This window comes from Mobula birostris, chromosome 30 (genome assembly GCF_030028105.1).
Source record: "Mobula birostris isolate sMobBir1 chromosome 30, sMobBir1.hap1, whole genome shotgun sequence".
NCBI classification, from domain to species: domain Eukaryota; kingdom Metazoa; phylum Chordata; class Chondrichthyes; order Myliobatiformes; family Myliobatidae; genus Mobula; species Mobula birostris.
The window spans coordinates 2,580,920-2,783,891 of record NC_092399.1 but is presented as its reverse complement, the minus strand read 5'-3'; the positions used below and the strand labels follow the sequence as shown (position 1 = coordinate 2,783,891).

The 202,972-nt window shown below is 43.0% G+C and overlaps 2 protein-coding genes across 4 annotated transcripts; both read left to right on the top strand.

Annotated features, from left to right (window-relative positions):
• Nucleotides 1-36,760: 36,760 nt before the first annotated feature.
• Nucleotides 36,761-155,617, top strand: LOC140190625 (arf-GAP with SH3 domain, ANK repeat and PH domain-containing protein 2-like). 2 transcript variants are annotated; one of them, XM_072247344.1, is made up of 28 exons: nucleotides 36,761-37,004; nucleotides 66,544-66,616; nucleotides 76,189-76,334; nucleotides 87,631-87,705; nucleotides 92,216-92,265; nucleotides 101,408-101,537; nucleotides 103,599-103,684; nucleotides 108,881-108,956; nucleotides 109,804-109,890; nucleotides 111,650-111,753; nucleotides 112,790-112,859; nucleotides 116,046-116,133; nucleotides 117,478-117,526; nucleotides 117,712-117,878; nucleotides 122,044-122,177; nucleotides 123,469-123,563; nucleotides 126,221-126,401; nucleotides 128,002-128,087; nucleotides 129,489-129,604; nucleotides 131,799-131,866; nucleotides 131,960-132,067; nucleotides 135,792-136,047; nucleotides 136,910-137,014; nucleotides 139,975-140,209; nucleotides 142,602-142,663; nucleotides 145,074-145,162; nucleotides 150,671-150,793; nucleotides 151,187-155,617. In XM_072247344.1, the coding sequence occupies exons 1-28, from the start codon at nucleotides 36,879-36,881 to the stop codon at nucleotides 151,259-151,261; spliced, it is 3,060 nt and encodes a 1,019-aa protein (XP_072103445.1). In that variant the 5' UTR covers nucleotides 36,761-36,878; the 3' UTR covers nucleotides 151,262-155,617. The 2 variants fall into 2 exon arrangements, with proteins under 2 accessions (XP_072103445.1, XP_072103446.1); XM_072247345.1 differs by lacking the exons at nucleotides 139,975-140,209; nucleotides 142,602-142,663.
• Nucleotides 155,618-165,007: 9,390 nt separating this feature from the next.
• Nucleotides 165,008-202,698, top strand: tcea3 (transcription elongation factor A (SII), 3). 2 transcript variants are annotated; one of them, XM_072247174.1, is made up of 12 exons: nucleotides 165,008-165,277; nucleotides 167,949-168,011; nucleotides 179,394-179,499; nucleotides 181,653-181,773; nucleotides 184,309-184,395; nucleotides 185,930-186,007; nucleotides 186,754-186,905; nucleotides 190,190-190,251; nucleotides 191,938-192,087; nucleotides 196,651-196,797; nucleotides 198,634-198,705; nucleotides 199,992-202,698. In XM_072247174.1, the coding sequence occupies exons 1-12, from the start codon at nucleotides 165,209-165,211 to the stop codon at nucleotides 199,998-200,000; spliced, it is 1,116 nt and encodes a 371-aa protein (XP_072103275.1). In that variant the 5' UTR covers nucleotides 165,008-165,208; the 3' UTR covers nucleotides 200,001-202,698. The 2 variants fall into 2 exon arrangements, with proteins under 2 accessions (XP_072103275.1, XP_072103276.1); XM_072247175.1 differs by lacking the exon at nucleotides 185,930-186,007.
• Nucleotides 202,699-202,972: the final 274 nt, after the last annotated feature.

Genomic DNA, 202,972 nt, shown 5'->3' with positions numbered 1-202,972 from the left:
GTGGGAAAGTGTGTATGGAACACTTTGCATCAGTACTCACTACGGAAGAGGACCTTGGAGATTGTAGGGATGACTTGCAGTGGACTGAAAAGGTTGAGCATATAAATATTAAGAAAGAGGATGTGCTGGAGCTTTTGGAAAGCATCAAATTGGATAAGTCACTGGGACCAGATGAGATGTACCCCAGTCTACTGTGGGAGGCGAGGGTGGAGATTGCTGAGCCTCTGGCGATGATCTTTGCATTATCAATGGGGACGGGAGAGGTTCCGGAGGATTGGAGGGTTGCAGAAGGGAGTAGAGAAACTATAGACCAGTGAGTCTTACTTCAGTGATTGGTAAGTTGGTGGAGAAGATCCTGAGGCATAATATGATTAGGAAGAGTCAGCATAGCTTTGTCAAAGGCAGATCTTGCCTTACGAGCCTGACTGAATTTTTTGAGGATGTGACTAAACAAGTTGATGAAGGTAGAGCAGTAGATGTAGTCTATATGGATTTCAGCAAGGCATTTAATAAGGTACCAATGCAAGGCTTATTGAGAAAGTAAGGAGGCATGGGATCCAAGGGGACCTTGTTTTGTAGATCCAGAATTGGTTTGCCCACAGAAGGCAAAGAGTGGTTGTAGATGGGTCATAGTCCACATGGAAATCAGTGACCAGTGGTGTGCCTCAAGGATCTGTTCTGGGACCCCTTTTCGTGATTTTTATAAATGACCTGGATGAGGAAATGGAGGGATGGGTTAGTAAATCTGCTGATGACACAAAGGTTAGGGTGTTGTGGATAGTGTGGAGGGTTGTCTGAGGTTAAAACAGGATATTGATAGGATGCAAAACTGGGCTGAGAAGTGGCAGATGGAGTTCAACCCAGATAAGTGTGTTCATTTTGGTAGGTCAAATATGATGGCAGAATATAGTATTAATGGTAAGACTCTTGGCAGTGTGGAGGATCAGAGGGCTCTTGGGGTCCAGGTCCACAGGACACTCAAAGCTGTTGCGCAGGTTGACTCTGGTTAAGAAGGCATATGGTGCATTGGCCTTCATCAACCATGGGATTCAGTTTAAGAGCTGGGAGGTAATGTTACAGCTTTATAGGACCTTGGTCAGACCCCACTTGGTGTATTGTGCTCAGTTCTGGTTACCTCACTACAGGAAGGATGTGGAAACTATAGAAATGGTGCAGAGGAGATTTACAAGGATGTTGCCTGGATTGGGAAGCATGCCCTATGAGAGTAGGTTGAGAGAACTTGGCCTTTTCTCCTTGGAGTGATGGAGGATTAGAGGTGCATAAGATGATGAGAGGCATTGATTGTGTGGATAGTCTGAGGCTTTTTCCCAGGGCTGAAATGGCTAACACGGAGAGCACAGTTTTAAGCTGCTTGGAATTAGGTACAGAGGAAATGTCAGGGGCAAGTTTTTTACGCAGAAGGTTGTGAGTGCCTGGTATGGGCTGCCAGCAACTATGGTGGAAGTGGATACATTAGGGTCTTTTAAGAGACTCCTGGATGGGTACCTGGAGCTTAGAAAAATAGTGGGCTATGAGTAACCCTAGGTAATTTCTAAAGTAAGTACATGTTCGGCACAGCATCATGGGCTGTATTGTGCTGTAGGTTTTCTTATGTTTCTAACATGCTGGAGGAACTCAGCAGGTCCTGATGAAGGGTCTCAACCTGAAATATCGACTCTATATTTCTGTCCATAGATGCTGCCTGACCTGCTGAGTTCCTCCAGTGTATGTGTAACACGAATGAGTAGAATTAGGCTATTCAGACCATCGAGTCTGCTCCACCATTCTATCATGGCTGATTTATTGTCCCTCTCAGCCCCATTCTCCTGTTTACTCAATGTAACTTTTGACGCCCTTAATAATCAAGAGCCCATCAACCTCTGCTTCAAATATACCTGATGACTTGGCCTTCACAGTTGACAGTCGCAATCAATCCCACATATTTTCCTCCCTCTGGCTAAAGAAACTCCTTCTTGTCTCAGTTCTAAAAGGACACCAGTCTATTCTGAGGCTGTGCCTTCTGATCCTGGATTCTAACCACTAAAGGAACCATCCTCTCCACATTCACTCTGTCCAGGTCTTTCAATATTCAATAGGTTTCAATGAGACCTCCCTCCACCCCGCCCCCCATTCTTCAAAACTCTGGCATGTACAGGCATAGTGCCAACAAACACTCCTCATATGTTAACCCTTTCATTCCCAGAATAATTCTTGTGAACTACTCAGGACCCTCTCCAATCACAGCGCATCTTTTAGATAAGGGGCCCATAACTGCTCACAATACTCCAAGTGCAGTGACCAATGCCTTTTAAACCCTCAGCGTTACATCCTATATTCTTGTCCTCTTAAAATGAATGCTAACATTGCATTTGCCTTCCTTACCACCAACTCAACCCGCAAGTTAAACTTTAGGGAATCCTGCAGGAGGACTCCCAAATCCCTTTGCACCGCTGATTTCCGAATTTTCTCCCCATTTAGAAAACAATCTATGCCTTTATTCCTTTTACCAAAGTGTGTGATCATACACTTTCCTACACTGTATTCCATCTGCCACTTCTTTTCCTACTCTCCCAATGTTTCTAAGTCCTTCTGCAGACAACCTGTTTCTTCAACACTCCCTGCCCCTCCACCTATCTTCATACCATCTACAAACCTGGCCACAAAGACATCAATTCCCTCATCCAAATGACTGACGTGAGAAGAAGCAGGCCCAAGACTGACCCTTGCTGCCAGGACTCCAGCCACTGCAGTACTGCTGTCATCCCTTTCCAATGAACATTGGCCAGTTCCTCTCTCACACCTCTGCAATTCCCTTTACTCCACTGTAAGACTGATACATCTGATTTTAGCTTCTCCCTCAAATTGCAAGGTTAATTTTATCATATAGTCATAGTCATACTTTATTGATCCCGGGCGAAATTGGTTTTTGTTACAGTTGCACCATAAATAATAAATAGTAATAGAACCATAAATAGTTAAATAGTAATATGTAAATTATGCCAATAAATTATGAAATAAGTCCAGGACCAGCCTATTGGCTCAGGGTGTCTGACCCTCCAAGGGAGGAGTTGTAAAGTTTGATGGCCACAGGCAGGAATGACTTCCTATGACTCTCTGTGTTGCATCTCGGTGGAATGAGTCTCTGGCTGAATGTACTCCTGTGCCCAACCAGTACATTATGCAGTGGATGGGAGACATTGACCAAGATGGCATGCAACTTAGACAGCATCCTCTTTTCAGACACCACCGTGAGAGAGTCCAGTTCCATCCGTACAACATCACTGGCCTTACGAATGAGTTTGTTGATTCTGCTGGTGTCTGCTACCCCCAGCCTGCTGCCCCAGCACACAACAGCAAACATGATAGCAATGGCTACCACAGACTCGTAGAACATCCTCAGCATCGTCCGGCAGATGTTAAAGGACCTCAGTCTCCTCAGGAAATAGAGACGGCTCTGACCCTTCTTGTAGACAGCCTCAGTGTTCTTTGACCAGTCCAGTTTATTGTCAATTCGTATCCCATTCGTATGATCACTACCTCCTAAGAGTTCCTTTACCTTAAGTTCCCTCATCAAACCTGGTTTATTACAGAACATCCAATCCAGAAATGCCTTTTCTCCTATGGGTTCAATCACAAATTGCTCTGGAAAGCCATTTTGTAGGCATTCTAAAATCCTCTTGGGGTCCAACACCAGCATGATTTTCCCAATCTACCTGCATATTGAAGTTTCCAAGACATTGCCCTTTTTACATGCCTTTTTCTATCTCCCATTGTAATTTCCAGCACCTGCAGATTTTCTCTTGTTTGTGACTGGAAAAATATTGAGGTAGTGTTCATGGGTTCATTGTCCATTCAGAAATCTGATGAGAAACATTGAGGAACTCAGCAAGTCTGAAACCATCTATGGAAAAGAATAGAGAGCTGACATTTTGGGCTGAGAATTTTCACCAGGACTGGAAAAGAAACATTCTAGAAACGAATGATGGTTTGGACAGTATCTGTGGAAAGAGAAACAGTGTTAATGTTTTAGGTTGAAGTTCCATTGTCATCACACCTGAAATATTAACTCTGCATTTGCTAACTGCATTCAGATTTTACTCCCTGCAAATTATCATCATAGTTTAGCCCTTCTGCTCAACCTCTGTTGTTCCAACAATGCCAACATACCCTGAGGCAAGAGGTAAAAAGTGAATGCCATTGCCTATTTGAGATCTGAGTGAGTTTCCTACAATAACTATATAAATTCCAACCATTTGCAATACTCTAGATGAAAGCACAACATTGACCTTTTTAAATCATTTTTGTTCCCATCCACCAGATTTTGTTGATTCGTATACTTAATCCCCTGATCCCTAAATCTGTCTTCCTCCCCCATTGTTCTGAGCTTCACAACCATCAAACAAAAGTCACAAGACAGTTTCGACCTTGCACTTAGCTGCATGGATTTCTGTTGCTAATTCTTCCAGATCAGACTATTAAAATTCTATTTCAGATTTCAGACAATTGATACAATTATCTCATCATTCAGATATATGTGAAATGGTGCATTTTACAGAAGTAATTAGGAGGTTTCTTAAGGCTGTTATAGCCGGGGTGGTATTGGGGATAAGCTCCCAATGGCATCTCAGATAGCCTCTGACAACCAAGTCCAGCTCCTGGCCCTCACATGTGGCTTAGCTACTAAGCCCGGCAGAACTGAAAGGAGAAGGGACAAAGGCGGGTTACTGGTACCTTAAAACCAGTTGCTTTAGGCAGATGTGGCTCATCAGCCGTGGCCAGCAGCTCACCTAGGAGAAGGACAACTCTGATCTCAAATGTCCGCTGCCTTGTGGCTCTACCCGCTAATGGGGAAGAGGCTTGGGTGCAAACCATGAAGAAAAATCCAGAGCTGGGGTCCATAAGGCAGTCCTACATTGAATTCAACACTGACTGACATCTCCTGTGACACCACTGGTGCCAAACTGTATCGGTCTCTGTCGTTCCTTTGGATTCATCAGTTGCATGGAGAGGGGGAGCCTGCTGCATAGGCAACAGCTTGCTCTCCATATCGTGCTGCCCTGGTGTTGTGTATGACGTGGACAGCTGGGATGTAACATTCATGGTCGACCCTGAGCACAGGAGTCCTTTACCATGCCTGTACTCATTATATTAAACTCAGATTGACTGGACATCGACAGCATCTCCCCATGGGCCTCCAAGTAGGAAGTTATGTGGCACTGGAAAATGAGTATCTGAGAGTGCAGGAAATACTGATTGGCAGATCATTAAAGTAGTAAGTTGTTAAATTTACATAATAGGACATCAAACATGGATTCACAGTGCCTAAGGTATAAATGCAGAGAAACCACATTGCAGCTAGACTACAGAAACAGTTTTAAAGCATAGAAACAGGCCCTTTGGCCCATTTGGTGCATGCTGTGTCTGTTGCCCAACAAGCAGTGGATAATCTATCCGTGTACTTAATCTGTAAACTCCTGGTCGCTGCTCTACAGGAAGAACATAGAGGCTTGGAGCAAGTTTCAGGGAAGATTAACTAGAATGCCACCCGGATTAAGAGTGGATTAGCTGTAAGGAAAGGATCTTGGATCGTTTTCTTTCATGGCTGAGGGACAATTTGATAGAGATATATAAAATTAGAAGAGCCATGGATATGATAGGCCATTGAACCCCCTCTCCCCAGATTGGAAAGGTCAAATACCAGACAAAGTATATTTAAAGTGACGGATAAGTTTCTGTACACAAAATGGCAGATGCCTGGAATATGCAACCAGGGAAGGTGGTAGAAGCAGGTACGATAATAACACTAAAGAGATTTTTTAGACAGACAGATGAACAAGCAGGGAACAGAGGAATATGGACTATATGAAAAAAAGATGGGTAATGTGGTAGCACAAACATAGTGGGCAGAAGGGCCTTCACCTGTCTTGTACTGTTCTTTGTGTCAATAACCCATCATGAGATTGAAAGACAAAACTGGAGCTCTGTTCTCTAGAAAAGGCACAATGGAGAATTTTTAAACCATAGAATCGAAGGACTAGAGTTAAGTGTAAGTGCAGCACAGTAGTGTAGTGGTTAGCACAACGCTTTACAGTACCAGCAACCTGAGTTCAATTCCTGCCGCTGCCTGTCATTCTCTCCGTGACTGCATGGGTTTCCTCCGGGTGCTCCAGTTTCCTCCCAAAGTCAGCAGGTTAATTGTCCCATGATTAGGCTAGTATCTCAATAAATAAAATTTTTAAAAATATTTTAAAAAATGTTGGCACTCTCAGGGGAATTCAAAACTCAAGTGCATAATTATAACCATTAATGCATCCAGTTACTGATGTGCACAGCTGCTGAGGTGGAGGGCAGAGTGGATTGAAGGGAAAGCTGGGTAACTGTGAAGAAAGGAACAGAACGATGTGTTGGTGAAGTGATATTGGATGGATGTGGGAAGGGGATTGCGTGGAGTATAAACAATTAATCTGGACCCAATGAACCTTGGTCTGTTTCTTCACTATAAATACTCTAAAACTGTGGTTGAGGATCCCAGGGAAATGGAAAGCTCACGGTGCTATAAGCAGTTCGGTCATCCCTGATTTTTTCCACGTAGAAATAAATAACAGAGTTTACAAGCCTTTTATACTTAAAATCTTTCTGAAAGAACTATCAGACTGACATCTCCATGCTCTTAAAATCAGCACAGGAAAAGCTTTTAAACACCTGAAAAGATTCTGCTGCTGTTTCAGGCAGGAGTTATATGTTTCAGCAATCTGCTGCGCTAAACTAATTTTCTCATTTCCTCACCTTCTTCCTTTGCTGAATGCTTTGTATTTCTTCCTTTGGTTACTGACTTTGCAACTCTTTACTGTAGTAAACTCCTCAGTTCAGCTCAACTTCCTGCATTTCCACTGTTTGCATTGACTCTCCCTAACACAAGATGCTGGATTGCCTCATGCCCCCAGCCACCCATGCGATGAATTAACCCATCAATCACATTGAGTCAGAAAGCTGAGAGCGTCCGCTGAATCAGAATCAGGTTTAATATTGCCGGCAGATGTTACGAAATTTGTGTTAACACAGCAGCAGTACATTGCAATACATCATAATAAAAGCTATAAATTATAATAAACATATATATATATTTCAAAAAATGTTAAATGTTTTAAAAGTTAAATTAAGTAAGTAGTGCAAGAAGAGAGAAAAATACTGAGGTAGTGAGGTAGGTTCATTGTCCGTTCAGAAATCAGATGGCAAAGGGGAAGAAGCTGTTCCTGAATCATTGACTGTGCGCTTTCAGGCTCCTGTACCTCCTCCCAGATGGTAGCAATGAGAAGAGGGCATGTCTTGGATGTTGAGGGTTCTTAATGATGAGTGCTACCTTCTTGAGGCATGGCTCCTTGAGGACGTCCTGGATACTTTGGAGGCTTGCGCCCATGATGGAGCTGAATAAGTTTACAAGACAGCAGCTTATTTCAATCCTGTGCAGTAACCCCGCACCACACCCCCCCCACCATTCCAGACAGTGACGCAGCCAGTTAGAATGCTCTCCATGCTACATCTGTAGAAATTTGCAAATGTTTCAGGTGACACACCAAATCTCCTGAAACTCCTAATGGAAGATAGCTGCTGTCTTGCCTTCTTTGTAACTGTAACGCTATGTTGGGCCCGGATAGATCCTCAGAGATGTTGATACCCAGGAGCATGAAATTGCTCACTCTCTCCACTTCTGAAGGAGAACTTCTACATACGTGACTGACATCTGTCCTGGTACACAAGCTCAGCTGTCTTTTTGTCAATTGACCCACGTATTTGCAATGGTGACCTCTTGAGGTTAATGTGTCTTTTTTCATGCTAGTAGTAACGGCCATTGCTGTTACCATGTCCTACTCCTGAAAGTGTTTAAGGTTAGCAGGAACTAAAACGTAGTATATCAAACATTAGATTCCAGTTATTTGGGACACATCAGCCCAGTGCATTTTAACCCAATTAAGTGGCTGCCCCAATTAGCTGAAGTTTCAGGGAAATGGTTAAAAAGTATAAAAAAGACAAACTTCTGTTTAAGTGAGTAACAATTTATGTATTTAAATGAAACACAGGATAAATTAGAACACTAACAATACTACCACAGTTCTATAAAACTGTGTATTAGTTCCTAATAGTTATAAATAAATGAATTCATCTGCTGTGTCCTAAGATGATTGTTGATACTTTTGCAGCTCCTAACTTGCTAAAGTAGTGAAATCTTTCCTTTTTCGTTCAGACCATTTCTGGCATCTCCAAAGCCTGAATGCTTGAAACCACAGTGAGCAAAGCAGTTCTGAACTGTCTTACTGCTTATTTCTGGCCAACTATCTGATACAAATATCACTGCCTCTTGAACACAAGCTCACACGGCTAATGCTATTTAAAAACTGTTCGCTCTGAGCACGAAGTGAATGTGACTGACACTAGTTAGAAGAAGCATTCCAAAGAAGAAGCATACAAATTAGCCAGAGAAAGTGGCTCACCTGAGGACTGGGAGAAATTCAGAGTTCAGCAGAGGAGGACAAAGGGCTTAATTAGGAAGGGGAAAAAAGATTATGAGAGAAAACTGGCAGGCAACATAAAAACGGACTGTAAAAGCTTTTATAGATATGTAAAAAGGAAAAGACTGGTAGAGACAAATGTAGGTCCCCTGCAGACAGAAACAGGTGAATTGATTATGGGGAGCAAGGACATGGCAGACCAATTGAATAATTACTTTGGTTCTGTCTTCACTAAGGAGGACATAAATAATCTTCCAGAAATAGTAGGGGACAGAGGGTCCAGTGAGATGGAGGAACTGAGCGAAATACATGTTAGTAGGGAAGTGGTGTTAGGTAAATTGAAGGGATTGAAGGCAGATAAATCCCCAGGGCCAGATGGTCTGCATCCCAGGGTGCTTAAGGAAGTAGCCCAAGAAATAGTGGATGCATTAGTGATAATTTTATAAAACTCGTTAGATTCTGGACTAGTTCCTGAGGATTGGAGGGTGGCTAATGTAACTCCACTTTTTAAAAAAGGAGGGAGAGAGAAACCGGGGAATTATAGACCGGTTAGCCTAACGTCGGTGGTGGGGAAACTGCTGGAGTCAGTTATCAAGGATGTGATAACAGCACATTTGGAAAGCGGTGAAATGATCGGACAAAGTCAGCATGGATTTGTGAAAGGAAAATCATGTCTGACGAATCTCATAGAATTTTTTGAGGATGTAACTAGTAGAGTGGATAGGGGAGAACCAGTGGATGTGGTATATTTGGATTTTCAGAAGGCTTTTGACAAGGTCCCACACAGGAGATTAGTGTGCAAACTTAAAGCACACGGTATTGGGGGTAAGGTATTGGTGTGGGTGGAGAGTTGGTTAGCAGACAGGAAGCAAAGAGTGGGAATAAACGGGACCTTTTCAGAATGGCAGGCCGTGACTAGTGGGGTACCGCAAGGCTCAGTGCTGGGACCCCAGTTGTTTACAATATATATTAATGACTTGGATGAGGGAATTAAATGCAGCATCTCCAAGTTTGCAGATGACACGAAGCTGGGCGGCAGTGTTAGCTGTGAGGAGGATGCTAAGAGGATGCAGGGTGACTTGGATAGGTTGGGTGAGTGGGCAAATTCATGGCAGATGCAATTTAATGTGGATAAATGTGAAGTTATCCACTTTGGTGGCAAAAATAGGAAAACAGATTATTATCTGAATGGTGGCCGATTAGGAAAAGGGGAGGTGCAACGAGACCTGGGTGTCATTATACACCAGTCATTGAAAGTGGGCATGCAGGTACAGCAGGCGGTGAAAAAGGCGAATGGTATGCTGGCATTTATAGCGAGAGGATTTGAGTACAGGAGCAGGGAGGTACTACTGCAGTTGTACAAGGCCTTGGTGAGACCACACCTGGAGTATTGTGTGCAGTTTTGGTCCCCTAATCTGAGGAGAGACATCCTTGCCATAGAGGGAGTACAGAGAAGGTTCACCAGATTGATTCCTGGGATGGCAGGACTTTCATATGAAGAAAGACTGGATGAACTGGGCTTGTACTCGTTGAAATTTAGAAGATTGAGGGGGGATCTGATTGAAACGTATAAGATCCTAAAGGGATTGGACAGGCTAGATGCAGGAAGATTGTTCCCGATGTTGGGGAAGTCCAGAACGAGGGGTCACAGTTTGAGGATAGAGGGGAAGCCTTTTAGGACCGAGATTAGGAAAAACTTCTTCACACAGAGAGTGGTGAATCTGAGGAATTCTCTGCCACAGGAAACAGTTGAGGCCAGTTCATTGGCTATATTTAAGAGGGAGTTAGATATGGCCCTTGTGGCTACGGGGGTCAGGGGGTATGGAGGGAAGGCTGGGGCGGTGTTCTGAGTTGGATGATCAGCCATGATCATAATAAATGGCGGTGCAGGCTCGAAGGGCCGAATGGCCTACTCCTGCACCTATTTTTCTATGTTTTCTATGTTTCTATGAAGCTGTTTGGTGACAGCCTCCCAACCAAAGTAAGCAGCATAGTATCCCAAATAAACGAAGGGAATCCTGGCTATTTTGTCGAATAGTTCTTATTCTTTCAGAGTTTTTATCCTATTAGTTTTTATTCTTTTATTCTATCCCATGTAAGTGGGTGCCCCAATTAACTGCTGGTCCAATTAATCAGAATCCACTATACTGCACTGTGGCACCACCTCATTGTCGTTTTGAATTCTACCAGCTTTGTTACTTAATAAACGCCTGAAACAGGCGAACATTCTTTGCCAGCGTAGAGACATCACTATAATGTAGCTCTAACTCTGTCCTCATGCTCTTTATGTACCTCAGTCTCATGGCCCACATGCTTTGGACCCCTCATTATTGTTAGTGAATCATGCAGCAAGGGCTCACCAGCAGCAATGGTATTACAGTTTCTCAACATGTTGGTTTTGGGATAAACATTAGTTAAAAAGGCTTGATAGATCAGGTGAGGGAAGGGAGAAACAGCAAGCATGTTTTCTTTTACAGTTCAACAGATGTTGACACATGTTGTGTCATATTTACACTGCACACAGCACCAGCCCAGGCAAGGTACTTGAAAAACCAGTCAGGCTGACTGGAAATAGATGCCAGAATGTAATAAACACAGAAGTATACTAGGAGATTCACACAACTCACTGCATTGCCATGCTCGGTTCTCTATTGTTTCACAAATAATAACTGAAGTTCATTCTCTCACAGCCACCTGAACTATACCTCTTCCCACCCTGTTACTTGTAAAAACACCACCCCGTTCTCTCAACTCCTCCATCTCCACTGCATCTGCTCTTAGGATGAGGCTTTTCATTCTAGAATGAAGAAGATGTCCTCCTTTTTGAAAGAAAGGGGCTTCCCTTCCTCCCCCGTCAACGATGGTCTCAACCGCATCTCTTCCATTTCGCGCACGTCCGCTCTTACCCCATGATCCTGCCATCCTAGCAGGGATAGGGTTCCTCTTGTCCTCACCTACCATCCCACAAGCCTCCGCATTCAGCACTTAATTCTCCACAACTTCTGCCATCTCCAACATGATCCCACCACTAAGCACAACTTTCCCTCCCCCCCAACTTTCTGCTTTCCACAGGGATTGCTCTCTACATGATTCCCTTGTCCATTCGTCCCTCCCCACTGACCTCCCTCCTGACACTTATCCTTGTAAGCAGAACAAGTGCTACACCGGTCCCTACACTTCCTCCCTCGCTACCATTCAGGGCCCCAAGCAGTCCTTCCAGGTGAGGCGACACTTCACCTGTGAGTCTGTTGGGGTCATATACTGTGTCTGGTGCTCTCAGTTGGCATTGGAGATCTGCTTGGTCATACATACAGGTAGGAGATCAACAGGGAGTTGCAATAGCCAGGATGGTGGTACTGCAACACTCCATGGAGAGTGAAGAGCCTGACAAAGCACAGGAGACATCATGGTCACCCACTGCGACCAAGGAAGATCCCAGTTTGTGACAATTGTTCGTATCGCTGGATCCGGACTTCTGAGGTTGAGGGAGTGCAACTACCCCGGAGCAATGGCCTTTCTACAAATTTCCTGTCATCGTCGGACGCATTGAACAACCACCAAGAATACAACTCAACAGAAAGTGCATGCTATAAAAAGAGCCCTATACAGTGAAAAAAAATCTCAAATATCTCTACGTTAGGAACTTTGCTTCTCTATTGCATTTTTGCAGATTTTCCAGTGCCCACATGACCTCCTAATTAAATCTGCTAAAAAGCACCATCTTGCATTTATCTGAATCGAATCTTGTTTAAAACTGCAAAACTCCCAGACAACCCCTTGTTTCATTAAGGTTCTGCCTGAGGCAGGCTTCCATTACAAGCATTCCCAGCACCAGGTGCAAAGTTACTTTTAAAGTCACTTTACACTTTTGACTTTTAATGGACTGATCTGGAAAAGCTAACAAGTGGAGTTCCTGATGAAGGGTCTGGGCCTGAAACATCGACTGTTTATTCATTTCCATGGATGCTGCCTGAACTGCTGAGCTCCTCCAGCATTTTGTGTGTGTGTTAAGTAGGATTCCATGTGGGGAAGTGCGAGGTCAGAACAAACATTGCTGTATGTGAGAAATGGCTAAACAAATTGGCTATTGTGCTTTTTGTATTGCAGTAATAGCTACACTTCAAAACTAATAAATGTAACATAAAAATTTAGGAAAGCTACTTTTTTAAAATTTAGAGATACAATGTGATAAAAGCCCTTTCCATTCCAATAAGCCCAATTACACCTAAAGTTGTAAGAAAGTTTGTGAACTCTTTGCAATTACCTGATTTTCTGCATTAATTACTCATAAAATGTGGTCTGAATCTTCATCTAAGTCACAATAATAGACAAACACAATTTGCCTGAACTAATAACACACAAACAATTGTAATTTTCATGTCTTTATTGAATACATTATTTAATCATTCACAGTCCAGACTGGAAAAAGTATGTGAACCCTTGTATTTAATAAATGGTAGAACCTCCCTTAGCAGCAATAACCTCCATCAAATGTTTCCTGTAGCTGCTGATCAGACTTGCACAATGACGAGGAGGAATTTTAGACCATTCCTCCATACAAAACTGTTTCAGTTCATCCATATTTCTGGGAAACCTTGCATGAACAGCCCCCTTCAGGTCATGCCACAGCACTTCAATTGGGTTAAGGTTTGGTTTCTGACTTGGCCATTCCAAGACACAAATTGTCTTCTTTTTAAACCATTCTGTTGTGTTTTGGATCATTGTCTTGTTGCATCATCCAACTTCTATTAAGCTTCAGGCGACAGACCACTATCCTGAAATTCTCCTGTAAAATGTCTTGATGCAATTTTGATTTCATTGTTCCCTCAGTGACTGCAAGCTGTCCAGGGCCTGAAGCAGTAAGGCAGCCCCAACGCATGATGCTCCTTCCACCACGCCTCACAGTTGGGATTAAGTTTTGGAGTTGGTGTACAGTGTCCTTTTTCCTCCAAACATAGCAGTCTGCACATATGCCAAAACTTCATCTTTTGTCTCATCATTATCCCAGAGGGTTGTGGAACATCCAGGTGGTCCTTTGCAAGTTAAGATGTGCAGCAGTGTTTTGTTTTGAAGAGCAGTGGTTTCCTCCATGGTGTCCTTCTTGTTCAGTGTTTTTCTTATAGTGGACACATGAACAGAGACTTTAATAAGTTCTAGGATTTCTGCAGATCTTTTGCTGTTACCCTTGGGTTCTTTTTCACCTCCTTCAGCATTCATTGATTTGAACACCTGACTCCAAATAGCTTTTGAAGAATGCATTATCCCAGGGTTTCACACACTCTTTTGAACGTAGACTGTGAATGATTAAGCAATGTGTTCAATAAAGACATGAAAAGTACAGTTGTTTATGTGCGATTAGTTTAGGCAGATTGTGTTTGTCTGTTATTGACTTAGATGAAGATCAGACCACATTTTATGAGTAATTAATGCAGAAAATCAGGTAATTGCAAAGGGTTTACAAACTTTTTCTTGCAACTGAATGTGACCAATTAACCAACTAACCCATATATCTTGGAAAGTGGGAGGAAACACGCCGCGGTCACATAGAGAATGTACATGCCACGGTCACATAGAGAACGTACACGCCACGGTCACGTAGGGAAGGTACACGCCACGGTCACGTGGGGAACGTACACGCCACAGTCACGTAGAGAACGTACACGCCACGGTCACGTAGGGAAGGTACACGCCACGGTCACGTAGAGAACATACACGCCACCTTACAAGTAGTGATGGAATTGAACGTGGATCGCTGGCACTGTAATAGTGTCACACTATGCCAGCCGTGCCTCCCCAAACTCCAAATATTTTGCAACCTCCAAAATAGTTGCAAGGGGCAAATAAGTTCATTGATTCATTTCAAGCTGGATGTGACCAGGTGGCGATCCAGGCAGTTTGGGAGTTTTAGTGCAGTGTCATGTTTAATGAACTCAACTCGGCTGATGTCTCAATAACGTGACTCACAGCTTTAACTCTGACTCTGATGTATAACAATCTCCACAGAGTTCACTGACCTACAATGGCAAAACTTCTGATTTTAAGTTCCTATCCTTGTGTTCATCCAGGAAGCATCTTTTATATTATGCCTTTTACAATCTCAAAAATGCTTTCCAATAAATTACTTGTCAAATGTTGATGTGGTTATAAGTGGTTATAACAAAGGAGACCAAGCAGCTTATATGAAAAATGTGTGAGGTTGACGGTCAGATCATCTCTGAGTTATGTTGCTTGAGTGCTGGCCAGATAATTGGGGATAAGTATCCTAATTTTCTTCAGAAAAATGCCATGAGATCTTTTACATGAACTTGAACACCTTGGTTTTGTTTGAGATTCACCTTAGACAGAGCCGGGAGATTCAAGGTTCAAAGTAAATTTGCTATAGAAGTATGTATACATTATACACCCTTGAGTTTCGTCTCCTGACAAGCAGCCACAAAACAAAGCAACCCAAAAGAACCCATTTCAGAGATGACCATCAAACGCCCAATGTTCAGAGAGTAAAAAAAAACAAATCGTGCAAAGGATAAGCGTAAGCAAATAGCATTCAGAGCAAAAGTGAGTCCTCAGACATGAAGCCCAGTGGAGAGGGAGCAGGCCACAGCCTCCGCCTCAGTTCAGTTCACATCTGTAAAACTCTGCTTTGACCACACTAGGAGTATTTTTTTCAGTTTTGGCCACCTCATTATAGGAAGGATGTGAAAGCTTTAGAGAGGGTGCCCAGCAACTTGGCAGGGTGCTGCCTGGATCAGAGAGCATGCCTTATGTGGAAAGGGTGAAGGAGCTAGGGCTTTTCCCTTGGGAGCAAAGGACGACGAGAGGTGACTTGACAGAGTTGTATACGATGATAAGAGACTTAGATAAAGTAGACAGCAAGAACCTTTCTCCCAGGGCAGCAATAGCTAACGCAAGAGGGCACAATTTTATGGTAATTAAAGGAAAGTATGGGGGGGGCGTCAGAGATATGTTTTTTTACACAGAAAGTGGCATGTGCATTGAACTGTCAAGGGTGGTGATAGAAACAGATACTCTAGGGACATTTAAGAGACTCCTAGATGGGTACATAGATGAAAGAACAACAGAGTGCTATGTGGGAAGGAAGGGTTTCAGATATTGGAGAATGTTGACACATCGTGGGCTGAACAGCCTGGACTGTAATGTACTGTTCTATGTTCTACAAAGGATCTATTTGTTTAACATTTACCTGAAAGGTAGTCCAAGAATGAATGTGTTGGTTGACCATTCTGACATTGGTGTGGATGCAGGCATAGTTGGCGGAGGTCTTGAGATGAAATCTCCGGGAAGTTGTCCAACCAGAGTTGGCAGCTCTATCTGGTATCTGGATCCCAGCCTAACCCTTTAGAAGATTGGGGAAAAAGTTGAATAAAAACAAAAACGGACATGATTTGGTCCATTTGAGCAATCAGAACATCAACTCCTTGACACCATTTGTCTGAACCTCAAAGCACGGTCTCTTATCTAGCACAGTGCTTAAAGTGAAGGGAAGGGTGTAGCTGTTGAATTGACTCTGTTAGAGAACAGCTGATAAATGAGTTCACCACCAAAGCAAATTGACTAAAATCTGGGCAGCTGGTACTGATATTTGAGAAAATAAAGCTGCTCCTTGAGGGAGAAAAGTTTACCCATTCTCAATACAAACTTTCCAGCTATAATACCCAGTTTACTAAAGGAGGGAACAGAGCGTGTGAAACAAAAGCTTGCATTTGTGCATTGGTTTTAACATCACAATCTGCCTCAGGACATATGAGAAGTATTATGGAGGGGCCACAGGATTGCAAAACATCTGACAAGGGCTGTAAACTCTGCCAGCTCCACCATGGGCACTGGCCTCCCCAGCATCCAGGACAGCTTCAAAAAGCGATGCCCCAGAAAGGCGGCATCTGTCATTAAGGAACCCCACCACCCAGGACATGCCCTCTTCTCATTACTACCATCTGAGAGGAGGTACAGGAGCCTGAAGACACACACTCGGCATTGTAGGAACAGCTTCTTCCCCTCTGCCATCAGATTTCTGAATGGACATTGAACCACGAGCGTGACCTCACTACGTCGGCTCCTTTTTAACTGCTTGTTTCAATTTTTATATATCCTTATTATTATAATCACAGTATATGTGATGTATTGTACTGTTTGGCTGACACAAAACAACACACTTCACGAGATACGTCAGTGATCATAAACCTGGTTCTGATCCTGATTGTGGTGTGACAGCAACTGAGGAGGAAGGCGGACCAGAGTCTAAGCTAAAGCAGTTGGTTTTAAAGGAAAAGGAGGTACCGAGACAGCAAGATTTAGGATAAGAATTCTGGAGATTGGAACTTAGGTAGCTGAGGGAATGATTACTAATGATGGATCAATGAAAGCTGTGATATACAGTACCAGACTACAGAGTTGGAAGGGTGTCTGAATTTCACGCAATATATACTGAATGGCCACTTTATTAGGTATGCCTGTACACCTGCTCATTAATGCAAATATCTAATCAGTCACTCTGGAGGAACATTGTATCATTTCTTAATGCATGCATGCATGCATTTCTAAATGACAATAAACGGGGACTGTGTGTCCTCATAATCTAATCTAATGTGGCAGCCACTCAATGCATAAAAGCATGCAGACATGGTCAAGAGGTCCTATTGTTGTTCAGACCAGACACCAGGATGGTGAAGAAATGTGATCTAAGTGACTTTGATTGTGGAATGATTGTTTAAGTGTATCAGAACCTGCTGGTTCCCCAGGATTTTCACGCTCACCAATGGTGTGCGGGATAAACAAAAATATGCATCCAGTGAGCAGCAGTTCTGTGGGCAAAAACTTCGTGTTATTGAGAGCGATCAGAGGAGAATGGCCAGACTGGTTCAAGCTGACCAACTCAAATAACTATGAGCTACAACAGTGGTGTGCAGAAGAGCATCCCTGAACACACAACACATCGAACCTTGAAGTGGATGGACTTTAGCAGCAGAAGGCCATGAACATACACTCAGTGGGCAGTTTATTAGGTACAGGAAGTAACTAATGAAGTGGCCACTGGGTACAGAGCTGGAGATAAAGGGCCAAAAATAAAAATGAGAATCATGATCAGTTTGTTGACATTAAACTACAAAACATCTCATGTTTCATGCTTACTGGGCTCAGAGTGTCACCATCATCCTTAGGTGCTGTGTTGTATGATGTAGACGATCAAAGTCTTCAATCTGTCTTTAATCTGAGTTCTAATAAGCTCTTCCAAACTTTTGCCTGTCCATCCCTCGATGTAACTCATGAATGTCATGTGCTGTCGACCACAACTTATTTTTCCATAAATTTTTCCCGTCCCTGCAAGATGTTTGAGCTTCTCTTTCCCTAGTACGTGTCCCAGAAATTCCAACTATCACTTCCTAATTGATGATATCAGCTCTCTTCTTTTCCTAGCACTTCCTCATTTGTTACTCTGTCTCTCTGCAATATTTTCATCATTCTTCTCAAAAAGTATATTTGGCCTGCTACCTTAAAGCAATCAATAACATGTTTGCTCATTCTAACATCTTCATTAAAGCTTGACCATCCCACTTGCCATCTTGAGGACAGTCTTGTCAACGTAGAGTTATGGAGGATTCAACATGAAATCAGGCCATCTGGCCGACCATCTGATATTTCAGTCACATTTAGAGAAGGCATGTGAAATCATAGGGCTTGGAGGGGTTTGGATCCTGATCCGAGAGATGGGCTGTTTTAATTGGGAATTTCAAAATTCTATGTAAAACTTATTATCAAAGTATGTATATGTTACTATATATTACTTAGAGATTTGTTTTCTTGCAGGAAAATAAATATAATAACACCTGTGAAAAACTGTACATAACCAAAGACCAACAAACAGCTGATGTGCAAAAGAAGACAAATTCTGCAAATAAAAACGTGAGTTGTAAAGAGCCCTCGAAAGTGAGTCAGTAGGTTGTAGAATCAGTTCAGGGTTATGGTGAGTGAAGTTATCCACTCCAGAATTAGGAGCCTGATGGTTGTAGGGTAATAACTGTTCCTGAACCTGGTGGTGTGGGACATAAGGCTCCAGTGCCAATGCTGTATTTCACTTTGCTGATGACACCGCTGTTGTGGGCTGTATCAGAGCTGGTGACAAGTGAGCATACAGGAGGGGGATTGAAAATCTGGTCCAGTGGTGCCACAACAACCTCTCACTCAATGTCAGCAAAACCAAAGAACTGATCGTCAAAGTTCAAAGTTCAAAGTAAAATTTATTATCAGAGTAACACATGTCACCACATACAACCATGAGAATCTTTTTTTCTGCAGGCGTACTTAGCAAATCTATAGAGCAGGATCTGTAAACTGTAAACATCAGGAACTGTAAACAAACTGTACAAATACAGACAATAAATAAATAGCAATAAATAACGAGCATAAAATAACAAGATAAAAGAGCCCTTGAATGAGTGTAGTTATCCCTTTGTTCAAGAGCCTGATGGTTGAAGGGTAGTAACTGTTCCTGAACCACCCTGGTAGTGCGAGTCCTGAGGCTCCTGTACCTTCTACCTGATGGCAGCAGTGAGAAAAGAGCATGGCCTGGGTGGTGAGGGTCTTTGATGATGGCAACGTTTCATGTAGATGTGCTCAGTGGTTGGGGGGGAGTGGGGTTCATCCATGATGTATTGGGCTGCATCCACTATCTTTTGTAGGAGTTTCCACCCAAGGGCATTGGTGTTCCCATGCCAGGCTGTAATGCAGCCAGTCAACACACTTTCCACCACACATCTATAGAAGCTTGCCAAGGTTTTTGATGACATGCTGAATCTCTGCAGACTCCTGAGGAAGTAGAGGCACTGTTGTGCTTTATTAGCAAGTATATTTATCTGATGGGTCCAGTACAGGTTCTCTGAGATAGTGACACCCAGGAATTTAAATTTACTGACCCTCTCTACCTCTGATCCTCTGACGATTACTGGTACGTGGACCTCTGGTTTCCATCTCCTGAAGCCTACTATCAGTTCTTTGGTCTTAATGATGAACACGCTGTAAGGTTTCACTGCTAATGTAATGGCCTCTCTGTAATGTTCCACTGCTAATGTAATGGTTACTATGTAGCAGCAATGTTTGGGTTATGTGTAGAGATAACGGGGCATGTTAGCCAATGAGTGGGATGTTGTTCTTTCTTGTGTGTTTTGGAGCAGGGATTTCGTGGTCTTTTGTCGAGGAGCGATGAAGAGAGAAGACGAGAATGGAGAGAGCTGGTAGACAGCCAGATGGAGTGGACTGAGGAGCGCGGGTCCGAGGGTCCGAGGGTCCGAGGGTCCGATGGTCGGCTATGCTCAGAGGAGGTCGACGGGAGTAAATGGACGACACTGTGAGCTCCAACGTTTGTGTGTTAGACTGTTTCATGAGAACGGGCCCTTTTTTTGTATCTTTACTAACCATATAGTCAAATTAAAAATTATAAAGCTCAATCGTTTAATCACATATTGTGTACTGTTTGTGATTTCGCGGTACTGATTTGTAACAGGGGACACATCATGCAGCATCCACCCAGACGAGATTTCTTACGTTTGGCCGGGCCGGGGGCTATCATCCCACAGATTAAGCCACTAGCTGAACCGAGGGCTGCATTGACATTGAGTGAGAGGTTGTTGTTATTACACCACTCGACCAAATTTTCAATCTCCCTCCTGTATGCTGATTCACCGCCACCTTTAATACGGCCCACCACAGTGGTGTCATCAGCAAACTTGTATATGGTGTTGGAGCCGTACTCAGCCACACAGTCATAGGTGCAAAGCAAGCAGAGCAGGGGGCTGAGCACACAGCCCTGTGGTGCTCCTGTGCTGATGGAGATTGTGGAGCAGATGTTCTTGCTGATCCAAACTCACTGGGACCCACAAGTGAGGAAATCCAGGATCCAGTTGCAGTTTTGGAGCTTACTTAGTTTAGAGGGGGATGATGGTATAAAATGCCAGTAGTCATCTACAGGAAGAAGAAGCTGAAGGTGCATGAGCCAGACCTCGTTTGAAGATTGGAGGTGGGGATAGTCAGTAGCTTTAGCTTCCTGGTGCTGTCGTATTGGATGATCTATCCCAGAACCATTCTGTAAAAAGCCTGTTCTTGTGCTGTAGTGTTCAACATTCTCCAACCACACTGTCCATTAACCACCCGTCTGCACTAGTATATTAATCCCATTTTATTAATCCTTCACTTACAGGGAAATGTGCCAGGCGTAGGAATCAATATTCTAGGCATAGGAATCAATGGTGGGGAAAGATGATCAGACAAGGAAGTCCCAAAGGGAGCAGTTTGAGAAGAAAGCAGATGAGGGGGAAAAGGTCAGATTTGACTAGTGGTGGGAACGTACTGCCTATCTTGGCTGTTTCAATGCAATGTTGCCAGCCACCTTCCCATCTTCATCCAAACTGCTCCCTGATCCCACCATATACTTAGACCCACCACTACACTTGGTGATGACTGGGTCCAGATCTGGTAAAGCTCAATTTAACCATGTTTCTCACACCTGTTGATGGTAGCACTCTTTGTATTTTTAGAATCTCCTCTAATCCCACAAGATATCTGCACTCGATCATTTTGGGTCTTCTGGGTGTCCTGATTTCCATAACCTCATCAACTGCATCCATGCCTTTAGCTTCCTAAGCTCTGGAGCTTCCTCCCTCTGTCTCTCCCTCTCACCTTCCCTAAAATATTCCTGAAATCTTTAACCAACCGTCTGGATATTTGCTTATGTGACTTGGTAACAAATTTTGTTTTATAATGTTCCTGTTGAGACGCTGAGCAAAACTGGTGCTATATAAATTAATCTGCTAATGCTTATTGCCACTTAAAGCCTTTTACCCATGATCCACCGCGATTCTGCTGATCTCTCCTGGCACCATCAGACATTGCTAATTTAAACATCTCTTCCCAAAGATTAATTGTTTTTTTTTTCTAGATTAATCGGCCCATGACAACTAATCATAGTCCTCTGCTTATTTTTCTCTTTCTGGTAAGCAGGCACAAGATTTTGTGTGTTTGCTCATCTTCCCCTGTTTATTTGAAAGTGCTGCAGGCTGGATGCTTATTTCGATCCATCGAGTGAACTTGAGTGTATTTGTTAACTCGTTGCAGTTCAGGGCTGACAGCCGTGAATTACCTCCACCAATTTCTTCCCAGAAAGGAAGTTCCCCTGTGGGTAATTTTGGACATCGGGAATGTCCCCACCCTTTTGTAATCGCCATAACTGCAGCTGGTTTGCTGAAATGCCAGAATCTGTTGTGTGCCGTCCCACTATGCAGCTGTTTTCATGTAACCCATTCCACTGGGTGGCCCCTGATGATCATACAGTTACGCTCCCCAAATGGGGAGGCCCCTTCTCATCTGTAAGCCTCCTCAATAACGTGCCATTATGTTATTACACAAAGGAGAGAGGCGTCCTGTCAGGAGCTTCAGAGACAAGTCAGATTTTGTCCTCACAAGATTCCCCACACACAAATGGAAAAGAAAGGGTGATCTAAGTTTCGTCTTTCATAGCTGAAAGATGCCAAAGCACCATTAGACACATGTTAACGTTCAAGATTCAAGATTGTTTAATGTCATTTCCAATACACATGTGTAACAGAGGACAAAATAATTGTTCCTCTGTATCTGATGTAGGATATAAAAGCACAGTAAGATAAAGAACACAGTAATTAAAAACACAGTAAATATAAATGCATAAGATACCTTATATACGTAGATTGATCGTATGTCCATAGAGTGATGCTAGGCACAGGGGTGCCTGTACATAAGGTGACAGAGAGGAAATGATAACGTAGTGGTGTTGGGGTGGGTGAGGTTTGGGTTGGTGGTGGAGGTGTTGATCAACTTTACTGCTTTTATGTCATATGTGAGTGATGATAAACCTGATTCCGATATGGGTCTCTGTTGTGGGAAGGGGGCAGGCAGAGGGGAATTATGATTGGGAAAAGGGGAAGGGAGGGAGAAGCACCAGTGAGACATACTTTATACTTTATACTTTATTGTCGCCAAACAATTGGTACTAGAACGTACAATCTTCACAGCGATATTTGACATACAGTAATGATCAATAAACTGATTGTTTGGAATCAAGTTATCTTGTCAGGTGTGTCAGGGCTGGGTGTGTCTGCACCAACACCACCCCCTACCCCTGGCATTCCGTCACTGCCACCTGTCCCACGCCCCTCCCACGACACTCTACCCTCACCATTCCCAACATCCATTTCTCCCGCCAGATGTACAAACTCACTTTCCACTCCTCATTGACAAATACAGTACTGTGCAAAAGTATTAAGCACTCCATATATATGTGCCTGAGACTTTGAACAATACACCATATGTCCTTGATGGCAGGTACACTGGTGCCGGTGATGTGTCGGGCTGTTTTGACGACCCGTTGTAGAGCTTTCCTGTCTGCCGCAGAGCAGTTTATGTAGCAAGCAGTGATCAGCGTGTTAGGATGCTCTGTATTACATACCTGTAGAAGGCTCTAAATATTGATGTGCATCGTCCAGCCTCCTCAGAAAGTGGAGGTGCTGGTGAGCTTTCTTGATTGTCTAGGATGTGGTCTGGATTCTGGAACCACGAGTGGCTCTACTACAACAAACATAAGCACAATCTGTGTATGGCCAGCTACCACAAATAAGGTAATGATCAGGTACAGAGAGCCATTGAGCAATACAGCACAGAAACAGGCGGTTCGGCCCATCTGATCCGTGCCAAACACAGCATCCGCCCTGCTCATCCCAGTTGTCTGTGTTTAGCCCATAACCCCACAAGCACCCTTCACTTGCCTATCTAACTTCCTCTTTGTACTCACTTCACACACTTCCTCTGGCAGCTCATTCCAGATGCTGACTATCCTCTGTGTCTCTCAAGTCTCTTTTAAATCTCTCCCCACTTTTCTTATATCGGCACCCTCTAATTTTGGAAGGACCCCTTCTCCTCTTTGTACGTCTCTTTAGTGCAGTGTTTTTGGATATTTTGCATCCTGCTGAGAAGGCAGATGAGGACTTACAAGCTGATGCATTCCAAGGTTAGTTCAGTACTGAACTGGGAGTGCCAGCTGCCACATCAAAGTAGTAGAGGGCAATTTACAACTCACTGACTCAGCTAACAAGGGAACTATCCACTGAGCCAAAGCTCCACCTTGCACTGTGGCATTATAAAGTGATCATAGTTCTCAGACAGTCCTTGCTGAGTTTGTTCTGTCATCTGTTTTAGGATGTTTAATTGTTCCCAGAGGCAGGATCAGCTGCGTCAGCACAGACTACCCATTGCGCCTTATTAAGCAGCAAACCATAAACACAAGGGACTCTGCAGATGCTGGAGATCTAGAGCAGCACATTCAAAATGCTGGAGGAAACATCAGAATAAAAAGATGTGAGAGGGAGATTCATCTTTCCTTTCTTAGTCCTCTTTCCCCTTCTCCCCATCTTTATATTCTCTCATCTTCCCCCTTCCTTCCCAGTCCTGATGAAGGGTCTCGGCCCAAAACTTTGAGTGTTTATTCATTTCCACAGATGCTGCCTGACCTGCTGAGTTCCTCCAGCATTTTGAGTGTGTTATTAGGATGCAGTTCGCTCATGAGGAGAGCAGATCACCTAAGCTGTCTCTCCTGTGTGGTACTGAAGGAGTGTTGCAGTTCAGATACATTATCTTGCAGGTGGGCATTAAACCGAGACGTGCCCATTTGAAGAAGGATGTGGTCATTGTGCTTGCTTCCTGGACCGTGGAGCTCAGCAGACATTAGCAAATCTGATCCTACAGTCACTTCTTTCAGTCTGTAGGAACATGTGCAAATTGAATTGTATTTCTTATTAAAGTGATTATCCACTAAAAGGAAAAATACCGAGAAAGAGGGAAGGGTTGGCTTGATCTTGTAGTGGATTAAAGGTACGGCAGAACATTGTGGGCTGAAAGGCCTGTGCTGTGTTGTAACATTCTACATCCAGTACCTCTTTATGAAGTATCTCCTGTAGCTGATAAGTGGCCACTGTGTGCATGCTTGTGGTCTTCTGCTGCTGCGGCCCATCCACTTGAAGGTTCGATGTGTTGTGTGTTCAGAGATGCCTTTCTGCACACCACTGTTGTAACGCGTGGTTACTTGAGTTACTGTCACCTTCCTGTCAGCTTGAACCAGTCTGACCATTCTCCTCTGTCCTCTCTCATTAACAAGGCTCTTTGCCCATAGAACTGCTACTCACTGGATTTTTTTTTTGATTTTCCCACCGTTCTCTCTAGAGACTGTTGTGTGTGAAAATCCCAGGAGATCAGCAGTTTCTGAGATACTCAAACAACCCCATCTGGCACCAACAATCTTCCCACGTTCAAGAGCACTTAGTTCACATTTCTTTTCCATTGTAACGTTTGGTCTGAACAGCATCTGAACCCCTTGACCATGTCTGCATGCTCTTATGCATTGAGTTGTTGCCACATGATTGGCTGATCAGAAGTTTGCATTAACGAGCAGGTGTACATGTGTACCTGAAGCGTACGTTGTGTGTTCTGCTGTCTGCCCGCTACCCATTGTGAAAGGAACCTAACTGGCTGCTGGAACCAAACCAGTGGCCAAAAGTGACTCAAGCTGTAAATTTTCTAACATTGTTACAATTCTCATAGTGTGCAGAAGGAAAGTAAAAAAAAACACAAGGATGTTCAAAGAAGTCAACTGAGCTATTTTTACTAATTTGCAATTTATTTATTTTTTGACAATGCACCACTTATGCTGTTGACTGCTGAAATATTTTATTTCAATTGCCGTGACCTAGTTAAGTTGCCAGGAATGGAAGGGAGGAGATCCAGGAGTGGTAAGATAGTACTGAGGGCTGGGGAGGTCTGAGGGAAACTTTCCATCTACTGTTGGCTAATTCTGATATTAATAGTTGCTCCTACACCTCCGAAATGTAATAATTGTGGAAACATGAGGAGCATCTCCTGAGTTCCGGACCACACATACTGAGTTGGAAAGACAAGAGGGAAGTTACATTACACTGGGATTTAACTCTTTCATGACTGATCTCCTCTGGAACTGAATCTAGATTAAAGTGGGAAAGGACTTTTATGATATAGTACGTTATACAAACCCAGGACATCAGAAAGAGCATTTCAATCACTACTTACTTTTTAAACTATATTTATATAGTAACTTAGGAAACAGAGCAACCAACTTGAATACAATAAGCTTGCACAAGTATACTTGCAGAGGTACAATATATGAGCAGAATGGTATAAAAGATTCTACTGATAGAATGAGGTGAAGAAAGATTTGATGTGATATATTAACATTGCACGTCTTAGCCGGGTGCATGAACAGTTTGATTTTTTGATTAAAGTATTCCGAGTTTAATGAAATGATAGCAGCATTTGGTAGACTATTCCAATACTGTCTGCGTCACTGCCTAGCCCTGAACGCTCCCTAGCATGGTATCTCCAGACACATAAAATCTTACTTTTAGATATTAGCAGGGGCTTTGCCGTACGCATCCCCTTCCCAGGTGTTTGCAGTGCCTGGCTGAGCTCAGTTAGCACATTACCAGCTTGGTCACAAAGGTGTGACAGGCTAAATGGTCTGCTTTTGTAAATGTTAGAGATACAGTGTGGAACAGGCCCTTCTGGATCAATGAGCCGCACGTCCCAGCAACCCACTGATTTAGCACTAGCCTAATCACAAGGCAATTTACAATGACCAGCTAACTTGTAGTTACCGAGTTTGGCTTTTCTGTTGACCCTTTTCTACTGAAGGTCAAAACAGAATGGTTAGTGAATGTTGGCATGGTCTTATTACATCATGTGAAAGAATTATGAGTGTCATGGAGATGCAGAGCACAGAAACAGGCCCTTTGGCCGACTGCTGGCCAGGCTGACCTTCCTTCCTTCCTGCTTGCTTTCTTTGTTACTTCCTTCTTTCCTTATTTCCTTCTTTCTCATTAGAGATACTGCGAGGAATAGGCCCTTTCAAGCCCTGTCAAACCCTGATTTTAACCCTAACCTAATCATGGTACAATTTACAATGACCAGTTAACCTACCCAGTATGTCTTTGGTCTGTGGAAGGAAATTGGAGCACTCAGAGAAACCCCAGTTAGTCTGACCTCAGTGTTTGGGAAAATGTTGGAGTTGATTGTTAAGGATGTGGTCTTAGGGTACTTGGAGGCACATGATGGTTTCCTTAAGAGAAAACTTGCCTGACAAATCTGTTGGAATTCTATGAAGAAATAATAAGCAGTATAGACAAAGGAAAATTGGTGGATGTTGTGTACTTGGATTTTCAGAAGGCCTTTGACAACGTGAACACATGAGGCTTTTTAACAAGTTAAGAGCCCATTTTATCACAGGAAAGGTATTAGCATGGATAGAGCAGTGGCTGATTGGCAGGAGGCAAAGAGTGGGAATAACGGGAGCCTTTTCTGGCTGGCTGCAGTGACTAGTGGTGTTCCACAGTGCTCTATGTTGGGACCGCTTCTTCTTATGTGGTATATCAATGATTTTGATGATGGAATTGATGGCCTTGTGGCCAAGTTTGCAGATGATACAAAGATAGGTGGAGGGGCACGTAGTTTTGAAGAAGCAGAGAGGTGACAGAAGGAAGTGTATGGTCATGTGCTTTGGTAGAAGAAATAAAAGAGTAGACTGTTTTCTAGATGGAGAGAAAATTCAAACAGCTGATATGCAAAGGGACTTGGGAGTTAATTTGCATGTTGAGTCGATATTGAAGAAGCCAAATGCAATATTAGCATTCATTTCACAGGGAGTATAATATAAGGATACAATGTTGAGGCTTTATAAAGCACTGGTGAGACCTCAATTAGAGTATTGTGAGTAGGTTTGGGCCTCTTATCTTAGAAAGGATGTTTTGACATTGGGAGGGGTACAAAAATGGTTTATGAAAATGATTCCTGGAATGAAAGGCTTATCATATGGTTCTGGGCCTGTACTCGCTGGAATTCGGAATAATGAGGGGGGATCTCATTGAAACCTATCGAATGTTGAATATCCTTGACAGAGCGGATGTGGAAAGGATGTTTCCTATGGTGAGGGAGTCTATGACCAGAGGACATGGCCTCAGAATAGAGGGACATCTATTTAGAATGGAGATGGGGATGAATTTCCTAGCTAGATAGTGGCAAATCTATGGAATCTGATGCCACAGGAATCTGTGGAATTCATTGCCACAGGCAGCTGTGGAGGCCAAGTCATTGGGTATACTTAAGGCAGAGGTGATAGATTAGTCAGGGCATGAAGGGATTTGTGGAGAAGGCAGGATATTGGGGCTGAGGGGGAAAATGGATCAGCCATGATGAAATGGCAGAGCAGGCTTGGTGGGCCAAATGGCCTAATTCTGCTCCTATATCTTATGGCCTTATGGTCTTTAAAACTCTTTCCCCTCACCTGAAACTTATGCCTTCATAGGTCATAAATACAAACTACTTGTTAAAGCTATTCCATTTTCTGAATTAGGGTTGCTATCAAGGACACATATACAGAAAGGCCAGCAAAATCATAAAGGATCCCATCAACCGTGGATCCTTATTTAACTTAATGTGGACAAGTGCGAGGTTTCGCACTTCAGTAGGACCAAGCAGTGTAGGTCTTACACAGTGAAAGGTAGGCCACTGAGGAGTGTGGTAGAACAGAGAGATGTGGAAATAATCCATGAAAATCCTTGAAAGTTGCATCACAGGCAGATAGTGTGGTAAAGAAAGCTTTTGGCACATTGACCTTCATTATGCAAAGTATTGAGTACAGGAGTTGGGATATTATGTTGAAATTGTATAAAACATTGGTTCATAGTTCAAAGTACATTTATTATCAAAGTATGTACATATTATACAAACTTGAGATTCGTCTCCTTACGGGCAGCCACAAAACAAAGAAACACAAAAACAATCCTTATGTGTGTATGTATATATATATATATTCAAAAAATGCATTAAAAAAGAATAAAATAATCCACAAAAAAGACCGATGGACCCGCAATATATAATGGAAAAAAATTATGCAAACAGTAACCGTAAGTAAATAGCGTTTCTGGACAGAAGTCCGCGAACAGAGTCCCATAGTTCAGTGCAGAGCTGAGTAAATGTCATGAAACGTCGATCCGAGTCAGCCCCCACCTCACCTCGGGCTCTGACACCCTGTGTTAGGTGAGGCCTAAGTTGGAGTATTGTGTGCAGTTTTGGTCATCTACCTGCAGGAAAGATGTAAATAAGATTGTAAGAGCGCAGAAAAAAATAACGAGGATGTTGCTGGGACTCGAGGACCTGAGTTGTAGGGAAGATTGAATAGGTAAGGACTTTATTCCTGAGAATGTAGAAGACTGAGAGGATATTTGATAGAGGCATACAAAATTATAAGGCGTATATAAGAGGTAAGTGCAAGCAGCTTTTTCCACTGAAGTTGGGTGAGACTAGAACTGCAGATCATAAGTTAAGGGTGAAAGGTGAAATGTTTCAGGGGAATATGAGGGGAAACTTCTTCACTCAGAGAGTGGTGAAAGTGTGGAACAAGCAGCCAACACAAGTGGTAGATGCAGGTTTGATTGCAAGGTTTAAGAGAAATTTGGATAGGTACATGAATGGGAGGGGTATAGAGTGGGCTATGGTCCAGGTGTAGATTAACAGACTAGGCAGATTAATGGTTCCATATGAACTGAAAGGCCTGTTTCTATGCTGTAGTTTTCTGTGACTCTATGACCCAGCTTATGGACTGTTCGTCCCACTCCTAGCAGGGAAGAGGCTATGTAGCATCCACACCAGGACCATCAGACTCAAAAAGAGTTACTTCCCCCAAGCAGTCAGGCTGATCAATACCTCCAGCCACCCCAACAACCACTACATTGACATCACCTGGTAGCACTCTATGTACATACAATGTCTATGTGCTGTATGTAACAATTACTTTACATTGTGTTTCATAGGTTTGCTTTTATATTTATATTCATTGTGTTTCTTTGTTTTTATTGCATTCTTTATGCTTATTGTGTTTTTTATACTGCACTGGATTCGGAGTAACAATCATTTTCTCCTGCTTTTTACTTGCGTACTGAAGAATGACAAGAAACAGTCTTGAATCTGTAACAATGTGAAGCAGTAACAAATTTCTTCCTTGTATGAGATCATTGGATTTCAAATAGACTATCAAGTGAGTTCAACCTCAGTAGGTTGACTTGGCTTTGAAGGTCTGATGCTGGTACATGTTATCTAGTCCAATATTCCAGTGTGGTGCTGCATGTTGCTCTGTTGGGTATCAAATCTTTAATTAGGTGCTTAAACCAAGGCTCCACCAGCTGTTTTGATCTGACTGAATTTTTACCACCACAATGATAATAATTGATTGGAGATTACACTTCGGAGCTTGGTGTCCCAAGCCTCCATGGTCAAAGGCTTATTATCATTTGTCAGTGTTCTACATTTCTTTCAATCTACTGCATGGCAATTCACTTCTTTCTGCTTTATTATATCAGTGTAAAAACAGCATCATACCAATCTTCTATCTATCTATTGATCTGTTTGCTTGTTTATCTACCTTTCTATCTGTTTATTTATCTACGGATTGATTGAGACACAGCGTGGAATGTCTCCTTCTGAGCCACGCTGCCCAGCAACCCCAATTTAACCCTAGCCTAACCACAGGACTACTTACAGTGACTAACTAACTTCCTAACTGTTATGTCTTTAGACTGTGGGAGGAAACTGGAGCACCCAGACAAAACTCACGGGCTCACTGGGAGAATGTAATTCTCCTTACAGTCAGTAGCTGGAGCTTATTTATCACACCTGAACAATGTATCGCTTTCCTATAATAAGTTGTTTCCTCAAGTCTGCCATTATTTTCTTATCTCATTAGTTTATTGATATTTAATTTGTGTTTCATATATGTAGTTGTATTGTACCAACTGGTCTTTAATTGTAAATCTGCATAATTACAGAGAGTGCTGTTAATTTAAAAAGATTATGTATACCTTCGCCAATTATTTTCCATATTATTAATAAATAATTATCATTTTCTAACATGTTGTGGGCCTCTATGTGGTGTCACATGTTTAATGAAACACCTTGTCAGGTCAAGATGTAGTGGATGTAGCGCAGTCCTTCACGGGTAAAATCCTCATCTCCATTGAGCACATCTGCACGGAGCGCGGTCACAGGAAACCAGTATCCATTGCCAAGGGTCTCTACCATCCAGACCATGCTCTCTTTGTGCTGCTCCCGTCAGAAAGCAATGATGCCCAATATGCCGCGCTGCCCAGTAACCCACCTCTTTAACCCCAGCCTTATCACAGGACAATTTATAATAACTAATTAACCTACTAACCAGTACATCTTTAGACTGTGGGAGGAAACTCACATAGTTCACGGGGTGAGCATACAAACTCCTTACAGATGGAGCCAGAATTGAACTCTAAACTCTGGAAGGCCCCAAGCTGTAATCGCACTGAGGTAGCAGCTACCCTGCCTTAGCACCTATGCCTTCAGAATGAGAACCAGGTTTATTATCACCGGCACGTGACGTGAAATATGTTAACTTAGCAGCAGCAGTTCAATGTGATACATAATATAGAAGAGAAAAAAAATAATGAAATAATAACACCATTCCGGCTGACCGGAAGTGCACTGAGAGCGGTAAGCATAAAGGGGTTGGGTGCTTACTGATTTGGTTAACAACGGATGGTGCAATCCGGGGCATATTACGATCGAGGAACGTGTTTACAGACTGGATATTGAACTTTTTACTGTTGGACTTCGGCCACATTCCACTGTGATACAACACTTGGCGGCACGGGAGGTCGTTCCTGCCTGTGGCCATAGAACGTGCAGCTCCTCCCGTGGAGGGTCAGACACCCTGAGCCAATAGGCTGGTCCTGGACTTATTTTCCATCCGGCATAGTTTGCATTTTGCTGTTTGATTGTTGGGGGTTTTTGTATTGCTATATTTACGCTCTATTCTTGGTTGGTGCGACCATAACGAAACCAAATTTCCCTCGGAATTAATAAAGTATATCTATCTATCTATAATAATAAATAAGTACATCAATTACAGTTTACATATATTGAATAGATTTAAAAATGTGCAAAAAACAGAAATACTGTATATTAAAAAAAGTAGTGTCCGAGTCTTCAATGTCCATTTAGGAATCGGATGACAGAGGGGAAGAAGCTGTTCCTGAATCGCTGAGTGTGTGCCTTCAGGCTTCTGTATCTCCTGCCTGATGGTAAGAGTGAGAAAAGGGCATGCCTTTGGTGCTGGACGTCCTTAATAATGGACACTCCTTTCTGAGACACTGCTCCCTAAAGACGTCCTGGGTACTTTGTAGACTAGTACCCAAGATGAAGCTGACTAGACTTACAACCTTCTGCAGCTTCTTTTGGTCCTGTGCAGTAGTCCCTCCATACCAGACAGTGATGCAGCCTGTCAGAATGCTCTCCATAGTTCATCTATAGAAGTTTTTGAGTGTATTTGTTGACATGCCAAATCTCTTCAAACTCCTAATGAAGCATAGCCACTGTCTTGCCTTCTTTATGACAACGTCAATATGTTGGGACCAGGTTAGATCTTCAGAGATCTTTACACCCAGGAACCTGAAACTGTTCACTCTCTCCACTTCTGATCCCTCTATGAGGATTGGTATGTGTTCCTACGTCTTACCCTTCCTGAAGTCCACAATCAGCTGTTTCGTCTTACTGATGTTGAGTGCCAGGTTGTTGCTGTGGCACCACTCCACTAGTTGGCATATCACACTCCTGTATGCCCTCTCGTCACCACCTGAGATTCGACCAACAATGGTTTTATTGTCAGCAAATTTGTAGGTGGCATTTGAGCTATGCCTAGCCACACAGTCATGTGTATATAGAGAGTAGAGCAATGGGATAAGCACAGAGACATACAGTAAACCCAGTGTGTTGATCTTCAAAGGGAACAGGTCTCTGCAGCCATACATGTGAATGTGTTGGCGGTTGGGAACATGACTGGTATGTTGGCCTTCATTGCAAAAGGACTGATTAAGCTATCTTATTACAACTGTATAAGGCTCTGTGGAGACCACATAGGGAGTCTTGTGCACAGTTTTGATAATCTTGCCCAATAAGGAATATACTTGGCACAGAGAACACAACAAAATTTCACCAGACTATGTGTTGGGATAGTAAACCTGATAGTAGATAGTAAAATAAAGTAAGCCGGGCTTCCATGCTGGTTAGAACAATGAAGCACTCAAATTGACACAAATACAATTCTTAGCCAACTTGATAGGTGGATGCAGAGAGGATGTCTCTTTTGGCTAGAACTAGGGGTAACTCCATCAAAGCAAAGGATAAGGCTGAAATAAGGGGATTTTTTTCACTCAGGACCCTTTGAATACTTTAACTTGGAAATCAAGTTGAAGTTCAGTTTATTGTCATTAAACTGTACACACGTATACCAGCAAACAAAACAACGTTCCTGTGGTTCAACATGCACAACACAGTACATATAACTCACACAGATACACAAAGTAATATTATCGGTGGTAAATTAACAAATAATAAGGTGCATTTACGAAACAAGTTTAAAAGTAAACAGTATTACACTACTGGCATGCCATACGTGATGAGACCTGGGAGGTGGCGGGGAGTTCAGTAGTCACATGGCCAGGGGGAAGAAGCTGTTTCCTGTCCTAACAGCCCTTGCCCTAATGCTACGCTACCTCCTCCCTGATGGTAGAGGGCCAAAGAGATTGTAGGGCTGATGGGAGGGATCATTGACAATGCTAAGGGCCCTGCGTACACGGCGCTCCTGATTAACCTCTCTAATGGGGGAAGAGAGACCCCGATGATCCTCTCAGCGGTCCTCACAATCCTTTGTAGGGACCTGTGGTCAGATGCCTTGAAATTCCCATAGATGGTGATACAGCATGCCAGGACACACTTCATGCAGCTTCAGTCATAAATTACAATCAAAAGATAAATTTATAGATTTCTGCAACTTAAAGGAATTCAAGGATATGGGGATAGGGAAGGGAATGATGTTTGAGATAGAAGATTGGCTATCATTTTGTTGACGGGTAAACAGATCCAAGGGGTTAAATGGGTTAAGACTGTCCTGCGATATTCTTTTTTAAATACCGCACTGCACAGTGTGAGCTGATTGCAGAAATCGAGTACATTTTATGCTATGCCGAGTTTCTTTTTCTATAAGCAGGGGTGAGCTGATTGAGCTCTCATTGGTTTGCGCCATGAGCACGTGACACCACCTTAACACGAGCGGTCGCTCCGTCCAATGGGATCACTCGTTCAACAAGTCTGCGGTTCGAATGGAATCCATGGCACTATTGAAAAACAGCAAGGAGACTGCCTCATTCTTGGTCCTTCATTACCAGTTATCTTTCAAAGTGGATTGCTTCCTGTGGGAACATGCTTGCACGGTTAAATTTCGTTCATCTACACAGCACAGTTCCTGGGTCAGAACGCTGTAAATTCAAGGCCCTTTCCTCGGATTTAAACCCACTAATCTAGGATGATAATTTCCGTGAATTTCTGAGTGAGCACTTATTTGTGGAGCTGCAGTCTTGTAGACGGAATGATGAACTGAGTTCCTCTACCTCCTCCGCTGGACATAAAGGATCCCGTAGATTTGTGGGGCAAGACGAGGGAAATTTATCAAGTGTCGAGCATCTTATCAATTGATGCGGAGAATTCCTGATAAATTCGTCTTTTTTATGACCGTGATTACACATCTAGATGCCTGTAGTGCACTAGAGTGTGGCACGAGTTACATACGTTCGGATTTTTTAAAAGATAATTTACTGAGATATTTCCTGGAACTGTGATATCAGATAGTATTTTCATTGATCCATAACTTCAATTATTAACAGCGAAGGGAACATTATAGAAAAAAAAACAAACATCAGTTTAACATTTCCCATGCAAATGAAAGAGATGCAAATCTTGTCCATTCACCTCGTTCTTTCCCCTCCGTCCAGGCACCCAAACTATGAAGCAGTGATTCCCTCGTAGTTCTTCCAACCGAGCTTACGGTTCAGAGTGTGGCCTCCTCTCTACCGGAGAAACCGGTAGCACTGGAACCCGGCGTGCCGCTTTAATCATCAATCCTGTTCCCACTCCGATCTATCTGAATGCGTCCTCCTCCACGGCCACCAAGAGATTCAACGTAAACGAGAAGAGCAAAATCTTATCTTAACTCTGAGCAAGGAAGGAACAATGAATTGTCCACCTTCACTGAACAAACGGCTCTCTCGTCAATGGTTCAACGTTCAAACTGAATGCATAATCAATGTGCATATATATCGCCATACATCACCCTGAGATTCATTTCTCGCGGGCATTCACAGTAGAACAAAAAATACTTTAAAATCAATGATAAACTACACAAACACCGACAAAATGTGCAAAAGGAGACAAACTGAGCAAATGAAATAAATAACTAGATAAATACATACGCTACATAGGTAACACACATAAACACTGGAGGAACTCCATACGTTCCTAACAGCATCCAGGGAAATTAATAAAGTCGATGTTTCGGGCCGTGACTGTCCCGACTGACCTGCCGAGTTCCTCCAGCACTTTGCGAATGTTCCGCTGGATACCTAGCGTCTGCAGAATCTTTTATGCATATGTACATAACTAACTAACTGAGAACATGAGTCGTGAGTTCGTAGGTTTTGGAATCAGTTCATAGTTGAAGTGGGAGAAGTTTCGTATCCACCCTGGTTCAGGAGTCTGATGGCTGAAGCTTCTATTTTCATACTTCTCGACAATTTTCTTTAACATTTCTTTCAAATACCTTCGTTACCAAGTTCCAAGTATTCTTTTCACTAACAATTCACTTCCCCCCAGTTTTTCTTTGAATACTGACACCTTTCCAATCTGTCCCAACCCTGCCCCCCCCCCAAGTCCCGAGGTAGGGCCCCTGACTGGAAACATTGGCTGGTTTCTCTTTCCACAGATGCTGTTTGACTGGCTGAGATATTTCGGCGTTTCCTATCAGAGTCCAGCACCCACGTTTTTATTTGTTTTCTCATACTGAACAGAAAAGATCAAACAACAAAAAGAATCCTTGTTATAAAGATATAACGATTAGCTAACGAAGCAGTATGTTAAAGCAACAAATTCGGACAGAACTCGCACACTTTCCTACAAGATCCCGAGAGATTATACTGGGGGCGCGATTGTCAACAAACTCAGCCGGTCAGACGCGCTGCCTCCCTGCGTTAAATACCCATTTAGTTCTCCTGGTGGGCTGTTGTGTAATGACACCGTCTTGTGTGGTGCAAAGTTGTAAAAATCTGCAGTTCTTCACTTTGCAGTTCTATTGTGCTGAGTTAGCAGACCTCAGCTGAGTTTGTTAGCGTTTTAATGAATTATCGCTGTAATGTTAAAGCCCTGCCGAAGGACAGGGGGTCATCCACCGGGGCAGACAGCCAGAGCTTTCTGCCGCTGCTGACTCGTCTTCTCGCCCAGTCAAAAGTGCAAATTTCGGCCTCGCTGTGATGAACCAGCGCCAAACTCGGTAACAAAGAGCTGGCCCGAGTACTTTGCAACCCGCTTGAAAAGAACCGCATCCCAAACGGAATGTCTTCAGGAAATGAAGACAAAATAAAGAAAACATCGGAAAGCGAATATTTATAAAATAGAGATAAATAATGCTGGAGATCTGAAAAGAATGGAGATACTGGGGATACTCAGATGTAGTCCCATAAATGTTAAATTGTTTCTCTTTCCACAGATGCTGCGTGGCTTGCTGTGTGTTCCGCATTTTCCAGTCATAAGACGGTCATTTTACACATCATAAACACAAGAGTGAATATGCAGGAAATCCAGAGTAACACAGTACACACAAAATGCTGGAGGAACTCAGCAGGTCAGGCAGCATCTATGGAAGTGAATACATTGTCCCGACGTTTTGGGCGGAGACCCAGCATTTTGTGTGTTACACGTTTTATATAAGTTACAGCTGAAGGAAGGAGGGAGAGGGATAAAGAGAAAAAGACAGAAAGTGGGAAAGAGGGAAAGACAGGGAGAGAAAGAGAGAGAGGGAGGGAGGGAGAGACAAAGAGTGAGACAGAGAGAATGAGACGGAGCGAGTGAGAGACAGAGGGGGAGAGAGAGAGAAGCAAACGCACACAACACAGCTACACAAAGGGAAAACGCGTAATGCACAAATAAGTTCCAATCCCACCCCCTCTCTCTCCGACGTCTTCCTGAACAGCACGGTGTTGCTTTAAATTGTATCCGACGTGATTCCACGTGACTCTGGTGAGTCGTTTGATACGAAGTAACCCCGGACTGAGTTCGCGGCTTGTCTCGCTGTGTTTGTTTTCACTTGTACAGGCAGCAGCGTATATATATCTAAAAAAAGTTAGGATGCCGGAACAGATCAGCATCTCGGAGTTTGTAAGCGAGACGTTAGAAGACATCAACTCGCCGATCACCTCTAACTTCACCTCGAAGATGACAAACTGCAGGAACACGGTGATTGCTCTGGAGGAGGTGAGCGCTGCTTCGTGCGAGAAGAGAAAGGACGAAAGCGGGTCTTTTGTAAAGCAGGAGGTTATTACGTTTCAATGTATTCCAAATCCTACTCGCACTGGCGAATCTTTGTTGTGGTTGGGATTGTGTTTTAGATAAATTGTTCTGGAATATCCCCCCCCCCACCCCCTTTCCCCCTCGGTACGCTTCATACCACGCGAATGAGGAACAAAGTTGCCTGTTATGGGCTGCTGTTAAAAAGTAGAAGCATTTTTCTTGAGCAGGTGCCCGCTGGGGAAACTTTGTTGAGCTGCAGTCGGGAATACTGTAATGACAGAAAGAGAGGCGGAGCGGGAATCGAACGCGCCTTGGCTGCCACGGTGACCTCACCTTGTTGATAAAGAAGTGGCAGAGCTGAAGTCAGCCCGGTTGATATCTTTTGTTTTCTCTCCAAGAGGTATTGCAGTTTCAGTCTTGAAGGGTTCGACTGATTTCCCCGCCCCTAGCGTCCAGCTTGTAGAGTTTGGTTCGCCGTGAGGGGAAGGAGACCCACATTTCCACCGTCACCCTTTGTGTGAAGTTCTCCTGGAACGGCCTGATTGTAATTGTTCCCTCCTGTCAGTTCTCTCTGCCTCTCCCCATACATCACCAGTCACTGCCGTTAATATATAACATTTGATAACTAGTACTGTACCCAAATCAGCGGTGTTTTCTTTTGCATTCATTCATTTCGGGAATAAACCCCAAGGGGCGTGATTGCTAAATGGTTCTGGTTCTGGGCCAAAGACCCAGAAACTGAGGGCAGGTCCCACCATTCCGAGTTGTGAAATACGTATTGCATTTGGTGCCGATTGTGCGGAGATCGAGCGCCTCGCACCATGAAGTGCCCGGGGCCCCTTGCGAGGCAATCGGCTACATGTCAAAAACAACACAGAATTTTTTTAAAAAAAGAGGGCAGGATGTGAAAGGTGTGAAGATTGATGGCCGGGAGTTTGCTCCTAGAGACATATTTCAAGTTGAATCTTGGAGGAGGCAGATTCTTTTTTTGAGGGAGGGAGCTGTGTCCATTTGAATAACTCGCACAAAATGCTGGAGGAACTCAGCAGGTCAGGCAGCATCTATGGAGAGGAATAAACAGTCTGACTTGTGTAGTGCACCAGCTGCTCATATGGCCATCCACCAACTGCTCCCATGACTTCACATGGGCATGATGGTGGGGGCTAAACAGATGCTGTACGTTGCCCAAGGGTGACCAGCAGGCCAGCAGAGGGAAGGGGCACTTTACAGCTTCTTTGGTAGAGACGTATCTCCACCCCACCACCCGCTGTTATTATGCATTGTAAAGTACTGCTGCTGCAAAACAACAAACTTCCCAACATATGCCTGTGATGTTAAATCTGATTCCAATGCGTAGCATGGACTTTATGGTCTGAATGGCCCATTTTGGTGGTGTATGGTTACAAATATCAAACTCTAGAGGAGTTTTTAAGGTTAGAAGGGGCAAATGTAAGGGCAACATGAGGGGGCAAGTTTTTTGCAGAGAGTGGTGAGTGGTATCTGTGGAATGGGTTAGCAGGAGTAGTGGCTGAAGCAGTCGGTCTGGTGGAATCTAAGAGGCTTTAGATCGGGAGTCTCATCCATTTTTATGCCATGGACCAATACGATTAAGCAAGAGGTCCATGGATCCCAGGTTGGGAATCTGCTTTAGATCGTCACATGAATATGAAGAGCCTAGAGGGATATAGATGATACACAGGACACAGACATTTAGGATAAAACGATCGGTACAACACCCTGGGCTGAATGGCCTCCCCATTTCTATTGCTGTACAGTTGTATGTTTCATGACAGGTGATTAGAGGATTTTATTAGAAATAATCATTGTCCAGACTTGTTCTCAGAAAGCAACAAACACATTACACGTGATGGCACCAGTGACCAATGTTGATGTCCTGCTGACGGTTCATGAAACTATTTCTTTTACTTCTCCTTTCAAAGATGATCCTACTACAAAGCTGCATGTGATTGGAAACTGTGATTTACATTTTGGGGCCAGATGAGCGATCTGGTGCTTTGCTGTCTGCGAGGGAGTTTCGTATGGTTTGGAGCAGCCTGGAGACGGGGTATGAGCTCATGATAGACTGCATTGCTTCTCTCCGATTGAGGTGTCGAGCAAGGTTGAAGCTGGCGAGAGTGAGAGCAGAAGATGGGATGGGTGATTGGTGCTGCCTGCCTGCATTTGGCTGGTCTTCCTCTCTCTCTCGCTGGCTGCTGTCAGAGGAAGTCTGTGTGCCTCTGGACTTGTTTTGGGGGACACTGAGGTTTATGTCACATGTGTTTCTGAATTCTGGCTCCTCTTTTTTTTGTTGCTTTTGAGCGGTTTGATCAGGGGTGCTTTGGCAAAGACTGGCTCTACGGTCTGCAGTAGTCTAGAAGTACCGAACCGAACTGAACTTGATACTCCTGGACTTCTGGTTTGATGTTTGATATTCTATGCGTGGTTCTTTCACCTTTTGCCGTTTACGGAATTTGATCTTTTTCCGCACGTTGGGCATTTGATGTTTTCTTGAACGGGTTCCATGGCGTTTCCTTGTTTTGTGGCTGTCAGTGGGAGGACGATCCCAGAGATGTATTCTGTATGCTTACTTTGAACTTGCTTTCCTAGTTACTAGCCTGGATCTGAGTGATTGGTTCTGTACAAGGGCATGAACTGCTTCGTTAGCGGAGGAACTGCAAGTTATCCATGAGGTTAGTTTTAATCTGGAGTCACAGCACAACGACAGTTACACCAGTGTGACCTACTAACCCATACCTTTTTCGAATGTGGGAGGAAACCCACATGATTACAGAGAGAAAGTGACATTTGCTACTGAAAACTAAGAAGTTTCTAGAAAAATACAGAAAGCAGCTGCCCTATAATTACTGGAAAATTTGCTGAACAATTACACATGTATATATAAAATTACAAGCAAGAATAGTAAAGTTAAACTACAAATAAATTAATCATTCTACCCTCCCCTCCCCCCCATCCAACAGCATGCAAGACTCTCTTTTGTTTGTTTTTGGTAAACCACGTGCTCACGTCCTTCACATTTATGATTTGCACATTGACCCTTAACCTCACTAGATTAGTGGCAGTCAATGCTCCTGGTTGTTCAACTAGTGTCTACTCCTGCAAGGTACCTGGTTATAGATTGAACTAGGCCCTTCATGTGGCACCTCTCGCTCAAGATGGATTAAGTGTTTCGACCTCTCCTTTGCACTGGTACCAGGGGTTCCCAACCTTTTTCATGCCACGAGCCTCTACTATTAACTGAGGGGCCTGTGGACCCCACATTAGGAACCCCTGACTGGAATCATCTCCTGTGAGCTGTTTCAGTTTGCAGACAACACTAAGACTGGTGGAGTGTTGGACAGTGAAGAGGTTAAAGATTAAAGATTAGCTTCATTTGGATCTTGTACATCGAAACACAGAGTGGAATGCGTTGTTAACATCAATGATCTACACAGCCTGAAGTAATACTGGGGTGTGGGGGGCACCAGCTGGTTTCGCCATGCTTCTGGTGCCAACATGCTGGCAACATGCTGACCCTATCTTAGGAATGTGGGAGGACACCGGAGCCCCCGAAGGAAACCCACAAGGTCACGAGAGATCAGTTAGATATGTGGGTGGATTAAACCGAGCAGTGTGAGGTGGCAGGGTGGAGATACATCTCTACCAAAGGAGGTATAACATGCTCCTCCCCTCCAGTAGCCTGCAGGGAATACTTGGACCTGCTTCGCCCCTCCCAGTCAGGCCACGTGAAGCCAGGGAGTTGTGGTGGATGGTTGTGTGAGCTGCTGGTGCATATTACAGGTCCTGATGCCAGACTGATGGTCTCTGAAGAGTATTGATCATGCCTGGGGTCACCCGTCTTGTAAAGACACTGCCCATGATCGTTCTTGGGAAATTGTTCTGCAGAAGTGGTTTTCCATTGCCCTCATCGTCATTATGTGCAGTGTTGCATGGTGTAGGGCCGACATCATGTGACACGGCACATAATGACGGAGAAAATGAAGTTAATGGCAGGCCCTTAACAACGCTGTGGATTCCAAAGACATAGCTATCTGAAAGTGGCCATGTAAGTTATTCAGGTGACAAAGAGAGCCATTGACACACTAGTCTTCATTGGTTAGGACACTGTGAATAATAGGGAAGTCATGATACAGTTATATACCACTCTGATTCGGCTGCGTGTGGAGTACCATGGGGAATTCTGGTCACCTCATAACAGGAAGAAAATGGAAACTTTGGAGAGGGTCCAGAAGAGGTTTACTAGCATATTGCTCTGCCTGGATTAGACAGTACGAGTTATCAAAAGAGTTCTGACAAACTTGGGTTGTTTTCTCTAGAGTACTGGGGATTGAGTGGGAACCTGATGGTATAAAATTCTGAGACGCATTGATAGGGTAGACAGTCAGAATCTTTTCCCCAGGGTAGAAATATAAAATACCAGAGGGCATGTATTTAAGGTGAGAATAATAAAGTTGAAAGGAGATGTGTGGGATAAGTTTTTTACTTGAAGAGTGTTTGGTGCTTTGGACTGGCTGCCAGGGGCAGATACAATTGTCATCGTTAATGTGCTGTGTCATATGACATTGGCGATCATGGTCTTTCCATGACCATGATTGTTCTTGGCAAATTTTTCTACAGAAGTGGTTTGCCATTGTCTTCTTCTGGGCAGTGTCTTCACAAGATGGGTGACCCCAGCCATTATCAATACTCTTTGGAGATCGTCTGCCTGCTGTCAGTAGTTGCATAAACCAGGGCTTGTGATACGCACCATCTGTTCATTCTCCATCCACCAGCTGCTCCCTTGGCTTTATATGACCCTGATCTGGGAGTGGCGGGGGTGCTAAGCAGATGCTAAACTTTGCCCAAGGGTGACCTGCAGGTTAGCAGAGGGAAGGAGTGTCTTACACCTTCTTTGGTAGAGACATACCTGCACCCCGCCACCCAACAATAGATACACCAGTGCAGTCTGAAAGGCGTTAAGAGAGACGCATGATTATGCAGGATCTGAAGTGATATGGATTATGTGGAGGCAGAACGAATTTAGTTTAATTTGGCATTATATCCAGCACAGACATTGAAGCGTCTTTTCCTGTGCTGTGCTGTTATGTGTTCTTTGTAATAGTTCGAGACTTTGGACATCATGTGAGGCATTCTTGCTGACTGACTGGCTGTGTGTTTGCTAAGTTCTCTCTATGGCAGTGTTCCCCAGTGCTATGCAAGCAGTATAGTGCCACTTTATGTTGGCACCTGAGTGTTAGCTACACCTGGCATCGCTGATACTTTCATCACATTTTGTGGAAGTACTTAGTTGCAGCTGTTCTGATATGACCCGAGGTCATGAAAATTGTGATAAACATGAAGTTGTTTCTTGTGTGTGCTTTCCCATGGTAACTTTTGGGGAACTTTCTGTGGTGCGGCTGGAGAACTCCAAGTAAAAGAAAACTTGTTCTGCATGTGTTTAAATCTTCCTATTCTTCCCTTAAATGCATGCCTTCTAGTATTTGACATTTCTACCCTGGGGACAGGATTCTGGCTGTTTATCCTATCAATGCCTCAGAATTTTAAATCATCAAGACCCCACTCAATCCCCGATGCTCTGGAGAAAACAACCCAACTTAGTCTGAACTCTCTTGCTAACTCATACCATCCAATCCAGGCAGTGCAATACGTTAGTAAACCTCTTCTGAACCCTCTCCAAAGTTTCTATTTTCTTCCTGTAATGAGGTGACCAGAATTCCCCACGATACTCCACACGCAGCCTAACCAAAGTGTTATTAGCCATACTTGGTGTGGAAATCAATCAGATCCCAATGTTTCTTCCTGGTCAGTTTGTGCTGAATTTTGCCAGGACTGTAATTGAAATGTCCAGGTGTCCTAATGAATTTTTTGTGGAATTTTCCCTTCTTAATTTATTTAGCAATACAGCGCAGAGTAGACCCCGTCATCCATTCAGGCCATGCCATGCCAGCAACCCCACAACCATGATTAACCCTACCCTGATCATAGGACAATTTACCCGGTATGTCTTTGGACTATGGGAGGAAACTGGATTACCCGGGGGAAACCACACATTGCACGGGGAGAACGTACGGAGACTCCTACAGAACAGTGCCGGAATTGAACCCTGACCTCCGGAATGCCCTGAGCTGTAATAGCATCGCACTAACCACTACGCTACCACGGTGTCATTCCTGTAAACCTCCTCTGAGCCCTGTCCAGTGCCAGCATAGTCCTTTTTAGATGTGGGGTCCAATTGATTTCTCCGCAATGAAAGGGGAGAAAAATCTCAGATTTTAATGCATTCACAAATGATTTCTGCTGGAGGAGGTGAAGATTAAGCCACCCTTAGTTGAATTGCCATCTGATACTCACTGCAGTGAAGGCATTACGCACGTGATGAGGTCCCATGTTTGTGTTTCTGCATATGCATCGTGATTTGTTTAAGAGCTAACCACTATGCTGTGGCAGCGTAGCGGTTAGCTTGATGCTATTACAGCTCAGGGCGTTGGAGTTTAGAGATCAATTCCGACATCATCCCCGTGGAATGCTTGGTTTTCTCCAGGTGCTCCGGTTTCCTCCCACAGTCGCAGGACTTGCCAGTCAGGAAGTTCATTGGTCATTGTAGATTGTCCCACGACTAGATTAAATCGGGTGGGGTTGTTGGGCGGCTTGGCTTGAAAATTCAGAGGAGCCTATTCTTGTATCCCAATAAATAAATGTGAATGTCTAGAAACTGAGAATGGTATATATTTAGCTGTCGTTACTACTTCCATTACAAGTTCCTATATCCATATTTATTCTGTGTGTTCTCCTTGGATTTTGTCACACTGTAATTGCATTTCTTTAACAAAACTGCTGCCGTGCTTCTCTCAGTCGGACTGTGACAATGGAGTGTGATGAGATTACGTTATGAGTGAGATTGTAGGTACAGTATTTAGAATAGAAGTGTCAAATTAGGGTCCACATTCAGATTTATTTATTAAATATACGTAGAAGCACACACACCTGCATGCCTGTGATTCTGAATTTTGGAAGTTATTTGATTACTTCTGTTAGTTCCTGCTGCCTTCTAATCCCACTCAGCTGCAGTCCTAGCTGTGCTCAGAGAAGTTACCAGGTGTTTGTTTGTTATTGCTACAGCATAGTGAGTTTGGACAGAGAGCAGTACAACACAGCACAGGGACTGGCCCTTCAGCCCACAGTATTGTGCTGAACCAATAGAATTAGTAATTAAATTGTCAGCTAAACTAATTCCTTCTGCCTGCACAATGTCCATACCCTTCTAGTTTCCTCACATTCATGCGCCTATCTAAACATCTCTTAAAAGTCCCTACTAAATCCCCAGGCAGCGCATCCTAGGCATCCATTACTCTGGGTAAAAAAAAACAACAACAACCAACTAACCAAACAAAACAAATAACAACAACTTGCCCCTCACATATCCTTAGAAGTTACCCCCCCCCCCCCCACCTTAAATGCATGCCCTCTAGTATTAGGCATTTTAACCCTGGGGAAAATATACAGTCTGCCTGCTCTGTCTCTGCCTCTCATAATCTTTTCAACCTCTATCAGATCTCCCCTCAGCATCCGAAACTCCACAGTAAATGACCCAAGTTTGTTCAGCCTCTCATTATAGCACATGCCCCCTAATCCAGGCAGCTTCCTGGTAAACCTCTTCTGTACTCTCTCCAATGCCTTGACATCCTTCCTACAATGCGATGACCATCTGCAGTACTTCAGATGTGGCCTAACTAGAATTTTATAAAGCCTGACTTTTGAACTCAGTACCTCAACTTATATAGGCAAACATATCATTAGCCTTCTTAACCACACTATCAACCTGTGTAGCCCTTTTAGGAAGCTATGAACTTGGACCCTAAGATCCCTCTGTTCGTCAACACTGTTAAGTCTTGCCCTTAACAGTGTACTTCCTGACCTATGTTCGGGAAGGGAGCAAGGAAAAGAAGAGATTACATTTGAATTTAAAGAAGAAATCTGACTGGTTGATGAGTTTAGTTTACATCATGGGAGGCCTAGGTTCCATCTCTGGTGTGTGTTGAGTTGGATGATCACCACAGTTGCAAACCCTCCAGGTGGTCCTGGACTACTAGAAGTTGTAGTTGAAGACTAATTTCCCCAGAACACTTCTACAAGCAAATCTAGGAGAGCTGCATTTTCATTGAGCACTTTGATATATTATTTGTAGCTAATTTTGGAATGTAGACTGATATCTAGAAAGTTAGAATAATCCACTTGGCCACTTTTCTTTCCCTTTTGGCCCTGGAAAGACTCCAAGCCCATCCTCTCACCTCAATATAGTCGGTGTGTGGGAAGTCATTTGACAGAACTTGTTGGAAGATGTTCAATTTAATGTGGCAAGCTTGGGTTTGTTGATCACTTATAGAATTGTAATGGTGTTGGTCCCACAGAGGTAGAAGTGGATGAAGTTCTCTATTTGGAAGTAATATCTGTTGACTGAGGTGATGAGAACATTGTGTTTGCCTGTGGTTCAACTTTCCTACAACCCTGCTGCCCCACTCCATTTCCCAAACATGCCAAAAAACTGAGGTATTGGGGAAAAGATTTGCATAAACAAAATGCCTTGTGTGACTCTGGACATCCTGTAGCACATTACAGTTTATGATGAGGGCCCAGGTGCAGTTGGTAGAGCTGCTGCCTTTCAGTGCCAGTGACCCAGGTTCAACCCTGACTCTGCCTTCTGACCCCGCCTGTGTGGCGTTCACATTTTCTTCCAATGTTGGATTCTTTCAGGTGGTCTGGTTTCTGCCCACCTCCCAAAGATGAACAGATTTAAAGTCCAAAATAAATTTATTATCAAAGTACATGTATGTCACCATCTATAGCCCTGAGATTTGTTCTCTTGTGGGAAATCATAGTAAATACAAGAAACACAATAGAATCAATGAAAGACCACACCCAAACAGGATGGACAAACAACCAATGTGCAAAAGACAACAAATTTTGCAAATGCAAAAAGAAAGAGAATAGAACAATAAATATCAAGAACATGAGATGAAGAGTCCTTGAAAGTGAATGCATAGGAACAGTTTAGTGATGGGATGAGTGAAGTTGAGTGAGGTTATCCCCTTTGGTTCAAGAGCCTGATGATTGAGGGGTGATAACTGTTCCTGAACCTGGTGGTGAGGGTCCTGAGGCTCCTGTTCCTCCTTCCTGATGGCAGTAGTGAGAAGAGAGCACGCTTAATTAGGTTAATTAACGTTAGTGTGTGGGTGAGTGATAGAACCTGTGGTGTGGGGGAGAATTGATAAGAATATGGGGAGAATAAACTTTGGGATTAAAGGAAGTGAATATATACCGATTGGTGCGAGTGCAATCGGCTGAAGGGTGTTTCCAAAGCTGTGTCTCTTGGTAATTCCGTGAGAATGTCTGATAATCAGAGTTGCAATCCCTCCAGTACTGAAGTTGAGGTCTTGAAATCACTTGTATTGAATCTTCTGAGAGATCCGATCTATTGCGTGGCTCAGGAAGAGTTATTTCCCTAAAACCATCATTCCTGAATAATGCTACGCCCCAGTTTGCCAATGGCCTTTGAGTGTTATGGACTATCAAAGTCACTTGTTGCATGTAAATATTGGAATTTTAAAAAAAATTATTAAGCCTTACCTCATGCATTGTAAATATCTGTTTTGCACAGACTGGATTAGCACCGCAATCTCGTTATTTTGAGCAATGACAAGAAAGTTCTATTTTATTCCTAAATCATTGTGGGTAACTTCACTCACCTCAATTTTGAACTGATCACAAAATCTACAGACTTTCTTTCAAAAACTACAACTCAAATTCTCAGAATGATTTTTTTTATTTACATTCACACAATTTGTCTTCCTTTTTACATTAGTTGTTTGTCAGTCTTTCTTTATGTAAAGTTTACATAAATTCTACTCTATTTCTTTTATATTCCTGTAAATGCCTGCACAGAAATGAATCTCAGTATATGGTGACATATATGTATTTTGATAATAAATTTAGTTTAACGTTATCATTCGAATGAAGTATTTCTCTCCTTCGATTGCCTTTTCATTTTCCCTTTATAAGATGCTGCTTTACAATTTTATTTTTCCTCGTCCTGAACATTTTACTGCTTCTTGGCTCAGTTCTGGTCTTTTTATTCCATTATCTGATCACATTTGGGATATTTTAACAAAACTAAAAGGAGCTGAATGAGTGGATCTTGATTTTAATCCGATCTTCTGGAAGGTCAAGTGGAAATTGGCTGGGATTCTTTTAAAAGTTCCCCTCCCGCTTAGCCAGTCAAGCAGTGATCTCCGCAGAGCCTGTTGACAAAGGATGGTTTGGACAGGGGAGATGTGAGTCATAAGTGTGCCTGAGATGGAAAGCTTGAAAGAAGTCCCTTATGTAATACAAATTTAAACATCATTTTCAATCATATAACTCCTTCATTTTGGGCTCTATTTGCTTTCCACATAAACAGTGGAATAAACCTCAGACACACCTGTCTGGTGCATTTGAACAGAGCATAGCTGTTTGACTTCCAAATATTTGGTTTCTTGGGTCCAATTTCTGAATGAAAGGCCCTAAGTGACGGGATTCGGGTACAGTATTTAAAAGCAGACTTTACCAATATGTAAAATACTTACAGCAGAGCATGAGGGTAAGTTGGAGAAGTACTCTGTGATATGAAGGTGATACACTGTCTCAACATTTTTGGGAAAGATTACACAGTTATCATTTGTAGATAAGTCTCAAAAGGAATTTCCATTTCGACAGACCATTTATGATCTTCGGGCCTATCAAATGCTTTATAATGCTTCAGTTCTTTTGTAGGGGCAATGTGATAAACAAGCAGAATATGGCAGCATCCCAAAATGAGTAAAGTCTTTTTAAGAAGTTATCTGACTAGCATTTGTATGCCACCATTTTGAGGAAGTTTCTTAATGCGCTTTGACCAATGAAATTATTATTGTAATCTGTCTCTGGTTGTTGGATGAGGATTGATATCGTTGAGGGAAATTTCTTTTCCTTCCCTTGATATATGCTTGACATTTGATGCAAAAGCTGGCATTTCTGAGAGAGAAGTAAGTCTTTCCAACTGCTTTTGGTAACGAGCCAGTACAGTATCATTTCACTCAGTCTACTGCCTTGAAATCAAGAGTGCTACCAGTTAATCCTTGACAGGCACAATTGAGTTAATGTAATTCTAACCTGTTTCAAATGATACCAGTAGGAAATTTTTTGGGACAAAACTCCAGGCTAATGCTCTGATGGACTAACAGGTTTCTTGAGTTCAAAGCAAATTTATTATCAAAGTACGCATACAATGTGTCTATCTTGAGATCCATTTTCTTGCAGGCATTGACTGGAAAATAAAGAAATTAAGTAGAATTTATGAAAAATTATACACATCAAAGACCAACAAACATCCAATGTGCAAAAGAAGGCAAATTGTGCAAATAATTTTAAAAAAGTAAATAAATAACAATGAGTTGTAGAGATCTTGAAAATAAGCCCACTGGTTGTGAAATCCATTCATTATTGATGTGAGTGAAGTTATTTGTGGTGGTTCAGGAGCCTGATGGTTGTAGGGTAATAACTGTTCTTGAACCTGGTGGTGTGGGACCTAACGCTCCTGTATCTCCTGTCTGATGGAAGAGGTGAGAAGGGAGCATGGTCTGGATGACAGGGGTCCTTGATGATGGATGCTGCTTTCTTGTGGCAACGCTCCTTGTAAATGTAGTCAGTGATGGACTAGGCTGTATCCAGAACTTTTTGCATATTTTTCTGTTCTTGGGTACTGGTGCTTCCATACCAGGCTGTGATGCAACAGGATACTCTCCACTCTGCATCCTTAGAAGCCTGTCAAAGATTTAGGTGACGTGCCAAATCTGTTCGCAGTGGGTCTTGTTCAGCAGGTGTTACTTGCCTTTTACCTTCACAGGCTATCCATTAGCTTGCACTTTCAGCAAGTTATTGGGCAATGCACACTGGAGTATGGGGGGGGGGGATGGTGCAAAATGTACTGAGAATGATACTCCCCAAGTTCTGTTTCATACAATTAACCAAACAAGGTATATCCCAGTACTTTAAATTCCCCATGACTCAGCAGGTTGGTGGCTGGCCTTTCTAGGTCATGTGCTACTTAAACTGGTGCAGCGTTGCTGATGTGGTACACATTGGCTCAGCCTTGACCTTTAGGGAAGGGATAAGCAAGTCAAACGCTGTTATTTTCATGGACAATGTAAACATTGCGTAACAAAGGATTATACGCAACTGTGATCTTTCTATGGTTAAAGAGCAAGCTTCCTGATAGCATTTCAGTGGGATCTTGGCATCAGTGCAATTGACTGTAGGCAAGACTATTTTCAAGAGAAGATGGGCGGGTTGAAAGGATCTCTCGGAATTCTGCAGCCCATACACCCGAGTATGACAGAGTGGAAAGAGTTTTTCATTCTTCATTCTATCTAATCCTTACTGGGTTTGAACATCCCTATTTAACTTTTCCACTTAGCTTTTTTGACTCTAAGTAAAATAATCCCAACTTCTCCAGGCTTTCTGAGTAACTTTATTTTTAAATGGTTCCTTATGGAACAGTCTATCCCATTGAAAGTTCTGGTTAAAGTGCAGCTAGAAATAGAAACATTAATCAACGCTTGGTTTTTGTTATTTGCACTCCCAGTCAATTTTGTGTATTGAGTTACTACTTAATATTTTCCACCGAAGTTGACTTGGATTACTTGTCTTCAAGTTGACCGCAGACCAAGTCCACTCGTAGACTGATGCTTTGGCAGGCCAAACCACTAACACAAACATTTGAAGGTGCTCACGTTTCACAGCCTGGCTGCCCATGCGTCCTCTCCACAGTCACCATATCGGACTCTGGTTGGGTCGTCTCATTTTTTAAAGGGAAGGTGGGTGGCAAAATAAAATCAAAGTAAGTGGCTATGTAAACTTGTAAAATTTATTTATCGTCTTGTTATTGGCCCAAAGTATTTCATACTAGGTGCAGCAGGAGCGAGTGTTTGCTGGTCTTCTGAAAATCTTTTTTATTCCACTCATGACTCTGCCTTAGAGTTTAGGCCCAGTTTCCATGGTAAAAAAAAGAGCTTTATTATGGTGGAGCAATCCTGTTCTCAGTGAACATTGGCGACCAAAAGATGTCGTTTTGAAGTTAACTGCTTTCCATTGAGAATCTCTTGACAGCTGAGGAAGGAGGTGAATGCTGGTTTGTATGTTCTGGCTTGGTGTTTGATCCTTGCAAAATAGAGACAGAAGTGGGCAGCACAGTAGTAAAGTGTTTGGCACAATGCTTTACAGTAGCAGAGACCCTTGTTCAATTCCCGTCGCTGCCTATGAGGAGTTTGTACGTTCTCCCTGTGACCACGTGGGTTTCTTCCCACAGTCCAAAGATATACCAGTTGGAAGATTCATTGGTCATTGTAAGTTGTCCCATGATTAGGCTAGGATTGGGGGATTGTTGGACAGAGTAGCGCGAAGGGCCTGTTTTATTTTTTATTGATATGCAGGCCGGAGTAGACCCTTCAAACCTTGCTGCCCCGCAGTCCTCCAGTTTAATGCTAGCCAAATCATTGGAAAATTTACAATGATCAATTAACCAACCAACCTGTACACCTTTGGACTGTGGGATGAAATCCAGTGCTGTATCTCAGTAAATAATAATAAAGTGAAATAGTTTGCATTTTAAAGGGTCACATTTGATCCTGATTTGGGAAATGTATGACAAGTCCATTGGTATCGGAGTGCTGGCACGTCCTAGCTAATAGCACTGGAAATGGTTTCATCTGAAGGACTACATGTTCAAGGGGATTTAGCAATGAAATGCATATGTTGGCCTTGAGTTAATGAATCAATAAATGAACGTTGAACTAGCAGAGTTTTAAAATTTCACCTCTTCTATCCCATATCCCATAGCATCTGTGTGATGTTGCAGCAAGCATGTTTTTCACTGCACTTGTACCTTGCTATATTTGTCCAAATGACAATAAAGTGGGCTTAATGACTTCAGTTATTCAGGAGTTGTACCAGTTTGGATAATCAGTGGAAAGGTCGAATTGCTGGTTTAAACACACCCACTGTATATTTTGGAACTCCCTTTTCTCCTAACACTTCGGGTTGATGTTCCCTCCTATTTTTCTTTCTACTGGGACATCTTGATTCAGGGTATCCCTACCCGTGGACTGACCAGACCCCGCTGTGCTCAGGTTGTTGACTGTGCAGGACTCTGCCGTCCAGCATTTCTTAACACTTGTACCTGGGAATGGGAAGTGACTCGTGTTAGAGCTAACCAGCTAGGCAAACTGGCATCCATTCATTTCCCAGTTTGAGGAACTGCGTATGGAGTTGTTTTGAGGATAGAGGGCAGAGATTGGATGACAAAGGAAACCAGGTTTTCTCATCACCCACCAACAACCAGTTAGACAAGTGGTTCCCAACCCTTTTTATGCCATGGAGCCTTATCATTAACCAAAGGTTCTGTGGACCCATGGTTGGGACCCCTGCTTTAGAGCTTGATTATTCAACTGAATTATTGAGTCCTGATACTGAGTTGGGCATAAAAAGTATTTCAAATGCTTTCTGATGAATCACTTCAAGTGGAAGTGAGGCGAAGGGAGTACCAGTGAAAAGTCTTGGCCTGGAACGTTGACTGTTTATTCCCCTTTGTCGATACAGCCTGACTTGCTGAGTTCCTCCAGCATTTTGTGTGTGTTTCTAAGTGCTTCATTTGGGTTTAGATCTTGTTCAGATTGGATTGGATCATGTTCCTTCTTTCATGGAAACCCCTCCCAACAAAAAATAGTGGATGCGGCCTAATCCATCCTAGGTAAAGCCTCTCCCCCACCCCCCACCATTGAGCACATCTACATGAAACATTGTTGGAGGAAAGCAGCATCCATCGTCAAGGACCCCCATCGCACAGGGCATGCTCTTTTCTCACTGTTGCCATCAGGACGGAGGTACAGGAGCCTCAGGACTCTCACCAACAAGTTCAGGAACAGTTATCCCTCAACCATCAGGCTCTTGAACCAGAGGGGATACTTCACTCAACTTTGCTCGCCCCTCACTGAACTGTTCCCACAACCTATGGACTCACTTTCAAGGACTCTCCATCTCATGTTCTCAATATTTATTGCATATTTATTTATCATTATTATTTCTTTATTTTTGTATTTACACAGCTTGTTACTTTTGCACACTGTTTGAATGCCCAAGTTGGTGCAGTCTTTCATTGATTCTGTTGTGGTTATTATTATGGATTTATTGAGTATGCCTGCAAGAAAATGAATATCAGGGTTGTATATGCATTTTGATAATAAATTTACCTTGAACTTTGAAAACCACACTCAATAGTGCTAGCATATAAAATTTGTTATTAAATCACAGTGAAATATTGAGGTAGGTGACCAAAAATTTGGTTAAAGATTGGTTATAAGGTGTGTTCTAAAGAGGAAAGACAGAGACCAATATGGTAAAGTTGTGGCAGAGATTTAGGATGTTACCAGGATTGGTGAAGTTCAACCTTGAGGGAAGTTTGGGAAGGTAAAGGTTAGTTTCCGTTGTACAAAGGAGACTAAGAGAAGATTTAATTTAAGTGTATACAATTATAAGAGACCTAGACAGCATGCTTGGGTATAATTGGCTTCCCTCTGTGGAAATAAGGGGCATAGATTTAATGGTAACGGAAATAAGGAAGAATTGTGTATTTTTTCTCTGTAAAGATAAAGGCGGAAGGTTTCAATGTTAAGATAGCATGTGAGTGTTTGCTGTGGTGGATGATGGATGATCTTGTAGCACAAGAGCTGGGAAGTGGGATAAGCCCATGGGGTAGTGCGGTAGTGTAGTAGCTAGCTATTCCAGCACCAGCTAGCTGGATTCAACTCCTGTGGCTATCTGTAAGGAGTTTGTACATTCTCCCCTTTGGATCCTCCATCCTGTTTTCCTCCCAAATTCCAAAGACATCATGGGTTAGTCGATTAATTAGTCAGATGGGTGTAACTGGGCAGAACTGGTTTCTTGGGTTGGATAGGCCTGTTACTGTGCTGTATCTCTGAATGAAAAATAGTTTGAATAGCTAGGGTAGATCATTGGTCTTATTCCGGATGCGTGGATAAAACTAGAGGGCGGAGGCTTAAGGTGAGAGGAGAAATGTTTAAAGGACATTTGAGAAGCATGATTTTCACACAAAAGGTGGTAACTGTATTGTACAAGCTGCCGGGGAGGGGAGGCAGATATAAATAACAGCATTTTAAAATGCTTGGGCAGGTGTGTAAATAGAAAATCAGAGTAGGAATCAAATTTAGCTTTATTGTTGTTTTACGCAATGTATGTGTATATGCACAACGTATGTATGCAGGTTACGGCCCTGAGGTTCGTCAGACAGCCTTGGAATACAGAAACATCGTGCAAACCCGTTCAAAGAAAGCATCAAGTGCTCAATGTGCCAAAAAAAAGAACAATCATGCAACAGCAAAAAAACACAAAATGTAAAACATCAAACCACAGAGTCATTGAAACAGTCTGGGAATGTTCAGTCTAGTTCAGTATAGCGCTCTGTTATTCATTGACTGTGGACATGTGGCCAAGTGGTTAAGGCATTGGACTAGCGATCTGAAGGTCGTGAGTTCGAGCCCCAGCTGAGGCAACGTGTTGTGTCCTTGAGCAAGGCACTTAATCACACATTGCTCTGCAACAACACTGGTGCCAAGCTGTATGGGTCCTAATGCCCTTCCCTTGGACAACATTGGTGTCATGGAGAGGGGAGACTTGCAGCATGGGCAACTGCTGGTCTTCCATACAACCTTGCCCAGGCCTGTGCCCTGGAGAGTGAAGACTTTCCAGGCGCAGATCCATGGTCTCGCAAGACTAACGGATGCCCTTATTATTTATTCATTGACTGCAGGCTGTAGTGTCAGTCTGCCCTGATCAAAATTGCACAGAATAGCAATAAAAAAGGAGTAATCAGGAACCATCGTAACATAATCTGCAGTGTCCAATTCATAAGTCATTCTAATTAAATCTTGCCCAAGACTTAAGTCTACAGCACCATTCTGCGTCAGCAGTGAGTGAGAGGGGGAGGGAGAGACGAGTCAAACACAGGCAGCTTCCTCCTGGAGCAGTGACCAAGAGACTGTTCACATGCAGACACCTTTCTCTGGCAGGAGAGGGAGAGAACACGCACACCACAGCCAGACGGCGCTGAACACCTGCTCACGTTCTACTCTCATCCTCGTTGATTTCAATCTTGCTCGAAGCCCTAATCGATGAGAAATGGAGTCGACCAGGCTGATTGTCCTCCAGGCCACACAAACTCCACTCGAAACCTCACCGAACTCCCCCGGAGACGGCAAGGCACCAGATTGCTGAATTGGTCTGCAAATACACCATCAAAATGTAAATCATAGGTTCCCAGTTTAGCAGCAGAATCACATTTGAAGGTGAAAGAAGTAGTTTTGTAAACTGTCTGAAGGACGTCGCCTTTGTGGCGTTGTTCATTGGTGTCATCTTCATGTGCAGTGCAATACATCAAAAATACTGTAAACTACAATAATAAATCCCAAAGGATTAAATCGGTAGTGCAAAAAGAAAATAAAAATAGGGAAGTGGTGTTCGTGGTTGGTTCATTGTGTGTTGAGAAACCTGATGGTGGAGGGGAACGTTGAGTGGGTGTCTTCATGCTCCTATGGGCCCCATTCAGGAAAGCAAGTCTGGTGTTGCTAGGCGTCTATGGCACCAATGTTTATCACTCCCATTCAGATTAGTATTTTACTTCCAGCATGTCATAATGGGTCTACTGACCTTGCCCCTGAAATCAGCGAATTCACAGTCAAACACAGAGAAGGTCAAGGCAGTCAAGTGCATGTTGCTAATTAGGAACTGTTTATTGGCAACTCATTCACCTTTGATATGTAATCTTTGAACTCTCAAGTCTGGTAATATCTACCTTCCTGCTCACATTGGCACTGCTTCCTGAAACATTCCTATTTTACTGCGCTGTTGAAATGAAACTTTGTTGTAGTTTTATCGGTTTAGATGCTGAGGGAGCATTACTTTTATTTGTTTATTGAAATAGAGCACAGAATTTGTCCTTGCGGCCCTTCGAATCACACCACCCAGCAACCCAGATTTAATCCTAGATTTACAATGACCAATTAACCTACCAACCAGTACGCCTTTGGACTGTGGGAGGAAACTGGAGCATCTGGAGGAAGCCCACACATTCTACCGGGCGATATACGGAGACTCCTTACGGAGGACGCCGGGATTGAACTCAGAACTCTGACGCACCAAGCTGTAATAACATCATGCTAATCGGTACATCGCTGTGGCCCCGTTGTGGTGATTTAAAACAGCTGAAGCTGATGAGGGCAATGAACTGGAATCGGGTTATTCGGTTTTGAGGTTTGAACGGTGACTACAATGTTCTTGAGTTGGAGGTGTTGGTTTGAAGCTTTTGGCCATCAGTGCAGAAGAGACCCTCTGAGGAGTTGGCCTCCACAAGTCTGTTCCTGACTCATGTGCCTAAGCATTGCCATACAAATGATCTCCCAATCTCCTGCTGGATCAATTGCTGGCCAAAGGACTTTGACTTTATTCCAAACCTGGAAAGAGGATACCAGGCAAACGGAGGGGAAGTTACAAGGATGTGCTTTTGGGAATCCTGGGCCAATAACTGCTTGAAGAGGAGAAGGACAATTCAGGAAGGCACTCAGAGCGTGGAGTCCATGCAACAGGGGCACAGAGAAACCTAGTGTGGAGTATGAAATGAGAGAAGCACTTCAAGAGCTACCCAGCCGTCATCAGAGCTCCTAGTTCCCACATTGTCCTCTTCGAATACTGAAAGGCCTGGATGTGGAGAGGAGGTCCTCACTAGCAGGCAACTCTAGGATCTGAGGGCACAGCCTCAGAATGAAGAGAAACTGAGTTGGGGAGGAATTTCTTCAGCCAGTGGGTAGTGAATCTGTGGAATCTGTTGCCATAGGGGGCTGTGGAGGCCAAGTCATTGGGAGTATTTAAGGCAGAGATTGATAGATTCTTGATTGGTAAAGGGAGAAGGCAGGAGAATAGGCAGAGAGTAGAAAATATAATCATGGTGGAGCCGACTCTAAAGGCTGAATGGCCTAATTCTGCTCCTATATCTTATGGTCTTCATTTGTCTGATAAGCCCCAGAACTAGAATGGCAGCAAGTAGCCTCAGTCTCAGTTGAGGAAACTCCATGAAGAGTGAGACTCTAAATAAAGGCATCCCCATCCGTTAGTCTCGTGAGACCATGGCTCTGCGCCTGGAAAGTCACTCTCCAGGGCACAGGCCTGGGCAAGGTTGTATGGAAGACCAGCAGTTGCCCATGCTGCAAGTCTCCCCTCTCCACGACACCGATGTTGTCCAAGGGAAGGGCAAGGGCCGATACAGCTTGGCAGCAGCGTCGTCGCAGAGCAATGTGTGGTTAAGTGCCTTGCTCAAATACACAACACGCTGCCTCAGCTGGGGCTCGAACTCACGACCTTTAGGTCGCTAGTCGAATGCCTTAACCACTTGGCCACGTGCCCACGAGTAAGACTCTATGCTCCAGTGATTTGAATGGGTTTGCTAATCTGGATGAGAAGATTAGATTTTTAAACTAAAAACAGCTAAGTTTTATTTCAGCTATTTCAATTGCTTTGAAAATGTCTCTGATAATTAGAGACACTTAGAAACAGCTGTCAAGGCCTTGGCAGTGTGTGAGTCATCAGATGGCCCAGGACAAGGCCTTAGGATCCACTTTATGGAGGCCTTGTTGGTGCACTGAACTGTTCCATTACACAGGACTGGCATGGCTGCTTTCAATCTACAGGGCTGTGCTGTGAACGGTTACTCAGATCCCGGGGACTGCATGGACCTGGTTCAATCTGGATAATTTTTTTTGTCACAAGACGTTATCGTTATGAGTGAAGCCAATGTTTATGGTCCATTTCTGATTGCCATTGACTGAAATGGCTGGCTAATAAGAATTGGTCATGTTGCCGTGGAGATTATGTCAGGATGCACTATTTCTTTCCCTGAAGGATGCTCGGAGGCCAGAGAGATACTCGAAATAATCCGCTTGTGTCATGGTCTTCTGGTACTAATTTTCCATTAATGGATTGTTTGATTTATTAGATTTAACTGCTCAGCTTGCTCTGTGGAAATTGTACAGTCCCTTGACATTTGGCCCAGTGCTCCAGATTGCGGTTTGGTCACATTACTGATCTTCTACCTTTGTTCTGTGGCATCATGGATATCATGTGGCTGAATGCTTTCAATATTTGAAAACCTACTGAGCTGTCACCCCACTGAGTGTTACTTTGGGGATGTAATTGCCCAGTTAAATAGGTTAGTGTGTGCCTGAAGAGAGAGCAGATGAAACTCAGCCAAAGCTCTTCCAGATGTAACTACTCCGCTCTATGAAATAGTTGCCAGATGTGGCAATGACAGCACAACCTCCACACAAGTTTACCCACCCCAATCACCACTCAGGTCTACGAATACTTTTATGCCATCAGGAAGGATTTACAGGAGGGGTAATGGCTGTTTCCAAACCTGGCAGTGTGGGTCCTTAGGCTGTTGTACCACCTTCCTGATGGCAGCAGTGAGAAGAGAGCATGTTCAGGGTGGTTAGGGTCCCTGATAATGGATGCTGCTTTCCTGTGACAACGCTTGTGTAGATGTGCTCAGTGGAGGGAAGGGCTTTGTCCATGCTGGACTGGGCCGTACCCACTACTTTTTGTAGGATTTTCTGTTCAAGGGTATTGGTGTTTCCATACCAGTGATGCAGTCAGTCAATATACTCTCACCACACATCTATAGAAGTTTGACATGTCATCTAGAGCTTTGACAAATCTTCCCAAACTTGTAAGAGAGTAGAGGCGCTGCCGTGCTTTATTCTTAATGGCAGTTACATGCCAGACCCAGGACGGATCCTTGGAAATGATCATATCTTTAATATTGAGCTTTGGGGATGGAGAGGGAGATTGTTCAGAAACGTGACCTGATGAGCTGTTTGATGACAGTGGCGGAGCGGGTTTGAGATGGGTACGTCTTTGGTGATGACGTTAACATTGAGCTTTGGGGACGGAGAGGGAGATTGTTCGGAAATGTGACCTGATGAGCTGTTTGAGGACAGTGTCGGAGCGGGTTCGAGGATGGGTACGTCTTTGGTGATGACTTGCCACCTGATACTCCAAAGCTTTCCACCATCTGATGCACAAGTTGATGGTGTGATGGTGTACCCTGGCGTAGATAAGTGCAGTTTCATAACCCAACTACCTCAAAGTTCAAAAGTTCAATGTAAATGTATTATCAAAGTTGATATTTGTCACCATATAAAACCCTGAGATATGTTTTCTAGCAGACATTCACATTAAATGCAGCATCGTAGCGTAGTGGTTAGCATAGTACTTTGCAGGACCAGAGACACAGGTTCAATTCCTGTCACTGCCTGTAAGGAGTCTGTATGTTCTCCCCTTGACTGCGTGGGCTTGCTCTGGCTGTTCCAGTTTCTGCCCACAGTCCAAAGGCCTACTGCTTAGTAGGTTAATTGATCTTGGAAATTGTCCGGTGATTAAGCCAGGATGGAATTGTGGGTTTGCTGGGTGACGTGGCTCGGAGGGCTGCAAGGGCCTACTCAGCTTTGCATCCCAATACAGGCAGACAAAAGAGACACAATAGAATCAATGAAAAACTGAACACAAGATGGACAAACAACCAGTGCACAAAACACAAACTGCAGATACAGAAAGAAAAAAGAAATAATGATAAATAATCAATAAATATTGAGAAAATGAGATGAAGAGTCCTTGATAAGTTGTGGGAACAGTTCAGTGTTGGGGTGAGTGAAGTTATCCCCTCTGGTTCAAGATCCGGATGGTTGAGAGGTAATTAGTGTTCCTGAACCCGGTGGCGTGAGTCCTGAGGCTCCAGTAACAACTTCCTGATGGCAGCAGCAAGAAGAGAGCGCGGTTGCTGGTCTTAAACTGCACCCAACCATGTCATGAAGTGCTGTGAGGGGGAAGGGGCGTGGAACTTAAATTAGTCGTAGCTAATGCTTAAGAACAAGTGCCTTTTTTAAATCAAAGTGTCTATGTGACAAAGCAGTCTCTGTATTGTTGCCGGACAAGTCTGGACACATTCCAAGTTGATGCAATAAGCTGTTGCCAGCAATTCTTTATCTACACGCTGTAAACAATGGGGAAATGTTGGTTTGCCTATTTATTATTTCAGTTTTCTTCCCTTTTCTTTTGCTGCTGAATGCTCTGGCTGACTCAATAGCAGCCTCAGATTCTGGTAGCAGTGTCTGTCCTGTTCAAATACACACACACGCGCACACACACACACACACACACACACACACACACACATGCAGACACATGCATACACACACGCAGACACATACATACACACACACACACACTCTCAGACACACACATACACACACACACACACTCTCAGACACACACATGCACACACACACACACTCTCACACGCACACACACACACACACACACACACTCTCACACACACACATACACACACACTCTCTCTCACACACACACATACACACACACACACACACACACACACACACACACACGCACGCGAATGCTGGAGGAGCTCAGCAGGTCAGGCAGCATCCATGGAAAAGAATAAAGTCATTGTTTCGGCTGAGACCTTCCATCAGGACTGAGAAGGAAGGGGGAAGATGTCAGAATGAAAAGGAGGGGGGTGGGGAAAGAAGCTAGCTGGCAAAGAGTAGGAGGTAGTAGAGATCGTAGAGGGGGAGCAATGAGAGAGTGTTTCACTGAACTTCCGTCGAAGGGGCGATTTAAGGTTTTTCAGGGTTGGCATAGCTTGAAGAGACTTCACAGTGGAGAAGCAAGTCATTTACACCGAGATTCTGCAGATGCTGGCAATCCAGAGCAACACACACAAAATGATGGAGGAACTCAGCAGGTCAGACAGCATCTACGGAAATGAATAAACAGTTGATGTTGCGGGTCGAGAACTCTTCAGGACCGAAGAGGAAGAGGGAAGGCACCAGAAGAAAAAGGTGAGGGGAGGGGAAAGGGTCAGTCAAGGCAGTGCCAGCTACCATGAGTAAAAAATGATCATTTCATGAACTATGTGGTCTGAAGGTTAATGTGGAAGGTATCCAAATGTGACCTAGATCAACTCTTGTTACCTGCGGAGAGGAGCTGCAAATGAAACTGAACAGTGTTCCTTCCGGTTTAAGATCTTGCTGGTGAATCTCTGCGACTTCTGGCTGGTTGCTAATGAAACAAAGAAAGCAAGTAAGTATTTTGTAGACAGACCCTCTTTGTGAACTTCAGTTCAGAATGTTATTTGCTTGCATTAATTGTTTGCAGAATTGTTTTTTTCTGCACATCGGGTGTTCAACAATCTCTTTTTAATGGGTTCTTTTGAATTTCTTTGTTTTGTGGCACTCTGTAAGGAGACAAATCTCAAGGCTGTATAATGTATACATACTTTGATAATAAATTACTTTGAACTTTGTTCGCTCGTCAGCAGCTGTCCATTCTCCCTGTCATGAGGGCAGAAGCTAGGATGGTGCAGGCTGAGATGTCGTCTGTTACCCATTGTATGGCACCCTCTCTTTCTGTTACCTCTGTTCCCCTTTTGCAGAGGATTGAATTTCTGGTTTAGCTTTCACAGATGAAAAGAAGAGAGAACTAAAGGAACTTTAAACTTAGAAGCCATCTAAATTTCAAGTTTTACGAAACCGATTTTGCCGGAAATGGTCAACTTGGAAGCTTTTTGGGGAAATCTGGTCACAGATGTGGTGATGATGAAAGTTAAGACACAGGTTGTTTATATTTGGCGAACTGCACATTTACCACAGCTTCTTCTTGTTGACCGACAAGGGCAAACAAGGCCAGGTAGTTTACTGGTTTTTTGCCAAGGCTTGGGTAAGCTTTCGGTCAGCTCTTGGTGAGATGCGCATCAATTTATGGGACCGGTAACTCAGGGACTCGGGCTGTATGTATGTTTTTTTGTGTGACTGTATGCTTACCTGCTGAGCCAAATTGAAAAGGTCAGGTACTGGCCTTATTGAGGTGATGGAGCCCGAGGGCAGGAATGACCCGAGGTTTGGGTGATTTAGGTGCCAGGTTAGATTGGAGTGGTTGGGATGTCGGGGTTGGAGACAAGAGAATATCTAGTTCGGCTCACTGCTCCGCTCGACTCCACGCTGGAATAAGGCTGTGGGAATCAGAGTCTGTGGACTTCTGAAGTGGCCGCAGTGGTACTTTAATGGATTCTATTGGGGTTCTTTGTTTTGTGGCGGCCTATAGGGAGACAGTTTTCAAGGTTCTACAAAGTATGCATACTTTGATAAATGTACTTTCAACTTTATCTTATATGTGCTATATATGCCTTGTGGGTGCTAGATGGTCTTTTTTAATGGGTTCTATTGGGGTTCTTTGTTTTGAGGCTGTTTGTAAGGAGATGAATTTCAAGGTCATGTATGGTATGCACACTTTAAAAAATAAATTTGCTTTGAGCTTTGTCTGACTGCTGGTTCTGGGTTTTGCACCTTGACCCTGAAGTCATTTGGCTGTAGTCACGGATACTCATGTCTGGCTGAATGATAACTAAACTTGAACTTGAATTGGTTGGGTGAGCTGATTAGGGAGCAGGTGTAGTTTAGATCCTTCATTGAAACTGCTGCCTTCTGCTACAAATGGGCTGGCTGCAAAGTTGAGTTAATATTGAGAATGTTTGTTACTTGTTACATACACTTGTTAGGGTGCATTCTCCAGTTACCTTATAAGGTAACCATAGCCTTCAGCCAGGGGCAGATGTCATCAGGTGGTTCCCAACCTTCACCGTGTGTTTCGACCCTTAACCACGACACTCTCCAGTTGGTGGGCCGGCAGTGGTGGCCAAATCATTGCCCATTTGCTCCTGGCTTCCAACTTCCCTCCTCTCGCCCACTCCAAATCCAACAAGAGGCTCGTTCTGCCTCTTTCTCCATCCTACGAGCTGCTTGTTTTTGCTCCTTTCGTCCAGGCCCAGATCTGACAACAACCGCCATGCTGATTTGGCTGGGAAACCTCTGCAGCTGATCTTCACAGGGAACAACCGTGCCTGCCATCCCTTGTCTTTACACTCCTGCACTAAGGGCTGGTACTTCAAGGCCTTTCTCTCGTGGGCCTCTTCCCATCCCTCTTCCCACAGCACTGTCAACTCAACCAGAATTATTTTCTTGTCTTCCGTTGACCACAGTACAATGTCCGGGTGTAGGGTTGTGTGCACCACATCCAGGACCTGCAGCCTCCTTCCCACATCGACCCTCATCTCCCAGGACCTGGCCGTTAGCAGCAGATTGGGCTTTGGTTGTTTGGTTATGAAAGGCCTAGCTCCCTCTTTGATGAAGGTGATGGCCTTCCTCAAATCTGTGTCAACCGTCCTCTTCTTGCATCTCTCCCGCTCTAGTGCTAAAATATGCGTGCAACTGTAGCTCAGGAAAAAACACCCCGAAAAGTGGAAGCTAATGTTAAAGTTGGAGCTAGGCCTTTCACAGCTGAATATTTGTGACTTATCATTTTATGTGACCGGGCAAAAGATAAATATCTTCAGCCTGAAAGGCTGCAAGGATGATCACTTCTGGTCCTCAAATGTCCCAAAGGTCAATCTTCAGCTCATCCCATTCACTTCATGAGAATTGCCCTTGGCTTCAAGGAAAAGGGGGTTGGAGCTTCAGTCACTCCTGGGTCAGCGAGAATCGCAGGTGTAAAGCATCATGGGATGAAATTGTCCCTGGGATAATTGATGGTTGTAGTTTGAGAGACAAGTCATTGGCCCAGGATATTACTACAGTACTGTTCCACACTGCAATGTTCTGGTCTCGTCCACTTTCAATTACTTCTTCAATAATATTTGTTCCATTAATAGTTTGAAGCAAAAACCGTAAGAACATAGGATATAGGAGCAGAAATAGGCCATTCGGCCCGTCAACTCTGCTCCGCCATTTTATCATGGTTGATCCATTTTCTTTCTGAACCCCAATCTCCTGTCTTCTCTCTGTATCCCTTCATGCTCTGACTAATCAAGAATCTATCAACCTCTGCCTTAAATCTACCAAATGTCTTGGGCTCCACAGCTGCCTGTGGTAACAAATTCCACAGATTCACCACTCTATGTCTATAGAAATTCCTCCTCATCTCCATTCTAAATAGATGCCCCTCTATTCTGAGGCCATGTCCTCTGGTCTTCCAAAGGAAGCATCCTCTCCACATCCATTCGGAGGCCTTTCAACATCTGATAAGTGTCAATGACGTCGCCCCTCATTCTTTTGAATTCCAGCGGGTAGAGGCCCAGAGCCATCATGCACTCCTCATATGACAAGCCTCCCAATCCCGGAATCATTTTGTTCTCCCGTGACTAAAGCAGGTTCAGTTTCTGACGCACCTCTTCAAGTAATCAAACAGTCCACTAGCAGGATGTGGCCAACATTTGGACACAGATTGATAAGTGGCAAGTAACAGTTGCATGTTGAGGCAGATCAGAGCCTGGTGATCCAAACCTTATTCCTGCTTTCATCTACGAGATATGTTACCAGTATGATGAATTACTCCCAACTTGATTGATTGCAGCTGAAGGGTTGCCCAGAACAAAGTGGTCTGAAGGTTTAAATTTCCATCCATCACCCTAAACATTCAAAGATTAACTTTATTTGTTACATGTACATTGAAATGCCGAAGAACTTCCATCTCCATTAACTCCCTTCTGTGATTACTGTGCTATGGATAGGGCGCGTACCATCCACAAAATACTTTGCTGGAAAGTCCAAAGTAAATTTATTATCAAAGTACATGTATATCATCACATACAACCCTGAGATTTATTTTTTGTGGGCATACTCAATAAATCTATAGAACAATAACCATAACCAAATCAGTGAAAGACTGCAGCAACTTGGACTTTCAACCCGAGAGCAGAAGACAACAGACTGTGTAAATATGAAGGAAAGAAATAAAAATAAATAAGTAAGCAATAAATATTAAGAATATGAGGTAAAGAGTTCTTGAAAGTGAGCCTACAGGCTGTTGGAACAATTCAATGATGGGGCAAGCGAAGTTGAGTGAAGTTATCTCCTTTGATTCAAGAACCTGATGGTTCCAGCATATTTTGCTGGTGAAAGGGCTGGTGTTACTTTGGCAGTGTCCTCTAAACCTATGAGCATCAGCTACATCGAGGTATATTGCCTGCAATAGCCCTCCAAGTTGATCACTACCCTTGCTCTGAGAAATATTGTTCCTCTTTCTGTGGCTTCAATTCTGGAAATCCCTCCTTGAAAGTATGGTGGGTGTCTCCACCCAAGGATCGCAGTAACTCAAGAAGATGGCTGCCCACAACCTTGTCATGAGCAACAAGTCCTCACCTTGCCAATGGCAGCCACAGCCCATAAGAATAACCTTACAGAAACGCAAGAAAATCTGCAGATGCTGGAAATTCAAGCAACACACACAAAATGCTGGTAGAACACAGCAGGCCAGGCAGCATCTATAGGAAAAGTCTAGTCCTGAGGAAGGGTCTGGGCCCGAAACGTCAACTGTACCTCTTCCTATAGATGCTGCCTGGCCTGCTGTGTTCTACCAGCATTTTGTGTGTGTTGCTTGAATGATCCAACAGAAATAAGTCGTCACCAACTTTTGAGAGAGCTGCTGTCTGAGACTTACTACAACACTTGAGTTGCTGGAGGAATTCGGTGGGTCAGGCAGCATCTATGGAGAGAAATGGGTCGGGATCTTTCATCTGGACTGTGTGGACTCTGTGTTTCCAGCGAGATTTACTCCTTTATAAGGAATGAGCTGTCAATATTATGACATCTGTTGCTGTTGAACATCAATTTTGGGACGTTAATTGTCATGACATCAGGCAATAATGACTAAGCATCCAGGAACATGACTAAGCATCCAGTAACTTTGAAGAACTTTCACAGCAGACTGAGACATGAACCCAAAGGGCAATTTTGAACCGACTTCTTGAACATTTTACACTTCAAAATTTAGATTGGACCGTTGTACAAGATGGGGCAAAAATAGCAAATTCAACATAAAATTCTGTGATACTTTGCAATATTTATCTGAGAAGAACACAAAGCACATGCACTTTAACAACAATGTCAGCAGGGTTGTTGAACAGTTCTTGCTGTTCATCTGCCAAAGAAAACTCCTGGCTTTTTGCCACCATTTTAGAGTGTGTTATTGGCAGGGTGGTTTGTGATTATCTGCACTCTTTTTCAGTTCTCCGTTTTCTCAGCATTGTGCTGGAGAAGGTTATGAGACAGCATTCTGTGGTTGTTTTGCATCTTTCACAGCAACTTTCGGGTTTATGCGACGCGATATTCTTACACGGAATTCTTCACACTGCCATGGAGGAATGGTAGCAAGTGTGGACGCTGCCCATCAGTGCCAACTGCAAAGTCAGAGCCAATATTTATAATTCCTGGATAAAAGACCAGTAGATTAATTAACACTGCTAACGTGAGGTTCAGTGTGAATCTAAAGAAAGTAAGTTTGGCATGGGACTGGTATGTGAAAGAAAAAGTCACAGGAAATATTCAAGTAGGATGTGACTTTTGGAGGAAATTTCATATCAGTGAAACACCAGCAAGACATCCTGCCTCTTCAGATTGTGCTAATAATGAACGCTGTTTAAGAAGCTCTTTCCCCCACTATGCAGGACATGCCCTCTTCTCACTGCTACCATCAAGGAGGAAGTACAGGAGCCTGAAGACATACACTCTCAATGTTTCAGTTCTCAAGTGTGGAATGACATTCACTTTTTGCCACCCTGCCTCAGGGTATGTTGGCATTGTCGGAACAATAGAGATTGACTAGAAGGGTTAAATTGAGGATAATTTGCTGAGAGTAGAATCTGAATACATTTAGCAGATACAGAGTTAATGTATCAGGTGTGATGAGAGACAATGGAGCTTCAGCCTGAAACACTAACACTGCTTGTCTTTCCACAGATACTGCCCGGACCACTGGTTGTTTCTAGAATTTTATTTTTCCAGTCCTGGTGAACGTTCTCGGCCCCAATTGTCAACTCTTTACCGTATTCCTTTTGGTGTCTGACTTCTGGAGCTCCTCAGTATTTCAGGCAAACACGAGGAATTCTGCAGATGCTGGAAATTCAAGCAGCACACATCAAAGTTGCTGGTGAACGCAGCAGGCCAGGCAGCATCTCTAGGAAGATGTACCTCTTCCTAGAGATGCTGCCTGGCCTGCTGCGTTCACCAGCAACTTTGATGTGTGTTGTCAGTATTTCAGGAAACGCTTCTTCCCTACCAGCAGAAGGAATGAATGAACCCATGAGCACTAATTCACTTTTTTTTCGTTACTTATTTGAGGTTTTCCCTCATGCAGCCTTTTGGAGCTCACTCCATTACTTTCATTTCTGTTGTTTGATTGCAAAATTTTAGCACTTGTTAATGTTTCATTTCCTTTGTAGTCACTGGAGGCAGATCAGACCATCTTACTGAAGATGAAGAAGCTGGTTAAGGCCATTCACTCCTCTGGACTCGGTAAGTCCCAAGTTAGTATAATGATGAAATCACAATCCACACATTGTTATTGAGATAGTGATTGAGAAAGCTATTTCATGAAAGGGAGAGTTTCCCTTTCCTGGAAAAGGAGGAACAGAGAATTGTCTCTGAAAGAGCTTCTTGTATATTTTAATGAAACCTATCCCAAAGGAAGAGGAAAGTGTAAATTAATTGCATTCTTTCTCGCCTGATTCACTGTTATATTAAGGCCAGCTGTTTTGAAATGTGAATGTGTTTGACAATGTCTGCAGATTGCATACCCTTCACTCTTTCCACCAGTCTTGTCAACCCATCCAGCCTGCAAGATGAAGAGAGGCCCTCCGTTGGCCAGGGTTGGCCATAGATACGCAAGCTAGTGCGGGACGATATCGACAGCAAGCTGTTGGCTATGCAGCAAGCTCCCCACTCCACACATCTGATGAACCCAAAGGAATGGCACCAGCACCATTGCAGGAGTTGCCAGTCGGTGCTGAACTCAACGTTAGACTGTCTTAGGGACTCCAGCTCGGATTTATAGTCTGGGTTTACCCCCAAAGCCTTCCTCACGAGCAGGTACAGCCACAAGGCAGTGGAGGTTTGAAATCAGAGATTTCCTTCTTCTAGGTGAGCTGCCAACCACAGCTGACAAGCCCCACCTGCCCAAAGTGACCAGTTTCAAGGTGCCAGTAACCCGCCTTTCTCCCTTCTCCTGTCAGTAGAAGCGGTTCTGCTGAGCTTAGCAGCCAAGCCACGTGCGAAATCTGGAGCGGGGCTTGGTTGTCGGAGACTAACTGAGATGCACGCCATTGGGAGCATTTCATAGGTAGTGGGAGCTTAACCCCAATACCACCCCGGCTTTAACAGCCTTGAGGAGCCCTCCTACAAAGTAACGATGATGATAATAACTGAAAGACTGCGGAACATGAACAGGGTTGCCCCAATAGTAACATCCACAACTGGTGTTATCCCCAAGTCACTACACAAAAGCATTAAACAATTAGACCTACACAGCAATATTTATGTAAATCTTCAGAAAGCCACAATACTAAACACCTCTAGAATAGTCCGAAAGTTCCTGGCAATTGAAAAATGAGTGTGCTTGGCTATGCCTGTACCTCAGGTTTTACCAGCATGAGCTGAGAAAAAAGATAAAAATACAATAATAATAATAATTAATAACACCTTTATTTATAGAGCACCTTGAGTTCAAAAGTCAGTAGGTTATGTTATAAAACTCTGGTTAAGCCGCTCCTGGAGTATTGCATATATTTCTGGATGCCCAACTACAAGAAGGATGTTGAGGCTTTGGAGAGGGTGCAGAAGATGTTTACCAGGATGCTGCCTGGTTTAGAAGCAGGTGCTGGACAAACCTGAGTTTCTTTCTCTGAAGCAGTGGAGGCTGAGGGAGATTGGATAGAGGATTACAAGATTATGAGAGGCGTAGATACAGTACAGTAGACAGGGAGTATCTGTTTCTCAGAGTTGAAATATCTAATACCAGAGGGCATGCATTGAAGTTGAGAGGGGTAGCTTCAAGGGGGATGTGAGGGGTAAGTTTTTTACTCGGGGAGAACGCGTTGCCTGGTATGGTGGTAGAGCCAAATACATTAGAGGCTTTTAGGAGGCGTTTGAATAGGCACACATATGTAAGGAAGATGAACGGATATGGCCATGGTGTGGGTAGGAGGGATTAGTGTTTGGGTGGCTTTGATCTGCTTTTTAGCTGGTTTGGCTCAACATTGTTCTGTGATCTATGTTTTCATCCAAACGATGTAGTTCAAAGTACTTTATGATGGGATGAAGTATAACATGAAAGTAAAAACAAACGTGAAAATAAAAGTCAAAAAGATGTTAGTTAAAACCAAGGTTAAATAAACAAATGTTGAGCTGGGGTTTAAAACTCTCAACTTTTCGGCCTACACAGTGATATTTATGTTAATTCATTATAGTTTTAAGTATTGAATTAAAATGAATTGAAGTATCGAATACGTCGAGGAACGTAGTTCAATTTTTGATGTTATCTTTAGACTTTAGTGGAAAAATGATTGATGGTCCTTATAGTCTTTACCTGGAATGACACTGCGAGATGGTCCTGATGCAGGATCCTATCCTGGACTTCCTCTCAGATTACCAGCAGGTTGTAAGAGTGGGCTCCCTCAACTCCAACCCTCTGACTCTCAATAGAGGAGCCCCTCAGGGCTGCGTACTGAGTCCCCTCCTTCACTCCCCGTATACCCGTGACTGTGTCGCCACCCACAGTTCTGACCTGCTAATTGAATTTGCCGACGACACTACAGTGATTGGCCTAATTTCAAACAATAACAATCTAGCCTACAGGGAAGAAGTCATCACCCTGACACAGTGGTGTCAAGAAAACAACCTCTCCCTCAATGTCGCAAAAACAAAGGAGCTGGTTGTGGATTACAGAAGGAATGGAGACGGGCTAACCCCTATTGACATCAATGGATCTGGGGTTGAGAGGGTAAACAGCTTCAAGTTCCTCGGCATCCACATCACCGAGGACCTCACGTGGTCTGTACACACCAGCTGTGCGGTGAAAAAGGCACAACAGCGCCTCTTTCACCTCAGACGGTTGAGGAAGTTTGGTATGGGCCCCCAGATCCTAAGAAATTTCTACAGGGGCACAATTGACAGCATCCTGACTGGCTGCATCACTGCCTGGTATAGGAACTGTACCTCCCTTAATTGCAGGACTCTGCAGAGAGTGGTGCAGACAGCCCAGTGCATCTGTGGTTGTGAACTTCCCATGATTCAGGACATTTACAAGGACAGGTGTATAAAAAGGGTCCGTACGATCATTGGGGACCCAAGCCATCCCAACCACAATCTATTCCAGCTGCCACTATCTGGGAAGCAGTAACGCAGCATAAAAGCCAGGACCAACAGGCTCCGGGACAGCTTCTTCCACCAGGCCATCAGACTGATGAACTCACGCTGACTTGAGTGTACTCTATATTACACTGACTGTTCTATTTACACACGTTTGTATTATAAGTTACTATGATTGCACATTGCACATTTAGATGGAGATATAACAAAGATTTTTACTCTTCAGGTATGTGGAGGATATAAGAAATAAAGTCAATTCAATTCTTGGCCCAAAACGGCGACATCCATAGATGCTGCCTGACCTGCTGAGCTCCTCCAGGACATTATGTGTATTGCTGGGTGGAATTGTCTGTATCCATGATTCACTACTAGCCCTTTTGCCAGTTTTGTCGTTTGAAGCCCAGATGTGAGCTGTTCCCAGAGAAGTGCAGAGTGCTGCATTGTTGGAAGAGCCATTGTTTGGATGGGATTTAAAGCTGATTATCCTCTTCAGTAAACTTTTAAGAGTTTATGATGCTCTTGAAGAACAGAGGAAATAGCACTGATTCTGACCAATATTTATCTATTATTTCAATGAATAAAGCAAATTATCCAGTTATGATCATTTGCTGTATGTGGGAGAAGTGCTGGGGTGGTGATGGTCATTCAGAGAATCTTGCAGCCTGTGCCTGCCACAGCTCTTTTTATACAAAAGCTGAGGCAGTGCCAACAAGGTGCTGCTCTGGTCCAGCTTGTCTCCACGCTCAGCAGTTGGGCCCTGAGAGGAGTCCTTGCCTTGAATCCTCAGCTGCAATCTCCAGGTCATAAGGGTAAACTGGTCCACTGATTGCACCCCTTTAAGTAATGTTGGACATTTCCAGACTTGCCCAATGCATGGTTTTGTGCAGAAGTTGGCATTCTAGATCAGCATCATAAGACCATATGATTTAGGAGCAGAATTAGGCCACTTGGCCCATTGAGTCTGCTCTGCCATTCATCATGCTGATCTATTTCCCTCTCAGCCCCAATCACCTGCCTTCTCCCCGTAACCCTTCATACCCTAACTAATCAAGAATCTATCAATCTCTGCCTTAAGTATACCCAATGACTTGGCCTCCACAGCTGCTTGTGGGAGTAATTTACACAGATTCACTACTCTATGGCTAAAGAAATTCCTCCTCATCTCCGTTCTAAATGGATGTTCCTTTGTTCTGTGGCTGTGTCCTCTGGTCTTAGACTCCCCCACTATAGGAAACATCCTCTTCACATCCACACTATTGAGATCTTTCAACAGTTGATAGGTTTCAGTGAGGTCACCAATCATTCATCTGAATTCCAGTGAGCACAGGCCCAGAGTTATCAAACACTCTTCACTTGCTAAGCCATTTAATCCTGAAATCACTTTTGTGAAGTTCTTTTGAACCCTCTGCGATATCAGCACATCCTTTCTTAGATAAGGGGCCCAAAGCTACTCACAATGGCCCAAATGAGACCTCACCAGCGCCTTATAAAGCCTCAACATTACATCCTGGGGGTGTAATCTATATGGGGAAGATGTATTTTAGTTACGTTTTGTACAAAATACATTGGTCTGTTATTGTCAGATGTACTGCGTTACAGTGAATGGCTTGTCTTGTGTTGTGTTCATACAGATCAGATCATTACACAGTGCCGTGAAGCAGAACAAGGCAAAACAATGAGAACAATGAGAATAAAGTGTTACAGTTACAGAGAAAGTGCAGTGCAAGTAGAGAATAAGGTGCAAGATCATAACGAGGTAGATCGTGTGGCTACAAGTCCAATTTAATATACTAAGGAACTATCTAATAGCAACACACACAAAATGCTGGAGGAACTCAGCAGGTCAGGCAGCACCTATGGAGAGGAATAAACAGTCGACGTTTTGGGCAGAGGCTCTCCATCAGGACTCTTGCTCTGAATTTCTGCTGAATCTCTTGTGTTTATAACTAATAGTTTTAAAACCGTGGTTTAGAAGCTGACCAGGCTTTTGTGTCTTCTGCCCGATGGGAGATAGGAGATGAGGGAATGTACTGTGGGACTAAAGGCGTCCCTAATGATGGCATCATCAGTGGCCTTGCAAATCCCGGTCCTTTGAGCTGTGCCACCCAGAAACCTCCCCAATTTAACCCTAGTCTAATCATGTGACAATCTACATTGACTAATGAACCTACCTGGTTCGTCTTCGGACTGTGGGAGGAAACCGGGGCACCCGGAGGAAACCCATGTGTTCATGTGGAGAACGTACAAACTCCTTACAGGCAGTGACAGGAATTGAGTTCTGGTCACTGGTATGGTAAACCTGTGATAACCACAATGCTACCATTCCTCAGGTCCCTTTTGAATTTTTCACCTCTAACCTTTTACTGTCCCCTATACTTGGAGATGATACTTGAATTCAAGGAAAAAAGTGGGGATTCTAAAAATGTGGAATTCTAAGGTTCTATTAAAACAAAGTGCCTCCTGGTTAGTCAGAATTTTAAGGGAAAGGGCCAAGGGAAATTTCCAGAGGTTGGTAGGGAGCCAAGGTTGGACCGCCAAAGGGGAGGGGGTAGGGTGGTATTGGAAAAATGTGAAAATTACATGAGAACGTCTTACATTGGGAAAGCAGTGTAAATATAATTCTTGCTGAAGGGCAGATAATTAGCAAGTCAGATTTGTTCTAGCTGCCTGGAGAGATTAGACATGTTTCTTACTGCTGGCTGACCTTGAAGGAGTCAAAGTGAAGGAAGTATAACTCATTTTCACTCAGTCCACCCCTCCCCCCCGCCTACTTCTCATCCCATGATAGGTCTCCTGCTTGGTGATGGCTACAGATGCCAAGCATCGTAATTCTCCATTTTCATCATAATGATGGGAGGGATCATCAGCTCAATGCCAGGGATCAGTACCAATTTCTGTCAGGAGCAGAACGGCGAGAAAAAAGGAAGTGAAGATCTTTCTATGTATCCTGAATGCTATGGCAATGTTTGACAAAGTTCGGTTACGATCTTTGCATGGGATTATGTGTAGCTCAAAGTTCAAGGTAAATTCATTATCAAAATATGGCACCATATACAACCCTGGCTTTCTTTTTCTTCTGGGCAATCACAGTAAATACAAAACACAATAGAATCATTGAAAGACCACACCCAACAGGACAAACAACAACCACTGTGCAAATTCAAAAAGAAAGAAAATAAATAAATTAAATAAATAAATAATACAAGAACAGAAGATGAAAAGTCCCTGAAAGTGAGTCCATAGGTTTGTGGGCAGTGATGGGGCAGGTGAAGTTATCACGCTGGTTCAGGAGCCTGATGGTTGAGGGGTAATAACTGTTCGTGAACCTGTGGTGTGAGTCCTGAGGCTCCGGTACCTTCTTCCCGATGGCAGCAGTGAGAGGAGAGCATGCCCTGGGTGGTGGGGGGTCCCTGATGATGGCGTGCTGGTTTCTATGACAGCGCCCTGTGTAGATGGGCTCAGTGGCGGGGTGGGGGTGTGCTTTACCCGTGATGGAATGGGCAGTATCCATTACTTTCTGCAATCTAATGGAACATCTAAATGCTAAAATTAGTTTGGTTTGTTTATGTTTGTCTTGGGAGAAAAATGCAAATGGAACTGTTACGTTATATTGCCATGCATGTTTCTGAGGATCAGGTTAGTCTGTGAAAATGTTGGGAAGTTGAAAGACCTTAAAGTTCAATAGAGATTTTCCAGAATTGTACCAGAATTCTCAAAGTTTCATGTTTATTTATAGACATTAACTATTTAGTCTATCTGGTGCATGGCCATTCTCAGAGTATTCCTATCAGTTCCATTTTCCAATTTTTCTGCGTGCCCATCAGCTTTTCCCTGAATCTCCTACCAACCAGCTTCTCCAGAGTTCCTCTAGTCTACCAGCATATCTTTGGGTAGTGGGGACACACTGGAGTGTGCTGGGGATCCTGTGCCATCAGAGTGAGAACCCAGACCGCACCCGAGTTTGAGATCAAACCCCAGGTTTGTGGGATCTGTGCAGCTAATTGAGGCACCATAGAGCCTTTGAAAAGATTCACCACAAAATGAGATGTCTGAAGCGATGGAATGATTTGATAGCATGCGTAGAGAAACCTGGGTGATTAAAAGTAGAGCTAGGCTGTTCATGAATGATGTTAAGAGCTAATTTCCATTCAGCAGTTACGAAAATTCAACAGTCTCTCTGATCCTTCCCATCAAAGAATCTGTTGAATCAAAGAACAAAAGTCAACTTTATTCACCATATACATCTCCATGTTTTAGGAATATTCTATGGTGTGTTAGTGCGACATGCACAAAACAGACAATTATAAAGAATTTTAAATTATATAAAAGTAATGTTAGTTAATGGTTATGAATGTGGAACTGGTGAATATAGTTAAGGCAAAATGCCTCTGTTGAATGACAGAAGGAGATGACTTGAAGACTTAATGAAATATTAAAAAAAGTTTACTTTAGATAAGCTTATTTATAAACAGGAAATGTTGGGAAACTTTCTTTAAAAGGGTCTTTGACTTGAAACGTGATTCATTTTCTCTTTCCACAAATGCTGCCTGACTTGCTGTGTGTTTCCAGCATTTTCTGTTCTTATTTTAGGTTTCCAGCCTCTGCATTTTTGATTTTTATTGTGCATTTACTAACTGCCTTGATTAGATTGGATTTAGATTGGATTAGATTCAACTTTATTATCATTGTGCCGAGTACAGATACAAAGCCAATGAAATGCATTTAGTATCTGACCAGAAATGCAAAGAATAGTGTTACTTACAAAATAGCTGCGAATAAAAGAAGTGCTACAGCACATAAATGTAAAAGTACTGAGGCAGTACAATACGGATGCAATACTGCTTAGCGCTGTGATGTGAGGTTCAGCAGTGTCACAGCCTCAGGGAAGAAGCTCTTCCTGTGCCTGCTGGTGCAGGAGCGGAGGCTGCTGTAGCGCCTACTGGATGGGAGGAGAGTAAAAAGTCCATGGTTAGGGTGAGATGCATCCTTGATAATGCTTTTCACCCTGCCCAGGCAGCATTTAGGAATTAGGAATGCCGTACAATTCATAGTACTGCTGTACAATGAATTAATTTAGAGGGAATAACAATAGTAAGTTGAAATTCTAACTGTATGGCTGTGGGGGTGTGGACTACTGCACAGGATCAAAATAAGCTGCAGAAAGTTGTAAACTCAGTCAGCTCCATCATGGGCACCAGCCTCGCCAGCATCCAGCTTCAAAAAGGTGGCATCCATCATTAAGGACCTTCATCACCCAGGACGCACCCTCTTCTCATTGTTACCATCAGGGAGGAGATATTGGAGCCTGAAAACACATTCAATAACTCAGGAACAGGTTCTTCCCGTCTGCCATCAGATTTCTGACTGGATATTGAAATCATGAACGCTACCTCACTGCTTTTTTCTCTCTTTGCTCTATTTATTTAAGTTTTTAATATATATACTTACTGCAATTTACAGTTTTTCTTATAATCATATAACCATATAACAATTACAGCATGGAAAGAGGCCATCTCGGCCCTTCTAGCAATGTACTGCTCCTGCATAACAAATTTCACAGCATATTGCCGGTGATATTAAACCTGATTCTGATTCTGAAGTTGCTCTTTTCTTTATCCATTGGCACCAATGACAGGCCTTTTGGATTTGTTTCAACCATGAGCAGGAAACATCTCATTTTGACCTTTCTTTAAATGAATAACATTTCCTACAACTCTGTTCGTGCTACACCAGTGAGTTTGCCTTGTTTATTCCAGAACCTCAGAAGCTAAGAGCGTGGTTTGACTTCCTCTTCCAACACCAGAGAATTTACTTATCCTCTCAGTGGCCACTTTATGAGGTACACTTGCTCATTAATGCTAATGGATAATCAGCCAATCATGTGGCAGCAAATCAATGCATAAAAGCATGCAGACATGGTCAAGAGGCTTAGCTGTTCGGGCCAAATGTCAGTGGTGTGCACAAGACGTCAGCCTTCAGGTGGAATGGGCTACAGCAGCAGAAAACCACAAACGTGTGCTCTGTGGCCAATTTATTAGGTACGGGAGGTAAATAATAAAGTGGCCACTGAGTTTAACAGTGCTGGGGTGTCGCTGTCAAGAACGTGATTTATTGTCCAACTTCAGCTGCCCTTGAGAATCTCCAGTCCATGCGGTGAAGCTTCTCACAGTATTTTTTGGCAGGGGTTTCAGAATTTGGGACTGTTGCCAATGAGCAAACGGCAATACATTTCCAAACTAGGATGATGTGTGACGTGGCCCGGAGCATGCAGGTATTGGAGTTCCATTTACCAGCTGCCGTTGCCTACCTGGATGGTGTAGGTTGGATATTTGGGAGGTGTAGTGAAAGCATTTTCAAGTTACAACAGTGATTCGGGGACAGTTTCTTCCCTTCTGCCATCTGATTTCTAAACTGGCATTGAAACCATGAATACTACTTCACTATTTTTTATTATTTCTGTGTTTGCATTATTTTTAATTTAACTATTTAATATGCATATCTATACTTACTGTAATTGTTTACTTATTTATTTTTTTCTATATTATCATGCATTGTATTGTACTGCTGCTGCTCAGTTAACAAATTTCAGGACATATGTCAGTGACATTAAACCCGATTTGGAGGCTCTGTGATTCTGCTGTTTGTTGTGCTATCTAACTGTACTGATTATCACATCAGACACATCGAATAAGGCCATCTTTGTCTTGCATGTTGTTGTCTAGCCCACGTGGAAAATAAAGAGCAATACATTGAAGTTCTGGAGAGCTTCGGAAACCACCACCTATCTCAAAATAAGAATGAATTGTCTACAGGCTTCCTGAACCTGGGTGTTTTTACTCGTGAAGTGACTGCACTCTTCAAGAATCTGGTAAGCTTGATGATGTCTCCATAACTATTTCTTTCTTCGGTAGGTGATATGTATTGAGCTGAGAGATTTTAAAGGGATGTGATGTGACAAGAGGATGGATTATTTTGTGGGGTGTAATGGTGACATCATGGAAGAATGGAAAAGGATATTTTTACATGAGAGACTCATTAGTGAAGGTTTGTCCATATGAAGAGAGGAAAGCTTGCCCGCTCATAGCGGCTAATATAATGCATTACAGAGACAAGGATCGAGATTCAGGTACGATGGACAACTGTCCCGTGGCGGGGGCTACCACGGTCAGCGTTACATTCTCAAACAACGTTTGTGCAACAAATAATCTGCTCACGTCATGTTCCCATCACTCCAGGAATCAATTTTCAAAGAATTTTTTCTTCCTTTAAAACAAAAACATGTCACTGTGATGTGGTCGAGGGGATGACCGCGTGAGATTCCGCTGGGTGCTCAGGTTTCCTCCCACGTTCCGAAGACATGCCGGGTAGTAAGGGTTAGTAAGTTGTGGGCATGGTGTGTTGGCATGAGAAGCATGGCGATACTTACAGACTGCCTCTGGCATACACTTGGACTGTGATTATTGATCGTTGATGCAAATGAAGCATTTCACTGCATATTTTGGTGTACACATGACAAATAAAGCTAATCTTTAATCTTTAGCTGGAAAAGAATTGGTGAATAACAGCAAAGATGGTTTTATTGCAAACACACGGAGTTTTGGTGATAATTTTTAGAATATTATGCGTACTTTAGGCTTCTAGTATGTTTTTGTTTAGAAGAAATAAAAGAATTTTCTTTTAAAATTGATTCCTGGAGTGATGGATCATGACTTGAGCAGATAATTAGTTTCATTAATGCTGTTTGATAACTAAACGCTGACCATGGTAGCTCTCTGCCAAAGCATAGCTGTCCATCTTATCTACATAAATACCAATACCTCTCATCGGGCGGAAGATACAAAAGCCTGAAAGCACATACCACCAGCTTCTATCCCGTTGTTATAAGACTATGAAGTAGACCCCTTGTATGGGCACCATGGTAGTGTAGTGGTTAGCACGACAACGTAACAGCTTCGGGTGTTCCTGAGTTTGGACTTCAATTCCAGCGCCATTTTGTAAGGAGTCTCTGTGTGTCCTCCCAGTTGGGTTTCTCCGGCTCCTCTGGAATCGTCCCCACAGTCCAAAGATGTAGAGGCAGGCTCAATGCACATTGTATATTGCCCCATGATTAGGTTAGGGTTAATCTGGTTTGTAGGGGTTGCTGGTTTGAAGGGCTGGAATGGGCTATCCCACACTGTATCAATAAAATTAAATAAATCTTAAAAAAAAATAAAGATGGACCCTGAAGCTCACATTTTAGCCCCTGCATCTTACTGTGTGCCTGCACTGTATTTTCTGTAACGGTAACACTATTCTGCATTCTCTTATTGTTTTGCCTTGTTCTACCTCAGTCTATTGGTGTGATGAAATGGTGTGTATGGATGGTATGCAAGACATTAATAAATCAATTTACCAGTGTATGAAGTGGAGAGAACCGGACAAAGTCTCTGGAGGCATCTAAGAAGGCCACCTCAGACAAAACTGAGACTGCAGATGTAAATTAAATTAAATGTTTCCATCTGACAGGGCTATAGGGAGTTTGAAGCTTGTGTTCACTTGGACTACAAAGTGTCGCCGCTTGCATCATCCACCGAAGTGATCTCTTCAGTTACCTGATGAAGTAACTGTGTCCTTTGGCCAGTGGCAGATGTCGTTGGGAATGTTTTAACCCTTAACCACTGCACTGTCCAGCTGGCGGGCCTGCAGTAGTGGTCAAGTCACTGCCCATCTGCTCCTGAATTCCAGCTCAACTCCTCCTGTCTGCTCCATATCTAGCGAGAGGCTTGTTCTGCTTCCTCCCCCATCCTGCGAGCTGCTTGGTTCTTGCTCTTTTTACCAAGGCCCAGCGCAGACAGCATCCTCCATGCTGACCTTGCCGGGAACTCCCTACAGCCGATCTCCACGGGGAATAGCCACGTCAAGCTCCACCGAGTAAACACAAACTTTGGAAATCCCCTTTCAACTCTTTCCTGATCGACCTGGCAAGGTCAATCTGATAAAATGAATTTAAGCAGGGTTGAAAAATGGGGAAGCTTGCAAACAGCACATGGATGAATTATTACAGATTTTATTTCTATTTATTTATTTATTGAGATACATTGCGGAATAAACCGTCCTGGTCCTTTGAACCGCACTACCCAGCAATCCCCCGATTTAACCCTGGCCTAATTACAGGACAATTGACAATGACCAATTGGTACATCTGCAGCAGGAAACTGGAGCACCCAGAGGAAACACACGCAGTCTCAGGGAGAACGTACAAACTCCTTACAGGCAGAGGCGAGAAGTCTGATTGTGTATGTAAACAATGTACGTAAATACAAGCAGCTCAGCTGTTTCACGGGAGAATCATTCGAAGCATAAAGGCACATTAGGCTGGGATCAAAAACATAGCGAAAGATAAAATGAGGAGAGTGGCCAAGGGAAAGATCTAGATTGAATCAAAGAGGAAATGTAATAACTTCGGACTAAGCTAGCCCGCTGTAGTAGGAAGGCAAATATCCAGCAGAGATAGCAGCTGGGAAGTAAGAAAGTGGGGAAATTTAAAAGCTTTACAACTTGTTTATTTTCTCTCGCTGAGCTTGCTCCATTGGCCTACACATGAGCGATTGCTTCACCACACCGTTTGATATTGCAGCGATGGGATGTGGTTACAGGATGTTATGTAACTTACTGTCGTTTAAAATAATAGGAATTAGAGTTGGGAAAGAGACCCACCACCGAAAGAAAGCATTTTCCCATTATGCATAGAGTGGTATGGTTGGCTAACTATCACCCTGCTCACTGCTGTTATATAGGGAGCACAGTAGCTTAGTGATGAGCACAACGCATTACAGTACAGGCGACCAGGGTTCAATTCCTGCCGCTGCCTGTCAGAAGTTTGTACGTTCTTCGTGTGACAGTGTGGGGTTCCTCCAGGTGTCCCCGTTTCCTACCACAGTCCAAAGACCTACTGGTTGTTCATTGCAAATTGTCCCGTGATTGCGCTAGGGTTAAACTGCGGGATTGCTGGGCATCGTGGCTTGAAAGGCCAGAGGGGCCTACTCGAGGCTGTATCTCAATGAATAAATAAATAATGCCAGGATACAAATGTCCATGAGTGACAATAGTTCAAGAGTCAGGATGGGAGATTGTGAGCATGGAGGGATTTGGAATCAAAGCTGAGAATTTTTAAGTGGATCTGTTTCTTCTTCGGGAGCTAGTGTAGGACGGCAGGCATAAGTGAACAAGCCTTGGTTATGAAGGTTTGGATGAGCTTGTTACCGATGTAGAAGATAGGAGATCGTTCAGGATAAACATGTAAATAAGGAGCTCTCAGGCATACTCCATTATTCAATAAGATTGTGGTTGCTCTGACTTGAACCTCAACTCCCCATCCCATTTACCTGAAGTGTCTCGTACCAAATTGTTCACTCAGCCCATCAAATCTGCTCTGGCACTCCATCATGGCAGATTTATTATCCCTCTCAGCCGTATTCTCTTGCCTCCTACCCATAACTTTTGACACACTGAAGAAACAGGAATCTATCAACCTCTGCTTTAAATATATCCAATGACTTCACCTCCAGAGTCATCTGCGGGAATTAATTCCACAGATTTACCACCCCCTGGCTGAAGAAATTCCTTCCCATCTCTGTTCTAAGTGGGCGTCCCTCTATTCTGATGCTGTGCCCTCTGGTCCTTGACTCACCCATTATAGAAAACATCCTCTCCACATCCACTCTGTCCAGGCCTTCCAATATTCGATAGGTTTTAATGAGATCCCCATCTCATTCTTCTAAACTGGAGTGAGCACAGGCCCAGAGCTATCAAATACTCCTCATACGTTAACCCATTCATTCCCAGAATTACTCTCATGAACGTTCTTGGGACATACTCCAATGACAACACAATTTTTCTTAGAATAAGGAGCACAAAACTGCTCATGGTACTCCCTGACCAATGCCTTATGAAGACTCAACATCACATCCTTGCTCTTATATTCTAGCCCTTGCAAAATGAATGCTAATATTGCATTTGCCTTCACTACCACTGACTCAACCTGCAAGTTAGCCATCAGCAGAATCCTGCATAAGAATTCTCAAGTCCTTATGCAGCTCTGATTTTTGAATTTTCTCCCAGTTTAGAAAATAGTCTGCAGCTTTATTCCTTCTACCAAAGTGCAAGACCATGCACTTCCCTACACTATATTCCATCTGCCATTTTGCCCATTCTGCTAATCTGTTTTAGTCCTTCTGTAGCCTTTCGATTTCCTCAAAACTAGTTGTCTTTCCACCTGTCTTTGTATTTTCGCAAACCTTGGCCACAAAACCATCAATTCTGTTATCCAAATCATTGACATATAATGTGAAAAGAAATTGTCCCAATACCGACCCCTGCGGAACACCGCTTGTCACTGGCCGCCACACAGAAAAGGCCCCCTTTATTCCAATTCTTTGCCTCCTGCCATTCAGCTAATGCTGTATTCATGCTAGTACCTTTCCTGTAATGCCATGGGCTCTTACCTTGTTAAGCTGCCTCATATGTGACCCTTGTTAAAAGCCTCCTGGAAATCCAAGTACACAGCATCCATTGACTCTCCTTTGTTTATCCTGCCTGTTATTTCCTGAAAGAATTCGAGGAGACTTGCCTATGAAGATTTCCCCGTAAGGAAGCCATGCTGACTTTGGCCTACTTTATCATGAGACTCCAGGTACCTCAAAGCCTCCTCCTTAATAATGGACTCCAACATCTTCCCAACCACCAAGGTCAGGTTAACTGGCCTATAATTTCCTTTCTTCTGTCTCACTCCCTTCTTAGAGTGGAATGACATTTCCAATTTTCCAGTCCTCTGGAACCATTTCAGAATCTAGTGATTTTTGTAAGATCACTGCAAATGCCTCCACAATCTCTTTAGCCACCTCCTTCAGAACCCAGAGTACAGTTCATCTGGTGCAGTTGACTTAACTACCTTCAGAGCTTTCTGATTCCCAAGCATCTTTTCGTAATAGCAACTACACTCACCTCTGTGCCCTGATACTGTCTACTTTCTGGGGTGTTGCACAGTGAAGGCTGATGCAAAATACTTATTAAGTTCTTCCGCCATTTCATTTCCCCCATTACTACCTCTCTAGCATCATATTCCAGTGGTCCAATACCCATTTTCGCCTCTCTTTTACTCTTTATATATCTGAAAATACTTTTGGTATTCCTTGATATTTTGGACTTACTTCACATTTCATCTTTTCTCCCCTTATGGCTTTTTAAAAAGTTGCCTTTTGTTGTTGTTTTTTTTAAAAAGATTCCCAAATGTCTAACTTCCCACTAAATGTAGCTTTATTATATGCTCTCTCTTTGGCTTTCCTGCTGTCTTTTACTTCCTTTGTCAGCCACAGTTGCCTCAACTTCTCTTTAGAATACTTCTTCACCTTTGGGATGTATCTATCCTGCGTCTTCCAGAAACCCCAGCCAATGCTGTTTTGCTAGTGTCTCCGCCAATCAACCTTGGCCAGCTCCTCTCTCATGCCTTTACTCTGCTGTAATACTGATACATTTGACTGTATCTTCTCCCTCTCAAACTGCAGGGTGAATTGTATCATATTATAATCAATGCCTCCCAAAGGTTCCATTACCTTAAGCTGCCTAATCAAATCTCATTCATTACATAACACCCAATCCAGAATTGCCTTTCCCCTAATGGGCTCAACTACAAACTGCTCTAAAGAACCATCTCAGGAATTCTACAAATTCCCTCTTCTGGGATCGAGAACCAACTTCATTTCTCAATCTACCCCCATATTGAAATTACCCATGACTATTGTAATATTGTCCTTATTACGTGCATTTTCTATCTCCCGTTGCAATTTTAGTCAACATCCTGGCTACTGTTTGGAGGCCTATCTATAACACACATTGGAGTGTTTTTACCCTAGCAGTTTCTTAATTCTATCCATAAAGGTTTGACATCTTCCAATCCTATGTCACCACCTCCTAAGGATTTGATTTAACTTATACCAACAGACCTATCCCACACTCTCTGCCTAACTGCCTGCTCTTATACTACAAGGTGTATCCTTGGATATTAAGCTCTCAACTATGATCTTCTCTCAGCCGTGACTCAGCGATGCCCATATCATACCTGTCAGTCTCTAACTGCACTACAAGATCATCTACCTTATTCCATGTTACTGCATGCATTCAAATATAATACCCTCAGTCCTGTATTCATCACCCTCTTTGATTTTGTTCCCTTGCTATACTTCACTTCATCCCACTGACTGCAATTTTACCCTCTCACCTGTCCATCCTATCAGTCTCACTACACACTGCCTCTGTTTGTAAACCAACTACCCCTTCCTCAGCCCAATCACTCCGGTTCCCATTCCCCTGCCAACTTAGTTTATACTCTCCCCATCAACTTTAGTAAACCTGTCCCCAAAGATATTGATCCCCCTCGGGTTCAGGTGTAATCTGTCCATTTTTGTATAGAACATACCTTCCCCAGAAGAGATCTCAATGATCCAGAAATCTGAAACCCTGCTGCTCTGCACCACTCCCTCAGTCACTCATTCATCTCTTCTAGCATCCTCTTCTTGCCCTGACCAGCACGTGGGACTGGAAGTAATCCAGAGATTATTACCTTGGAGGCCCTGTTCTTCAACCCTTTCCCTAACTCCCTATATTCCCAGCACAGGACCTCTTCCTCCTTTCTACCGATGTCATTGGTGCCAATGTGCACCACGACATCTAGCTGCTCAGCCTCCCTCTTGAGAATCTTCTGCAGCGGCTCTGAGACATCCTGGACCCTAGCACCTTGGTGGCAACATATTATCCTGGCTTCTCTTTCTACAGTTGGCAGAGCAGGGAGGAAAATTGCTAGTTCAGGAGATAGAAATGACTAATCTCACCAATGAGGAAGGATATAGACCCTAAACTCGTCTGAAGTGATTCTCACAACAATGGCGGCATGTGTTGTTGCAGCAATTTTGGGCCTCTTATCTGAGAAAGGATGTGTTGGCATTGGAGAGGGTCCAGAGGAGTGTCACGAGATTGATCCCACGAAAGAAAGGGTTAACATATGAGGAGCATTTGATGGCTCTGAGCCTGTGCTCACTAGAGTTTAGAAGAATGAGGAGGGGATTTCATGGAAATCTATTGAATATTGAAAGGCATAGATAGAGTGGACGTTGAGAGATGTTTCCTGTCATGGGGTCTCTAGAATCAGAGCGCACAGCCTCAGAGTAGAAGGATATCCATTTAGAATGGAGGTGGATTGGACATGGATTCTGAAGCTGGTTAATTCTTCTTCGATCTGTGCTAGTCATTCACTGATTCAATTTAAAATTGTACATCGTTACCATTTGACGAAGGAGAGATTGTCTAAAATATTCCCTAATGTTGATGGTTATTGTGATAGATGTAAAACTGAGACAGCTACGCTGACACACATGTTTTGGTCTTGTTCTATACTGGAACAGTTCTGGAAGTCAGTTTCATCGACAATTTCTAAAGCACTTAAAATTAATTTACAACCTAACAAATTAACTGTGCTTTTTGGAATAATTCCTCAAAATATTCATGGTATCTCTTTTTCTGACCAACATGTTATTGCATTTGTTACATTGATAGCTAGGAGGGAAGGATACATCAGCACCCACTTTGTCACAATGGTTCTCTCAAGTGATGTTTGTCTTAGTTTGGAGAAAATTAGAAGTCGAATCTTTGAACCTGTGTTTGATTTTGAGAAAAGATGGGGTTCATTTGCTCATTATTATCATTTGAGTTAATTGAAAGATTTCCTCCATGATCTAATTGTAAATTTTTGGTACTTTTTTTTCTTGCTGGTGGTTTGATGTTTATCTTTAGAAGCTTTTTGTATGACGTATGGCTCCGGGGTTGAACACCTAATAGGGGTTTTTTTTTTCTCACTTTTTCTTGCTTAGTGGGGTTTTTTTTCTTTTTTTATCAACAACATTTTTTCAATCTTTAAAATAATTTTTTTCTTGAGACATTATAAGTGTTGCTTACTTCGATGTACTCGTGTTAATTTTGGATAATAATAATAAAATGATTTGAAAAGAAACAATGGAGTCAAGGAGGAAGTTCATCACCCAGAGAGTGGTGAATCTGTGGAATTCATTGCCACAGGTGGCTGTGGAGGCCAAGTCATTGGGTACATTTAAAGAGGAAGTTGATAGGTTCTTGATTAGTCAGGGCATGAAAGGTTACCAGGACAAGGCAGGACAGTGGCGTTGAATCAGTCATGACAAAATGGCGCAGTGGACTAGATGGGCCGAAAGGCCTGATTCTGCTCCCATGTCTTCTGTGGAAGAGCTATTATTTACAGCAATCAGTTGACAATAATTGGCCAGTTGTCCCCTGTTTTCCATTATTTTAAAAATGTTAAAGTACGTTATATTAACAGAATATTTACCCACCCTTCTACTCTGGCTTTTACTCTTCTTTTCCAGAAGAATGACCAAATCATTGACTGTTTATTTCCCACCGTGGATGCCGCCTAATGTGCTGAGTACCCTCAGCAGTTTTTGTGTGTTACTGCATAACCATAGCCCATCACTGCAATGCCTATCTTCAAATGCTACTGTTACATAACCACTTGGGCACAAGCTGGAGGAGCAAGTCTATCGAATGGAATAAGACAGCTAGCATTAGCAGCTATTTGTAGATTTGCATTTTCATCTCTATAATAGTTTATTATTAACCTTTATTCCTCAGCCAGTGTAACTAAAATTACCTACTTATTTACATAAAACTACTGGTTAGATTTCACCTGTGCCCTGTTTATTGTATTACAAATTCCAGTTTCCTTCCACAGTCCAAAGACGAACTGTGCAGGTTAACTGGTTGCTGTAAGGTGCCCCGTGATTAGATTGGAGTTCATCAGGTTTGCTGGGGATTGCTGGAGCAGTGTAGTTCAAAGGGCCGGAAGGGTCTACTCCATGCTGTATCGATAAATAAAAATAAAAATTTCCTCTCACAGCCCAATGACGTACTGGTTAGTAGGTTAATTGGTCATTGTAAATTGTCTGGTGATTAGATTAGAGTTGATGGGGGTGGCTCAAAGAGCCTACTCCACACTGTATCGCACAATAAAAAAAATAATGTCCACAATTTTACGTATTTCATTGACTGCCGTTTACTTCGGAGTAAGTGGTGGAGGAAACTCTTTAGGAAAGGATGTTCATTTTTCATTGCGTCACAGTAACATTAAAACCACAGGCACAACAATGTGGTTTAGACCCTGGGGTCCACAGACCCGTTGGTTAATAGTAGGGATCCATGGCATAAAAATGGCTGGAATGCCTGTTATCTAGACACTACTACATAGCAGCTGTACTCTAATGAAAGAGCAAATATGAATCATTTTTATTGTAAAATAGCCCTTTCATTTTAGCATGTGTAAAACAATTCATTCTCTTCCCATTATCTCAAAGCTTTAAAAGTTCTTTTCTTTCCAAGGTTGTAGAACAATGAAATGGTGAGCATCCACACAATGTGGACAGCCCGCTACAGGGGACAGTGCTTTTGCCTGGCAATCCACCAATTTTCTGGAGTTGGCTTTTTAATCCCAACTCTTTTTTTTTCTTTTAAGATGTTTCTTGAATTTGTCACTTGGAGCCAGGATCTGGATATCTTCCCTAACATTTCCATTCCTAGCTTGCTGTCAAATTTTCTTCGTATTATTTCAGGATTTCAGGGTCATGAGAGTGTGTAACGAGCTGCCAACACAAATGGTGCATGCAAGCTTGATTCAACATTTAAGAGGAGTTTGGATAGGTACATGGATGGTAGGGGTATGGAGGGCTATTGTCCAGGTGCTGGTCAATGGGAGTAGGCACTTTAAATATTTTGGCATGGATTAGATGGGCTGAGGGGCCTTTTTCTGTGCTGTAATTCTCTATGACTATACAGTGGATTCCAGTTAATTGGGCCATCAGTTATTCAGGGCAGCAGCTTACTTGAGACAGCTCTTAAAGAATAAAAAAACTAATTGAGAGAATAGCCAGAATTCCCTTCATTTATTTGGGACACCATGCCACTTAATTGGGATGGGAGACTGTTGCCGAGCAGTTTCTAACTAGCATCAGACACGTGCATTTCCATGGCCATTGGAAACTACACTGTGCTTAGAGTGAACAGATTTTAAGTAGCATCAGTTGTATGTACTTGTGTTCAAAAAGTAGCGATTTTTGTCATTGATAGTTGTTAAAAAAGAGCAGTAAGACAATTTAGAACAGTCTTACTCATGGTGGTTTCAAGCATTCAGGCCTGGAGCTGCCAGAAATGGCTAGGAGTGAAAAATTAAACAATTTCAATACTTCAACAAGTGAAATACTATAAGGAATTGGAAGGTATCAACAACCATCTTGAATGTTACAATGAAAATGAAAATTAGAAAGACCATTATATGAAGGCAGTACTTTAGGTGCACTAGGTGCCTGCGTGATTCAATCAAAAGAACACATGCAATGGATGAATTCCTCTGTCAATAACTATTAGAAACTAATACAAAGTTTTATAGTACTGTAGTGGTATTAGTAGTATTCTAATTTGTCCTGTATTTCATTTAAATACATAATTTTTTACTCAATTATACAGCAGCTTGTGTTTTTTATACCTTTATAATTATTTCCATGAGGCTTTGGCTAATTGGGGCAACTGCTTATTTGGGCCAAAATTATTTGAGTCTGAATATGTCCCAATTAAATAGAATCCATTGTATTTTACTGTGTTAATGTAAGATTTTTTTGTTGTTTATAAGATTGCTGGCAGGAGGATCAGTAAAATCTCATATGGTCCCTCAAATACAATGACTGTTCCAATACATTGTTGCTGATCTCTCTTCTCAAACCTATTTCTTTCTATTTCTCAATCATTTCACTTCTCAATTTCCCCAGTGCCAGAGGTGTGCAAATCATAGTCTTCAACAAACTCAATGTCCACGTCCACCACTCGCCTCCTGAAAGACCTTGGGCAGATCAAAGAGGGACTGCGCCAATCTGAGTGTGCATTGTGTCATGTGTTTCAAAGGTTTCTGAGTATCAAAAGTACTTGTTAATGAAGTGATCTGAAACTCCTTGGGATCAAATGGAGTTGTACAAGTCTTTCTACACTTGCATTCATTTTTTCTCTTTGTTTAAAAATGATTCTTTCTGATGTTGATGGTGTTGATTATCTGCTTACAGACTCAAAACATGAACAACATCCTCTCCTTTCCATTGGACAACCTGCTAAAGGGCGATTTGAAGGAAGGAAAAGGGGTGAAGTTGCTTCTCTTTTTATGTCTTTGAAGAATTGTAATGTTATACTGTTCAGTCCAGATGTATAAATCTATGTTGCTGTGGTGCAGGAGAACAATGCTTGCATTATTCCAGAAGATCAGGGCTCATACAAATGGGATGAGAGATTCCAAAGTCAAGTCTTTTCGCATTGTATGAGCCCTGATTTTCTGCAATAACGCAAGCGTTGTTTACATAATTCTTCATTCCTGTGATTGTCCTTGTTACTTGTTGCCAAAGTCCATGCAAAATAGAAATCATGAAAATCTTTCTGTAGATCAGGAGTTCCCAACCTTTTTTGTGCCATGGACCCCTACCATTAACTGAGGGGTCCGTGGCCGTGGGGGTTGGGAACCCCTGCTGTAGAGAATGTAGTCACACATAGAATGTAGACACGAGGTACTGCAAACGCTGGTAAATCAGAGCAAAGCACACGATGTGCTGGAGGAGCTCAGCAGGTCAGACAGCATCTATGGATGGGAATAAACAGTTAACATTTTGGGATGAGACCCTTAATCGGGACTGGAAAGGAAGGGAAGAAGTCAGAATAAGGAGGTTCATCTGACTGGCAGGTGAAATCTTAAAACCGAGCAGGGAATGGGAGTCCCAAGTTAAATTTCTGCTTTGGGCCATGCTTCAACTGAAACTTGCAGGCATTTTTAACTTTGGAAATTTCAGCTCCTGACTGTGGCTTTAGTGATTGTAACTGAGAGGTTCAAGGAGGGAAGGCCTGTAGTGTTCTGCAATAAACTGTGGTACGAGTGGAAAGATGAATGCAGAGATTTACCCTGTTAATCTGGTGGCTTTTTTATTGAATGGCATTGTCTGGGTATTGTGCATTGTGTTCCCACATTTAATTATGAACACTGAACTCTATTCCAGAATAACTTGCCACAGACAAGGGGGTTCAAAGTTCTAAGTACTTATATGCCACTATATGCAACCCTGAGATTCATTTTCATTCAGGGTAAATATAAAGCACAATGGAATCAATGAAAGATTACACCCAACAGGACGAGCAAACAACCAATGTGCAAAAGAGAACAAGCTGTGCAAATACAAAAATAAAGTAGGGAAAAAAGAAATAATAATAATAAATAAATGAGCAATAAATATTGAGAACGTGGGATGAAGAGTCTTTGAAAGTGAATCCATGGATTGTGGGAACAGTTCAGTGATAGGGTGAGTGAAGTTATCCTCTGCAGTACAAGAGCCTGATGGTTGAAGGGTAATAACTGCTCCTGAGACTGGAGGTGTGAGTCCTGAGGCTCTTGGGGTTGTTGGTGAGGGTGAGTGTAAGGAAGGTATGTGTAGTCATACAACATTGAAACTGTTGTATCCATGTTGCCACTGCATCCACACTAAGCATTGAGTACCAGTCCATATTCATAAACCATCTACGTGTACGTTCATTTTCACTGGAGACAGCCATTGACCTACTGCGAGTTCCTTCTTTGTTCCTCCACATGGCCACAGTTTGTTGGAGTGGATCTGCTGCAGGGGTGTGGTGGAACTGCTGCCAGCCATTGGGTGGTGCCCAGTCTCTCACCTGGAGTCATTCCAGCACTGATGCTGTTTATACTGTGGGCTTTCGAGAAACTGGGCATCACCTCCTTTCCACTACAGCAGCACAAAGTTTTGTACTAGGGCTAAATTGTGAAATGGGATAGTCACGTCCGTTTGAGTCACAGTCTGAGATGAAACCTTGTGCCTGTAATTGAATCAAATCTTTGATGTCTAAAATCTGCACTGAGCCAACAGCTATACACACTTATAAACATGAAGTCTGCAGATGCTGGGAATCCAGAGCAACACACACAAAACACTGGCGGAACTCAGCAGGCCAGGTAGCGTCAATAGAAATGAATCAACGGTCGACGTTTTGGGCCGAGACCCTTCTTCAGGATTGAGAAGGAAGGGGGAAGATGCCAGAATAAAAAGGTGGGAGGAGTTAGAAGATAATAGGTGAAGCCAGGTGTGTTGGAAAAGAAAAGGGCTGAAGAAGAGAGGAGAGTGGACCATGGGAGAAAGGGTAGGAGACAGGTGAGAAGAAGTTAGAGGTTAGAGTGGGGAATAGAAAAAGAGGTGGGGGGCAGGGGGAAGAGGGTAAATGTATTTTTACCAGAAGGAGAAGTCGATATTCATGCCATCAAGTTGGAGGCCACTGAGATGGAATATAAGATGTTGCTTCTCACCCTGAGGGTGGACTGACATGTCGAAATGGGAATTGGAATTAAAATGTTTGGCCACCTAGAGGCTCCACTTTTGGAGGATGGAGCTGAGGTACTCGACAAAGCAGTCCCCCAATTTATGACGGGGCTAACCAATGGAGAGGAAGCCGCATTGGGAGCACCGCCCCCGCCTTTTCATTTTGGCATCTTCCCCACCCCCACCTTTTCTGTCCTGAAGAAGGGTCTCGGCCCAAAACATTGACTGTTTATTTATTTCCATAGCTATGCACACTGCTCTATGATTGGAACACCGACTGCACCCACTGAGCCACCAGCCCTACACTCACTGCAGATTGGACCCATTTTAAGTAAAAACATTTCCGTCAGATGTTCATCATCTTTTTTTTGTTTGTCTGAAACAAGATTTTTCATTAATGCAATGTGGCTAAAGGATTTTTTCCCCACTTGGCGAACATTGTGTCTAAATTGTGTGAGTATTATTCCTTGAGTATTAGTGTGACAGCCCTAATTGTCGGATGTGAAGTGTACAGTTGTCACTTTGGACAGCAGGTTAAGTTAATGATATTGTCTTGTTTCTGTCTGGAAATGAGTTGAGTGCACCCTCTCAGATCTTCTCAACTGTTTGGAGATTGGGAGTCATCAAATGAGCGTGTATGAATCAAGAATCCAAGGAACAGTGAACTAGCCCATTTCAATGGAACTTTGTAGAGTAAAAAGTGGTCATTTAATATATATATATGTGGTCATTGATTTCTATCAAATTTAAAATAATTCTGCCTACGTTGTCTTTTCGGTGGTGGGCCATTTCTGAAAGTAACCTTGCTGATATTATCCTACTCTCTGAAGAAAATCTGAAATAAAATGAGTGAAGCAAAATTGTGGTGCATTCAGTGAAACAGAATCCAAATCAGAATCAATTTTAATATTACTGGCATGTGTTGTGAAATTTGTTAACTTTGCGGCAGCAGTACAATGCAACACATAACAATAGAGAGAGAAAAATGTTTTATTTCTCTATTATGTATTTCATTGTATTGTATGTATATATATATATATAATTGTGTGTATATATTTAGTACATATATAAAATTGTTAAATAAGAGTGCAAAAATAGAAATTAAAAAAGTAGAGAGGTGGTGTTCATGGGTTCAATATCCATTCAGCAATCAAATGACAGAGGGGAAGAAGCTGTTCCTGAATCGTTGAGTGTGTGTCTTCAGGCTTCTGTACCTCCTTCCTGACGGTAGCAATGAGAAGAGGGCACGTCCTGAGTGATGGGGGTCCTTAGTGATGGATGCCACCTTTCTAGACATCGCTGTAAGAAGATGTCTTGGATACTACGTAGTGTAGTGCCCATGATGGAGCTGACTAAGTTTACAACTCTCTACAGCTTACATCGATCCTGTGGAGTTCACTGCCTGCCCCCTCCCCCCATATCAGAAGGCGATGCAGCCAGTTAGAATGCTCTCCAGAGGTCATCTGTGGAGGTTTTCAAGTGTTTTAGGTGACATAACAAATCCTAAACTCCTAATGGAATATAGCCGCTGTCTTGCTTTCTTTAGAATGGCGTCGATATGTTGAGTCTGTGTTAGGTTCTCAGAGATATTGACACCCAGAAACAGAGCAGTAAGGAATGTGGTGATGTTCAATCTTTATGATGCAAGTCTGATATTATTTTGCTGCACTGTCTACCTCCAAGAATGTGTTCCTGAGCTGAGTTTAAACGTGCGTGTGCGTGCACACAGACCCACACACCATTAACTTATTCAGCCTGTGCCACTGATTGATTGTGAACTGTTTTCCACATATGGACGGGGGAAATATAACCTCCTCAATACTCTTACAGACCAGCTATTGCAACAGTGGGCTGGCATACTCTAGTCAGGAGTTAAATTTAATAGTGGGATGTTAAGGTTGTGTAGTGGGTAGTATTGCTGTCTCACAACTCTGGTCTTCCCACGTTCAATCCTGAGCTTTGCTGCTGCCAATATGATGGCTGCATTTTCCGCTGTGACAGCCAGGATTTGCCCTGGGTAATCCAGTTTCCTTATGTATCCCAGGGACCTACTGCTGGGTAGGTTAGTTGGCTGCTGTAACTTACCTCTAGTGTACACTAGGAGAATGAAGGGCTGGGGTTAATGTGAGTGAGAATAACTTGCTGAGAAATAAGTGTGAGAATCTGAGAGCCAGTCTGACTCGGTGGGCCAAATAACCTGCTCCAGTGACCTAAAGGAATAGGAATTGGATACTTACCTTCAGAGATGAGAGAAGTTCAACTGGTTTTTGTTCTCTGTCTACAGGACCCAAAGAAGCTCATTGAGAAAGCTTGGAAGGATTACGAGAACAAAGTGTAAGTGCCACCTCTGTAGGACAAGCAAACGGTAGAAAAATATTTGATATTGCTTCCTTGCATCATCATTCTGCAGACGAGATTGAACTAGAGCCATACCTTATGATTAAAGGTCAAATGTCACTGTATGCTTCCACAACTAATTCTACAAAACATGGTCATCTACTGCTGCGGCTAGTGATACTTACATACTTTTGGATTAAGGAGCACGGTTGTTTGTTGTTAAAGTCACTTTGCTTGTGCGATAACTTTGTATGAGACATATTGTCATTGTCAGTGTGGCAGGCGTTCCCAGCTTTTTCCATGCCCAGGACCAATACCTTGAAGCAAGGGGTCTGTGGACCCCAAGTTGGGAACCCCAGTTTACGGAATCAGCTTCCTTTCTTCTTTTAGACAGAGCATTCGAGATTATAGTAACTCTTTACTTTACAAAGAAGCCCTACTTATCTTCACTCTTTCTTTAGTAAGTACCTTTTTATTTCCTCACATTGGTAAGAAAAACGTTAATGTGAAGGCATTTTAATGGTGCGGTTAGAATGGGTTGAAATTGGAGACAGTGACTGGAGATGGAGCAACCCACATTCAATGTTCAATGTTACAGCTGTTTGAACCAACCATTGCTCTGAGCAGGAAATTTTTATATAGTCGTAAATTATATAAGGGGAAAATTCCAGATGCGTGGCAACAAAGGCTTTGTATGCGGTGGCATTTCAGTTACCATGCAGCCACACACCGGCACAGCTTAGAGGGAACAGTGCCCATCTTCTACGTTGGTGTATAATTCAGATGAAAACTTTCACGAGGTTGTGCTTCCCGATTTCTTTCCTCTATTCCGGGGTTCCCAGATTGGAAACTAACTGCTCTAAGCAGTGGACATTGTGGTTTGGGGAAATGCTGTTGAAGAAACCTTAATCTATTGTTGAAGTGCTTCTTGTTGAATGTCTGCTGTATAGCCATGATTTCGCAGAAATGTAGAGACTAAATGTTTGGCTGTGTGGTCTTATTACCATGATTTTTTTTGTGTTTGGAGAAATTCATCCCGGTAAGAAGAGAGCATTCAATTTCCTTCAAATACAGAACTTGTAGATTGTTTGACAATGGAATCAGGAGGTGGATGGCTGGGGTAAATACCCAGTCCTCATGCCCTATCCTTTTATGTCATCTTAATTTTTGGGTTGCGAATAACAAACACAAAATGCTGAAGCAGGTTAGGCAGCATCTGTGGAAAGGAATAAGCATTTCAAGTGTAAGTTGGGAGAAATTTCTGGTCAATGGCACCCTGTTCCTTGCAGGAACTCCCTCCATGGCTGAAACTTTGGTGATGATGTATGTTTGTGAATAATATATAATATCCTTTTGGAGATGGTCATTGCTTACCGTGTTTTTTTTTTGCCAGTTAACCAACCTAAAATTGAATATTGTCGAGGCCTTGCTGTGTGTTAGCACAACTTGCTGCATTGCATCAGGATAGAACAGTGAACATCCCCTTTTCTGATGATCAGCTGAATGTGGTTGGGCCTGAAACACAAAAGCATGGGTCAGGACCGACCGCATGTGATTGCTTCATGTTAAATCTGTGCCACTTGGTCACTGACGTTTCATCTGCAAGTATCTTCCTGTTTTGCTTGTCAAAACCCTTCCAGATTTGGAAACCTCCATGTAATGATCTCTTTTAAAGTTTGTCTAGCGAGAGGGATTGTGGCTGATGTTGTCTTTCCGTATAACTAAAAAATCATTCCTATTTAGTATAGTAATAGACTTCCTCTGCACTCTCAGGGGTTCCTCTGACATTAGCTTAAGCTGGTTATTCATTCTCAGCAATGTCAAATAGCAAGCTGACTCTCATGTGGACAATTTCACTGAAATTACTTTAAGAGTTTTCTGTGTGAACTGCATGATTTGAAGTGGTTTGATGAAATGCCGAGCAAGTATCTGCCTGTGATAGGACCAGTTTCTTATGAGGTGGAATTGCTAGTTTGTGCATTGGTTGGTTTTGTAAAGGAACTATAATTAGAAAACTTGAGACTCTAATTTCCATCTGTGGAATAAATTCACATCATTGTCTATCTGTCTATCTATCTATAGAGAATTAACCCCTCCAACTGTGCTGCCCCAGGGATCCCGATTAACCCTAACATAATCACGGGACAATTTACAATGACTAATGAACCTACCCGGTACATCTTTGGACTGTGGGAGTAAACTGGAGCACCCGTGGAAATCCTGCACATTCCACGGGAAGGACGTACAGAGACACCCGACAGAACAGCGCCGGAATTGAATGCCGAGCTCCGGAATGCCTGAGCTGTAATAGTTTAGATTAGATTAGATTATTAGATTATGAGGACACGCAGTCGTCTTTTATTGTCATTTAGTAATGCATGCATTAGGAAATGATACAATATTTTTCCAGAATGATATCACAGAAACACATGACAAACCCATTGAAAAACTGACAAAAACCACATAATTGTAACATATAGTTACAACAGTGCAAAGCAATACCGTAATTTGATAAAGAACAGACCATGGCACGGTAAAAGTCTCAAAGTCTCTCGAAAGTCCCATCATCTCACGCGGACGGTGAACCTCCAGTGCCGCAAACTTGCCGATGCAGCATCCTGGAAGCATCCGACCACAGTCCGACTCCGAGTCCATCTGAAAGCTCCGAGCCTCTGACCAGCCCTCCGACACCGAGCACCGAGCACCATCTCTGCCGAGCGCTTTGACCCCGGCCCCGGCAACAGGCAATAAGCAAAGCCGAGGATTTGGGGCCTTCCCCTTCGGAGATTCTTGATCGCACAGTAGCAGCAGCAGCGAAGTGGGCATTTCAGAAGTTTCTCCAGGTGTTCGTCCGTGCTTCTGACGGCTGTCTCCATCAAATCAGGATTGTGCACGGCCCCTAGTTAACACATACGATATCATTCGGAACGGCCGCGTGCACTGCATCACGCCGCCATCTTCTCCTCCCTCCTCCTAACTGCTAACTGCTACACTACTGTGATGCTCACGGTAATTTTTTTTGGAAGCTTTAGGGAGCTTGGGTTGAAATTGGGACAAGAAGCAGCCCCATATAGCAAACACCATCCTGTATGAGTCAACGATTCATCTGTTCTTTCACTGGAATGTCCAATTTGTATAACCTCCGTTATTGGCAAGGAAGTGTACCTTCCATACTTCAGCATAAAGTTTTCCTTCATTTTCTGAGGATATTCCATTGGGAATAATTTCCATTGTTGGTTTCTGACGGTATTTTCTGGGGGAGTCACCTTTTTGTTCTGGGCTTGTGAGGTGATGTTAGTAGACCTCATCCTCATTTCGCATCTTTAGGATGTGTTCTATGTTAGATGTTATTGTAATAATGTGTGCTGTAAATTAGTCTGCCAGTTTAAGCTGGAATCATTCAATACCTTGTTTTTCCATTTTAACTTCCTGCCTCTCATCAAGAGCCACATTAACTGAACTGAGAACCCTGCAAAACTGTCATTAAATATCTCAAACTGATTTAAAAGAGTCTACTCAACATATTTATCTCAGAAAAAGCAAAGAAGAAAGCTGGTTTGATATTTCAGTTCTTCTGGTATTTCTTTGGGTTATTGGATTATATTCCTTGATTTGTGCGACGTTCCCAACATGGCGACAAGCCAATCCATTAGACAGGAGCAGCATAATCTGGCAAACAGGCAAAGCCAGTATTTGTGTGGTGCCTTGCATAACTTCCCAGAGACCATGAAGGCTTTTCAGCCAACTCTAACTGCTATAATAACAGCATCTAAAATGTTACAAGAAAAGTTGAATTACAATAATTAGATAATCTATTTTCTTCAGTGATGTTAGTTGAGGAATAAATAGTGGTAGAATACCCTACCTCTTCTTATAGAATCAAGTTTATTATCACTGACATATAGAGTCATAGAAAAGTACAGCACAGAAACAGGCCCTTCAGCCCATCTAGTCTGTACTGGACCATTTCAATTGCCCTCTTCCCATTGACCTGTACCAGGAACATGGCCCTTCATGCCCCTGCCATCCATGTGCCTATCCAAACTTTTCTCCAACATTGAAATTGAGCTTGGATGCACCACTTGCGCTGGCAGCTCATTCCACACTCTCACCACCCTCTCAGTGAAGAAGTTACCCCTCATGTTCCCCTTAATCTTTTCACCTTTCACCCTTAACCCATGACCTCTAGTTATAGGCCCACCTAACCTCAGTGGAAAAAGTCTGCTTGCATTTACCTTATTTATACCCCTCATAATTTTGCATACCTTTATCAAATCTCCTTTCACTGTTCTATGTTGCAAGAAATAAAGTCCTAACCTATTTAATCTTTCCTTATAACTCAGGTCTTCCAGACCAGACAACATCCTTATAAATTTTCTCTGAACTCTTTCAACCTTACTTCGAATTAGGACTTGCCAATATCGTATACAACTTCAACATAGCATCCTATCTCCTGTAATCAGTACTTTGATATATAAAAACTTTCTCAATGACCCTTTCTATCTATGTCACCACTTTCAATGAATTAGTGACCTATAATTCCCAGATCCTTTGTTCTACCACACTCCTCAGTGCCCTATCATCCACTGTGGAAGATCTATCTTGGTTGGTCCCCATGTTGTGAGTTGAATTGAATTGAATTGCCTTTATTTTTTTACATCCTTCACATACATGAGGAGTAAAAATCTTTACGTTACGTCTCCATCTAAATGTGCAATGTGCAATCAAAGTAATTCCTAATAATTTATAATAAATAGAACAGTCAATGTAACATAGAACTACACTCAAATCAGCGTGAGTTCATCAGTCTGATGGCCTGGTGGAAGAAGCTGTCCCGAAGACTGTTGGTCCTGGCTTTCAGGCTGCGGTACCATTTCCCGGATGGTAGCAGCTGGAATAGATTGTGATTGGGGTGACTCGGGTCCCCAATGATCCTTCAGGTCCTTTTCCCACAACTGTCTTTGTAAATGTCCTGAATCATGGGAAGTTCACAACTACAGATGCGCTGGGCTGTCCGCTCCACTCTCTGCAGAGTCCTGCGATTGAGGGAAGTACAGTTTCCATACCAGGCAGTGATGCAGCCAGTCAGGATGCTCTCAATTGTGCCTCTGTAGAAAGTTCTCAGGATTTGGGGGCCCGTACCAAATTTCCTCAACCAGTGGAGGTGAAAGATTTTCTTTTGTGCCTTTTTCACCGCACAGCTGGTGTGTACAGACCACGTGAGGTCCTCGGTGATGTGGATGCCAAGGAACTTGAAGCTGTTTACCCTCCCAACCCCAGATCCATTGATGTCAATAGGGGTTAGCCCGTCTCCATTCCTCCTGTAGTCCAGAATCAGTTCCTTTGTTTTTGCAACATTGAGGGAGAGATTGTTTTCTTGACACCACTGTGTCAGAGAGATGATTTCTTCCCTGTAGGCCACCTCATTATTGTTTGAGATTAGGCCAATCAGTGTAGTGTCGTCGGCAAAATTAATTAGTAGATTAGTGCTGTGGGTGGCGACACAGTCATGGGTATGCAGGGAGTAAAGGAAGGGCTGAGGGGCTCCTCTATTGAGAGTCAGAGGGATGGAGGTGAGGGAGCCCACTCTTACCACCTGCTGGTGATCTGACAGGAAGTCCAGGATTTTGTGGCAGCAGTATAGTGCAACACATACGTAAAGAAATACTATAAGTTACAATAAGAAATATAAAAAACAAGGTGCAAAAAGAGAGGAAAATATAGTGATTTTTAAAGAGAGTGTAGTGGATAGGTAAGAGAGCAAATTAGTGAGACAAAGAGCAATAATAATAATAATTGGCATGGGATCTTTTATGTTCACCTTAAGGTTGTTATAGCTGGGGCTGATAGTGGGAACAAGCTCCCACTATCTATTAAGTGCGCCCAATGACATGTGTCTCAAACAACCTCTGACAACCAAGTTCAACAGTCACGTGTGGCTGAGCTACTAAGCCCGGCGGAACCGTTTCTATGACAGGAGAAGCGATAAAGGCAGGTTACTGGCACCTTAGAACCAGTCACTTTGGGCAGATGGGGCTCGTCAGCCGTGGTTGGCAGCTCAGCTAGGAGAAGGAAGACTCTGATCTCAAACCTCCACTGCCTTGCAGTTATACCCACTCATGGGGAAGGCACTGGGAGTAAGCCCTGAGGGAAAAACCCTGGAGGCAGTCCTACATCGAGTTCAATGCTGACTGGCAACTCCTGCAACCTCTCTGGTGTCAGTTTCTGCCGATCCTTTGGGTTCATCTGATGCATGGAGGGTGGGGTCTTTGTACATGAGCAACATATTGTACCGCAAAGGCCTGCATATCTAGACAGTTAGGACGCAACATCCACAGTTGACCCTGACCGATGGAGGCCTCAGAAGGCAGAGAGGGTCTCCTATTCTCAGTATTGAACTGCAATAAAGTAACACTAATAGTGCAGTAAATTATAAACATGAGTGGATCATCAGATGCTGGAAATTCAGAGCAACACGCACCAGACGCTGGAGGAACTCAGCAGGTCAGGCAGCATCTATGGAGGGTAGTAGTTGATGTCTTGGGCCAAGACCGTTCATTCAGTGTGGAAAGGAAGGGGGCAGAAGCCAGATTAAAATGTTATGGGGAGAGTGAGGAGTACAAGCTGGCAGGTAATAACTCAGAGAGGTAAGGGGAACGTGAGTGGAGAGGGAGGATGAAGTGAGAAGCTGGGATGGATCATGCAGTTCTGTCTCGATATCTCACTTGTAGTGCACCCTAGACCAAGTATTCAACAGTACGAGGAGGGATTTAAATCCTAAACCTTCTGACCTACATTTAAGGCAAATGAAAAACTTTAAATTGGTGTGTGTTGAAAACTGGAATTCTGAGAGATAAGTAAAGGAAGGAAAACAGAGCATCTTTATTTTTTATCTCACTGTTGCACATCTCCTTATACTTTTCTCCCCTCCTGAAGCCATTGTGCTATCTACCCCACAGCCGCCCCCCCCCGCCAGTCATCCAGTCATTAGCATTAAAAGTTTCCACATTCTTCCTACATCCAACTCTGTCATAGTTCTCTGACATTTCTCACTTCTGTGCTATGTTTGGTTAAAGCAAATGTATCACGCTTTCTAGTTCCTGGTCTTCATTTTTTGAGTTTTTCCTTATAAGGTTCACAAGAATGGGATATGTTTGTCTCAAAGTGTTGGAGATTCTTGTTCTTTGATGTCAACTAAAGCAGATGATTAATTCTTAATTAGACCGCCAGCTCTTGCTTGCATCATCTCCAAGCTTGATTGGTATGTTTTAGGAGAAAACTTGCTCTTCCTATAAATTTGAATTATCCAAGTTATTGCTCAGCCAAAAAAAGCTCCATTCGCTCATGACTTTCATACATGCTAACTAGCAATACTTCTGCTAACAATTCTTCTGATTTTCTTTTTAAAGTTTTTGTCTTTGCGTTTACCTTCCTCCATTTTACCTGCAGGTACTTTCCTCATCAATATTACTGGAGCTGAAAAGCCAGTCTCATTCTCTGGCAGAGAGGGTTGGATAAAGTGCAGAAGTTTTCTCAAATTCTTTGTTTATTAATGAAATAGGTGGGCACCACGGTAGAGTAGTGGTCAGTGCAATACTCTCACAGCTTGGGGCGTCAGAGCTTAGGGTTCAACCCCAGTATAAGGAGTTTGTAAGTCCTGCCCGTGAAATGTATGGGTTTTCTCCGGGCTCTCCAGTTTCCTCCCTCAGTCCAAAGGCACACCAGTTAGTAGGTTAATTGGTTGTTGTAAATTGTCCTGGGATTAGCTTGGGGTTAAATCGGTGAGTTGCTGGACGGTGCGGCTCAAAGGGCCTATTCAGTGATGCATCTCTTAATAAATAAAAAATCGAGCCTGGACGGACTCTCCTGGAATTTAGACACAGTGAGTGTCTTCTCACCTTCATCTCTTCATCTTGGTTTAATACCTTGTCCACTTGTTTCACTCATGTATATTGGGAATTCTCTTAAATGCATTGGTTTGGAGTTCAACATTCCTGGATTCATTGGTGACTCTCATTCGTGGCCCCAAATCCTGGTTGTGTTTACCTGTAACCATCTTCCCCATGTCCACAGTATTGAATTCCTTCTCAGCACCTGGTCGTCCTTTGGCCTTCCCATTTCTAGATCATTCCAGATTATTAAAATCACTCAGTGGAAGTGCATCTGAAAGTGAAGAGATATTTTTTGTTTAGATCTCTCCTCTTTATGCTGCCTTGTGCTCAGTTTGATGTTTGTCAGGAGCTGTTTGTTGTTGAGGCCATCACATCAAGTTCAGTTTATTGACGTTCTGCTGAACCAAGGTTCACACCAGAGTACGTATAATTCACACTCATAGCACATCGGTAATATTACACAAATAAATTCACAAGTAATAGGGTGCATTTACGACACGAGTTTAAAAGTAAACAATATAATGCAATTGTTGTTTTGTTCATAATGAGACCTGGGTGGTAACAGGGAATTCAGTAGACTGGGGGACGAAGCTGTTTATCATCCTGTTCTGTTGCTGTGGTACCTCCTGCCTAATGGTACGGGGTCAAAAAGATTGTTGGATGGATAGGAGGTAACCTTGACAATGCTAAGGGCCCTGCATACACAGCTCTCTTGAAAAGTATCTCTGATGGGTGGAAGAGAGACTCTGATGATTCTCAGCAGTTCTTATAATCCTTTGTAGGGACCTGTGGTCAGATGCCTTGCAATTCCAGTACTAGATGGTAATGCAGATGCTCAGGGCACTCTGACGGTGCTCCTGCAAAAAATGTTTACAGAGGTGGGGGCGGGAGGGAGCCTCAATCTCCTTAGGAAGTGGAGACACTGCTGTGCTTTCTTGACCAAAGAGGTGGTGTTGAGGGACCAGATGAGATTGGCCATTATGTGCACTTCCAGAAACCTGGTGCTCCTATCTCTCTACATGGAGGAGCTGCGTATGTGCAGTGAGGAATGGTCTGCCTGCACATTCCTGAAGTCCATGATCACCTCTTTGGTTCTGTTCACATTGAGGTCACAGGAGAAACCCTGGTGGTCTTGCAATGACTGTAAAGGCAAGTCCAGCTGTGTGTGTGTGTGTGTGTGTGTGTACTTGTCTTCAAAATCTGTTCAAGCTACTGGATGAGCTCCTTGTGTTGTTTTTGACTGTTAGAAACAAGATTGAAAAGGAGAAGAAAGACCGGGCCAAGCAGTTTGGACTAAACCGTTCAGAAATAAGTCCTGCAGAAATTGCTGAGGAGTTGGAGAAAGAGAGAAAGATGTTCCAACTCCAGATGTGCGAGGCAAGTTGCAGCATATTTCATTTAAAAATTGTGTCTGTCTGAATTTGTAAGGGGGTGGGGTCAAATTAAAATATCTCCACATTGTATACTTATAATATCCAGACATCTCTGCTTCACAGTATGTTTAACTCCAAAGATGATAAGCACCTCAGTCACTAAAGTACATCCTTCACTGCTTTATTGTTAACAATACAGCACTCCCGCAGTACTGCACTGGGAATATCGTGTTAGTTCTTGTATACTTAATTCTCGAGATGTAAGTCGCCTGTACACCGTATTTACTGTGTTGTTACTACTGCCCATATATGCTATTACCTTAATAGATAACTTAATAGCTAACTTTCTATTAGGTAACCCTAATAGAAAGCATTACATTTGCAAACTCTGTCTCAGTTGCATCAGATTTAAGCATTTATTAAACAGCACGTTACAAATGACTGAGGAAAAGAACACACATATTTTCTCTATTTTGGCTTTCATTGCATAAAATAGAGACAGAAATGGGCTGTTTGGCCCAAGAGATTTATCACTGCTTTTTTTTTCAGTGCTTCTTCTCACCTTGGTTTATCTTCCTCAAAAGGCAACTCTTGCAGTGCTAGTCTTCCCTGATGATAGTTGGTTACTGCCCGTTACGCCAGTGGTGTTTAGGGCAGCAATGAAGGTCCTCTATCTCTGTCTGTCCTTGGCCAAATACCTATGGAGGATTCTGCATTGCTGTTTCCATAACAATTTTTTTGATCTGTCTGTGTTGTTGGCCCTGAGCTCAACCCCTGAACATAGGGGACTGGTGTACCAGTCTTAATCTGGCCTCTATCCTTTGACCTGTTTGGCATGGGTGATCCTACCAACAGCCAAAGCATAAAGCACTGACACAAGCCAACATGGTTCTCTGGGTCATTGAGGTGTGCAAGCCTCCAAACCCTACAACAGGTTTGTGGTCCTTTTGGAGGTGTCCTTGATAAGCAGCTGATCATTTTCTTGGCTAATATTTGCCTGTAGTCAGCAGTACCTAAAGAAATAATCTGGAGATCTGCTAATTGACACTTGCTACAATCCAGTAGTGACTACATTTTCAAAAGTACTCATTTGGCAGCACAGTACTTTTGAGACACTGTGAAATTGTGGAAAACCTATCAAAATTGTACAGCATTGAGTGACTGCATCATTTGCCTACAGAACAGAGAAATTGTGCACTAGAAATTAACTCATTGATTGCTGAATTTCTTAGATCTTTTCGTGTATTATTAGGTTCCAGATGAATTGTCAATTTCCCTCTCTCCACTCAGCAACTTCTTGGGCTTGAGCATGACTTCCATTCTGGTTTTGTGGGTTCTGAGGTGGATGATTTGGCCAGTGAGATTTTTCCACAAATGGAGCAGGAGGTGTGCCTGATGGCCAGGGTGGATGGATAGTTTGTGCCTGTAGGACCACTTACCCAAAGCTTTGGTGCATTTGCGATGCATGCCCTCAATATTCTAAAATGCTTTTTAACTCTGACTGGTCATGGGCCAGGGATTTCTAGGAGTCTGTAAGCATGGTTGAAATGTTTTTGAGTACGTCTTTTAAATTATTTCCTTTGTCCACCCACTGATTTCTTCCTATGAGAACTCAGAATACTGTATTTTTCAAGATTCTGGTGCCAGGCATGTAAGAGATGTGGCCTGCTTAAGATAGGCATACAGTTTGTCAGGCAGGAGAGATCCCTGCCCTCCTACATGAGTCTGAGAACTAGATTATCCACAGCAGGTATTTTCAGGCACTGAAAAATGCACCAATAATATGTCTGCAAGATATTTCCAATCCAATGGAATGATAAGGAAATCAATCTTGGGTGTCCCTTTTTAGGCCAATGTCCCTAACACTGAGGCATTTATTATCTATCTATTAGTGAATTGACAGAAATCATCTTTTGTATGGCAAAATGGCAAATACTGTCTTTTGCATCTTCATGTTATCTGTCTAGACTTAATTCAAAAAGCTCCTGTAATTAGATACGAGAGAGAAAGAGAGTGCGTGCCATTCCCGAGAATGTGAACTGACTGTATGTTCCTTGTTTCACAGTATCTTCTCAAGGTGAGCGAAATAAAGATTCGAGAAGGTCCTGACCTACTCCAAAGCCTCATCAAGTACTTCCATGCTCAACAGAAGTAAGACATTTTCAGTTGATTCTCTAGTTGGATATGGCCATTCAGTTCCCTGAGAACCTCCCTCCATTCTTGGAGATCATGCCTAACCTGTAGTTTAATTCTGTCTTTCTTCCTTGCTTCTACATTATCCATGTCCTTCTCTAACAAAATACTTTGATCTCTATCTTGGTCTTTATTTGAACTCCCAGCCTGAACAATAGATGTGGGGTGGATTTCCATTTGACTTTGTCTTGAAGACATTTTTGACCTCAGTCCAAATGATTTACCTGTATTCTGAGACACTGACCCTTCTTTCCAGAACATGTTCTTTCCCCAGTGCCCCTTTCACCACTGCTCAGACATGGGAAATACCTTCCCTGTCTTATCCTGACAGAATTTTGTATATTTCAATGAGGTCCCTTCATGTTCTTCAAAACGATAGTGATTGCAGGTTTAATTGAGCTAATCTCTCTTTGTATGACTGTCCTGCCATTGTAGGGATGGGGAATCAGTCTAGTGAACCTTTATGGTCTGCCTGGTGTGGTAGAGGGACCAAAACGGCCCCGAATACTCCAGATCCTCTTTATAATTGTAGCATGACATCCCAGCTCCTGGTCTCAAAACCTCTTGAAATGAAGGACAACGTACCATTTGCCACCTTAATTACTGGCTGCATTTGTGGCTTGCTTTTGGTTACTGGTGTTCAAGATAGCACAGATCCTTTAGTACATCAGAATTTCCAAATCAATCATCACTTGATTAATACTCTGCCTTTCCTTTATGATGTCAGACTTACCCTCATTGTACAACATCCACCATATCTTTGCCCACTCAAAGTTCAAAGTAACTTTATTATCAAAGTACATATATGTGACCATATACAACCCTGAGATTCATTTTCTTGTGGGCATTCACAATACATGTAATGAAACACAATAGAACTAATGAAAATCTATGCACAAAGACAGACAGACAACCAGTGTACAAAAGGCAACAAATTGTGAAAATACAAAAAGAGAAACAAAATAATAATAGATAAATAAAAAATAACATTGAGAACAAGAGTTGCAGAATCCTTGAAAGTCAGCCCATACGTTGTGGGAATAGTTCAGTGTTGATGCGAGTGAAGTTCTCCACTCTGGTTCAGGAGCCTGATGAGCGAAGGGTAATAACTGTTCCTGAACCTGGTGGTATGGGACCTCACGATCCTGCACCTTTTTCTGGATGATGGATGCTGCTTTCCTGAACAGAGCTCCATGTAGATGTGCTCAATGGTGGGGAGGGTTTTACCCTGTGATGGACTGGGCCGTATCCACTACATTTTGTTTGCTTTGGTGTTTCCATATCAGACTGTGATGCAACCAGTCAATATACTCTCCACAGTTCGTCTTCAGAAGTTTGTCAAAGTTTTAGGTGACATGTTGAATCTTCACAAACTTCTAAGAAAGTAGAGACATTGCAGTGTTCTCTTTGTAATGGCACTTACATGCTGGTCCCAGAACAAATTCTTTGAAATGATAATGCTGTGGAATTTTAAATTATTGACCCTCTCCATCTCTGATTCTCCTGATGTGGACTGTCTCTTGGACCTCGCGTTTCCTCCCCCTGCTGTCAATAATCAGCTCTTCGGTTTTGCTGACGTTGAGCGAGAGGTTGTTTCTGTGGCATCTTTCAGTCAGATTCTCAATCTCCCTCCGATATGCTGATTCATCAACGCCTTTTTAACTCATCAAACTTAAGTTGCCAGGAAGCCTCCTTTTATTGGCGCGTCAGGATACGACGATTGCAGTGGTAAGTGAGACGCTGGATAGTTTAAGCATTCCTGTGATCTCGTGTCCATCCAACTGAAAAGGGCAATTCAGTGAAATAGAAACCCCCAACATTGTGTAAGGTAAAAGAGATGTTATAAATCTCTTTGGAGAGAGGAGCAGAACTTCATGGTGGGCATTCCATAAATGAAAGTTGCAGTGAATTGAAGAATAAATGGAGCAAAGTTCAAAGTAATTTATTATTAAAGTATGTATACATTATACAACCCTGAGATTCATCTCCTTACAGGCAGCCAAACACAAAGAAACCCAAAAGAAACCATTGTACAAAAAAGACCATCAAACACCCAATGTGCAGAAAACAAATTGTTCAAACAACAAACTCAAGCAAACAACCAAATTTCACGAAAGTGAGTCCACAGCCGCGAAGCCAGTCATCACTGCAGACAATCCAGTAGCCTCGAGTTGGAGACACAGCCTCAGTTTAGCACAGAGAGGAGTAAATCTCGCAGAGCAGTGAGCTGAACTGGCCCACCACAAAAATGCCAGGTCGTACTGGCAGTTCTAAAGTCTACTCTGAAAGGGAAGATACAGGCTATTGCTTGCAATGATTGTTTAGCAGGAAAAGTGTGATTAATAAAGTAGTCAGTAGTTTAGTTTGTTTTGTTTGCTGCTAACAAGAAGCTGCTGTGTTTCATCAGCGCCATCTTTGAATGTCTGTAAATGCTGGAAATCACTCAAAGTTGTTGGTTAAAGTTATTAACTTTATTTGGACTTATTCCTGGTCACTTCATCATATGATCTGCTATCCCCAACAGCCCTGTATTACTGAGCTGTTTTTGCTCATTGCAATTGCATGCAGTATATTCGCTGATGTAATCTTTTATTTTCTGGAAGTGGTTCCCTTGGTAGGCTGGTTGACCACTGGAAGATCCACCGCTCCTTTATGCTTTTCTCCACAAATATTTGGAACAAAATTTAAAACACTTCACAAAAGTATTGTGTCAAAATTCCATTCAGTCAGCAACTGTGGGGTCAGTGGATTGTTCTAGAAGCTAAACAACCCTTTGAGATGGAGGTGTTAAGAAAACAAAGGCAAGTGTTGAGAGAGAGAGAGAGATGCTCAGCTCTAGAAAGCACATTAGGCCAGCTGGGTTAATATTCTGGGACACAAGACTCTCCAGATGCTCGGATCTGGAGTAAAAAAAAACTGCTAGAGGGGTCCAGCAACTATGGAGGGAGTGATGTTTTGGGTTGAGATTATGTGTGGAGAGAAAAGAGAGCCAGTACAAAGAGGTGAGAGGGAGTTGTGATTCAGGAGCTGGCAAGTGACTTGTGGGTCTTCGTGGGAAGGGCTGGGGTAGATATTGGAACAGTTTCCTTTGCCTGATTGGAAGATCTGGACCTCTTTTCCTTCTCTTGTTGACCTGACCTGTTGGATTTCCTCAGCATCTTCTGTTTCATGCCTCCAGCAGGAGCAGTATATTTCCATCTGTTCTCTTGTTGAGTTGAAGTTAGTTCTCTGATAGCTAGCATGAAACAGGTCTTGTACTGTCACCTGGTATTGGATTCTTCCCTCAATATTTGGACTCGGTCGTTCATTGGAACAAAATATTGGACGAGGAGTATGTTAAGTGATTCCAGAATCCATGAGCTGTCAGTGATCAGGCTCGTGTTTTTTTTCCCCAGAGGTTGTAAAAGTGGGCCTTGATTTGTGTGGAAATTTTAGTGAGTGAAATGCACTGAAGCTCTTGGAAGCTTCACGTTGATGTGGGATTGAATGTAACTGAGAGAAGTGGCGTGATTTTCCTTGTGTTCCAACAATAAGGGACAGATCATGGATGGGTCTACAATGAGTCCCACTGTATAACAGAAGACCCATAGGGGTTTAGTAGGCCTCCTGTTATGTGGGCGTCGTATGAAATTATTGTATATTAAATGTATGAAAGAAGATAAAGAAAATGTGACTTAGGGTCTTCCAGTTACTTCTGTAATTTGGCCATTGAACCCTAAAGGCAAAGCTTCCCTACATCTGGAAGGAAGACATACAGTACTGTGCACATATATATAGCTAGGGTGCCTAAGACTGTTGCACAGTATTGTAGTAATTTTATGCGTTGCACTATACTGTTGCCACAAAAAAAAAACAAATTTCATGATATATTTGAGTAATGATAAATTTGATTCTGATATGGGTCTTTATTGCGGACTGAGAGGGGAAAGGGGCAAGGACAGGAGAATCGTGTTTGGGAAGCGGGAAAAGGAGAGGGGATGGAGCGGGAATCACCAGAGAGACATTCTGTAATGATCAATAAGCCAATTGTTTGAAATCAAATGACCTTGTCTGGTGTCTCAGGGCTGGATGCTTCTATACCCGTGCCACCCCCCTGCATCCGGCACTCCTCTGTCATCTGTCCCACAGTGCCCCACCCTCATTATTCATAACATCCTTTACTCCCACAGGATTTACAAACTCTCTCTCCGATCCATGTTGACAAATACAGTACTATACAAAAGTCTTTTAGGCACTGTGGCTATATATATATATATATATGTGCCTGAGCCTTTTGCAAGTTACTGTATTAATCAAAATGTTTCCGAAATTTTCCAAAAACAGGCTCCTCGTAATTTAATCCAGGGGCAAACATATCCCTCTTAACTAAACTGGGAAACTGGGCTTTCTTTCCCTTTTTACCCTTATTTCTCCAGAATCCTTCTAGTGCACTTTCTTGTTTCTAATAAGAGTAAACTTTCAAAGACTCTACAACTTGTGTTCTCGGTATTACTTAGTTTTTATTTGCATGGTTTGTCTTTTGCACGTTGGTTGTTTGTCAATCTTTGTTTATGTATATTTTTTCATAAATTCATATTTTAAATGACTGAAAGAAAATGAATTTCATGGTAGTACATGGTGACATATATATACTATGATAGTAGTTTTAATTTAACTTTAAAATCTGGGAGAGAGACTGGACCATGGAGTATGTCATTAATATTCCCTAAAAGAAGCTGTTTCAAATTGCAGTTAATGCCAGCACAAGAAGTGCCTCAGACCAGTCCATTGAGCCAAGGGCCTGGTATCATTGTAGTCCTGGCTTCTTCAATACAGATTTAGGTGAGACCTATGTATGGGGGATATATGTCAAGCAGATACCCAGTGAACTAAATAGTCAGGGTCTGGAGCCCTGAATGCAAGCACATTCTGGGACATCTAACCAAGGTCTTTCTGTGTGGAGAGGCTCTAAGAGGGGAAATTCATCTTGTTTCATTCTGTGGTGTGGCACGTATTCTTCCATTCAATGGATTTATTAAAAATAATTGAGTGTGAGTACGGAAAACAAGAATGACTGGAAATTTCCTATGTATTAATTTGACTTGACCACTCCACCTGTTGTGTGTGGGCCATGCAAGATTGTTCCTTAGCTTATTTTGCTGTTTTGTTTTAAAGTTTTTTCCAGGATGGCCTCAAGGCAGCTGAGAGCTTGACTCCCTTTGTGGAAAAATTGGCAGTGATTGTACACTCGGTGAGTTGTAGAATGATGGAAATGTTTCAAAACAATTCTGGCTTGGGTACCAAAGGCAAAAAAAAACAAACCTCCAATCCTATCACAAACAAGAGAAAATCTGTAGATGCTGGAAATCCAAGCAATACACACACAAAATGCTGGAGGAACTCAGCAGGCCAGGCAGCATCTATGGAAAAGAATGCAGTCAATGTTTCGGGCCGAGGCACTTCGAAGGGTCTTAGCCCGAAACTTTACCTGTACTCTTTTCCGTGGATGCTGTCTGGCCTGCTGAGCTCCCCCAGCGTTTTGGATGCATTGCTTAAACCTCTAATCCTACTTTACTTAGCGGTACAGCACGGAGTAGGCTCTTCTGGCACCACTGGTAACCCCTGTCAACCCTGATTGAACAGTAAGTAACCTCCTCACGGGACAATTTACAATATCCAGTTAACCTACCTAGTATATATTTGGACTGTGGGAGGAAACTGGAGTACCTGGAGGAAACCCATGCGTTCATGGGGAGGACATACTAACTCCTTACGGATGGCGTCAGAATAGAATTCTGAACTCTGACGCCCTGAGCTGTAATAGTGCTGCTGGGGCGCCCATGTTCTGCCCTGAACAACATAAATATTTTCAACTTTTATGGTGTACACGTTCCCTGATAATGCTGTAGTAACAGTTCCTGACTACTTTCTGAATGGATTATTCAACGCACGTGTCTTATTGATGAGGGCAGTGATTGCTGCCCGTCTGTAGTTTTTCCTTGAATAAATACTTTATATAGACCTGTTGCATGTTAGAAATCCTCGATGGGTGGGTTCCTTCCAACTCTAACCAGTATTTTCTCCCTGCTGGGCTAAAGCTGAAACAAACACAGGATGAGGAGATGAAACAACTGACGCAGATCAGGGATTCCTTGAGATCGGTACTTCAGGTGGATCACAGAGAGGTGGGTGCCATGGTTGCTCTTCATCTGACAGTGTCTTGTGGAAAATCTAGCACTGGATGCGAAATGGGAGGGGAAAACGTCATTGGTGGGCGGGGGAGGGTAGGGGTGTTATTGGGTGAAGAGGAAGAGTAATAGAGAGTTCCAAAGACTCTGTGGAGAAGAGGCAAGAACAGGTGGTTGGGGATTTGGAGGCATTGTCCAACAGTTTCGTCAAAAAAGCAAAGGGAGGTGGTGGGGAAGGTGTGGCAATGTAGGGACTGGATGTTCAAAACACCACGGGAGCCCCTGGGTGCTGTTTCAATGCTGCAGATGCTCGAAATCTGAAATTAAATCTGGAAGAGTTCAGGCCAGTGGGCAGTGTTATTGGGGGATGCATTCAGAGTAGGCCAAACAAACCATCTGAATTGAGAAGCTTGCTGAGCTCAAATATCAACTTTGGTTCTGTAAGCACAGAAGATCCCTGACCTGAGCATCTCCAGGTTTTTGTTGAACTGCTTCGTGCGATACTTGACTGGCTGGAGGTGGTTTATGGGTGCGGAGGGAGGAGTTCATAAAGGAACTGGCATTCAGAGATTACAACATTTAAAACAAGGGCAACACACAAGATATGGGAGGAACTCAGCATCTATGGAAATGAATAAACAGTCAACGTTTCAAGCCAAGATACTTCTTCAGGACTGCAAAAGGGGGAAGATGTCAGAATAAAAAGGTGGGGAGAGGGGTAAGGCATCAAGGTAGAAGGTGGTAGGTGAAGCCATGTGGGTGGGAAAGGTAAAGGGCTGGAGAAGATGGAATCTGATAGAGGAGAGTGGACCATAGGAGAAAGGGGAGGAGGAGGAGCACCAAGGGAAGATGATATGCAGGTGAGGAGAAGAGGCCAGAGTGTTGAATAGAAGGAGGAAGGGGGCGGGGAAAAGGAAAAAAAGGTCAAAGGATACTGGAAGGAAAAGTTAATGCTCATGCCATCAGGATAACAAGATCACATGGAACATTAAGGTACCTGTAGTCAATAAGGACCAACAAGCAAATGGTGATGGCAATTGAAAGTCTGTATAGGATAGATGATGCAACACCTTTGATGAAGCCTAAGGAGTGTAGAGAATGGGCGCTGTTCAAAAGAGCACTAAGGAGGAGCCTGGCATGGTGGAGTGAGTTGGGTGCTGTGGGTTGAGATGTTATGAGTTGGAGGTAGAGGTGAGTGAAACAATCTTCATAATTGAACCTCTTGTTGGTTTAGTGTTGAGTGCTGATCTGGCCCATGATGATGAGGGAGTCAACAGTACAGGTGTGGATTTTCTGATGGATATGGAAGGGAGTGATTTTGGAATTTCAGGTACTTAGATATTGGAGAAAGTACCCCAACCCCACCTGTACAAGATTTGATTTATCTAATGTATAATGCATGTTCCATTGGAGGAAATTGTAACTGTAGTGAAGTGTTGGAATATGGTGTTGGTGGCAGAGAAAGATAGAAAATCTGTAATTTTTGGATGGAAGGTGTAATTGAGCTCAGTAGCCTGAGCCATCCTGTGATTAATCAGAAGAGACTTTAAAGTTTATCTGGAGCCTTTTTGTCATCTCCAACCTTTTTACAGTTATGTAAAGTTGGGAATATTTGTGTGTATCCATTTAATTCTCATTAACGTTACACAAACTTCTTTATCATTCCATTAGTGAGCTAGTGATCAGTTGGGTTGATGCTCAGTTTGGTTTCCAATATTCCTTGAAAAACATGTGGTTTCTGCATTTTTGTCTTAAGGAATGTTTGAATCGGAAAAACTCTGGCTACAGCATACACCCTCTTCCAGGAAACCGTATGTATGGAACAGAAAAGTCTGGCTTCCTGTACAAGAAGAGTGATGGGTGAGAAATGGGAAGAGTTTAAGAAGATTCCATTTTGAGAGACTCAAACAGTTCCATTAATCTCCAGGAAACAAACAAAACACATCCTCTGCTCTTCATTATTCATTCAGTTTACTTCTCAGAATAGAAAAGTTTAAGGGGGAAATTGATTAAAATATTACTTAACTTCATGAAGAGATTTTGATACGTTTTGTAACTTCAAAACTTTAAACTAATTCAAATCAAGACACGGGAGTCCGAAATGTGGCTTCGACTCTGTGTTTACTTTAAATGCATGTATCTTGTGGTAGCAGGATGACCTATGCAATTTGTATATTTTTACATATAACCTGTAATGAGTTATTTAAAAGAACAAGGATGCTTAATCAGCAATATATTTACAAGATTACTCCAATATTACTGAAATATTAAATACACAACAGATTTGGTAGAGTAAATAAGGTGAAACTATTTAGCACCAGCAGGAAGGTCTGTAACCCAAGGGAAACTTCTGTCATCTGTGACAGAGGAAGCAAGAATGAAGAGACACTAGTTTTGGTTTGGAATACACTGTGAAACTCCAGTGTCAGAGGACAGAATAATAAATTTCAATAAGAAGTTGAAAAAATATTTGGAAGTGGATATAAAGTGAAAAAGGCAGTGGACTGAATTAATTAGCTTGCTCTAAGGGCATGGGCACAGTTACCCGAGGTGATGTAGTAGCTGGTTTCACAAGTCCTGGTTATGCAATCACTGATACCAGGCAGACAACCTCTGAAGAGTATTGATAATGGCTGGGGTATCACATCTTGTAAAGACCCTGCCCAGAAGAAGGCAATGGCAAACCACTTCTGTAGAAAAATTTGCCAAGAATAATCATGGTCATGGAAAGACCATGATCACTCGCGTCATACGTCACGGCACATAACGATGATGCTGATACAGTTACAAGCTTCCTGTAAAGCTACCATCCAATGGTAAATGGTCTGTCCTCACCTGGCTTGAACCTCTCATGTGTCTGGTACAAAGGTTGTTTCTGTCTTTTTTCAACTGTCAGGATCCGAAGAGTGTGGCAGAAGAGGAAGTGTGGCGTTAAATATGGCTACCTTACTATATCGCACAGTACTGTGAGTAAAACCGATGTTGCTATTTGGTGTTGTATGCCTCTTCACATGAGCATTATGTTTATTTATTTATCGAAATACAGCGCAGAATAGACACTTCCGCCCGTCGAGCCATGCTGCCCAGCGAACCCCGTTTTAACCCTCACTATTCACAGCACAATTTACGATCGGCAATTATTCTATCAACTGGTGTGACTCTGGACTGTGGGAGGAAACCAGAGCACTCGGGAAAAACCCATGCATTCCGAGGGGGAAGATGTACAGACTCTGTACAGATGATGTTGGAGTGGAGCTCCAAACTCCGATGCCCTGAACTGGTAGCGTAGCAGCTTGTGTAATGCTTTAGAGCATCAGTGATCTCAGGTTGGAGTTCAATTCCTGCCACTGCTCTGGTTTCCTCCCACATTCCAAAGGCGTAGGGTTAGGGTTTGTAGGTTGTGGGCATACTATGCTGGCAACAAAAGCAAAGTGACAATTGTGAGCTTCCCCCAGCAAGTCTCGGACTGTGTTGGTCGTTGATCTTTATGCTTTGGAGACAGTGCAGGGTTCTGGTTCCTTTGCTCCCGATATCAAAATGTTAATCCAGCAGTTCGCCATTTCTGGTCATGTGGAATGGAGGTGGACTGGTGCATGGTTGTAATGTATTAAGTAGTTCAAGTAGATCTAAAGGAGGGCCAGTTGGCCAAGATGTAGATATTCCTTTGCTATTGACAAGGTATCCCCAAAAACAGAAATTAAAAATCTGCCAAGTGGCATCTTTGCCCAATCTGATCATTTGATGATCTGACTGGTGGAATAGGGCTACATTGAGAATCAGTTGGTGGGTGAGGAGAAGGAGGAGAAGTGGATGAGAAAGTTGGGCTTCAAAGTGTCCTCATATGGGGAGTGGTCCTGGTTTTGGGTATTCATAAGACATCCCATTGGTGTGGTGAGGAATGTACTGATTGGGGGGACTGACTGTAACTCCAGTAGACCTAGTGCAATCCACTACAGCATCTTTCACAAATTCAGCCAATCATGTAAGACCGTAAGAGAGAGGAACAGAATTAGACCAATTGGCCCATCGTGTCCGCTCCACTATTTTGTCATGGCTGATCCATTTCCTTCTCAATCCCAATCTCCTGCCTTCTCCCCCAACCTTTCATGCCCACACTAATCAAGCACTTATGAACCTTTAAATATAAATATATTTTATTAATAAACCTTTAAATATACTCAATTACTTGGCCTCCACAGCTGTCTGTGACAATGAATTCCACAGATTCACCACCATTTGGCTAAAGAAATTCTTCCTCATTTCTGTTCTAAATGAACAACACTCTATTCTGAGGCTGTGCCCTCTCGTCTTAGACGCCTACACCATTGGAAACATTCTCGCCATGTCCACTCTATCAAGGTCTTCAACATTTGATAAGTGTCAATGATATCTCCCCCTCATTCTTCTAAATTTCAGTGAGTACAGACCCAGAGCCATCAAGCACTCCTCATATGACAACCCTTTCATTCCAATGAACCTTCTCTGAACCTTCTCCAATGTCAGCACATCGATTCTTAGAAAAGAGGCCCAAAGTTGCTCACAATACTCCAAGCAAGTTGTCAACAATGCCTTATAAAGCCTCAGCATGACATCCTTGCTTTTATATTCTAGTCCTCTCAAAATGCATGCTAACATTACATTTGCCTTCCTCACACCAATTTAATGTGCAAATTAACCTTTAGGGAATCTTGCATGAGGACTCCCAAGTCCCTTTGCAACTCAGAGTTTTGAATTTTCTGCCATTTAGGAAATGGTCTACACTTCTGTTCCTTCTACCAGAGTGCACGGCCATACACTTCCCGACACTGTATTCCGCCTGCCACTTCGTTGCCCATACTTTTGAACATTCTACATGCTGCAACCAATTTGTGCACTGCACTCTGTTTCATGGAGTCTGTGATGAGTAAAAATTTCAGGTTGTAGTATAGACTGTATACATTCTCTGATATTACATTGAATGATTGAACGTGTTCTCCCAGAACGCAGTGGGTAAACAAATGGATAATCCAACTTCTTTCACATTGCCCTTCAGCCTCAAGCAGGGGTTGGCAACCTTTTTGCCTCTGTGGGCCGAATCGTGTATTAATGAGCAGACAGTGGGCCAGATAAATGCCATAAAAAACTTGAAATATGGGAATTATCGATTTAAATACATCTAGTTATGTTTTGCCTCAAGTTAATGAATAATGCATGCTAGAAAATCATTTGTACTTAAGGTTGCCTACCCCTGGCCTAAAGGCATTGGGTTTGAAATATCGATGTTTCTATACTTTTAGAAATTTGTTCAGCCTGGGATAAGGCACTGGCTTCTGCTCCAAAAGACCACAAGATATAGGAGCAGATGTAAGCTACCTGGCCCATCGAGTCTTCTCTGCCACTCCATCGTGGCTGACTAATGTTCCCTTTCAACCCCATGCTCTTGTCTTCTCCACGTAACACTTGACATCCTTACGAATCAAGAACCACAATCAGAATCAGGTTTAATAGCATCATCATATGTCGTGAAATGTGTTGTCTTTGTGGCAGCAGTACAATGCAATACATGATTATAGAAAGAAAACATGAATTACACAAACTGCGTGTGTATGTATGTATATAAAATAGCTAATTTAAATAAATAGTGCAGAAATAGAAATAATAAAGTAGTGAGGTAGTGTTCATGGGTTCAGTATCCATTCAGAAATTGGATGGCAGAGGGGATGAGCTGTTCCTAAATTGTTGAGTGTGTGCCTTCAGGCTTCTGTACCTCCTTTCTGGTGGTAGCAATGAGAACAAGACACGTCCTGGATAATGAAGGTCCTTAATGATGGATGCCTCCATTTTGAGGCATCACTCGTTGAAGATGCCCTGGATACTGTGGAGGCCAGTTCCCATCATGCAGCTGACTAAGCTTACAACTCTCTGCAGCATATTTCAACCCTGTGCAGTCCCCCTCCAACTCACTCCCATATCTCCACTTTAAATATACCAAATGACTTGGACTCCACAGCCATCTCTGGCAGTGAATTCCACAGATTCACCAACCTCTGGCTAAACGAATTCCTCATCTCTGTTCTAAAGGGACATCCTTGGAGAAACAGTTGGAGATGATTTTGCTTTCTCGGTTCAGTGTTGTTTGGTTTTTCACATTTTGTTTTGTGAACCTCTCTCAGATCAACAGACCTCCTGCTAAGCTCAACCTGCTGACCTGCCAGGTGAGGCCGAACACTGAAGACAGAAAGTGCTTTGATCTAATAGCACGTAAGTTTCGTTGCTGTAATGGATGGATGGTGATATTTCATTTAGTTTGGGCTTTTCACAGCCATGGGCATTTCCTAAAGCATTTTGCAACCATATTTCTGATCAGTGGGTGGGGGGGGGGGGTGGGTCAGGGGAAGCCTGCGAGGATCCATTCTCTCCGTACCTTCCGTAATTTTTATAGCTACAAGATCTCCCATCACTCTTCCCAAAAGTGGCGGGAAGCCTGCTTCCCGATCTTTTCCTCTCATAATTCTGTATTTCAGACTGCTGTCTTCCAACCATCAGCTCACTGACAACGACTCTTGGGGACATGTTGGATTGGGTCATAAATGCTGGCCTTCCTATCAATTCCCAGATCCTGGAAAATGAATCAGTAATACAGGAGATTCTGCAGATGCTGAAAATTCAGAGTAACACACACAAAATGCTGGAAAACTCAGCAGGTCAGGTGGGAAATGAATAAACAGTCAACATTTTGGGCTGAGACCCTTCATCGGGACAATTCAAAGGTGGCCAACCTTGTCTAAATTCTGCCACCTTCCAATCTCAAGACCACATGGTGCTGGTTCCCATCCTACCCCCATATGCACACCGCACTCGGCCCAAAACATCAACTGTTTATTCACTTCCAAATAATCAATAAATAGCTTTTTCTAAAAAGAAATATTGATTGGCCCTGTTCATCGTGGAGAACTTCTATTACTTTCAACATTTCCTGGCATGAACAACTGCTTTCTTGAACTTCTGACAATTGCCTCCCGCCTCACTATTCCCCATTCCCCTTTCCCTCTTTCACCTTATCTCCTTACCTGTCCCTCACCTCCCTCTAGTACTCCTCCCACTTCCCTTTCTTCCATGGGTTTCCGTCCTCTCCTATTAAATTCCCCCTTCTCCAGCCCTTTATTTCTTCCAACAGTCAATTTCCCAGCTCTTTGCTTCATCCCCACCCCCGTCCCATTTTCACCCATCGCCTACCATCTTGTATTTCTGCCTCTCCTTCCCCCACCTTCTTGTTCTGACTTTTCCCCTTTCTTTCTAGTCCCGATGAAGGGTCTCGACCCGCAAAGTCGACTGTTTATTCTTTTCCATAGGTGCTGCCTGGCTGGCTGAGTTCCTCCAGCATTTTGTGTGCATTACTTTTGAAGATCTGCAATGATATTGTGTATTTTCCACGAGAATTAGGGTGATCTCAGTTTAACATCTCAACCGAAGGTTGATATCTCTGGTACTGCAGCTCTTCCCTGGTGTTCCACTGGGAAAGTGAACCTGATATTCTGATTTTGGAATTTAAGCTGAGGCTGACTGAATTTTCCCGAATCCTGACACACCTCTTAATTTCTGCAGATAATCGAACGTACCACTTTCACGCTGAAGATGAGCAAGAATGTCAAGTGTGAGTAAAATGCTGGCTTTTATTTGTTTGAAGGTATTTCTTCTTTTACTGCCTTGTATTTTGAAGGTGCTGCTTGGTAACGTTCTTTAATGGTTTAATCGCATTGACCACACCCAGTGAGTCTGTGAGTCCACAGGGTACGGTGTGCAGGAATCATGTGTTGATGGTGTGCACGTATGTTTCAGATGGGTGTCCGTGTTGCAGAACAGCAAAGAGGAGGCGCTCAACAATGCCTTTAAAGGAGATGCTAGCCAAGGCACCAATGACACGGTACAAGAGCTGACCAAAGCAATCATTGCTGAAGTCCGAGGGATGGCTGGAAATGAGGTGTGCTGCGACTGTGGTACAGCAGGTGAGTGTCTGTAGTTGGGAACCGGTTTGTCAGCTCGTTATGGCCACTTTGACAATTTTGCACTAAAATTTGCTGTTTTGTTCTAATTGTGTCCTTTCTTGTAACAAATATGTGCTGCTGTCAGGAAGGTACAGGAGCCTCAGGTCCCACACCACCGAACTCAGGAAAAGTTATTACCCTTCAGCCATCAGGCTGTTGAAGCAGAGGGGATAATTCACTCACCCCAACACGGAACTGTTCCCACAAAGTATGAACTCGCTGTCAAGGATTCTTCATCTCATGTTATTGACATTATTTATTTTATATTACTACTTTTTTTGTATTTGCGCTGTTTGTTGTCTTTATTTATTTATTTATTGTAGAATAGGCCCTCTGAGCCACACACCCAACAATCCCCTGATTTAATCCTGGCCTATTCAAGGGACAATTCACAATGACCAACTAACCTACCAAGTGGTATGTCTTTGGACTGTGCCAGCAAACAGGAGCACCCAGAGGAAACCCATGTGGTCACAGGGAGAACGTACAAACTCCTTGCAGGAAGAGGCGGGAATTGAACCCAGGTCACTGGTACTGTAAAGTGTTGTGGAACCATTACAATAGACAATAGACAATAGGTGCAGGAGTAGGCCATTTGGCCCTTTGAGCCAGCACCGCCATTCACCGTGATCATAGCTGATCATCCACAATCAGTAGCCCGTTCCTGCCTTCTCCCCATATCCCTTTACTCCGCTATAATTAAGAGCTCTATCTAACTCTTTCTTGAAAGCATCCAGAGAATTGGCCTCTACTGCCTTCTGAGGCAGAGCATTCCACAGATCCACAACTCTCTGGGTGAAAAAGTTTTTCCTCAACTCCGTTCTAAATGGCCTACCCCTCATTCTCAAATTGTGGCCTCTGGTTCTGGACTCCCCTAACATCGGGAACATGTTTCCTGCCTCTAGCGTGTCCAATCTCTTAATAATCTTATATGTTTCAGTCAGATCCCCTCTCATCCTTCTAAATTCCAGTGTATACAAGCCCAGTCGCTCCAATCTTTCAACATATGACAGTCCTGCCATCCCGGGAATTAACCTCGTGAACCTACACTGCACTCCCTCAATAGCAAGAATGTCCTTCCTCAAACTTGGAGACCAAAACTGTGCACAATATTCCAGGTATGGTCTCACCAGGGCCCTGTACAACTGCAGAAGGACCTCTTTGCTCCTATACTCAACTCTCCTTGTTATGAAGGCCAACATGCCATTAGCTTTCTTCTGGACTGTACCTTTTGCATATTAATTGTTTGGCCGTCCTGTTGGGTGTGGACTTCCATTGATTCTGTTGTGTTTCTTGTGTTTACTGTGAATGCCAAAAGAAAATGGTAACATATATGGTCTTTGGTAATAAACTTCCTTTGAACTTTTAATGTAAGTTTTTCTTGTGAGTGATGTTTATGTAATAATAAAGAAGTTGTAGAGGGAATTCAAGTGGTGGAGTGGGTTAAAATGTGTAGAAGTGGATTAAAGGGTGAGGGGCTACTAGAAGGAGCAGGCCACAGTGCAGCACATCAGTGACTGTGGCACCGTGCTCTCTGAGATACCTGTCCTGTCCTCAAGCTGCTTAGAACTCAGTCTTGGTTCAGTGCTGGTCTGGTGATAATTGTTAGTCACCGAACCTACCTGACACACATACTCACTCACACTAGCGCATAACTAGAGCAAGTATTGCAAGATACTTCGTTGCAAAGCCTGGAGGTTTGCAGCAGTTAGTCTGTGACTAACAGTTAATGATCCAGTTTTTGCAGGTGGAGCTGGTCTGTAATGCAGAGACTGAGGCATAAATCGTGAAACAGGCCCTTGGGCCCACTGGCTCTGTGTTAGCAATCAAGTCCCAACTACTCTAATCCAGAACTAATCCTGCTTTTTAAATTTATTATTCTCCCCACGTTTTTGTTATTGGAAACATCAGCTGTAATTTATTATTGATTGATTCATTTATCTATTTAGAGATACAGGTCAGAATAGGCCCTTCTGGCCCTTTCAGCCACACCGCCCCAAGAACTCCCGACAACCCCCCCCTGATTTAACCCTAACCTAATCAGGCGACTATTTGGAATCGGCATCTAAGTGCTACATCTTTGTACTGTGGGAGGGAACTGGAGCACCTGGGAAAACGCCCACATTCCATAGGGAGGATGTATAGATTCTTCTTACAGAGGATGCTGGGATTGAACTCCAAACTCCAAGGCTCTGAGCTAAGATAGTGTTGCGTAACCATGGCGCCCACGGTTTTGCTGTACTTACCATTTCCTTCAATGATAAGGCCCTGGACAATTTACAGAAATAAGCCCCATGGATTGGTGGGAGTTTGAAGGGCATTCAAGGGTCAATGAAGACAGTGACATTGCCCTCCATATAAAGCTGAACATTTCCGTCTTGGGCTAGCCGACAACACTGCTGCCTATAACCCATCTTACGCCTTAGCTTCTGGTTCAGCTGCACCTCTTTGTAAGAACAAATGTTGTTTATTCTGTCCCTTCCCCCATCTCACCCCTTTGATACTTCTATAACCTCTAGCAGTCCAGTCATCCATATCTGATTTTAATCCAATTTGACAGATCTTCCTGGATCCCACGCTCTGGAACTCCCTCTCCATTTTGTTCACATCTGTTTAAGATGGCTTGGGACACGATTAAAGATGCTATATAAATGCAAGCTATTCTTGCTGGCTGTCTTCCAGTTGTTGTGGAGGATCTGGCTCTGGGTATTGGGCAGATGATTGGCTGCATTTGAGATCATTGCTTTGCTGTTAATTCCAGCTGTTAGTTTAGTCAGCTTTGCCTTTTCCAGTCACTTTAGATGAATCATGAAAATCATTAGTCTAAGTCAATTTCTGGGAGACATGGCCAAGGCTAAAGCCTTTGCCACTATCTTTGCAGATTCTGAGCTACAACTGGGTCCCATGCTTGGAAAAGAGTTGACTGAACAACCATGTGATTGCAGAGGATTCTCGTCCACACGTGCATTGCTACGGGTCTCAGTTCAAAGTTCAAAGTAAAATTATTGTCAAAGTCCGTATATGTCACCATATACGACTGTGACATTCATTTTCTTGCAGGTATTTACAGTAGAACAAAGAGACGAAAACAAAGACTGACAAACAACCAATATGCAAAAGGCAAACTGTGCAAATACAAAAGTCAATGAGTAAATACTGAGAACACGAGTTGTGGAGTCTTTGAAAGTGAGTCCGTAGGTTGTGGAATCAGTTCAGTGTTGAGGTGAGTGAAGTTATCCACAGTTCAGGAGCTAGATGACTGAAGGGTAACTGTTCTTATGGCTGATATGATACAGAAAGAGTTTGAGGACAAAAGCAATTTCATTCTTCATGCAGTGACCCTTGATGTTGGGAGAATGGAAATTAATCTGGTATTGTAAACGGCGAATATATATTCGAAGTTACTTCATAACAATGTAACTAAATACCAATTACTGCTGAACTATATATCAAGAAACATTGGAAAAGTAGTGAAAAGTTAGGTTTACTGAGCATGAAAACATTAGGAGACATTCCAGAGGGGCCATCACTAAGGCATGGTTGCCATTGGAGGAGTGGAGGAGGGATGGTAAGAATCCAGAGTTGGAGGGCAGAGGCTGATGCAGGTCGTGGACTTGGACAGAGTAGAGATCATGTGGGGGTGGGGCAGGAGGGGTGGTGGGAGTCAGTTGGCATCGAAGAGGAGATGTGAGGTATGGACTTAACATCAACGAGTAGATAAACGAGATGGCCCTGATCCCACTGTCTTAACATGTCACTCAGGGGGTGGTGAGAATGTGGGTTGAGTTGTCAGCGCAAGTGGTGCGTGCGAGCTTGATTTTGACATTTAAGAGAAGTTTGGTTAGGTACATGGACGGTAGTGGTATGGAGGGCTATAGTCCTGGTGCAGGTCGATGGGAGTAGGCAGCTTAAATGGTTCAGCACAGACTAGATGGGCCGAAGGGCCTCTCTGTGCTGATCTTTTCAATAACCCTATGTCTTTTGCATTGGACAATGGCAAATGGCAAACTGGGGCAACAAGGGCATGATCGATGAGATGCATCAACTTCTTCAAGGACGTTGATCTTCTCATTATTACTTTAGTGTTGCAAATGAATGTATATAATCCTGCTGGTTTATGTTCTAGACCCCACGTGGCTCTCCACCAACCTGGGTATTGTAACCTGCATTGAATGTTCTGGGATTCATCGGGAGCTGGGTGTACACTATTCTAGGATACAATCTCTCAATCTCGATGTACTGAGCACTTCTGAACTCTTGGTAAGTTGAATATTTTCTTCACTTCCCCCACCATCAAAAACACCCTGAGTTTTCTCTCCATTTTCAGTTTTCTGTCAGTTGTCATTCATCACTGAGGCCAGATGTCAAGGAATTTGCTGCTTTTCAACACTTTTCCTGGCTTAAGGGTGACTGGAAGGATTTTAGAGTTGCAACTCCAGTCAAATGCAGACCACGTCAGAACAACTTTTAATAGCAAAGTTTGCACAAATGGCAGAGCAATAATGAGTGCTAATATAGAGGGAAAGATATTGGCTTTAACACTGGGGAAAACACATCTGGTCTTCAAAGCAGTCTAGCAACATCTTTTGTGTTGAACAGAGTTGGGGGAGAGGGAGACTGTTCCAACCAAACAATGGTACCCCTCATTGTGCAGCTCCATTTCAATAACACATTGGGTCCACCAGAGTGTGTTGGAAACTGGAGTAGTATTACCTACCAGCTTTTGAGCTCAAATGGAAAAGTGCCTCTGACTAAACCTTGGCTGCTGCAGGATGTCAGCAGATTACTGGACTCTGGGTGCATCATCTGAAAGCTTGATCTTAGTTGCCGCTTTTGTTTAAAACATTATCGTAATTCCTAAACAATTACAAATTTTCAAAAATTGTAGCATGAATGGAGCATCAGAGAATTGGTTTAGAATATCCATCTACCAAGCTGTACTTGGCATAAGAGATTCTGCAGATGCTGGAAGTCTAGAGCACCACACACAAAATGCTGGAGGAACTCAGTGGGTCAGGCAGCATCTATGGAGGGGAATAAGCAAAGGACATTTTTACTGAGATCTTCCTGATGAATTCTGATGAAAGATCTTGGACAAAAATTTTGGCTGTTTATTCCTCTTTTTAGATGCTACCTGACCATCTGAGTTCTTCCAATTTTGTATGTGAAGATGTTCTAGAATTCGAGATTGGGTGTAGCAGAATTTGGACGAGGTTGGCCACCTTGGAGAGGTCCAAATGAAGGGTCTTGGCACAAAAGATTGACTGTTTATTCCTCTCTATAGATGCTGCTTGACCCGCTGAATTCCTCCAGCATTTTGTGTGTGTGTGTTACTTTGGAGAGGACTTAGTCAGGACTTAGTGAGTTAGTTAGGAAAATAAATTGGGGATACCTTTTAGGTGTACGTGTGTCAGCAGGGAAGCAGATGGGTGGGTTGGGACACTTTGTAAGTTGTGTTGGAGGATCCACAGAATGTATCTCAAAGGTTAATTGCTGTGTTGCAGTGTCCTCTCCATGGGCCGTTGACCCAGTGTTGTCTTGTTTCATGCAGCTTGCTGTCAATATTGGAAACACAAGATTGAATGAAATCTTTGAGGCGACCCTGCCAACTCAGTGTGGTGTTAAACCCAGTCCAACCAGTGACATGTGAGTACCAAACTAATACTCTGAATGCCTCTACCATTTCTCTTGGCCTTCCCTGCTCCAAGAAGGAAAGCTTCAGCCTCCCCATATACACTCAGTGGCCACTTTATTAGGTACACCTGTACACCTGCTCAGTAAAGTTAATACCTAATCAGCCAATCATGTGGCAGCAACTCAATACATGCAAACATAGTCAAGAAGTTCAGTTGTTCGGAACAAACATCAGAACGGGGAAGAAACATGATCTCAGTGACTTTGACTGTGGAATGATTGTTGGTGCCAGACAGGGTGGTTTGAGTATCTCAGAAAATGCTATCTAGGATTTTCATGCACAACAGTCTCTAGAGTTTACAGAGAATAGTGAGAAAAAGCATCCAGTGAGCCCAGTTCAGTGGGCGAAAACACCTTTTAATGAGAGAGGTCAGAAGAAAATGGTCAAACTGACAGGAAGGCAACAGTAACTCAAATAACCATGTGCTACAAAAGTGGTGTGCAGAAGAGCATTTCTGAAAGCACAACACGTTGAAGTTTGAAGCTGATGGGCTACAGCAGCAGAAGACCATGAATGTCCAGTCAGTGGCCACTTTATTAGGTAGAGGAGGTGACCAACCACGTGGATAGTGAGTGCATGTGTAAAATCCCATTCCCTGCAAGCATTCTTTGAGTCCCTTCTTTACTGTACCTAAAGTCTGCTTTCCCTTTCCACAATATTCATGGTCATGGAGGCACACAACAAGGAATCAAGTCTGTTACCCGTCCTTTGGCAGTTGCTGGTATAGAAACATGTTCGTCAGCACTAATTCTGTGCATTTTCCCAAGGCTGTTGTGTATGTTTTCACAGCCTGTTTCTCTGCCTCCGCTTCATTCACTGTGTGTTTTGATGTCACTTGGGTAGAGGAAATAACCACTGGAATTTTAGAGAAGGTATTAGTTGAATTCCAGAGATTTCTTCACGTAAGAGGAGATTAAGTGATTTTTGTGCACATGTTGAGAATGAATGTTGGATTTCTTTGTTTCTCCTGATGGGAAGGATTAATTTGAGTTGGGAGGGAGAAGTGGAAATCAGCCACTCTCCATTCTGGGCAGCATGGTTAACCTGGCAGTCTCTATCTGTGAATAGGTGACAGGTGTGTTGAAACTGGTCAAAAGTTTAAACGTAGAGACAAAGGCCTGTTCCTAAATGCTGACTGGAGTTTCAGGAGCAGGGTGGGTGTACTTAATGTGATGGTAAACCTAGTGTACAAAGCTCTCTTTGATTGTTGCCAAGCCCTTCAGCGTTGTGCAGTATAGGCGCCAGGGTAGTGTAGCGGTTAGCGTGACATTATTACAGCTCAGGGCGGTGGAGTTCGCAGTTCAATCCCGGCGCCCTCTGTAAGGAGTCTCCGTATGTTCTCCCCTTGGAATGTGTGGGTCTCCTCTGGGTGCTCCGGTTTCCTCCCACAATCCAGGTAGGTAAATTGTCCCGTGATTAAATTAGGGTTAAATTGGGGTGTTAGGGGTTGCTGGGCAGTGTGCCTTGAAAGGCCTGTTCCATGCTGTATCTCTAAGTGATAAGATAATACGTATATATTGTACCTTCGATTGCCTAACGAATGCACACAGTTACAAAGAAACTGGCGTTCTGCATTGTAATTGTGGCTGCTTTATCTTTCTTTCCCTGTCTCCTCCTCCGTCAGCCACTGGCAAGTCCCAGAAGGCAGGAGAATAAGCCATATCCTTCCTTTGTCTAAGAAGGACACCAGGGACAATCCAGGCAATTGCGGACCAGTGAATTTAAAGTCAGTGGTAGGAAAATTATTGAAAAAGATTTCTGACAGATGGGATTTGCTCGCATTTCTAAAGGCAGACTTGGTAGGGGTTAACATGACAAAGCCTGCAGATGCTGTAGGCCTTCAGTAACGCACACAAAATGCTGGAGAACTCAGCAGGTCAGGCAGCATCTATGGAAATGACTACATAGCCGACATTTCAGGCCAAGACCCTTCTTCTGGGCTGGAATGGAAGTGGGGAGATGCCAGAATAAAAAGCTGGGCGGTGGGTTGGGGAAGGAGGACTAGCTAGAAGATGATAGGTGAGCCAGGTGGGACGGAAAGGGAAAGGGCTGGAGAAGAAAGAATCTGATAGGAGAGGAGAGTGGACCAGAGGAGAAAGGAGAGGAGGAGGGGCACCGGGGAGAGGTAAGAAGAAATTAGTGACTTGTTAGTAAGTAAAGATTGAGCCAATGGTTGCAATCTGTATTGCCCAGGAGGAGCGGGCTGCTCTCACTCTCAGCCAACAATGACCCTCAACATATTAGTCATACCTTTCTCTGTGTCATGAGGTCTGGGTTCAAGTCCTACCCCAGGGAGTTAAGTAGACAGTGCTCGGAGTACTGCACTATTGAAGGAGTTGGCTTTCAGGCAGATTAATAAAGAAAGGCCTCATTAGGATCTTGAATGGAGATTATAGAGGTTCTATGGAACTATGTCGAAAAGTGATGGACTCATTTCTAGATTCGCAGCAGGTACCCTTCATAACATTAACGTCATCAAGTCGATCGTTTGGGAGCTTGTTGTGAGTGAATTAACTGTCACACTTCACAGCTAGAACATCCCTCCTTGGATCTTGCAGTATTCTGAACGGCACTAAGCAATACTAATCTCTGTTTCCTACATCCATAGGAATGCCCGGAAAGAATATATTACTGCAAAGTATGTGGAACACAAATACACAAAGAAGGGCGTTTACAAAGAAGGATTTAAATTATTTGAAGCAATTCGGAACAAGGATGTCCTGGCTTTGCTGCAGATGTATGCTGAAGGTGTGGATTTCACTGCACCCCTTACCTTGCCAGACGGACAGGTAATTCTTGTAGTGGCTCACCATTTTCTGACCTTACTTTCTGGAGAATAGTTCATAAAGTAAAATTTTGTTACATACACGTCACCACATATAAGCCTGAGATTCTTCTTCCTGTGGGCATGCGTAGCAAAGCTACAGAACAGTAGCGGTAAACAGGATCAATGAACAACAAACTGTGCAAATACAAACATAAACAGATAGCAATAAATACCAAGAGCGGAAAATTACAAGGTGAAGTGTCCTTAAAGTGAGATCAATGGTTGTGGGAACATCTCGACAGGTGAGTGTAGTTATCCCCTTTTGTTCAAGGGCCTGATGGTTGAGGGGTAGTAACTGTTCCTCGACCTGGTGGTGTGAGTCCTGAGGCCTTCTACCTGATGGCAGCAGTGAGAAGAGAGTGTGGCCTGGGTGCTGAGGAACTTTGATGATGGACGCTGCTTTTCTATCACAGCATTTCATGCAGATGTGCTCAATGGGTGGGAGGGTTTTACCTGTGATGTACTGGGCCGAATACACTACCTTTTGTAGGATCTTCTGCTCAAAGGCTTTAGTGTTCCCATACCAGTCGTTATGCAGCCGGTCAGCACACTTTCCACCACACACCTATAGAAGTTTGCCAGAAATTTTGATGACATGCTGTATGTCTGCAAACTCCTGAGGGAGAGGAGGCACTGCCGTGCTTTTTTTGCAATTGTATGTATATGATGGGTCCAGTCCAGGTCCTCTGAGATAGTGACACTCAGGAATTTAAAGTTACTGACCCTCTCCACCTTTGATCTTCCAATGAGTATTGGCTCATGGACGCCTGGTTTCCTTCTCCTGAAGTCTGCAATCAAGCCTCAATAGCTAAGGAGTGAGATTTTTCTCAAATTCATTTATTAAAAGAAACCTTTGCCCATCCACCTATCTCTTGAACGTTCCATCCACCTGATATTTGCAGCCACAAAACCCAGAACTTTTTCCGTTACAAGTTGTCGCCTCTCCCTCAAAGCAAGATGTCAGTTTGTTCAGCATGGCAGCTTCTGAAGCCTAAATGAAAGAAACCGATGATTTGATGAGAGAACAAGTGTCTCACAAAGGTGACATCCATCATTATGGATCCCCATCAGCCAGGACATGCCCTCTTCTCATTGCTACCATCAGGGAGGAGGTACCAGAGCCCAAGGCACACACTCAGTGTTTTAGGAACAGCTTCTTCCCTGCGCCATCAGATTACTGAATGGACGATGAAGCAGCCCATGGAGATTACCTCATTATTTTTGCTCTTTTTGCACTACCTAATTAATTTAATTTTTAAAACTTATTTCTTACTGTAATTTATAGTTGTTAAAACATATATTAATCATAGAGTAATACAGCACAGAAACAGGCCCTTTGGCCCATCTAGTCCGTGCTGCACCATTTAAACAGCCTACTGCCACTGCACTGCACTGCTGCTGCAAAGCAACAGATTTCACAACGTACCGTATATCGGTGATGTTAAAACTAATTCTGATCGTGAATAGGAACATTTTGTGTGTCGTAAATCCTGTCTAAGGTTTTTAAACTGGAAACTGTATCGGAGCGTAAAGCAGTTTTACCTTCTGTTTTGAAACTTTAGGACCTGGGAGAAATCCCGCTGCACCTTGCTGTGCGGTTGGCAGACAGATCATCGCTGGCTTTGGTTGACTTTCTGATACAGAACGGGTGGGTACTGTTTCTGGTCTGAATTAAACACATCCTCACAGTTAGGAACACTCACCAAGGTCTACACTTTTTGAGGAGTCTGAACTGAAGAGTGCTGTTCTATGCAGATCAATACTCATGACCTTCTACAGATGAGCGATTGAGAGCATCTCAGTGAGCTGCATCACTGTGTGGAACAGAAACTGCACTGTGCAGACAGGAGGGCTCCGCAACGGGTAGTTAACACTGCCCAACACATCACCAGCACCAGCCTACCCACCAGCAGGGGCATTTATACAGAGCGGTGCCAGGTAAAGGGCCAGTAACATCACGAAGGATCCCACACACCCTGCTCAGGGAAGGGGCTACAACCACGCCAGGACCACCAGACTCAAAAACAGTTAGTTCACCCCAAGCCGTCAGGCTGATCAACAGCTCCACTGACTAACCAACCCCACCAACCCCACCAGCACTATATACACATCACCTCGCCTCACTTTATCTACATACAATCAGACATAACAGTTACTTCTACATTGTGTTTTATAGGATTGCTTTTATATTACTATCTTCTGTTTTTTTGTGTTCTTTATGCTTATTGTGCTTTTTTCTGTGCCGCGTCAGATCTGGAGTAACAATCAAACCATTTGCTTTTACACTCGTGTGCTGGTACTAATTAATTGACCATTACGCCGCCGGTGTTTAGGGCAGCAATGAAGGTCCTCCATCTCTGACTGTCCTTGGCCACATTGAAGGAATCTTCATTGCTGTTTCTGTAACAGATTTGCTTTACCAATCAGGGTTGTTGGCCCTGAGACGAACCCCCCAAACTGGAAGACCAGTGGACCACTCAGTCTGGCCTCTACCCTTTGACCTGTTGGCATGGGTGACCCCACCAAGAGCCAAAGCATAAAGCCCTGACCCCAGCCAGCATAGCCCTCGGGGCCATTGAGGTACGCAAGCCTCCAAGCCCTATGGCAAGGTTGTGGTCCTCTTGGATGTCGTATGCTGAATAATGACAATGAACAATCTTGAATTAGGTGGATTTAGTTTCTTAGATTTGATTGTGAGTTTGAGGGGTAAAAGCCAGAGTTACTGTGTTGTTTTTTTTTAAGTTATTTGTTGGAAGCTGTTCCACGTTAGAGGACCTCTCCTAAGCTCCTGATTGTTGCCATTCAGACCAGATGCTGAACCATGATGATGTTCATGCACGTTCTCTGGATCTAATCAAAAACATGTACTTTATTCGTAACATCTCCCTCTTGTATTCAGTCTAAATACTAGTTACATTCATTGCAGTAAGCGATGGATAATGGTTTGGCCAGCCTCAAGGGTGTGAGGTTCTAGTAAAACGCAGCCTAGAGATCTGACTCAGGTGCCTCAGCTCTGCCTGTCTGAAGTAGTTTTGTAACGTTCCCTCAGGGGTGGCCTGGATGTGAAGACGGCCGAGGGTTACACTGCCCTCCATTACTGCTGCCTATACAATAAAACCGAAAGCCTGAAGCTGTTACTGAAGGGAAAAGCTAGCACGCAGATCGGTAAGGCCTGAAAGGAGGGTGATTGAAGTGTAATTTCACTGACTTCACCTAAGGCTATTCCTTTTCACTTCTCTCATCTCCTCTAGGCTTCAAAAGCCACCTCTGATCAGCTAACCTGTTCTGCAATTTGTGTGTTTAAATGCAATGTTTTATTTCCTGTCAAGCATCTTCAGCGGTTTGCGATGATAAAATTCTTGTTTGAACAATAGATTCTTTTTCTGCTGTGGAGCTTTGCCTCAAAGACCCTGGACCTCTTCCTTCCAGCTTTCTTTTTGGTAGTTCACGTCGCTTTCTGAGGTCCAGCCCCATTGTTATAACATCTTGTTGTCAGAACCAAATTGGGCCAAGGAGTTGGACCAGCCTCATGGTGATCACCGGGCAACATGTATGGAAAAGAGTAAACAGTCGATGCTTCAGGCTGAGACCGTTCATCAGGACTTTGATGAAAGGTCTTGGCCCAAAACGTCGACTATTTCTTCATTTCCATTGATATTGCCCGACCTGCTGAGTTGCTCCAGCATTTTGTGTGTGTATTGCTTTGGATTTCCAGCATCTGCAGACTTTCTTGTGTCAACCATCTTGTTGTCAGAACCAAATTGGACCAAATTGTTGCCTTTGTACACCAAGATGAATTGGGGCCCCTTCTGGCTTAATAGTATGTATGTTCTCACAGAAACTGGACCTGAAGTGTAGATCATATTCTTCTGTAAAGCTTTCCAGCTCATCTCTCCTCTTGTCCTCACTTCATTCTAATTTCCTTGTTATAAGCCTTTAATTAGATTTTGCTGGCTTTGGTTTCTTATTATTTACCAATCTAACCTGAGTTTAAAAAAAAAATCAATCTTTAAAATTTTCCATTACTCTGTACACACCTTGTTTTTGTGGGGAGAAGATTTCTACTAATCTTCAGGTTCCCTGACTAGTCTACCCCTAATTTTCCTATTCCTCCTTGTTCTGCACTCCTGTCACGAGAGAAGCGTTTCTTTTCAAAAGTTTGAAGTTCGAAAGTTCACTTATTATCAAAGTATACAACTTGAAATTCTTCTTCTCCATCTGTGAGTGAGTGTGTGTGTGTGTGTGTGTGTGTGTGTGTGTGTCTGTCTGTCTGTCTGTTTGTCCCTTCTAATTAAATCTTTTAATCATCTGAAATGACTCGGTCAGGGTACCTGTCAGCGTGTGAGCATGGTTTTGTACAACCCATCCTTGCTGTTTATTGTTTGTTTTAGCTCTGGTACTGTTTGGAGTGGCGGGGTGGTGATGTGTCTCTATGAAAGGAGGTACAAAGCTCTCCTTCCCTCTGCTAGCCTACAACTGATCTTCGGGCAAGGTGTAGCACCTGCTTTTCCACCCCCCCCCCCCCCCCAAAATCGGGGTTATGGGACCAGGTGGTGGATGGCCATATGAGCAGCTGGTGGGTATCACAAGCCCTGGTTATGCGACCACTGACAATCTCTGAAGAGTACTGATAATGGCTGGGGGTCATCCATCTTGTAAAGACACTGGCCAGGAGAAGGCAATGCAAATCATTTCTTTAGAAAAATTTGCCAAGAACCGTCATGGTCATGGAAAGAGCATGATCACCCACGTTATACGACGTGGCACACAGAATGAATGGAGGACTGCTGTGAGGGACCTGTGTTTAGAACACTTGCAGGCCCATTGTTCACCCGCAATTAAACTTGTACCTAAAGCAAACAAACAACACAACCAAGCAAAGCTGTGACAAATGGACTCCAACATAAATGGCCATTTCTGTTTCCAGAGCTGAAAATCATGCCAAAAGAATCTAAGATAGAATTAGATACAGGCCATTCAGCTTTCCAGCCTGTCCACTGTTCGCTTGGATTATGGACGACAAATCCATCTTTCTGACTCTTTCCTCTTTCCCTTTACCCTTTTGTCCAACACTCATCAACAGGGGATGTCCAAACAAAAACTAAGATTGCCATGAGATGGTTATGAACAGGGAATTATGGGAAGGGAGAGGCAGTGGGATGCTGGGATTTGTTGAAGCTAATTAACCCTAGTAAAGAGACACAGTGAGAAGAGTTTGTGAAACACTTGTTAAGAACAGAACACACATAGCTATCTCCCTTATTGTGTGCATGCCCCATGTTGGAAACTATCAATATCGGATTATGGTCTGGGATTGTGTGACTCGACTAATGCCTCTTGGTTTTTTTCCTGCTCGTAGGTAATCTGGTGGGAGAAACTGCCTTGGACATTGCAAGGAAGTTCAATCATACTGATTGTGAGGAACTGGTATGGTTTCAGAGGAAAAGTAATAATCCTTTTTAAGTTCATTATAGTGGGCTTGAAGCAGACGTTGAACTGTTGCATGCCTCTTGCTTGCAGATTGATCAAGTGCTGGCGGGGAAGTTCAGTCCTTTCGTTCACGTGGAGTATGAGTGGGTCATGCATCAAGATTATGTTTATGACAGTGAGGAGGACATGGAAGAGAGGGTAATGTATCCTGGCTTCTGTTTATGTCTTTACCAACTGTCCTTTGACCCAGTGTCGGTACCCATGCCGGAATACTGCACTTAGTAATGGACAGCCACCTTAGGCTTTCTGAAGGTGAATCTCCTAGAGGAGATTCTCTATAGTGGGATGTGAGTGTGTGAAGATTTTCCTCTTGGAGAACAGACAGTTCAGAGAACATTCGGTGAATATTAGGAGAACATTTGGAAATCATGAAAGGTATCAGTGGAATCGACAGATTCTATTTCCACTGGCCTGTTGCTGTAGGATGTTGGTTTAAACTCAAAATGGAGTGATGTGACAGGTACTCTCTGGGCAGCACGGTGGTGTGGTGGTTAGCACTGTGCTTTACAGTACAGGTGACCTGGGTTCAATTCCCGCTGCTGCATGTAAGGGGTTTGTGGGTTTCCTCTGGGTGCTCCGGTTTCCTCCCACAGTCCAAAGATGCACCAGTTGGGAGGTTAATTGGTCATTGTAAATTGTCCCATAATTAGGCTGGGATTAAATGAGGGGGGGTGGTTACTGGGTGACGTGCCTTGAAGGGCCAGAAGGGCTTATTCCGTGAGGTATCTCAGTAAATATATAAAATAAATAAAAATTCTAGAAAGGTTGGTGGAAGTAGGTTCATTGGCGACCTTCTTGTCAATTGGATATGTGGAGAGGAAGATTTTCTGATAATGTCCTTGCAGAGGAGGGAGAATGAATTAAACAGCTCTGTTAAAAAACACTGGCATATACTGTTTATGACAGGATATTTGGTCCCCTTCTCTGCTGCCTGATTCTACGAGTATCGTATAGAAAGATGAGGGTTCCTCTTTTAATGTCTTACTTAAACAAAACACGGCATCCTAGAAAAGCCCTTTTCCAAAGCTGAAAGTTCATCTGCAGTTGACCATACTGTCAAAACAGATTATTGTAAAGCTACTAAATCAGTATCTCTTTAAATGAACTGGCCCTAATAAAAAATGCATCCGTTTTTTTTAGATGGTTAATACATCCCTTATTGATTCTTTTTCCCCAGCAGGACATAGAAAGAATTGGAAACAGAATTTTAACTTGGCCAATAGGTTGTTGCCTCCCCCCCCCCCCCCAAACTATGTAGTGTTCCAGAAAGCTGCGCTGCTAAAGATGCTAAGTCTTAGATGTCTTAGAGAGGAATTTAAAAATTCTCAGGAATTATTTTGTTCAGGGTGCAAGAATTTGCCCTGGAGTCCCAGCAGAATGACTCCCTGTGGGATCTTGTGAATTGACTGTTGCACTGTTGAAATCACAATTGTGATTATACTTGAGTTTTGCTGGTTATAAAATATGGGGTGTCCTAAGATAGCACGGTAGGGTAGCGGTTAGGGCAATGCTATTATGACACCAGCTTCCCCGGTTTAATTCTGGCTCTGTCTGTAGGATACCCCCGCAATGCCGTGGTTTTCCTCTTGTTTTCCCCCACATTCTTAAGATGTACTGGTAGTGGGTCAGTTGGTCACACGAGTGTATTTGGGCAGCACCAGCTCACTGGGCTGGAAGGGTCTGTTAACGAGCGGTATCCCTAAACAAAAAATAAGCAAGGCATTGCATTGCTGGTGGATTATGTTCCTAGCACATGCCTTGGGTACAAGATAGACCTTCTTGTATCCTCTTACACACCTTTGCAATTTCCTAACTTGCTTCTACTCCCATTTATCCATCACCCCCATGCTCACCAGCCTAAATTTCCTTCAGATTAATCAGTGTCACAATCTTTACAAATCCGTTGTATACTGTTCAAGCCTGTTTACTGGCCTCACTCCATCCTGCCTTTTGAGAGTTGTAAGACCAGAGTGGATGACACAGATACCAGCCCTGCTCCAGTGCATCTTGGACCTTAGTAGCCCTGCTGTTACCAGTTGTGTCTTCAACAATGGAGGCATCAGCTTTGGGAACCCGTTCCTAAAACCTCCACTTCCAGCTTTAAGATTTGCTTAAGAGCCTTTGCTTCTGAACAAGAATCAGAATCAGGTTTAATACTGCTGGTGTGTAGGTCATGAAATTTGTTGCTTTGTGGCAGCAGTACCAGGATGCTGGGGAGGTTGGCGCTCATGATGGGGCTGAGACTGAGTTTACAACCTTCTGCAGCTTTTACCAGTACTGTGCAGTGGCCCCTTCATAACAGTTAGAATTCTATCCACAGCATATCCTGCAAGAGTCTTTGGTGACAGACCAATTCTCCTCAAATTCTTAATGAAATATAGCAATTGTCGTGCCTTCTTTTTAATTGCATCAGTACACTGAGTTCAGGTTAGATCCTCAGAGATGTTGACCCCCAGGAACTTGAAACTGCTCACCCTTTCCACTTCTGATCCCTCGATGAGGACTGAAGTGTGTTGCCCCCACTTCCTCTCCCTTAAGTCCACAATCACGTCCTTGTTCTCACTGACACTGAGTGCAAGTCTGTTGCTGTGATACCTCTTAACCAGCTGATCCATCTCACTCCTGTACACCTCGAAAACAAGGCTTTTGGCATCGTATTCCCTGTTGTGTGCTGGTGCTAGGCTTTGATAATGCTTCTATAAAGCACTCTGGACTGTTTTACAAGGTAAAGATGTTCTACAAAATCAAATTATTCTTTTGTTATTATTTTAACTTTAAAGGGAAAACCACAGGACCAACACAGATTTTCTGTTCCTTGCAGTAGGTGAACAAGTGCTGCCCTCTGGTGGTAATCCAGTGCAGACCTGTTTATGAATGAGGAAATCATTGGAATACTGTGCTCAATGTGGAACTTTGTAGATCCGGAATATTGCTTGCTGATACACTTGCTGATTTTCTAACTTATTGAATATAATTTTATTAATGTTCCAACACTTAAAGTTCACTTTTTTATACATAGTAACTCTCAATAAACCTTGTAACGTTAACAGAATCAGATCAAGTTATCACACATACTATATGTCATGAAATTTGTTTTGCAGCAGCAGTACAGTGCAATGTATTAAAAAAAACCTATAAATTGCAATAAGAACAAGCTGTGCAAAATGAGAGCAAAATATCGCTACAGCGTGGAACATGTCTCTTCTGCCCTTCGAGCCACGCACCCCAGCAAACCCCAATTTAACCCTAACCTAATCATAGGACGATGACCAATTACCTAACTTGGTATGTTTTTCTGTGGGAGGAAACTGGAGGCCCAGAGAAAACCCACACATTCCATGTGAAAGACGTACAGAGACTCCTTATAGAGGACACCGGGATTGAACTCTGAACTCTGACACCCCTAGCTACGCTACCAAGGCAACTGTGGTGAATCTTTTCAGTTCTTTAGGCCTAGAGGGCTGTGCTGCTGAGTTGTTAGGTGCTGAGGTTTGTGGATACAGCAATATGGGACAAAATGAAACTGAGGAAGAGAATTAGCTTTGATCTTTCCAAATGTTGTTTGTTTCAATTGTTTGCATGATTTTTATTTTTTTCTTTCTCTTGTGCATCGAGTGTTGGTCTTTTATTTTTATCTTTATTCTTTTTTTTCTTTAATTGGGTTCTTTTGGGTCTCTTGCTCTGTGGCTACCTGTGAGCAAGCAAATCTCAAGGTTGCGTAATTTATATATTCCTGGATAATAACTGAAGTGAAATGAAATGATAGAGAAAGCTTGAGACATGGAACTGTTTCGGTTTATACTATTTGCCTTTGTGATCTCCACATTCACCACAACACCTGTCGTCCTACTCCTTACCTCAGCTTAGTCCGTCACAAAGATCTTTCAAATCCGGTGGCCTCAGTCAACTCTCGCCAAGCTCTTCAAGTACTTCAGTATTTTCTCCACCGTTTATCAGTCCCAGCTCGTCTGGCTTGAAGAAGGAAAGATGGAGTTTTGTCGGCTCTAATATCGTGAATGAGACGTACGGGGCGCTGGTCCTTCCTCCAAAAACGACAGCTCAGTCTCCATCGTCTGACACCGCTCCACCGCCACTGCCAGTGAAGACCTTCACCAGGGGTGAGTGTCCAGCATTGTGGGTTGAACGGACAACCTGGGCTGTAAATGCCACCTCGGGTATGAAAGTGTACCCTTTCTGAGTATGAAAGTGTCTCTGGTGGTAGTCATTCAGCTGGTCCTGGTCTCATTTGTAGCGTTCAGTCCACTCTCTACATGAGCTCACCTGTCTTTCCTTAGTCTCTCCCCATCAACATGTTCTGTTCTGCTTTCCATGATAGTTTGCTTTCCTCTGACAATTCCTATTCTAAATGCCCCCACCCGACTCCTCTGTGTGACAGCACATTTACTCTCTAGGAACTTGCCCCTGAATTTTCTAATGGATTGATTGGTGATTACTATAGTAGGTTAGATCCTGCTTGATCTGGCTCGCATCCCCTGTGAACTAGCCCGCCCCCCCCCCACGTTAAATGCAACCCTCTGGTATTAGACGTTTTGAAACTAAGAAATGTATTCAAGGGTCTCAGCCTGAAATTTCGACTGTTTACCCTTTTCCATAGATGCTGCCTTGGCCTGCTGAGTTCCTCCAGCATTCTGTGTGGTGTGGCTTGGATTTCCAGCATCTGCAGATTTTCTCATCTTTAAATATATTGCTCATCTACTGTATCTGTGCTTCTCATAATCTTAGTTCTATCAAGTCTTTTCTCAGCTTTGGAGAAGACAACACAAGTTTGTCCAACAACTCCTTATAATGCATGTCCTCTGATCTAGGCAGCATCTTTCCCCCATCTACGCCTCTAGCTGCACTTGCTTTTTGAGGCTCTGTACGTACTATTTTTGCTTTTAGAAGACAACCTTCAAGTTTGCTCTGCTGAAGATTAGATGTAGAGGATTCAAAGCATTGTGTTAACCGTTCCTTTTTCAGCTGGATCCACGGATGGTCAGAACAGACGTAGCTCCTCATCTCCCGGGAATAGTCCTGTGCATCTCCTGTCTCCCAGCCATGTGACTCCATCTGCAAAAGCTCTGGGTAATCAATCCTTTCACTCCAGATATTCTTCTGTTCCTAACTGGGACATGGAGCAGGTGGAACATTTCAGACACTGAGATGAAACAAAAGAGAACTTAGCGTTAAAATAGTGGAATTAGAAATTGACCAGGACAGACCGTTTGGCTCACAATATTGTGCTGATCTGTATTAAGTCATAATTAAATGCCGTACTAAACAATTCTTTTCTGCCTACACTCTTCCCTTATACCTTCACTCTCTGCACATTTGTCCACCTATCTAAGAAATGCCTCCATCATATTTACCTCCATCATTACCCCCAGCAGAGCAGTTCAACATCCACCACCCTCTGTGTGTAAACATAAACTTGCTCCACACATCTCCTTTGATCTTGTGCCCTTTTCTTCTTAAATACCTGCCCTCTAGTATTAGACATCCTGACACTAAGAAGGATATATTGTCCCATCACTGGGTTTTCCAGGCATCACTGGATCTGTCCGATTGCAAGAAACAGGAGTTGCTGGGCGAAACATCTCTTCAGAACTCAGAGCAGCTGCCCCCTCCAGTGCACTAGCAGGCTTTCTTTCGGCCTCAGAGAAAAGAACACAAGTTTGTCTGATCCCTCATGGTATAGCACATGCCCTCAACCCTGGGCAGCATCCTGGTAAACCTCTTCTGCACCCTCTCCAAAGCCTCCACATCCTTCCTATAGTGGGATGGCCAGAACTGCAATTTTCTTTCTGATATTTCCTGGTTGTCTCAGGCCTCAACCAACATGTTAAAACAGAGCAGCGTTTAAACCACAGCCTGGCTATTCAGTGGGCCCAAAGTACAGGCTTTGGCCCATATGCAGGGCTGTGCTAAATCTGCAGATGTCATTGGGGCTAATCTTAGTTCCAGTGACAGTGGGGACTGCTTCCATTTCAGTGACGACGTTGCTGTTGATAATTTTGCAACTCTGGGGAGGAAGCTCCACAGCTGAATGAGTCGTTAATTTTAAATTCTCAAAGCAGCCATGGAGTAGCAGCCCAATTTTGACGTTGTGGCCAGCTAAATTGAACTCCTTTCATCGTTCCCCCTCAGGTGACTGGGGTATGTCCCTCGGTGTAATGTGTCATGACCTCATGGCAACAGGAGCCCAAACAAACAGATAATTGGTGGGCTGGCATCATTCTGCATCAGAGTCTTAGAAAGATTTACCATGGCAATGGGCCCTATGGCCCACTGACTCTCCACCATCCACTTATACTGAGGTGATGGTTGTCCAATGTGTCCAACGATGACAGGAAACTTGTTTGGTAATTTATTTAAAGTGGAAAAGCCATTGCCCTGGGGCAGTTCCACTCTCTTGACCTCAGAAGTCCAAGACCAGTGGTACGAACAAGTGTCACAAACTAGGGCCTTTCTTGGTTGCAATGGATGACCATGACTTCTCCTGTGCCTTGTCATGTCCTTCACTCTCCACGAAGTGTTGCAGAGCCGCCTTCCTGGCCGTTGGACCTCACTGTAGATCTCATCCGTTCAGTCCGCCAGAGCTGGCTTTGCATGCTGGGACAGGCATGTCCCATGTCCCTATCTCACCGGGGTATGAGGCTGTTGCTGCCCTCACTTAGTTTAGCCTGCCTGCCAAAGCAGTGTACCGGGGTGTGGCCACTGTCACATGCAATCATCTACTTGGAGCCACAGGTGAGAGCTGAGTGTCCAGTGGGAACCAAAGGCGAGTGAGCTGCCCCAGAAAGGACACGACAACCCCTTCACCGGAGGTGCTGGTGCTCTATCCACCCTATCCATTTATTCTAACCCATGATTTAAGTGAATTTGCAGAGCTGTTTTAACATAGCGACCTCTGACCCTGCTCTTTGTGCTGAATGTGTCAGGGCTCAAGCTGCTCTCTGGATGACTGGCCAGAGATAGAGTCCCCCATGGTTTAATGCCAGCTTTTGTATTCCCGTCATGTACGGTGGATTGAGAAAAGGATCAGCCCACTGAGGATTATTGACACAGGCCTGCTGTCAATCCATAGATTTTCCAAGAACGAGAGCAACCAGACATTTATTGGATGAGGGTATCTACTCAAAATCCAACAGAGGAAAATTAGGTGGAAACATCTGATGATTTTTTTTTCTCTCTAAAAGAAGTCTGTGAGTTTCTATTTGTCAGTTGGAGCTCTCATGACTTGAGATTGATTGTGTTGGGGGTAGGGGCTATGGAACAAAGGCAGGTAAATGGAGTTAAATTGAGATTAATAGATTGAACGTTGGTGGGACAACATAGATGAGAGACTGAAGGGCCTGTTTGTAGGTGTTAGATGTCTTTCTTTCTTTATTAATCTTTTTATTGATTAAAAAAGAGCATATATACAAACAAGAGGAGAATTATCTCAAATATATATATTAATAACAATACAAACATAAAGTGAAATAGACATTATCAAAATCATACATAGTATTAAGCTAATATGTAGTATATAATAAAAAAGAAGAAAGCTAATTCTCCTGTTATCAATTCATAGAAAGAGAGAAAAAAAGCTTTAAATTTGTAAAATGAGAAGGAAAAAAAACCCACTACACTATATGAGAAAAGGAAAAAAATAAGGGACTAGGCAGTCCATTCTGAGGATACGACCAAAAAAAAGGAAAGACTTTCTGATCAAATCTAAAACTTCGGAAAAAAGATAATTGGAAGAGTAATAAATCAAATCAATTGAAAATATTGAATAAAAGGTCACCAGATTTGCTCAAATTTAAAGGATGTATCAAATGTCTGACTTATTATTTTCTCTAAACTTAAACAGGACATAATAGAGGAAGGCCAATAAAAGACAGTAGGTGAATTAGAAATCTTCCACTTCAGTTAAATGGCTCTCCTAGCCAGGTGTTAGATGTCTTATGTTAGTGAAAATCTCCTTAAGATTCCTGTCACTTAAGGAAATCTGCATCAGTGATTGACACCAGTTTTGATTTATCTTTGCTTTTGATTAGGTCGTCCTGACTTGCCTTGGAGACACTCTGTTGATGGGTCCACTGAGGCTTTGAGCTCTCTGACCAAGTTGAGTTCTCAGAAAAGATTGTCCCATCACTGGGTTTCCCAGGCATCAGTGGATCTGCCCGATTGCAAGAGACAGGAGTTGCTGGGTGAAACATCTCTTCAGAACACAGAGCAGCAGCCCCCTCCAATGCACCCAACATCCCCGCATGAGTCGCAAGTACCAGTGAGGTAGGAAGCTCCCCTTTCACCAGACTAATCACTGAGGCTTCGCCGCTTCCCTTCTGCCTTGGCTGGTCAACTGTGACATCATAGCTGTACAATTGACTCTGATGGGAAACGGAGCTGAAAATATTTGGTTTAATTCCTATAATGGAGTTTGTGTTCAGTTCCTATAATGGAGTTTGTGTTCCCAGAGGACTAGGATATAAAAGCAAGGGTGTAATGCTGAGGCTTTATAAGGCACTGGTCAGACTGCACTAGGAGTACTATGAGCAGTTTTGGGCCCCATATCTAAGAAAGGATGTGCTGGCATTAAAGAGAGTCCAGAGGAGGTGCGCGAGAATGATTCCAGCAATGAAAGGGTTAACATATGAGGAGCATTTGATGGCTTTGGGCCTGTACTCACTGGAATTTAGATGAACGAGGAGGAATTGAAACCTATCAAATATGGAAAGGCCTGGATGTCAAGATGATATTTCCTATAGTGGGGAAGTCTAGGACCAGAGGGCACACGCTCAGAATAGTGGGACACCCGTTTAGAACAGAGGTGAGGAGGAAAATCTTTAGCCAGAGGGTGGTGAATCTGTGGAATTCGCCCCAGTGGAGGCCAAGTCATTGGGTATATTTTAGGCAGAGTTTGATAGATTTTTGATGAGTAAGGGTATCAAAGGTTACAGGGAGAAGGCTGTGGAATGGAGTTGAGAGGGAAAATAAATTGGCCGCAGTGATGCCTGGCATTGTGAACTTCAGTTCTGAATGCTGTTCACTGCTTAATTGTTTGTGTGGTTTGTGTTTTTTCCTCTCTGTCTGTACATTGCATGGTTGATACTCTTTTGTTTTACTGGGTTCTGTTGGCGTTCTTTATTTTGAGGCTGCCTGTAAGGAGACAAGTCTCAGGATGTATAATAATACATAGTTTCATAATAAAATGTACTTTGAACTTTGGATTCAGACATTATGGAATGGTGGAGTCAACTCAATGGGCCGAATAGTCTAATTCTGCTCCTGTGTTCTTTGGTCTTGTGGTGTTGTGCTTTTCCTTGTAAGCTGTGGAAGTTTTATTGTCTTTTTTGCTTCATAAACTATCGACATGAGGAGGAAGAAATGCTCTACGTAACTTGATGTCACTGTTTCACTGAGGGCTCTTGATCATAAGGTGACGTTGAGTAGAACTGTGTGTTTGGTAATAGTTGAAGCTTTCCAGTGCTGTTTCTGGGTTGTGCACAGACATGGGAAATTCAGTGGAAGACGTGGCGGTAACTGTGAAAAGCCTTTTGTCTGAATTTTTGATTGGCGTGTGATAATCTGGGTGTATTCAGCAACTACAAACTTGAGAAAATTTGCTGACACTGGAAATCCGAGCAACACACTCAAAATGCTGGAGGAACTCAGCACATCACGCAGCATATAGGAAAGGAGTAAACAGTCGATGACCCTGCCGAGGGGTTTTGGCCTGAAATGTTGACTGTACTCTATTCCTAGATGTTGCCTGGCCTGCTGAGTTCCTCCAGCATCTTGTGTGTGGTACTCAGCAACTGGTGAGAACATTATTAGGCAGATCAATGGATTACAGTCCACATCAAGTGGCACTGGTGCATTTGGTCTCTGCTGCAGGTAGGCACAGTGCTCCTGCTCTGGGGGGTATGCCATCTCATTGTCTGGGAGCTGAAGACCTGATTCCTTCGCAGGGCTTTGTTGAGCTTCTGATTGTCCAGGTTGTGACCTGGGCAACACTTGAAGTGTTTAAGATCCTTTCAGTCCTACTCAGGTGGTGGGGTAGAAATACACGCCCACCAAAGGAGGTGTACAGTGCTCCTTCCCTCCGTTAGCCTGCAGGTCACCCTTGGCCAAGGTGTAGCACTGGCTTAGCCCCCCACCCCCTCTTGGACACGTGTAGCCATGGGAGCAGGTGGTGGATGGTCATATGAGCAACTGGTGCACATCACAAGTCCTGGTTATGCAACCACTGATGCCAGGCAGACAATCTATGATAATGGCTGGGGTCACCCGTCTTGTAAAGACGCTGCCCTGAAGAAGACAATGACCCACATGAAGAGTTCTAGGACAGTTGTCCAAAACCCTAGTCTAAGTGACTGGTTCTAAACAGTAGCTTCAGGAAGAGAGAAAATGCACTTTCGGGAGGGAATTCCTTGTTTGGCTCTTTGTAGTACAGAACTGATTATTAATTTCAGTTGGCTATTTACAAGTGGCCAAACTTTGAGGAGCTTGGAAGGTTTCAGACCTGAAGGAGGTGAAAGCTGAGAGGTTTGATTGCAAAGATGACAACATTGCCGGGCAGTAAATCTATGAGCTCTGGTGTCAGGGGAGAAGGGGATGTGGGGTTTTGTAATGTCCATTCTGAGCTGGAAAATATTTTAAATAATAATGGAATATTTTGCAGCCCCAGTCATACAACATTCACCAGGAAACCCAGTGGAGACAAAGCAGTGAAGAAGCCTAGAGGTACGTCTCGGCACAGACCTGGGAATCAAAGTCGTGTGTGTTAACTGTGCTGCTAGGTTGGGTTTATGACCGAGAAATGTCTACTGAATTCATACATCTGCTCTTGTTCTCATTGAAGTCAATAGATCCACATTCTGGAGGCAGAGGTACAAGAGACTGCAGATGCTGGAATCTGGAGGAGGACTTGAGTTGCTCGAGGAAGTCAGGGGGTCGAGCAGCATCTGTGCAGGGAAATGGGCAGCTGACTTTCTGGGTTGAGACTCTTCATTTGGACTGCTTTAATTTGCAGTTCAGGCTGCAGGATTTGTTATTAAGCAGGAAATACAATTGAATTGTCTGATTTGTGGTTTACTCAACAGCAAATAGACTTGGCAGCCAGGGGATGGTGAATCTTTGGAATTCATTGACACATATGGCTGTGGAGGCCAAGTCATTGGGTATATTTAGAGTGGAGGTTGATACTGTAGGTTCTTGATTAGTCAGGGCATCAAGGGTTACAGAGAGAAGGCAGGAGAATGGGATTGAGAGGGAAAATAAATCAGCCATGATGGAATGGCTGAGCAGACTCATTGAGCCAAATGGCCTAATTCTGCTCCAATGTCTCATGGTCTGCTGGTCAAAATTCTATATTGAGGAGTCTACAGCCACATTCATTATGAATCAACACAGACTAACTATGCATGTATTAGTTGAAAACCTCAAATGTCTTTGAGACTTGGAGATAGGTTGGGTGGAATATTCAGGGTACTGTAGGGAAGCAAAACTGGAGGTGTACAGAATATGAGGCCAGAATTGGAGGGTTGTAAGACAGGAAGATGGTGAGAGAAATGAAGAGCCAGTTACCCATGGAAAGATTTGGAAATATGGATGGTGATTTTACAGCAAGAGGTGTGGAGCTGGGATCTGGTGCTTGACAGAGAGACAGTATAGCATGCATGGATGGGGTTTGGTGTGAACCAGGATACAGCCAATAGTATTTTGGATTTATTCAAGGCTAAGCAAGATATAAAGGACCAATTACAAAAACCATTAGAACCACTCTTTTCCTTAAAGTAACAGAATATAGAAAATAAAACATTATAGCACAGTACAGGTCCCTTGGCCCACGACGTTGTGCCGACCAGTTAACCAACTCTAAGCCTTCCCTCCTATATAGTCCTCCATTTTTCCATCATCCAAGTTCCTGTCTAAGTATTTCTTAAATGTATCTGCCTCTACCACCACCCCTGGCAAGGTATACCATGCACCCATCACTCTGTGCTTTTTAAAAAAACACCTTCCCTCTGCCAACCCTCCACCCATACTTTCCTCCAAGCAACATCGAATGATTTCCCCTTTAGATCACGCTGGCCCTTTTAACTCAAACATCTGGGCATACTTACTGATGTATTCGGGAAGAAACTACGTAAAAGCAAACTGCCTTCAGGCTCTTTTAGGTTACTCCCTTAAGATTGTAACTGGATACCTTCAATTAATTTCATACAGTGCATCATACTAGATTGCTAAATTAAGTTTTTTTAAAATTTAAATTTAATCCAGTGTTTAAAATTACAGAACTTATTTGGGTATCCTCCCTTGGGACAATAATGAATGATTTTTCTTTCAGGATCAGATAAGAGTTAAACAGTGAGAAGCTGCTAGTCTCTCCATTGGTCGGGTCGACCATGGCTGTTGCGTCCTAGACATCATACGCAAGCCTGGGCAGTACAATATGGAGAGCAAGCTGTTACCCATGCAGCAGGCTCCCCCTCTCCACACAGCTGATGAAACCAAAGGAAAGGCAGAGACTGATGCGGTTTGACATCAGCAGTGTTGCAAGAGTTGCCAGTCAGCATTGAACTAAAAGTATGACTGCCTTAGGGACTCCAGCTCCGGATGTTTTCCTTGGGATTTACTTCCAAAGCTTTTCCCATGAGTGGGTATACAACCAGCAGAGGTTTGAGATCAAGAGTTTTCCTTCTGCTAGATGAGTTGCCAACCACAGCTGATGAGCACCATCTGCCCAAAGCGACTGGTTTTAAGGCGCCAGTTTGCCCCTTCTCCTGAAACAGTTCCACCAGTCTTAGTAGCTAAGCCACACATGAAGGCCAGGAGCTGGACTTGGTTGTCAAATGCTATTTGAGATGCAAGTCTTTGGGAGCACTTAATAGTGGGAGCTTGTCCCCATTACCGCTCCCGACTGTAACAACCTTTAGGAACTGAAAAGCTAATAATAATCAGGAAAACCGGGTGTCAAGAGAGTGTTACAGAATTACAAAGGGGGGAGGAGTGAGTCTAATTGTATCATTGTTCAAAGGGATAGTTACACACAGTGGGCAGAATGATCACATTTTATTGCACGTGAGTTTAGGGAAGGGGCAGTGAATAATGGTTTGCATCTTGTTTCTCAACAAAATCGTTTCACCAACAGAGCCAAATTCAAGAAATCACGATGATGTCTATATTGTTCCTGTGACCTCTAAGCCAGTACCTGTTCCGTTGCCAAGGAAGTCCGTTGGGGTGAGCTGGTGAAATCTCTTTCTGTGTTGCTGCTTCTTTAGTAATTTTTCTGCCATTGGGAAATCAGAAACCATTGCATGTAATACGGTAAAGACTAAACTCAACTGTTCTTATCTTTCTATCAGCCTCATAGTTGGGTACAGTAATAAATTCCAAACTAGCTGTGAATATTTTAAGTCATTCATGGAGAGAGAAACAAAATGAATGATTTGGTCTGTTGATCATGGAGCAGATGCTGTCCGACACCTGAGAGGTTCCAGAATTTTCTCTTTATTTCAGATTTCCAGCATCTGCCACTTTTTTTACACACTGACCTGCTCATCTCTCTCTATGTGGTTCAGCTTTTTCCTGGCAGCAGGTTTCTACAAAGAGCACTACAGGGGATCTGGCACTCTCTGCCTAAGTGAGGTTGGGTAACTATCTGATAGTTTAGTGACCAGGGGTAGGCAACCTACGGCCCGCGGGCCAGATCCAGCCCGTGAGCAAATATTGAGGTACTATGCTTATCCGGCCCGCTAGCAATCTTTACTTATTCTGAGTGTTTCACGCGACCACATGATGGACATGCCTGGCGTCTTGTTACACTGGCCCCAGGTTCCGTTTTGTTCCAAACCAAACACTGGTATGTACGAATGACGGGAAGGCAGACTACCTTATTAATATGTATTAGATACCCTCCACGCACGCACAGGTTTTCAGATGGGATTGTTCAATTTTGTAAACAGAAACAGCGTCACTGTGTTTTTCATGCTAAATATCCAGATATTTACATGTGATACGATGCTTGTTCAATAACTCGCGTTTCAAAATAAAATCAAAGAAAAAAATTCCAATGGCAATGAATGCAAAACGCAGGAAGGCAGATGCTGAGTGCCGAAGGAGCAGTGAAAATGAAGGAAATACTCGTCAGCTACGAAGTCTCAAAATGTATTGCAGAAAAGATGAAGCCTTTTACAAACAACAGGAATTCTGCAGATGCTGGAAATTCAAGCAACACACATCAAAGTTGCTGGTGAACGCAGCAGGCCAGGCAGCATCTCTAGGAAGAGGTGCAGTCGACATTTCAGGCCGAGACCCTTCGTCAGGACTAACTGAAGGAAGAGTGAGTAAGAGATTTGAAAGTGGGAGGGGGAGGGGGAGATCCAAAATGATAGGAGAAGACAGGAGGGGGAGGGATGCAGCCAAGAGCTGGACAAGTGATCGGCAAAAGGGATACGAGAGGATCATGGGACAGGAGGTCCGGGAAGAAAGACAAGGAGGGCGGGGGGGGGACCTAGAGGATGGGCAAGGGGTATATTCAGAGGGACAGAGGGAGAAAAAGGAGAGTGAGAGAAAGAATGTGTGTATAAAAATAAGTAACAGATGGGGTACAAGGGGGAGGTGGGACATTAGCGGAAGTTAGAGAAGTCGATGTTCATGCCATCAGGTTGGAGGCTACCCAGACGGAATATAAGGCGTTGTTCCTCCAACCTGAGTGTGGCTTCATCTTTACAGTAGAGGAGGCCGTGGATAGACATGTCAGAATGGGAATGGGATGTGGAATTAAAATGTGTGGCCACTGGGAGATCCTGCTTTCTCTGGCGGACAGAGCGTAGATGTTCAGCAAAGCGGTCTCCCAGTCTGCGTCGGGTCTCGCCAATATATAAAAGGCCACATCGGGAGCACCGGACGCAGTATATCACCCCAGCCGACGCACAGGTGAAGTGTTGCCTCAGCTGGAAGGACTGTTTGGGGCCTTGAATGGTGGTAAGGGAGGAAGTGTAAAGGCATGTGTAGCACTTGTTCCGCTTACACGGATAAGTGCCAGGAGGGAGATCAGTGGGGAGGGATGGGGGGAACGAATGGACAAGGGAGCGATCCCTGCGGAATGCAGCGAGAGGGGGGGGAGGGAAAGATATGCTTAGTGGTGGGATCCCGTTGGAGGTGGCGGAAGTTATGGAGAATAATATGTTGGACCCGGAGGCTGATGGGGTGGTAGGTGAGGACCAGGGGAACCCTATTTCTAGTGGGGTGGCGGGAGGATGGAGTGAGAGCAGATGAGAGCAACTCTGCTCTTAAACGCATCTCCCCCATTTCACGCACATCCGCACATTTCACGCACATCCCATTCCCATTCTAACATGTCTATCCACGGCCTCCTCTACTGTAAAGATGAAGCCACACTCAGGTTGGAGGAACAACACCTTATATTCCGTCTGGGTAGCCTCCAACCTGATGGCATGAACATCGACTTCTCTAACTTCCGCTAATGCCCCACCTCCCCCTCGTACCCCTTCTGTTACTTATTTTTATACACACATTCTTTCTCTCACTCTCCTTTTTCTCCCTCTGTCCCTTTGAATATACCCCTTGCTCATCCTCTGGCCCCCCCCCCCACCCTCCTTGTCTTTCTTCCCGGACCTCCTGTCCCATGATCCTCTTGTATCCCTTTTGCCTATCACCTGTCCAGCTCTTGGCTCCATCTCTCCCCCTCCTGTCTTCTCCTATCATTTTGGATCTCCCCCTCCCCCTCCAACTTTCAAATCCCTTACTCACTCTTCCTTCAGTTAGTCCTGATGAAGGGTCTCGGCCTGAAACGTCGACTGCACCTCTTCCTAGAGATGCTGCCTGGCCTGCTGCGTTCACCAGCAACTTTTATGTGTGTTGCTTTTTACAAATGGAGAGTTTGTCAAAGAATGTTTACTGGCAGTGGTAGATATTGTTTGTCCTGAAAAGAAATCTTTATTTGCATCTATCAGCCTGTCAGCAAGAACAATCACACGGCGAGTTCATGTCAGCAGATGTTAAAAGTTGTTTAAGGGATGCCTGCAACGAATTGCATTTTTTTCCAATTGCGCTTAATGAGAGTACAGACTTGAGAGACACTGCTCAACTTGCAGTGCTTGTGCAAGGAGTGACCTCAACTTTTCAAATTTTTGAAGAGCTTATTCAATTAATTCCTATGAAGGATACGATTACTGGGGCAGAAATTCTTGAAGACATTGTTGAAAATGATGTCAGAAATGAAACTTAATGTGTCGAAGCTAATTGGCATCACCACTGATGGGGCACCAGCAATGTTGGGACAGAAAACTAAACTGAGTTCTTTGATTACTAATTGGCATCCTTGGTTAAGCACAAATGATTTTCTAGCATGTGTTTTTCATTAATTTGAGGCAAAACATAACTAGATGTATTTAAATGGATAATTTCCATATTTCAAGTTTTTTATGGCATTTATCTGGCCCACTGTCCGCTCATGAATACACGATCCGGCCCACAGAGGCAAAAAGGTTGCCGACCCCTGGCTTAGTGCTTAAGCTTGTGTAGGCTTGCTTTTAATGAAAGGCTGAGAAATCAAATCCAACCATTTGTAGATTGTGAACACAAGAGATTCCGCAGGTGCTGGAAATCCGGAGTAACGCATACAAAACACTGGAGGAACTCAGCAGGTCAGGCAGCATCTATAGAAATGAATAAACAGCTGAGGACTAGAAAGGAAGGGGGATGACACCAGAATAAAAAGATGAGGGGAGGGGAAGAAGGATTAACTGGAAGGTGATGGGTGAGAAAGGTAGAGGACTGGAGAAGAAGGAATTTGTAGGTGGTGAATTAGATTTGAGTTGTACAGAAGATGAATGCACATGGAAATCGAGCTGCTGGATTATAGTAAAAATAAAATGGGTTCATAAATGTAGAGTCAGAGAGAAGAACAGCACAGAAAGAGTAGCTGACCTTTTCCTTCTCTCTAGTCCTATTGACCTGCATCTGGACCATATACATCCTAACCCCTCCCATCCATGTACCCAGTTCCATCGACCTGCACCTGGACCATGTGCCTCCTAACCCCACCCATTAGGTAGTGGGTAGTGGTTCCATATGTCACTACTACAGGGCATAACGACCCTGCCCTACACGAGTCCCGGGCTCAGCTGGCTCCGACTGACAGTACCTGGTATGGGCCCCTAACCAGGGTTATGGATCCCACTGCCTTGTGGGTATCTTCAGGAGAAGGGAAGGCTCAGGAGTAAACCCTACACAAATCCGGAGTGGAGCCCCTAAGGCAATTGGACGTCACCTCCCAGCAGCTCCTGCAGCCAAGCTGATGCCAAATGTACTGCTTCTCATTCCTTTGGACCACATCCGCGAGGCCGAGAGGGGGATCTTGATGTTTGGGCAGCCCAGGATCTCCATATTCATCGTCCAGGTCTGCGCCCCTAGGGGCGCATCCATTGTCTATTTAGACAGACGGAGCCATTAACCTAACCCCTCCCATCCATGTACCCAATCCCATTGACCTGCACTGGGACCAGGCATCTCTTAATCCTTCCTATTCATGTACCCAGTCTCATTGACCAGCATCCGGACCATACATCCTAACTTCTCCCATCCACGTACCTAGTCCCATTGACCTGCACCCGGACTATGTATCTCTTAAACCCCTCCCAACCATGTACCCAACCCCATCGACCTGTACTGGGACCAGGTATCTCTTAACCTTTCCCAACTAACTTCTCTTAAATGTTATAGTTGAACCCACACCATAGAAAGTCTTTTACCTGGATGCATAATGTTTTGGTGTGGCACCTACTTTGTGTATGACTGTAAGAAGCTGCATAGTTGTGGATACACCGGGCCCACCCACCTTGGACATTCTCTTTACTCCCGCTCCCGTTGGACAGAAGCCAGAAAAGACTGAAAGCACAAATCACCAGGCTGAAGGACAGCTTCTGCCTTACTGTTATCAGACTATTGAACGGCCCTCTTTACGATAGGACAGACTCTCGGCCTCACAATCTACCTCGTTATGATCTTACACTTTATTGTCAACCTGCACTGAACTTTGTTGGTAGTTTTTGCACTTCATTTGTATTGTCATTGTTTCACCTTATTCTAGCTCAATGCACTGTGTAATTATCTGATCTGTATGAACAAGACAAGCTTTTCACTGTATCCCAGCACATGTGACAACAATAAACCAATACCACTTCTGCCGACAGCTCATTCCACCACCTTCTTGTGGAAGAAGTTTCTCCCCCGCCCGGCCCCAGATTCCCCCTAAATATTTCAGTTTACACCCTGAACCTATGAGCTCTGGTTCTAGTCTCCCTGACCTCGGTGGAAAAAGCCTGCTTGCATTTACCCCTCATAAGTTTATATCTCCCATCAGACTTCTGGGGCTCCAGGGAACAAGGTCCTAACCTATTCAGCCTTTCTATGTACCGCAGCTCCACTTATCCTTTGGGAAAGATTACCTGCAGATTTTATGCTATTGAGGTTTATCAGTGACTTTAATTTCACCAAGTTGTTTATATCTTGGCTCATATTGTTTCACTGGTTATATCAGACTTGTAGAAGTTCAAAATGTGACCCTCCACTTTCATGGGGCACCGACGGTAAATACTGGCCTTGCCGGTGATGTCCATGCGCTGAGTAATAAAAATAATGAGAGCAGCACCTTGTGATCTTTTCCAACAAACTGTTGAGGAAGAGGAAATGGTACATTGTTTCACTCTGTTTGCTCCGTAGGCCAAGCAGAAACAGAAGAGGGTTAAGGCGATCTTGGACTGTACGGCTGACAATTCCGATGAGCTGACCTTTACCAAAGGAGAGGTCATTGTTGTGACTGGAGAGGAAGATTTATTTTGGTGGGTGAGTATCTGCTCACATTGGTCCTCAAAAGTTCTTTCTGTTATTTCAGCTTTCACACAAGGAGAACTTGCAAATTCCATGCAGACCGCACCAGTGGTCAGGACCAAACCTTTCTCAAAGTTCAAAAGTTCAAAGTAAATTTTATGATCAGAGTACATGTACGTCACCACTTACAACCCTGAGATTCTTTTTCCTGCTGGTGTGACCCAGTTTTATGGATCTTCCTCCTTCCCTTTCTCCTATGGTCCACTCTCCTCTCCTATCAGATTCCTTCCTCTCTAGCCCTTGACCTGTCATGGGTCAACACCACAGCTATAATGCACTTGAAGCTTTCATTAATTGTTTTCTGGTCATGTAAATAATTTTGATTGCTTGAATTTGCTCGTTGCACAGATTGGCCACATCGAAGGAGACAAGTCAAGGTCAGGAGCCTTTCCAGTGGACTATGTTCATCTCCTGTCGGAATGACCAGATCCTCGCAATCTCCAGTGGAAAAAGACTTGTGATCTCTTGAACTTGCAGAAGCCCTTCTGAAAGGTTGGGTTTCTCTCAACAGTCTTGGTCCTATGGTGGCCCTTCAGTGGAATGCCAACCTGGCGTTTGGGTTTCAGCTTTGCATCAAGACGCTCTTTGTTGATTGTTTTTGTAATCATTGGAGAATTGTGGTTGTTCCAACCAAATATGGATCAGAAGTTGAAACTGCTTTATGTGAAGGCTGGACCTCAATATACAGAGAACATTTTGTCCTAATATTTATCTTTATTTCTGTTTTGGATTTGTATTACACAGCCTCATCTGACCAATCTGTGCCAACAGAGGTAGACAGAGCTCTAAGGATTATGACAGGTAATGCCTGGAGGTGTGTTACAGTGTGAGAGCCTTGAAGAAACAAGCGGTGCTTCACTGAGGAGTCTTACGGGCCTTTGTTGACGTGTGGCTGATGAGTTGTTTTGCATTAGGCAAGTACTATTTTGTAGGGTCAGTGGTTGTTTCATTTCAAGGTGGGCTTGGGCTATGTGCAGCATGGGATGCTAGGTGAAAGAAGCGTGAAGGTTCTAGCAGGTTCAATTGGGCTTTACTGTTTGAATCAAGCATTCCCAGACAGAACTGGAATGTGGGACTGAATGGAGTATTGCACAGGTAGCAGTGGGGTGTATGCACAATAGTTTCTTTCATGAATTGAGCTGGAGTATAAACACAATGGTGTACTGCACAGATTGATATTCAGAGTTCAAAGTAAATGTATTAACAAAGTACATATATGTCAGCGTGTACAATCCTGAGGTTCATTTTCCTCTGTGCATACTCAGCAAATCTATAGAATAGTAACTATAACAGCACCAATGAACGATCAACCAAAGTGCAGAAGACAGCAAACTGTGAAAATGCAAATATAAATAACAAGCACATGGGATAAAGGGATAAAGAGTCCATGAGGTGAGATCGGTGGTTGTGGGAACATTTCAATGGATGGGCAAGTGAGTAAAGTTATCCCCTTTTGCTTGAGGGCCTGAAGGTTGAGGAGTAGTAACTGTTCTTGGACCTGGTGGTGTAAGGCCTGTGGCTATTCTACCTTCTACCTGATGGTGGCAGTGAGAAAAGAGCATGGCCTGGGTGGTGGGATTCAGAGCGTATGTTCTGAATGGAGCAGGTTTAACTGGTAAATGTAAGACATAGGAGCAGAACTAAGCCATTCAGCCCATTGAGTCTGTTCCACCATTCTATTATGGCTGATTTTATTATCTCTCTCAACCCCATTCTCCTGCCTTCTACCCGTAATCTCTGACACCCTTATTAATCAAGAAGCTATCAGCCTCTGTTTTAAATATACCCAATGATTTCCACAGATTCACCACCTTCTGGCTAAAGAATTTCCTCCTCATCTCTAGTCTAAAGGGACGTCCTTCTGTTCTGCATCTGTGCCCTCTGTTTCTAGACTCCCCCACTATAGGAAACGTCCTCTGTACACCCTGTCTGTCTAGGCCTTTCTGTATTCAATAGGTTTCAATGAGATCCCCCCCACTATATTTGGACCAAATGCTCCTTGCATGATGTGAATTGTGTAAATGGAATGAATGGACCCTTGATCAGGAGTACCTTTCATTAAGGCTAAAGGATTTAATGTGGACTTGTATGGATTGAGTCGGAGTATATGAGCATCATGGACCTTTGCATGGGTGAATTGGCATTGTTAAGGTGATAGCACTTGACACAAATTAGATTGAGTCATGTGAGCTAGATGGTGTGATGCACAGGTTGTGATGCACTATCTAGATGTGATATTTTGTACAGTTAAAGGAGGAATAGAAAATTTATAAACGTGAGATGAAATGAAATGTTTAACTATGTCTGATGAATTTCAGCTGTCTGAACCACACTCTGATATTGACTGGTGTTGACGAGGAAGCACCCTTAAGTAACAAGTAATTGGGGTGTATTAGAAGCTAAGAAAGTAAGTGATAGAAAATGTCCACACAAAGCCGTAGTAATCACCACGATTCCTCATCAACTGCACAAACAAAGGATGGACTGTTATTATGAGAGGATTTCGATACCAACTTCATTTCTTTCTCTTAAGCCCATCACCCCCAATGGGGCATAGGCTGCTGACTGCCGCTCGCCAGGGTCCTCTGTCCTGGACCAGACTTTCAAGGTGTAGCCCGCTGAAGATCCTTCCCCTCCCAGAGATGAGGTCTTGGGAGCTTCCCTTGGCGTTTCTGTAGCTCTGGGTTTTTACAGGATGGGGCTGCGAGCCCCCTGCCCAACCCTCCTCCTTTCGAAGTCAGACTTGGGACCATCCATGGTGGAGTTGACTTTATATCTACAGAGCTTTTATTAAATGTGAACTTGAAGGACATGTACAATGCATATTACTGTAAGGAGCTTATAGTGGGTGGTGTAGATAGTTAGAGACTGGGATGTGGGAAGGTCTTAATGGGCAGAATAGAATAGGTGATTTGATGAGAGATGGAGTGAGTGAGTCCTCAGCTGCTTTCATTTTGTAACTAGACCTTCAACAAGATCACAGTTAACTCAAACATTAATTGGATTATTTATTGGGACTCCTTCCCTTCCCTTTCCTCCCACCTTCTTATTCTGGCTTTTTCCTCCTTCCTTTCCAGTCCCAATGAAAGGTGTCAGCATGAACATCGACTGTTTATTCCTCTCCATAGATGCTGCCTGACCTGCTGAGTTCCTCCAGCATTTTGTGTGTGATGATCTGGTTTTCCAGCATCTTTTGTCTCTATTAAATGGGTCAGGTGGTTCAAAAAGTTCACAGTAAACTTATTATGAAAGTACATGTATGTCACCATATACAATCCTGAGAGTCACTTTCCTGTGGACATTGACAGTAAGTACACAGAAACTCAATAGAATCGCTGAAAAACTCCACACAAAAAAGACAGACAAATGACCAATGTGCAAAAGACAACTAACTGTGCAAATGGAAAAAGGAAAAGAAACACAAAATAATAATAAAAATAAATAAATAATAAATAGTGAGTTGTAGAATCCTTGAAACTGAGGTCTTTGTTGTACTGTAAGGAAGGTCTCATTGCAAAAATTGACCAAGCTTTAGAGATGTGAGGAGCCAGTTGACTTTTAATGTTAATTTTAAACCATCTGTGAGCTGATGGCATTTACAGTGATACCAACAGAAGTGATTTTCCATTAACGTAAGGAACTGAAGAAAGCAACTGGTGCGCAGAATGACATATCTGCTGGAATTTCACACTCTTGATTTTATTACTGAGCCCTGGGATCTGTTTGTCATCAAGATTTATATGTCAGTACATACATAACTGCCTTGGTTCCAGGAAGTCTGGACTCATTCTCAACATCCTCAGAACGTATTGACATTAAATCATCTTTTGAATGAAACCCATCTATCAACTGTTCAAAATGGTGATCAACCCAGAAGTTTTCCTATCACAAAAAATTCTCCTTTTTCTTGATGATGGTCAAAATAGATGACATTCCATTGAGGACAGTGGAACAGTTCAGTGAAGGTTTGGAAGAAATTTAGAGAACTTTGGACAGGACAGGTCACCTGTAGGCATGGAAACAGACTCTTCCAAGTGGTAATTGGGGTGAGGTGTTCAAAATCAACTGCATTTAAAGAAGACTGCACGTATGTATGTCAATAGTTACAGGGTTTAACTAGGGGTTGAACTGTACTTGCAAGTACCGTACAATAAACTATTATAAGAACACTGGGTACTGCTGTGTGAGCCTTGGACCAACTTACCTACCCCGGTTGTTTCAGAAAAAAATATGAAATTATTGTATCTAAATGAGAATTACCTAGCTTCAAATATTATTATTGTAAATGTCAGCTTAGGCAATGACTAAGTGTGTTGGCCTTGTGTACAATTCAAGAAAATTATTATACTTTTGTCTGCGGTAGAACTTTTCATTGTGTAGGGAAATTTGTATGTAGTTTTGATTTTGCCCAAGGTGTATAGCAGGGGAAGTATTAGTTTAATATCTCCCCATCCCTTCACTCCAATTTTCTTTCTTTACTGGTGGTTTGGATGTTGACAAGCTTTCTTGCAAAACCCAGCTCCAGCTGTGAGGTTGACAAAACTGCTTGCAAGAATGAACAATGTTTTTATTTTCACTAAAGAGAGTTTGTGAGGAAAACAGTGAGGAATTGAATGTCTTTGATGGATGTGAGAGGGGCCAAGAAATATAAGGAAAAAGTGTGCCTTTATGTGTCTGACTGCAGAGAGAGAGAATTGGCACTTGCAAGTATAAAGATTGAAGAAAACCTTTTGTATTGTTATTGCATTGTAATATAATTCCCTATTTATTAAAATTAACAGTTGATATTTGCTTTGAGTAATTTATTGCTAGTTTTCTATTTTTGTCTGTGATTCTGGCCTGTGGTACATCCCACATGTCCTTCATCCTACCTCTGGTGGCTATACCTTTGCTAGAAACTTTGGAATTACCTCCCTAAACACCTTCACTTCTCAAACTTTTTCCATTCTTATTTGTTGAAATATTTGAGTAATCTGTTCTAATGTATCTTCCATAAGCAGGACTTCTCTGTGGCCAAACTTGTTAATTCCTTTTCCCACTGGGGCTGAGAGGAAAGTCGGATCAGTAATGATGAAATGGGGGAGCAGATTCGATTGGCCAAATGGCCTAATTCTGTTCCTATATCTTATGGACTCATTCCCGTTCCAATATACCAGTCCATGGCTTCCTCTTGTGCCAAGATGAGGCCACCCTCAGAGTGGAGGAGCAACACTTTATATTCCGTCTGGGTAGCCTCCAACCTGATGGCATGAACACTGATTTCTATTTCTGATGAACAAACATCCCTCCCATCTCCCTCTATTCCCTACTTTGACCTTTTACCTCTCATCTGCCTATAACTTCCCCCTGGGTCACCTTCTCTTTCTCTTTGGTCTACTCCCCTGTCCTATCAGATTCTTTCCTCTCCAGCCCTTGACCTTTCCCACCCACCTGGCTTCTCCTATCACCTTCCAGCTAGCCTCTTTCTCCTCCCCCCATCTTTTTATTCTAGCATCTTCTCCCCCCCCCCCCCCCACTTCCTTTCCAGACTTGAATAAGGGTCTGGATCTGAAATGTCGATGATTTGTTCATTTCCATAGATGCTGCCAGACCTGCTGAGTTCCTCCAGCATTTTGTGTGTATTGCTTTGGATTTCCATCTACAGACTTTCTTGTGTTTCTAATATCTCATGTGACTCAGTATTGTTTGAGAACTTGCCAAGGATTTTCAGGAATGTGATGACCATATTAAAGACAGCTCCTGCCTGAAATGGACTGAAGTTCATGTGGGATGAGCCACCAAGATCCAACCTGATAGCATTTAATATAAACTAAATGTCAGATGTTAAAGTAAGATTCATTGATTATGTGCTCCGTGTTATTCCCCATAGGTTCTTATGTGTTTGAATAATAGGAGGAATTTCTTTAGCCAGAGGATGGTGAATCTGTGGAATTCGTTGCCACGGGCAGCTGTGGAGGCCAAGTCATTGGGTACATTTAAGGCAGAGGTTCATAGATTCTTGGTTAGTCAGGGCATGAAGGGATACGGGGAGAAGGCAGGAGATTGGGGCTGAGAGGGAAAATAGATCAGCCATGGTGAAATGGCAGAGCAGACTCAATGGGTCAAATGGTCTAATTCTGCTGCTATGTCTTGTGGCCTAATGTACCCACATTTTTCCTTTTTTTTGGTTATTTCTGTTGGATGCATTCATGTCAAAGTTTGGCTCTGAACATATTCACCAGCGATGTAGACTCCCTCCATGACTGATGCCTTGATCCAGTGCTGCAGTTGTAGCTCAGAGCTCTTTACCATCTGAACTGGCATAAAACAGTCCTTCGTCCTGACGAAGGGTCTCGGCCTGAAACGTCGACTGCACCTCTTCCTAGAGATACTGCCTGGCCTGCTGTGTTCACCAGCAACTTTTATGTGTGTTGCTGGCATAAAACAGCCCTGGCATCCAACCTCTTCAATAACCTAGCCATGAAGATGTTAATCTAAGATTGTCTGCCACAGGGCATTGCGTCCGTTAGAGTGACAGCAACATCTTTCAGTGGCTTACACTTCGGTGCAGAGAAACACGGCTAGAATCAAATGGCAGAAGGCTGATTTGTGTCGTAACTACACACAAAAGGGAAAGAGGTACAGACAGTCCTGATCTACTGCTCTGAAATGTGCAATATCCTAGGGCTAACCCTTAATATCAGGAAAATAAATGTTCTCCACCGCCTGCCCTTGGTCAATCATTAATGAGGGCTAGCAATGAGAAACTCAAAATATTAAATATTTTGCCAACCTTGATGGTTATCTCGCCCAGAGGGCAAACAAAATGTCAGTATTCAGCACAATATTACTGCTGGCTTCCCTATTGGCGCACTGTGTTAGCAGTTGTTAAATAAACAGTATCGGGCTGCATCACAGACTTGTAGTTTACAAAGTGATAAAGTGAAATTTAAAATGCTGATGCAGAAGACTGATGGGATTGGGGGAAGTGTGTACACATAGATTAATTTTGACGTGGAGGTCCCAAGCTCGGATGTGAAAGGAGGAGGATTGGGCATGAGGTTAGCAGCCCCATTCCGTAAAAACCCTGTGCTACAGAAGCTCCAAGGACCTCATTCCTGGGAGAGAAAGGATGCACCAAGAAGCTGGGCTACACCTGAGACAACCTGGAGGACAGGCCCAGGAGTGAGGAACCTGTCCAGCTGCTGTCAGTGCCGTATGCCCCAGTGCTGGTGATGGGCTTATTAAGGAAGTAAGTTAACATCGACAGAAGGCTGGTTATCACATGGAATCATAGGGTTATACAACACTCAAACAGGCCCCTTGGCATGACTTGTCCAACAGCTAAATAATTAAAACACCTCACAACATATGGGAATGTGATGCATCCTTTATTAATGAGTACCCTGTGATCGCTTTTGAAAACTTTGCCTCTGACCCACCCAGAGTGGATACCTGGACTGAGTTATGTAAATCTCCTCTCTGGCCCACCCAGAGTGGATACTGGGACTGAGTTACGTAAACCTCTCTGGCCCACCCAGAGTGGATACTGGGACTGAGTTATGTAAACCTCCTCTCTGACCCACCCAGAGTGGGTACTGGGACTGAGTTACGTAAACCTCTCTGGCCCACCCAGAGTGGATACTGGGACTGAGTTATGTAAACCTCCTCTCTGACCCACCCAGAGTGAATACTGGGACTGAGTTACGTAAACCTCTCTGGCCCACCCGGAGTGGATACTGGGACTGAGTTACGTAAATCTCCTCTCTGACCCACCCAGAGTGGGTACTGGGACTGAGTTACGTAAACCTCTCTGACCCACCCGGAGTGGATACTGGGACTGAGTTATGTAAACCTCCTCTCTGACCCACCCAGAGTGGGTACTGGGACTGAGTTACGTAAACCTCTCTGACCCACCCAGAGTGGATACTGGGACTGAGTTACATAAACATTCTCTCTGACCCACCCAGAGTGGGTACTGGGACTGAGTTACGTAAACCTCTCTGGCCCACCCAGAGTGGATACTGGGACTGAGTTACATAAACATTCTCTTTGACCCACCCAGAGTGGATACTGGGACTGAGTTACGTAAACCTCTCTGGCCCACCCGGAGTGGATACTGGGACTGAGTTATGTAAACCTCCTCTCTGACCCACCCAGAGTGGATACTGGGACTGAGTTATGTAAACCTCCTCTCTGACCCACCCAGAGTGGATACTGGGACTGAGTTACATAAACATTCTCTCTGACCCACCCAGAGTGGATACTGGGACTGAGTTACGTAAACCTCTCAGGCCCACCCAGAGTGGATACTGGGACTGAGTTACGTAAACCTCTCTGACCCACCCAGAGTGGATACTGGGACTGAGTTATGTAAACCTCCTCTCTGACCCACCCAGAGTGGATACTGGGACTGAGTTACATAAACATTCTCTCTGACCCACCCAGAGTGGATACTGGGACTGAGTTATGTATATCAGGACATTAACAAGTGCCAGTGGCCCTGGAAAAGGGAGGGGCTTGTCTCTGGCATTTCTGTCCCAACCACGGATCACAACATGTAGTAATTTTGATGAATTGACCAAAACAGTGATGGAACCTATCTCTGTCACCCTCTGACAGTCAAATAGTCCCATCACTCTCATTTAAGATTTGCTTACGAAAACAAACAAAGCTGTGGGCAGCAGAGCACACATGGTGTTTTGTGTTGTCTATTGCTGGGTCCTCAGGTGGCGGTAGAGGCTGATCTGGGATCCACGTGCTCGGGCGCAATGCGGATGAGAGTAGGTGGCAGCTGCGATTGGTGCTTGGATCTACGGGTTGTTCAGTCTCTCTTTGTTCTCTGAGATTCCCCACCGGAAAAGGATGACAAAGTGAATACTCTTTAGAAAAACCTGGACCAATTTCCCTGGCAGTGCTTAGAAAATAATAAAAGAAATATTGCTTGTGAAATGATGTGGGGTCCGTCTTGGAAAGCAAGTCAGATGTGTGCAATGCTTATGCAGAAGTGTCTACTCGGCTGTCTGAAATGAGAGGCAATAGTTCAGAACTGGATATGGTCCCGCACCTTCAATCATACAGCACAGATAAAAAGCTGCATTGTGTTGTTGTGCTCCAATGTCTCATGCCCGATGCTGTGTTGGGGATTTATTGTTGTTTGTGTTCACTTTCTGACCAACAGGACTGTTTCCAATCCTTCAACAATGACTATGATTCAAAAATACCCCACTTGCTGGAAAGCGGTTTGGGATGTCCTGTGATTGTGAGTGAGATTCAAACTTCAAAGCAAATTTATAATCAAAGTACGTATATGCCACCATATGCAAGCTTGAGATTCATACTCAGCATATCCAATAAGCAATGAAAGACTGCACCAACAGAGCGGACAATCAGTGTGCAAAAGACAACAAATTGTGCATATGCAAATACAATAAGATAAAGGAAAGAAATAATAATAATAAATAAATAAAACAATAAATATCAAGAGCATGAGATGAAAAGTCCTTGAAAATAGGTCCATTGTTTGTGGGAACATTTCAATGATGGGACAAGTGAAGTTATCCACTCTGGTTCAAGTGCCCAATGGTTGAGGGGTAATAACTGTTCCTGAACCTGGTGGTGTGAGTCCTGAGGCACCTGTACCTCCTTCCTGATGGCAGCAGTAAGAATAGAGCATGTACTGGGTGGTGGGGGTCACCGATGATGGATGCTGCATTTCTGCAGCAACAATTCATGTAGATATGCTCAATGGTAGGGAGGGCTTTACCATGATGGACTGGGCCATATCCATTACTTTTTGCAGGCTTTTCCATTCATTGGGCATTGGTGTTTCCATACCAGGCTGTGATGCATCCAGTCAATATACTCCCCACCACACATCAATAGTAGTTTGTCAAAGTTTTAGATGTCATGCCGAATCTTCACAAACTCCTAAGTGAGTAAAGGTGCAGCTGTGCTTTCTTTGTAGTTGCTCTCACATGCAGGGCCCGGGATTCACTGAAATGATGCTTTGACAAATTTAAAGTTGCTGACCCTCTCCACATCTGATCTCCTGGCTCACGGACCTCCAGTTTCCTCCTCCTGGTCAATAATCAGCTCCTTGGTCTTGCTGACACTGAGTAAGAGGATGTTGTTGTGGAACTATTGAGCCAGATTTTTAATCTATCTCCTATATCATCACCACCTTTGATACAGCAAATGACAGTGGTGTCACCAGCAATCTTAAATATGGCATTGGAGCTGTGCTTAGCCACACAGTCGTAAGTATAAGGCAAGTAGAGCAGGGGGCTAAGCACACAGCCTTGAGGTGCACATGTGCTGATGGAGATTATGGAGGAGATGTTGTTGCCAATTCAGACTGACTGAGGTCTGCAAGTGAGGAAATGGGGGATCCAATTGTACAAGGAGGTATTGATGCCAAGGTCTTGAAGCTTATTGATTAGTTTTGAGATGATGATAGTATTTGATGCTGAGCTGTAGTCGATAAAGAGCACCTTTGCTTCCAGATGTTCCAGGGTTGACTGAAGAGCCAATGAAATGGCTTCTGCTGTGGACCCATTGTGCCAGTAGGCAAATGGAGCAGATCCAAGTTGCCTCTCAGACTGGAGTTGATGTTTCATCACCAACCTCTCAAAACGCTTCATCACTGTGGATCTAAGTGCTACTGGACTACAGTCATTGAGGCAGGTTGCCAACTTCTTCCTAGGCACCGGTGTGTAATTGGAGCAGGTGGGTATCTCAAGTGAGAGGTTAAGATCTCAGTGCACACTCCAGCCAGTTGATCAGCGCAGGTCTTTCGTACTTGGCTAGGTGCCCCATCTGGGCTGGATGCTTTCCATGGGTTCACCCTCCTGGAGGCTGCTGATACGTCAGCCTCAGAGACCGAAATCATAGGATCATTGGGGGCTGTGGGAGTTCATGATGGTCCTTCCATGTTTTGACTGTTAAAGCACGCATAGAAGGCATTGAGCTCATCTGGAAGTGAAGCCCTGTTGTCGCCTATGCCACCTGATTTCACTTTATAAGAGGTGATAGTATTCAACAGCCCTGCCACAGGTATTGAACATCCTTCTGTGATTCAAATTTGCTTTGCAAATAAGTTTTGTCAACTTTATGGTTCAAGCATTGTTTGCTCTCTGCCTTCCCCATTCCATCCTCCATTGGAGGCTATATCACCCATCAGATCAATGCCTGCTCACAGAGCAGTCCCTCTCTCCCAGTTTATTTCCCAGTAACCTATTCTCTCAGAGGTTAATGATTCACTTACCACCAATCTCCACATGGCTCAATTCAGTTGGCCAACTAATGCACCAACCAGCATATCTTTGAGGCGCAGAAGGAAGTTGTAACATCAGGGGCTTGAGGTGGTGGTGGGGTGGTGTTAATCACATGGCAGCAAGAATCATTTCAGCCCCAGAGCCTCCAGTCATTCACTTTACTAGATAACATAGACGCGTACAGCACAGGAACAGGCCTTTTGGCCCACAATGTTATGCCAAACCAATTAAATTATTGACCAAATGGCCAATTAAAACTAATCCTTTCTGCCTTCATGTTGGGCACGTGGCCAAGTGGTTAAGGTGTTCGTCTAGTTACCTCAAGGTCGCTAGTTCGAGCCTCAGCTGTGGCAGAGTGTTTGTGTCCTTGAGCAAGGCACTTAATCACACATTGCTCTAGTGTCTGTGCGAGGAGTGGCGCCCCACAAAGACTTCCAATCTGCGCCTTATAAGGCATGAAAATGCCCGACACAGGCCTCTCATGGTCTGAGTCGACGTTCCCCTTTCTGCCTACACGAAGTCTATGTCCTTCCATTTTCTTCACATTCATGTGACTAAATGTCTCTTAACATCCCTATCTGCCTCTACCACCACCCCAGGCAGCCACCAATCTGTGTAAAAAAAATAATTCTCACATCTCCTTTGAATTTACCCCTTAAATACATGCCCTCTGGGATTAGACATTTGAACCCTGGGAAAGAGATACTCCATGTATACTCTACGTGGAGATGCCTCTCAAAATCTTAAATACCTCTACTGAATTGAATTGACTTTATTCTTACATCCCACACATACATGAGGAGTAAAACCCTTTACATTACGTCTCCATCTAAATCTTCAATGTGCTATCATAGTAATTTATAATAAATAGAACAGTCAATGTAATATAGAGTACACTCAAATCAGTGTGAGTTCATCAGCCTGATGGCCTGGTGGAAGAAGCTGTCCTGGAGCCAGTTGGTCCTGGCTTTTATGCTGCGATAACGCTTCCCGGATGATAGCAGCTGGAATAGATTGTGGTTGGGATGACTTGGGACCCAATGATCCTATGGGCCCTTTTTACACACCTGTCCTTGTAAATGTCCTGAATCGTGGGAAGTTCACAACTATAGATGTGCTGGGCTGCCTGCACCACTCTCTGCAGAGTCCTGCGATTAAGAGAGGTACAGTTCCTGTACCAGGCAGTGATGCAGCCAGTCAGGATGCTCTCAATTGTGTCTCTGTAGAAACTTCAAAGGATTTGGGGGCCCATACCAAACTTCCTCAACCATCTGAGGTGGAAAAGGTGGTGTTGTGTACAGACCATGGAAGTCCTCGGTGATATGGATGCTGAGGAATTTGAAGCTGTTTACCCTTTCAACCCCAGATCCATTGATGTCAATAGGGGTTACGCATCTCCATTCCTTCTGTAATCCACAACCAGCTCCTTTGTTTTTGTGACATTGAGGAACAAGTTTTCTCAGCCCCCGTCGCTCCAGAGAAAACAACCTAAGTTTGTCCACCTCTCGTTGTATCACATGCCCTCTAATCCAGTTAGCATCTTAGTAAGCTTCTTCTGCGTGCTCTCCAAATTCTCACCATCCTTCCTATAATGCAGCGACCACAACTGAATGCAATTCTCCAGATGTAGCCTAACTAGTGTTTTATAATTGCAGCATAACTTCCTGACTTTTGAACTCTCTGCCTTGACTAAAAAGGTCGGCACAGTAGACTAGTGCTTAGCACAACGCTTTACGGTACAGGTGACGTGGGTTCAATTCCCGCCGCTACTGCTAAGGAGTTTTGATGCTCTTCCTGTGAGTGGATGCTCTGGTTTCCTTCATAGTCCCAAAGACGCACTGGTTGGCAGGTTAAGTGGTCTTTGTAAATTGTCCCGTGATTAGGCAAGGATTAAATTGGGGATTACTGGGTAGCATGGCTGGAAGGGGCAATTCCACAATGTATTCCAATAAATAAATAAAATATGCCCTCTTAACCACTCTGTCAACTTGTGTAGATAATACTGTGTGCAGATCAAGCACCAGCTATCCAGAGGGAACCAGCTACTAGATGGTTCAATTAGTCTTTCAAGATTCAAGATGGTTTAATGTCATTTCCTGTACACACGTGTAAGGAAATTGTTACTTTGGATCCAATGCAGCGCAAGAAAATACAAAAGATAAAGAGCACAATAATGATAAAAACACAAATACACAAGATGGATTGATTGTATGTCCATAAAGTGATGCTAGGCTGTACAGGAGGTGACATGGGAAATAATGAAGTAGTGCTGGAGTTAGTGGGTGGAGGTGCTGATCAGCCTTACTGCTTGAGGAAAGTCACTGGTGGTCCTGGCGTGGATGCTGTGTAGCCTCCTCCCCGCTTGGGTGGGACAAACAGTCCATGAGCAGGGTGGGTGGGCTCCTTCATGACGTTACTGGCCCTTTTCTGGCACCTTTACCCAGGTCAGATGACCGATTTGTATGTCACCGACGCTGTGAGCCTCCACCAGAGATTCCCTTGGCTTTGCCCTACCAGGGCATAGTTTACCAATTTTCGCCTCTTTCACAGGGAGAACAAGCAAACTCTGTTATATACTCTCCTCCCATATTAAAAAAGCCATTTTGACCTGTATATTAATCTGTTCTTGCTCAATGGAACAGTTTCAATTCCTCCAGGTTACTGACATCTAGATAAAGACGTGTTGCTGTCTGACCCATTACCCCCGACCCCCACATTCCCAGTTCATTGCAAATTAAATATACCACCTCCTAGTTCACTTCAACCGTCGAGAAAGTACTACTTTTCCCTGTAGCACCCAAGTCAAAATTCTTTTTCAAAGATGAACCTCGAGTGTTTTCACTTTAAATTGGCGTCCCAGTTTAGTCCTTGACGGGTTATTCTGGGCGCTGTCTACACTTGAAGTTTCAGAGCAACTGTTTTTTCTTACGGCCGCCAGGCAACTTCATGCAGACAGCGCCGTTCGATGGGACACGCCTCCCCCTGCAGAGACTTCGCCCTCAACTCGGCTGTAGGATTTCGTTTTAATGTTTTGGTTTGTTTAAAATATAGTTAGCTTTATTTTACTGCCGTCCAGTCCTCGTGTGCACTTAACGGATTTATGTAACTGACCGTCATGGGAAGAGAGGAAAGCCTTGTTCGGATTGCAAAAAAGTTGGATAAAATGGTATCCGGGAGAAACATGGTGAGATTGTAAAAATAAACTCTGAAATTTAAGTGAAGCTGGGGACGGTCCGCGATAAACGTATTTGTCCGAATCTCAAAGTAAATTCGAGTGTCCTGAAGTAACTTCATAAACTTTGGACAGTGGGAAGCACTGCTCCGGCTGTGTTGATGTGTTGAGCAGGTGGCCTGGCTTCAACCCCAGTCTCTCGGGCTAAATTAATGGAATCGCCCCCGAACTTCTGTCCAAAGGAACTGAAAACGAAAGTGAGAGTTTCGTGCGGTCTCTCCGCCTCCCTGTGACCGAGCGTGGGTAGTACTTGACTGTGCGCTATTGACTTGCATACCTCGCTTCGTGTCCAATGCCCACCAGCAATCGTCCATTGCAGTTTGCAGAGAGCTAATGCGGCCACGGTGGAACGGATGGACTCTCTTGCGGTGGGATTTGAAAAGATTCTTCCCAATCACAAGAAGATTGCGGCACGCTGAAAGGACATCCGTCCTGTTGACTCTGTACTGCCTCAGTGCTAAGAATCATTCAACCAATCTCAAACCTCTGCAAAAAATAAACCAATGACCTTTTCTGCTCCGTTCCTTCAGCAGATTGTTTATTGTTCTAAATTCCAGCCTCATTCATCCCTGGTGTCTTCAGCCCCAACCTCCTGTCTTCTTCACAAATCCCGAATAATGAAGCAGCTTTCTTTTAAATACTATAATTGAATCAGTCACTAACTCTGGGATATTCCAGATTCCAGCCACATCTCTTACTCTGCTTGTGTGTGTTGTGGGTGGGTAGGGTGAATTCCTATTCTGACTCCCATTCTCATTCTGATTCCCGTTCCTATTCTGACTCCCATTCTCATTCTGATTCCCGTTCCTATTCTGATTCCCATTCCCATTCTGACCTGTCTCTCCATGGTCGCCTCTTGTGCCACAATGAGGCAACCCTCAGGATGGAGGAGTTACACTCGGTACTCGGCCAGTCTAGCCTCCAACCTGATGGTATTGATACCGATTCCTCCTTCCAGTTAAAAAAAATCCCTCCCCCTCCCTTCTGCTTCTATTCTGCACTCCAGTCTCTTACCTCTCCTTGCTTGCCTATTACTTACCCCTGGATCCCCTCTTCCTTCCCATTCTCCTATGGTTCACTCTTCTTTCCAGCCCTTTACCAACCCCCTGCCCCCCCAGTCCTGATGAAAGGTCTTGGCCCGACACATCGACAGATTATTCATTTCCACAGATGCTGCCTGACCTGCTGAGGTCTTCCAGCATTTTGTGTGTATTGCTGAGAATTCAGTCCTATTTGTTTTTGTTTGTTACCTTCATTATTGATTCCACCAATGGGAACTTTCCCTATCCTACAGTAAATGATTTTAAATGTGTTCTGTAAGATCCCCTTGAAACTTCCTCTGCTCAAAGGAAACAAACCCAAATTCTCCACATATCTGTTGTCCCTCATTCCGGAATTGTTGTAGGAAACCTTTTTGACTCCATTTCTAATGCCTTCCCCATGGATTCCAGAACTAGACACCACAAATATGTTTTATAAGTGTTCATCCTAACTTCCTTGCTTTGTAAACATGCTGCTGGGGTAGTGGTACGGGCAGATATATTAGGAACCTTTAAGAGACTCTCAGGTACATGGATAAAAGAAAAATAGATGGCTTTGTAGGAAGGAAGGGTTACATTAATGCTTCTCTTTGTAAAGCCCAATATCCAGTAGTTTTTTTCATAAGCTCTTTCTCAGCCTGCTCTGTCAGATTCAGTGAACTGTACACTTTTGACCCCAGATACTTACAACTTCTATCCATTTTACAAATATGTCATCTATTTTATTATCCCTTGTTACTCATCCTACCAAAATGTAACACTTCACACTTTCAGTGTTAAATATCATCTGCTGAGAAGCTGTTAATACCTTGAAAGTCCTTTATACACGTGTGCATGTGTCTGATGTATGGATGTTGAATCTGCCTCGTGTCACTGCTCAAAATTTTGTACCATCTGGAAGTTAGGAAATTGCGAACCTCTCCCCTCAAGTCCATGTATATATCACGGAAATCATTGGTCTAGTTCTACCCACCCTGGAGAATTCCACTGTACACTTCCCTCCAGTCTGAAAAAAACCCTTTGCTATGACATTATTTCCAGAAACATAACTGACTTTATATTCTTAGATCAGAAAACAGGACAGCACAGTACAGACTTTTCAGCCCACAATGTTGTCCCAACCCTTTAACCTATTCCAAGATTAATGTAACCCTCCCTCCTACATAGCCATCAAATTTTCTTTTATCCATGTACCTGAGAGTCTCTTAAAGGTTCCTAATATATCTGCCTGTACCACTACCCCCGGCAGCATGTTCCACATACTCACCACTCTTTGTATAAAAAGACTATCTCTGACACTCCAAAACACCTTAAAGTTATGTTCCCTTGTTCAGCCTGCAATAACCCATTCATTCAACTTTGACCAGTCACTTAATGATCATTGCAGAGTTGGTTGCTCACAGTGCAACCTTGCTAACTGTTGGGTCAGCTTTAAATGAAGACTGTGGTTCTGCTCTGCATTAGTTTGGGGTTGGACTGGCATTGGTGGGTTCATATTCAGATGTGATTTTCATTTTGCTTCAGCCAGTGAACAAATAAGTTTTAAAAATGAAGCTCAGAGTTCTGATTTTCCATTTAAACAGGACGGTGCTCTGGACCTGCTCCAGGAACTAGAAGGAATGAAGATGACTCTGAAGCTGCTGCAGGTAATGGTCCTTTGTTTGAACCTGCAGAACCTTCTCCCCTAAATGGATATTTGAAGAATGGGGAAAGAAGCTAACAGACTTTGAAGTGGGCAAGGCTTCAAAGGTTAATCAGACCTCTGATGAAACCTCCTTTATCCCCCAATAGCAGCACACACAAAATGCTGGAGGAACTCAGCAGATCAGGCAGCATCTATGGAAATGAATAGACAGTCGAGATTTCAGGCCAAGACCCTTTTTCAGGACTGAAAAGGAAGGATGGGGAGGCTGGGAAGGAGGTTATTTGGAAGGTGATAGGGGAAGCCAAGTGGATGGGAAAGATAATAGGTGTCTCCTGCATTAGATGTCTAGTTATACAGTGCTAGATTTATTAATTCTGTTTATTATGTCATGGGATATTTCTGTTGCATTCACCTGTTTTCAGCCCACCGCACTTTAGTCACTGCTGAAATAGTGACTACGTCCAGACAAGTTTATCCTATTGCTGTCTTGGCTGGCTTCCTTAAGCACAGCCATCGAGCTCACCAAGGCTACTATCTGTATGCTAACTTGCACCATCCCATTCCGCATTCATTCCAGTGATTGCTAATGTGTTCTACTCCGAATCTGTCAATATTTGGATTCAAAGTTCTTGCCTTTGTTCACAGAAGCTTCCCTGGCTGGTCCGCCCCCTATCTTATTGACCTCTCACATGTAAGAAGATCTCTAAGATTTCTGTGCCTCTCTAATTTGGAACCAGCATGCATTCTCAATATTCATTGCCCCTCAATTATAGCTGTTGGCAATTATAGCTCTGGGACTGCCTCCCCAAACTCTATCAGCTCTCTACTTTCCATTTAAAGTAGTTCTTAATAACAAGACCAAGATGTCAGACACTTCCCTAATATTATAAAGGATGAAATTTTGTCTGCTGACATTTTGAATTTTTTGAGATACTTTAAAGTTCAAAGTAAATTATTTTCAAAGTACGTATATGTCACCATATACTACCTTGAGATTCATTTTCTTGCAGGCAATCACAGTAGAACAAAGAAATACAATAGAATCGTTGAGAAACTACACACAAAAAAAGACAGACAAGCAACCAATGTACAAAATAATACAAACTTTGCTAGTGCAAAACAAATAACAATAATTATAAATTAAGTTAATAAATAACACTGAGAACGTGAGTTGTAGAGGCCATAAGTTGTGTTCAGTGACCAGTTTGATGTTGAGGTGAGTGAAAGTTATCTATGCTGGCCGAGGAGCCTGGTGGTTGAAGGCTAATAACTGTTTATGAACTTGGTGGTGTGAGACTTAAGGGTCCTATGCCTTCTTCTCAGAGGCAGCAACAAGAAGAGAGCGTCGCCTGGATGGTGGGAGTCCTTGATGATGGATGCTGCTTTCTTGTGGCTGCACTCCTTGTGGATGAGCTCAGTGTTAGGGAGGGCTTTTCCGGTGATGGACTGGGTCATATCCACAACTTACCCCTCAATCAGCTCTTGAACCAGAAGGGATAATTTCATTCAACTTCACTCGCCCATCACTGAACTGTTCTCACAACCTATGGACTCACTTTCAAAGACTCTTGAGCTCATGTTCTCAATATTTATTGCTTATTTATTTTTTATTATTATTTATTTTTTTCTTCTTTTGTATTTGCAGAGCTTTTTGTCCTTTGTACATTGTTCTTGTCCGTCCTGTTGGGTGCAATGTCTCATCTATTATGTGTCTTGGATTTACTGCGCTTTCCCACAAGAAAACGAATCTCAGGGTTGTATATGGTGTCATATATGAATTCTGATAATAAATTTACTCTAAACTTTGACCTTTTTGTCGGCTTTTCCATTTTTGTGCATTAGAATTTCCATAATAGGCCATGATGCAACCAGTCACTGTGTATCTATAGAAGTTTGTCGAAGTTTTAGATGGCATGCCAAATCTGTGCAAGCTGCTTTTACTATGCTTAAGGCAGAACCTGAGGAACTCCTCCGTCTCTTAACATGCCTCGCCCACCTCTCATCAATAACTAAAAATCGTGATGATTGTGGCAATGAAACTAGAATGTTTCCTGGAGCTTTTGCTGGGGTGAGGCAAAGATTTGTTTCTAATACCGACCTATTGGTAGGAAGTATGTAGATATCTTGGTTCCAGTTGAAGGCAGGATTAGGATCAGATTCTTCACAGGAGCATATTGCATTGATGGATCCCTGTCTATACCAGTCCTTCAAAGAACAAATGGGGGGATAGTTAATGCTCTTCAGTGATTCAACTGCTTTCTGTTAGGTTACAAAGAACATCAAATGCAGAAGCCCTTTCAATCCAATTGGTCTGCACTGATGTTCATGCTTCACAATAGTCTATTGTGTTGATTCAATGGCAGTCCATGAACACATCTTTTTTATTTTCTCTTTCTTTCATTCTTCCTTCACTTTTGAAGATGATAGGATATTGGAAGGAAGCTTAAAGGGGAAGAAAGCGGCAGGCCAATTTGGACAAGGCTTCAAATGCTGACTGGGCTTCTTCCTCCCCCTAGTATAGGTTCAGTAGATGTCAAGTTAGACAGGACAACATTTTTGAATTGTGATTATTACGTGGCACTTTCTAAAACTGTGGGATCTGCTGAAGTTATGTCAGTTTTGAATTTAGTCACTGTATTACTGTACTGAAATTACCATATTTTCACTGCTTTGTGTCTTCCCCAAAAGCTAGTATTTATCATAAAAATCTAGCTAGTAAAAAAAAAAGTTTTGAAACTTTTACTTCTGCCTAAGATCCATGAATCTTCTGGCCAAATATTGACAGGGAGTTTGTAAAGGGAGGGAGCATGTCAGGGTATGCAGTGCTCATAAACAAGAACTGTACCACAATGGAAACAGTTAAATTGGTCTCTTGGAACTAAAATTCCACTTCATATTGCTAACATATGTTGTGGTCCCAATTTGGATGCTGGAGAGCTTCCATTTCTGCCAGAAGTCATGTAATAAATACTTACTTTTTGGCTGCAATGCTCTCAAAATTAAATATATTTGGTTGCTAATCCACAACCTAAAACTTGTATATCCTAAAGGTTTAACCATGAGAGGCTGGAAGAGGATGTTAGAATTTTAAGGAAGCAATGGTGGATGGAGGAGCCAGAATGAGAGAAGGGGCCAAAGGAACTAGAGTGAGAAATGGGAGGGGAGAAGGGCAGTTGGGCAGGGAGGGGACACATTTTTAGACAGATTGATTAACTATTGTGGGTATTAAAGAGGTTACCAATATGTGCTGCTTAGGGCAATTATTATGAGACTGGAACAAGAAGAATGTCATCAGGCTGTATAAATGAGCTCAGCTGAGGGGAAGGGAAAATCTTCCTGTCTTGGGTTGCAGTTACGTCTCCAACTTTCTCTTTGCCTTAATCTGCAGCAAAGTAATTGCAATGTAAAGCTTGGGGGCTTGATGCAAATGGATTGAATGAAACATTGTTATGTACAGTACATATCAAATTGAAGATGGTTCCTGGCAAAGTCCGGAGTCACAACTAAGATTGCATTCCATAGTTGAGTGAAATAAGTTCCTGTAAAATCTGCACACTTACCATCAACAATAGGATATGCACTGTATGCAGCCAGAGCGAAGTACAGGGTCCTCTGAAGTCTGTCGCAATGACATGCCAACATTTTTATGGCTTTAAATTTTGCTCTGGCCCTTCGCATGACATGTTTGCCTTTGTATCCAGTTCTTCTCGTTCCTTATTCTGTGGTTATCATCCAGCAACAAAATGGTTGTTCATAGATTCATTGAGCACCACAACACAGATACAGGCCCTTCAGCCCATCTAGTCCATACTGAACTGTTACTCTGCTTAGTCCCATTGACACATACATGCATCGTAGCCTTAGGTACCCCATGCATCTGTGTGCTTATCCAAACTTCTCTTAAATTTGAAATTAAACCTGCTTCCACCACTTCCACTGGCAGCTTGTTCCACACTCTCACCACCCTCGAAGTGAAGAAATTCCCCTCACCCCCGTGTTCCCCTTAAATATCTCACTCTTTCATCCTGAACCTATGACCACTAGTTGTAGTCCCACCCAACCTCAGTGGAAAACACCTGCTTGCATTTACCCTATCTATACCCCTCACTATTTTGTATACAGAAGTATGCAGAAGCTGAAAATCAAAATCTGTTCAACCTTTCCCTATAACTCAGATCTTCCACTTCTTTGTCCTTAATTTAAATGCAAGAATATGTAAAGGAAACAACAGCGTTAGAAGCATCAGTCAGTCCCTTGCTTGCTCCACCACACAATAATTCATAACTGATCTGATCTTGGTATCCCCACCACTTGCCTGCTCAGTCTTCCTACTGCCAACTCCTCTGTCAGTTTACACCTTGAATATATTCAATGACTACTCCAATACTGTCTGGGATAATAAATTTACAAAGATTCATAGCCTTCTGAGTGAAGAATGCCTCCATCGCCATCCCTTATTTTGAAATTGTGCCCCCAAGATTTAGATGCACAATTAGCAGAAACATTCTTTCAGCATCAATGCTGTCAACCAAGTTCAGAACTCCTTTGAACTTTAATGGCATTTCTTCTTGTTTTTCTGAAGTCCAATAAGATCATAAGGTATAGGAGCACAATGAGGCCATTTGCTTCACGATTTCATTATGGCTGATCCATTTTCCATCTCAGCCCCAATCTGATACCTTTTCCCCATAACCCTCCATGTCTTGACTAATCAAGAATTTATCAACCTATGCCATAAATTTACCCAATGACATGGCCTCCACAGCTGCATGTAGCAGTGAAGTCCACAAGTTCATCATGTTCTGGCTAAAATTCCTGCTCATCCGTAAGTATGCATTTGTTTTACTCTACTGCTCTTCCTTCATCCCAGGAATATTCCCTTCTACTGTAGTGGATTGCAGCTTTCTTATTTTCCTTCCAAAGAAAAATATCTTCACATTTTCCCACATTATACTCCATCTAACAACTTGCCCACTTGCATAACCTGTTTAATATCTTTCTTCAGTGAGTTTCCAAAAGATTATCAGATCTCTTGGATTTGATATTGACAGGGGAAGGTGACGGGGTGAGTGAGAAAGAACATCTACACTCAATGTCCATTTTATTAGGTATGCCTGTACACCTGCTCGTTTATGCAAATAGCTATTCTGCAGATCATGTGGCAGCAACTCAATGCATTAAAGTATGCAGACATGGTCACGAGGTTCAGTTGTTCTTCAGACCAAACATCAAAACGAGGAAGAAGTGTGATCTAAGTGACTTTGTCCGGGGAGTGATTGTTGGTGCCAGATGGGGTGGCTTGAGTATCTCAGAAACTGCTGATCTCCTGGATTTTCATGGAAAAGAGTCTCTAGATTTTACAGAGAAAGGTGCAAAAAACCATCGAGTGATCAGCGCAGGTCTGTGGATAAAACCACCTTTTTAATGAAAGAGGTCAGAGGAGAATGGCCAGACTGGTTCAAGCTGATAGGAAGGTGACAGTAATTCAAATAATCATATGTTACGACAATGGTGTGCCGAAGATCATCTCTCAATATAGAACAAGTCGAACCTAGAAGGTACCTAATAAAGTGCCCACTTAGTGTAATTTCTATGTATCCTGAAATCCCTTCTCATGTTTATGAGCAGGATTCATGGTTTCATCTCTTAGGATACAGAGTGGAGGAGGTGATTTATTCTGGTCTTCTCGTGCCTCGACTTCTGTGTTTCAAGAGCATAGTGGAGATGCAGCAGTTAAATTACTGAATCTGGTTTAGATCCCAGTTTCAAATACCCTCAAGGCAGCTGTGCAGTTTTCATTCAGTTTACATTCAAGAATTTTATTTAAAAAAGCACAATCTTTGTAATGGTCACCATGAGATTATTAAATTCCTATTTGCTTTACTGTTGTTCCTTAGAGGAGGATAACTAATCTTGTCTATCTGGTCTCATAAACACAAAAGATTCTGCAGGTGCTGGTAATCCAAAACAACACAGACAAAATGCTGGAGGAACTCAGCAGGTCAAGCAGCGCCTATGGAAATGAATAAACAGTCAGGGTTTTGGGCTGAGACCCTTCATCAGGACTGGAAAGGAAGAGGGAAGATCCCAGATTCAGCAATTCAGGAACAGTTTCTCACACACTCAGCGATTCAGGAACAGCTTCTTCCCCTCTGCCATCTGATTCCTAAATTAGACATTGAAGCTTTGGACACTACCTCACTTTTTTTAATATACAGTATTACTGTTTTTGCACATTTTAAAAAAATCTTTTCAATATACATAATTGATTTACTTATTTATTATGTTTTATTTTATTATTATTATTATTATTATTCTCTCTTTACTAGATTATATATTGCGTTGAACTGCTGCTGCTAAGTTAACAAATTTCACGTCACATGCCGGTGATAATAAACCTGATTCTGATTCTGAAGAAAAAGTTGAGGGAAGGGGATGGAGGACAAGCTCAGAGGTGATAGCTAAATCCAGGTGGGTGGGAAAGGTAAAGGGCTGGAGAAGAAGGAATCAGATGGGAGAAAGGGAAGTGGAGGTGATAGGCAGATGATGAGAAGAGATAAGAGATCAGAGTGGGGAACAGAAGAAGAGGAAATGGTGAGAGGAGAAGAAATAAAAGAGAAAAAAAAACCAGAAGGAGGAATTGATGTTCGTGCCATCAGGCCGGAGGCTACCTAGGTGGAATGTTTAAACTATCGACTGTTTACTCTTTTCCATTGATACTGCCTGGCTAAGTTCCTCCAGCATTTTGTGTGTTACTTTGATTTCCAGCTTATGCAGTTTTTCTTTTGTTCATGTTCATCTAGACCTACATCAGAGAGGAAGTCTACTTGGGTTCTGATTTACATCATTGGTGTGAAGCCTTTTTGAAGTGAGTTGGTGCTAACAGTAAGGAAGTCTGTGCAATTTTATGGATTCTTGTTGAGACCATTTTGTTCTTCCATTGGAAGGTTTTAAAAGGATTGGTTATCGGAATATCCTCTGGGGGAGCTTGCGTCAAAAAGGATCACCAATTCTAGATATTAGAAGATTGGGAGAGGATTTCATTGAAGTAAGGTGATTTGATGAGGCTGAAGAGAAGAGGCCATTTCTCCAAGTTTAGAGTCTTCAGTCAGGTGTTGGAGTATATTATTGGTATGTTTTGTTCTTATAGTTACGATGAACAAAAATTTCTTCGGTATCTTTTACCCTTGAAGGATATACAGTAGATGAATTTGTTAAGAACAGTGGATGATGGATCTTTAATACAAAAGGAAGCAAAATATTTTAGGAAAATGTGAATATACGACAGAGTTGGATCAACCTTTATGTTATTGATTATCAAGGCAAGCTCAATGTCTGTAGACTTACCCCAGCTCTTCTGTTCTAGAGGACATTGGATGGCACTGACACTACTACAATGATGAATATAGTTCATACTCCTGACTATTTCTAGAAGGGGTTTATTGATGGTTGGGATGCAGTTACACCAACATCAGAAGCACTGTTAAGTGCTCTTTTTTCATGCCTGTGGCTTCATGATCATTATCATGTAGTTACTTAATTGTACAGCTAGGAACATTCTTGACCTACACGCTGGGGTCACTGATTAAGATCCGGGTCAAATACGGAAGGTTTGATTAAGGTCTTCTGGAATTGGAGAGAAGTGATGAGGCTACCCATCAGCTGATCAAGTCTTTACTCTGTACTCTTGCATGGAAGATTGAAGGATAAAGAGGCTCTCTTAAGATCCTAGGGAAGGCTGAGATTAAAGGTGGATGTAGATTAGTGAGTCTTGGTTTCAACCAAGTAGGTTTGAGTCATTCCAATGGACTTCAGAAACCCTATACTGTACATATTCTTTGGCAAAGCCTTTTTTCTGATGACCAGTCAAAGAATATGGGAATCCATCTTAAGCAGGAAGCATTTCTCTGCTTCCAGAGGGGATTTTTCTTTGACAGTCTACAGGGAATATGACCAGAATTGTAGTGGTATCCGTTCAATATTTCATACCTGTTCAGAGTAATGAAGTGATGTCACCTGTCTGAAACTGATGGGGAATTAAGCAGACTGGATAGTTTATAGTTAGTGTTGCAATGACTGGTGTTACATAGATGCTGTCACAGAATGGGAAACAATTAACAGGAGCTCCACATGTTCTGGTGACTTGGTGCTAACATAGATACTAAATACTGAGTTAAAGGCAACTTCTATTTGAGCACCTTTTCGTGTAGCCAATGCAGTCTATTAAAATACTTCATACAACGGAGGCAATAATATATTGCTAAAGACACTGGCCTAGCACTCCAAAGGTCTTGAGTTCCAATTCCAGTGAAATCGAATCTTTTACAACTGGGCATGCATCAAAACAACCATAAAAGCAGACATTCACTGTAAAAGCCCAACAGGTACCTTAATATCTTGTTGACCTTTTTGTGACACTGCGATCATTGTGATAATCACTGGAAGTTTCCTTTACAGCGCTGTCCAAAGTTCAGGTGATCGAGTTTTCAAAGATTTGGATTATTAATGTGAAGTATTAACTCTGTTTTTCTCTACAGATGGTGCCAGTGTGCTGTGTACTTTCAGCATTTTCTATTTATATTGAACATGTACCTTGCTAATCCTTGCTTCCTTTGTGATTCCCTTGTCCATTTGTCCCTCCCCACTAATCTCCCTCCTGGCACTTATTCCTGCAAGCAGCCAAAGTGCTGAACCTGCCCATTCACCCCTTCCCTCACCTCCATCCACCCCTCCCTCACCTCCATTCACCCCTTCACTCGTCTCCATTCACCCCTTCCCTCGCCTCCATTCACCCCTTCCCTCACCTCCATTCACCCCTTCACTTGCCTCCAATCACCCCTCCCTCACCTCCATTCACCCCTTCACTTGCCTCTATTCACCCCTTCCCTCACCTCCATTCACCCTTCCCTCACCTGTCCATTCACCCTTCCCTCACCTCCATTCACCCCTTCCCTCATCTTCATTCACCTATTCCCTCATCTCTGTTCACCCCTTCCCTCACCTCCGTTCACCCCTTCCCTCACCTCCATTCACCCCTTCACTCGCCTCCATTCACCCCTTCCCTCACCCCCATTCACCCCTTCTCTCACCTCCATTCACCCCTTCACTGGCCTCCATTCACCCCTCCCTCACCTCCATTCACCCCTTCCCTCACCTGTCCATTCACCCCTTCCCTCACCTGTCCATTCACCCCTCCCTCACCTCCATTCACTCCTTCCCTCATCTTCATTCATCTACTCCCTCACCTCTGTTCACCCCTTCCCTCACCTCCGTTCACCCCTTCACTCATCCCCATTCACTCCTTCCCTCACCCCATTCACTCCTTCCCTCATCCCCATTCACTCCTTCCCTCACCCCCATTCACTCCTTCCCTCACCCCATTCACTCCTTCCCTCATCCCCATTCACTCCTTCCCTCACCCCCATTCACTCCTTCCCTCACCTCCATTCACCTCCATTCACCTCCTCCCTCACCTCCATTCAAGGCCCCAAACAATGCTTCCAGGTGAGGCAACACTTCCCCTGCGAATCTGCTGGGGTTATCTACTGTACCCGGCGTCCTCTAAATTGGCGAAACCTGTCATAAATTAGGTGACCTCTTCAAGTACCTCCACTTCATTCGCCAAAAGTGGAATTTCCTGGTGACCAGCCTTTTTAATTCCTATTACCATTCCCATTCTGGCATGTTGTTCCACGGCCTTCATTTTTGTAATGCTGAAGCCACTTTCAGGGTGGAGGAGTAGCACCTCGTATTCCATCTAGGTAGCCTCCCCTGATGGCGTGAATGTCGACGTCTCCTTCTGGTAAAATTTGTTCCCCTTCCCCTTCCCCCTTCTTCTATTCCCCACTCTGGCCTCTTACCTCTTCTGACCTGCCCATCGCCACCCCCTGGTGCCCCTCGTCCTTCTCTTTCTCCCGTGGTCCACTCTCTTCTATCAGATTCCTCCTCCTCCAGCCCTTTACCTTTCCCACCCAACTGGTTTCACTCATCACCTTCCAGCTTGTCCCCCTTCCTCTTGTCAATTTACTTAACAATTTAATTAATTATATTAAGAGGCAACAGTAAGGGTTGGGATGGAGGGAGGGAGGACAAATAATCTCACAGGCTGAAATTGTTGAACTTGAGATGAAACCTGCAGGAACATCTACAGCCAGAGATGGCAATCTTCCATTATGTGCTGCTGTTTGCATGCTCTAGAAACAACACCACATCCAATCATGTTTAACTTGGTAAAATTTTCTTTTTTTTTTGACTCATTGCAATGCAGCAACTCCATTTATTAAAAAAAAACCTAAGTACCAGAGAATCAGAATCAGGTTTAATATCACTGGCATATGTTGTGAAATTGGTTAACTTTATGGCAGCAGTACAATGAAATTTATGATAAATATAGAGGAACAAAATGAGTTTTATGAAGTGGGTGTATGTGTGTTTATATATATTCAGGCTTCTGTACCTCCTTCCCGATGGCATCAGTGTGAAGAGGGCATGTCCTGGGTGGTGGGGATCCTTAATGATGGACGCTGCCTTCCTAAGGCACCGCTCCTTGAAGATATCTTGGACACTACAGAGGCTGGTACCTATGATAGAGCTGACCAAATTTACAAGTTTTCACAACTTATTTGATCTTGTGCAGTAGTTCACCCATACGAGGTGGTGATGCAGCCAGTCAGAATGCTCTCCATGGTACATTTGTAGACGTTTTTGAGTGTTTTAGTTGACAAACTAAATCCCTATTAAACTTCTAATGAAATATTGCCACTGTCTTGCCTTCTTTATAGCTGCATCAATATGTGGCTTCCAGATTAGATCCTCAGTGATACTGACAACCAGGAATTTGAAATTGCTCACTCTCTCCACTTCTGATCTCTCTATGAGGATTGGTTTGTGTTTCCTCGTCTCACCCTTCCTGAAGTCCACAATCAGCTCTTTGGTCTTGCTGACGTTTAGTGCAGTGTTGCTGCTGAGACACCACTCCACTAACTGGCTCCTGTACGCCCTTTTCGTCACCATCTGAAATTTTGCTAATAATGGTTGTATCATCCGCAAATTTATAGATGGCATTTGAGCTACACCTAGCCACACAGTCATGCGTGTAGAGGGAGTAGAGCAGTGGGCTATACACACATCCCTGTGGTGTACCAGTAAGGTGGAGATGTTATTTACAATCCACACAGATTGTGGTCTTCCAGTTTGGAAGTTGATGATCCAGTTGCAGAGGGGAGAACTGAGGCCTAGTTTCTGTAGCTTATCGATCAGGACTGTGGGAATGATGGTATTAAATGCTGAACTATAGTCAATAAACAACATTATGACATAGGACAGAGGAGGAATGTTACTGTTTTCTGCATTAAGGTACATCTCTTTCCTTTTCTTTGACCAGATCACAAGAATCGGCATGTCTGTAAACTCGATTCGTAAGCACTGCACAGATGAGCAAGTTATCACACTTGCTAAAATCCTCATCAAAAAATGGAAGAAACTTCTCGGTAAGACAGAGTGCTGTTCAGTGCAGAAACTAAAGCATTGTAGGTGTACTTTGAATCCTGAAGAATTCTCCAACTGATTAATTGACAAAGTCTGCCTTCTGAGTCAGAAGATTAAGGGTTCCAGTGACAACTTGTAGATTTGAACACAGAACAGAGCTGATATTTTTGTGCTGCACTATTGGAGGAGCTTTCTTTCTGTGAGAATTTAAACCAGGTTTTTTTCAGGTGGATATGAAACATACAATGCCTCAATTTTGAGGACATGGATAGATTTACCTGGCATACTGAGCTTTGTTTGGAATCTAATCAACTCACTGGGCAGTTTTGTGAATGTTTTGACAACATTATTTTTCAATGAGTGATCAAAGAATATAGGAACCCATCTAAAGCAGGAAGCATTTCTGTACTTCCAGAGAGGATTTTTCCTCGACTGTCAACAGGGAATATAACCAGATTTGTATTGGTATCTATTCAACATTTCACACCTGTTCAGAACAATGAAATGACATTACTTGTCCAAAACTGTTGTGAACAGGTCCTCTGCTCGTGATCCCATTGCAGCTGTTTGGAGCTTGCTTTGTATGTGCTGTCTGCTGCAGCTTGTACTCTCCAGTGGTGGACCTGCGGTGCTCCAGAGAATTCAGAGTCAATGAAGTGTAGGTATTAATACAGAAAATGCAACACTGTTCAGTACGCAGAAAGATCATGGGCGTAAAGTGATAGTGATCAGATAATTCATCTAGTTTTACTGTTATTGGGCCAGTATTTCAGAAATGTTGAACTAGTCAATAAAAAAAAATGAAGCCAGTCTCACATCTGGTGAGTTTAGATGGAGATGAAAGATGACAGTCCTCCAAAAAGACCAAATCCTTGTCGTGGTGGAGGCCTGCGTGCCACAATTACCTGGTAAGCTGTGTCGCTTGGAGTCAGGGCTTTATGCTTTGGCTCTTGGTAGGGTCACCCATGCCAAGCAGGTCAAAGGATAGAGGCCAGACTAAGAGTGGTCCACTGGTCCCCCGGGTTTGAGGCTAACAACCCCAACTAGTCAAACAAAACTGTTAACGGAAATAGCAATGAAGAGTCCTTCTACATCTGAGTATGACGGTATTCTGATTCACCTCCTGGGACTTGCATGACTGACAGTAGTGAAAACCAAAAAGGAGCTACTGACATGATGAAGGACGCCCTGAACACCGTCAGAGATGGAGGACCTTCATGCTGCCGGAAACGCAAATGATGTCACGGGCTGTAAGTAAGAAAGGTGGTACTATTCCTATAAAGGCAACCTCTTGTCCCCGTTGTCCTGACCAGTGTTTATCCGTTAATCATCACCAGGCAGATCCACAGTGTACTCCTTTCCCTTGTGTTTGCATGGAATTGCCGAGTGGGAAACATCACTGACACATTGGACAAAAAAATAAGCGATTGCAGCAGCTTCACATTATCTGCATATAAATCACTCTGTTATTTGTTAAATTATGAAAATAGGAAGTTCAGACACAAGGGGAAAACACTTCACACACAGGAGAATGAACTGTCTACTAAAAAGTATTGAATTAGGATCCAGTTAAAACCTCAAAACTGAGAGGTATTGATTATTTTGTTAGGCAAGGGAATTAAGTAAAGTTGGTGATTGAAGTTAAGATGCCAGATCAGCTGTGGATTTGAATGGCAGAGCATACTTGAGGAGAGAGTGACCTTTGCCAGTGCGATGTGTTTACCTTGATTCTTCATTACTTTTATTCTTGTTCAAATACTTCACTCATGCATTTTTTCTGCAGAGGTTTTTAAACTTCCTGTTGTCAGTGTTTTGGTTACTACTGGTGCCAAACTGTACCGGTCTCTGCCATTCCTTTGGATTTAGCAGCTGTGTGGAGAGGGGGAGCAAGAGCTTGCTTCTCATATCGTATCATACTGCCCTGGCTTGAGTACCACATAGGCAGCTAGGACACGATATCTGTTGTCAACCGGGAGACTCTCTCTCCTTCTGCAGGCTGTCACTATATAGCTGCAAGTTAGAGATATCAAACTGATGGTAAGGAAGGCCTATTGTCTATTTTTAATTTATTTAATATAACTGGTCCTATTGCTTATTCTGAGTGCTAAGAAGGAACAAAAAACATATTGAAAATGCTTTAATTTCCACCTTTCAGCTACAGAAATTTCAGTTGACCATAAGGTGCAGAAACCTTCAGGAAAAGAGGATGTGACGGACAAGTCATCAGCAATGGTGGTAGAAACCCTAAAACATTCAAAGAAGAAAAGCAAGGACCGGTAAGGGAATATTTCATTGTTGTACAATGATCAAATACAAATAACACTGGAAAGTAAATTTGTAACCAGAGGTATGCAAACATGATGAAATCTGCTGATGCTGGTAATCAGAGATCATTAATTTAAAGCAGTTAGTTACCAAACTAGAGAGGAAATGGATTTTATTTCCACAAAAAGCTTGTTATAATCTAGAATACAGACCTGAGAGGATGATGGAATTGAATTCCATGTGAATCTTCAAAAGACAATTGGACGTGCATTTGAACTCATCTGGAGGTGGCGTGTTCAGCTTGTTCAGTGAGCCAGCGCAGACAGAGTGTTCCAGATGGTTGCCTTCAGTCCCATAATATTCTGACTCTAGTGTCTTCAGGGTGATGGAAGGTTGTCCTAGATGTAGGGGAGAACATTTGAACCGCAAAACATCGACTGTTATTCCCATCCACAGATGCTGCCTGATCTACTGAGTTCCTCCAGAATTTTATGAATGTTGCTTTGGATGTCAAGCAAGTGCAGAAAATCTTGTGTTCATATTTTCTTGCCGCTAATGCAGTTGAATAAGTTGTTGCGGCTCGGTAGTGTAGTGGTTAGCACAACACTTTTCAGTACAGGCGACGCTGGTTCAATTCCTGCCACTGGCCATGTGGAGTTTGTATGTTCTCCATGGTTTCCTGCGGGTGCTCCAGTTTCCTCACAGTCCAAAGATGTACCATTAGCGTAGAGTTAAATAGGTAGGTTGCTCGGTGGCGCAGCTCTAAGGCCCTTAATATAATCTGTTGCTACTGTTGTATCTGCACAATCTGCATGTTAATATAAGGAATAGCAGCAACGTTAGTTCGTGATGACTCTGAAACCAAGTACACCATGCAATATCATCGTTGCTAAGTTAGGTCGTATAGACTCTGATGATGCCCAGTACACCATCCCGGATCACCATAGACTCTAATGTCCAGTACACCATCCCATATCACCATAGACTCTAATGTCCAGTACACCATCCCATATCACCATAGACTCTAATGTCCAGTACACCATCCTGTGTCACCATAGACTCTAGTGCCCAGTACACCATCCCGTATCACCATAGACTCTAATGTCTAGTGCACCATCCCGTATCACCATAGACTCTAATGTCTAGTGCACCATCCCGTATCACCATAGACTCTAATGTCCAGTACACCATCCCGTATCACCATAGACTCTAATGTCCAGTACACCATCCCGTATCACCATAGACTCTAATGTCCAGTACACCATCCCGTATCACCATAGACTCTAATGTCCAGTACACCATCCACTATCACCATAGACTCTAATGTCCAGTGCACCATCCACTATCACCATGCAGTAGATAAGCTTGTCTTCTTTCCCTTATTTCTTGATACTGGTAGTATTGGGGGAAAAAAATTATCAATTTTAGTTTAGTTCTCAAGCTGAAGAATTGTCTCCAAGCCTCTCCATCTCTCCCTTCTTTAAGGCAAAACAGACAAATTACTGGAGGAACTCAAAATGATGAGGGGTCTCAGCCTAAAACGTTGATTGTTTATTCATTTCCATAGTTACTGCCTGTCTTGCCAAGTTCCTCCAGCATTTTATGTGTTTTGCCTTGGATTTTCAGCACCTGCAGATCTTCTCATGTTTGTGTCTCCCTTCTTTAAGATGTTCTTAAGCTAACTGCTTTAACAATGCTTTCGTCATCTGCTTTTGTGTCAAAATTAGGTTAATGATGCTTTTGTGCATCTTGAGTCAGTTTTCTAAAGGTGTGATATAAAGACAAGATGGAGTTGGAGCCTGACATTGTAAGCCAACACTGTTGAGTTATTCTGTTGGCTGTGCATCTGTGCACAGTTTTGGCAACTGGGAATTGACATGGTTGGAAAGCCTATACCCTGTATAGTGTGCATCAGTGGTTTAAAAGCATACTTTCAAGAGATAAGGATTTATATTTGCAAAATTAACTCGGTTGTATTTAGAATCATAGACTCATACAATCTGGAAACAGACCCTTTTGCTGAGTTGGCCCTTGACAAGCACTTGCCCATCAAAGCTAGGCCCATTTGATAGCACTTAGCCTCTGACCTTCAAAGCCATTTACCTTTTAAGGATTGTTATTATACCTGTCTCTGTGACTCCCTCTGACAGCTCGTTCCATGTAGATACCACCATTTCTGTAAAAGGAAAGTTTGCCCCTCAAGTTCCTGTTGATTTATTTTATGAGTTTCAGATTTATCTCATTTCACTTGGAATGAACCAAATAGCAGTTAGTGTGTCACTATTACAGCTCACAGTGTCGGAGTATAGAATTCAGTTCCAGTGTCCTCCGTAAGAAAGTTTGTAGGTTCTTCCCGTGAGCGCGTGGGTTTCCTCCAGGTGCTCTGGTTTCTTCCCACAGTCCAAAGATGTACTGGTTGGTATGTTAATTAGTCCTGTGATCAGCCTAGAGTTAAATCAGGGATTGCTGGGCAGCGTGGCTTGGTGGGCCAGAACAACCTGTATCTCTAACTAAAAAATAGTTTTGATTCTGGTTTTGGTTTCTAGGAGAGACTCAATCAGTTCCAAGTCTTCAACGGAAGGTACTCCCTCATCCAGGAAGAGTTCCACTGACAGAAAGCAGGACCCGTACAGGTGAGATGACCTTTGTTAACCATTTCTTGTGCTGCAGATAATTCGGCTGCCCCATCACTAGTTCAAATGAAAAATGAATTACACAGTTAGTAGTCAGACCCTTAATAGCATTGATGTTCAGAGACATCTTGGGGCCCAAGTTCATAACTCCCTGAAAGTGACTGCACTAGTTGTTCATGTGGTAAAGAAAGCCTATAGTATGCTGGCCTCTATTAGATGAGGTGTTGAATTCAAAAGTCAGGAAAATATATTGAAGCTTTATAAAACTCTAGTTAGGCTGCATCTGGAGTCATTGTATTCAGTTCTGGCCACCCCATTATAGCAAAGATGGGGAGGCTTTGGAGAGGGTGCAGAAGAGGTTTCTCAGGATGCCGTCTGTTTAGGGAAATGCGTTATAAGAAGTTGGACAAACTTGGGTTGTTTTCTCTGCAGCGATGGAGGCTAACAGAAGTTTATGAGGTTCTAAATGGCATAGAATAGTTAGATGCATCTTATTCCCGGGGTTGAAATATCATTTACGAGGGAGCATGCATTTAAAGTGGAGAGAAAATAAATTCAAAAGAAGTATGGAGCATGTTTTTTTGTACAGAGAGTGGTGGATGGCTGGAATGTGTTGTCAGGTTAGTGGTAGAAGCAGATAATGATAGAGGTGTTTATGAGGCTGTTAGATATGCTTATGAATGTGCAGAGAATGGAATTGCGGAGACATTGGGTAGACAGATGGGATCAATTTTGTTGGGTGTTTAGTTACTAGTTTAGTTAGTTTGGAGCAACTTTGTGGGCAAAAGGGCATGTTTCTGTGCTGTGTTCAAGCTGTTTATTTGCTGAGTGTTATTTTTCCCTCCAGTTATACTGTTGATCATTTGCAACAATCCTCCATTTACCATCAAAGCCCTACCTATTGCAAGTACGTCAGAAATGATTAATCACTGGTTCCTAACGTCATGTCTCTGCTGATTTGCCGCAGGGCTCAGTTCCAACTGCTAACGGTATCTTGGAGCAGTACATGAAAGAGTGAGCTCCTTGTCAGTGACGTATCTGTCAGATGGGTAGTAAACTTATTTATGTTTACACATCTTAAAGATGGGCTTTATTTGTACATCAAAACATAAAGTGAAAAGTGTTGTTTGCATCAAATCAAATCAGCGTGGATTGTGCTGGGCAGTCTGCAAGGGACACCATGCTTGTGGCGCCAACATTGTATGCCCACAATTTACTAATCCTAACCCTATGCCTAACCATACATATTTGGAATGTGGGAGGAAACAAGAGCGTAAGACAACCAGAGGGGGAACATACAGACTCTGTATAGACAGTGCTGGGAATTGAGCTCTGACTGGGATCACAAACACTGTAAAGCAATTGGCAATTGCACTAACTGTTACACCACTGTATCACTCACAGGTGTCACATTGCAGATTCTGTTACAGGGTGATTCAGCGCATCACCGCGCCCTGTCCATGTTGACCGTTAAGTATTGATCTATACAGCCTCCATTTGTGACTTCAATGTGATCTGATGCTTCCTTCTGCAGGAGAGATTCCTCAAGCTCTATGTCACCAGTAGCCCTCTCACCAGCGTCAAGAAAGACCTCCACAGATAAGGAGGAGAGGTACGATGCTGTTCATGAAAGTGGCAGAGTGTTGTTGGTAAAAGTATTTGACAGTGTACTTTCAAATGCAAAAATGGCATGATTTTGCTAACATTGTTAAAATACATTTGCAGCTCGATATCTGATTGACCCCTGTAGTGATGACAATACTGTGTGTTTTTTATTTTTTCCCCAAAGTTTGGCGACACAGTAACGCGGTGGTTAGTCCAATGTTTTACAGCACCAGTGTCCTGGGTTCATTTCCCATTGCTGTCTGTAAGGAGTTTGTACGTTCTCCCTGTGACCATGTGGGTTTCCTCTGGGTGCTCTGGTTTCCTCCCACAGTCCAAAGACGTATGGGTTAGTGGATTAATTAGTCACATGGGTGTAATTGGGCAGTGGCCAGAAGGCCCTGTTACTGTGCTGTATCTCTAAATAAGTGAACAAAATGAATAATTTGTTAACTCATTTTTCAAACTAATGGTCTTTCATTAGTTGCAGGATTTAAAAACAAAAACTTTGCAAACCTTTTGGCCGTTTAAAAAACATTCTTATGATGTTGCTGGGTTTGCCTTTCGACTCAGAGTTGTGGAGGAGTACACCACAGACAAAACCTTTGGCCCATCCCTCTGTCTTTCTTTCACATTATTTCCCTTCACATACCCACTTGACAGTGAAGGATTTTGGGGTTCATTTTGATTTCCCTGCCTGCTGCAGGTTGAAATGTCAGTGCTTCCTCCTCTGAAATGTGCTACCTGTTTTAACAGTGGTGGTGTCAGTAAAGGAAAGATGGAATCGCCTTCTTCCCCCACCAGCCCTACCTTCTCCTCAGCAACTATTCTCCCTCCTTTCCTGTCGACTGGCGAGACCATCCGTGACAAATGCATAGAGATGCTGATAGCAGCTCTGAAGACTGACGGTAAGCTGTGTTTCCATGTTGTATGGTGATCCGGTTTGTTGGCTGGCTTTGTTGTGAATTGAGGAGCAGCTATAGGTGACCGTGTGTTGGGAGTTGGGACCGAAAATGGAAAAGAGCATTTTACTCAAGATTGAAAACTGAACCAGGAAAATTGTGCTTACAATCAACAAATGAACTGCTGGAGGAACTCAGCAGGTCAAGCAGTTTCTGTGGGAGGAAAGGAATTCAAAATGTCAAAGATCAAAGTAAATTTATTATCAAAGTACATATATGTCACCATATACAACATTGAGATTTATTTTCTTGTGGGCATTTACATATATCCTAGAAACACAATATAATCAATGAAAGATCACACACATTAGGATGGACAAACAATCAATGTGCAAAAGACAACAAACTGTGGAAATACAAAAAGAAAAAAAATGGATAGTAAATATCAAGAACATGAAGTGACGAGTCCTTGAAAGTGAGTCCATTGGTTGTGGGAACAGTTCAGTGATGGGGTAAGTGAAGTCGAGTGAAGTTATCCCCTCTAGTTCAAGAGCCTGATGGTTAACTGTTTCTGAAGCTGGTGGTGTGGGTCCTGAGGCTCCTGCACCTTCTTCCTGATGGCAGCAACTAGAAGAGAGTATGGTTTGAATGGTGGGAGTCCCTGATGATGGATGCTGCTTTCCTGTGATAACGCTCTGTGTAGATGTGCTCAGTGGTGGGGAGGTCTTTACCCGTGATGGACTGGGCTGTAGACATTTTCATTAAAGGGCATTGGTGTTTCCATACCAGGCTGTGATGCTACCAGTCAATATCCTCTCCACCACACATCTACAGACGTTTTGTTAAAGTTTTCATTGTTGTCATTTTGGGGAAAGCCTTGGATCAGAACTCGACCACTGAGTTACTCCAGCAGATTGTTTGTTGTTCAGTTTTCCAGTATGATAACAAAATGTTCAACAAAGAGTTATAATCAGATAGTTTTGTTTAATGAATAAAACAACGAACTTGTGTTTATAAAGTGTCGTTCACAACCTTGGGATGTCCCAAAGCACCTGATAGCCAATGAAATAGTTTTGAAGTGTGGCTACTATATGTAGGAAATGTATCAGAATCAGATTTAGTACCAGTGACATATATCGTGAAATTTGTTGTTATGCAGCAGCAGTACATCACAATCCATAATAAAAACTGTAAGTTACAGTACATGTGTATATATGTGTATATGTGTGTGTGTGTGTGTGTGTGTGTGTGTGTGTGTGTGTGTGTGTGTGTATAAAATGATTAAATAAAATAAGTGCAAAAAAGTAGTGAGGTAGTGTTCATGGTTTAATGTCTATTCAGAAATGTGATGGCAGATGGGAAGAAGCTGTTCCTGAAACATTAAGTGTGTGCCTTCGTGCTCTTGTACCTCCTTCCTGACGGTAGCAATGAGAAGAACGCATGTCCTAGATAATGGGCAAAGCCTAAGACCATTAGACATATGAGCAGAACTAGGCCATTCGGCCCATCAAGTCTGCTCGCCATTTCATCATGACTGATCCGTTTCCCTCTCAACCCCATTCTACTGCCATCTGCTCACAACCTTTCACGCCCTGACCAATCAAGAACTTACCAAACTCTGCCTTAGATACACCCAATGATTTTGCCTCCACAGCCACCTGTGGTAATGAATTCCATAGACTCACCACCCTCTGGCTAAAGAAATTGCTCCTTATCTCCATTCTTCATGGAGCGATGCATAAAAAAGTTGGCATGGCATGCATCATTAAAGACACCAATCATCCAAGTCATGCCTTGTTCTCATTGCTACCAGACACCCCTACCATAGGGAATGTCCTCTCCACATTCACTCTATTAAGGCCTTTCAATGTTTGATAAGTGCATTGAGATCCCTGTAAGTCCATATAGCAAGATCTCTAGCTGATACTTGTCTCACTCTTAGCAGCTTGCTTTTAACATCAGAGAAATGAGGATGGGTGCACAGGGAATTTGATTAAACTAGACTGAAGTTTATATTTTCCAATACAAGTGGGGGAACAAACCTCTGTCATCAGCAGAAAACCAGTGTGTTAATCCATGTTGTAATGATGCAATATATTGAAGATATTAGATTTTTTTTCTCTCTGATTTTGTTTGGTCAAGCCAGAATCAAATAAACTTTTGCTGATTCAGAATGGAAGTCAGAATCGGAATCGGGTTTAACATCATTGACCTATGTTGTGAAATTTGTTGTTATGCAGCAGCAGAAAATTGTAATACATAATAATAAAAACATTATTATTGTAAATTACAGTAAGAAGTATATACAGATTTGAAAATTAAATTGATTGCAGCAAAAAGAGAAATAAGTAAGTAGTGAGGTGGTGTCCCATGGGTTCAATATCCATTCGGAGTTCGGATGGCAGAGGGGAAGAAGCTGTTCCTGAATCACTGAGTGTGTGCCTTCAGGCTCCTGTACCTCCTTCCTGATGGTAGCAGTGAGAAGTGGACATGTCCTGGGTGATGGGGGTCTTTAATGATGCCTTTTTGAGGCATCGCTCCATGAAGATGTCCCAGATGCTGGGGAGGCTGGTGCCCCTGATGGGACGGGCTGAGTTTACAACTTTCTGCAGCTTATTTCGATCCTGTGCAGTGGCCCGCACATACCAGATGGTGATGCAATAACGGCCAGTGTCTGTGAGTCCATGAGTACGCTGGAGGCCCAAAGGCAGCCCGTCCTGGGGTTAGAGGGCTGTCTCTATGGGTGGGAGGGAGAAAAGGGGCTTGTTTTCCCTTTGTTGTTAGTTGTTTTGTGAACATTGTGGGCATGTTCTGTTGGTGCCAGAATATGTGGCAACACTTGCAGGCTGCCCCCAGAACATCCGCAGGTTGTGTTGGTTGCTAATGCAAATGAAGCATTTCACTGTATAGTTTGATGTAGATGTGATATGTAAATAAATTTAAATCTGAATTCTGGTCTGTTGTAAAATATTCCGATGTCCCTAGGTCAATAATGGGTATGGTAATTGCTGGACTTAGCAGTTGAATAGTAGGTGTTGTTGAGCAATTCAGCATTCCCAGTACCGTCCTTACGGTGGGAGCATAAGGGTTGTACAGTCACATGGATATTTCAGCTTCTAATTGAGGAACAATCTTTACTTTCCGAAGTTATTAGGTGTTATAGGTGTGTTATGCATACCACTGTGCTTTGCACTCTGGTCCGGAGTAATGTTGTCTCATTTGACGGTTTACCTGTATATAATTAAATGACAGTAAACTTGACTTGAATTTATTGCCTTCTTTTTCCATAGATGATTACAAGGACTACGGTGCCAACTGTGACAAAATGGGTGCAGAAATTGAAGATTATATCCTTTTTTGGTATTAATCAGCAATTATACCATTTCTGAAAGAAATCAAAACATTTTATTGTGTTATGCTTTTCACACCATATGGATGCCTTGACATGCCTCATGATCAGTGAAAATGTAGTTACAGCTGTAGCCATAAGACTGTAAGAAAGGAGGAGAAGGCTTTAAGTACCCCCAGTGATCAAATCCCAACCACACTCTGGGGCAGAGAATTCCATAATTCACTACCTCTGTGGGATATTCCAACTCCCGTCGGTATGACCAGTGACCACACCCTCATTTTGTAACTGTGTCCCCTGATTTATAATCCTTCCTCTGAATCAGGGGGTTCCCAACCCTTTTTGTGCCATGGACCCCTGTCATTAACCGAGGGGTCCATAGACTCCTGGCTGGGAAGCCCTGCTCTGGGGGAAATATCTTGACATCTACCCTGTCACACTCCCTGTTGTTTATTTATTTAGAGATAGCGTGTGGATCAGGCCGTTCTGCACCTTCAACCCAGACCACCCAGCAACCCCCAACAACCCGTGTATTTAACTCTAATCTATTCACGGGACAGTTTACAATGACCAGTTCACCTACCCGGTACGTCTTTGGACTGGGGGAGGAAACCGGAGAACCTGGAGAAAACTCATGTATTTCACAGGGAAGATATGCAGAGGTTCCTTATAGAGGACACCGGGATTGACCTCTGAACTCCCAATGCTCCGAGTTGTAATGGTGTCGCACTAACAGCTACATTACCATGGTGCCACAAATATCCAGATGATGTGTTTGTGTACAACAATGCTCCTAAGAGCAGTATTGACCAGATAACCCAACACATTCCATTATCTTCCATGCTGGTCAGGGTAACAATGCATTGACAGTGAATCTGCACTACACCCAGAAAACCCTGAATATCCACAATGCATCATCCATCAATCTCATCTCTGCCTTTGGTTTTTAAGAACCATATTAAGGATGTGATGTAATTAACGTTATATTTTATATTTTATAAAAAGGCTGAAGAAATTTAGGCAATGATTTCAAGAAAGCAGTGACGTGTGTATGTGTGTGTGTGTGTGTGTGTGTGTGTGTGTGTGTGTGTGTGAGAGAGAGAGAGAGATCATTACTGGCGATCCCTCCACACTGGATGTGACTTCCTTGCTGATTTTGTACAGATGATGGTACATCTCAAGCTGCCACGGATATTAATGTTTGTGCCTGTAATTTGAAGGGCTGTTCCTCGTGTATCATTCCCTAACCACAATTTCCACCCCCCCCCCACCCCACCCACCATCTTCCCCTCATTCTTCATCAGAATTCTGAAGCTTTATAGCACTGGTCAATGCCCTGTGAACTCAATTCAACTTCCTTCAGTTCCTCCTTGTAAACCCTTTCATCCACAAAGTTCATCTCTGGTTTGAATAAGGATGTGGTAACGTCAAAAATGAGCTTCTTGGTTACCATTCAAGAGACTGATGTGTGGCTTGTTAAAATAAACTCCCCATCGTGATTAATGACTGCTGCAGATAATAAGTCCCAAGGCACTATAGGCCTCTCAAATGATTTAAATCACCTTTGAGCTGGAACAGATCCAGCAAGTTGCCAGAGGTGCAGATCATCAGCTATCTCTTTATAAAGTGATTTTTCACTTTCCTGTTGCCTCTAATTCCACTCTATGTTGCTTAACCATTTCACATATCTACCAGGAGTTTCAGAAAACTGACATGAAGTACAAAAACCGGGTCCGAAGCAGAATAAGTAACCTGAAAGACCCAAAGAACCCTAACTTGAGAAAGAACGTACTCTCTGGTGCGATAGACCTCCTGCACCTGGCAAGGATGACTGCAGAGGTGAGATTGCAGCAAGATTTGTGTTAACATTTGAGATGCAACATATAGGCTTTTTCTAATCAAAAATACATTAAAGTTTCGTGACTGATTTGCTTCTATTTAATTGCATAATATTGATTACTACTGAAGGCTGATTGACCCAGAAGAGATAGTGGTGAGCTGTCTTTGTGGACCACAGTAGTCTATCTTGAGAGTTGCATTTAATTTTGCAAGAATGTCATGAAGAATATGTTTGCACGCTTGGTGATAAGGTGGCACCTTTATCCTCTTACCTTTTATTGGCATACTGTGCTCTTTTTAATTTTTATTTATTTAGAGATTGAGCACAGATCACGTCCTTCCAGCCCAACGAGCCACACCACGTTGACGCCCTACCCACAACTATTCATAACAAAGCTTTTCCATGGCAATTCATAGTCCGAGATGCAGCAGACTGCTTTTGTTTGGCCATAATTGGAATCAAAATCAGGTTTAATATCAGTGGCATATGTCATGACATTTGTTGTTCTGTGGCAGCAGTACCTTGTCATACAAATAATAAAAGCTATTAAATTACAATAGGTATATATATACACATACACACACACACACACACACACACACATACGTACATATATATATACATGCAGTATACATAAACTTAAATTGAATAATTAGTGCAAAACAGAGGGAAAAGTACTGAGGTAGTGTTCATGGGTTCATTGTCCATTCAGAAATCTGATGATGGTGGGGAAAAAGCTGTGACTGTGTCTTCAGGCTCCTGTACCTCCTCTCTGAGGGTGGCAATGAGAAGAGAATATGTCCTGGGTGATGGGGCTCCTTAATGATGGATACTGCCTTTTTGAGCCATTGCCTCTTGAGGCACATCACTCAGGCTCCAGAACGTTGATCTTGGAATCTCAGTTCTTCGTCTAATTTCTGTATCACATTTCCCATCCTCTGTCACCATCTGTCCCAAGTACACAAACCTCTTGACTTGCTCTATCAAAATTAACGGCGTAGGCATAGAGCAAGTCAAGAAGTTTGTGTACTTGTGGTAGATGGTCACAGAGGATGGGAAATGTGATACAGAAATTAGACGAAGAATTGAGATTGCAAGATCAACTTTCTGGAGACTGAGTGACGTGCCGTGTGGCAAGAGGTTGGACTTTGGGCTGCGTTGTAGAATTTGGAAATGCTACGTCTGGAGCAGTCTGTTGTATGGAAATGAATCTTGGACCTTATGCAAGGAAGTGCAACGACGACTGGAGGCATTTGAAATGTGTTTAAGGAGAATGCAGAAAATTAGACGGGTGATGAAGGTCAGTAATATGGAAGTGTTGAAGGGAGCGAGGAGAGAAAAGGAGTTGCTGAAGAATGTGCAGAAAAGGAAGCTGGAATATGCCGGGCACTTGTTAAGAGGTGGTGGACTGCAGACATTTTTATTGGAAGGGACGATAGAAGGAAAGAGGGAAAGAGGAAGGCAGCAAACCACTTGGTGCGATAATGTGAGGCAATGGACTGGGTTGAGTTAGGCTGAGGCCAGAAAAAGAGCGCATGATCGAAGAAGATGGAGGTGCATAGCCGCCAAACCCGGATTCGGGACGGCACCCACTGACTGACTGACTGACTCCTGAAGGTGTCCTGGATGAAGGAGAGGCTAGTGGCCATGATGGGGCTGGCTGAGTTTACAACTTTCTGCAGCTCATTCCAATCCTGTGCAGTAGCCCTCCCCACACTGCCCCAGCTCCATACCAGATGGTGATGCATCTAGATAGAATGGTCTCCATGGTACATCTGTAAAATCTGTGACATATACCATCTTGTAGGACAGTTATACATTACCCCCATTGTTCTGGGGTTGTATTCACATTAAGACCAGACATGGTAAAGAGTGACATCAGCAAACCAGAGGATTTCTGCAAGAACCTGACTCATTTATAACAATATTGTTGATATCAGGTCTTTAAACTTCCCAGCTGCGGTGATAGGATTTGAACCCTCGTGTCTGAATCATTAGTCTAGTTCTTTGGGTTTCCACACCAGCAACATCTTTACTAGCTTTGCACCATTTAGCCCTGTCAGTTCATTTATCCGTGGACATCATGTCATAATTCCAGTGATGGTCTGTTATGGTGAACTACATGGGAGATGATCATTCAGAGGAATGAGTGCGTGAAGACTTGTGCTATGTTATGGGCATCTTCTTCAAGGAGTGATGCCTGAAAAAGGCGGTGTCCATTATTGAGGACCCTCATCACCCAGGACATGCCTTGAACTCATTGCCACCATCAGGGAGGAGGTACAGGAGCATGGGGCACACACTCAGTGATTCGGGAACAGCTTCTTCCCCTCTGCCATCTGATCTCTGAGTGGACCGGGAACCCATGAACACTATCTCACTACTTCTTTCTTTCTATTTTTGCACTACTTACCTAATTTAACTACTAAATGCATATACTTGCTGTAATTCACATTTTTTTCTATTATGTATTGCAATGTACTGCCCTGCAAAGATGACAGATTTCATGACATATGCCAGTGATATTAAACCTGATTCTGATTCTGGAGACAGAAGAATTAGAGCCGTTGTGTCCTGTTCTATTGAGAGAAGATGTAAATCCCACAACAGAGGTATGCAGAAGAACTAATTCTATGTCTAACATTATTATTTTTGGAGCATTTTAGAAGCGCTTAAGCCAAGCTGTCATAGGAGAAATCTCTATTCTAGGTGGGGCAAGTTACAGTTCCCTGGGGTGGCACAATAGCGTAGCAGTTAGAGCAACAACTCAACAGTGCCAGCAGTCATTAATTAGAGTTCGAGTCCAGCCGCTGTCAGTAAGGAGGTTATACATTCTCCCTGTGACCACGTGGGTTTCCTCTGGGTACTCTGGTTTCTGTGCAGATCTCTATGGACGGTTTAGGTTAGTAAGTTGTGGCCATGCTTTGTTGGTGCTGGAAGCATGGTAACACTTGCAGGCTGCCCCCAGCACAATCTTCACTGATTGCATTTGACACAAACGATGCATGTCACTGTATGTTTCGATGTTTTGATGTACATGTGACAAATGAAGCTGATCTTTATAATAGGGCACTCCTGAGCTAATCTTAGGTCGCCGACATTAAGGCGGGCAAGAACACTGGCAGAAACGTCAATTACTCACCTGTAAATCCCCAGTCTCCAAGCCATCTCCGCCCCAATCTGTCATCTTCCCAATGTTATACAGTCCCCTGATAACTCTAATCCTAACCAACCCAGCAGCTACCTCTGTTGCTTTTATTCCTGCATGTAAAACAAATTCCAGTTATTAGTTAGATTTGCTGATGTTGGATAATGTGGTTGGTCTCATTTGGTAGAGAATGGTAGAAAAGAAAGTCTTTGATCAGTAGTGTTTGAAAAAAAACCATTGATTTCAAAGGAGCATCTCATAGATAACCAGACGTGTCTGTAACCAGATCTTTTTATAGAATCATACGGATTAGAAACACCAAGCTCATGTCAGCCATCAGTCACAGTAATCCCTATGCAGTTATACAAACAGCAAGAATACAGATTTATACATCACATTTAAAGTTCTATTTACGCCACTGGAAAATGAAACGAGGCCGGCTATGAAATGTACAGATGGACCCAGTGAGCTCATTGGCTTTTGGTACTTCAACACTTTAGGTCTTAATCTTTTCTTGCTTTCAGACTCTCGCTGCGTCTGTAATCTATCCTACCTGTACATTGTTCTGTAGTCTTTCAATTAAAGCACCTCATGTATCTAATCTAATCTAATCTGCACTTTCCTTATCCCACCATTGACAACTATACCTTCAAATCTGGTTTTCCTTCCATACTGTAGGTCTGTGTCTCTGTATAGTGTTTCCTCTCTTTAGATGCACAAAGAAAACCTACCTTTTTCACTATTGATTTGGTCAGCCAACCCAGCATCTCTTGTAGCTCAGAGTCTTATTATTACCTAGTGAACTGTCCAAGGGGTATTTTGTAAATGCAACAGTTGGGCTGGGTTACGAGTAACAGCCTGCACGCTTGGGCAAAGTGTACCAAGGACAGCATAAAGCAGATTATGGCCAATTCTCCGTGTGGACCTTTTCTTTTGAAGGTCTGAGGCACACTGCAGAGAGTAGACAAAGAAACTCATTAGTCAAAGATGCAGAGTTCAGTTCTGAAACATTGACACTTCCTTTCACCCATGGGTGCTTCTCGATCCATTGCGTTCCACCAGCATTTTGTTTGTTGTTCCAGAACCCAGCAAGCCTAGTGTCTTGTTTCACAGGTTTATGGGCATGTGCTAAATTTCAGATCAAATGGCATCATGATACGCTTTTTCATTGCAAGTGGATAACTTTGCTTTGCCACAGAAGTTTTCCTGAGAACAGTTGGAGTTTAATTCAACCTTCCAATTATATTGTTGACTTTGACTGAGCCCATGTTTTCAAATAAATGTGCTGATTTTGTTCAGAACAAAGCTGATGTGAAGCCCTCAATCAATGTAACTTTCTCCAATATGGGAAATTTATTGAGCTGTAATATTCTAGTAGGTAGACTGCCACTCTTATTAACACATATCTCTGCAGGAGATGGCCAGCGATGAGTTGAAGGAGCTACGGAATGTGATAACTATGGAAGCCATTAGGGAGCATCAGATGGCCAAAACAGGCGGTACCGTTTCTAGTCTCTTCCAATGTGGTAGATGCAAGAAGAAAAACTGTACCTACAATCAGGTATGCAGCCATTTTTGCATTAAAATCAGTATGCAGAGCCTCATTGTACTATGTATAAGGGAAGGTTTGAGTTAAATTGGAAGTATTTTCAACTACATTCACCCAGAAGCTCAAATGGGTAATCAATCTCAACCTCCTGCTTGGGTCCCATGCAATCACAGAAGTTGCCATTCAGCCATTTTGATTCGTGGCACATGGCACAAGAAGCAGTCGAGTGCTCTGGATTTGGAGAAGATAATTGGCTTTAGCAACGTATTAGATTGAAAGTCAAAGTAAAATTATTATCAAAGTATGTATACACACCACATACTAACTTGAGATACAATTTCTTGCAGGTATTTACAGGAAAATAGAAAAATACAATAGAAGAATATAGAGCTAGAGTGCCCAAGACTTGTGTTCACTTCACAGATGAACCAAAAGGTTCCAGAGTAGCTACTACATCAACATCTAACGAGTGAAAGGCAAAACTGTTCAGATAGACTCATTCCACAAATAAGCAATTCAATCAGTTTCCTCCCCATCAATCTACTCTCAATTGTCAGCACAGTGAAGGAAGATATAATTGAGAATGCAGTCAAATAACACATGAAGTAATAAGCTACTTGCTGATGTTCAACCTCAGCGGTTCAATTTAATATCAGAGAATGTATACAGTATACACCTGAAATTCTTACTCTTCACAGACATCCATGAAACCGATGGAAAAAAACCCAGAGAATGAATGACATAGAAACATTAAAACCCCAAATCCTACCTCCTCCCATGCAAAGTAGCAGCAAAACATCAACCCTCCCTCTCCTCTGTTCCAGCGGAAAATGTCAGTAACACCCTCCCCCCCCCGCCCACCATCCACCATACAAGCAATAGCAAAGCCCCCAAAGGGACCATGATCTGGAATCCAGGAAAAACCCCACACGCAAAGACCATCAAATATCCAATGTGTGATAATAAAGCAAGTCCTGTTTATGTACAGGGACAGTCAGATACAGGCTGATAAGTATAGAATCTGCATTCCAGAAGTGCTTGGCCTCGAAGTGAAATGTAGATGGCCTTTAATTATTTCCCTTCCCAGTTATCCCATAAATTATTATTATTAATAAACAGAGAGCATTTCTGTTGTTCATGCTTCCCCTGAATCTCTGACGAAGTACGCTGAATACTTATGAAATACTTTTGGGTGTATCTTATGGATTTTGGACTGCTGATCATGAAAATCACCATGGAATTTCTCTATTACACACTATTTAAAAAAAGAATTGCCTAAGTGATTTTGATTCATAACTCAACTCAATTAAAGTGTTGCCCATAATGTAAGCTGAAGCCATGAAGTGCAACATGTCACTAAAGATTCATTTTCTGCATTCCCATTTCGACTTTCTCCCTGCAAATCCTGGCACTGTCAAGGTTAAAGGTTTCACCAGGACATTGCGGTCATGGAGAAACAGTATTGGGACAACTAGAATCCATCGATGCTGGCTGACTGGCTGATTATTGTTGAACACTTAAATGAGGAGCCTCAGACACTGAGTGGAAGTGAACATCATAAACAAAACATTTTTAGCTTAGTTGAACTATTACAAAGCATCAACACTGTTATGCAACTAAATGCATTATAGTCAATAAAAATAAATTTCTTGTTTCTCCAAATTCCTACAGGATGGCAAGTAGTCTGAAATTGTATTTGGGTTCAGCTTCAAGTGGTCTATCATAACCACAAAAAAATTCTGAGGAAACGACACCTTCAAAAAAATGTGTTGTCCAGTGTAGTTTGAGATTGCAATACGGTTATGCATGGGCTAATTTAATGAAAATTTTCATTTCAATTCTCTATAGGTTCAAACCCGAAGTGCCGATGAACCGATGACAACATTCGTTCTGTGTAATGAATGTGGAAACCGCTGGAAGGTTTGTTTTAGAATCATTTGGTTCCATTCACTCCTTGTTTATTTTATCTATTCACACATTCATTTAATCTTACCATTTGTACTTCTGCTTGTTTCTGTTCCTTTCACACATTTTCTTTATTTCATTTTAAAATCTCTCACCCAATCCTCCTCGTGTTCTGTCTGAGCTTATCCTTCATGGATGGTGATTGTTTCGAGAGTGAGTGTTGCGACCTCATGCAACTACGGGCCCATGCTGTACCCGGTGTCCCTAGATAAGCACCAGATTGTGATCGTGACTGACAATTCTGAGCTTCACCTCTTCCCACCACCCCTGGATTTCTCGAATGTCTTTACTTTCTCTTTTGAAATGTTTCCTCAGGGCATGGACGGAGTTCATTCAGCCATCAACTCAAGGGTGGCTCTCGCCAGCTCCACCAATCCCATTCTCTCTCTTATTCTGCTGTAGCTTTTTTTTACATATAAGACCATAGATAAGGTGCAGAAATAGGCCTCTTGATCATGGTTGACTTTTATTCCCTCTCAACCCCATTGTCCTGCTTGCTCCCCATAACCTTTGATTTCCTTACTAATCAAGGATTTATCCACCTCCTCTTTAAATATACCCAGTGACTTGGCTTCCACCACCCTCTGTGGCAATGAATTCCACAGATTCCCTACCCTCTAGCTGGCACAATTCCTTCTCTTCTCTGTTCTAAAGAGACATCTTTCTGTACTGAGGCTCTGCACTCTGGTCCCAGACTTCCTCACTACAAGGAGCATCCTTTCCATGTTCACTCTGTCGGTTTCAATGAGAACCCCCCCCCCCCCCACCCCCGGCCTTCTGCTCATGAATTATTGCTGTATAACTGAGAGGTTCCCAACGTGGGGTCCACAGAATGCTTAGTTAATATTACAGATCCATGGCATAAGAAATGTTTGAAACCCCAGCTCTATAATAAAGTTTCAGAAAGTGTTGGTGCGTGGCCAAGTGGTTAACGTGTTTGTCTAGTGATTTGAAGGTCGCTAGTTCGAGCCTTGGCTGAGGCAACGTGTCCTTGAGCAAGGCACTTAACCACACATTGCTCTGCGATGACACTGGTGCCAAGCTGTATGGGTCCTAATACCCTTCCCTTGGACAACATTGGTGGCGTGGAGAGGGGAAACTTGCAGCATGGGCAACTGCTGGTCTTCCATACAACCTTGCCCAAACCTGCGCCCTAGAAACCTTCCAAGGCGCAAATCCATGGTCTCATGAGACTAACGGATGCCTATAAACTCCTAAAGTATTTCTACTTTTAATTTCAGTTCTGCTGATTGACTGGACATTATTGAAACATTCTTCACCACAATTTAAACTTCATCTTTTTCGGAGGAGAAGAAAATACATTCAAGCCAAGTCAGAAATTCTTATGGTGCTTAATGTTTTCAAGTGATGCAGGAGCAAATTTGGCTCTTAATCAAAAATGTACTGAGAACTGAACAAAGTCTGCAGCTTCAGCATACTGCATGCTTTCTGCTGTGTAATGAGGTATAGATCTGAGGAAAAGAAATTGAAATTAGAGGGAATACTCAACAGATCAGGCAGCATTTGTGGAAAGAGAAGCAATTGTCTCTTCAGACAGGAAACATTAGCATTATACTTCAGGCCTGAAATATTCACTACAGTGCTGACTGAACAGTTTTTTTTTTCATTTTGAGCATTTTTGCCTTTGTTTCAAATCTCCAGCAAATGCAGATTTTATTATCAATTTGGATTTCACAACCGTCTGAACATTAAATTATTTGCAAAATTGTACAGAGACAAATTTTGTGGCATTTTCAACATTAAAAAGCATCGTATGGTTTTGCTTATATTGCACGAATATTAAGCTGGTCTTTGAAGATCAATTTTATTAGGGGGTCCCAAAGTTTTAAATGAGAAACATCTTATTTTTCACAGGCATTTTATGTTTGCAGAATGAAAAATATATGAGATTCAATTGAAATGCATTTGTTTTAAAAAATCCAAGTTTCTTTGGAATAACTAATAATAAGGAATCAATTACATCCTCACAGGGGAGTACTGCATGAGTTATAAACCAAATCTGTAAGGACTTTTTTTTGTATATCACTGTTCATTTGTATTCATTTTTAAAGAAGTCGCTACCTTACCTTCCAAGTATACTCTCACTCTCAAACTTCTCCACCTTTAAACTGTTAGTTTCAGTTGGCCAGTTGTTTCATGAGCTGTGGACAGCCTCCATTATCTTCTTGGAGTAATTGGTCTTCAGAGGTGAAAAGAGAGCAGCAGATCTCCATTATCAGCATCCGAATCAAGTTTAATATCACTGGAATATGAAATGAAATTTGTTGTCTTTGCGACAGCAGTACAATGCAAAACATAATAATATAACAAAACTGTGAATTAGAGTAGATATATATATATAAAATAGTTAAATAAGTAGTGCAAAAATAAAAATTAAAGAAGTAGTGAGGTATGGGTTCAGTATGCATTCAGAAATCAGATGGTAGAAGGGAAAAATCTGTTCTAGAATCAGTGAGTGTGTGCCTTCACGCTTCTGTACCTCCTTCCTGATGGTAGCAATGAGAAGAGGGTATGTACTGGGTGATGAGGGTCCTTAATGATGGACGCCGCCTTTCTGAGGCACTGCTCCATCAGGTGTCCTGGATACTATGGAATCTAGTGCCCATGATGGATCTGACTAAGTTTACAACTTTGCAGCTTATTTCAATCCTGTGCCATAGCCACCCATTCCCCCAAATATACCAGACGGTGATGCAACCAGTTAGAATGTTCTCCTCAGTACATCTGCTGGTGCCTTTGGTGACATTACAAATCTCCGCAAACTCCTAATGCAATAGTCACTGTTGTGGCTTCTTTGTAGTTGTGTCGATATGGTGGGTCCAGGTTAGATCCTCAGATATATAATGACATCCAGGAACTTGAACTTGCTCACTCTCTCCACTTCTGATCCCTCCATGAGAACTGGTGTGTGTTCCCTCGTCTTACCCTTTCTGAAGTCCACGATCAGTTCTTTGGTCTTGCTGACGTTGAGACCTTATTATCTCCTGTCACCATTATCTTTACAGAGAGCGTCAGGTCCCCATCATCTTACAGGAGCAAAAAGTGTTCACAGGTGAATTCCAATAAAGTCATAAAGGTGTCACTCATGAGGCTAGTTCTTGTTTGACAGTCATATAATTAAAGTTAATGGGAAGGAAGTTATATATCTGGTTGGATGGAATCCTGAAGGTTTCATTGTATTTTCACTTCAGCCAGTGCTTGTCAGACTGATCAGATACCCTGTGGTGATTATTTTTCCCTTAGATAATCCGACACTGAAGAGTTCTTTATTGTTCAGCTGAATGCTTTTGTTGCTTAACCACCGTTCTCTCCAATCCCATGAAATTCCCTGTACTTTCATTGCTAATGAAACTCTTCAAAGAAAGTTACAAATGCACCCTCAGTTTTGTACTTCTCTGACTTTTTTTTCCCTCTCTTGCAAACATTGCTCAAAGACACTTCCTTATAGTTGTAACACATACCAAATGCTGGAGGAACTCTGCAGGTCAGGCAGCATCTACAGAAAGGGATAAAGAGTCAATGCTTTGGGCTGACACCTTTCAACAGTCCTAATTCCATTCCATAGGTGCTGCCTGACCTGCTGAGTTCCTCCAGCGTTTTTGTATGTTGTTGTGGATTTCCAGCATCTGCAGATTCTCATGTGCTTATCCTCATGGTTGTGTTTGACTTCTCGACAATCCCTGAGATTAGGCAATTACCGGTGTAAGAAGACGTTGAAATACTTTAGATATTTGATAGGAAGTTTTTGTTTTGTTGTCTGAAAACTACTTGCAGGCAATGTTGCTGAGTTGGCAAAAGACTGAATCTTTGATTTGTTTTCAAATTGTATATTTTTCCCCCTTCAGGCCAGCTTCAGATGTTTGTATTCAGAAAATTAAAGTGATTGTACATGTTTTAGAAATGTGAGTGTCAACAAATTAAATAAACCAGCTTAAATCCTTTCATTTTCTTTTAAGGTCGTGTTTTCCTTCTGGATATTTTAACATTTGGGGCATGTTTGTCTAAATGGCTGGATAGCACAGTGGCGCAGTTACTCTAGATCTTGTGACTTGGCTACTGTCTATGTGGAGTTGGCATGTTTTCCTGATTAAACAATCAGGTTTAATATTACTGGAATATTTCATGAAATTCATTGTTTTGCAGCAGTACATTGCAATACATAATGGGAAACTATAAGTTACAAAAAGAATAAAAAACAAAG

Excerpts from the sequence above, each read along its gene's own strand:
- tcea3 (XM_072247174.1), top strand. The coding sequence starts at position 165,209 with ATGGGAAGAGAGGAAAGCCTTGTTCGGATTGCAAAAAAGTTGGATAAA. Across the intron at positions 165,278-167,948 it reads TGGTATCCGGGAGAAACATG|GACGGTGCTCTGGACCTGCT; the intron begins GTGAGATTGTAA and ends CCATTTAAACAG. Across the intron at positions 196,798-198,633 it reads AAAACTGTACCTACAATCAG|GTTCAAACCCGAAGTGCCGA; the intron begins GTATGCAGCCAT and ends AATTCTCTATAG.
- LOC140190625 (XM_072247344.1), top strand. The coding sequence starts at position 36,879 with ATGCCGGAACAGATCAGCATCTCGGAGTTTGTAAGCGAGACGTTAGAA. Across the intron at positions 122,178-123,468 it reads TGAGCACTTCTGAACTCTTG|CTTGCTGTCAATATTGGAAA; the intron begins GTAAGTTGAATA and ends TGTTTCATGCAG. Across the intron at positions 150,794-151,186 it reads AGGAAGATTTATTTTGGTGG|ATTGGCCACATCGAAGGAGA; the intron begins GTGAGTATCTGC and ends CTCGTTGCACAG.